Source organism: Megalobrama amblycephala, linkage group LG14, assembly GCF_018812025.1.
Source record: "Megalobrama amblycephala isolate DHTTF-2021 linkage group LG14, ASM1881202v1, whole genome shotgun sequence".
Taxonomy (NCBI): Eukaryota; Metazoa; Chordata; class Actinopteri; order Cypriniformes; family Xenocyprididae; genus Megalobrama; species Megalobrama amblycephala.
In genome coordinates, this window is record NC_063057.1 from 45,202,742 (window position 1) to 45,491,099 (window position 288,358).

The 288,358-nt window shown below is 39.0% G+C and overlaps 9 protein-coding genes and 1 long non-coding RNA gene across 11 annotated transcripts in view; 6 read left to right on the forward strand and 4 right to left on the reverse strand.

Moving 5' to 3' along the window:
• The first annotated feature begins 21,906 nt into the window (after positions 1-21,906).
• On the forward strand, positions 21,907-23,200 carry LOC125244514 (butyrophilin subfamily 2 member A1-like). The gene is made up of 4 exons (XM_048154585.1): positions 21,907-22,036; positions 22,126-22,467; positions 22,563-22,919; positions 23,079-23,200. Exons 1-4 carry the CDS (start codon positions 21,985-21,987, stop codon positions 23,198-23,200), a joined length of 873 nt encoding a protein of 290 aa, XP_048010542.1. The 5' UTR covers positions 21,907-21,984.
• Positions 23,201-48,617: 25,417 nt separating this feature from the next.
• LOC125245805 (tripartite motif-containing protein 16-like) lies at positions 48,618-63,224 on the forward strand. The gene is made up of 6 exons (XM_048156568.1): positions 48,618-49,257; positions 58,420-58,515; positions 58,602-58,835; positions 59,428-59,587; positions 59,741-59,788; positions 62,523-63,224. Exons 1-6 carry the CDS (start codon positions 48,697-48,699, stop codon positions 63,044-63,046), a joined length of 1,623 nt encoding a protein of 540 aa, XP_048012525.1. The 5' UTR covers positions 48,618-48,696; the 3' UTR covers positions 63,047-63,224.
• Positions 63,225-76,974: 13,750 nt separating this feature from the next.
• LOC125245798 (tripartite motif-containing protein 16-like) lies at positions 76,975-91,640 on the forward strand. Its single transcript, XM_048156562.1, has 6 exons — positions 76,975-77,632; positions 84,707-84,802; positions 84,889-85,122; positions 86,018-86,177; positions 86,331-86,378; positions 90,715-91,640. Exons 1-6 carry the CDS (start codon positions 77,060-77,062, stop codon positions 91,245-91,247), a joined length of 1,644 nt encoding a protein of 547 aa, XP_048012519.1. The 5' UTR covers positions 76,975-77,059; the 3' UTR covers positions 91,248-91,640.
• A 4,649-nt stretch (positions 91,641-96,289) lies between these two features.
• Positions 96,290-97,894, forward strand: LOC125245858 (zinc finger BED domain-containing protein 4-like). The gene is made up of 2 exons (XM_048156660.1): positions 96,290-96,993; positions 97,154-97,894. Exons 1-2 carry the CDS (start codon positions 96,370-96,372, stop codon positions 97,541-97,543), a joined length of 1,014 nt encoding a protein of 337 aa, XP_048012617.1. The 5' UTR covers positions 96,290-96,369; the 3' UTR covers positions 97,544-97,894.
• A 6,622-nt stretch (positions 97,895-104,516) lies between these two features.
• On the forward strand, positions 104,517-109,477 carry LOC125245832 (gastrula zinc finger protein XlCGF57.1-like). 2 transcript variants are annotated; one of them, XM_048156615.1, is made up of 3 exons: positions 104,517-104,606; positions 105,581-105,755; positions 107,846-109,477. In XM_048156615.1, the coding sequence occupies exons 2-3, from the start codon at positions 105,632-105,634 to the stop codon at positions 108,982-108,984; spliced, it is 1,263 nt and encodes a 420-aa protein (XP_048012572.1). In that variant the 5' UTR covers positions 104,517-104,606; positions 105,581-105,631; the 3' UTR covers positions 108,985-109,477. The 2 variants fall into 2 exon arrangements, with proteins under 2 accessions (XP_048012572.1, XP_048012571.1); XM_048156614.1 differs by having other exon boundaries at positions 104,586-105,755.
• A 26,107-nt stretch (positions 109,478-135,584) lies between these two features.
• On the reverse strand, positions 135,585-149,018 carry LOC125245930 (gastrula zinc finger protein XlCGF57.1-like). Its single transcript, XM_048156757.1, has 4 exons — positions 148,951-149,018; positions 148,180-148,309; positions 137,511-137,836; positions 135,585-137,263 (listed from the first exon to the last, which is right to left on the reverse strand). The coding sequence occupies exons 2-4, from the start codon at positions 148,259-148,261 to the stop codon at positions 136,043-136,045; spliced, it is 1,629 nt and encodes a 542-aa protein (XP_048012714.1). The 5' UTR covers positions 148,262-148,309; positions 148,951-149,018; the 3' UTR covers positions 135,585-136,042.
• A 1,500-nt stretch (positions 149,019-150,518) lies between these two features.
• Positions 150,519-232,960, reverse strand: LOC125245804 (tripartite motif-containing protein 16-like). Its single transcript, XM_048156567.1, has 6 exons — positions 232,130-232,960; positions 213,429-213,524; positions 213,109-213,342; positions 212,135-212,294; positions 161,164-161,211; positions 150,519-151,468 (listed from the first exon to the last, which is right to left on the reverse strand). The coding sequence occupies exons 1-6, from the start codon at positions 232,697-232,699 to the stop codon at positions 150,948-150,950; spliced, it is 1,629 nt and encodes a 542-aa protein (XP_048012524.1). The 5' UTR covers positions 232,700-232,960; the 3' UTR covers positions 150,519-150,947.
• Positions 177,649-178,921, forward strand: LOC125245941. Its single transcript, XR_007179634.1, has 3 exons — positions 177,649-177,689; positions 178,528-178,603; positions 178,746-178,921. It is a non-coding gene; the product is annotated as an uncharacterized LOC125245941 (long non-coding RNA).
• Positions 232,961-256,456: 23,496 nt separating the features above from the next.
• Positions 256,457-265,989, reverse strand: LOC125244515 (E3 ubiquitin/ISG15 ligase TRIM25-like). The gene is made up of 6 exons (XM_048154586.1): positions 265,362-265,989; positions 263,670-263,765; positions 263,351-263,584; positions 256,739-256,915; positions 256,555-256,602; positions 256,457-256,495 (listed from the first exon to the last, which is right to left on the reverse strand). The coding sequence occupies exons 1-6, from the start codon at positions 265,932-265,934 to the stop codon at positions 256,457-256,459; spliced, it is 1,167 nt and encodes a 388-aa protein (XP_048010543.1). The 5' UTR covers positions 265,935-265,989.
• A 19,462-nt stretch (positions 265,990-285,451) lies between these two features.
• Positions 285,452-288,358, reverse strand: part of LOC125244516 (stonustoxin subunit alpha-like) — an 18,795-nt gene continuing 15,888 nt past the window's right edge. Inside the window, exon 3 of the mRNA XM_048154587.1 lies at positions 285,452-285,975. Coding sequence (XP_048010544.1) covers positions 285,452-285,975 — 524 coding nt within the window. The remainder of the gene's footprint in view (positions 285,976-288,358) is intronic.

Sequence of the window (288,358 nt, forward strand, 5' to 3'; positions counted from 1 at the left end):
TTACAAGACAAAATCAGGAAACTAATCATCAAGAAAACTACAAAGGACTAAAAAAGTGGCACAGGAACAGAGAAGAATCCAACTTATAAGTCCATATGACAAACAGGCAATGTACAAAAAACTGAGAATACGTAACATGAATACATCCTCCAAACTGTCTAGGGACACGATAATGTATGTACAATAAAAATACTTTGAGGACGTTTTAATCTAGATAATGTCAACAGACTTACACGCTGCTCCATCACAGATCTGCAAGAAACTTAAATCCTGCTTTTTTCCTCCTCCACGCCCACCTGCAACTGAGTGACTGAATTTTGAAAATAAGGCACCCTGGTGTTCTGTACAGTATATAATGTGTCATGATGCAGCAGGAAAATACATTATAAGATATTATATTTTGGACTAGTGTACACAACACAAGTTGTCATCTACGTGTGGTCTGGGGGGGGGGGGGGGGGGGGGTGAATTTTTTTATAAGTCGTCCGTTTAAAGGGGACCTATTATGCCCTATTTTACAAGATGTAAAATTAGTCTCTGATGTTCCCAGAGTGTGTATGTGAAGTTTTAGCTCAAAATACCTGTCACGATCACCGTCTGCTCCTGTCAATTCCCAGACTACACTTCCCACAATCCTCCCTGTCAGTCACATGTTCACTCCATACCAATCACCTGTTGCCACATACAGCCTAGCACACTACACTGATCACCACACCCAACTGCAGCTTTACACCCAATTCCGAGCGTTCCCCTGTGTTTACTGTCTGCCTGTTTGCTGTTCCTGTTCCTGCCTGTTCCCTGTTTATTGACCCATTGCTGCCTGTCCTGACCCTTGCTTTGTATACTGACCTGTGAGTGATATCTGCCAGTCCTGACCTCTGCCTGTACCTGGATTACGATTCTGTCTACCCTCTGCTGTACCTGCTTGCTCCTGATTGACTCTGCCTGTACGACCACTCTAACTTTAATAAAACGTTGCATTTGGATCCCCTGCCTGAGTCTCCCATCATAACAATACCACACAGATAATTTTTTATAGCATGTTAAAATTGCTACTTTTAGTGGTTGAACAAAAACGAGCCGTTTTAGTGCGGTCCCTTGTAGTGATTTTTGGATTAGCCTCACATGAGGGCACCACAAATATAGTGATTTTGTATTAATATTAATATTGAGTCAGATGATTCCTTCCAATATTTCGGGGCACCAGTCAGGATTCTCACCTTGACAATAAAGAACAATCATGAAAGATTGTTAAATGAATTAATATTTTATAAATTGGAGGAAGTTTATCATCTGACCAATCTGAAGGATTTAGTGAGATTCGGGCGAGCTTGTAGAGCCTCTGATTATCAACACAAGAATGACACAGTTTGCAATAAAATAAATTTATTAACAAAAAGATATACAAGAGTAAAATATCACACTCACTAAATACTACAAAGGAAAATGACTAAACTACTAAGGAAAAATGACTAAACTACTAAGAAAATTTAATCAATAATCAAACAGAAATTACAAACTACAACACAAATGGATGTTAACAAAACTGAATGCCAAGTAGATAAGCAACGGATTGGACGACGCAATGAATGGGTAATTAGCAGTCTATGAGGTGGTCAATTGTGGTCTTTCTGGATGCTGGTATTAAAAATAAGTAAATAAGCATTTACTCTGAATACAGATAATGTGTCTAATGTATCTATCTGTGTACGCTGACCCTAGAAAAAGAGTCTCTACACAAATAGCAATCTCATTTAGCAACAACCTAATGCCAAGGCTTTTGGAAAAGGTTTGGTTAGCTTATATTTACGTTTCACTTGGTCGGGTGATCAGTCCGGGAATGGGAAACGTTGTCCACTGGTATCCTTCCGTGTGCAGTGGGAGACTGGATTGCTTTCCGACAGCTGCAGAGCTGCACTGAGTGCTGGAGGTCTTTGTGTAATCCAGAGAACTGTAGGTCAGATGGTGGTCGGTCCGTAGGATCTTCTGTAGGTTGGAGGTTCTTGGGTTATGCAGGTCAGGAGTCAAAGTCCTCTGCAGAAGCACTTTGGCTGCTTGATCCGTGCGGTGAAAGGTTTACTCGCAAGAGTTTCACCTTGGTCGTGCTGTTGTTCTTCCCTCGTCAGGTCAGAAACTCAGAACAAGGGTTTGTTCACTTGGAAAAACTGTTATTTCTTCTCGTTGGGGAGGAGATTACTAATCCCCACCTTTCCTGATGATGTGATGTGATTGGGTCACAGCATTCCAGGTGTCCGTCCCTTAACACGCCCACCTTTCATCCTGTGAAACTTGTTGTATTGTTACAAAATACACAGTAAAATAAGACAATGTCTTTAGGACCTTGGAAATGCTTTATTTCTTTTTCAAACCTTTCTCAAAGTCCTTGTGACAGTGTTCTGAACTCATAGAGTCCAAACTTGATGTGAATTGGTTGAGGTATCACACTTCTGTCTCAGTAGGTGTAGTTGCATTGGCTTTTATTCCAGATGTGGTTTACACTGTGTGTGCACAGTTTCCTGGTGAGTACAAGGACACATAGGACATGTTCCTTACAGTATTCCTGTCCATTTTTGGTGATTTCAAGCCAATATGTTTAGAAAATGTCTTCCTTTCTGAGCATTTCTTTGTTCTTGCTGTGCTCTAGCCAGAACCGGTTTGGCAGCCCTAGGAGTCCATGGTCATTCGCACCTTGAACTCAGGCCTGGAAGCCTGAGGTGAACAAAGGCAACCCGTGATGAGATTAGCCTATCGTCAATGGGCCATTGATGTCATCTTTCCTGTCTCCCACCTTTAGCAGTCCTGATTACAATAGTCATTTACTTGTCGTTGAGGGTCCTATCACATTATTTTGATTAATCAAAGTGGGACAAAAGAATATCTGTTGTGAAGCTCTGGTGCCATCACGTCTGTTGTTCACTACACCCTTTAAATGCAAATGAGCTGCCTAAGAGGGCGGAGCTTCACGAGCTGATTCTCCGGTGACAGGAATCAGTCAGGACGTGCTATAATATCAGAAACTGCGAATATATGCTGCATGGAGATAGAACAGGTATAGTTTAGTTACATTACGGTTCTAACTTATATTGCCTTGTTTTTAATCTGCTATATTAGTACAGGCCTGTTGAACAGTTTGAATGATGGCCAAAACTTTACAGATGAGTTTTATGACGTTTATTCTACTTCACACAAAAGATGAAGTGTCTGTTTTCACTCTAGAAAATCACTGTAAGAGTTTATGGATAATATTTTAATGCACGCTTGCAGTGTTTTATAAAACACTGCAAGTGTGCATTAAAATATTATCCATAAACTCTCTATCTTTCCCTTGTATTATCACCAACACACATAGCGAATTACACAGAAACACTCGTTACAACTACCAGTAAACAAATATATAAAGACTTTATGTCTTTCCGGTGGTGCTTAATATACTTTATACCCGTAAATAAGCTCAAATGAACTGTAATAAAGTGCCCTTACCTTCATTACTGCCGTATTTAGTGTCACTCTTGAGACTGTAAGATTGATCACAAACAGTTTTAACTTGTATATCCTCCTTGAGTAACACATTTTTAGCACAGTCTCTGTTTTATATTGTCCCTTTGTATTGATATACGTTCACAAAGCAGTCCGGTGTGAAATGATTCGCGCAGACATATACGAATTTCGGCAGAACTGTGGGAGCATTTTCCTGGAAAACCAAGTTAATCCACCTCGTCTTCAGCAGCTCAGATTTAGGTTGTACATGAATAGAGTTATGTGGATTAATCCATCCAGCTACAGGACACCTAAAACACTTGGGAGACGTTCTCAGCAGTGCAGCAATGGCGGACTCGCTGTAAACAACGGCTCAAGGCGGTTCTATGTTCAAACTTCAGTGTCAGTCAATGCTGTGGGCGGAGCCTGTGACTTTTGTGACGTCACACTGCCAGGGATCTGGAAACAGCTTGTTCTGAGACACTGCTTATGATTTATGAGGATTAAAAAAAAAGGAGTGGGTGGATTTTTATCACTATAGGGTGGTTGTGTACACACACTGCCAACACACATTTATGTCCAAACACCAGGCAAAAGTGAATTTTGCATAATAGGTCCCCTTTAAATTATATTAAGCCTTAAAGTTCTGCATAATTAAGGGCGTGGTCACTTGAGTGACAGGTGGATTGGCGCTGGTGTCTGTTCGACGTCATGTTACCTCAGCAGCTAATTTCAGTCACTGAATTTGGCATCTCAGCCATATTTGTGCCTTTTTTCTGGATTATTTTATACAATATATGGCTTGCTGCATACTCGAGACAGATGTCAGTCTGTGTACATGTGCTCGCATGCGGAACACACGTTGTTGGATCGTCGTGGCATTGGCTAAAAGCTTTGTTCCTGAGATTTACTACAATGACAATACCAGGAGGATATACAACTCCGACAGCACTGCTTGGAAATAACTAAAACTGCTGCACTATTTTGAAAAATTATACTTTGGACACGTGCTCATTAGTTTAAGAGAACATTTGAGAGATATACAGATATCTGGTACCTATATATGTACGTATAGAGTTTTACATTTTAAACGATGCTCAGATTGCATCCTTTCTTGAAGAACGATGATGGACAGCAAATCATTCCGAAGATATGTAATACAAACGATGGATAATATATAAAGATTTCATGGATTTAACGCTTTCATGGACAAAAAGTAGGGGTTTTTTTATGTTTTGAAATGGACATTTTACCCAAGTGCAACGGATTGGATTCATCTCGCGATCTCTATTTCATTAAAGGTATGAAGTCCCAGTTGATTTTTTTTTTGTGTGTTATTTGCACACCCCACACAAATTAATTAGCCTACTGGTGTTAGAGCATCTATAACGTTATCTTAAAACTACTTTCTAATGATATTGTTATCTTTATTAATATTTTAGATAGTATCTAAGATAGATAGCTAGGGCAGGCGTGGTTTCAGCAACAAGTCGCATGGGCTCCAACTACGTCCCACCTCTTTGCCCATTTTCAGTTATCCGGGAGTGACGTGCGGTGACGTGCTGCTAAGATGGCAGCGGCCTCATTTTCGCTTCTATGGAACGCGAAAGGGGCCAAATGTCTTTAAACGAAACGCGTGACTTTTGACCGTGTCAACACGCACTGTTTGTCCGCGTCAGCGCGACAACACACACAGCAGCCAATGAAATTGGTGTATTTGAGACTATGTTTGCATATGTGACGCGATGGTACGTATGGCCTGGTTGGTATATACGTATACAAACATCAGATGTCATGTTTATTCATGAAGGATGTCATAATGGTATGCTGGTATGTACGTATACAAACATCGAGGGAACATTGGTACGTTTTGTGTGTGATGTCTGCCTTATGTCATGATTTGTCATGCCCTTTTAAGTTGTCCTGCGTTCTTTCTCCGATACAAAAGTCAACAGCTGAAACCATCATGGCTCTTAGAAATTGTAACTCTTCCAAAAATGTTGTTTTGGAGTATAACTACACACAAATATGCACAACTGAGGAATTTTACAGTTGAACTGAAATTAACTGAACTGAATCAACACTGAAGTCACTTGAGCTGAATATTGACACTATATTGGCTTGTTAGAGCCGCTTTGCAGCAGAATTTGTTTTGAATTTGTTATTGAAGCTACTATGAAACAATATATATTGTAGCTTGTATGCATATTCTTTCTTTCTCAAACCTGAGTTTTGATTTCTAAGTGATCAATTTATGTATAAGTGTTTTCACACATGATCATTGGCTGTATAGGTCATCAGTAAATGACAATGCACCACCCCCGACAAAAAAAGGTTTTGTTAGTTTTGAATGACATATCTAAGTTTTGCAAAAAGGTTGTTTTTCAATTGCAAACTGTGTGTAAAGCATATAATGTGCTTGTAGTTTTGCAGACTTGGTCTTAAGATTCTGTACATGAGTGAATGGTTTCAGTGAGTGAGCCTCAAGTCACACTTTTAGTGTCTAAGCAATTTGAAAAAACTGTAAAACAAACTGTGACAGAGGTCGCCTATATGGAATGAACCAAGAAAATCTTAAAATTGCATGGGACAGAGAAGCATAAATAGCAGCAAAAAAGACTGCCATAAAAAAAACCCCCAAAAGACAATTATTTTAATGCAAAAAAAAAAAAAAAAAAAAATTCACACATCAGTTTCAGTTTCTGTTTGTTAGTAATCTGTACTTAATCTGTGTTTCAGAAAGCCATTTTATTTTTAAAAACACGATTAAGCAGATTAAGGCCTACTCCTGTCTTAATTTAAACCCTGTCTGGGAAACTGCTCCAAAGGTTTCACAAAGTTATTCTTGTCTCTATAACTTATGGATTCCTAAAGACATGTTTATGGGTAAATAAAATATTAATAATACAAATAAAATGAATATCAAAACATATTTTAAATATAATGAAGTCATTTTATTACAGAACTCATCAGCCTGCAGCAGCCAATATGATGTTCCTGGAAACAAAACAGAGACAGAACAGTATAAACAAACTATACAACCAACTAAACACCAAATTACAAAAACATTATTAGGCTATGTGAAAGTGAATAAAGTTCACTTTGTTCACTGTGTGTGTGTGTTCAGTTATAAATATGTGCTGTGTAAATTAGCCTTCATACACTTAGAAATTATATATAGCCTAACTTTAAAAAACAAACAATAACCCATATAGATAAATTATAATAATTGTATAATATTGAGAATTTAGCCTACTTAATATACATTGTAACATAAGGATACTTTACGCTATCACAGTAGTCAGTTAAGCAATTAATTAATATTTTATATTAATATGTATAGGCTACATCTAAAGGTAAGTCTGCTTTTTTAAATATATATATATATATATATATATATTACACTTCGACATTAAGAAACAGATTAGAACAGCGTTAAGAAACACGTTCAAATTTGTCATCTTAACATGGTAAAACTGTGCGTCTTTACATGTACTAAAGTAACGCGACGACAACTGACGCCTTAACATGACCAGAATGTGCATGTCTACACACACAAAAGAAACACGTAAAAAATTGCCGCGTTAACGCGAACAAACAGTGCGTGTTGACACGGTCAAAAGTCACACGTTTCGTTTAAAGACATTTGGCCCCGTTCGCGTTCCATACGTTTCAAAACTGCTGTTCAGAACTCGATGGCTGCGTCCGAAAACCTAGGTAGCTGTCTTGCTGCCTCGCTGTCTTATAAGAGAATGACTTGTATGGCAGCGTTTGTACATGAAGGTACCTCACCAAACTGATTTCGGACAGGCTTCTGAGGCAGCGTAATAGTTCAATGATCTACAGCAATATAGCGCGAGCTTTGGTGAGAACTAAACAAATATTTAATTATTACAGTAGTAATTTCTCGATAGAAATTATATCAAAATTGAAATATGTTGGTCAAAATCGTACATTTATACACAAACAGAGCAGCAAACTCTCACAGACACATCAGGTTCCAACATCCACCAATCACAGCGCACACCGTCTCCAGAGTACTGATCACCGCCACCTGCACCTCATCACCTCACTCATCAACAGCACTATATAGAGCACATGCACACAGCACTCCATGTCCGGTCTCGTTCGCATATACTTCCTGTAATGCTTACCTCAAGGACTCCTCTTCGTATACTCACCTGTCTCCAGTGTGTCTCTTTCCCTCTGTGTGCCTCATCTCCTGTGTGGGTGTGCTCCAGCCAGCTCCAAGTATCTCCAGCGATCTCCAAGCTCCAGCGTATATCAACCTGCAACGAAAAGGACAGTAACTCTTCCCCTGCATTATCTTCTGAACATCATCTGCATCCATTCTACTCACCTGTTTGATATCCATTGCTCTACTGTGGTCAATAAACTACCCATACCTGTTTACATCTGTGTCTGCCTCCTGTGTACCGTAACACAAACACAACTTTCGGACGCCATCTTTATTTTTTCTAGCTCAACTGTCACAGAATGGAAAGCACAGGATTGTGGGATATCAAAGGCAGCTAAGGATACATCTATGCTTCCTTCAAAAATTGATCAGATGAAGGTATCTCAGGAAACAGGAAGTGAAGCTAACATTGGATTCGGACGTGCCTTGATGCCTTCCTACCTTGAAATGTATCCTCAGAAGGCAGCATTTTACAGTTTTCGGACACAGCCTATGGGTGATGTCACGGACACTACGTCCATATTTTTTTACAGTCTATAAGTGCGGCCCATTTCCGCCAGGTGTATGTGTGTGTGTGCACGCTGATTGAAGGACGCAGCTTGCAATCCATGATGTTTCTCTCCTATTGTATTTTTGTGCATCCCACTAGAGGGTTATAAGGTAAACAAGTTTATTTTCTATTATTGTGTAACTGTATTGTTTTGTTGATGTTGGGTTTTGTGTAAGAGTTATAGTGTTTATTGTTTGTTTATTTGCTGTAGCTCTTACAGTGTCTACATGAGTGTCACGAATAAAATGCTAATGGAAACATCAGTTTAAGGAGTATCTGACCATCATTCCAGTGGGGTAGCAACAGTAAGAGCTTGGCCATTCGTTGTTGAAATCTGCTGCATTAATGACCGGTGTCCACGATGACGGGTCTTTAAGGAGTGTTCACGGGCAGCGGATTGATTTCTGATGGTCAACTGATGATCATTTATGGATAACTACGGCTGAAAGGGAGGATTAAACGACACGTTACGGACTGTGAAACTCTGTGTTCTTCTTCAGGTGACATTTATTGTTCGACACACATCTACAACAGCAAACGGATATTAAGGGGAAACATTTAATCAAAGAAAGACATTCGCCTTTAAGGTTAAAATAAGTGTTTATGCACCTTTAGTGACTTTAATAGAAGTTGTGAAAACGTTTGTTGTGTTTGAATAAGATATTTATATAGGTGTTTTAAGAAATCTTTCTAAAAAAAGAAAAAGGGTATTTTTAATTCACTGTTGATGCAAATATTGAGGCTATAAATATTGTTGATTTACTCTTTAGGAATTTAAATACTTTTTAACTGTGTTGGATATATATTGTATAGTTGTGCATTATAGGTGCCCTAGATTCAAAAATTGAATTTACCCCTGCATATAGGGCTGGGCGATATATCGCATGCGATTGTCACGCGCATATCGTCAGTAAAGCCGGTTCCCTGATTACCGCTAAATCGCCATCACCTGCTTTCAAATGGAGCTGCATTTAATAGACAGAGCCGTAGTTCACTGACAAGCTACGCAATATCGCGTTCATTATCGAAGGCGATTCATCTGCGATATGAACGCGATATTGCGTAGCTTGTCAGTGATCTACGGTTCTGTCTATTAAATGCCGCTCCATTTGAAAGCAGGTGATGGCGATTTCGTGGTAATCAGGGAACCGGCTTTACTGACGAAATGCGCGTGACAATCGCATGCGATATATCGCCCAGCCCTACCTGCATAGTTAAATAACAAGAGTTCAGTACATGGAAAAGACATACAGTGAGTCTCAAACTCCATTGTTTCCTCCTCCTTATATAAATCTCATTTGTTTAAAAGACCTCCGAAGAACAGGCGAATCTCAACATAACACCGACTGTTACGTAACAGTCGGGTGTACACCCCCAATATTTGCATATGCCAGCCCATGATCGAGGCATTACACAAGGGCAGCCAGTATTAACGTCTGGATGTGCAGAGCTGAATCAACAGACTAGATAAGCAAGCAAGAACAATAGCAAAAAATGGCAGATGGAGCAATAATAACTGACATGATTCATGATAACATGATATTTTTAGTGATATTTGTAAATTGTCTTTCTAAATGTTTCGTTAGCATGTTCCTAATGTACTGTTAAATGTGGTTAAAGTTACCATCGTTTCTTACTGTATTCACGGAGACAAGAGCCATTGCTATTTTCATTTTTAAACACTTGCAGTCTGTATAATGCATAAACACAACTTCATTCTTTATAAATCTCTCCAACAGTGTAGCATTAGCCGTTAGCCACGGAGCACAGCCTCAAACTCATTCAGAATCAATGTAAACATCAAAATAAACACTGTACTTATGCGATTAAACATGTTGCATGACGAACACTTTGTAAAGATCCATTTTGAGGGTTATATTAGCTGTTTGAACTTTTTTTATGTTGTTTAAGGCAAGCGCGAGCTCTTGGGGCGTGAAGCACGAGAATTAAAGGGCCACACACTCTGAATCGGCTCATTTCTAATTATGCCCCAAAATAGGCAGTTAAAAAAATTAATTAAAAAAAATCTATGGGGTATTTTGAGCTGAAACTTCACAGACACATTCAGGGGACACCTAAGACTTATATTACATCTTTTTAAAAAAAAAAGTTCTAGGGCACCTTTAATCTGATAATTTTAAAATGACAGAGTTAAATTGTTCTCTTGATAATGTTGAATGTAAAAGGCAGATTAACAGTCTCCAACACGATATTGAAACCCTTAACAATGAGTATCAAACATCAGCACATGGCGTAGACCGACAACAGATAATAGAGACTATTGAGGCTAAAGAATGAACTTTAAGTGAACTTAAAGGTAAATTACAAGGAGATTAAGGAGAGACTCAGGGTCCTCGACATTTTGTTTGTCCAAAAAATCCTACTGAAAAATGCTTGCGTTTTAAAGAGATGAAATTCAAAAGAAAGAAAGAAAGCTTATCTCCATGTATGAAAAATGGAAAACGTTAGCACGCGGTTCCAGAGATCAACTCAAGTCTGATATTACTGAGAGCCAGCTAGCATCTCTTATTGACACCCTAGAAGAGGGAAAGGAGAACGTCATGCATCTCTATGTTGAAGTTAGAGACCATGTTACACCATCTACTGAATTAAGACGCTGTATCTATACTTGTGAGGCAGTGACAACAGATATAATTAAAGTTGCTTATGAAAGAATATCAGGCATTGATGAATTTGATGCAGTTCAAGTAAAACATCGCTTAAAAGAGCTTCTTGAATCTAGCTATGCTCATTCTATCTATGGCTCCACTGTTTCCCGAATGAGTCACAAGTCTTCTGCCCAGTTAAGCCATCATTCTGTTTCCTCGTGTGTCGCTTCAAAACAGGCTGAAGCAGCCGCAGAACTAGCAGCAAGGGAAGTGGAGTATAAAATACTAATGGAGGAAACTAAACAGAAGGAGAAAATTCAAGAATTAAAAGACAAACAAGAGAGAGACTTGAATGCTCAAAAGCGTGAACTAGAGAAATTACAGGCCGAAAAGGATTTAAAGGTAGCACAGGCAAGGTTTGAGGCCTACAATCGTATGGCAGCTCAAGAAGTTAATAATCCTTCAACAAATTGTATTATTGGAGAACAGTATTGTTTGCCTCTAAGCACTTTTATCCAACCTGCTAATGAAACATCTCAAAACGAACTGCCTTCTCTTGTGCAAGCTCTGCAAGACAGTATAAATTTGAACAGACTGCCAGCTCCAGAGCCATTTGTGTTTAATGGTGATCCCATTCACTATGTTGAGTGGAAGGCTTCCTTTATGTCATTGATTGATAAAAAGAGTGTATCTGCTGCCAACAAATTCTACTATCTGAAAAGGTATGTTGGTAGATCGGCACGCAAGACCTTGGATGGAACGTTCTTCAGAAGTGATGTTGATGCTTATAAGGATGCCTGGAGCAAATTAGATCAAAGGTATGGTCAACCATTTGTAATACAACGTGCCTTTCGACAGAAACTTTCAAACTGGCCAAAAATTAATTCAAAGGATGCTGTGGGACTCAGAGAATTTTCAGATTTTCTTAATGCCTGTCAAGATGCCATGCCTCATGTTGCAAGTCTACAAATTTTAAATGATTGTGAGGATTACCAAAGGTTGGTTCAAAAACTACCTGGGTGGGCGATCATCGCGTAAACGATTGGCCCTCTGGCTTGTCAATCACTGCCGTGACGTTCCTTGTGAGAGACGTGCGCGGATTGGCCCTCTGGCTTGTCAATCACTGCCATGACGTTCCTTGTGAGAGACGAGCGCGGCTGCACGCTCCAGTAACTTTCCACACTCCACAGGCGCTGCATGCAATGTTTTTGTCAGGAGACAGGAATAACAACTGCAGATTATGAGTTACCTGCGGTGAGTCCGACATAATGAATCCACTAACACGACACACGAATGCCGGTGGTAAACACTCGTGTTCCAATACTCGTGCACAAGTTTTGGGAGGCGTTCCTTTGAAATGAGCTGTAAAGGAGGGGGGTTGTTCTTACGCATGCGCTCATTTCAAAAACTCAGTAACAGTCTTTGGATTCTCAGTCGACGAAAAAATCCTCTCTATCAACTTTAAGGATTTTCCTGATTTTAAGACCTTTGCAGCATTAGTTTCATTAGAGGCAGAGATTGGTTGTAATCCAGTCACATCGTCTTATGCTCTCAGCTTACCATCTGCTGATAAACACAATTTGAGAGAAACAAGAAGTAAAGTCACTGTCCTCAATACTCAGACCGTCTTGGTCTCTGAAAGGCCAAAGACCGCAGAGAAAAATGTAAAGCCTCCCTGTGTATTCTGTCAGGATCCTAAGCATCAGCTCCATGATTGTTTCAAACTGATGATCAACACATTAGCAGAACGAAGGGTATTTGTAAAGGAAAATAATCTCTGTTATGGATGTTTGAAAACTGGCCATCATAGGCTTGAGCATTGTTGGACCTTCATTACCCAAACCCGATTCCTCTGGTGTTACTAGTCTCTGTCACAGACTTTCTGGCAAAGAAATTCCTCCATTGACTCCAGCAGATGCTATTCGTGTTTTAGAATCTGATTTAGGGATGTTGATGATGATAAAACTTTATCCCAAGATGACATCATATTTTTGAATAAGTTAAGTAATGGTATAAGGAAAAATATCTTTGGGCATTTGAAATACCTTTGCCCTTTAAAGAAAGACCTTGTTTGCCAGATAACAGACAGCTGGCCCTTGTACGACTTAACCATCTAAAGAGAAAATTGTTAAAGGATCAAAGATACAAGGAGCATTATGTGGAATTTATGGAGGATATCATTAAAAGAGGAGAAGCAGAGGAAGTAAAAGATGTTGGGAGTGAAGGTAACACCCTGTTGCTTTAATATGTGATGTTGAGAAAATGTTTAATCAGTTCCATGTGTGTGAAGCAGACAGAGATTTTCTGCTTTTCTTGTGGTGGAGAAATGGAGACTTGAAAGAACAACCTAAAGAGTACAGAATGACTGTTCATTTCTTCGGAGCGTCATCATGTCCAGGATGTGTGAATTACGGATTAAAGCATCTGGCTGAACGTAACAAAGAACAGTACCCTTTGGGCTCTCAGTTTGTAATGAATGATTTCTACGTAGATGATGGTGTTAGAAGTGTACAAACGACAAAGGATGCAATTCAGGAAGCCAGAGAACTCTGTGCCATTGGTGGCCTTAGACTTCACAAATTTGTGTCCAATGATAAAGCTGTCCTGGAAAGTATTCCTCCCTCTGAACGAGTAATTAATGTAAAAGAACCTGATCTCTCATTTAATGACTCCTTGACAGAGTGAACATTGGGGATTCAGTGGAACATGGAACTTGATTGTTTTAAGTTTGATATTTGTCTCAAGGAACAGCCAGCAACTCGACGTGGAATCTTATCTACAATTGCATCGTTGTATGACCCATTAGGATTCTTGGCTCCATTCACCCTTCATGGTAAAAAAAATACTCCAGGAAGTATGCAGACAGGTTGGGATGATTCACTGAGTAATGAGTTGCAGCCAAGGTGGGAGTGCTGGAAAAGAGATTTGAGCGACTTGAAAAGAGTGAATATTCCCCGCACATATGCTCCTCCTGGGTTTGGAAAGGTAAAAGAAGTAGAGCTGCACCATTTTTCAGACGCTAGTACTAGTGGATATGGACAGTGCTCATATCTGAGATTGAAAAATGAAAGGGAAGATGTCCATGTTGCTCTTGCCATGGGAAAGTCCCATGTATCTCCTTTAAAGATCACAACTATTCCTAGGTTGGAGTTGACAGCTGCAGTTGTTTCAGTGAATGTCAGCAAAATCCTTAGAAAAGAACTTTGATATACTGACATCACAGAGTTTTTCTGGACTGACTCCAAGGTTGTTCTGGGATATATCAATAACGAAGCCAGACGATTCCACACATTTGTTGCTAACAGAGTACAAAGGATTCAATTAAGTGCAGTTCCACAGCAATGGAGATATGTTCCAACAAAGGACAATCCTGCAGATCATGTCTCAAGAGGTCTTACTGTGGATGAACTGATTTCATCTAACTGGTTCACAGGGCCAGGGTTCTTATGGAATAAGGAGATAGCACTCCCTCCTATTGAAGTTCCAGAACTGTTTCATCATAAACTGAAAGTCTTAAGCAAAGGCGTCCAGTTATCATCACACAATGATTTGTTCAACCTTGACCCATTTCTTGACATTGGTGGTGTGTTCAAGGTGGGAGGATGACTAAGTAATTCTTCTCTCTGTAGTCGACTCAAACATCCTGCAATTATTCCTAAAGACCATCATATTACAAAGTTGATCATAGCTGACTGCCACGAAAGAGTTAAGCATCAAGGTAAAGGGTTTACCATCAATGAAATCCGTTCAAAGGGTTTTTGTATCCCAGGCATCAATCGTACTGTAGCATCTTATGTGCGGAATTGTGTGACTTGTAGAAAACACAGCCGACCAACGGAAGAGCAAAAGATGGCTGACTTGCCTTCAGAGAGAGTGAATCCTTCACCACCTTTCACTTACTGTGGTATGGACTGTTTTGGCCCATTTTCTGTGAAACAAGGACAAAAAGAGTATAAAAGATATGGATTGATCTTTACTTGTTTCTCTTCCCGTGCCATTCATATTGAGATGCTTGATTCTTTGTCAACAGATTCTTTCATTAATGGCTTGCGTTGCTTTATTGCCTTACGTGGAGCAGTTTGGCAGATAAAATCTGATCAAGGAAGTAACTTTGTGGGTGCTAAGAATGAGTTGACTGAAGCCCTCAAAGACCTTGACACTGAGACGCTGAATAATTTCTTGGCTGAGAACCAGTGTGACTTTGTCATGAATGCACCATGTTCAAGTCATTCTGGAGGTGTATGGGAATGACCGATTAGGACTATCCGAAGTGTTCTCCAGTCTACGCTTTTAATTGCTTCTGAAAGGATTGATGATTCATCTCTATGAGCATTCCTCTATGAAGCAATGTCAATTGTAAACAGTCGCCCATTCACTGTTGATAACTTAAATGATTCAAATAGCCTTGAACTTATAACGCCAAATCATTTTCTTACCATGAAATCAACCATTGCCTTACCTCCCCCGGGCAAGTTCACTAAAGAAGATCTTTATGCTAGGAAAAGGTGGCGCCAGGTTCAGTATTTTGCTGAACAATTTTGGAGTCGTTGGCGTAAAGAGTACCTCTCAAATATTGTATTATATTATGGCACACCCATAAGATAAATCTTTTAATCAAGGATATAGTGATCATTAAGGACAATGATCTACCTAGGCATAAATGGTCATTAGGTAGGATTGTAGAAACAACCACAGATTCAGATGGACTTGTGAGGAGAGTTAGGGTTCGTCTTGGTGATAAAAATCTTGAAAAGAAGGGACAATGTGTTGCCCCGCCTCTGGAGACCTGTCAGACAGATTACTATCCCTGTAAAAACAGGATGAAATGAAAAGACAGAGTCGCATCTGCTCCTTCACAGCTCCTCTGTTGGTATGAGGAAGCATGCACAGTTCACCAGTCCATTCGCAACTCCCGGGCAAGAATATCAAAATAAGAGTCCTTTTTTCTGTCCATATAAACCAATATACATTTGACAGTTTGCACACTGCATAAAAAATAAGGTAATCATTGAACTTATATACAGATTTCAGAGAAAAATAAAAAACACAATTATATACATACTTTGTGTGTATCACACTCTCCCTGACAAAATAAGAAAAGCTCCAGTGACCAACCTCCTATATGTGCAATCAACACACAGGCACAGTGAAATTGTAAGGTAAGTATGTGTGAGGAGTGTATGAATTGGTATAACCAATTTGTGGTAGGCAATTATTTATACCCCAAACAGGTATGTGTGTGATTGGGTAAGCTGTCACTGCATTAAGTGTTGGGTATGGCTGTAGCACAGGCTGACCAAAGGTGTCATAAGTGTAAATCTGTCTTGGCCTTTTCTCTCTCGTAGACCTTCTTACTGCAGCTTCACTCCCTTCACTTGGACTTGCTACTTTCTCTGGCTCGACAAAAACAGCTGCTTCCCTCTCCTCATCCACATCGTCATCCACAGGTGGTACCAGGTAAGTACTTGGTTCTCTTTCTGACAAATTTTCAGGTACCCTTGATTCCTCCTTTCTGTGTATTTGATTGTATTCTTCCCTTACAGGTACTCGCTCAGGTAGACGGCTATTCCCTGGTTCTGTCCAGTTGACTGGGATTCTCAACCAGTATCCTCCTCCGCTATTTTCTTCATCCGAGTCTGTCATGTCACTGTTTCTGATGCTGTCTTTGTTGGGTGTCTGACTTCTTGTCTTTTTCTGTTTTCCAGGTTTCAGCGATCAAGGTGTCATTGTGGGAGCTTCCACAGGTAAGTCATTGACCAGCAGTAGTAGGTTCCGGTGCATCGTCCTGGTTTGGCTCCACCAGGCCGAAGATCAGGTCAACTGGAAGGTGAGGATGCCGCCCGTACAACAGATAAAAGGGGGAATACCCAGTAGACTCGTGCCGCGTGCAGTTGTAGGCATGCACGATTTGAGGTAAGTGCTCTTTCCACCTTTCTTTTTCTTTGTCTGCCAGTGTCCTCAACATCTGTAATAGAGTCCGATTTAACCTCTCCACTGGGTTTCCTTGGGGGTGGTATGGTGACGTTTGAGAGTGGCCAATCCCAGCAAACTGTTGGAGAGTGCGAAACAGTTCGTTCTCAAACTCACGGCCCTGGTCGTGATGTAACTTGGCCGGATATCCAAAGCGTGGAATGTAATCTTGGAACAAGCGTTCAGCTGCAGTCCGCCCTGACTTGTTCTTGGTTGGGTAAGCTTGGGCGAACCTTGTGAAATGGTCCATGATGACCAGGATATATTCATATCCTCCATGGCTCGGCTCAAGGTGCAGGTAGTCAATGCAGACAAGCTCCATCGGTGAGTGTGTTGTGATGCTACCCATGGGTGCTCGAACATGTACAGTTGGTTTCTTTTGTTTTATACATGGGCACTTTCTGGTCACATATTCTTCCACTTCAACTTTCATATATGGCCAATAGAACCGTTCTCTCGCCAGGCTCAACACTCGCTCTGTACCCACGTGTCCCATCTTGTCATGGAGGTGCTCGAGTGCCAGCTTTTTGTACTTGCTCGGCAAGACAAGCTGTTTTCTCTCCCTCGTTCTTCGGTATAGGAGTCCTCCCTCAAGATGTAGCTTGTTCCACTCATACATCAGCTTTCTGCTGGTTCCTGTCAAACCCCCCCTCATCTCATCTGTGAGAGTGACACCATCCTCCTTCCATTGTCTCACTTGAGAGATTACAGAGTCTTCTTTCTGGGCTTGAATCAGTTCATCTGGTCCTATTGTTGACAACCAGGTGGTAGGTTGACGTGGTTCATCCTCCCCAGTAGACATATACAGGGCAGCGACCCAGGCCACATCCTTCATCTTTGACACATGACTGCCCTCCCATGTTGCTTGTACTGCCCCCGTGGGTAGCTCTTCTGTGCACTCTGATGCATATACTTCGATGTCCAGAGGAAGACGAGACAAGGTATCTGCATCAATGTTGACTTTCCCTGGCCGGTATTTCACGTCGAACCGGAAGTCAGACAGCTCTCCGACCCACCGATGACCTACTGCATTGAGTTTTGCTGTGCTCATCACGTATGTCAGAGGGTTGTTGTCAGTGTACACTGTGAAATGTGGGGCATAGAACAGGTAGTCTCTAAACTTCTCGCACACTGCCCACTTCAATGCCAGGAACTCAAGTTTACCACTATGTAATCGGTAGTTCCTCTCTGTCGTCGTCAATGTTCTGGACCCATATCCTATTACTCTCAACCTCTCGTCTTGTCGCTGATATAGGATGGCCCCTAGGCCCCTTTCAGATGCGTCAGTGTGGAGCGTGAAGGGTAAGTTGAAGTCTGGATATGCCAGTATAGGTGGGCTTACTAACAGAATCAGAAATCAGAATCAGAAAAGAATCAGAAAGAGCTTTATTGCCAGGTATGTTGTTTACACATACTAGGAATTTGTTTTAGTGACAGAAGTTTCACAGTGCAACAGAGTAACAGCGACAAGACAAGACACATAATAAAGAGAATAAAAATAATAATATACAAATTTACAAGGTAGACAAAGTGCAAAAAAAGCAAAAAACAATATATAATATAGACAATTTGTATGTAGTTATGCAAATTTGAAATATAAATAAGCGTTTTATTTATATTATAATAATTGAACTTTCAGATTTCAGAGAAAAATAAAAAACACAATTGTATACATACTTTGTGTGTATCACAAACGTCTTGGTAGGTCTTCTGTTATTGAACGTCCAGTTCAGAAGTTGGTTTTATTGTTGGAGGGTTGTTAAATGTGTGTTTTCTTTTTGTTTTTTTTGTTTTGTTTTGTTTTGTTTTTAAACTGTATTTTGTATTTGTATTTTGAAATTTCACTCTAATTTTGAAATCATTCGTTTATTATAACTTATGATTTGGTGGGAGTGTAACGGACGGCTAACTTACAAAGGAGAGTTTTTCTAGCCTTCATCGATCCGTATCAAGCTTCCTTAAGGGACTTTTATTTTGATTAGCGACTTGATGCGCGACATTTGGACTGTATAAAGTGCGGCCCATTTCCACCAGGTGTATGTGTGCGTGTGCACGCTGATTGAAGGACGCAGCTTGCAATCCGTGATGTTGTGCATCCCACTAGAGGGTTATAAGGTAAACAAGTTTATTTTCTATTATTGTGTAACTGTATTGTTTTGTTGATGTTGGGTTTTGTGTAAGAGTTATAGTGTTTGTTGTTTGTTTTTTATTTGCTGTAGCTCTTACGGTGTCTACATGAGTGTCACGAATAAAACGCTAATGGAAACATCAGTTTAAGGAGTATCTGACCATCATTCCAGTGGGGTAGCAACAATAACCTATGAAATTACTTTCATTAATCTTTTAGTTTACCTTTGTAGTGAGAACAGTAGAAAAAAACAGAAAAATGGGGGATGAACGAGGGGGAGTTGGATTAGGAATAACAACTTAAACACCACCAGAACAATCAACACTCTATTTACCTTACATTCTTCCGATTATTTTATTTTTATTTTTTAGATGCTCCAAATCTTGATCTGCAGCACAGACCCATTTGTCTTTCTCCAATCTCCAAGTATAAAGCGACACCATCTACTTTAATATCAAGCATAGTAAAACGGATTAGTTATTGAGCTACCATTCAATTTTCATTGTTAATTTACCCATACCCCTCCAACCTAACCAGTCCGTTTATTTTCCATACATTGTAATTGTAAAATGAATACATTATTAGATAACTTGGGATTTGTATTTGTACGTTTGTGAAATACATTACTTGGACACAGTGACCTCTAAATTGTAATTTAGATACATGCATTTACTGTAAAGCTGCTTTGAAATGATATGTATTGAGAGAAGCGCTATACAAATAGATGTGAATTGAACTGAATTGGCTTTGACTGCTGCAGAAGTTATTTTGTCCTGCAGCAGTGATTTTCGCCTCCACTCTCGAAGCAGTTTATCTGTAGGAATGGAAAAGTATCCCTTTACTAACCCAGCAGTGATTTCTCTCTGTTCCTGCAGGAGCCCTTTCGTTTTCTCTTTTAGCTCCCACAGGAAATTCACCGCACAAGCTGCTTTATTTTTGTGGCAACAGCAAAAAAAGATTAAATCCTTTAAGTCTTGTGTACTTATTTCTTTGAACTACTCTTAGTTGACTGCCCAGCTTGCTGTCCTTGTAAATATCTTTTTGGGGGTTTAGCTCAGAGCTCGATCCGAGCCTCGGGTTCGAGCCTCCTTCGAGGACAGCAAGCCATTTTTGTTTACCATTAACTATTAAAGCGATAGTTCACCCAAAAATGAAACTTATCCCATAATTTACTCACCCTCAAGCCATCCTTGGAGTATATGACTATCTTCTTTCAGACGAACACGATCGGAGATATATTAAAAAATATCCTTTTTTAAATATCCTCCAAGCTTTATAGTGGTTGTGAATGGGGGGGTCACATTTTGAAACCAAAAAATGCATCTATCCATAAACAAAGTAATCCATACAGCTCCAGAGGGTTAAAGGGTTAATAAAGGCATTTTGAAGTGAAGCGATGCATTTTTGTAAGAAAAATATCCATATTAAAAACTTTATAAATTCAAATAACTAGCTTCTGGCAGACGACCATACGCATACTGCACACGTCAGTTTGCTGCGGAAGAGCACCCTCTGACCCGAATGCAGAAGCTCCCAGGAGAGAGCAAAACAAAACATCAGTCATTAATTAGATGTCAAATTAATAACACCAGAAGCTAGTTATTTGAATTTATGAAGTTTATATATGGATATTTTTCTTAAAAAAAGCATCACTTCACTCCAAAAGGCCTTCATTAACCCTCTGGAGCTGTATGGATTCCTTTTTTTTTTTTTTTTTTTTTTTTTTTTTTTGCCTTCATAGTGAAGCAGCAAGTGTTATTTCAGTAATTTTTCTGATAATATATCATCTCTGTTTTCTGTAGCTCACTACAGAATGGAAAAGAAGTCCACCAAGTAAACATTATTTTATTAGGTAAATGGATTTCCATTCTAATCAAAAATTAAATAACAAACATGATAAATGTAACCATTTAAAAGAAAAATGTTTTATTATAGCTTTTGTAGCAAGGGCACTGCCATCTTTCAGTACTACAACCTGTGGCATCACATCTTTTTTCTTTCAAATGGTTTCATTTATAGTGTTATAACATTTTAGATTAGACTGTAAATCCATTTACTAAACAATGTTAACTTGACTGCTTCATTTCCACTGGTGTATAGAACACTAGCTGTTTTTAGTAGTTTTATAGGCAAGTGTGATAACAGGTCGGTATTTTAATAGGATGGTCACATGTCTGTGAACCGGTTGTCACAGGACAGTCTGGGTAAAAGTCCATTTTGTAGACAAAGTCCACTGTTCTCTTTATGCCATTGTTACGATTTAATTTTTCAGTTTATATTGAAAATAAAAGCAAAAATCTCTCTATCTCTCTATAGCTTGCGAATATTGCAGGGACATTTTCACATTCAAACATGCATGCATATAGGCTACACTTAGAAATCATTTTCACATACATCTGTTCTGCATGCACACACATACTGATGAAATTCTGACAAAGAAACATTCTTTGAAGTTTGCATAAAGGTGAATGAAAGTACATTTCTATAATGTACTTAAAGTGCTCTATTTTTGCACACTAATTTTGTACTTAATATACTAAAAATCCTTCTTTAGTACTTAAGATAATTTTAAGAACATCTAAGTGTACTCACCATGAATATGAACTAAAATGTGCTTTTAATATATTATCTCTGTATTTATAAAAGGTATTTAGTTACCACTTGTAGTACACTGTAGGTATTTAATACAGAGATAGTATATTACAATATTAGTTCATATTCATGGTGTCTCAAAATAGCACAGTTAAGTACACTTAGATGTTCTTAAGATGATCTTTAGAAGTACTAAAGAACTATTTTTATAATATTAAGTACAAAATTAGAGTGTGAAAATAGTCCACTTTAAGTACATTATAGAAGTTCACCTGGGATGTCATGAGTTAATGTCTGCAAAGATAATATTTAACCTGTTATATTACCTGACATGACCCAGTTATAAACTTGTTTGTTCTTAAAAGTAAAAGCGTAGCAGATGTCTCAAGAACTTTTTTTTGTTTTTGCAATCATTTCTTGCAGATATCTTTTTTTTCCAGATATATTTTTCTATTTTAAGATGAACCTACATAATTTCATTATTATGTCAATACTGCTGATGATCTCAGAGGGTATGTATTATCAGTTTCTACTGAGTTATAATTTTACATATCTCTCTCTCTCTCAACAAAAACAGGGTCCCGTTTTCTCTGTCTTTTAGGCTTTCAGGTGAAAGGTCCCTCTGGTCCTCTGGTTGTTCCTCTTGGAGGTTCAGTGGTTCTGAACTGTTCTGTTGATAAACCCTTACTAATGGAGGGTCTGGAAGTAGAATGGAGAAGAGCAGACTCCGAGATTCTGGTGCATCTGTTTCAAGATGGTATGAGTAGATCAGAGGCCCGGCACCAGGATTATCATGATAGAGCTCATTTCTTTACTGAGGAGATTCGACATGGAAACTTCTCCCTCCTGTTGAACAGTGTGAGAGCTGAAGATGAGGGAAAATACAGATGTAAAGTCCACAGTGACCAGGAGTCTGATGAAACTGTGGTTGAAATAAAAGCTGGTGAGTGGGAAGGGTTTTGCAGATATTTTATGTAGCATTTCATGAAAATATATAAATAACTGTAATGCTGAGATTTTCATTGTTCATTCCTTCAGAGCGTTTGATAGTATCAGGATCAAATCGCTCCATATCTGCATATGCGGGTGAGGACATCACTCTGAGCTGCTCTGTGGACTCTCACATCCCACCTGAAGAGATTGAAGAGGTTTCATGGAAGAAAAAAGATAAAGATGAATTAATCCTGGTTCTCCTCTACCAAAACCATACGATTGAAGCCGATTCAGCATATGAGCGATATAGAGACAGAGCTGAGTTTTTTACGGATGAAATCCCCAAAGGAAACTTCTCCATCAGACTGAAGAATGTCAGAAATGAAGACAAAGGAGTTTACATGTGTCATGTGTTTGCTAGAGGTTTATCAGTCAATGCAACTGTAGTATTAGAACAACTGGGTGAGTCGACACACAAATACGAAAATCAATATGACCCCGTCACAGTTTGTAAAACTGCATTTTAATAGCAGCAGGAGTTATAATCGGTTCAATAAACCAATACTTAACTGTAATACTTTTCTGTGAAGTTGGTTAAGGAAATGTAACTCTTGTGTTCAGTAAATATCTCTGTTGTTTTCAGGTTTTTCTACGTTACACATAATGGTGTTGATTCTCTGCATTACTGCATCTGGATCTACACTTCTGCTCTGCTGTCTAATCTACTGCAGATCACAAGATAAAGGTATTCAAACAGTGAATTTTCTAAATCCTGCAGTCTCATATGGGGGAAAACGTCACTCTATATTTCTGCAAAGCTGAAATACTGTACATTATCACAAGTTCAATTCTCTGCAGTTCCCAGGTGAAATACCCCCTAGTGGTATTAAAAGCAGTCTCTTGCTCCTTCCACATATGTATATGTATATAACTCAATTTTACTTCCACATTAAATAATTTAGTAACATTATGGAAGTAGTTAATGGGAATTTTACTTCTCTATCATTCTGTATCCCTACTTTAGACAACACTGCAAGAAAACATGTCAGGACTCTTGGATGTCTTCATATATGTCTTCCAAATATAATTTTATTCTTTGCTTTTATCCTCTGGGGTATTATTGAAGGTGAGTGTTTCAGTGATCCCATATATACTGTATATTGCCAAGATATTGACACAAAATAGGAAGGCAATGTCGTTCTGACAGTTCTGAATTATAAGGAAGTTTAACAGTTAAATGCATTTAAGTGCATGATGATTATTGTCAGATTCTCATAATAAAACAGTCCAATTTTGTTTTAGGATCTCTGAATGAGACTATCTTTTCCTGTAGTCTTTACATTCTGAGGCCGCTGATGTTGATTTGGACTGCACCATATTTAGAGGACTTTCCAGGTGTGTGTGTGTTACATATAACAGGATTTTTTTTTTTTTTTTTTTTTTTACAATTTCTAGATTTCTGTATGTATCGTATACTTCCTTTATCTTTGTGTGAATTTTAATGCTTTCAATTTTATTACTACTGCTAACAAGATATTTTAAATTCTTCAAAATCATTTATTTTTACAGATATTTTTAGAAGATGGATTAAAGCTTCATTTTTTCATATAGATTTAGCTGTTTTTGTAATAGTTTATAATTCAGGTTGGTAAATCCAAACATTTCACAGCATTCATTATATCTTATCATGTTCATATTATTACATTATCAATGCACAATAACAACTGTTCCAAAATTGCAGATTTAAAAAAAAAAATCTTTCAAATTACATATTTTATCTAAAACAATATTATACAATACAAGTGCTATTATTTGTCATACACATCATATTAGTAACTTTTGAATGTTCTTGTGAGACAGTTTTTTTTAGACAAAAATGGGAAAGGATTGTACTTCTTGAAGAGACTGACAGAGTGGGTATAGTCATCCTGTTTGGAATACTAGTTCTTCTCTGTGTGCTCTTCATCATTAGACGTGAGTATTTTTGATTTGTTTTTGTAATTTAGCTTTGTGCGAAGTGTAACAGTTACATCAGTTTTGTAGAAATCTACATGAGGATTTCTGTTTGTGGTGATATATAGTGTGTTGGTGGTGATCTTTATTTTTTACTTTTGATGATCACAGTCTAAAAGCCTCTAATGTTAAATCACTATGCCTAACACAAATATGAATAAATCATTTACATGTTTCTTTAAAATGTTATATTATAGAGCTGACTAAACTCGGAGAGCAGAGGATGCCATGGCATGGAGAGATGATAAAATGGATATGTGCTAAATTAGAATATGTAGCTGCAATGTGCTTTTATTTTCTGATTTGGTTTCAATTCATCCTCCTGATGTTTGTATTTGGAATTACCAGTGGAGGTTAGTGACTCTATTTATTCAGCATATCCATATCACACAATATATGATGATTTTTAATGTTATCACCATCGATCTGATAAGAAAATCTGGTGAATATATATTAAAGCTGATAGATAATGTATTATTTCCTTCAGCTGAGACACTTTAGATGCACACTGTTAACCATGACAGTTTTGAATTATGATTGGAATCATTTTGAAAAGGAAAATACAGTTAAGTGCAACATGTGCAGTGCAAATCTGTCATATAGGCAACATAAAATTAAAATTAAAACACCACTGTTAATGTGAATTCATTCTATGCCCTCTATGCCCATGTTTTAGCGCATTGTTACAGGTAGAGCGCATCCACAATGGAGTTGACTCCAATCTCCTTGACTAAGTATGTTTGTGCATTCGCAGCCCTTTTTGTGTAGTGTAACTATAAGGTTTTTTTGTGATTTTATTGCCGTCTGAATCTAGAATGTCAGTGTTTTTCTTCCACCACCCATGTTAAAAATCCCCTGCCAAATTATCAACTGTTTTTTTTTTTAGCTTCACTGTAATTTTCATGCATTCTAACAAGAAAAATATTTCATCACTGTTCCACCTCAGTGGAAAGAGGAAGAAGGAAAAAAGCAGATAAACATTTTTACTGGGCCATTACCGCAATAAAATTTTAAAATGTATTATATACAATAACATAGGCTACATTAAAAATAAAATCAAGCAGATTTGTTTACCTCATGTAAATAAGAGGCTGTTCTAACTGTTAATATGGGTGCACTGCAAACAGTGCAAGCTATGTGTGAAACAGGCATTAGTGCATGTGTGCCATTGCACACGTTTGTATATTTTAATTACCTCTGAAGATAGTGGGGGTCGCGAGTCACTGGCATCATTATTTTGGGGGTCATGGGCTGAAAAGTTTGGGAACCCCTGGCCTACCTGACTGAAAGGGCTCATTATGCGGATATTTTGTCTTCTCAGGTGTGAATCACAGCATTATTCATGATGATTCACGCCTCCACACATACTGTGTTTCTTGACAAAAAGTGTCTTACAAAATCTAAATAAATATATTATATGAAGGAGTAGACAAGATCATTTTTACATCATTTTGAAGCAAAAACTCTAGTCTACAACCTCCAATACCCAGAAGTTTTGTGAACACATATTTAATATTTGTTTTTTGGCCTTATTTCAGTGACTTAAGTTTTTTGTTTTTTCAATAATCACGCATAAACGTTATTCCTTCAGAAATACAAACATGTACATACATGTTATTGTAGCCTAGTTTGTAGCTGAATACAGTGTAATGACACTTTTTCCATTAATATGTTTATGAACAACTGAAAAAAGCACAAATGTCAGGGCATGTCAAAACTTCTCCAGGGCCTCGAAAATCCTCAGACCCCATCGGGTTTACCTGCTAAACAAGAACTTCAGTTTCCCAGTGTTGATTTAGCTCTTCAACTTCAGCACGCTGAGCTTTTATTTGAAACAGTAATATTCATTTTAGATGTTTGTTTTAACTAACACTTTCATATTTTTTCATATTATTTTCATCAATGTGCTTTAAAATAATTTCATTATTATTTTATTATCCGTGTGGAGGCTATTCCATTTAATTTATCCATGGCACATGCATTTTGATTGTTTATATGCAGGTATTTTTTTTTTTTATAAAGAAAGTTGGCCATAGGAGTGTAACATTTATTTTAAAACTTACATTGGTTCAGACTAGTCTACTGTACTGTATATGTTTGATTTATGTTGAAGTGCTTGGGACACGGCTCTTAACCCTAAAAAACGTATCTAAACTACTGAAAATAACTGTATGTTTGATTTACAACTACTGTTTAATTAGGTGTGAATCTTATGTTGTGCCTTTCAGCAAAGCCCAAATTGGTTGATGCTGCAGTTTTTCCTGGGATATTTTTTCTGTCATTTTCTTGTTTGAATGGAATAAGGAGGAGAGAGAAAAGCAGTAAGTATGTTATTGATCTTTTATCACACTTATAATGGCATGAGTAAATCTGTATCCTAAAGTACATCCAGTTTAATTTATTACAAACAGAATCAGAATCATAGTTCTCAGTTCAACTGAATAAGTACTCATAATGATTTGTGGTTTCAGACTCAGTTTATGTTTAAGTTCTGGTAAGTCAGAAGTTACTGAACAGAAACTTTATTGAACAGAAACTTTTCTAAAATCTTTTTCAGGTTTACATTTGGTTGATAAAATTGTATGGATAATCTTTATGTTTTTAATGGATGTAGTATTGGTCAATTTCTACATGATGTCACTGACAAATGAAACAGGTAGGATTGTATTTATGATGATGAATAGTACTCAAACTTTTTTTGTTCACATAAAAGTTTATATAATCTGCTCCAATGTTGTATGTTTTCATTTTTACACTTTAGTGTATCGAGAAGGCTTGCACTTTGATGATTAAACACTTTTTAATGTACAGATAGAGCAGGATGGACCTGTACAGCTTTATTTCTGCAAACACTGTGGATGATCGTATATTACATGGAGTTGAACAGCGATCTTGGTACAGTATTAATATTTACTAATATCTTGTACAATAGTACAAACACACAGGCTTGGGGGTTGTAACAAGAGACTCGAGACTTTTTTGGACAATTTTTTGACACCTTTTGAAGATTTATCGAAACACTTGCATATGTAAAAATATAATATAGACACACTGTTCTTCCACATTCATTCATTCATTCATTCATTCATATTTATTTTAACTTGTAGTAAAGAGGAGTGGTGATCGGGGTGACAGTTTAAACTGACTAGCACAGTTTTTTTTTTAAATGTTAGTTTTAATTTCTTAATAACATTGATTGACATCTTTAACACATCCACAATGGAAAACAGATGAAAACACAAGCACATAATACAGGTTGCACCAACTAGTCAACTAGTCGACTTCAGTGGTCTACCACTGTTTGCACAGTGAACCGAACTGTTTGCACTTTATTTTATACGTATTATCTTTTTATTCTTTAAATTCCTTTTCCTGTTTTTATTTCATTTTTAATGTATTTTATATCTTTTATGTATCATCTTGATTCTGACTTTTAATGCATTTTAAATATTGCGGTAAAATTCTTTGTTTTTACTGTTATTTCTATTCCTTATGTTCTATTTTTATTATTCTTCTTTATGTAAAGCACTTTGAATTACCATTGTGTATGAAATGTGCTATACAAATAAAATTGCCTTGCCTTGCCTTGCCTACCATGACGCTTTAAACTTGACATCAACTAGTCACTGGTCCTATAGAGGGCGCAACAGCATAAGAAATCTTTCAAGTCCACATTTACGCTCCGTTTCCAAAATGACAAATAAATGCATACTCTGAGAGCGCTCCACAAGACGTGTGATTATACCACCTGGATGCTCGAATTTGAAATGCTGTTCTAAATGAATGTGTTACGCACGGACAGTAGCTCGTACATCATATGTTTACTCATACATTTTTAATGCAGGATGTGGTAAAAAGAGCAAGGTAGTCCAAGTAAATGCTTCGGTCCCACTTTATATTAAGTGGCCTCAACTACTATGTACTTACATCACAAAATAAGTACAATGTACTTATTGGGTTCATATTGAATTGCAAAACACTTTTGCTGCTATTGAGGTGGGATACGGGTAAGGTTAGGGGAAGCTTTGGTGGTATGGTTAGGTTTAAGGGTAGGGGTAAGGTGTAATGGATGGGTCAACAGTGTAATTATAAATGTAATAACAGAAATTAATTACAGATGTAATTACATGCAGGTGTTTTTAAAATATAAGTACAATGTAAAAACATGTATGTACACAATAAGTGCATTGTAGCAAATGATTAATTTAAATGTAAGTACATAGTAGTTAAGGCCACTTAATATAAAGTGGGTCCAATGCTTCTGCTCACAGAGCTTTCATGGCGGCCAAAGACTATAACCTCGGTCTTTGATTCATTCAGAAGAAATTTTGAGAGAACCGCATTTTCACTTCATCTAGGCATGCAAAATTAGATTTTAGAGCAGCATGTATGTTTTGTTTCAGAGGTAAATAAATTTGGGATCATCTGCATAGCAGTGAAATGATACACCATGCTTTCTGAAAATGGAACCCAGAGGAAGTAGATAGAGAGAAGAAAAAAAAGTATGCACACAAGAATTGAACCCCACAGGAGAGTTGAGCAGGAAACGTACAAAAATTACCCAATCTAACAGAGAATCTTCTATTCGTTAAACAGTTCCCTGAATGCCCACCAAACATTCTAGTCCAGATAGGAAAATTTTATGATCAATGGTATCAAAGGCCAAGGTTAGGTCTAACAGTATTAGGATCACAGATTGGCCAGATTGAGTCAGTCGCTAACAGTATATTATTAAAGACCCGTAATGAAGCTGACTCAGTGCTGTGCAGAGGATTAAAACCAAACTGAAAAGTTTCAAAAATCTGATTTGAGCTAAGGAAAGACTGACATGTTGAATGAAAATGTTTTGGTAATGAAAGAAAGAGTAGAAATAGGTCAAAAATGATTGAAATCACTATCATCAAATGAAGGTTTCTTGGGAAGAGGTGTATCAGTTGCCTCTTTAAGGCTATCTGGGATAGTCCCTGAGCATTAAGTATTTATTCAGAAAAAAACACCAAACAAGGTCCAACCGAATCAAAATTTGTTTAAAAATACAAGGTGGGAGAACATCATGAGAGTAGAAGGAAGATTTCAAATGGTTAATAATTTCTCTGAGAGACTGAAGAGAAACTGGTTCAAAAACACTCCTGAAGAACAACAAAGGTCAGGTAAAACATTAGCAGATGGTTGCAACTAAGACAGAGCTCCAAACTAACTTTTTTTACTAGGAACACTGTAGTCCCTTACTGAAAATTTCAGGAATGAAAGCAGATTTTTTTAAATTTTTTTTTTTGGTTTCTATGTCAGAGTGTTTGATCTGATATCTACAGTTAATAATGGAGACGAATACAAATGCTTTCTTTACTGGATCTCACAGCACTGTGTAGCAACAATGTCACGTGATCAAGATTGGTTCGTGATGCACAAATGAGTAGCGCAGTTTCTGCTTTCATTACGTTTGGCATTTGATGTTGGGCAACGTTATGGTGGTCATGCCAGTGCGACTAACAAATTTTGATTGCACTGGCAAGAAAAATTCTTCTTTTTCTCTGAAATGAATTGCATCTTTGAGGGCCTAAACATGTTTGAAAACTCATGAAACTTTGCACACTGGTCAGAAGTGGTGAAAATTTACATCTGATATGGCTTTCAGAATTAGGTGTGGCAAAATGGCTCAATAGTGCCACCTACAAAATTTAAATTAATCGCCCTTCGCACTAGGGTTCACGTACAGGTATACACACATGTAACAGCCCAATACCTACAAAAAAGTCCCTGGATTCAAAATCTGAAAACCCAACAGGAAGTTAGATATTTAGAATTTTCTCTGCAAATTTTTGCAGTTTTTGGCATTTCAAGATGTTGTATTTTAACAAACTCCTCCTAGAGCTTTAATCAGATCAACATCATATTTGGGCAGTCTAATCCAAAGGCATTTGTGACATTCAATTGCGAAGATCTAGAGTTTTCGCTAAAGGGCGTGTCCATGGCGGCCTGACAAATTTTGATGTTTGAAACAAGAAGTTGTTGTAACTCGGGCATACAATGTCCGACCGGCCCCAAACACGTTTTATTAGAGTCCTGACCTGAAGACACCTACATGGCAATATTCAGTTACTGTCATAGCGCCACCTGCGGGCAACAGGAAATGTCATGTTTTACACTGTTGCTGCGTCTCAATTCACCTACTTATACTACGTCCTAAAAGTATACTGTTTTTGTAAAGAAAAAGTACATACTTTTGAGTGTGTAGCAGAAGAGTATGCAAGCTACCTCGTCATAATTAACGGACACTCTGTCACTTAGTTACGCAGCCTGTAACTGTTTACACTACCCTGTCAATCATCTTGTCACAGTTGAGTGCAGAGGAAATATAACATTTAATAAATATCTTTTCGTCAGGTTAGATACTGATTATTAATCATTGAAGCCCCTTTATCTTAACCGCTCTGCTTAACCGTCGGTCTCGCACATACGTCATGTTTGTAGTTGTTTAATACTTTTTATTCGTATTTGTAGTTCTAATCAAATCCTCGTCCACAGTGCAATGTGTCGTGGGCAATATTAGCTGTTAGAAGTGTACACGAATCTGCACTTCGAAATCTAACCGGAAAAAGTAGACCATCCAGGTATCGTTGGAATACTCATTTCAACATACTACGATTTGTGACATGCTAATTCTTATTTTGAATACTATTTAGGACAGATAGTATGCGAAGTGGGACGCAATATCTGATTAACTCCTCATTTACCCAGATCAACATTATATTTGTGCTGTCTAATCTAAAAGCTTTAGCGATGTTAACTTGTGAAGATCTTGAGTTTTCGCTGAAGGGCGTGTCTGTGGCGGTCTGACAAAATCTGATGTTTCGCCTTGAAAGAGGAAACTGTTGTAACTCAGGCATACAATGTCTGATCTGCCCCAAACTTCACATGTGTGATAAGAGTCCTGGCCTATATGCCAGTCTTTAGTTATTCATAGCGCCACCTGCTGGCAACAGGAAATGGCATACTTTGCACTGTAATTCACTCACAGAAACACATTTTAATATGCTATGAAGTACCAAACTTGCTAGAAAAACGTTAAATTATGCAACACTTGGCTAAGTGCTAAAGTATGCGATTAACGTCATGAAACAGGAAGTTATTGTAACTCAGGCATACAATGTCCGATCTGCTCAACTTCACATTTGATAATAGTCCTGGCCTGAAGATATCTACATGGCAATATTCAGTTATGGTCAAAGCGCCACCTTTGCCATATTTCTCCTGTATTTACTTGCTTACATGCATGTCACCAGCTATTCACTGTTTTCTTAAGGCCCCAGGTGTGAGGGCCCTTTCATGGGCCCTTTGGCAGCTTTAATCTACTTTACAACTTGTTAAAAATGGATATATTCCTTACAAATACATTGCTTTGCTTCAGAAGGCCTTTATTAACCCCCCAGAACAGTGTGAAGTACATTTATGTTGGATGGATGCACTTTCTTGAGTTTCAAACAGGAGGTTTCCATGCACTGTCATTATAAAGCTTAGAAGCATCAGGGTGATTATTATTAATATAACTCTGATTGTGTTCATCTGAAAGAAGAAAGTCATATGCACTTTGTATCATTGTTTTCTTGCCATACATAAGACATTAGAGTAAGAGTCATCTAGACTAGTTGATATGGATTTCATCTTGTTTTAAAATAATGTTTCAGTGGTGTAATCTAAAAGATTTCATTAATTTCATATTGTGGTATTCATACATTACATTTTTAGTAATCAATTATTATTTTGTAACTGAACAATTCTTTTAAAGTAACCCTTCCATCCGTGCATGTAGTTTAGGAGAGAAATTTTCTTTGTGACAGGTCTTTACGAAGTGATAAGTTTAAAACAAAATGTCTTTAGTAACAAAATTTCTGTCTGTATATTCTGCTCTCCATGATCCTGCTTTTCAAAGGTAAGCTGTTCTGCCTCGACTGTACAATCAGCAGCTCACAGGATGGTGTGACAGAAAACCAGTCCAGCCATTCAGCAGGTAACATGTTAATAAACAATAATTAACATGGTGTTTTTCAAGAATGTTTAAGCAGCTGGTTCAGTTATTTTACCCATTATGAGGTCACATGACAACTTCTTGATTCTTTGTTGCAGCCAATCAGAGGACTTATTTATAAATCTCTAATCAAAAATGAGTGTTAATACAATGAAAATGATCACTGTGTAGAGTGAGACAGATGCACTCGACTTTTAGCAGAGACTGGTCTGTTATTGCTATATCCCCGCATGTGTGGTCATTATTGAGAAATGTCATCGCCGGATGGTTCGAGTGACCAATCATAATCAAGTATTGCAGAGACTGGTGTAATGAATTAGAATAATGTACTAATTATTCTACTAATTGAAACTTCCTGAACTCTGATCATTGGTTAAACTTCAAGTTATCAGTGAGTAATTAAACAGTTTTATGTTCCTTCAGGAAATTATTCTAACTATTTATTGTTTATTTGCTTAATGTTTTAGATGACATGACTGAGGATTTTTCCAATAGTTTTCCTGTGTATCTGATTGGAGCTGTTGGTCTTGTTTTACTGAACTCTGTTGTTCTGATGACCGAACTGATACTGACAACAAGTGAGTGAAAACAATCTTGTCGAGAGTTATTCATTGTGTTTTATCATGTCAGGATTTAATTATTTTACAAACGTAATTGAATCACATTATTGTGTAATATTTTCATTCTTATCCTCAGTTAACGGTGAACGTGCAGTGGGGGATCTGAGAATCATTATATTTCTGTCTGAATTCTTCTTTGTCTTGTTAGTGCTGATTTTACACATCTTTTCACCCTGTGAGTATTAACTGGAATCGTTTTTATTATAAACCATATCAGTTTAAAACAATAGTTACTCAACCACACATTCTGAATCAATGACTTTCTTTCATCTTCATAAAAAAAAATTAGAGAATTGAAAGTACTCAAAGGTTGTTTTTTTCCCATACACAGACAAAGTCAGGTTTATTGTCATTTTTGCACACAACAGGGCAGTTGTCACGATCACCAGCCGGAGTGCCCTGGTTGTCCATCAGATGGCACTCCCCACTTGTTTATTGCCATTTACACATGGACTACATTTCCCAGAACTCACTGCCTGGTCTCATAATCATCCCTGATTGCTGTCAGCTGTGTTTCATTAAAGGAATAGTTCCCCCAAAATTGAAAATTATCTTATTTGCTCACCCTCAAGCCATCCTAGGCAGCATGCATATTTCTATTGACTTAAATATTCAAAGGTTGGATATTTTCTAATAATGATTGTCGTCAATAACAACACCGCTTTATAACAAACTGCTGTATAACAAACCGTGATATACTGGTGCCATCTTGCGACCACTTAGCGACTGAATTGAAAATGACAACTTGTGTTGTCAGGACGATTGTTTTGTGCATTGTAATGGATTATAAAGTAACAAGCTGGATGTACATTATCCTTTACATCTTAGAAACTTTATTACAAACAAAACAGATGATAGAACGATCATATTATTTTGTCTATATAATACAACTGGGATTAAAAAAAAAGATTTGAGGATGATAGCGTTGTTGTTTTTTTTATGACTTGAGACTCGACTCAGTCTCGAGACAAAAGATTTCAGACTTGACTCAGACTCCAGCCTAAAGTCTTCAGACTTAACTTAGACTCTAGATGAAAGACTTTTTGAAAGACTTTGCAATGATGAACATGGAAGCTTAGGGGATAGAGCAAAACGAATCATTAAAATGAGACATTTTTAAAAGAAATGTCAGAGGACTTCGATATAAGAAAAGATAGGAGCTTCAGCACAGCCCTATTTGTTTAAACTGCAAGAGACATCAAAGCTTATTCTACTCCTACATCCTGCATCATACATCGCTTCAGGCCAGAATATTTTTAAATATATCTCTGATTATGTTCGTCTGAATGAAGGATAGGCAAGAACCTAGGATGTCTTAAGGGTGATTAAATCATGGGATAATTTTCATTTTTTGAGCGTTTCATTCCTTTATCCTTGTTAGTGCACCCTATATAAACCTGGTCAATGCAGTCATTCTTTGTGAAATGTGTCTGCACTATATTTCTGAGCATTCTCCCTGATTTCTTGTCTGTCTCTTGGATTACCCTTTGCCTGAGTTTTCTGCCTAGTTGCTTGATTTCATTGCTTGCCTGTGTATTGACCTGTTGCCTGTTTTTGGACTTTGATTGTGGATTTACCCTTTCAATAAAAACTGTGTTTGGATTCTCAACCTTCAAGTTACATGACAGAAGACTTAGCAACATAATGCATTCAGCAGTAAGATTCATTGATCTGCACCAAGGTAAACAATCACTCAAGGACCACGCAGAGATTTCTATTTATCTATTTTGAACAATACCAATGTAAACTCTTTTGTGATGGTCCTCGAGGATCACTGGGTGAGTTCGTAGACTATGTGTTTTTGTTGAGTGGGACCTCCTTCACCGTTAGTGAAGTAGAGGAGGTGCAAACAACTGGCATCTGCAGTGTGGTCAAGTCTGATGGTCTTAGACGTGGTCCCACTGTCGACTGCACTCCCTGTTATGGCAATGGCCATTTTGTGCGTTTGGGCTGCACACTGCTCTCCAGCTTATGAGTCCACTACAGAGCCAAATTCAGCCCATAAGTCTGCTCCAGAGCCCGCTCCAGCCCATGAGTCTGCTCCAGAAACCACTCCTGCCCCAGAGTCTCTTGATGCGACCACGGAGGTCATCCTCGAATTTCTTGTCTTCCTTGATACGACCACGGAGGTAGTCCCTGAGATTTCAGCCTGCTTCAAATCGACCACAGAGGTCATTTATAAACTTTCTGCCAGCCCTCAAATGACCCCAGAGGTCAACCTGGAACACCCTGCTGGTCCTGTTATGACCATGGAGGATGCCCTTAATCTTTCTGATTTGACATGGCCCCTGAGGCCAATGCTAACCTCTCTGTGCTCCGTTTCAGTTTTACTTGATCAGCTGTGGTGGTCTCCAGTTCCACCAGATCTGCCCTGGGGGTCATCGGCTCCACTGCTCCACCATGGTGGTTCCCAGTTAGGCCTTGGTGGTCTTCAGCCCCTTCTGCTCTGCCGTGGGGGTCTTCAGTCTTATCTGATCTGCTCTAGCATAGCTCAATCCAGGTGGTCTTCAATCCAGCCAGCTCCACCTTAGTCTTCTGCTCAGCCTGATCCGCCCTGGTCAATTACACTGCCTGCTCTGCTCTGGCCTCCTGCATTTCCTCTGTCTCTACTTCTTCCTCCACCACACAGGCCTGGCCCTCCATCCTGTCCCTGGGTGCGCCTCCGCTCCAACTCACACCTGGAATTGTTTTTATGAGCATTTGGAAGCCACTCCTTTGAGGGGGGGCTATTTCACCCCAGATGAAAAAAGTACACTTCCATAATGTACTTAAAGTGGTCTATTTTCACATACTAATTTTGTACTTAATATACTAAAAATTCTTTAGTACTTCTTAAGATCATCTTAAGAACATCCAAGTGTACTCAACTGTGTTATTTTGAGACACCATGAAATATGAACTAAAATGTGCTTTTAATGTACTATCTCTGTATTAAAAAAAGTCTACTACAAGTGGTAACTAAATACATAAGTATTAAGTGGTAACTAAATACATTTTTAATACAGTCTAAACATCTTTTCAGGTCATTGAAAAGACATCATTATTATATTCATAATTAAAAAGCCAAACAAACATTTATTGACATGTTATGCTGGAAAAGAGGGAGGGTTGGATCCAAGTGCAGAAGGTATTTATTAAAGTAATAGGAGAATATAAATTACTCAAACAGCCAAACAAAGTGCAAGTAAACAGAACTGAGCTCACCACCATAACATCCTAGAAAGATGAGACCTGACAATGTACAGGAAACTGGGGGCTTATACACACAGGGTAATGAACTAACAAGACACACCTGGACACAATCAGGGAACTTGTTATGAACCCCACGGAGACACAAAGATTGAAAACACAGTATTAATTAAGGGGTAATCCACAAACACATTCTGGTGATCGTGGTGGGCCAAGATCCATGGCCACTGAAGCTTGGTGTATCCAGCCCCCTCAACAACGTCTAAGAAGTCTTGGATGTGGTCTTCGAGGGGCCAGTTACCTTGACGCAGGCAGATGATCTTTACTGCTGGATCAACTGATGGTTCAATCTTCTGTTATGAACTGCACACAGACACAAAGATTGAGGATCCAAACGCAGTATTTAATAAGTCCAAAAACAATGTTATCCAGAGCACAGGCAAACAGAGAAATCCTGGGAATGAACAAATAATCCAAAAAACTAAGACACGGGAGAACAGAGCTAACACATATAAGACTAAGCAATGAATGAGTGAGAAACAAGTCTTTAAATAGGGTGAGTATGATGAGGTAATGAGATGCAGCTGAAAACAATCATGGGTGAGTAGACTGGGCAGTGAGTTATGGGTAATGTAATCCATGATAGAATGGCAATAGACTGGGGTTGAGTGCCCTCTGGTGGCAATCAAAAGCGCTCCAGCTGGTAATACAAAAAGTGGCACAGGATACAGGAAAAGAACAGGGCAGAAAACAACTTAAAAGTCCATATGACAAAAACACAAGGTACACAAAACAGAGTATATGTAATGCAAATGCATCCACCGAACTGTTCAGGGACAATGTTAATGTATGTACAATAAAAATACTTTAAATTTTCTCTGAGCATGTTTTGTCAACTAACTTGCACAACGCTCCATCAAAGATCTTAAGTCATTCACAGAACTTAAGTCCCTTCTTTTTTTCTCCTCCATGCCCACCTACAACTGAATGACTGTGTTTTTAAGTGACCGATCAGTCAAAATATGGCACTCTGGCATTATATTCTGTAAAAAAAAAAGTTTCATGAAGCCAGGGAAAACACATTATAAGATAAATTTTACATTAAAAAAACAGTGATGTCAAGTTATTTTGATGGCACATTTTTGTTAGTTTTTGAACAGCAGAAATTATGTTTTGAAAGATTACATTTTGGTGTAGTATACACAACACAACACACATTGTCATCTATATGTGGTCCAAAATGGACATCGGACAGACTAAATAAAGCCCAATTTAATTAGCCCATTTTTCGTACCTCATTGACAGATGCTAGATTTTCTAATCGTGAAAACTGACCTCTGGCTAATTTGGTTCTTCAAATGAATTTGCGGATTGGATTAAAATATCTGGATTAAGTTGTGTGAGATTACTGCACATTCTTGTGTTCCTTGAAAAGGGCAGATGTATCGATACTTGAAACCATGATCAGCAATGCAGCAATTGGCTGGCATCAAGAAACCAATGTAGTGACATCGTATAATTAAAAAAGACACCTGACAAACAACTTGACAAAAATTCTGGACCATTATAAGAAAACAGCCAATAACCAATTAATCAACCGAATAATAACAAACTAATCAACCAATAGTTGTTAAAATCTATACTGGATAAAAAAATAAATAAAAAAAAACCTACAAGTACAACAGTGCTGAACTTTATTGCAAAAAAGAAAAAGTACTGAACCATGAAAATGTGCTAAATGAAATAAATATGGATATTTATATTAATAAATACTGAAGTAAATAAAAGACTGTTTTCTGTCTGATTTTTTTATTTCTTTTTTTCTTTTCATTAATCTTAAAACAGGGATTCCCATAAGAAAAGGGTCTCAAATGGGTTCTCAGGTCAGTGTTACATAAAATATTGAATGTGTTTGAGATGATAATTGAGCTGTAATACAGAGATGTTTTTTTACATCATATTAATTGCCTGTACATACAATGATGTGCTGTAGAAACTATTTGAAATTTTTGATTTTCCTTGAACACAGACTGCTGCAGGAGCTCATGAAATGAAACCTCTTTCTGCACCTGATTCTTTAATCCCACAAACATGAGAGAAACAACTATTACCACAGTGATCCCACTGACTGTATGAACCTTTGGAGATAAAATTCTCATGAGCCGAGAATGAAGATGGTTTGGTATTGTGTACTGTCATGCTGTAAAAAGAGAACAGGGGCAGTTTTTTGCCTTTATTAGTGAGGACATTAGAGATAAACAGAAAAATGGAGGATGAAAAAGGAATGGGAGGAATGGGATTGGACATGACCACAGCGGATTCAAACTAGGATTCTTTTCTTTTTCTTCTTTTTTTTTCTTTTGTTACATTATATTTATTGTAGAGTCTCTTTATGTGTTGTGAGAATGCATGTAACCGGTGGTTTGCGATGACAAGCGTAATGAACTCTGTCCTTCTACAGCGTCTCTGGAGACACAATGAGCCTCATCCACACAGTCCAGACCACATTCACTCAACCGCTCTATCCTGGGTTTCATGTTGATTCTGGATCATCAGTGAAACTGTGTTGATGAATCAGAATAGACTGTAGAGAGACTCTACCCATAATGCTTTGAGCTCATGATGAATCAGTAACAGTGAGATGTTATAGAGTCTCTTATTTTCTCTTCATTACATTAATACTACAGCTGAACAGCTGTCAGTGAAATAACATGTCAGAATAAATGTGTGTAATCAATCCTCATATAGACAGTGATGATGTGGGTCTGCTTTTCTCAAACTCTACTTGTGTTGAAAATCAGTCGTTCTGTTCTTTTTATAGTGTCACAATCATTTTTTATTATTACTATCAAAATTATCTTCAGTTGAAGTGAAATCTAAACAATTGAAATCTGACTCTTGATCAGTGAAAGTGAGCACAATTATTATATGATCCAGTTTACTTTAAATAAACCTTGTTGCATTCACTTCTGTAAATTCATTCCTGTCCAGGAGAAGGTTTGAGTCAAATCATCATCAGTTCAATCCGGATACCATGCTCTGAATTCATCATGTAGTGTTGTGGTGAATAATGTATGAACACAAATAATTCAATATATTAATATTCTTCACTTTCATCAGAGCAAAGAGAGTCAATGATGAAGTGTTTCAATAGAGGATGTCAAACACTTATTAGATGAGTGACCCATGTGATGTATACCATGACCTTTGACCTTCCTGAAAAATCAGCCAATCCCACTCGATTATACTTAATTTAATTTAATTTCTGTATTTGATTTGTTGTATTCGTCCTATTGTGTGTAATTTGCTTCTTTGTTCTTATTTATAATAACAAAAATTAAATAGCCAAAATATCTATATTGGGATATATCATTACTGTTATCATTATTTGAATTAAAATGTCTTATATCTTGAAATAAGGTTTTGGTCATTTCACCCACCCCAAAATGTCACATAATATGAACTGATTTATTAAGTCATACACTGTTTTAAACGTGTATTTTTCCATTTACGGAAATTTATGACTTTCTGTGTTTACACTGTTATATGGTAAGGGGAGCTATGAACAATTTTCTGAAAGAGTTCTGAATCTCTTGACGTGAAGAAAAAGCAGAAACAAGCGATTTCCTATGTAAAAAGATGCATAAAATAAGGTGATCAACATTAAACAGAAATAAATAAAATATATATTATATATAAATATAAATAAAAACTGTCTAAAGTTACTGAATGAAATGTCGACTCAGGACGAGCTTTAGGACTGTGAAGCTTTGGGGGTGTTGATGTACTCGATCTGCTCCATCTGTGTTTTGATCATCATTCTGAATCCAATCCAGACGTAGTCTTTGACAAAAACATTTTCTCTGCTTTTTTCTCAAAGTGTTGCTGTTTTATTAAACTGACCCAAATTCAAGTGTTGAAGTGCTAGAATAAAACTTTTTTTTTTTTTAAATCCCACTGAAGTGCCTAGCTTTGTTAGAAGCCTCGACGCAATTTCCCCAAAAACAGGAAGGTGGGACATTTCGAGTGGCTCCTCCTTCATTTAAAATAGCCAATAGCGTTTAGTTTAGTGGATGATTTTTCTCCACCTCATTCACCAATGGACTTACAGCAGAATCTAGCGATGACGAAAATGAACCAATGGTCTTTGAAGTCAGACCGTATCAATCTGACCCAAGAACTGAGGGTGACGGTTCCAATGAGAAGGCAGCTGGTCACCGGGAGGGCATTGATGTCGCTCAATGGTAAGCTGTAAAATTATTTCTCTCTTAATAATTGTCTCCTTACTGATGTAATTTGGTTTAAAGGTGCCGTAGAACGTCTTTTCAAAAGATGTAATATAAGTCTAAGGTGTCCCCTGAATGTGTCTGTGAAGTTTCAGCTCAAAATACCCCATAGATTTTTTTATATAAATTTTTTTTAACTGCCTATTTTGGGGCATCATTAACTATGCACCGATTCAGTGCGCGGCCCCTTTAAATCTCGCGCTCCCCCGCCCCCCCGAGCTCTCGACTATAAGTGCAGTTATACAGCGCATTTACAAAGTTCACACAGCTAATATAACCCTCAAATGGATCTTTACAAGATGTTCGTCATTCATGCTGCATGCATACATTGGATCATGTGAGTATAGTATTTATTTGGATGTTTACATTTGATTCTGAATGAGTTTGAGGCTATGCTCCGTGGCTAAAGCTAACATTACACACTGTTGGAGAGATTTATAAAGAATGAAGATGTGTTTATGAATTATACAGACTGCAAGTGTTTAATAATGAAAATAGTGACGGCTCTTGTCTCCGTGAATACAGTAATAAACGATGGTAACTTTAACCTCATTGAACAGTACATTAGCAAAATGCTAACGAAACATTTAGAAAGACAATTTACAAATATCACTAAAAATATCATGGATCATGTCAGTTATTATTGCTCCATCTGCCATTTTTCTCTATTGTCCTTGCTTGCTTATAGTCTGATGATTCGGCTGTGCACATTAATAGAGTTTAATAGTTTAATAATTTTTACTTTCTAAAACATCCACTTTTCAAGATGTTAACTTTTTAACTTGATCTGGAAAAATAAACCAAACAAAAGTAAGAAAATATCCTTGTGAAATTATTTGAAGGTGGGTTAAATGTGTTACATTCTTTTGAACTAAATTTTAAAAATCACTGGCCTTAAAAACTTAATACAACCAAAGAAACATATGGCCTCATATTATTTAAAATAAACTGGTTGGGGTATATCTCTGCCATTGAGGTATTTACTTTTGTTTGTTTAAATAGTTTTTCAGCGAATAATGTTCGTGATGTCATACGTCGATACAAAAGGCTTTTGAAGCTTACGAAACGTAGGGCCACCATGACCAAAGTCTTCAGAAAAGAGGGTGTCTCTCGGAATGCAGTAGCCCAGCTCGCCCCTATCGCAGAGCTGTACTTTGCGGACAGGGTGCAGTTGAACAGCATCAGCTTCACACCAGGGAAGTTAGCCGAGTTTGCGGAGAAATGCCAAGAACACATTGTGGGAGATGTTAAAAAAAAAAGTGTTATCGATGAAAATTAAAGGTTCACTTTTGCCTTTTTGTCTGAATAAGTGATAAGTTTGTTTGCTATGTTTGCTCTTCGCTAAGAGGATGTTTGCAATGTTTATATTTCTAACTGTAATTTGCTACAGTGTTTGAACTGAGGGGAACATTTTATTGTCACAGAAAGTTTTTTTTTGGTGAATCTAGGAAAAACAGACTATACTTTTTTCCCCATGTTTACTTTTTCTGCGGTCTGTTAATTTAATGCTGTCCACTTTATTATTTTTTTTTTTATTATTTTTTTTTTTTATTATTATTTTTTTTACAGCAGTTCATTAAAAGCAGTTGGATGGACAAACTAATGACTCTGGTATTTATTTCCCATTTGGCAGATATGTACTTGTACTGTGGTGCTGTCATTTTCTTAATCTTAGACCAAATACTTATTGGTGTCTGTACTTTCTATCTATTGACTGTCTGCTGAAAATCAAATTTTCACTTCATTTTGATGGGCCTAATGTGGCAACAGATGGATATATGAATTCACCTCAAAGTAAAATGACAGTCTACTGAAATGTAATTTAAATGCATCAAACTGTTAGTTGAGCGCTTCTGAAAATCCTTGCGAAAGCAAAATATCAAGTGTAAGTAACCGGATATATACATGAAGTTCATTTGAAATGTTTGTTGCTAATGATAGACAACTGAATGTTTAGTGAAAGTCTGTTGATACTTTGGTTAATAGTTACATGCTGACTACTTAAAAGCTCTTACTTTGCTGTACTTTAGAGTACTGAAAACTTGTTGAGGATTTGTTGCATGTCTGTTAATATGCTGTTGAACATCTACAACCTAAATGGATAACACGTTGGTAACACTTCACTGACAGACTGTTTAATAGCTGTATACATGTTACATACAGTGTAATGCTTGTTACAAAACATTTAATAGACAATCTAGAGATACTATCCTGATGAGAGTAAGTAGATATGCACTTGTAAAGTAACTTATAGTAAGCAGACTATCTATAGACTATCTATAGAGGGACCATCAAAATAAAGTGTTACCTCTATATTTGCAGCATCTAACACCCCTTGAATCGGCTGGACTCTGGTTTGGGCTTGTGGCGTGGTGCCTTTATCAATTGGAATTGTGTGAGTAACAAACTTCAATTTAAGCCTTAAAGTGGTGTGAAATAGATGACCAGCCACCTAGCGGTCACCAAGCTTTTTGCTGCTTTGTGTTTTTGTTTATTTTGTTTCCTAGTAAAAAATTGTTTTTGATTTATATAATATTCTTATGTTTGATTTGAGTTTGTGTGATATTTATACATATTACTTTGTTTGTTTTCTGTGATTGATTTAAGTGGTTTTTGTTAGTATAGTCTTCTTTTTTGCCTTGTTTGATGAGAGGTTGTTTTGTATGTTTTTTTTTTTTTGTAATACTGCTGGCTACTGTTTCCAACCTGACACCCGATTGGTTATTGTGGTGACCGGACGCAGCCCCTTGTCTAGTTTGGTACGATTGACCTGGCGAACTTTCATACTGGTTGAAACTGTGTGATGTGTGTTTGTTTTATTGTTTTTTAAATAACTTTGTCAGTGTAACATAATGTACATGTTATACATATATGAGGTCATGAGGACATCTAGTGGTCATCTGATAGAATGACATCCAGAGTATGTATGTTTGGTTACTGGGGAGTTGAATAAAGTGATGTGATGGCGCAGCAGCTCATGTTCGTCTGTCTGTCTAAAGAACAGAACATGGTGTCAGAATAAAACTGATATAAACGCAGGAAAAGAGGATGGCACAGTTACAGCCACCACCGCCGTTGATGCTGCAGGGTAACCTCGCGGAAAATTGGAAGAACTGGATACAGAGGTTCGAACTTTTCTCGCTAGCTAGTGGAGTAGCAGAGAAATCTGAGACGGTGCAGTGGGCTACATTTCTGCACGTGGCGGGGGAAGAGGCCATAAAAGTATGTAATACATTTGAGTTCTCAGAAGAGGAGAGAAATAAAATACAAGTACTAAAAGACAGGTTTAAAAATTACTGTGAGCCTCGAAAAAACCTACCGTACATCAGACAAGATTTCTTGGAGTAGTGCAATATCTGGCAAAGTTCATTCCCAATATGTCTGACATAAGTTCACCTTTGAGGAAATTGCTTGAGAAAGAGACAGAGTGGCACTGGGAGGAAGCTCAACAGCAAAGTTTTGAAAAACTGAAATATTTGGTTACTCAAAGTCCTACTTTGAAATTCTTTGATGTGAGCAAACCAGTCACATTGTCGGTAGATTCCAGTTCAGAAGGAATAGGAGCTGTGATTCTGCAAGAAGGAAGGCCAGTGGCTTATGGCTCGAGAGCTCTGAACGACTGTCAGCGTAGATACGCACAAATTGAAAAGGAGTTGTTAGCCATAGTTTATGGATGTGAGAAATTTCACCAGTATGTGTACGGAAAGGAAATCACGATTGAAAGTGATCACAAGCCATTAGAGAGTATATTTAAGAAGCCACTGCATCAGGCTCCTATGAGACTACAAAGAATGCTTCTGCGACTACAGAGATACAATCTGAAGGTGATGTACAAACCTGGTAAGGAACTATACATAGCAGATGCATTAAGTCGTGCTTATCTACATGAACAGAAGGAAAATCTGTTGGAAGAGGATCTAGCAGTGAACTGGATTACGTCACAACTTCCTATTTCAGAACAGAAGCTGGACGCTTTCAAAAAAGCAACAGCAGAGGATGCAGAGATGCAAATGTTAAAAAAGGCAGTGCTGACTGGATGGGCGAAAGAACGATCTATGATGCCAAGATCAATACAGCAATACTGGACATTTCGAGAGGAAATCAGTTATGAAGACGGTCTGTTATTTAAAGCAAATAAGCTCATTGTTCCAAATCAGCTAAGACAGGAGATGATCAACAAAATACATGAGTCACACATGGGAATTGTCAAATGTAAGGCAAGAGGCAGAGACATTTTGTACTGGCCAGGTATGTCTACACAAATTGAGGATGCAGTATCCAGATGTGCTACCTGCAATGAAAACAGGAACAACAATCAAAAAGAGCCATTGTTCCAACATGAAGTGCCAGGACGACCTTGGGAAAAAATAGGTACAGACATTTTTTACCATGATGGGTCAGCATTTCTGTTATGTGTGGACTACTTTTCAAAGTACATTGAGGTAAAACTACTCAGGGACACGACAAGCTGTGGAGTCATCAGAGAAATGAAATCCATCTTTGCAAGACATGGAATTGCAGATATAGTAGTATCTGACAATGGACCTCAGTATGCAAGTGCTGAATTTTCAAGTTTTGCAGAGGAATGGGGATTCAAGCATGTGACTTCAAGTCCTGGTTATGCACAGTCTAATGGACAAGCTGAGAGAGCAGTGCAAACCATGAAAAATCTCTTTAAGAAAGCGCAGAGTAGTCAATGTGATCCGTACATAGCACTACTGGAGTACCGTAACACGCCAATGGAAGGGATAGGGTTATCACCTGCACAATTACTGATGGGGAGACGTCTCAGGACGAAGCTACCAATATCATCTGCATTGCTTACAACGGAGACAATGTTGCAAGTACATGAGCAACTTAAGCAGAGACAGAAGAAACAGAAGCAGTACTACGACAGGATGGCTAAATACTTACCTGATCTTCAACCTGGAGAAGGAATAAGGATGCAAAAGGGAGATTCATGGAAGCCAGCTGTTGTTCTGGAAAAGCATGAACAGCCACGTTCTTTCATAGTAAAGACTCCTGATGGAAAGCTGTTCAGACGAAATTGCAGACATTTAAGAAAAACAAGAGAAACAGATTCTTCAACATTTGAGAAAAGCGTTGACATGGATACTGATAATCAGCAGTCGGTTGATGCATCACAGAGCAATGCACTTGACAATAAGGACATTTCAAATGAAAGAAATGGTAATGAAAGCGTAGAGAAAGAGCAAGCTTACCGTACAAGGTCTGGAAGAATTGTAAAAATACCTGAAAAATACAAAGACTGAGAGTTAATACAATGTAGGTGCATTGTTGGATGTGTAATAAGTTAAAATGCAATAGTTTGAGTATTAATGCATTTGTGAAAATGTGTTTAATAATTTGTAGTTATGCTGAAAGTTTGGTTAAGTCAAACTCAAATGTTGTGTTTAAAAGTTTGTGCAAAAGTTCTATGCATCAGTACAAAGGAACATACTTAAGAAGGGGGATGTAACATAATGTATATGTTATACATATATGAGGTCATGAGGACATCTAGTGGTCATCTGATAGAATGACATCCAGAGTCACGTGTGTATGTTTGGTTACTGGGGAGTTGAATAAAGTGATGTGATGGCGCAGCAGCTCATGTTCGTCTGTCTGTCTAAAGAACAGAACAGTCAGTGGCTGTTTTAGTGTGTTTTGTTTCCTTTCAGAATTGGGCAGTCCGCTGCAGAGGATCAGCGTCTCTCGTTGCTGTGGTGGCGGGTCTTTTGCCTGAATGCAGTGTTCACAGTGAGGTGTGGTGTGAGTGTACACGTGTGATTGCTGGTTTTCTTGGATTAGTGTGGCCAACCCCCAATTCTGAATTTGGTAAACTCTGAGAGTGACTGCTTTTATTGAACTAATGTGGTATTTTCTATTATCTCAAATAAATATCATTGTTGAAATTGACACCTCATTGTCTGGTATCTGACTCAGCCTTAACGAACCTGTGAGCCTAATGTATTTTACCGTGAAGGGCGATCCCCGGTTGGTCATTTAGATATAGTTGAATTTCCCCCATTTACTCACACTGCCACACTTACTACATTAATAAACAGTGACTTGTTGAATTAACTCTATTACCTGTTACTGCTAACATAAAATTAAGCATTAACTAAATAAAGAAAACATATCAAACAAAGCAATGAATAGATCAAAGATGCAAACTAAACTATAACAAAAGAAAGACTAAACACCCCTAGTAAGCGATGAGCGCAGACGATGAGGGATCAAAGGGAACTGCAGAGAGGGGAACCGCAAAGAGAGACCAGCCCAGCGAGAGAGACTCCATTGTCGCCATCCATGTCATTTATCCCGGAAACTCTGACATCATTCTGTTTCCGCCAATCAAGAACCTCAAAAAAATTAATATATCTACACAGCCACGTAACAACAAATCTGTGGTTTATTGTTAAAGAGAGCAGCTATTTGAAAAAATTATCTGATGTTTTTGAAGTAGTGAGATCCAAGCTATCACTAATCACATCCCCAGCTTTAGAAAATATTCATTCGTTTGAGCCCGACGTGACATGTCAGAGAGGTAACGAAGCTTCATTTCCACAGATCACGTGACAGCCTCATTTCAAGCAATGCTCCACGACACTGTTTCGGAGCACTAGTGTGATGAAAACTAAAGATGTGTCGACACTGGGTGTCGAACTACCCATCCCTAGTGCTCACCTGCCACTGGATACCCCGTCATCTGTCTTCTGTCCTCCGCTGTCTGATTCATCCCAGTTCCTGGTCTTCCTCGTCACTCCTGCAAAGAGACATTATCATTACCATCTAGTCATCTACACATCTCTGTACTCCAATACTCACCTGTCTGCATTTATTCATCTATTTAGTTTAATTCACCTGATCTAATTTGTGTGGCAATCATTAATCCCAACACCCTTTCCAGTCATACCTCACTAATTCTCACCCAGGTCCTAGTATGTGGAGTATTATTAACTTTTCACTCCACTTGTTCCTCAGTATGCTGCCTGGTTTGTTTATTAGTTTTTTTTTTTTTTTTTATGTGTCCATGCTGAAGTGTATTTTGGTGTTTTCAATAAAACTGCTATGTAAAAGCTTTTGCACTAAAATTATCTTGACTGCTGGTTTATTCCATACATGATGTACCTGTTAGCTCATAAAGTGGGCAAGGTTACAATAATGAACAATACACCCAAAGTACTCATTTATTTCTATTCGAAAGACGTGTTTATCAATCTTTTTTACTTTAATACAGATGTTTTTATATTATAAACATGACAACAATCACATAACCCACAGAGAGATCGCACTGTTAGATACTTTGGGAATATTCAAACATAATTTATTCACATAAAAACATGATATCAGAGTTTTAAAATCAAAAATTTTAAAAAGGGAACAATACATCACAGTTGTTTAAACCAATGAGCATAAAGCTATATTATGAGACTCAAAATGAAAACATTTATGAGGTATTAATGTCAGCATGATATATAAGGTACGATACGGTGCTATTGTGACATGTATCCAAGTGAAATGTCCTCTGGAACAAGAACAAATGTAGTGCAGGGCTTGATTTTGTCCATGGGGAATTGATTGGATGGTTGAGGTCTGCTATTGGTGGATCTCATGTGATTGACAGTTTGCCCCGCCCTCGTAATCAGAGAAGAGAAGACGCTGTAAGAAGGAGAGGATTTAAGATTACGAGCACACATGAATTTAAATAATGATGTGTATGGCTAAATCATTCATAATAAATACTGCAGTATTTAATAAAAACAAGATCTGGCGATTTTGATTTCATGGTTGTAATTCTGTACAGTTTTCAGTCCTGCAGTACCAGTGTAGTATTTATGATACAGATTTACTGAACTTTACACTCAGTATATTGTTTGAGTGTGTGTCTGAGATTGATTAAACACATTGTGTGTGGGAACACACATGAAAACTAAAAACCTAGCAGCAATGAGGCTCTTCAGGACCAGGAATGAGGAAGCTGCTTTACAGACACGCCTGTTTTGCACACGTCCCTCAAACACAGAACCAGGAAACAGGAATCTGAAACTGAAGTGTAGCTGAGCTTTTGTGTGTTTGTGTCTCTGTATTCATGCAGTAAAATGGCAGAAGCCAGAATTTCTCAGGATGAATTCATGTGTTCAGTGTGTCTGGATCTCCTGAAGGATCCAGTGACCATTCCCTGTGGACACAGTTTCTGCAAGATCTGTATTACAGGCTGCTGGGATCAGGAGGATCAGAAGAGAGTCTACAGCTGCCCTCAGTGCAGACAGACCTTCAGTCCAAGACCTGCTTTAGCTAAAATCACCATTCTGGCTGAAATGGTGGAGAAACTGAAGATTAAACTCTCTGCTGACTGTTACGCTGGAGCTGGAGATGTGCAGTGTGACGTCTGTACTGGAAGAAAACACAAAGCCATCAAGTCCTGTCTGGTGTGTCTGAACTCTTACTGTCAGAATCACCTTGAACAACATGAGAGTTTGTTTAAAGGAAAGAGACACAATCTCACTGAACGACTGCAGGAGATGATCTGCCCGAAACACGACAAGATCCTTGAGGTTTTCTGCCGCACTGATCAGAATTGTATATGTCTGCTGTGTACGATGTATGGACATAAAAACCACGACACTGTATCAGCTGCAGCACAGAGGACAGAGAAACAGGTATGAATTTAAAGAAGTCCCATTATGTTCATTTACAGGTTTTGTTTATGGGGTCTACTAGAATACATTTACATCATTTAAAGGGATAGTTCACCAAAAAATAAAAATTATCCCATGATTTACTCACCCTCAAGCCATCCTAGGTTTATATGACAATCTTCTTTCAGACGAACACAATCCAAGATATATTTAGAAATATCCTTAGTCCTCCATGGTTTATAATGGTTAAACCACATCTTGAAGACAGAAAAAATGCATCCATAAAAAAAACTATTCCAAACGGCTCCAGGCCTTTTGAAGCAAAGGGATGTGTTTTTGTAAGAAAAATATCCATATATAAAACTTTATAAATTTGAATAATGAGCTTCCGGTAGATGACCGCACGCAGAATACGTGACTTGCGCCAAATGAGTAATCCTCTGACGCAATGTATGACGCAGGATGTAGGAGTATTGTAAGTTTAGACGCCTCTCACGGTTCAAACAAATACGGCTGGGCAACAAACTCAAGCTTTTCTCTAAAATTTCTCGTTTTAGACTTCTAATTTGTGACCAATGTTTTGTTTTGCTCTTCGCCTCCACTTTCGTCATTGCGTTCGGGTCAAAGGTTGCTCTTCCGCCCAAATTGACGTGCACAATATGCTTAGGGTCGTCTGCCGGAAGCTCGTATATTTGAATTTATAAAGTTTTATATGGATATTTTTCTTACAAAAACACATCCCTTCGCTTCAAAAGGCCTTTATTAACCCCCTGGAGCCGTATGGATTACTTTTTTTATGGATGGATGCATTTTTTCTGTCTTCAGAATGTGGGTTACCATTCACAACCATTATAAACCTTGGAGGACTAAGAATATTTTTAAATATATCTCGAATTGTGCTCGTCTGAAACAAGATTGTCATATACACCTAGGATGGCTTGAGGGTGAGTAAATCATGGGATAATTTTCATTTTTGGGTGAACTATCCCTTTAATGTCTGTTTTCACCCTCTCTGTATGAACACTGTTTTAGTTTCTGTTTCTTTAAAGCCCGCCTTCCAAAATCACAGTCTGCTCTGATTGGTCAGCTGGTCCCAGTCTGTTGTGATTGGTCTACTGCTTTTTCTGTGTGTCCGAAATGTAATGTGCCTTAGAGGTCTACAAAGAAGACCCGAGACCCGAGGACCCGGGACCCGTACGGGTTCGGGACTATATTTTAAATGGTCAGCCGGGTCCGGGTCGGGTCCTAATCTATTACTTCGGTTCCCGGGTCTGATTAACATTGTGTGTATACCCGAGCCGATTTGATTCGGAGATCACCCGGCCGTGTTGGGAGTCAGTCAGCGCTGTGCGTGTTTTGTAACTTGCAAAGTATGAGCCGGGAAATAAGGTGAAAAAACACGAGTGACCCCAGCCATCAGAAGCAGAGCGGGCGGAGTTAATGCAAGCAAACGGTGATCATTGAGTTTTACTATTCCTATCGTGTGCAACAGTAATGCAAACAAACTTAAAATCTCAAGAACTGCTTGTAGCCTTGCACATTCGCATTTAAATAACATAGCCTATTTCAAATCATTAACAAAATATGAACAATCAAACGAATGTCTTCTGTGACGCTTAAAGCTTATGTTTCAGGTTGCTCCCGCTAACGCGCATGTCTCATGCGAGCGCACTTTCTTTCTCCTGTTTTTATAATAACATTATGCCGTCTTGTTATATCTAAAGTTTTGGTCAGACTCGGCTCAGAAAGCACAGAAATGACCGCAAATAAGTAATGCTAACGTCAGCGGCCATGTCACTGTACAAGCAATCGTTATTATAGTTCAAAAGGGCAAACAGTCAAAGTTATTTCATTATGTGAGTTGACTCGAGTCTCGAGATACAACGAAATAATGCAAAACTGCAAAGTCGCATTGGTCATCGTGACAGCAAGTGAACTTTTAAAGCTGGAATAATGAGTGTATTAAGCATTTCAATCGGCAAGAGAGGAATAACGGATGAACTTTCTTGGCAAGTGCATCACAGTCAGGTACAAGGGAGAAAGCTATAGCCTACTAATATTAGATAAGACAACACGTTTTATTTTCGCAACTTGTTTATTGACTTATTAATAGCAATTTGCTGTGGAATAGACCTATGTGCCGATCGGGTCCAGACGGGTCCGGTCGGGTTCGGGTCCAACTTTCAAAATAATAGTCGTGCCGGGTCGGTTCCGTGTAGCACGTTTACGGGTCTCTTCGGGTTCGGGTATGAATTTTTGGACCCGTGAAGACCTCTTATGCGCCTTACCATAACCAGCAATGTGGAGGTGGAGGGATACTAGAAAAAATGACGCTGGGACAACACAATAACTGCTGCTTATACTAGTGATGGGAAGTCCGATTCTTTTTCCCAAACCGGTTCTTTCGGACAGTTTGTTTCAATGAACCGGTTCAAAAACCTGGATCACCAGTTCTTTTATGTCCTCATGTAATGATGTCATTTCTATCTTCCAGGTGCATGAAAATACATACAAACTCATTCAAATAAAGTAATTTGTAATCATTACTTCAGTTAAATAATAATAATTGTAGGGCTGTCAAACGATTAATTGTGATTAATCGCATACAAAATAAAAGTTTGAGTTTGCCTAATATATGTGGGTGTACTGTGTGTAATTATTATGTATATATAAATATACACAAATTAATGTATATATTTAAGAGAAATATGTTATTTATATACAAAATATTTTTATTTATATATAATATAAATTACATGAAAATATATATAAATACATATACTTGTAAATATTTCTCAAATATATACATGAATGTGTTTGTATTTATATATACATAATAATTACACACAGTACACCCACATATATTAGGCAAACTCAAACTTTTATTTTGTATGCGATTAATCGCGATTAATCGTTTGACAGCCCTAAATAATTGTCATTGTTATCATCTTAGATAAGTTTCTTGCATTTACGTTTTGCAAAAGCACACAATACAGGCACATGGTGTGCAAACACGATGTTTTATATGTCTTAAAAATATAAAGTAAATAAACTAGTCTTCATCAACTTTTTACAGAAACCATCCAGCTCATAAAACTTAAAATATAACGCCCTGTTGAAAAAAACAACATATGCTGGTAAGGCAGGTTTTGAAGCTGGAATGCTGGTTTGAGCTGGTCAAGTGCCGGTCCTATGCTTCAAAACCTACCTTACCAGCATATGCTGTTGTAAGGAACCCTGCATCGGCCCAAAAACGGACTCCGACGCCCCCGGGCGAAGGTTAACGCGTGTATGCCTTTTCAGCGTCTCTATTAAGTTCACTTAATTTCACTCGCTTAATCTGACTCCAATTTCAAATTATTCTTACACTTAGGTTGTGTTTCCAATTAGAAATTCATCATTAGTTATGCATTAATTTAGATATTTGATGATTCTGGATATTCCATATTTCAATTGTTCAGTCATTAGGGACCCGATGCCGCACAGAGATACTCGCCCTGGGATTTTGCGGTAAACTCACGGACATAAACTCGCCAGTCTGATCTTCGTCAGAGGGTGTAATAAGTTGGCTAATACCTTCAGTTGGCTCACTCGAACAAAAGTGTATTTTAATTTAGCCACTTCCATACAACTTGCTAAATCAGCGGAAAACAGAAATCAAAAGGTCTTCAGATGAAGTGCCTACTGCTCCTTCATTCATGCGCCTTCAGTTTGTTCTACCCTGGACACAGATTTATGGTAGCACTAGCCTCCCATAATTTACTGGTAATAATGATATCAGGAGAATCCAGAGTAAATCAAATATAACATTTTATTTGTCAGGTAACAGTGTATCGTGTCAATTACACACATAACCAATTAAAACCAATTCAGAAATGATAAATGCATAACATCGATTACTCAAAGAAATGCATATATACACAGTGATGGGTGAATGTCTTCAGACATTCACCCATCTCTGTGGGGGCCTCTCCTACAGATGATCCCACATGACTGCTTTGCTCTTTACCTTTTATACCAGGACCAGAACAAAAGGATCGTAAATGTTTATTACACCAACACCTGTTTTGGTGGAGAGGAGAAGAGACACCACCCAAAAAGAGGACAGAATTTTCCTTAGTTTTCCTAATTCTAGTGACTGCTGTGAAATTGAGACCATTTTACCAATCGCACTGAGACTTTTAAAATGATACCAAACATGAAAAGGGAAAAACAATAAGTACATAAGTTACATTATACGTGTTGAATAACTTTCAGTCAGGGGGAAAGGAGAGTTTGTGTGTGTGTGGTGGGGGGAGGCGTTGTCCTTTTGGAGTTAGGGCAAGGTGTTGGCCCCTTGCTATTTCTCTGAGATCTTCTTCTCTAGGCGAGTTTTATTGCTTTATTGCAGGATGCTTGATATCAGTTTTCGTTTAGCAGGAAAATCAAGCCTTACACTTTTTTTTTTCAACAGGGCAAGCATACACAATAATACGTTTTGACTGAACAGTTGCATGTTCATGTTAAAATGTTGTTTAATAAAACTAGTTGCATTTGCATTTTCCAGTTCGTTCCAGTAGTATCAGCACAGCATCAGTTGTTTAAATGAAACAGTTCGGTTCAGACTCAGAGACGTTGCTACCACACTCGCTCAGTAACTACAGCTCATCGGTTCTCAGTATCGAACATGCCTGAAAGTAACAGTTCTCGGTTCTGTACTGGTGATTTGAGAACCGTACATTTGGTAGTACACGCATGCTCAGTATCAGCGGCTCGTTCTCATTGGTTCTCTCAGCACAGCATGTCTGTTCATGTGTATTTGAGTTACTGAGTAACTATATACTCTGGGATATTAGTTTATTTTGGGTCAGAGGGACCGTCAGGAATGTCCGAAAGTGAGTAACTTTAAAAAAAAATTGTGGATCAAAAGCTAACTGTTTGTAACGAATCAGTCCGATTTGGTGAACTGGTTCGGCTGGTTCACCAAAAAGAACCAGTTAAAAAGAACGATTCGTTCACAAACCGGACATCACTAGCAATGTCTCTGTCCGTATATTTAAAATCAAAAGGGTCCAAAAGTTTCAATCTTCAACAAGGACATTAAGGTAGCATAAAATAAATCCATACAACTCAAAGGTGGTGTAACGAGTCATCACACGAAGTGGGATCCATAAGCAGGCTTTATTAAACAGTTCTCGTGGGCAAACAGGTACAGCGGGGAATAGACAGAATCGTGGTCGTAAAACAGGCAGTAAGTCAGGGCAGGCAGATATCAATCACAAGTCCAGATCAGATCAAAAAGTCTAAAGGGCAGGCAGCAGAGAATCATAAACGGGTAACAGACTAGGTCAATAACAGGCAGACTATCACAATAAAGAATGCTCAGAAATGCAAACCGTAGTAGTACAAGACCTCGCACTGAATGTGAGGATGCAAGCAGCTTATATAGTCCAGGTAATGCGCTGCAGCTGGGTGTGGTGATTAGTGCCAAGGTACGAGGCAGATGGGAAATGTAATGTGTGTGTGGGTGTCAATACTTGGGTGAGGGCGCCCTCTGATGGCCAGAGGAGGGAATCACAGAGTTTGTCTCTGTGACTGTTTAAGGATGCGGTTGTGGAAGGTTTCGGGGACAAAGCATTCTTTCAGATGCTGGAAGGCCTGAATGGCTGTTGGAGACCAGACGAGATGGTGATTACCCTTCTTGACCATACTTGTTAAGTGGTTGGCCACTACACTGAAGTTCCTAATGAAGCGTCGGTAAAAGTTTGAGAAGCCCAGGAATCATTGTAGTTCCTTGAGTGTTGTTGTTTGAGGCCAGTTGAGGACTGTGGTTACCTTCTCGTCCATGGCGATTCCATCTGGGCTGATGATGTAACCCAGGAAGGTGGTTGAAGTTTGATGAAACATTTCTCTGCTTTGGCATATAGTTAGTGATAGATGAGTCATTGGAGCACTGCTCTGACCTGCTGAATGTACTCTTCGAGGGTGTCGGAGTAGATTAGGATGTCATCGATGTAGACGATTACAAATCTGTTCAGTATGTCTCTGAAGAAGTCATTGATGAAAGCCTGAAACCCAGATGGACTATTGACTAGCCCGAACGGCATAACGAGGTATTCGTAGTGCCCAGTAGCTGTAGAGAAGACGGTCTTCCACTCGTCTCCTTCTCGAATTCGGATGAGGTTATAGGCACAGCAGAGATTGAGCTTCGTGTAATACTTGGCGGTGCGCAGTTGTTCTAGGGCAGCTGGTACCAGAGGCAATGGGTATCTGAATTTGATTGTGATGTCATTCAGTCTACGATAGTCAATGCAAGGCCGGAGACCGCCATCCTTCTTGTGGACAAAGAAGAAGCCAGCAGAAGCGGGGGACATAGATGGGCGGATAAAGCCCTTTGCCAACTCCTCCTCAATGTAGGTTCTCATGGCTTCAGATTCGGGTTGGGAGAGTGGGAATATACGACCCTTTGGAGGAGTTGATCCTGGGATGAGATTGATGGCGCAGTCATAGGGTCTGTGAGGTGGAAGTTGACACACACACTTTGCTGAAGGCTATGGACAGGTCTTTATATTCCTCTGGTAAGCTGGTATCAGGAGACTGTTCGGCAACCTGGACTGTTCTGATGGAGAGAGAAGACATACGAGACAGACATTTAAGGTAACAGGCTTCGTTCCAGTGTGTGATCTGACCCTCTCTCCATGAAATCTGGGGATTATGTCTGTGCAGCCAGGGCAGACCAAGGATGATGGAAGCGGTAGAAGTGGGCAGGATGTAAAACTGAATGAACTCGGTGTGGAAGAGCCCCGTCTGCATAGATAACTCCTGAGTGAGCGCTGTAATTCATCCAGTTCCCAGTGGCCGGCCGTCTATCGCCTCCACTGTCAGAGAAGTAGAGCATTCGATTAAGGCAATGAAATGGTGTTGGGCAAAACCATGGGACATGAAGTTCCCCACAGCACCGAGTCCAGTAGGGCCGTGGTTGTTGTCCTCAACTGGCCAAATCTTTTGGCCATTGGCCCTGAGAGTGATGGGTACAGTAACACACGTCTGCATTAGGATTCTGAGTAATGACACTCACTGGCCTCGGGTTCTCAGGACAGGGACGTGTAAGGCAGGATTTTCTCATATGACCGGGCTGACCACAGTATAAACATAGACGCTGAGCGAGCCGCCGATTCCTCTCCTCCTCAGACAGATGAAAGGAATTCACTTGCATCGGTTCGGTCTCATCTGGAACAGTATCAGAGGGTGTGTGAACAGTGCGATGATGACTGGGTTTTCTGGATCTGATGAGGTTATTGATCTGTATGGCCAATGCAATGAACTGATCCAAGTCCCTTCCTTCATCACGGCAAGCCAGTTCCGCCTGTAATTCATGAGAAAAAACCTCTCCGAAATAGTACTTTCAACGTGTCACTCACCCAATTTGTTTGTGCAGCGAGTGTGCGGAAGGTGAGTGCATACTCCGCTGCTGTCTTTCTCCCCTGGGTGAGCTCAAGCAAACGATCGCCTGCCCCTTTGCCCTTGCTGGGATGATCGAAAACCTCACGGAATCTTCGCATGAAGGAATCAAATGAGGTAAAAGCAGAACCATCCTCTCTCCATACAGCCGTGATCCACTCCAGTGCTTTACCAGTAAACAAAGAGCAGACGAAAGCAATCTTCCCAGCCTCAGTGGAGTACAGTGCGAGCTGTTGATTGACAAAGAGTGAGCATTGTAGAATAAATCCCTTACATTTTGTAGGATCACCGTCAAATCTTTCAGGGAGTGATAGGCAGGGATTCCCCTGCGGTGGCGTCTCTGCCGCGTGGGTCATGGCGGACCAACAGGTGGTGGTGGCGCCGCGGGAGTGGTGGTATGGAGATTCTGTAGTGCTTTTACTAGTTCTTCCATGACAGGTGAGTCGGTTGAGCTGGTGCTGGTGGGCGGCGAGTTGGCTGGCCTGAGCCGACATCGTTGCACACAAATGCGTGAAAGCCGCTGGATCTTGTCCTGGCGAGGTCTTCTGTAACGAGTCGTCACACGAAGTGGGATCCATAAGCAGGCTTTATTAAACAGTTCTCGTGGTCAAACAGACAATGGTCAAACAGTGGCAAACAGGTACAGCGGGGAATAGACAGAATCGTGGTCGTAGAACAGGCAGTAAGTCAGGGCAGGCAGATATCAATCATAAGTCCAGATCAGATCAAAGAGTCCAAAGGGCAGGCAGCAGAGAATCGTAAACGGGTAACAGACTGGGTCAATAACAGGCAGACATTCACAATAAAGAACGCTCAGAAACGCAAACCCTGATGCAAGCAGCTTATATAGTCCAGGTAATGTGCTGCAGCTGGGTGTGGTGATTAGTGCCAAGGTACGGGGCAGATGGGAAATGTAGTGTGTGTGGGTGTGTGTCAATACACGGGTGAGGGCGCCCTCTGATGGCCAGAGGAGGGAGTCACAGAGTTCATCTCTGTGACAGGTGGTTAATCTAAGGCTTCATCTGAAATTGCATACTTCCCTACCATATAGCAGCAGCTCAAAAACAGAACTTGACAAAAGAAGTATGTCCTAATTCACAGTACTCATAAAAGCAGGGAAAAAGTTCCCAGATTACCAACTACTTCTGAGATTCTGAAGTGCCATGGGAGAGGATTTGTGGTAGTGAATGGCAGTGAAGTGACGCAACTGACACTGTTAGATCACATGATAATGACAACATGGTCAATGAAGTATGTCCAGATTACATTCATACTATATATAAGGTACTTTTTATAGCAGTCAGAAGTTTAGTTACATATTCAAAATAAGTATCTACTCGAGAGTGTGCGATTTTGGATGCACTTCAGTCTTCTCAAGCAATAAAAATATCAAATATGTTGGCATGTTTAGTCATGTGACATGCATGCACCAGTAGGTTTTGACGTGTCACCATATTTGATTTGTGCTCTAGAAACAGATATTCAGAATATCTTCATTTGTGTTCTGCAAGAGAAAAAAGTTTGTAAAGACAGGATGAGTAAACAATGAAATAATTTACATTTCTGGGTGAACTATCCCTATAAAACTAGGCATTGATGAAATAATGCTGACACTTATGATTGAACCTATAACCTTATGTAAGATCTTTAACCCTCGATCTCAGCACTTCACTGCTACTGGATTCATATCTGTTTACTTGATGATTTATGTGATGTTTCTCCTGTCATTGGTTTGTCATTTAGCACCAGCTGAAGGAGACACAGAGGTCATTCCAGCAGAGGATCCAGCAGAAGGAGAAAGATCTTCAGCAGCTGAGAGAGGCTGTTGAGTCTCATAAGGTGAGTCTGGAGAAGAAGAGAAGTTTGATAAGTCTCAGTCAGGACTCACTGAAGCCACTGTGTGATTGTGATGTGTGTCCTAACAGCGCTCAGCACAGACAGCAGTGGAGGACAGTGAGAGGATCTTCACTGAGCTCATCCGCTCCATTGAGAGAAGCCGCTCTGAGGCTACACAGCGGATCAGAGATCAGGAAAAGACTGCAGTGAGTCGAGCTGAAGAACGACTGGAGCGACTGGAGCAGGAGATCAATGATCTGAGGAAGAAAGACGCTGAGCTGGAGCAGCTTTCACACACACAGGATCACATCCATTTCCTGCAGGTAACAGAGATCTAGAAGAACAGGATCATAGTGGACTTGAGCAAGAGACTCACAGAGAAACATTTGATGAGAGCAGAATGAGCCGTTGACTGAAGTGTTGATCTGTGTGTTCGGTTATTATATAATCATCAGTCAGACTCTCATCTGAACATCTTCTTTTGAGAGACACACTTACAAATGCAGTTCAGCTCTGGACCTAAGAGTCCTTGTGAATTTCAGAGCCACTAACTGCTCAAAAGTTATAAATAATGGTCAATCTACTCGTTGCTTTTTAACTGCTTTTCCTGATCAAATCTACTCAACCCTGTCGTGTGACTCCATTGATGCACTTGATCTCTTACATTTATGTTATTGGCAGATGTTTGATTATCAAGTGATTTCCTAGAAAGTTCACATATAGTGTAAGTGTCAAACACTAGAACTAATAGCTCTAACATGATATAATGAACATGAGAAGAATGAATCTGATGCTGTGAAAGTGCTGGATTGAGGAGAGTTACTAAAGATCAACAAGAGCTGCTCAAATCTGACAGCAGTGCAGGTTATTGGCTGAAGTGTGGAGGTGATGAGCTTTGATTTCTGTTTTCTATAGAGTTTCCAGTCTCTCTCAGCTCCTGCTGAATCTACATATGTAAATGAAGATGCCTTCAGTTCTCTCTCCTCTTTTAATGGAGTGAGAGAATCTGTCTGTCAGCTGAGAGACAAACTGGAGGATTTCTGCAAAGAGGAGCTGAAGAAGATCTCTGACAGAGGTAAAGTCCTGGAGATTCATCTGCTCTCAGAAATGATCCTCCATCATCTCATATCATGTAGAAGATCATATTAGAAATGTCTTAGGAACGGATGCAGGGATCATTTTCTCTTGACATGATAATCACACTCTTTATGTCTGTTGATTTCCACAGTCACTTTCACCATCATTGTTCCCAGAACCAGGAACGACTTCCTACGATGTAAGTCACTAAGAAAACAAGCAAACAAGAAGCATTCATATTAATTTTTCCAATGGAAAACAAGAACAAGAAAAAAAAAAAAAAACATCGAAAAGCGTGTTATATTGCATCTAAATGCTAAACGCAGAATTTGTTTTCATTGGAAGTTTGGCAGCTGCGCTACAGAAAGCTGAAAGAAACACTGAAGTAAATAGTCTATGGAAATTATAAACCATCTATTCAGGTCACATTGGTGTAAACAATGAATTTGGAACATTTGCACATAAAACCCAGTGACTCTGTCTACACTGGATGCCAAATCACGACAGTAAATGTTTTATTATTCATCTATTTATTTATCCAAATTGTGAGTAAATGTGTTCCTGTTCTTTCTGTAGAAGGAGAAATAAAACGTGACAGAAGAGTTTTATAGTTGATTAAGTAACCTAGCATTTCACAACGGGGGTGTTTGGGGAACATCCAGGAGGTTGAAGCAATATCTTTGAAAGGGGGGTGTTGAGGTGTTCTTGACAGGCGTTTGTTTAATGTGTGTATATGCCAAAGGTTTATGAGATGAAACTTGTAATTACTTGCAAAATAAAATGGTCTGCAAAAAACAGAACGTAGCATCTATTTACTGTTGCGATTTGGCATCCGGTGTTGACAGAATCACTGGGTTTTATCTGCAAACTACATGGCACTCTAAGCACTCTATTCTTATTTAAATTAAAAAGTTATCCATCTATCCATCCATCCATGCATCCGGAAGAACTGTCATATTCAACACAAACAATAACCGACAAAGGACTGAACAGAAACGGGACTATAAATACGCAGGACAAATAAGGACACTAAACAGGTACAGCTGGACTTATCAGACACTCTATTTATATTTAAATTAAAAAGTACTCTATTTAGATTACCGCAGGTAAAACCACACATGGCACCTCACTAGCTTAAATGGTAAAAAAGTAAAAAAAATATTGTTATATCTAATTTGGCCTTTATTACTCATTTAAAGAATTAGTCCACTTTTAAATAAAATTTTCCTGATAATTTACTCACCCACATGTCATCCAAGATGTTCATGTCTTTCTTCAGTCTCTATTTAAGTTCATTCCTTTTTCAGTTTGTGTTGTCCATCCTATGACTGATTAAGCTAAGTAAGCTAATTCTGTGTTCCTGAGAATTATACGGTTTCTATTAAACACTCTTGATCCTTCATGCTCGTGTGTGTTTCTACTACAAGTCGTGACAATAGTAAGATTGCTTCATATGAAGTGTGCATATAATGAGGGATGTCCTCTACAGGAAAGGACCATCCTTTTTTTCTACTAATTAGAAATTAGATCTTAATAGGCCTCTGAAGTAGCAAAATTTGACATATCTCCAAAATGCTGCAGTAAAATTTGCTTTGATATAAGGTGTGCATATAGTATGGTGCATATAGACACTATTCTTTAAGAGCTGCTGTGCAGCCAAAATTATATACCAGTTATTAATGTAAAGCTGCTTTGACGCAATCTGCACTGTAAAAAGCGCTATATAAATATATATATAAAAAATATATAAATATATATATAAATAAAGGTGACTTGACTTGACTATGGGACAAGAACTGGCCATTACTTTTTTCTGCTTATTAGAAATGAGGTGTTTAGATAGATAGATAGATAGATAGATAGATAGATAGATAGATAGATAGATAGATAGATAGATAGATAGATAGAACTATTAAGTCTGATTCATTTGAAATATTATTCGTGTGATAAGTGTTTGATTGCTGGACATTTTACTTTTAAATGAAATGCATAATCTATTTGGAATTCAACAACCTGTCACACGTTTAAAAATAACTCAAGCTATATCTTCTCTACAAACAATGGTAATGTTAAAACGTTTAATTAATGTTTAAAATATTATAGGCCTAATTTTTAATAGCTGGTTTGCTGCTCATATCCGTCATTAAAATCTTTGACTGTTGACAGTTTCATATATTTCACAAACTTGCATGTTTATCCTAATGTTGAATCCAGTTAAGTTAATAGCTTATTGATGCTTTCTGTTCTATCTTGATTAACGTGGCACTTCACACGTCTGTATCCATAGCGTTGTCCCCATCACAGAGAGCAGTTTCTCTGGCATTTTCAAATGGCGCATAAAATATAATAGTTTGGCTTGGCTTTAAAAATGAATTTAATTCATTTTTGTGAATCTCTTTACATTTATTTGTGGATCATAATCTATTTATCTGGAATAATAGAACAATTCTATCTCCATAGAGGCATACATGCATTTTCTGTATCACACGTACACACAGTTGAGAAATGATCGTAAGATCAAGACTGTTTCTACACAACATTTTATAAATGAGGCCCCCAGTGTGGTGCACTTGGAATAGAACTTTTTTTTAACTAAATGGTTAATAAAGCTGTACAATGCTGGTGGCAGCCAACCACTCCAGAATGCTAATATTTAGGTAGAGAACAAATGGATCACCACACAATGACAATTCTCGCCACTTTTTGGGGTCAACAGCTTATAAAAACTTATTTCTGGGGTTTTAGCTTGTTAGCCGTACACCTTGCCACACAGCAGCTTTTAGGCATTGTTCTGTTTTTTGTAATAAGTCAGAAATCATCATTCCCCCCCCATTTTATTTGGTGGGATGGGGGTAAAAAGTGAAGAGTTCAGCTACATTAAAAGATCAGACAGATTGATAATTCCTGATTCTAATGTGTTTTCTCTCCATCAGATTCCATTCAGCTCAATCTGGATCCAGACACTGCATATAAAAACCACTGTCTGTCTGAGAGGAACAGAGTGATTACTTACACTGACACAGATCAGCCGTATCCTGATCATCCAGACAGATTTGATTATTGGCAGCAAGTGATGTGTCGAGAGAGTGTGTGTGGACGCTGTTACTGGGAGATTGAGTGGAGTGGGGATAATGGTGTCATAGTGTCAGTGTCATATAAGAGCATCAGCAGGAAGGGTGATGCTAGTGAGTGTTTGTTTGGATATAATGATCATTCCTGGTGTTTGTTCTGCCATTCCTCCGGTTACTCATTCAGACACAATAACATACAGACTAAACTCCCAGTAAAGCCCATCAGCAGTAGAATAGGAGTGTATGTGGATCACAGTGCAGGAACTCTGTCCTTCTTCAGCGTCTCTGGAGACACAATGATCCTCATCCACACAGTCCAGACCACATTCACTCAACCGCTCTATCCTGGGTTTTATGTTTATAAATCATCAGTGAAACTGTGTTGATGAATCAGAATAGACTGTAGAGAGATTCTACCCATAAGTGAGAAAGAGTCTCTTATTTTCTCTTCATTACATGAAAGGTGGGGTGAGTCATTTTTCAAAAACACTGTTTGGAAGTTAGTCGGCCGACACCAACAACAAACGTGTAACCAATCAGCATTAGGGGGCGTATGACGGTTGAGGAGACAGAACGAGCAAGAGGGAGATTTGAAGAAAAACAGAAAGACAGATGCAGAAACAGAGATGAGACAATACAAAAGAGCTCAAAAGTATATCTCTGGAATGAAGGTTTATGACTGGGCAAGTGCTTTAGGACCAGCGTTGGGCATGTTACTTTAAAAAAGTAATTAGTTATAGTTACTAGTTACTTCTCACAAATAGTAACTGAATTAGTAACTGAGTTACATCATTATAAATGTAACTAATTTCCAGGGAAAGTAACTACTGTGTTACTTTTATAAAATATGTCAAATAACTTGGATACCCACAATATTAAATATAAGTCTAAAAATAAATTATTCTTAATCCGACTTGACTCATGATCCGCTCTTGCTCACGACATGAAATTTCTCTGTACGTGTTAGTAGCCATTAAAGAAAACGTAGTTTCATATTTATGTTTAAATAGTCCTATGTTATGTTTTCAATTCATCTATTTGATTATTAAAAATGAACAGCATGAGTAAGATGCATCATTAGATGATCAATATATCGGGAGTCATGGAGTGTGTCAGACATGATTTTGACCACTTCATTAAGTTTTGTTTTGTAGAAAGTCTTTCTTTAAAGTGAATTTCGTTTTGTAAAAATTGAATCTTAATTTTAATCAATGTTTCATTAACCAATTTCCTGGATTTAATAAATAAGAAGCAAATATAGCAGACAATATAATCATGGCAGGCGTGGGCGCGATCACTGGCATGTGAACTGGAGCGCGTCTTAAATGAACCGAAACTCAGCGTATAGGCTGCTTGCTTCACAGACATGTGAAATATATCTATAGAAAGCTTGAAATATCTACTTTAAACTAAATAATTAAAAATGAAAAGAGGCTACTACTGATTATGTAATCCGAATTCGAATGAAATGTGCATTCTTTCTCTAGGCGCGTCCAGTGATGATGAGAGTCAGTAATGTCAACTTTATCTTTGCAGCTGACACTGATTCAGAAAACATTAGTTTATTAATAAACAATTAAAATGTCTCCTTGCTGTTTTTGTCATTCATAATCATTACTTTTGCCGGTTCTTTATGGCAAGCTTTATGTGTGTGCTTGAGTGCTATATAGCCTATATTACGTAAACGCTCATTATTCTGGTTTATTCTCTCCAGTATTTAAGAAATTAAATTAATATAAATGTGATTAGTCAACTAATGGCTTAAATTAATAACTACTAGTCGACTAGAAAAACTTATTTCACATATTTTCGATCCAGCATGTCATAAAGGGTATTCTGGTTTGAGCTCGTGCTCAGCTCGCATGCTCACAGACACACACAGAGCATCGTACATTATTATCAGTTTAAAATTATATTTGTGTATGACTAACCGCAGCACACACCAGAGAAAAAACTTTGCAGGTCCTATGAGAGAGAGCCTACTCGGATGAAAACTGCTTCAGTGAGCTCAATTATAGTAACAGTAACAGTAACGGCGTTGTAACGGGAGAAAAAGTAATTCACTTGATTACTAGTTACTGAAAAAAGTAACGTCGTTTATTTATAACACCGTTATTCCCATCACTGTTTAGGACACACGTTAATATTAGAAAAGCTTTCCAAGCGCTGGAGAGAGCTAAGCAGGAAGGCCTGAAAACAGACGCAGAAGCTGCTTTGATTCCGCTTCTCATGTGAGTAACACTGAGTGTCATTGATTATCTGGAGCTGCTGTGCTGTTGGTGACTAACAACAAACACTTGTTTGTATTTACTCTTGTGTACTGTACATTCATTTTTTTGTGTGCTCCCTTATTGTTCATTCACCATCTGCGCTTTATATTTCATGAAGCATTTTTTGGTGTGCATCAGCTGTGATAAACAGACATCCTTTCCCGCATTGCATGTGTAATAGTGGCCAGATAGTGAGAGTTGTGCAGATAAACCACTGCGCACTGATGACTGCAAGAGAATGCTGTGTTTTGTGTCATTGTTAGGGTAGAGAGTAGAGAGAGCGTTCAATCTGTTTTTTTTTTTCAACACACGGACAATATAATCATCAGAGATGCACGTGATTTACATTTGGAAATAGGCAAGCTTCTTAAAGATATCCTGTCAGTTTTAAAACACACTTTTATATATATATATATATGTGTGTGTGTGTGTGTGTGTGTGTGTGTGTGTATTTGCTGTCACAAAGCTCTCTATGTCTATGTTTATTTCCACTAGATGGCACTCGAGTACTTTGGAGTTTTTTGGTTATATTTTAATTTATTCCTATCGTGCCTTTGTATGTCACTTCCTGTTTTGTCATCCATGTGAAGAGATGGAATGATGTAATCATTGCAAAGTTAAATGTGTTTCTCTCTATAATCATAAGCCATCCAATCAAGAAACTTCAAGATATAATCCCCTCTCTTAGCTCACAAGCAGGCAAAAGTGATATATGGATGTATTTTGTGTTTATTTACGAGTTTAATGTGATATGTTTGTTTTCCATGTAACTGAATGTGTGACTGATGTTATGATGTATATTTTGCCCTTTTTACTCAGTTATTTGGTGTTGGTGTTGATGTTGCTGTCTATGTCAGTGTCAATGAGTGCATTAAACATCTGTGAAAAAAAAGAACCTCAGCCTTCGCATTGTGACTAAGGGCGGCATTATATATATATTACACACACGGGCGACATTTGACTCTTGAGGTGGGGGGTCAAGAATTTGTATTTATTTTTTTGCAGGTACAAAACTTTTTTTCAGAAATTATTTGCTGATATTTTAAGCAAACAAGTTTAAGTTTGCTTGTTGTTTATTTACTCATTTATTTAACAAGTCACTTAATTGTATTATCACGGGAAATTATGTGGACGATGTGAATCAGTGTCCATCATTTTGTGAGCAACTGTTGATAAAGATAAATGCCACGTCACAATATTGAAAAATATTCCATTTTAAACCATTAAGGCAAGCCAGTTGATATCACACAAACAATGTGCAAACTTTGTGTGAGAGTTATGCGGGTTAAGAAGTCTCAAACTCCTGTCAATTATGCCTATTCACTACAGAAACTGAAAGTAAAAACTGACTGGGCTTTTGGCATCCGACGCTGCAATAACGGCATATATTCTCTTAGAGACAACGAGAGATGAATCTAAATTTATTTTCTTAATATTTCATTTGTGTCCCATAGTGAGAAAACAAAAAAATAGTATTTTTTGTGAATTGAGAAGTATTTTGTGTTAAACAAGGTGTTCTTTAAATGAGATTATATAAATGCGGTTTGGTTTCTCACACAAACCGAACGTTTCGTGTCTTAGGACATCAATGTGTCCTCACGAGCCGCAGGGTTTAATCTGGATTTGTCTGTGCATGTTTTTTTGACTCTTATAGACTGAGTAAATGACAAGTTTCATTTTTGGTTGAACTATGACTGTAATTACAGGTATAAAGGGGGGCAACAATTCTCTCTATTAAAGGGGACCTATTATGCAAAATTCACTTTTGCCTGGTGTTTGGACATAAATGTGTGTTGGCAGTGTGTGTACACAACCACCCTATAGTGATAAAAATCCACCCACTCCTTTTTTTAATCCCCATAAATCATAAGCAGTGTCTCAAAACAAGCCGTTTCCAGATCCCTGGCAGTGTGACGTCACAAAAGCCACAGGCTCCGCCCACGAATGTTGACAGACACTGACGTTTGAACATAGAATTGCCCTGAGCGCGTTCACAGTGAGTTTACACAGTCCACCATTGCTGCACTGATGAGAATGTCTCCCAAGCATTTTAGGTGTCCTGTAGCTGGATGGATTAATCCACATAACTCTCTTCATTTACTCCTAAAATCTGAGCTGCTGAAAACAAGGTGGATTAACTTGGTTTTCCAGGTAAATTCTACCTCGGTTCTGCCGAAATTCACTTATGTCTGCGCGAATCATTTCACACCGGACTGCTTTGTGAACGAATATCAATAAAAAGAGACGATACAAAACAGAGACTGTGCTAAAAATGTGTTACTCAAGGAGGATATACAAGTTAAAACTGTTCATGATCCAGATTACAGTCTCCAGAATGTTACTGGATACGGCAGTAAAGAAGGTGAGAGCACTTTATTACAGTTCATCTGCGTTTATTTACGGGTATAAAGTTTATTAAGCACCACCCGAAAGGCATAAGTTCTTTATATATTCCTTTACTGTTAGTAAGGAGTGTTTCTGTGTAATTCACAATGTTTGTTGGTGATAATACAAGGATAAGAGAGAGAGAGTTTTTCATTTTAATGCACACTTGCAGTGTTTTATTAAGCTCTTACAGTGATTTTCTTGAGTGAAAACAGACGCTTTATTTTTTTGTGTGAAGTACAATAATCGTCATAAAACTCATCTGTATAGTTTTGGCCTTCATTCGGACGGTACAACAGGCCTGTACTAATATAGTAGATTAAAAACAAGAAGGCAATATAAGTTATAACCGTAATTGAACTAAACTATACCTGTTCTATCTCCATGCAGCATATATTTGCAGTTTCTGACATTATTGTGTGTCCTGACTGAATCCTGACAGGGAAGAACGAGCTCTTGAAGCTCCGCCCTCTTAGCCCGATCGCAGCAGCTTCATTTGCATTTAAAGGGACCGCACTAAAACGGCTCGTTTTTGCTCAAACACTAAAAGTAGCAATTTTAACATGCTATAAAAATTATCTGTGGGGTATTTTGAGCTAAAACTTCACATACACACTCTGGGAACATCAGAGACTAATTTTACATCTTGTTAAATAGGGCATAATAGGTCCCCTTTAATACTTGTACACTAAGTATCCCGTTCATATGACCTTGCCAAAAACCTGCAAGTATACAAAATGTCTCAATCCAACATACATATTATCATCAACTGTATATGTGTCCAACTCATCTCCAGGTATGAGCAAAATCCAGTTACTGTCTACTCTTACATGATATGCATGGAAATGTGAGTCAAAGAATAATGGAAGCAAGATTTTACAGCAAAGCACCCATGTGTTATCAATGTTAAGAATGTACTTGATCTGCTCATACACAGCAATTTTTTCAACATGTAAAAGGTCTAATGTCAACACATCACTAGCAGTATACTTGATATTGTCTGCAGTCAGTTGAGAGATACGTTGCATTATTTTGCCATCAAATTCTACATCCCTGAAGTTGCCACTTTCTCTTACTGATTTTCAGACTGCTCTGCGTAGAGACAATAAGGGTGTGCAGATACTTCTGCCTGGCACCTTTTCACAATCACCCAAGATATTGACTGGTGAAAGTTCCCAGCATTGTTTGAACTGGTGCCGATTGCTCAGCGTCATTGTTACGTTTACAAAACTTCGACAGTTATAAGTCAGATTCTTAAAATACTGATGTTTTCCTTTGAATCTCATACACCAATGAGAACGAGAGGACCATACATTAACATTAATCTGGGATAATGTATAAGATAGTAATATTTAGGTGTTAAAACATTTCCAAATATTTCTGTCATCTCTGAAAGGAATGCATGTACAAGTACTTTCTAGTTTATCTTTCCTCAACTTAGCTGCCATGACAATATCTGCAATCTCTTTACATAGTAAGAACACGTGCCAATATCTGGTCCCAGCAGGAACATGATGGCAACAATCTAAAAAGACACCATTTCTGAGTAGCTGTTCCTATGATCCCTGAGGTTTGAATAAGTCGTTCAGACAACAGCACAGGCTTATTGACCTTGTCATTCTGACCAAAAGATAATTTTTTTCATGCTTTTGTATATGAGCTTTGCAAATAACATGCTTCAATGTCAGTGGAAAAACTCCCTCCAACATATCATGCATGATGTCTGGGGGCAAAGACTTGGTCACATCAAAATACCCTAGCACATCAAATGAACAAGTGCTGTGTACACCATACAAAGCAGCATTTTTTTGTTATGCTGGACACACTGGAGATGATATTCGTGGACTTCATTCATTCTCAGAACAAACTATCTTCCTGGATTTTTGAATTAATTTCTGAATGTGTTGCCATACATTAATGAGAAATTTGACCCGAGTTGAAACACATACAGAAGACACCAATCATATGCGATGACAGATTGTCTGCAGAAAACGTTGCTAAAGCAGCATAAACTTTGTGCTTTAGCCATCAGTTGAAAGAAGTTGAGGTCATCTATCAATGGTTTTAATATGACATCCATACCAAACTCTTTCAAATGTGAATGACGAACCAGTAAAGCTAAGTGAATGTGCTTAAGATGATATCTTGACCTTACAGTGTTCTTTAATCATATGCAAAGAACGAACCACCTCAAAAGCTTTATCAAAGAAACCAGATGAGTCCAAAACCTGCTGAAGTTCAGGGCACTTTGAAATATAAAAAACACTATTTTTAAGATTATGAGAAATAAAAAATCAGGTAACACTTTATAATGACTGCACACTGTGAATCATTAGTTAAGCATTAGTAAATATAATTTATAAAGCATTAATAGACATTAGTAAGCCATTTATAAATACACCTATAAATGCTTTGTTCTTGATTTATAAGCATATCTATAATGTGTTTATTAATTGTATTTCCATTTATCATTTCTAAATTATGTATTGTATTATTCACAAACCAGTTATTTAGGAGTTGTCAGTGGTTCATAAGATCATTTAAGAAGTGTAAGTAAATGATTAATAAACTATTTAAATGTATATTTATGCATCATATTTTATTAGCTATTACTATATGTCTAAATAATGTTTTATTAACACATTCTTACTGTAATTCATGATTAATTCAGGTAGTTTAGTAGTTGTCAGTTAACCATTTTTGTGATCTCATCTAAAGTGAGAACTATTTATGCCTTAAAGCTTTTATAAAGGAGATTTAAAGGATACAGAACATAGAAATATTTATTTTCAAGCAAAACTTGATATAAAATTGTGGAACTTGATATAAAATTAAAAATAAACCTCTGCAATGTCATAGAAATTAAAAATTCCTGTACATCTCCAGAAGACATAACCGTGCAGTAAAATGAAACTAAGCCTCTGCAATCTGATATAAAAATAAATTTCTGTAAAGTGTAAACATTGCTGAATAAAAATTTACCAGTGCCAACACTGGATTACAGGAGTGCCAAAATACAACAAATATTTTTTATATAAAACAATAATAATATAATCAAATATTTTACAATGTAACCACTGTATCACCATCAGATTTTAACAAAAATATCTTAATTTGTGTTCCGAAGATGAAGAAAGGCCTTATGGGTTTGGAACGACATGAGGGTGAGTAATTAATGTCAGAGTTTTCATTTTTGGGTGAACCCTTTAATTATCACCCCAATAAATTAAGGGTGAGTAGGGATGTGGTGCATTCACCTCTGATTGTGCACACTCTTGCCAGCAATGAAACTTGCATTCTCTGTTCCTCGCATTGAAAACATCAGCCGCGCCACTCCTACATTTTCTCCTCCATGATCTCCTTGTACTCTTTATGAAAAATAAAATAAAACATACATTTTAAAAATGGATTCTTAGAAATTGCAATCAGGTTGAAATTAAATGATGACACCAACTAAAGTAAATCAATTAGTGAGTCATTAAGTAATAAATTAGTCTAATTTGTAACATTCCTGTTAGTAACCCCAGGCATCATAGGCTATTTACATGACTGGTATAACAAAAAAAGAAAAGAAAAACTTCTAAACGGTTGAAGAGGCAAAACTTTATAGTATTTCTGATAAGATTTACAGTTTAGACTTTGTTAAATTTGTGGATTATAAAACATTACCTTAAGGGAAACCCAAACTCCTCTACTGCCTCTTTGAAAAATCTAAGGGTTGTTTCAGAGCGGTTGTTGTCTGCAACGCGTAAATACATGATCTGAAAAACAAATACACCCATTGTGGCAAACATTGTTTTTTGAAAGAATATAAATGAACAAAAACATTACAAAACATTTTTTTCAACAGTGACTGGTTCTCACCAAAATTAGATGTTTTTTTATATTTATACTACAGTTTTTACTAACTTTTTCTATACAAGGTAGATTTAAATGTCTTACCTTTCTTGAATATCCATCCACACCCCCAAAGATAACCATGTTGTATCTAATTTGAAGGAGAAATTATTAAAGTGAAAGCATGTTGCATGAAAAAAGGGTAATAAAATCACATAAGTATTTGTCATCGTATTAGCTTTCCCTTTAGCCCTAGAATTGACAACTGTATATCCACATAATGCATGTCTAAAAACTTAATGTTACATATTTTGGTAACTGAATGTTAAGGAAATTTGCGCACACATCACAGTTGACATAAAAATATGTATTCTAAACATGAAATTTACATTACCTTATGAGCTTATGGTTTGCATCTATATGAACAAGATACTTGGGGTATGGTACAGAATACGTTCGCCGAGCAACACAGCCATCAACACGATGCATAGGTGCACAAATTCTGTCCCACTGTACTCTATGTCCTCTGGCAATGAGGGCTCCTCTGACAACTCTGTTAATAACATATATTTGTGGATCTCATTCTATTCAACTGAGGATACGATTATTTTTTGTGAACATCTTTACATTTATTTGTGGATCATAATCTATTTTTTTGGAATTTTGCTACAATCCTACCCCCATAGGCCTCCAAGGGAAGCAATTTCGACTTCAATATATGGATAAAGATGAGTTCATGAACCTGACATCAGTCTCTGACCTCAATGACAAAGACAGGGTTGTTTTAGCCATATGCCTGATGAGTTCAATCCTCCTGCCCATTCTCATTCTCAGACTCCCTTAATACTGATAGTGATAACTCATCTGTTGAGACTTCAGACACTTACATCTTGTCTTTTTCTGAGTCCACATCAGCAAGGTCATCATTATGGCCAACACCTTTTATTCTGCCTCGTTTCCCTTATGATGTGCAATTGAAACTGGGTCAAGGCAACTCAGCGTTCAAGACCAATGGCAAATTTTTTATTCCTGACCCCAAACTCAAGTCAGGTATCCTAGATGCTTTGGCAGAGGAAATAATTAACTACAAGGCATATCCATTTGACTCCGAGTACAGTGACGTGGCAGAGGCACTGGTAGGCCAACACCCATGCCTTAAAGAGCAAGGTTCTGTCAGCACCTACAGTGGATGGAAGATGAGTTAAGTATGAACTTGCAAACTACAGGAGCAGATTGAGAAGACTGGGATGCCCTGAAGTTACAGTTACAGCATAACCCAGAATTGAAGCACAGCCTTGCCTATGGGATAAAAAAAACCTAAGAAGGCAGAAGTAAACTACTGCCCAGTATTTCCTACAGGTAAAACAACAGAAAGCCAGGAAAAGATGAAGGTGGAGCTCCTTGCTGAACTGAAGAAAAGAAACAATGATGATCAGAGCTTACCTGTATGTGTCTATGCTGAATTGCCCATAAACAAGACCTCTCTAACTTATGTCTTTAGAGAAATGCTGAATTTCGTCGGATCACAACCCTTCATTTATAGTCCATGTTCCTGTCACAATTGGATCGCTTCTCTGATGATCTGCTAAAGGTGTTTACCAAAAGGGTTGGAGTAGTCAGAAAAAGGATTCAGGATGCAATGGTGCCAATATTGATTTCTTATACAACAAGCAATTTTTAATAGTGCTCTGTAGTGCATAAGGGCTCAGAGATGTGCATTGGAGTTATGTGAAGTATATGATCATCATCAACACTATGTTACGTGTGTTGGTAGAGAGATGAGGCGGATACGGATTTCCACAATAACAGACAGTATTTTAATTAACAAAGGCAGAGTTCACACAACATACACTTAACTTAAACAGAGAACGGACCAGGAGTGAATGGAGTGAGTGCAATATAAAGGGAGTGCTGACAATAGAGTCTAGGTGCAGGTGATCCGTGATGATGGGGAGATGACGAGGGAAGTGAGTGCAGGTGTGGAGAACAGGAGGATCATGGGAAATGGAGTCCAGGGGAACAAGGGATCTGTGACAGTACCTCCCCCTCCCGGTAGGCGCGTCCTCGCGCCGTAGATGGAACAACCGGGAGGGGGGTGGGCGCCCTGGAGACCTCAAGCCGGAGCAGGGGGAGGAGCAGACTGGAGTGGAGCTCTCCAGGGCGGGCTCAAAAGCCATGGCAGGTCAGGAGCCGAAGGCGGCCATGGCGGGTCAGGAGCCGAGTGATATACCGAGCCGTTACCGAGGCCTTGATGCCGTCGAGCCCAGGAAACGCCGAAGGACCGGCGGGAGATGGCGGAACTAGAGGCTCCGCCGACCGAAGCGCAGCCGGGGCTCCAGAAGGCCGCAGTGGAAGCAGGATGACAGCCAACAAAACGAACACCGGGGGGAGAGAGGAGGCCAACTGAAACCGAGGGACGGAGTGACGGAGCGGAGACGGAGGAGTGCAGTCCAGAGGGGAGGGCAGGCTGACGAGTGACCAAGGTGTGAGTGGAGGCAGGATGGAGACTGGTGATACTGGTGGACTGATGGGCAACGGTGGAGCAGAGGAAGGTTGGAGCCGGGGTGAAGGTAATCGCCCAGAGGTCCGAGGTGGAGATCTGGGTGAGGGGGCTTGAGGTGGAGGTGCAGTGTGGACACAAGTGGGAGGAGGCGGGAGAGGGAGGCAGGGAGGGAATACAGTCTTTGGAGGAGAGGAGAAAAACAGTTCAAAGTTTGTGGTTGGAGCGGCTGGCTCGGCGGCGGCAGCTGGAGCGGCTGGCGCGGCGGCTGGCTCGGCGGCGGCTGGAGCGGCTGGAGCTGAGGGCTCGGCGGCGGCTGGAGCTGAGGGCTCGGCGTGTGAACTCTGCCTTTGTTAATTAAAATACTGTCTGTTATTGTGGAAATCCGTATCCGCCTCATCTCTCTACCAACACACGTAACAGAAGAACGAAACTTTTTTACACTTAATTTTGAAAGTCAAGATATTAATCAAATATACCTTATGAATATACTGTAATATTTGAGAAAAAATGAAAGCAAATACGTATGAGTGATGTGAACTTCCCTCTAAACCTTTGTACTCAACACAACGACTGGTTTAGGTCTACGTGACATCTTCCTTTATTTTTGATTAGAACAATTCTTAATAACAAACAATTTAGAAGTAAAAATTAACCATTTTACAGTAATTCATTTAGAATTAACCAGCCTCTATTATCCTGTTTCCACCGTAACAGCGCTGGTTCTTGTGCGGGAGCTGGGCTTGTGTCTGTGAGAAACTGTGAACCTCAGACCGCCATCCTGCATTTCACTCGTAGCCGAAAGATGCTGTGACCAACTATGTATCCTGCCCATAAACAAACATTATACAGTTCCGAGAACATATTAAAGGGTTAGTTCACACAAAAATGAAAATTCTGTCATTAATTACTCACCCTCATGTAGTCCACACCTGTAACCCGTTCATCTTCAGAACACAAATTAAGATATTACTGATTAAATCCAAGAGCTTACAGGTTTGGAACCACATGAGGGTGAGTAATTAATGACAGAATTTTAATTTTTTGGTTAACTAACCCTGTAAAGCTGCGGCCCATAACTTTTTTTTTGGTTAAAAATATAAAAAATCAATTTTTGAGCAAGTACATAACCAGCCAGTGTTCAAAACTATCTCCTTACATTAGCCTGATTCACAACGGTAAGCTTGTAATAATGTTTTATAATAAATCGATACTGGTGAATTTCCATGGGAAAATCGAGCATAATTCCGCATAATTGCAATTGCAATTTTCAAACAGAGATGGCGACAAAGAGGCAACAACTACAGACTGCAGTTTTAACATATGAAGTAATTAGATTCAGTGTGTTAAGGAATACACACCTGTATTTCGCCAAAGAACTGCACCAATTTGGCAGCGCCGAGGACAGCTCTCTCCTTAAGAAAATGGAAAAAGCGTGTTCTCAGTAACTCAACCACTGGGTTGTCAGAGAGTGAGGGAGGGGTGCACTGTCAGCGATTGTTTTAATTGTGTCCAGCTTTTTGTTAAAGATAAATAATATTGATTTAAAATAAGTAATAATTATGGCTCTTGAAACTGATCCGTATTCGTTCTTCATTCTCAAATATTTTGATTGAAAATTTTATGGATATTTTAAAAATCTAATTTTTTAGTCAAATACTTGCGGAGCCCCGGACTTGACATGCAGGAAAAAAAATAGTAGGCTAAATCGTGCGCATGATTTACTATTTCGTTCCCTCAATTTATAAATCATGCGCAATATTTTAGTAAACGTTTTAGTAAATTGTGCACACAATTGGATTTTTTTTCTTCCATGTCATGTGCGGGGCTCCGTAAATACTAATTTCTTTTTGTGACAATTTTTTTTATTCTTTTATTTGTTGTTGTGATATTTACAATGCCACCGAATTATTTTATTTTATAGAGTGTAACACGTCAGTCTCTAAAAGGTGTTGAATTGGGTTGAGATCTGGTGACTGAAGGCCATAGCATTGTTTCCAAATGGCTCATGGCTGTATGGATGTGCAATAGAAGTCAAGTAGTTCATTGAAAATTAGTTCCAACTCTAGGTTGTTCCTCACCAACAAATTATTACTGTACCTTATTTATTTATTCATTCATTTTGAACTATTCCATTGAACTATTTAATTTTGAACTATTCCATTGAGTATACATGTTTCTTATTTCCTATATCTCGACCCTGACATGATATACAAACTGATATACAAGGTAAGATACAGCGCTATTGTGACATGTATCCGAGTGAAACAGTCTCTGGAACAAGAACAAATGTAGGGCGGGGCTTGATTTTGTCCATGGGGAATTGATTGGATGGTTGTGGTCTGCTATTGGTGGATCTCATGTGAGTGACAGGTTGCCCCGCCCTCGTCATCAGAGAAGAGGTGTCACTGCAAGAGGGAGGGGAAGTTATTTTGATTAAAGATTACGAGAGCACAAGAATTTAACAAAATAATGATGTGTATGGATAACTCAGTCATAATAAATATTGCAGTATTCAATAAAAACAAGATCTGGCATTTTAGATTTCATGGTGACTTTAAGGAATTGTAATTCTGGACACAGTTTTCAGTCTGCAGTACCAGTGTAGTATTTAGGATAAAGAATTACTGAACTTTTAAGGGTGTTGTCTTGCTTCTCTGTTACTTATCAAGCATTCTGCGTCAGTTCAGGCAGGCCTCGTAGTCAAGCTCCGCTATCAGCTGATTTCGCAAATTCCAACCCCACCCTTATCAGCTGATCTGATTTCTATGGACTCGATTGGCAACTCTCAAACTGAGGCGCATTACTTAAACGCAGCTTCCGTCTCTCTGCTTGCTTGGCTGCTTCCACTGCACGCTGATTGCAATCCACCTCCTCCTTAAACTTGTGTCTAACTTAATCAGTGTCATTCTGTTGTCATTGATGCATGCTCTGTTCTCAATAGGGGGATTTTCTGCTGCTCTCCCAGTTAAAAAAATGGGAGGTTTTCCCCAGAAGCTGCTGTTGTTCCTGGTCTTAGCTTTCATGGAGCTCATGAAAAGGATGGGGAATTTAGAGCAGAACCATACCACCAAATGTAACTTCAGCAAAATATGCCAATAAAAAATTGACTAAAAAATTTGTCTCTGGTAATTTTTTGTCTTAAGTGGTCCTGGCTGAAATATTGTTTGAGTGTGTCTTAGACTGATTAAACACAATGTGTGTGGGAACAAATATGAAAACTAAAACATAGCAGGAATTAGGTTCTTGAGGACCAGGAATGAGAAAGCTGCTTTACAGACACGCCTGTTTTGCACACGTCACTCAAACACAGAACCAGGAAACAGGAATCACATGACTTCAGGGAAACAGAAACTGAAGTGTAGTTGAGCTGTTGTGTGTTTGTGTCTCTGTGTTCATGCAGTAAAATGGCAGAAGCCAGATTTTCTCAGGATGAATTTATGTGTTCAGTCTGTCTGGATCTCCTGAAGGATCCAGTGACCATTCCCTGTGGACACAGTTACTGTAAGATCTGTATTACAGGCTGCTGGGATCAGGAGGATCAGATGAGAGTCTACAGCTGTCCTCAGTGCAGACAGACCTTCAGTCCAAGACCTGCTTTAGCTAAAAGCACCATTCTGGCTGAACTGGTGGAGAAACTGAAGAAGATTAAACTTCCTGCTGACTGTTACACTGGAGCTGGAGATGTGCAGTGTGACGTCTGTACTGGAAGAAAACACAAAGCCGTCAAGTCCTGTCTGGTGTGTCTGAACTCTTACTGTCAGAATCACCTTGAACAACATGAGAGTTTGTTTAAAGGAAAGAGACACAATCTGACTGAAGCCACTGGACGACTGCAGGAGATGATCTGCCCGAAACACGACAAGATCCTTGAGGTTTTCTGCCGCACTGATCAGAAGTGTATATGTTTGCTGTGTATGATGGATGAACATAAAAACCACGACACTGTATCAGCTGCAGCACAGAGGACAGAGAAACAGGTATGAACTTAAAGAGGTCCTGTTATGATCATTTACAGGCTCATAATTTTGTTAATGGGGTCTACTAGAATACATTTATGTCATTTAATGTCTGTTTTCACCCTCTCTGTCTGAACACTGTTTTAGTTTCAGTTTGTTTATAACCTGCCTTCCAAAAATCACAGTCTGCTCTGATTGGTCAGCTGGTCCCAGTCTGTTGTGATTGGTCTACTGCTTAGAGTGTGTGTCAGAAATGTAACACGCCTTATCATAACCAGTGATGGGGAGGTGGAGAGATGCCGGAAGAGTTGTCGCTGGGACGACACAATAACTACTGCTTGTATACGCTCATAATGATGATTGACAGGACTGAATGATTAGGCTCCTCCCAAACCTACATTTGTAACTTCATTCATAACATCTGACCTGCATTGAACTGCATGGTTCAGAAAGCAGTCATTATAAAAATGGTGAGAACACAATAAAAGATTGATGTTGTGAACTTTTGAGGAATAGTGTTTAAAGTACATTTTAACCATCAAGTTAATCTGCATTAGGAAGGCCAGAAAGGGGGTTGGATTTGGGGTGGTTAAAACAGTGTCTCTTGGACATCATGACAACACACTATTAACACAACCAGGACTCGCCCCTTTATTTTGCTTATGTCTTATGAGGGGATTATTTAAATGAGGAATATTGTGTATTGAGGAATAAATGAGGTAGGCAATAAAACTTCACGAATAGCAAATAATTCTGTTGGTGTTCCCCAAGGTTCAATATTGGGTCCTTTGTTGTTCAGTTTGTATATTAATGTCCTGCCAGACGTTTGTGCATTTACTGTTAATTGTCAGATGTATGCTGATGATACAGTTATACAGGTGCTGGTCATATAATTAGAATATAATCAAAAAGTTGATTTATTTCACTAATTCCATTCAAAAAGTGAAACTTGTATATTATATTCATTCATTACACACAGACTGATATATTTCAAATGTTTATCTCTTTTAATTTTGATTATAACTGACAACTAAGGAAAATCCCAAATTCAGTATCTCAGAAAATTAGAACATTACTTAAGACCAATACAAAGAAAGGATTTTTAGAAATTTTGGCCAACTGAAAAGTTTGAACATGAAAAGTATGAGCATGTACAGCACTCAATACTTAGTTGGGGCTCCTTTTGCCTGAATTACTGCAGCGTGGCATGGAGACGATCAGTCTGTGGCACTGCTCAGGTGTTATGAGAGCCCAGGTTGCTCTGATAGTGGCCTTCAGCTCTTCTGCATTGTTGGGTCTGGCATATCGCATCTTCCTCTTCACAATACTGCATAGATTTTCTATGGGGTTAAGGTCAGGCGAGTTTGCTGGCCAATTAAGAACAGGGATACCATGGTCCTTAAACCAGGTACTGGTAGCTTTGGCACTGTGTGCAGGTGTCAAGTCCTGTTGGAAAATGAAATCTGCATCTCCATAAAGTTGGTCAGCAGCAAGAAGCATGAAGTGCTCTAAAACTTCCAAGGTTGACCTTGGACCTCAGAAAACACAGTGGACCAACACCAGCAGATAACATGGCACCCCAAACCATCACTGACTGTGGAAACTTTACACTGGACCTCAAGCAATGTGGACTGTGTGCCTCTCCTCTCTTCCTCCAGACTCTGGGACCCTGATTTCCAAAGGAAATGCAAAATTTACTTTCATCAGAGAACATAACTTTGGACCACTCAGCAGCAGTCCAGTCCTTTTTGTCTTTAGCCCAGGCGAGACGCTTCTGACGCTGTCTGTTGTTCAAGAGTGGCTTGACACAAGGAATGCGACAGCTGAAACCCATGTCTTGCATACGTCTGTGCGTAGTGGTTCTTGAAGCACTGACTCCAGCTGCAGTCCACTCTTTGTGAATCTCCCCACATTTTTGAATGGGTTTTGTTTCACAATCCTCTCCAGGGTGCGGTTATCCCTATTGCTTGTACACTTTTTTCTACCACATCTTTTCCTTCCCTTTCGCCTCTCTATTAATGTGCTTGGACACAGAGCTCTGTGAACAGCCAGCCTCTTTTGCAATGACCTTTTGTGTCTTGCCCTCCTTGTGCAAGGTGTCAATGGTCGTCTTTTGGACAACTGTCAAGTCAGCAGTCTTCCCCATGATTGTGTAGCCCACAGAACTAGACTGAGAGACCATTTAAAGGCCTTTGCAGGTGTTTTGAGTTAATTAGCTGATTAGAGTGTGGCACCAGGTGTCTTCAATATTGAACCTTTTCACATTATTCTAATTTTCTGAGATACTGAATTTGGAATTTTCCTTAGTTGTCAGTTATAATCATCAAAATTAAAAGAAATAAACATTTGAAATATATCAGTCTGTGTGTAATGAATGAATATAATATACAAGTTTCACTTTTTGAATGGAATTAGTGAAATAAATCAACTTTTTGATGATATTCTAATTATATGACCAGCACCTGTATATGTTTAGCATGCTAAAAGCAAAAAGCAAGCTGCAGAAGAATTATAATAATATATAATAATAATAGGCATAATAATAGATTCACAAATTACATTTATAAAAGTAAAAAAAAAAGAATTTGGGAATAAAATTATATTAAATATTAATATTAATGCCATGATCTTTTCACATATGCAGACAGGTGGGACTACATTATAATCAATAGAAAGATTCTATAAACAGGCTTTGAAAATATTGGATAAAAGTTCTAATTTATATCATCAATGTTAAATTTTAACTAAATATGATTTTTTTAAACTGGGAAAATATGAATTTGCAGATATTTTACTTCTGTATAAAATTTTGCATGGTATGGCCCCACCTCTACTTAGTGAAATTTCTAAATGTAATTTAGGGAGGAGCGAGCCCATCTAATCTTCCAATCAACAGCCAGAGTATATAAGCAGCTGCTCACCTCTCTTCAGTCTCAGCTGTTCCAGCATCCCTCCATCTCCCCAAATTCCCTTGCCCTATATAATCATCATATCTTAAATTTATTCACTGTGTGGGTATTTCAGAACTCGAGTTGAAGCTGCTTCATCAAGCCCTTATCAGTAGACAGCGAGCCAAATAAGCTAACCTAATACCTTAAAGATTATATGGGCAAACAAACTCGCTAAATGAGTTAATTAGACAAAATTAGGATTGTGTAATACCATAGAAAATGTGCTTTTGAGCAGTCAGCCTTTTCATATAGAGCTGCACATACCGGAATACAATACCTGCAGAATTAAGAAATATTACATCCTTTTCTGTATCGATAAAACAGTAAACATTATCAATCATGTCTTCATAATTTGGAGAAGTGGTTTGTATCTCATATTTAAAAATCATTTTGTATTTGTATTTATATGCTCTGTTATAGGTATGTTTGCTGGAATGTGTTTTATATTATTTTTATGTTTTATGGACTTCATTACCATCAACCTCTCAGGGACCATAGATGAAAACATGCCTGTACGGCTAAATCTGGCACATTTACATGATGGACTTGAGTGTTCATTTTAATTAATGTGCATTGTCCATTTTAAAATAAAGAATTTAAAAAAAAGAAAAGAATTGTGACGTGTTCGTTCCCGGAAGAAAACTGCAATGGAGGTTTGTCAGGGAGTTCAGCAATTGTACCTTTGAAGTGACTTAGTAAATTTGCAGACCTTTTTCAAACTCAGCAGCAACATTACACACTAAAGAAAGATTAAAAAAAAAAATAAATAAATAACAGAACCCCTTTAAACCAGTAGTTCAAAATGAACAAAAAGGACATTAGGTAGCATAAAAGAAATCCATACAACTCAAAGGTGGTTAATCTAAGGCTGCATCTGAAATCGCATACTTCCCTACTGTAATAGTAGCTCAAAAACAGTATGTGACAATAGTAGTATGTCCTAATTCACAAAACTCATAAAAGTAGACAAAAAGTTCCCAGATTACCAACTACTACTGAGATTCTGAAGTGTGATTCCCATGAAGCCATTGGAGATTTGTGGTTGTGAATGGCAGTGAAGTGATGCAACTGACACTGTTAGATCACATGATAATGACAACATGGTCAATGAAGTATGTCCAGATTACAACCATACTATTGTTACGAACTGCACAAGGACACGAAGGTTGAGGATCTAAATGCAGGATTTATTAAGATAATCGTAGTCGTACAGGCAAGGGTCAAACACCAGCAATAACAATGTCCAAGGCAGAGATAAATCGTAAATGGGGACAGGCAATGGGTCAGGGCAGGCAGCAGACAAGGCAGAGTAATCCAGTAAATGGGCAGAGAATCAACAGGGCAGGCAGCAAAACAAACATAAGCAGTCCAAGGTAATACACAAGAAAACAGGGAAAAATGCTTAGAGTTGCAGCTGTAACGCTAGACAAAACTTTGCAGGGAATGAGTGAAACACAGGGACTACTTATACACAGGTACAAACAAGCTTAACAAGTTAACAAGGGGGTGTGGTCCAATGATTGTCCATGGTAACAAACAAGGAGCAGCAGGGGAACATGAGGTGCACAAACAGAGGAGATACAGGGAACACAGACAAGGATCATGACATAGCTCCCCTCCTAAGGAGCTATGTCATGCCAAATGCTCCTAACAAATCCAGAGAGGCAGGGCGGAGGTAAACGAGGGGGCGGAGTGGAGGGCCAGGTACATGGAGTGGAAGAGGGCCTGCCAACAGAAGCTTAGCAGGTGGCCAGGGCGGAGCAAGCGGCCAGGGTGGTGCAGGCTGAGTAGGTGGCCAGGGAGAAAGGCTTAAAGACCCCCACGGCGGAGCAGACGACCACCACGGCAGTGTAGACAGGCTTGAAGACCCCCACGGCGGAGCAGATGACCACCACAGCAGTGCAGCCAGGCTTGAAGACCCCCACGGCGGAGCAGATGAATCTAGAGGCCAACACAGCTGACTAGCTAAAACCAGAGTGACCTCCAGTGACCTGGTCGTATTGAGGCAGACAGGAAACTCAGCTACCACCCTCGTGGTCACATCAGGGCTGACGGGACTCAGGGACGACCTCTGTAGTTGTATTAGTTCAGACAGGGAACTCAGGGACGACCTCCGTGGTCATATCAAGGCAGACAGGGAACTCAGGGTTCACAAGGCTGGGCTCTGGGACAGCAGCGAACTCTAGAGTGGACTCATGGACTGAGGTGGACTGGAGTGGGCTCTGGAGCAGATTCAAGGACTGGAACGGGCTCTGGAGCAGATTCATGGGCTGGAGCGATTCAAGGACTGGAGTAGGCTCTGGGGTGGATTCAAGGACTGGAGCAGACTCATGACCTGGAGCAGACTCTGGAGCAGTCTCATGGGCTGGAACCAATGTGTGTGCAGCCCACACACACCAGATGGCTGTGGCCATAATTGCCAGCGCTGCAATCTCTGGGGGCTCAGGCATGGTAGCCATCTTGGCTGAGGGCTCAGGCATGGCAGCCATCTTGTCGGAAGGCTCAGGAGGAACGGCCATCTTGTCCGTAGACACTGGCAGAGCGGCCATCTTGTCCGTAGACACAGGCTTGATGGCCATGACGGGATGAGACTTTGGAATGTCAGCGGAGACTGGACTGGATTCACAAAGATCAGCTGTGACTTGACAGGATTCACAAAGATCAACTGTGACTTTACTTGGCTCACGAAAATCAACTGTGACTTGACTCACATAGATCAACTGTGACTTGACTGGGCTCAGGAATGGTGGCCATCCTGATTGGAGACTCTGACATGGTGCGAACTGGCTCTGAAGTGGCAGCCATGTTGTGAACAGGCTCTGATGCAGGAACTACAGGACGGGAAGGTACATATAACACAGGGCTAGCGCTCCTCTGAACTGGCCATGCTGGTGACTGTAATGGGCCAAGCTCCATGGCCACTGGATCTTGGTGAGTGTTGCCCCTCCCCAAAAAGTATTTAGGCAACGGGTCCTCCTCCACCTCACCACAGTGAAGGAAGAACCACACAGCAGCAGGGCAAAGTCCAAATACTGTGCCAGGGTCCAGCTGGGACCTCCCTCTGGCATCAGTTGTCATAATCATTACCTCATCCAATGGTGCAAGATGGCAGCAAGCTACCAAGTACTCCACATATTCCTCTATGGGGCAGCCATTTTGAGAGATAGAACAAAGAATGCTCACCGGGTCTTGATAACCACCTGCTACATCCATGGCGGCAAAGTTTTCTGTTATGAACTGCACAGGGACACGAAGACTGAGGATCTAAATGCAGGATTTATTAAGATAATCGTAATCGTACAGGCAAGGGTCAAACACCAGCAATAACAATGCCCAAGGCAGAGATGAATCATAAATGGGGACAGGCAATGGGTCAGGGCAGGCAGCAGACAAGGCAGAGTAATCCAATAAACAGGCAGAGATTCAATAGGGCAGGCAACAAACAAACACGATGATGATAAGCAGTCCAAGGTAATACACAAGAAAACAGGAAACAGAAAAACGCTCAGAGTTGCAGCTGTAACGCTAGACAAAACTTCACAGGGAATAAGTGAATCACAGGGACTACTTATACACAGGTACAAACAAGCTTAACAAGATAATGAGTTAACAATGATTGTCCATGGTAACAAACAAGGGGAGCAGCAGGTGAACATGAGGTGCACAAACAGAGGATATACAAGGACCATAGACAAGGATCATGACAACTATATAGAACATACTTTTTTATTGATCACAGAGAAATTATATATTCAAGAGAGTGTGCGATTTTGGATGCTGCCTTAGTCTTCTGAAGCAATTAGAAAAATCAAATAAGGTGGCATGCATGAGCCACTGAGGTTTGATGTTATTGACTTGTCACCATATTTGATTTGGGTGAGAGATTATTCAGAATATATTCATTTGTTTTCTGAAAGAGAAACAAGTTTGAAAAGACATGAAAAGACAAAAAATTAAATTTCTGGGTGAACTATCCATATAAAACTAGACATTGATGAAATAATGCTGACACTTATGAATGAACCTATAACCTTATCATGAAAGATTTTTAACCCTCAATTTCAGCACTTCACTGATACTGGATTCATATCTGTTTACTTGATGATTTATGTGATGTTTCTCCTGTCATTGGTTTGTCCTTTAGCACCAGCTGAAGGAGACGCAGAGGTCGTTCCAGCAGAGGATCCAGCAGAGAGAGAAAGATCTTCAGCAGCTGAGAGAGGCTGTGGAGTCTCATAAGGTGAGTCTGGAGAAGAAGAGAAGTTTGAGAAGTCTCAGTCAGGACTCACTGAAGCCACTGTGTGATTGTGATGTGTGTCCTAACAGCGCTCTGCACAGACAGCAGTGGAGGACAGTGAGAGGATCTTCACTGAGCTCATCCGCTCCATTGAGAGAAGCCGCTCTGAGGCCACACAGCGGATCAGAGATCAGGAAAAGACTGCAGTGAGTCGAGCTGAAGGACGACTGGAGCGACTGGAGCAGGAGATCAATGATCTGAGGAGGAAAGACGCTGAGCTGGAGCAGCTTTCACACACACAGGATCACATCCATTTCCTGCAGGTAACAGAGATCTAGAAGAACAGGATCATAGTGGACTTGAGCAAGAGACTCACAGAGAAACATTTCATGAGAGCAGAATGAGCCGTTGACTGAAGTGTTGATCTGTGTGTTCGGTTATTATATAATCATCAGTCAGACTCTCATCTGATCTTCTTATTTTGAAAGAAACTCACTTACAAATGCAGTTCAGCTCTGGAAATCTCTTAGGAAACATTTTCCTGAAAGATATATTGAGATTCCAGAAAACAGTTCAAAATTTAATTAATACTTAAACTATTTTTAGTTTCAGTTTCCCTCAGCTAGATTTTCCATCATCTCTTATATTTTTACAAACTTTGACTTATACTACAAATTTTGAGTAATAAAAATCAGATAATCTTCAAACCTGCTGAAACCTTGTATAATAATTTTCAGTAACACATTAATTAATTTGACAGTGAAGTCCTCAAACAGGAAGTGAGGCTGTATATTAGGGATGCTTCAGTGTATTTAAACCACAAAAACTGAGCTTGTGAATTTCAGAGCCACTAACTGCCAAAAAGTTATAAATAATGGTCAATCTACTCGTTGCCTTTGAACTGCTTTTCCTGATCAAATCTACTCAACCCTGCCATGTGACTCCATTGATGCTCTTGATCCGTTACATTTATGTTATTGATGGATATTTGATCATCAAGTGTTTTCCTAGAAAGTTCACATATAGTGTAAGTGTCAAACTCTAGATCTTACAGCTCTAACATGATATAATGAACATGAGAAGAATGAATCTGATCCTGTGAAAGTGCTGGATTGAGGAGAGTTACTAAAGATCAACAAGAGCTGCTCAAATCTGACAGTAGTGAAGGTTATTGGCTGAAGTGTGGAGGTGATGAGCTTTGATTTCTGTTTTCTGTAGAGTTTCCAGTCTCTCTCAGCTCCTCCTAAATCTACAGACGTAAATGACGAACCCTTCAGTTCTCTCTCCTCTTTTGCTGTTGTGAGAGAAACTGTCCATCAGCTGAGAGACAAACTGGAGGATTTCTGCAAAGAGGAGCTGAAGAAGATCTCTGACAGAGGTAAAGTCCTGGAGATTCATCTGCTCTCAGAAATGATCCTCCATCATCTCATATCATATAGAAGATCATATTAGAAATGTCTTAGGAATGGATGCAGGGATCATTTTCTCTTGACATGATAATCACACTCTTCATGTCTGTTGATTTCCACAGTCACTTTCACCAACATTGTTCCTAGAACCAGGAACGACTTCCTACAATGTAAGTCACTAAGAAAACAAGCAGAAAAACTCAAAGTGTGGTCATGTTCTTCGTGCAGAGAGGGTGGGGGGTCAATGGAAGCAATATCTTCAATAGGGGGTGTTGAGGTGTTCTTGAGTGGCATTTGTATATGCCAAAGATTTACAAGATGAAACTTGTAATTACTTACAAAAGAAAATGATCTGTAACATTATAACAACATTCTACTCAAAGTGAACATTTCAAATGCATTTGTCCTGTTGTCAGTAGCACAAGTGCACGGATCGAGTCCGTCAGAAATTGAACAAAAAACGCGAATCTGTGAAAACGGTGACGTCCTTCACATGCGTATTGCATGTTTAGTCTGTCCACCTTAATTGTCTGGTATGCGTAATACAACGTTTTGGTCATTTTCGTGGATCCGTGTGAACGGCGATAAATTTGATAACGTTGTCATCTGTACAAAGAAAAAACGTTTCCGTATTTAGTACATTGTGAAAACGTACCCTAAATGTCTTTACTGTTTTTTGTTTATTTTTTTATCATTTTATTGCACATTTTCCACATTTACAAAGTAGGACAGAGAGCATAACTATAGCCCTACTTGGACGGTAATTGTTTCTCAGGGGGACACAAGGTACGTTCACCATTTACATGGGGTAGTCTGTGGTTTTATTGCCCCCGCACCCGATTAAAAATCCCCAGCTGAAATAACTACTATTTTTTTTGACAAACACCAAAATCATGTGGTAATTTAATTGCCATCCAAATCCACATCTCTGCGTTATTCTGGCAGTAACAGGTGTGCATTAGCCTACCTTTTAAAATATGTAGATTATTATATTACATTAAAAATATAAACCAATCAGCTTCATGCTTACCTGTAAATGAGAGGCAGAATTAACTTATTTCTGCTAGATTCCCCATTTTTAAAATGACAATTTGAGATAAAATGCAAGACAAAACCAATTTAACTATATTGCCATCTGTCATAGTGCTTTTAAACAGGAGATTTTAAATAATCAAATAATAAACAGGATATTGTAACATTAAATATTAATTTATTCTCATTATTCCAAGCATGTTCCATTTTATTCACAGCAGACATTCATGCAACCGACTGTGTGGGCAGCGTTGTCTAATGTCTATTCAAGCAAAAGTGTCCAAAAGTGTGAATTATGCGATAACGGAGACAGCAATGCATCATGTATTATAAGATCATTATGTTTGTACGTACTATATATATATATATATATATATATATATATATATATATATATATATATATATATATATATCAATTCAGACCTAGATATTAATACTCCACAAGGTCTGAAATATACTGTTCGCTGCAAACATGATGATCTTAAATTTATTAATGATTAATTTACTATTAATAAATGTGTAAAGTTGCATAAAATGGAAATACTCAATAAAGTAGGCTAACTATGTTACCTCGGATGGATGAATGGTTGTATTCCACAACTGGTAAAATAAACATATATAAGACAATACAACATTTACTGTAGGAGCCATACAATTTACTGGTGACTTAATTTAAAAAACTGTTCTGTTGCGCTTCTGATTTGGTAGTGAAATTCACTGATTTTCGGTGTGGAAGATGTGAAGGATTCTATGGTCCAGTTAGTATTTTCACCCCATAATGGCGGCCGCGCTACCTCTAAATTCGTATTTTTACGAGTATGAGTACAAGTACATGAGCTTGATATCAGGCCCGATACCGATACTAGTATCAGTATCGGTGCATCCCAAGGTACCATGCAAATTTATTTTTACAGATGTCCACATGAGAAACAATTACTGTCCGAATAGGGTTTATATCATGCTTACTAACATCCCAAAAAAAAAAAACAAGACTTGAAATGTAGTGAACTTGTGACTTGTGAGATGTGAATCAGGGCAGCACTAAACTGAGGACTCAATATATTTTTCAAAAACAGAATATCTTCTAAAACTAATAAATAAATATGTTTATTTTTATTTTTAATTTATTTTTCACTGAAAGACAATTAAAAACATTCACCCAAGATTTAGAGGTAAAATCACAGTAGGAAAAAAAGCTTTTTAAGAGTTTCAGGAAAGTAAGAAACTTAGTTGACAATTTCAACTATGATTTTATCCTAAACAGGATTTTGTAACAAGTTGTAACTCTTTAATCTTTGGGGAAACAGATAGAAATTTAAAAAAAGCTCAAGATCGCCAAAGTCTAATATCACCAACAATACAATAGACCTACAATGCTTAAAAACTTGTAAATCAAATTATTACATTTATTGTTAAATTAATTTAATGGACTCTTGCTGAATTACAGTATTTCACAATTGCTAAAACACTCAACCCCATTCTCTGAACCCAATGCTCAGTGGCCTAAACCCATTTGTCGAATCAGTCACTTTGTAGGCAAAACCTTAAACAAGTTCAGGTAGTTAAGACACTGTTTGCAAATCTCATCCACTCTTTTTGCAAAACTCTAAACACATTCTTACTCACTAAAACACATTTTGCACTGTGTTGCAAAATGGTAAATACATGTGGCAAAAGTTAAACACAACTACAACACAGTTGTCATCCTTTAAACACAATGACTCAAAATTATTCACACTTATTTCTAACGATGTGATCAAATCAGCTGTATAAAATATAGGTCAGTTCAGAGTGCACAGGTGACACAGGTGCTGAATGATGATACCAACAATAGATGGAAACAATCTGAAAAGTAGAGGAGGAAGAGTATGTGTAAGAGGACGATGAGGAGAAAGAGCAAGGGGTGTGGAGACAAGGCTGTCAAGGCTGGATCCGGCACAGGTTTTTCCCTTTGCCTGGCAAGAGACGACATTGCCTGTGATGTGGAAAATGTTCTCAACGATATTCAATAATATTCAACAATATTATTGATCCGACAATACTGACATTATAGGATGAGAACTGAACTAAGCTAGCCTATATAATGACATCAGTGTTTTCTGCAGAACTGCTTTATAGAGGAAAATAATTACAGTAATTTACATAATAATTGATGGTTTTTACAATGTAAGTGAATCAACACTGAACTGACTTCAGCTGAACAATGACACTATTTTCTTTTAGAGCTGTACAGCCAAAATGAACCCTCTTTGCATTACTGATCATCATGTACCTGTTATCACTGTAAAGCTGCTTTGACTATACTAGACTAGACTAGACTAGACTATACTATACTATACTAGACTAAACTAGACTAGTATCTGTGTAGTATAAATTGCAATTGAAATAAAGGTGACTTGACTTGATTTAGGCCGGACCCAACATGAAGACGTGATGCTGAAGCAGAATGAATCTCTCACTGACTCTGAACTTTGTTTTTGTGTGTGTGTGTGTGTTTGTGTGTGTGTGTTTGTCTGTGTGTGTGTGTGTTTGTGTGTGTGTGTGTGTGTGTGTGTGTGTGTGTGTGTGTGTGTGTGTGTGTGTGTGTGTGTCTGTGTGTTTGTCTGTGTGTGTGTGTGTTTGTGTGTGTGTGTGTGTGTGTGTGTGTGTGTGTGTGTGTGTGTGTGTGTGTGTGTGTGTGTGTGTGTGTGTGTGTGTGTTTGTGTGTGTGTGTGTACTGTATCATGCTTTTCATTTAGAGTTTTCTTTGACCTTTTAGTCATTTGCATTTAGACTGCTGTATGTTTGCAGTATGTAAGTACTGTATATACAGACATTCAATACTATATAATATTGAATATAATACTGTACTTGCAGTACATACAGTATACTTTAAACTCACATTACTTGTGATTTCTATACATTTTATGTAATGGCAAAATGTGTTTACTGTGTTTCAATATACATTTTTTCTGTAACCTCATGTTCTGGATGTTGTGTTTTCCATTTTTTAATGTAATGTCTAATGAATGATCTGTAGTGTTTATATATTGTTTAATGTGTGTATGATCTGAAAGCTTTGTTTGATTTTGCCATAAGAGTCAGAGGTTTTGTGAAATTAGTTTGAAGATTGGATTTGTATTTAATGTTTTGAGAAAACGAGTGATGGTTTCAAGAAATGTGTTTTAGCAATTGTGAAATACTGTAAAGCATCAGTTTCTTTTAATAGAAAATCATACTGACTCCAACATTTGAATGGTGTAAATATAATAACAGGCCTTAAATTATAATAAACACAGAATAATAACAACATTAATATTCAGGGAAGACTGATTAGACCAGCCTAAAAAAGGTTGAGATCCACTGATGTAAATGATGATTTTTCACAGGATATCTGATAAACTGTACTGAGACACTGATGATATATTGAACATGAAGAGTTCAGAAACATTAAAAGATCAGATTCATAATTCCTGTGTTTTCTCTCCATCAGATTCCCATCAGCTCAATCTGGATCTGAACACAGTGAATAAACGCCTCCGTCTGTCTGAGAAGAACAGAGTGATTACTGACACTAACACAGATCAGCCGTATCCTGATCATCCAGACAGATTTGATGTGTGTCGTCAGGTGTTGTGTAGAGAGAGTGTGTGTGGACGCTGTTACTGGGAGATTGAGTGGAGTGGAAGGTGTGTGTTTATATCAGTGTCATATAAGAGCATCAGCAGGAAGGGACGGGGTAAAGAGTGTGTGTTTGGATATAATGATCAGTCCTGGAGTTTGTTCTGCTCTTCCTCCAGATACTCATTCATACACAATAACATACAGACTAAACTCCCAGTAAAGCCCATCAGCAGTAGAATAGGAGTGTATGTGGATCACAGTGCAGGAACTCTGTCCTTCTACAGCATCTCTGGAGACACAATGAGCCTCATCCACACAGTCCAGACCACATTCACTCAACCGCTCTATCCTGGGTTTAGGGCTGGTTATCAGTTTAATTCTGGATCAGTGAAACTGTGTTGATGAATCAGAATAGACTGTAGAGAGATTCTACCCATAATGCTTTGAGCTCATGATGAATCAGTAACAGTGAGATGTTATAGAGTCTCTTATTTTCTCTTCATTACATTAATACTACAGCTGAACTTCTGTCAGTGAAATAACATGAAGAATAAATGTGTGTAATGAATCCTCAGATAGACAGTGAGATCAGTGTGAGTGTGTGTTTCTCAAACTCTATTTGTGTTGATGAAAATCAGTCATTCAGTTCTTATTGTCACATCAATCATTTTATTATTACTATTAAAATGACCTTCAGTTGGAGTGATTAAATTATATCATTCAATAAAAAATGTCATTTGTTGTAAGATTGATAAATGTCACTTTATTAATAAATGTGGAATATATAAACCCAGATCATGTGATCATACTGTAAACTCTTGATCAGTGAAAGTATGAGCACAATTGAATCCGATCCAGACATATGCTACATCCCAATGCGCCAAATTATACTATGCCCTAAAAGTATGTACTGTTTTTGTGAAGAATAAGTACATACTTTTGAGTGTGTAGCAGAAGAATAGACAAGCTTTGGGACATAATTCATCGTCTTTAGCCGACGCTGTATCACTCCTGTCACTGTTTAAACTGCCCTGTCAATCATCTTGTCACAGTTAAAATCCTGTGACAGAGAGTAATGTAGTCGCACATTGATCTGCCAGTCATGAGTCTTTCACAACTTGAATATAATGATGAATTTAAAAGTTCACAATGCTGTTTCAGATGAGATATAATGTGGATAACATCGGGTGACCAGATTTCTCATGGTGGGATACGGGACAGGATGGACAGGACACAAAATTCACTGAAACTTTGTGTGCTACCAACAGTAGGACAAATACATAGAGATACAAATTAAATAAACTACATTTTTTCAGGTACAGTAGGTTTATTTGACATGTATACATTTATTTAACATCTTTTGTTGTTTGATTTTAGGCTGCTGTCACCTTAAGACCTAATGCTTAGATCTAATACATTGACACAAATGGCATTCAACATACTACGATTTGGGACATAATAATTATAATTTTGAATACTTAGGATAGAATGCAAATTAGGACACAGCATTAATTTTTGAAAAAACCATGACTTTCTCACTCAAATGTTGCTTTTTTAAATGAAACTTACCCACATTCAAGTGATGATCAAAAAGAATGCATGAAGCTAGAATAAATTTATTTATTTATTTATTTTTTAAGCAGAGGGTCTGTTCTCTCTTTTGATATATTGTATGTTCAGATATTCACTTAAAATATTCTGGGGGCCAGGAAAATTTTGTGAAAATGCTGGAAGGGAATTGCATATTAGAACTGTAATATATGGTATAAATGGTTTCTGCACCCAAACATTGCAGTTTTGTCTACTGGACAGAATATCACACTCTTTCATTGGTAGTTTATCATTTTTCTTTGAATTATCCAGCATACTGACAGCAGCGTGTGAGTGGGGCTTTTATTTTGGTGTGGTGTTGTGACGTCTTAAGGCTGCGCCGCTCTTCTGCATGCTGAAGAAAGGTTTGTGCTTTTACGCATTTAAAGTGTTTAAATCAATGCAAACTGTTCGGTCAATCCATTCGTTTTTTTACAAGCTGTGTACAATAAATTAAACATTATTGAAAGTAACTTTGCAATGCTTTATTTTTATTTAACATTAATTAAAGTTATTTTTGGGAGTAATGGTTAACGGAAGCAGCGTCTCATGTCGCTCTATGTAACGTGAATCAGTTTATCATAAACACGAATTCAGGTACTGGAAAGAAGTGATGAGAGAAACTGAGTTTTTTAAAACTCTGAATCAATTGAATCAATTGCTTCGAAAAATGATTCAGTGATACTTTTTTTATTATAATTATAATAATAATTATATATTTATTCTATTTATTATTATTATTGTCAAGGTATCAGAAACAAGTAAACTGTAAAAATGCGAAAGTTACGTACAATAAAATAATGAAAGCAATTGATCATTTATAAAAACATTTGCATGTTCACATAGTCATATATATATATATATACATAAACAAGAAAAACAACAAAAAACTTTAGTGAAATAAAAAAGTTAAAACAAGTTGTTTTAGGAACTTGATGAAATGTTCTGGATGTACGTTACTTCTAAAAACAATGAATAAAGGATTTGAGTGAATTTACTGGTGAATGTGAATTTTGTAATTTTGCAAGGACCAATAATAGATTAATAATAAAGTAAATTTAGCTTTTGTATAAGGGCCATTCTACTGATTTGGTGCAAACTGCTGTCCAACAACCAAAAAACACATTTAAAAAGCTATTAAGTATTCAAATTTTAGATGTTTACCAAGATCCATCTATTATCTGTTGAATCCCACAATAATATTAAAAATATCAGTTAGCTTAATATACATATAATCATTTATTGGGTACTTTTAATTGGGAGGTGGCCGTACCGAACCCTAACCCCTTTTTAAAATATATATTTTTGATTTTTTTTAAAAAGTGAAGTTAAAAATTATTTATATTATATTTTATTTATTTAAAAATGTGTCCCACATTTTCATGTCACTACCGAAACAGTGCATGTTTTAGTCCATTGTCTGAGACACACTTTACATTTTTGATCCGGAAATATTTCCCACCTCTCATAACCTCTCTTTCATAGTAGATAGGTACCATCATTTTGAGTTAAATGCAGGCCCGGCTCCACGGGGGGGCCAGGGTGGGCCTGGCCCACCCAATCAGAGGCTTGGCCCACCCAGAGCCATAGAGAGTACAGTATCCATATGACAGCGACTTCACGCACATCGCAGCCTCCTGTCACTCACTCAGCGCAGCGGCAGGCCTCGAGACTCTCGTTCGGTCCGGTTGAAGCGTTTTTGTTATGATAACAACTGATACGACAACTTTAGCATTCATTCATTCAGTGTTTCCCATTAATGACCCTGTGCGCCGCCACCGTTTCATAATGAACCGAAAATTTAAAACATAAATGGTCTCTACATTGTATTTTGCCAATTAACTAAAATCGAAACCGTAATGGCTTTGTGCCTTAATAAAGCACCAAAATATATACAGTGATTAAGTATTTACTATTTAGTCTGTTTGTGCTGCGTGTTTTAAAGAGAAGTGCGCACTTTGCTCACACGATTAGCTGGCGATTTGGTGATCAAAATTAAAGCTCAAGGATTAGAAATTGGCTACAAACTAGTATTTTAATTTTCCTATACGTTGTGTAAAGTAGCCTAACCAATATATATATATATATATATATATATTAGATTGCATTTGTTACAATAGCCTATATGGATATTACTGTCATGTATGTATTATTATTTTATTGTTATAATTGTTTGGCATCCTAAAACACCTAAAACGATGTAGACTTTATATCACAACTAAAAAGATGTTTGAGCCCTCTTTAATGTCCAGGTGCAAGTCAATGTTGTTTCTTTGGTCAATTTGCACACTGTACATGAGTTGAAGCTCTTAATTTTGAGCTTCCAAAGTGCACCAGATTGATGCATTTAACCTTAAAATGTACAAAATTTTCTTACGGGGGTGCATGCCCCCGGACCCCCCTAGAGGAGGTATTGGACAAAAGTTCTAATTTCGTACAGTATAAACAGCTCGTGCAAAACATTTTAAATAATAAATGTTGCAAATATTATTTGTGTTATCTCACATTATATTTTGTAATGTGATTTTTCAAAATAGTATAATAGTTTATAACAATAACAAACAACCCTAACAATTGCCTTATCTATATCAATAGACATGTGAGATTAAAGCATTAAAGCCCCCCACCAATCCGACCGGCCCACCTGGAATATCATTTGGCCCACCTTTCATCTCATATCTGGAGCCGGGCCTGGTTAAATGTGTTCAAAAGTCTGAAAATCTGTGTGTAACTTTAAGGAATATCACTACCAAACACCTTTATTTCTGCAATTAAGCAAACTTTTTTGACTGTAATTCCATAAAATGTAGTTTTTTTGTGTGTACAACCGTTCAGAACTGTGCTAGATAACCATGTGCATCTTCATCATCTTTGAGCTATTTGTCACTAATTTGTCACTAAATTGTAAATTGTCACTATTGTTTCGGTAGTGACATTGTTGTTTTGGTAGTAGTGGTGCAACGGATCATCATTGATCCGTGATCCGTTCGGATCAATATCTTCGGTTCGGCACACACGTGATCCGCGGATTGATTTATGAAAAAAAAAGTTGTGCGCATATTCAGTCCACACACAGCGTGGTCATGGCGAGCGGAGGAACGGAGGAGCTTGAATGCCCCGCGTCATTTAAATCCCCTGTATGGGAGCATTTTGGCTTCCCTGTCAAATATAATGATGAAGGAAAGAGGTTAGTGGATAAAACCGTGACGGTGTGTAGGCACTGTGGCACAAGAAAGCCATATGACAGTGGAAACACATCAAGCATGGCCACGCATTTGAAGCGACATCACACCGGTGTTTCACTGACAGGAGTGAAAACGAAGGCTGCTCAACAACCGCTTATCACCGCGGCATTTAAGCAGCCCCTTGCTTGCACAATCAGACCGGGCTAAAGCCATCACAAACGCTATCGGTGTGTTTATAGGTGCAGACATGAGGCCATATTCGGTTGTGCAAAACGAGGGCTTTAAACACATGCTGAAAGTGCTTGAGCCACGTTACGACATCCCGTCGCGCACCCACTTCAGCGAAAAGATTGTGCCAGATCTTTATGAGCAGGAGAAGAAAAAAGTTGTGGATGAACTATCCCGAGCATCCTCTGTTGCGCTCACGACAGACGGGTGGACGTCCAGGGGAACGGAGAGCTATGTGACGATAACCGCTCACTTCATCACAGCAGACTGGGAGATGAGAAGTCCGGTGCTGCAGACACGCCCGCTCTACGAGAGTCACACAGGCACTCATCTTGCGCAGGTACTGACACAAGCAGTGGAGGAATGGAAGATAAAGAGGCCCAGTACTAATATCCCAGTCACAACTGAATAATGCCAAAAATCAAATAAATGCAGTGAATGAGGCAGGACTGGGCCCACAGATAGGGTGCTTTGCACATGCAGTGAATTTGGCATCACAGAAGGGAATCTCAGTCAATAGGATGGACCGCCTCCTTGGGAGGATCAGGAAGGTGGTTTCCTACTTCCACCGAAGCACAACAGCTGCTCATGTGCTTAAGACAAAGCAAGAAATGCTAAAGCTGCCTACTCATAAGCTCATACATGATGTCCCAACAAGGTGGAACTCCACTTATGATATGTTGGAGCGTTATCTGGAGCAGCAGGCAGCTATATACTCTGCATTGACCGACAAGACCCTGAAGAAAAATGTCAAAGACATCATCACCCTGTCTGATGATGATGTGAGAGTGGCAGAGGAGGTCCTCCAGGTGCTTAAACCCCTCAAAACTGTTACATCTCTGCTGAGCACTGAAACTTCACCATCCGTGTCAATGATCCTGCCGCTGAAAACAAGGATTCTACAATCCATGGCTCCAAGTGTGGAAGACAGCACCATCACTCGAGATGTCAAGACTGCCATTAGAGAGGACCTGAAGCCCAGATACACTTCACCCCCTACTCTACAGGACTACCTTCACAGATCTACTGCCCTGGATCCGAGGTTCAAGTCCCTGTCTCACATGGACCCTGCCCTACGCCAGAGGACATACAGTGACCTCACCACTGAGATTGTGAGCAGTCTGGGCACTGAAGACTGTGATGAGGTAAAGAAAAATAATATTCTTTAAAAATGATAAATTTAAATCTAAATAATTTTTTTATTTTCAGTATGGCTTTTATTAAATGTTATTGCCACATTTTCATGTCTATGAAACATGAAAATAAATAATAGGTTTAATTAATCAACTAATTCTTTTTCTGCAGGGTCAAGCTGCAGAGCCAACAGGAGCAAACTTGGACACATCTCCTCCACAAAAGAAGTCGGCGATTGCAGAGCTTTTTGGAGAGACCTTTTCCAGCAAAGACATGGACAGCAAGACTCCTGCTGACATCATCAAAGAGGAGGTGGCATCCTACCTGGCAGCAAGCGGCATTACAGTGGATGGTGATCCACTGACATGGTGGAAAAGCAATGAGTGTAAATACCCTCATATTGCCAAGATGGCAAGATGCTATCTCGCTGTGCCAGGCTCTTCAGTTCCTTCCGAGAGAGTGTTCTCAACAGCAGGGGACATAGTGACTGCAAAGAGGTCCACACTCTCCCCAGACAATGTAGACATCCTTGTCTTTTTGAAAAAGAATTTGAAATTATAAGCTCAGGTATGCATTGCTTTCTTTCTTTTATTCTTCTTTGATGATGTGGACATAGGCTTTATTTCACTATCCATGTTTAAAGGAAGGAGATATGCCTTTTTATGTTGCACTTTAAGTTGTTTTTCATTAATTATGTTAAAAAGAAGATATTATGCCTTGTGCACTTTAAGTTGATTTTATATATTTTAATTTAATAATTTAAAAGTGTTAATAAACAAAAAGACAAAACTTATGTTTATTTGTCTTGTCTTTTTTTTGCTGATCCGAAAAATGATCCGATCCGTGACTCTGATCCGAGAAACGATCCGAACCGTGAGTTTTTTGATCCGTTGCACCCCTATTTGGTAGTGACAATAGGGAACACAATCGTTTATTTGGGAGAAATAAAATGTTAGTACAATTACGCAAATCATTAGTGTTTTAGTATGCGAGTTAATATTCTGTAATGTTATGTGGTCGCTGCCGACACATTACAGTCACTACCGAAACATGGGATGTTTTGTCAAAAATAAAGTATATTGAATTATCAACTAAGATGTTATTATAGTGTTTGGTTCAATGTATATTCAAACTACTGAACCTTTAACTTTGAAATCAGTATGATTAACTCTATGCTTTTTACAAAGAAACGTTGGCTTAAAAATACAACAAATCTCATAAATTACTGTGAACATAAAGGAGGAGTCCCGGCTAGTAAGCTATATCGTGTGTGCGGATGCTGCTGGTGGCGGATCTTTCAGCTGGAATGCAATTAAACTTCTAATTTTGATGGCAATAAAGAAAGTTAGAAACGACAATCATCATTGACAACTGTTGACTACAGCAAAACCGGGTGCGTGCGAAAACGTCTCGGTTACGTATGTAACCCTCGTTCCCTGAAGGAGGGAACGGAGACGTACGTCAGTAGTGACCGACGAATTGGAATCAGGATATCGCTTAGAGAGCCCTATCATCTTCGTGTAAACTAAAACAAGCCAATGGAATTGGCGTGCGATATTTGCATAATGCGCACCGCCCCCGACAGGTGTATATAAATAGGAAGCGGATGCAATCGCACTCTGTTTTTCGCTGAGGAGACAACTGGTGTCCGCGCTACAGCGAGGGTACAGAAACTGTGGCGACGGGACGTACGTCTCCGTTCCCTCCTTCAGGGAACGAGGGTTACATACGTAACCGAGACGTTCCCTTTCAGTCGGTCACGTTCGACGTACATCAGTAGTGACCGACGAATTGGGATCCCAACTAAAGCGCCACAGTTACGAAACCCCTTCCAGTGCCCAGCGCAAGCTCAGCCGCCCATAGCACCGGCTGGCGGTGAAGGGGACGAGCTTACACCGAGAGAGTCTACTGCTGTCTAACCACTACCCACTAAGTAACTAGACTACACTGGGGAAGCGAACCCGTAAGGGACGCTGCGGAGACCACTACCTACCCAATGGGGGAGGAGTTTACGTGGGAATACACATATGGACTGGCCCGGGGGGCAGTACGCATATGGAGTCCCTGGGATGGCTCCACCTGGTTAGGGGGAGACTCATCTGACAGGTGACAGCAGAGCTGGCTCTGCTAAGGGAAAGACACGGACTCGGCCCGTAGGGAGTTTTAAACCGTGGACAATTACACATATGGGACTGCTCACGTAGAGGGGTCACGACATATGGGCCCCAGCCAACAGACAGCGTCAGCGACGGATGTAGGCCTGGCACCAGACACTCCGCAATGTCCGAGCCGAAGGGGGAGGCGGAGGAACTCGACAGGGTTCGCCAAGCGGGGAACTCAACTGGAGTGAAGTATGCACGTATCCGGCCAGTGGCGGGAATGGCATTGCAAGCCGACACTTAGAGCAGGTACAACACGTCTACCGACTAGTGGATGCGAGTACACGTGAAGATACTGGCTCTACACGTAGGCTATAAAACCTAGCGAACGTGTTAGGTGTCGCCCAGCCCGCAGCTCTACAAATATCTGTCAGCGAGGCGCCATGAGCCAGCGCCCAGGAAGAGGCCACCCCTCTGGTGGAGTGGGCTCTCAACCCGAGCGGGCAAGGCACGCCCTGGGATTCATACGCCAAGGCGATGGCATCCACTATCCAGTGGGCCATCCTCTGCTTGGAGACAGCCTTTCCCTTCTGCTGGCCTCCGTAACAGATGAAGAGCTGATCTGAGGTCCTGAAGCTTCGCGTTCTATCCACGTAAACGCGCAGAGCGCGGACGGGACAGAGCAAAGCTAGGGCTGGGTCTGCCTCCTCCGAGGGCAGCGCTTGCAGGTTCACTACCTGATCTCTGAAGGGAGTGGTAGGAACCTTGGGCACGTATCCAGGCCGGGGTCTCAGAATAACGTGAGAATCACCGGGCCCGAATTCTAGGCACGTTTCGTCGACCGAAAATGCATGCAGATCCCCTACCCTCTTCAGGGAAGCCAATGCAACCAGAAGAACCGTCTTAAGAGACAATAGTTTCAGGTCGACTGATTGCAAAGGCTCAAAGGGATGACCCCGGAGAGCTGTGAGAACCAGGGTCAAATCCCAAGAGGGTACGGAGGAAGGGCGAGGAGGATTTAATCTCCTCGCTCCCCTCAGGAATCTGACGATCAGATCGTGTTTCCCCAGGGACTTACCCTCAACTGCGTGGTGATGTGCGGCGATAGCGGCAACATACACCTTCAGGGTGGAGGGAGACAGCCTTCGCTCCAACCCTTCTTGCAGGAAGGAAAGCACGGATCCGACCGAACATGATCGGGGGTCCTCTCGGCGAGAGGCGCACCATTCGACGAACAGGTTCCACTTCAACGCATAGAGACTCCTAGTGGAAGGAGCTCTAGCGGAAGTGATGGTGTCTACAACCGCTTGCGGGAGATCACTCAGAACCTCCGCATCCCGTCCAGGGACCACACGTGGAGGTTCCACAGATCGGGACGCGGGTGCCACAGGGTGCCCCGTCTCTGAGTCAGGGGGTCCTTCCTCAGAGGAATCGGCCAGGGAGATGCTGTCGCGAGGAGAATGAGGTCTGAGAACCAGGTCCGAGTGGGCCAGTACGGAGCCACTAACAGAACCTGCTCCCCGTCCTCCCTGACCTTGCACATGAGTTGTGCGAGAAGGCTCACTGGGGGAAACGCATGTTTGCGCAGACCCGGGGGCCAGCTGTGTGCCAGGGCATCCGTGCCGAGCGTGCCGCCGGTCAGGGAATAAAACCACTGGCAGAGGGCAGTTTCCGGGGAGGCAAACAGGACTACCTGGGCCTCGCCGAAACGCTGCCAAATCAGCTGGACCGCCTGGGGGTGGAGCCGCCACTCGCCCGCAAGTAGATGCTGCCGTGACAGCTCGTCGGCTGCACGGTTGAGCACACCTGAGACACGAGTGGCCCGAAGGGACCTCAGAACCTTCTGACTCCACAACAAGAGATGGCGGGCGAGTTGCGACATGCGACGGAAGCGTAGACCACCTTGACGGTTGGTGTACGCAACTGCCGCAGTGCTTTGTGAGCGGACTAGAACGTGCTTGCCTGACAACAGCTTCTTGAAGCGGGCCAGCGCAAGACGAACCGCTAGCAACTCGAGGCAATTGGTATGCCAATGCAGCTGAGGCCCCGTCCAAAGACCTGTCACTGCATGCCCGTAGTACGTGGCCCCCATCCCGTGGCAGAGACATCTGTGGAGACCACAGCGTGCCTGGACACTCGTTCGAGGGGTACTCCGGCCCGCAGGAACGAAGGGTCCAACCACCGGACAAGGGTGCGACGGCAGCTCGGTGTCGCGGGGACACGGAGCGTGCCGCACTGCCACGCCCATCTCGGGACCCGGCCGCGGAGCCAGTGTTGAAGCGGTCTCATATGAAGCAATCCGAGCAGCGTTACCGCGGCTGCAGATGCCATATGCCCCAGGAGCCTCTGAAAATCTTTCAGTGGAGCCGCTGTCCTGCGCTTGAGCGAGCTCAGGCAGTTCAACACCGACTGGACGCGCGCCTCGGTGAGACGCGCAGTCCGTGCGACCGAGTCTAGCTCGAGACCGAGACAAGAGATCCTCTACCCGGGGGCGAGTTTGCTCTTGTCCCAGTTGACCTGAAGACCCAACCGGCTGGGAGCTACAACCATGTCGGGTAGGACTTTGTACTGACATGCCCGACCCTCGAACGCAGACCGACCTAGGAAGGGTCTGTGTCGAGGCAGAATCGAGACATGAAAGCACGCGTCCTTCAGGTCCATTGCTGCAAACCAATCCTGGGGACGGTCCAGGATTGGCCGTAGCCCACCGCCCTTTTTTGGTACAGTGAAGTAGGGGCTGTAGAACCCCGACTTCATATCGGCTGGAGGGACCGGCTTGATTGTATCCTTCGCCAGGAGGACAGCAATCTCCACCCGGAGAACAGGTGCACTGTCCAACGATACCGGAGTGAAGTGGACAGCCCTGAAGACCGGGGGACGCCGGGCGAACTGAATCGCATAGCCGAGTCTGATAGTACGAATGAGCCAACTGGACAGGCTGGGGAGCGTGATCCACGCTTCCAGACACTGAGCCAGCGGGACCAAAGGCACCACAGACGCACCGGGGGTGGGGCAGCAAGGCAGAGAGGGACCCGACCCGGACGGCTTGGGGGCGGCCCGGAGTGGGGTCGGACTCTGCGAGGCAGCAGTGTGCATGGGAGACAGCGCACGGGGCGCGGTCTGCACCAACACACTGCCACCTGCTGGCGAATGGGGAGGGAGCTGTCAGCGGCGAGGCGGAGCCTGGCACACTGGCAGACACCCCTTGTTGTGACCTGGAGTTTGAGGAAACTGCTCTTTTTGTGAAAAAGTGGGTACCGCTGGACTCCGGAGAGCCAGCGGCGGTGGACAGACAAACACAAATTCCCCCCGGCCCTCCTCCGGGGGTGGGAGAGATGGTGGAAAACTCTCCCGAAGAGCAAGATCCTTCCCCTCCAGGTTGCCCGTCTCAGTGCCGTGTTTTGCTCTTGCGTTTACCACCGGGCTTAGCGGAGACGGGCTGGGCACCACGCCCGCGACCGGCACCCTGCTGTCTGGCTGGTGTAGGCTGCTGCTTTGCCGTCTTAGCAGGGGCGGAGGACGATGCAGGCGGGCGCCCTCGGCGACGAGCGGGCTGAGGCTGAGCCACGGGCGGCTGGGTGGAGGCAGCAGCGGCATGACGTGACTGATAGCCTCAGCCTGCTTCTGTGCAGCGGAGAACTGTTGGGCGAAGCTCTCCACCGCGTCGCCGAATAGGCCGACCGGGGACACGGGGGAATTTAGGAACCGCTGCTTGTCGGCATCCCGCATGTCCGCGAGGGTCAGCCAGAGGTGGCGCTGCTGGACTACCAAGGTAGACATCGCGTGACCAACAGCGCGTGCTGTCACCTTCGTTGCCCGGAGGGCAAGGTCAGTGGCAGCGCGCAGCTCCCCCAGCAGCTGTTGGTCAGGACCTTCCTGGGGCATCTCCGACAGCGCCTTTGCTTGGTGAACCTGCAAGAGGGCCATCGCGTGCAGGGCGGAGGCAGCCTGCCCACAGGAACTGTAAGCTTTCTCAGTCAGACCGGCTGAGAACTTACAGGCCCGGGACGGGAGACGCGGCTCACCACGCCAGCCAGTGGCTGTTGGACACAACTGCATCGCAACAGACCGCTCGACTGGCGGGATCCTCGCGTACCCCCTGGCTACCCCGCCGTCCAGGGAGGTGAAGGCGGACGGGGGGCCAGGCCTGGTACGGGCACTATACGGTGTCTGCCAAGACCTGGTCACCTCATCATGCACCTCCGGGAAGAAAGGCATTGGGGCGGGACGCTGAGGCTGCCCAGCGCGACCCCCCCCAAGTACCAATCATCCAGCCGAGATGGGCCGGGACAGGGTGGAGGGTTCCACTCGAGCCCGACGCACAAGGCTGCCCGAGAGAGCACAGCCGAGAGTTCGGGATCCGACTCGGCCACCGCTACCGTCCCGGAGGGCGGCAGCGCGTCCGGATCTTCCTCCCCCGAATTCTCAAACTCGCCTTCCGACGCAGCGATCGACATCTGATCCTCCGCCGGCGCACCAAAGGTAACGGCTGGACAGTCCGAAGAGGGCCCAGCGGAAACCAACGGGCGAAAGATGGGTTGCAGTGCTGGCGAGGGGGCAGGGGCCCGAGGAGCGTTTCCGCTCGGCGGGGGAGCCCTGACCGTTATCCTCAGGCCGCCCTCCCTATACAGCGCCGTACCGTCCTTCCGGTTCCCGGGCCGGAAAAAACGGTCGTACGCGGCATAGGAGAGGGGACTCCCGCTTCCTGAGACTTCAGGAAAGGAGAGCCTCGACCTCAGCACCGCGATGGTCATGTTCCCGCAATGGGAACATGAACCATCCACAAAAGCTGCCTCAGCGTGCTGAACGCCCAAACACGAGATGCAGCGATTGTGCCCATCAGCAGGGACCAGGGAACGACCGCACCCAGTAACGCACAGACGAAATGACATACTGTCAGGGTTCGTCTGTAAAGCTCTTTTAGAAGGGGAAGTCAACTCACTCGTGCTGAAGCACCCAGGGAGCGACGCAATGTGTCAGGTACACCACTCCCTGACACACCGAGGAACCGGCCCAAATCGCTCACACACACACTCTTTGTGTTGCTGTAAAAACAGCAGTTTTAGAGCTTATAGCTCAGCTCCTCGGACACTCGCGACCTCGCTGAACGTGCCCTCTTCACCAGCACTGAAGCTCGCTGTAACCCTCTTCTTGAGGCAATGTTTTAGTTCAAAAAACAAACGAAGAAAGGAGTCTTCAAACAGGACACCAGTGAATGGCTCCGAAGCGAAAGACAGAGTGCGATTGCATCCGCTTCCTATTTATATACACCTGTCGGGGGCGGTGCGCATTATGCAAATATCGCACGCCAATTCCATTGGCTTGTTTTAGTTTACACGAAGATGATAGGGCTCTCTAAGCGATATCCCGATTCCAATTCGTCGGTCACTACTGACGTACGTCGAACGTGACCGACTGAAAGGGAACAAGAATAAATATCAGCAGGGCTTTTGAAAGGTGATGTGAACTCTGTGTTTTGAACAGGTTTAAAACAGACCCAGAGACGGCTTTTTTCTGCTGGACAGGTGAGACATTTCAATGATTCATTGGGTAATTAGGTAACAGTAGCGCACTTGTTCGCTTAATCCATACAGTTATGGAGTTTACTTTGCTGAAATTTCATTCTCGCTTTGCTATGGTCATTATGGTAAATTTCAGTTATTTTATGCTAGCTATGAGAGCAATTCACCTCTACATCTAAAAAAGCACATCTGTCGAAAAAAAGCAAATTATGAATTGTAGCTTTAAAAAAGCCAAACAGTACATCTGTAAAAAACAAAGAAAACCCCAGAAGAACATTGCAGTTAATAAAATGATGAAATTCAACCCAACATAGCTGTGTGAGGACAATCCCAGAAGAGCAGTTTCATCATTATCCCAGAATCCCAGAAGAGCAGTTTCATCATGGGCGCCACAGAAAGAACAACTTGTCTATATCTGACTTAAACCATTTAAAAAAACTTTGACAGGGTGAAATTTTTGTAATAATTTGAATGAAATTTCTGTAACCTTGTTAGTTATTATTTATTTCAAAGGCAGAGTCCATCCTTTTTTTCAATCAATATGGTCAGCTGATTCAGGGGTTCGAAGCACTCGAATCGCCTCATGCTGACGTCACCTGCTGCTCAAAACAGTGTAAATGAACGAGAACAAACACTATAATGACAACTTTTACAAACCAAATCAATAGCAAATGTTTTTATGACAGTGTAATATTACATATATTCTACAAATCAATAAAAAGCAAATGTAAATCATAACAAAAAGTTTGTATGATTTGCATTCTGCAAATCACTCATTGCATTCATAGCTATTTATATTTTTTTTTTTGCAAGTTTTGAGGTTGTTTTTTTTTGTAAATCAGATCATTTAAGTCCATTAACTCTCACTCTGACTCTCAACAGTGCGCTGAACTACTGAACTAGAGCTGACTGAGACACAGCCAGATATTTACTTTGGATTCATTTTTCTTTCTGTTAATTATTCTCTTCTTAAACAGGACAAACACACAGAAAAACTCCTGGTGAAGCGACTGAGATCCACTATTATAATGATGGCGTTTATTAAAGTGGAGAGTGAAGACATAAAGATTGAGTTTATTAAAGAGGAGAGCGAAGATGTGAAGATTGAAAAAGAATTTAGAGTGAAACAAGAAGAAACTGATGAACAAACAGGTTGGTTTAATTCTCAAAGCTTCTTATTAAAATGTCCAATGGTGAAAATGAACAAAAGTGCTGGCACTGGCTGGAAAAAAAAGTTACTAAAAAAGTACCAGCAGGGAAAGAGTTAAAATGTAATGATTGTTTAAAACAATCCAATCATATTCAGTAATGTCAGGCATTGCCGGTTGAGCTGAAGCTGAAGAATGGATGAACACCAGTAAACTGAAGCGCTTTGGAAAAACTCGACCAAAGTGTGTAATGTTGTTGTTAGAGTATAAATAAAATCTGTAAAATTTTAAAGCTCAAAGTTCAATGCCAAGCGAGATAACAGAAGTCGCCTACATCGAACGGCCAGTTTGGACTACATCCCTCTATTTCCTTCTTTAATGACGTCACTAAAACAGTTTTTTGACTAACCTCCGCCCACAGGAATACACAAAAAAAGGGGGCGTGTTGCGCTCCCACGGAAAAGAGCAAGAGTTGCGTTTGTAGAGTGTGTTTGTCGCCATGTCGTCGAAACGCTGTTATTTTCATCCCGCAGTCCAATCACCTTTGTTTGGCCTTCCCAGGGACGCTGTACTTAGAGATCAATGGTTACAATTTATGTTTAACTCAGTTCCCGAAAATTATAATCCACATGTAAAACATCTAGACGTTATGGTAAGAGGCGTGACCTTTCCGGGCAAGATGCGCTAAACTGCTGTCGAATCACAACACAGGAACCGCTGGCACAATCAGAACTCGTTACGTATTTCTGAAGGAGGGACTTCACAGAACAAGGAAGTCATCAGCCCGTTTTTATGACAGTGGAAACAGCGGTTTACAGATAAGTAAATTATGTGAAAAATACTGTGTTTATTTACACGCGAAACATGAACATTTTGTTATATTGCACACAATAAACACAATCAAAGCTTCAAAAAACCACGAAAAACGGGACCTTTAAAAAGTGCATATCCAGTAATGCAGTTTATTTAAATCTACTGGTGAAATCAGGCATTATGAGAACTAGCATTCGTGCCATACATTATTAAACACATTAAGTAGTACATGCAGTAAGTTATTAAATCATTAAATAAGCATCTTGCATGCTTAACATGGAAATATAAAGAAGACGGTGATGCATCTCTCAATATCTATGTTGGACTTGGCAGTATTTGCTGTGAGTTTTTCGAAACATTGTAATCAAAGGTAGCTTTAATCATAATCATAATTTGTTTTGTTTTTGAAATCAGTAACCGTTTCATTCGTAATTGCTGATCAGAAAGCCAAGTCAAGGCTTTTGATTTAATTCGGTGGGGTGTTGGCTGATAGGCAGCTGCTTTCAAACTCTCATATAGGTAGTCCTGATTTTCAGAAAGCATCCAATCTGTCCTTGAAAAAGGAGTTTGCGGATGTTGATTTGTGGTCACTGTGCCCCGTCCACCCGAAATTTTTGGAGGTCGGCCAGTGCCCTCCAGAAACAGGGTTGATCACACATGCCATAGAAGATGTAACAAATAGTGGACTGAGATCAGTCTATAATTAACCAGATCTTCTGGGTCAAACTAGGCTTTTTAAAAAAAGTGTTTAGCTCCCATGTTTTAAAGATTTTGCGATATTGAGAAGCCTTAGTTTTTGTTCGTCGACTGACTAAGTTTTCTCAGTGTGTTCTGCACCGTCAGCTGAAGTTGGTCCTTGTCGGCTTTTTTTGGCTGATTCGACATGTCGGAGCTTGTCGGGCCATCGTGATCATTTTGAATGGCTGTTCAGCTACTGCCACCTGCTGGTATGGAAAGGCATTTCATCTTACGCAGGTGCAGAACGGACATGCTACTTGGCCGTCGAGCGTCGGTTTGGTGTTTCAGGCCAACTTTGGACCCAGATGCTGCCGATGTGAACCAACCCCGCAGTCTGCTTTCGTCACCACTAGTTCATCGGCGTCGGCTTGGTGTGTTCCTGCCTTTATGTAACACCTCTTTCAGTAGCTTAGTGGGTATAGGATCTAATTATAAGTGGGTTTTTATGCTTTACGTGTCAAATGTTTTGATGTCTGTTGCTTTGTGCCATTAAAGTGGGGTTAACTTTTATTTTTTTTTTTAATTCCTTTGTCTTATTTTTAGACCTGATGGCACTGAAAGAGGAGACTGAAGTACTGAATGAAATGGAAGAGAAAGATCAACATAAAAGTCATCCTGGTCTTATAACTGGGGAAAATACTTCCTCACAAAAAATAGTTCAGAAGACAGGAACTAGAAGTCACTTCATTTGCCAACAGTGTGGAAAGAGTTTCAACAGAAAAGGAAACCTTAAAGACCACATGAGAATTCACACTGGAGAGAAATGTTTCACCTGTCATCAGTGTGAAATTAGTTTCACTCTGAAAAAAAACCTTAACAGGCACATGAAAATTCACACTGAAGAGAAACCTTACACATGCCCTCAGTGTGGAAAGGGTTTTGATCAGCGTGTAAACCTTAAAGTCCACATGAAAGATCACACTGGAGAGAAACCCTACATGTGCACTCAGTGTGGAAAGAGTTTCTTTCAAAAAGGACACTTTAAAGAACACCTGAGAATTCACACTGGAGAAAGCCATTTCATCTGCCAACAGTGTGGAAAGAGTTTCACTCAGAAAGGAAGTCTTAACAGGCATATGAGAATTCACATTGGAGAGAAGCCTTTCACATGCCTCCAGTGTGGAAAGAGATTCACTCAACATGGAAACCTTGAAGTCCACATGGTAGTTCACACTGGAGAGAAGCTTTACACTTGCCAAAAGTGTGAAAAAAGTTTCAACCGAAAAGGAAACCTTAATGCTCACATGAGAATTCACACTACAGAGAGCCTTTTCACCTGCCAACAGTGTGGAAAAGGTTTCACTCTGAAAGGAAGCCTTAAAAAGCACATGAGCATTCACACTAGAGAAGAGCCTTATACATGCCCTCAGTGTGGAAAGAGTTTCAATGAAAAAGGACACTTTAAAGTCCACTTGAGAATTCACTCTGGAGAGAAACCCTACATGTGCCTTCAGTGTGGAAAGAGTTGCAATGAAAAAGGACACTTTGAAGACCACATGAAAATTCACACTGTAGAGAAGTCTTTCACCTGCCAACAATGTGGAATAAGTTTCAATCATAAAGGAAACCTTGACAGGCACATGAGAATTCACTCAGGAGAGAAACCGTTTAAATGTGGTCACTGTGAAGAGACTTTCAGATATAAAGTAACCCTCAAGTACCACATCAGGGTTCATGTATGAGAGTGCTGTATCAGTATATATCAGTGTGGAATGAGTTTCACAGACAAGAATCACCTTAGGAATCATGTAATAACACACCAGAGAGTGGCCTTTCATGTGCCATCACACTGGAAAGACTTGCAGAAATAAAGCAAACCTTGAGGTTCACATAAGCTCCCAAGTGGCATTTAGATGAACATGTAAAAATGTTCTGCACATTTCTTTCAATAACAAAATAAACCCAATGAAACAAAAAGTGTTTGTGAAAGCATCTGATCATAGTGATTACAGGCGGGAATGTAATCTTTTGGTACCTCATGATATCTGATTTTATTTATGCATAGATTTGATTGTAGTTTACTGTTTTGTGTTACTTTTCTTATCTTGAAAAAAATCTCACTGAATTAATGGGAAACCTTGAAATTTATTTTTCTTCCCATTTTAGTTAACCCAGTATTATTAAACTAATGCCATTTAAAGGATTAGTCCACTTTTAAATAAACTTTTCCTGATAATTTACTCACCCCCATGTCATCCAAGATGTTCATGTCTTTCTTTCTTCAGTCGAAAAGAAATTAAAGTTTTTGATGAAAACATTCCAGGATTATTCTCCTTATAGTAGACTTCAATGGGCACCAAACAGTTGAAGGTCAAAATTAGTTTCACTGCAGCTTCAAATTGTTCAACACGATCCCAGATGAGAAATAAGGGTCTTATCTAGTGAAACCATTGCTCATTTTCTGAAAAAAAAATTGAAAATTATATAAGTTTTAACCTTAAATGCTCATCTTGAACTAGCTCTCTTCTTCTTCTCCTCTATTAGAATTCCAGCAGTGTAGATGCTGCTAAGTGTATTACTGTCCTCCACAGGTCAAAGTTTGAAAAAGAAAATGAGTGATGGTTTCTCTGGATAAGACCCTTATTTCTCATCTGGGATCGTGTAGAACAATTTGAAGCTGCAGTGAAACTAATTTTGACCTTCAACTGTTTGGTGCCCATTGAAGTCCACTATAAGGAGAAATATCCTGAACTTTAAATTCTTTTCGACTGAAGAAAGAAAGACATGGACATCTTTAATGAGATGAGGGTGAGTAAATTATCAGGAAAAGTTTATTTAAAAGTGGACTAATCCTTTAAGTTTACTGTGACCATTATAAACATGACTGGCAGTCTTCTGTAATAAAGCAAGGCAGCTCTAAGACAAATAGATAAAACAATTAAAATTCCTTGATACAAAAATAAAAGCTTTTGCAACACACTCAACTCAAGCACAGCATTGAGTCCTTTTCATGGCTTATTGTGATTAATAACACTAACATATTAATAACTTTAAGTAGTACAGAAGTTTAAGAAATGTAACACATTAGAATATTGATTTTTTTAATTGGCAGAAGATATTCATATGTAAACCGATTTTCTTCCCCCACCCCTAATAGCGATGTGAATTTTTGCACCAGCTCTGTAATTCAGCACTGCAGTAAAGTCATGTTCCATTTATATTTATATAGCAGTTTATACTAGAACCACTTCTGATCATAAAATCGAAACAGACTCACGATTTTATGACATACTTTAATTTATTCACATACAGAAGTTCTATATTTTATTTTACCATTGATATCAGCAAATTCATATCTCACAAGTGATTAAATGTTAAAATTATCAAAATGTAATAAAAGATATCAGCAAATTATTTATTTTACAGAAAGGGGCTAACTCGCCCTAGTCAATCAATGAAAAATCTTCAATTAGATCAATTCAGTGGTCAAATGTTCAATTTAAGATCCATAGCAAAGGTTAAACCATTTTTGTCCTCCAGTGATTTTGAAAGGATTATTCATGCTTTAATTTCTGTAAGACTAGATTATTGTAACTCACTGTATATGGCTGTTAACCAAGTATTGTTAAACCGTCTTCAACTGGTTCAAAATGTGGCTATTAGACTTTTAACAGGCAGTCATAAAAAATGCATGTAATGCTGGTTTTAGCCTCACTTCATTGGTTGCCTGTGCAATACAGAATTGATTTTAAATGATTATTGTATATAAAGCATTGCATAACTTGGCCCCACCATATTTAGTTTGAGGGATCTGAACCATATATTTCCATATTTTCATACATTTTATTAAGTAGACATCCTTTTCAGAAGTAGTATGGGCAGTTTGGCAGTATTTGATTTGAATTCAACGTCTAATAAACACAATTAGAACATGTATGTACATTATAGCTTGCCTCCACATCGGAAATGGTGAATCTATCATTTTTTCTTTATATTTTTTTTCCTCAAAAAATAGAAAGATTGGATATTATACTTTGATCTCTTGGCATGAAAACTAATTGGTTTTCATATTTGGTGACTGATTTTCAAAATAAAGTACAGAGGAGCATTAATTTATTAATTTGCAACAAGAAAATTTTCACTGCAAAAGTTTTTCTTACTTAGTATTTTTGTCTTATTTCTAGTCCAAATATCTAAAAATTCTTGAATCAAGAAGCATTTACTAGATAAGTAAAATTTATATTTATATTTTATTTTATTTATATTATATCTTGTTTTCTGAAAAAAAATAAATAAGTGATAAAATTATGTGCCACCGGGGTAAGAAAAAAAATCTTATTCAAATGGAAAACAAGATTATATTTCTTACCAGATTGGCGGATAATTTTGCTTGTTTTAAGAAAGATCTCTAGGGTTTGCCTTCTCACGATAACATATAAAATTAAATAAATAAACTTTGCATGCCGTAGTTTACACAGGACTAGCGGGAAATGTGCATTGATACACCTTTATTCTACATGTCATGTTGTTATTTTGATAAGTGAACTGTCTTTGTGGTGTTAAGAGAGGGAAAGCTATGGGTGATTTTTTTTTTTCACTACTGCTGGGTGTGTTCTTAAACAGTAACGTTAGAGAAATACCATCTTTTCAGCCTGCCACTGTAAATTTCTATTTTTCTGCACTAAACAAGCAAATTTTGCCTAGATATTTTCAGAAATGATAGACATGTTATAGCATAATAATTTAATGAAAACCCAATTTTAACCAAAAAAGACATACAACCTATTATTTGACTTCCCTGAAAATGTTCCATTGTGACATCCGATGGGTTTTCCCAGATCGCATAACATTTTAGGACCCATTACTTGTGAATAATGTTCAAATTTGGCCCACTGTCTAAGTTTTGGTGCAAGGGAAGCATGGTCCTCTGAAAAGACAAGCTCAAGCTGTATATAATTTTATAAAAAATTTACATCTTATTCTCCTAAATTGCACTATAATTAAACATATTAATCAATGGTTCAGCACTTTTATTTGGAACCAGAAGAATGCAAGACTGAAATTAACTCAGATGCAACTTTCCAGACATAAAGGAGGTCTGGCATTTCCAGATATTAGATTCAGTTTGCTTAGACACTGAATCACTCAACTTAGGCAGTGGTTTACCTATATCATTAGCCTGTCTTCCGCTTGTTTTAGATGTTAAAAAAATTCTGGTCTAGGGCAGAACAGGATTGTTAGTAACACATTATGAATGTTAAAGTTAATCAGAAGATGGGAAGGAAAAGCCAAAGCTCTGTCGCCTATTACTCCAATACAAGAAAATTTAGATTTTCAGCCTGGAATAATGGTGTGGCAAGCAGGACGAGGCCACGGCCTTGAGAACGGAGTGATGCTGATGGCATGATTGGTAATGAGTGTCACCTGTGCACCACACAGGTCTCGTATCTCAAGGTGGAGCTTTGGAAGCATAAAGGGAGGAGCGACAACAGTGACGGATGAGAAAGAACTAGGCCTGGGGGTATTCCAGAAAGCAGGTTATATGACATACCTGGGTATGTTTAAGAGTAAATAAGCGGATAACCTCAACTTTCGGTTCCAAAAACAGAGGTAACTTTTTAGGGTATGCAAGTAGCCATAGCAACTTGCTCTCTCTAGAGCAGGTTATATATATATATATATATATATATATATATATATATATATATATATATATATATATATGTATATGTGTGTGTGCATTAAGTAGGTTGTGTAAATCACCATTAAACAAAAGAATGAATGAAGTAGAATGGCGTCTGTTTCCATGGTGAATCATCGATTCGTCGTTCGGTTGAGAATGTCTTGTGTGTTAACCAGGAACATACTCTGGGTTGGCTGAACTTACTCCCGAACGATTTTTTCGGAACCAGCAAACCTCAAGTAAGCAAGGTTTGGGTTAATAAACCCAGAGTTCAGGATATATGTGACGGTAAGTTAACCTTGCTTTCTGGAATACCCCCCAGGACTTTATGCTTTGTTTATGTTTGTGCGGTTAAGATTATTTGAAGGCGGACACGCTAACATCACTTTTGAGCAGCAGCACACAGTTTGGGAGGCACTCTGCTATTATTTTCTTTAAAGCTGCAGTCCGCAACATTTTTGTGTTAAAAATTTAAAAAAATTATATAATGCGAATATACAACATGAATCCATTTTCCAAACCGTGTTTTTGTCTTATCCTGAATCATAATGGTACACTTATAATAAGTGTTTATATTCGGACTATTTCAGACCGGACTGGTAGGACCCGCCGCAGAGTATCACAGTAACTGCGTGACTCGCCATAGACATACACAGAGAAAAGTAGCTCCGGCTAGAATGTTCCTCCGCAAGATGCGTGCAGTTCTGTTTATTAAACGCTAGAGGGCCAAAAATCGCAGACAGCAGCTTTAATTCTGACACTCTTACTGAAGGTTTTGATATACTCAGACCGGAGAACTCAAAAGAGGAGAACATTTTAACATGTAAACAGCATTCTGGTGCACTCTGACAAGAAAATAAATGGAAAAGACAACATTTGCTTCAAGTAAAAACAAAAAAAAATATTGACACTAGGGCTAGGCATTGGCACAAATTTCACAATTAGATTACATTTGGATTCAGAAGCTTGTGATTTGATTCGATATTGATTAATTTGGGGCCTATTAGGTACTGTACATGGCAAATTTTCTCAAAGGAAAAAACATCTCTCAACTATAGCTATTGCTATAGAGGGAACCACAGTTGGTACAGTACATCATTATAATATTAAATGTTAAAATTAATTGATTCGTAAGCTACTTACTATCACGCTAGGTGGCTGTAGCAAAGCACACAACAGAAATATCTTCTGAAGACTTTTAATAGAATAATTCCAACAATAAACTGCAGAAACATCAAGGAGAAACATACCACGCTGTTGGCAAGTGATAAAGTGGCAAGTATAAAAACCATTATGTCTATGGAGAGTCCCTACAAGTATAGTGAACCAGGTGTGTGTATGTGTGTGTGTTCAAGAGAATATTAAGAACTGCCAATGAAAGAGTGTGAGATTTTGTCTAATAGGCAAAACTGTAAAGTTTGGGTGCAGAAACCATACCTGATATTACAATATTAATATGCAAATAACTACACATGTGGTTCACAATACATTTTTTAGTGGTGTATTCACACCAGTCTTGTTTGGTTTGATTGAATCGAACTCGTTTGTTTCCCCGCTTGGGCAGGTGTGAATACAGCAACTGGGGTGCAGACCAAATCATAAAATACTCACAAAATATCCAAACCAAAATAATAGAAAATTCTGAAAAACAAAAACGGAATAATATTTCAGTCATTACTAGTGGGTTACCATGATCTTCACTTTGGAATTAATTATACATTATGCATTTTTCATATTAATTATGAACCTGTATATAGTAGTTATCTGGGAGGTATGAAAAAACTGATTAGCAAATAGTGAACTACCACCTTCACATGATAGATATAGAAAGAAAATACTGACATTATTCACCACATTATTTATCCTACTGATCTAAGCCTCTTTCTCTACAAATGTCTCCAATGCCAAAACCACATACAATACACAATAAAATTAACAATTCTACTGATTCCCACACACTTTTCAAAACCTTTTCTTCTCTTCTTTGCCCTCCTCCCCTCCCCTCCCTCCCACATCAGCTCTTACAGCTGATGACTTTGCCACATTCTTCACACATAAAATAACAACCATCAGCGGCCAATTCTCCACACCACATACTGATAACAACATCTTAATGGAAAACACACAAATTCTCTCCTCCTTCTCCATGCTCACTGAGGCAGATGTTTCCAAACTCCTCCTCTCCAATCACCCTACTACCTGTCCGCTAGACCCTATCCCCACTCCTCTTCTTCAGGCCATCTCCTCCTCAATTGTACCTGCACTCACTCATATTATCAATTCTTCCCTTCACACTGGAACATTTCCCACAGCTTTTAAGCAGGCTAGGATTACCCCACTGCTTAAAAAACCCACTCTGAATCCAGCACTTTCAGAAAACTACAGACCAGTATCCCTTCTTCCTTTAATTTGTGGTAGATTTTCCAAGATGCACCTGACTTAAGTTACCTTCCTGGGGCATCTCCTAATCGACACTCAATAAATTTTCTGATCTTTCGGAGCGTCTCCTAATCGAAACTCAATAATACCTGGGAACGTCTCCAAATTGACACTCAATAACATATATGATCTTTCGGAGCGTCTCCTAATCGACACTCAATAATATTTTGGGTCAACGTCTTGACCCCCTTCAACCTCGTTCCCTAACCTGACTTGCTGCGCAGCAATAACCAGAAACTCCAGTTGTTGCTCTACAAAGATTTAATCACGGCCGGGAGAATTCTCATCAATTCCAGAGAATCTCTCTCCGAACAAAGGAATACAACAGGTTTTATAGGATTTCAGGTACACTTCACAGTCAGTATGGCATGATCTATTACTCATTATCATCAGTCTCAATACGATTGGTTTAGATTTAAGAAAAACACCTCAGTTCCTCTGTCCCGCATAAATTTAGATTAGAACAACTGAATCACAAGATCATCAAAAAATGTCTCAGGGTTAATAGTTCAGATTACTCAATAGGTTAAAACAATTTCTCAAAGACTATTTTTTATCCTTAGAAGGATGCTGTCTAGCCAGCACAGCAGAATTTTTCCACTTACAACACTCAGTCCTAGTGACTATTTCAAAGTTAGATTATTATTAGGACTGTAGAAGAAAAGATATGTTTGTTCATTATTATTTAGTTCATAAATTCCATCACACATTGCAAAGACACTTGAGAGGGTTGTGTTTAACCAACTGTCTACTTATCTCACACAGAACAACCTCCTTGACAACCACCAGTCTGGCTTCAAGAGTGGCCACTCAACTGAGACTGCCCTGCTCTCAGTCACTGAAGCCCTGAGACTGGCACGAGCAACTTCAAAATCATCAGTACTCATCTTGCTGGATCTGTCTGCTGCTTTTGACAAATTTAACCACCAGATCCTCCTGTCAACCCTCATGCTGAAGGGCATCTCGGGAACCGCACTCCAGTGGTTCAAGTCTTACCTCTCAGGTAGGTCCTTCAGGGTATCTTGGAGAGGTGAGGTGTCCAAGTCACATCATCTTGCTACTGGGGTTCCTCAGGGCTCCGTGCTTGGACCACTTCTCTTCTCCATCTACATGTCATCACTAGGATCTGTCATTCAGGAACATGGTTTTTCCTATCACTGTTATGCTGATGACACAACTCTACCTCTCATTCCAACCAGATGATCCCACGGTTGCTGGTCGCATCGCAGCCTGCCTGACGGACTACCACCTTCAACTCAACCTTCCAAAAATGGAACTGCTTCTGGTCGGTGCCAACCCAACACTTCATCACAACCTTTCAATTCAACTTGGGTCGTCAACCATTACTGCTTCCAGGACAGCCAGGAACCTTGGAGTGGTGATGGATGATTGTTTAATCATCCGGCCCGGTCCTGCAGATTTGCCTTGTACATTAGGAACATTAGACCCTTCCTATCGGAACATTCCACACAAATTCTTGTCCAAGCTCTTGTTCTATCCAGACTGGAATACTGTAATGCTCTCTTGGCTGGCCTTCCAGCATGCACTGTCAAGCCTCTGCTACTGATCCAGAATGCTGCAGCAAGACTGGTCTTTAACGAACCGAAGAAAGGGCAAGTCACACCTCTCTTCATCAGTCTGCATTGGCTGCCAATAGCTGCTCGCATCCAATTCAAGGCTCTAATGTTTGCCTACAGAATAACCACTGGCTCTGCACCACTATACCTGAACTCACTACTTCAGACTTATGCGCCTTCCAGAAGCTTGCGTTCTGCAAGTGAACGGCGCCTTGTGGTGCCATCCCAAAGGGTCACAAAATCACTCTCACCGACCTTTTCTGGGTCTGTTCCTGGCTGGTGGAATGACCTGCCACACTCTATCTGAGCAGCTGAGTCCTTAGCCATTTTCAGAAAACTGCGACATATCTTTTTTGTCAACACTTGACCCAGTAATAGTAGCACTTTTTATTTATATTAGTTACACGATTAATGTAATGAAGAGAAAATAAGAGACTCTATAACATCTCACTGTTACTGATTCATCATGAGCTCAAAGCATTATGTGTAGAATCTATTCTGATTCATCAACACAGTTTCACTGATCCATAATCAACATAAAACCCAGGATAGAGCGGTTGAGTGAATGTGGTCTGGACTGTGTGGATGAGGCTCATTGTGTCTCCAGAGACGCTGTAGAAGGACAGAGTTTCTGCACTGTGATCCACATACACTCCTATTCTACTGCTGATGGACTTTACTGGGAGTTTAGTCTGTATGTAATTGTGCCAGAATGAGTAACTGAAGGAAGAGCAGATCAAACTCCAGGACTGATGATTACACCCAAACAAACACTCTTTACGCTCACCCTTCCTGCTGATGCTCTTATATGACACTGATATACACACACATCCACTCCTCTCAATCTCCCAGTAACAGCGTCCACACACACTCTCTCTACACAACACCTGAGGCCACTGATCAAATCTGTCTGGATGATCAGGATATGACTGTGCTGCTTCAGTGTAAGTAATCACTCTGTTCTTCTCTGACAGACGGAGGTGTTTATTCACTGTGTTCAGATCCAGGTTGAGCTGATGGGAATCTGATGAAGATAAAACACATCACAATCAGGAATTATGAATCTGGGGCCATATTCACAAAACATTTTATCTTACCACTAAGAGTTCTCCTAAATAGCAGTAAAAGTTCTTAGCTAAGAGTTTTCTCTTAAAACCTATTCACAAAACTGCTGAGACCAACTTTTACTAAGGAATAGACTAAAGTCTTAAGCTAAGAGTAAGGGCGGGGTTGACCTCGTTGCTATGGAGTAAATACACAGTGATTGGCTGATGGGGAGGAGTCAGCGATTTAATCATAGAAATATTGTAGAATGTGGTGTCATGTTTCCATATTAAAATAAAGGTTTTAAAATACAAATGCCCTATTCAAATAAATATTTTTTAATAAAAATGTTGCCATATTGTTGCCATAAAGGTTTTAAAATGTAGGCTAAGTGTCACTAATTAAACTAGTATATACAGTTAATTGTCCGCCTCTTGGATGTGTTCATCTCAAGAGAATGCAGAATTCAAGCGACAAATTATGTTTTATAACCAAAGTTTGGGAGGAACACATTCAAACGGTCTTTCTAATCAGCTCGAGAAAAGGAATATATACACAGACGAGAGCCGGCTCACCTATAGTTTCTTTTTACGGTTTTCTGCATCCCTCCGCCAACCCGCTCCTCACTCGGCTGGGGATACGGAGATAACTTTGGGTTTGGGCTAAATTTCAAGCTCAGGGCCCTTGATCCCCTTGGAGAGCACACCAAATACGCTTATTATATATATTTATATATAAGTGTGAACTCATGAAAACCACTAGCACAAGTAATCAAACAATATTTATTTATTTGTTTGTTAAAGATTTATTTTTGGTGTCTCATTGTAGATTCAAATCTATAAATCAAATTGTATTGCATTTATGAAGAAAAGATTCAGCACCCAAGGCTCTATGACTATTCTCTCAATGGTATACATTGTCTTTGGGTGGATTAGGACTGTTTGTGATTTGGTCTTAGTGACTTAGGAGTCCTCTTGACTACTCCTAATGTTTCACAGACTTAGGAGCTAGTTTTAGCACTAAAATGCGTTGTGAAATACTCTTAGAGCAAAAATTTAGGACTCCTAAAATTAGGACTGACACGCCCATTATTTTTAAGAGTTTCTCCTAAATCGGCAAGTTAGGAGCTACTTTTAGCCTTAAGATGTTTGGTGAATACGGCCCCTGATCTTTTAATGTTTCTGAACTCTTCATGTTCAATAGATCATCAGTGTCTCAGTACAGTTTACCAGATATCCTGTGAAAATCATCATTTACATCAGTGTTTTTTGGGCCGGTCTAATCAGTGTTCCCTGAATATTAATGTTGGTTAATATTCTGTGTTTATTATAATTTAAAGGCCTATTATTATATTTAGAGACTTGTTACAAAATCCTGTTTAGGATAAATCCATAGTGGAAGTATTCAGTTTCTTACTTTTCCTGAAACTCTTCAAGAGCTTTTTTTCACCTTTGATTTTACTTCTAATATTGTCTGTTTAATATCTAATATTGAATGTTTTTAATTGGCTTTCAGTGAAAAATAATCATATTTATTCATTAGTTTTAGAAGATTTCCTGTTTTTGAAAGAATATATTGAATGCCCAGTTTAGTGCTGTCCTGATTTACATCTTTGTTAAAGTCACAAGTTCATTCAATTTCAAATCTTTTTATTTCATACTTCCAGTGCCAGCATACACTTCTCTATTTATACCTTTAGTGTTCCTTGTGTACCAGCACTTCCAACATGTGTTATATTGTGTCTGAATGCTAAACGCAGAAGTTGTTTTCACTGGAAGTTCAGCAGCTGCGCTACAGAAAGCTGACAGAAACACTGAAGTAAATAGTTGTTGCTATGGAAATGATACACTGTCTATTCTGGTCACATTGGTGTAAACTGGCAGGTCAAGCTCTGATGTGAACGGCACTACATGTCACGAAAAAAGCACATACAACCCATTATAATCAGTGAATCTGTCTACACTGGACACTTTTGGACACAATTGATCCGGGCACTTAGAACATTGTTATAATGTTGCAGACTATTTTCTTTTGCAAGTAATTACAAGTTTCATCTTGTAAATCTTTGGCATATTATGCGCCTTAAAAAATGCCTCCCAAGAACACCGCAATACTCCTCCGATGTTCTCTGAACGCCCCTTTGAGGAACATTAATTTACATGATCAACTATAAAACTCTTCTGTCATGTTTTCTTTCTCCTTCTACAGGAAGAACATGAACACACTCAGTGAGTTTCTTCTGCTTGTTTTCTTAGTGACTTACATTGTAGGAAGTCGTTCCTGGTTCTGGGAACAATGTTGGTGAAAGTGACTGTGGAAATCAACAGACATGAAGAGTGTGATTATCATGTCAAGAGAAAATGATCCCTGCATCCGTTCCTAAGACATTTCTAATATGATCTTCTACATGATATGAGATGATGGTGGATCATTTCTGAGAGCAGATGAATCTCCAGGACTTTACCTCTGTCAGAGATCATTCATTCAGCTCCTCTTTGCAGAAATCCTCCAGTTTTCTCTCAGCTGACGGACAGATTCTCTCACAACATCAAAAGAGGAGAGAGAACTGAAGGGATCGTCATTTACATTTGTAGATTCAAGGAGGAGCTGAGAGAGACTGGAAACTCTACAGAAAACAGAAATCCAAATCCAAGAAGTCCACCATATTAACAGCACTTAACAAGAGACACTGCCTGTAAGTAAAATTAATTACTGATTATTATTATTATTATTGATTTATGCTATTATGTATGTTTATGAAGGATTTCAGGTAGAAATAATTGTTATCATAATACATTATTGTGAAATTCATAGTTCTGTTCATATTATAAAATATTTGTTATGCTTAAGGTCTCATTAAGCATTTATCTCTCAGTATGTAGTTTGTATATTGTGTAAACATTTTTCATGTTTATTTAATCTTTTTATTTTATAGTTTTACACATTTGACTCAGTAAATCATCTGCAACAACGCCTTCCTTGTGTCAAGACTTGTTATTGAGTAATGTTTAGCTTGCTGGGTACGAAGCCAGTACAAAGTTCATACCTGTTTCTCTGTCCTCTGTGCTGCAGCTGATACAGTGTCGTGGTTTTTATGTTCATCCATACACAGCACACATATACACTTCTGATCAGTGCGGCAGAAAACCTCAAGGATCTTGTCGTGTTTCGGGCAGATCATCTCCTGCAGTCGTCCAGTGGCTTCAGTCAGATTGTGTCTCTTTCCTTTAAACCAAACTCTCATGTTGTTCAAGGTGATTCTGACAGTAATAGTTTAGAATCCTGAATTCCTGTTTCCTGGTTCTGTGTTTGAGTTACGTGTGCAAAACAGGTGTGTCTGTAAAGCAGCTTTCTAATTCCTGGTCCTGAAGAGCCTCATTGAAAAAAACCCTCACATTTGAGTGGCATTACAGTGCATGTCATTTAATAGAAAATTACCATGAATTTGAAAAAAAGAAAATAAAAAGTAAAGCAAATACAAGAACACTACGTTGTACTAGATAATCATTTTTCTAATAGGTTTACTGCACTCTTAGTATTTGAAAGTACAGAGTTTTTTAGGTGATGGAATGGTAATTTTTGCTTGACTCATTAGAAGGTCTATTTACTGGATATTGAGGTGCAGGATGTCTACTGTCCTGTGTGTCTTTGACTCAGAGGATGGGGTCCATTTCATAAAGACTAATTTCAAATAAATCATCTTCACTGGGATGAGCTGAAGAATTTTTTCCCCAAACTGGTTATTTCCAAACCATTATTGTAAGTGAATCTTAGTGCATCTGAGCTTTCAAAATATCTCTTCAATGTCTTGTGCATCAGAGGTGGATAGGTTCAGTTCTTGTGTAATGAATCTTGATAGGTTGGAATTTGAGACTAAATGTACTGCATGACAAAAGACAGTGGTACAAATATGGTGAAGGCTTTGCAACTCAACAACTTCACTCGCCTGTCATGATTTGGCCACAGACTGCATCTAGCTATAGGTGAGTAACATAAAATAGCATTGGCTAAATGTAAAAATATTACTTAAAACATAAATATATGATCGAGATAAGATCATGTTTTCTCTTTGCCATTTAAAAGCTCAAGTGGTCTAACAAAATATTTCCTAAATTGTTCAAAAGAGACAACAGTTCAGTGGAAGAACTCAAGATGGTTGAAAGAGTCCTTGAACAGAAAGCAAGACATCTTGCACTACCATGGCAGGATATTGATGTTTTGGAGTTGGTGAAGAAGGCTCTCAGCCCATTCAAATATTTCACAGATGCACTGTCAGGTAAGCCTGTGTTGCATCTAATGAAAATGAATATCTTGAGTTGTGGATGCTGAGGACACTAACTTAACAAAGACGATAAAGGAAACCATCAATACCCAGTACCTCAGTGAAAATTACAATGACCAGGCAACAGATGACCTCATGGACATGGGGTCTCTTCTTTACCCAAGATTTAAGCTGCACTGTGTGAATGAAGAAAAACAAAAAGCGCACATAAAATCTGGAGCTATTACTGAGCTGCAAGTCCTTCTGTCAGCATCATCTAAACCAGTAGTGTCTGTTGCATCACAAAGCACAGAATCTGAGGGGCAAGTCAATGAATAAGGGCCAAAACTCAAGGTAACCTACTCAAAGTATCAAGTACCTCAGCAGCCACAGTCCCAACCTTGGCACCTGCTTTTCAAAGAGTTAATTGAGGCAGAACTGGCATCATACCTCTCAGTATCTAAAGCTGACAGCGAGTTGGATCCTTTGAAATGGTGGAAAACTCACCAGGCAAACTTTCCACGGGTTTGTGCATCTGGCAAAAAAAAAAAAAAAAAAAAATTACCTTTGTATCCCCGCAACCAGTGCACCATCAGAAAAACTATTAAGCACAGGTGGCAACATTGGCACATGCCAAAAGGCTTGATCAGTTGATTTTCCTTGCAAAAAATCTGTAATTCTACCTCATCATTCCTGGTAAATCTTTGTTAAACTCTTCCAGTTTTATTATATTTCTGTTCATTTCAGTAGCAGTGCAGTGCTGTTAAAATGTAACCACGTACAGTTTGATTTTTTTTTTATGAACATTTAACTATTTTTCAAAAATTAGATTTCTGAGTACTTAAGAAAGTCTTATTTTATATAACATTATCTATTGGCTGCTGATTGCCAAGTTGAAAGGTTTACTTTTTGGGGATTATATTTCACTCATCTATATCTACATGCCCCCGAACCATCCTTCTGACTTTATGTATAAAGCATTTGTTCGACTGGCTGAGCTCGCTTGTGCACAATTGGTAAAATAACGAACTTCCGGCAAGACAGCCATACGCATTCGATGTACGTCCAAAAAGTAGTGATGTTACGGTCTGTGCCGAGGCTTCGGAGCGTGTATCGAGAAATCCCGGAAGCTTTCAGTGAAGCGTGTATCGAGGCTTGTATCGCTTTAGATCAATAACGTCATTGATGACGTTCGAAGCCTCGCTTCTGCCTGACTGGTTCGAATGGTTCGACTGGATGCGTTTCAAATCTTGACGCGACATTTTGACAGATATATAAATCCATGGGATCCCCTCAGAATGTGTGGTTTTAGAATAATAATATCGCCCCTCCTGCCTGTTATGACCAAAGAATTTGTTTACACACATTTGATAGCCCCATTCATTTGAAGCCAATAAGTTTATTACACAGTTATGTTATACAATCATTATATACAACCAGAAAATACACATTACATTTAAATAAATATATAAGTCTTTTTGGAAATTTATTTTTTCTTCACCGTTATTCTAGGCCATATCTGCTGCAAAATACAGTGTATCACAAATCACATCAGGTCATCTGTAATGTATCTGCTTGTTTTACACTCTTTGACCACCAGGTGGTATTGTGAGCAAATGAAGCCTCGAGAAATTAACCTTTTTGTGAACCACTTGGCTGAAAAGCTTCAATGCTTCATGAGGCTTCATCTCGCCATCACTACCAAAAAGCGTTAACGTTAACGTCCATGACGTAGTACACAATGACATGTATGATTACAAATGGTAGACATTCTGAGAGTTTTAATTTAAGAAGGGGCACCAGGCAGGGTTGCCCGTTGTCACCCTGTCACAGTGTGTTGCAGAAGAAGGCACGAAGATGATGAATAAGTTCAAACACTAAGGTTAATAACAATAATCCACATAAGCAGCATCCAAACAGGTAGAGAAACACACATTAACATAAACCAGATACTGACTCACTGTGAAGGAGGAACTTGAATAGTAGACAGAACAAGGCTAAACAAGGTAATTAATCAAACACAGCTGAAACACAGATCTCATAATTATGGTGACCATAGTAACTAACGAGTGACGGGAAATCAAACAAAGGAAAACAGAAACTGAAGAAATACAAACTTAAAGTCCTTAAAGGTGCCCTAGAATCAGAATTTGAATTTTCCTCGGCATAGTTGAATAACAAGAGTTCAGTACATGGAAAAGACATACATTGAGTTTCAAACCCCATTGTTTCCTCCTCCTTATGTAAATCTCATTTGTTTGAAAGACTTCCGGAAAACACTCGGATCTCAACATAACACCGACTGTTACGTAACAGTCGGGATCATTAATATGTATGACCCCAATATTTGCATAATGCCAGCCCATTCGACGCATTAGACAAGGAAAGGCAGTATTAACGGCTGGATCTGTGCACAGACAAGGTAAGCAAGCAAGAACAACAGCAAAAAATGGCAGATGGAGCAATAATAACTGACATGATCCATGATATCATGATATTTTTAGTGATATTTGTAAATTGTCTTTCTAAATGTTTCATTAGCATGTTGCTAATATACTGTTAAATGAGGTTAAAGTTACCATAATTTCTTACTGTATTCACGGAGACAAGAGTCGTTGCTATTTTCATTTTTAAACACGTGCAGTCTGTATAATGCATTAAACACAACTTCATTCTTTATAAATCTCTCCAACAGTGTGTAATGTTAGCTTTAGCCACAGAGCATAGCCTCAAACTCACACAGAATCAAACGTAACCATCTAAATAAATACTTTACTCACATAATTCGAAGCATGCATACAGCATGCATGACGAACATCTTGTAAAGATCCATTTGAGGGTTATATTAGCTGTGTGAACTTTGTTTATGCGATGTATATATAGTCGAGAGCTCGTGGGGCAGAGAGAGCGCATCTCTTAAAGGGGCGGCGCGCTGAAAAAATCAGTGCATAGTTAATGATGCCCCAAAATAGGCAGCTAAAAAAATTAATTAAAAAAAATCTATGGGGTATTTTGAGCTGAAACTTCACAGACACATTCAGGGGACACCTAGGACTTATATTACATCTTGTAAAAAAACAATCTAGGGGACCTTTAACTAAACAGAACGCAACTGTGACACACCCCTGCTTTTTGCTATAGTTATGGTTGGAATCTCTAGAGGAGGGCAGTCTTACTACTCTCATCTCACTTACTTTTCTTTATTTTCTGTGAGAGTCTCGTGTTTTAAGTTAAGTTTTGCCACAAACTCTTTGCTCGCCTCAAAATTCAGCCAGGAGGGAGACTATTAATCCGCCAACACCCCGCCGTAAATGGATTCCCAAGAAAACGTTGATCCAGACACGAAAAGACCTTTAACAAATCTGGTAAAAACCCCCTTCTCCAAGCCAAAGACACCAACAAAAGGAATCCCCATTTACAGACAAACGCCAAACGCCAGTATACCTCCAGATTTTAGCTGAACTGGTACATTGATATGGAGTTTAATAACCCTGCATAAGAAAAGAAAGGGTTAAAATAAATGATTGATGGTTCATTCAGATCAGGTCTTTAAATTGCATACATTGCTGGAAACTTGGGATTTCACTATTCTATTCTTTTAAAACTCATTCTTTCCTCGCAACTTTCTTTCTGTGTATCGTGTGTGTTTTGTTATATCTTAGTTTTATGTGTTAGAATAATCAATAAAGTCTCCTTTATATTATTAAAGAGAAGTGTCTTGTATTATGTTATGTGCTAACGAATGTAATGAAATATGATAGTTACTTAAATATCTGCACGATCCCCTTTTAACATTTCCTATATAAATTAATTGTTTTAGATGTTAAAAAAAAAAGGATCTGGTCTTGCCTCAGGGCAGTATTAATGGCTGGTTCAGCACTTTTATTTGGAACTGGAAGAAAGTAACACTGAAATTAACTTCCATTCAACTTCGCAGACATAAAGGAGATCTGGCATTTCCAGATATTAGATTCAGTTTGCTTAGATACTGAATCACTCAATTAGGCAATGGTTTACCTATCATTGGCCTATCTTCCCCTTGTTTTAGATGTTAAAAAATCTGGTCTAGGGCAGCACAGGATTGTTAAGACTTGGCTAAACAGGATTGTTAACAGGATAACACATTATGAGTGTGAATTATAATCAAGAGTTGTGAAGGAAAAGCCAAAACTCTGTCACCTTTTGCTCCAATACAAGACAATTTTGATTTTAGGCCTGGAATAATGGTGGCAAGCAGGATGAGGCTGAGGGCCATAAGAACGGAGTGAAGTGGTGGCGTGGATATCATAAAATGGATTTATACATTCAATATTGAAGCACGTTAAGTACAAATACAATGAATATGCAATAGCCTATAGTGCCTTTATTTAACAAAATGCTCCTCTTTAAGTTAATTTTTGTAGCTAACTAATGAGTTTTTGGACATTGAATGTTTTGGTTTTGGTCATATCTGAGGTCAATGTGATGGTAAATATGCCATTTTTACAAGCTGTTTTGTTGATGCCTTTCCATGGTTGAAAAAATGATTGCATGTGACATGACACTGATTTTGTTAAGTTGTACTGTATCTTTCAATTTACCTTCAGATGTTCATTCACGTTTATTTCATGTTGTAACTAGTAAATCAGAAGCGTTGGTTGGTTCATGTGCCCTGCGTGAACTGAAGCGCTACTGTCACGCCACAGAGCAGCAAGAAAGACTGTCTATGGTCTATGGTCTCACCCCAGTCTATGGGAAAGTAGCCATAGAGGTTTATTGTGGTTGCAATTTCAACCTGGCCACCCACCAATTCACATAAATAACATATTTTGATTCTCAATGGTGAATTTTTCTGAAAAATTAATAGGTTTTTGTTTTCTTGGGTTCCAGAATCTTATGAAACAGACACCTTTTTTCATGTTTAATCCTGTAAAGCTACTTGCTTTAAAGAAATAAGTTGAATAAATTATTCTATAAATAAACAGAACGACTTGACTGCTGAGCTGAATTGCAGAGCAATTCCACATCGCTATGATCAGATGCTTCCACAAATGCTGTTTTCTCATCGAGATTATTTTATTATTGAAATTGTGCAGAATATTTACATATTCATCTAAATGCCACTTGGGATGTTCGCTAAGTCTGCTGTTCAGGTTTTTTCAAAAAAACGTTTAACCCCTAAACAAAAAAACAAAGACAGCTCTGCCAGAGTTTATCGGGGATATTTAACCTCAAGGTTTGCTTTATTTATGGGAGTCGTTCGACAGTGTTGGTACATGAAAAGCTCTCTTGTGTGCATTATTACATGATTCCTAAGGTGATTCATGTCTGTTAAACTCATCCAAAGGTCCAAAGTTGCCTTGACACACCAAACCAACGCTAAACAGCCGATGGCTAAGTAGCACATCCATTCTGCGCCTGCGCAAGATGAAATGCCTTTCCGTACCAGCAGGTGGCAGTAGCTGAACAGCCAATCAGAATGATCAGATGGCCCGACAAGCTCAAACGCCAATTCAGCATGTCGAATCGGCCGGAAAAAAAAACCCCGACAAGGACCAACTTCAGCCAACGGTGTGGAACACACTGAGAAAACTTAGTCGGCCGATCGTCGGCTTGGTGTGTTCCTGCCTTAACCATATGGTATAACCATACTTATTAGCGAACAATCAGTATAATAAAAATTGCATGTAAACTGGAGCGAAGATTTCTGCTCATGTCATGTACACATCTTACTGAGATTAAGACCTTACTCTGATTATGAGAAATAACCGCTTTATTGGTGCACATGTAAACATAGTCACTAAAGACATATAAAACAGTTCTCTCCTACATGAATACTCATGTGGTACTTTAAGGTTTTTTTTTATATATATCTGATAGTCTTTCCACAGTGACCATATATAAATGGCTTCTCTCCAGAGTGAATTCTCAAGTGTTCTTTAAAGTGTCCTTTCTGATTGAAACTTCTTCCACACGCAGGTGAAAAGGCTTCTCTCTATTGTGAAATCTTATGTGCCTTTTAAGGCTTCCTTTAGGAGTGAAACTTACTCCACACTGTTGGCAAGTGAAAAGGCTCTATCCAGTGTGAATTCTCATGTGGGCATTAAGGTTTCTTGTTTCGGTTGAATCTTTTTACACACTTTTGGCAGGTGAAAAGGCTTCTGTCTATTGTGAATTTTCATGTGCCTGTTAAGGATTCCTTTAAGAATGAAACCCTTTCCACACTGTTGGCAGGTGTAGGGCTTCTCTCCAGTGTGAATTCTCATGTGGACTTACAAGGTTTCTATATTCAATGAAACTTCTTCCACACTGAAGGCATGTGTAAGGCTTCTCTCTAGTGTGAATTCTCCTGTGCCTGTTAAGGATTCCTATTTGGTTGAAACTTTTCCCACACTGTTGGCAGGTGTAAGGCTTCTCTCCAGTGTGAATTCTCATGTGGTTTTCAAAGTGTCCTTTCTGTTTGAAACTCTTTCCACACTGAGGGCATGGTGTAAGGCTTCTCAGTGTGAATTCTCATTGTGGACATTTAAAGTTTCCTTCTCTATTGAAACTCTTTCCATATTGTTGGAAGATGAAATTACTTCTAGTCTCTGTCTCTTGAGCCATTTTTCGTGAAGACGTTTCTCCAGTCTGTGAGCAACTAAAAGATTTTTCTCTAGTAATGAAATCATGATGATTGTTATGTTGATCTTTCTCTTCCACTTTCATTTAGTACTTCAGTCTCCTCTTTCAGTGCCATCAGGTCTAAGGTGAAAAAAGACAAAAATAGTAAACCCCCGTTTATTGACATCAAAACATTTGACATGTAAAGCATCAAAACCAACTGCAAGAGAGCATAACAGAACAAAACAAGAGAAAATCTAATTTAATTTAAAGGTCCCGTTTTTCGTGGTTTTTTGAAGCTTTGATTGTGTTTATAGTGTGCAATATAACATGTGTTCATGTTTCGCGTGTAAAAAAACACAGTATTTTTCACATAATTTACTTATCTGTATACCGCTGTTTCCACTGTCATAAAAACGGGCTGATGACTTCCTTGTTCTATGAAGTCCTCCTTCAGAAATACGTAACGAGTTCTGATTGTGCCAGCGGTTCCTGTGTTGTGATTCGACAGCAGTTTAGCGCATCTTGCCCGGAAAGGTCACGCCTCTTACCATAACGTGGAGATGCACGCGCTCAGTGTTATTGTAAACATGTCTTTAATTTTACCCTATAAATTTGAGCCGGAATCAGACCCGGTGATTGGACTGCGGGATGAAAATAACAGCGTTTCGACGACATGGCGACAAACACACTCTACAAACGCAACTCTTGCGTATTCCTGTGGGAGGAGGTTAGTCAAAAAACTGTTTTAGTGACGTCATTAAAGAAGAAAGTAGAGGGATGTAGTCCAAACTGGCCGTTCGATGTAGGCGACTTCTGTTAAATAAAATATCTTGCTTGGCATTGAACTTTGAGCTTTAACATTTTACAGATTTTATTTATACTCTAACAACAACATTACACACTAACTAAAGTTTGAAACATGGGATCACGAAGAACAGGACCTTTAATATTTAAACACCAGGAGAAAATGTTTCATGTTTAAAAATGTTCAATTTTAGCAGAAAACACTTATTTGTGCAGAATTTCAATCAGGAATTAAGCCCCATCATTGCATAGAAACTGCTTGTTGACCTGCTTTTACCATCAGATTGTGTATCAACTAGGCTTTAATTCAATATCAATATATACAGTTATTGGTTATATAATTTAAGTGCAATTCTGATATTCAAAGCAGTTCCACCTGAGAGTCAGAAGATGAGGCACCATAAAAGTTTAAGCAAACCTGTCCCTGAAACATCACCACCACCAGCTGTGTCAAAAGAGAAACCCATTCAGCAAACACAGACGGCTGCATTCATTTCCTATGACAAGCAGTCTAAACGTCGTAAAGACATTACTAAAGCTGTTACAATCTTCTTGGTTAAGTACATGATGCCGTTTAGTATGGTGGGAAACGTGGGCTTCAGGAAAATTATGTCAGTCATCGACCCCAGATATGAGCTCCCTGGTCGAAAATATTTTTTCAAGCACATCTATACCTACGCTTTATGTTGACTATTATCAGACATTGTATGCCAGAGTTACAACAAATGCGAAAACCCTTAAGCGAAAACTTCATCCATCATAAACATACTCCACACGGCTCCGGAGGGTTAATAAAGGCCTTCTGAAGTGAAGCAATGTGTTTGCATAAAAGAATAAAAAATATCCAATATTTAACAAGTTATGAAGTAAAATATCTAGCTTCCACCAGACCGCCTTCCGTATTCAAGTTACGAAGAAAGTGTAAACTGGAGTCGCGTCAGTTAAGCTTTTTCTGTAAGTTGAATAGGGAAGATTATCTGGCGGAAGCTAGAATATTTTACTTCATAACTTGTTAAATATGGATATTTTTCTTGCGGAAGCTAGACATTTAACGAGGATCAGTTCAGCTTTGAAAATTAAACCAACCTGTTTGTTCCTCAGTTTCTTCTTGTTTCACTCTGAATGTTTCATCAATCTTCATGTCGTCACTCTCCTCTTTAATAAACGCCATCTTTATAGTAGTGTCACATGGATCTCAGTCGCTTCACCAGAAGTTTTTGTGTTTGTCCTGTTTAAGGTGAGAATAATTAACAAAGAAAAATAAATCCAAATATCTGTTTCTCAATCAGCTCTAGTTCAGTACTGATAAGAGAGTCAGAGTGACAGTTGATTAAATGATTAAAGAAAATGAAATGATTAAAAAAATTATTTACAAATAATACAAAAAGTTCATATTTATTTGATTATATTATTACATTTTTTTGTACATCACATTTAATAGATTACACTTGCATGAAAACAATAGCAGTTGATTTGTAAAAGTTGTCATTACCAGTGTTGGGGGTAACGCATTACAAGTAACTTAAGTTACGTAATCAGATTACTTTTTCAAGTAACTAGTAAAGTAACGCATTACTTTTCAATTTACAACAAAATATCTAAGTTACTTTTTCAAATAAGTAACGCAAGTTACTTTTTCACATTTATTGACTGACATGTTGTCCCCATGTTGAGAGAGTTCTATGTGAATGTGAACATGCATTTACTCAAATCACTTGCACGAAATTATTCAGTATTCCTCAAAATGAATAAAAACAGTGAAATGCAATCTCAGAATTTTTGCAAACCTGTAATAATTCACTATATTAAATTACACAAATATACTTTATGTATTTAATCTCAATTATTAACCAATGTCTTTGCTGCTGACCTTCAATATATCTAATTCAACCATACTAATAAAGAACTTCCTAGAACTTCCTTCTCCTGTATCCTATTCTTCTTAAATCCAGAACGGCAGCACATCTGAAAGGTTTGTTTGAGCTGCGCCCTCTACTGTACAGGTGTAAATATGCTTTTCCTTCAGCCTGAGGCTTATTGATTTCACTTTTGGTGTGAAAGGGCCTTTTTTGCCAAAAATAGAACTTTTTTGTTGTTATTAAAAAAACAAACAAACAAGCAAGCCCAGCCCCGGTGAGAAAAAGTAACGCAAAAGTAAAGTAACGCATTACTTTTCATAAAAAGTAACGAAGTAACGCAATTAGTTACTTTTTTAGGGAGTAACGCAATATTGTAATGCTTTACTTTTAAAAGTAACTTTCCCCAACACTGGTCATTACACATTAGTGTTTGTTCTCGTTCATTTACAGTGTTTGATCAGCGGTGATTCGAATCACTGAATCATTTTACGAAGCAATTGATTCAATTGACTCGAAGTTGTTTTTTTAAACGCTGTTTCTCTCATCACTTTTTTTTCAGTACCTGAATTCATGTTTATGATAAACTGATTCACGTTATATAGAGCGAAATGAGACGCCCCTTTTCTGTTACTCATGAGTGGATGGGATTTACTGCCAAAATATCGTTCATTAATGTTAAATAAAGCATTGCAACTTTACTTTCAATAATGGTTAATTTATTGTACACAGATTGTAAAATCGATTAAATGGACTGAACGGTTTGAATTGATTTAAACACTTTAAATGCGTAAAAACACAAACCTTTCTTGAGCCGAATCACAAGAGATGCAGCAGCGCGGCGCAGCTTTATGACATCACACCGTCAGACTAAAATAAAAGTCCCGTTCACATGCTGCTTGTCATATATACCAGGGGTGTTCAAACCTGGTCCTGGAGGGCAGCTGTCCTGCAGAGTTTAGCTCCAAAATACCTGCAGAAAGTTTCTAGTATGCCTAGTTAGACCTTTGATTAACTGGTTCATCAGTGGACCTCCAGGACTAAGCTTTGTACACACCTGATATATTCTATATATATATATATATATATATATATATATATTTATACAACAGTTCTGTCTGGTTCTCGAATCTGATTGGCTGATAGCCATGCGATATTTCAGTGATAACAGCACTCCTACTGCCTTTTCACCGTTTGTATCACTCCGCTTGAAGTGACCGTCATGGCGGCCGATCAAATCAACCATAATTTTTACAAATACTACTTCTTGTACCACGAACTGTAGTTTTAATAGTTTTTAGGCGAGAATGTTGTTGTTTAGACCTGAATATGTGACTCATATTTAATAACAGCGCCTATTTTACAATTTGCTTTGACGTTTTCGGAGATGCGAGCTCGAGTGGGTCAGCGGCCGTTCAGTGCTTCTGTAACCGCCGACAACAGCTTAATCTCGGCCAGTGCCTCAGGGATTTGCCGCTGGCTCTTATAGTGGTTAAACACGAGACATAATTCAATTTGAGTACATAGAACGGGCAATCTTTGGTCTTATTAATCTATTATTTGTTCCAGAGCAAGTCGAATTGTGCTATATTAAATTTGATAATAATAAACGTTACATTATCCTTATATAGCATATTGGCTACAACTAGACGGGACATATCAGACTCTTCTCCGCTCTTCAAATACGTAAAACATTAAACTTTATAAACATATGGTTTTTTGAGTAAAGAAAACGCTTTACAATTTTTTTTTCCAAACATCAGATCTTTATTTACCTTTGCATTGCACAGAGGAGATGTCCAAACTGCGTGCGCACTTTATTCAGGATGTGAGGCAGATTAATGAGGCTTGATTGACAGTTTGAGGATCCAATGGAGTTAGGAGGTTTTGTCACACGCTCTTTAAAATCCTTTTCATTCGTTAAATATTTGTAAAAACCCGCATACAAGCGTAAATGGTGACCTAATTTTTTTTTAATAACTAGTGCTTTATGTTTGACTGAACTGTACAATTGTGCTTATTTGTTGTTCTAAATATTATTGTTAATAAATATGATTTTATATAAATATGTCCATTAAGTAATATGGATTGAGTGAACATTACATTAATACGCCTTTAGATGGCGGCAACACTTTACAGGAGAATGAGTCAGTGAAGCACAAGAAACTTTTAAATTGAAAGGAACTTTTGCAAAAGGAAGTTGTTTTAGCGCTGTGGTGTAATGGATGTAAAAAGGACAAATACAAAGATGGCTTTCCTCAGCTGACATTCAAACGGACTTGTATAAAGGATATAATATTATGGACATCGACTTGAAGAATGAATGTAATGCAATATACCAGACACAGGTAATAGCCTACTCTCTCTCTCTCTCTCTCTCTCTCTCTCTATACTTACAAAATTCAATGTGTTTCAATGAAGCGACTCAACGTTCCTTCGTTACTAGTTCTAAAGTGACGTTTTAGAGTTAGTAACGGAGGCTTGGTCCAACTTCAAATTGAGATTTGAATCCGTGGCGGAAGGAAGTAGTGCCGCACAAAAGACGGTTTTAAAGACACTCCGTTGTTGTTCTTATTTATTTACACACTCGTGCCGTCGAACTGTTGTATAAACGCAATATCACACGAGTAGCCGTGCGATATGGCTGTATATCAGCACGCTGTGATTACCTACAGCACTTCGCCTGCGGCCTCGTGCGTACGGACGAATCACAGCGTGCTGATATACAGCCATATCGCACGGCTACTCGTGTGATATTGCTCATATATATGTATATATATATATATATATATATATATATATATATATATATATATTAGTGTCAGTCACTAGCACCTCATTGATTTTTGTAAATTTTGAACACACAAAAAAAGTTACGGACAGCAGCTTTAAGTAAAAAGGGAAAAACACTTGAAAGACATTAATATATTGATTTTGATGCATGAGTTGTATCATGTAGTGTGTCATGTCAAATAATGTACTTCATGAAATATGATTTCACTCCATACGAAACTTCAAAAAGCAATTGTTCTCTGCTGTGAAATAGTGGTGTATGTTACACTTTTTGCACATCACTTTGGGTGTTCCTGCTAACCCAGGAACCCTGCATCTTCCCTTCTTATAACACATTATTGCCAATGTGAGGTATTGTCCAAAACCTCCTCAAAAAGTAGCCCTTATCGCACAACGTTGCCCTAAGGCAACGAAAAGAAAAACTGAGTTTCTGAACATGTAATATATATATATAAAAAAAACTTCATAAAACCTGACAAAAGACTTCTCTAAACCTTCTTACACATTTTTTATGTACACTTCACATTTTAAATAAGATTATTAAAGCAAATAATCTTGCCTTCTTCTCAAACCATGTGCTCCTGTGACCATGTGTCAGAACAGGACGTCCCACCTTTAAGGGATAGTTCACCCAAAAATGAAAATTTGATGTTTATCTGCTTACCCCCAGGGTATCTAAGATGTAGGTGACTTTGTTTCTTCAGTAGAACACAAACGATGCCGTCTGTCAGCCGTATAATGTGTGTCAATGGGAACTTCGTTTATAAGAGTAAAAAACAAAACATGCACAGACAAATCCAAATTAAACCCTGCGGCTCGTGACGACACATTGATGTCCCAAGACACAAAACGATCGGTTTGTGCGAGAAACCGAACAGTATTTATATAATTTTTTACATCTAAAACGCCACTCTATGTCCAACTGCCCTGCACATCCGGTTGGCGAGTTCAGAAAATGCGTTCTGATGACGGAAGTGATCTCTCGCGGTTTGCTTCAATGAGTGCGAGACATCACTTCCTTTGTTAGAGCGCGATCAGACCTCACCAACCGGATGTGCAGGGCAGTTGGCAGTAAGGTTAATAGGTTGTTTTTTTGAGCTTTTTATAATAGAAAATGAAGTAATTATAATTGAAAGTGAGAGTCACATTTTTTTTTCATGTTTAATACTGTACAGCTACTTGCTTTAAAGAAATCAAAATTACTATATAAATAAACAGAACATGACTTGACTGCAGTGCTGAATTGCAGAGCTGGTACAAAAATCCACATTGCAATGATCAGATGCTTCCACAAATGCTGTTTTCTCATGGAGTTAATTTTTTTATTGAAAGCACACATTTACATATTAATCTAAAATCCACCTGAGATGTTTGCCAAGTCACTGCTCAGATATTTTGAACTTCTTTTAACCCCTAGACAAAGAACCAAAAACAACTATGCCTGAGTAAATCAGGATCCTTATGTGAATTCCTAAGGTGTTCACTCTGATCACATATAAAACGATTCTCTCATACATAAATGCTCATGTGGTACTTTAAGGTTTCTTTATAACTCTTTCCACACTGACCATATATTTATGACTACTTTCCAGTGTGAATGTTCATGTGCCTGTTAAGGATTCCTTTTTGGTTGAAACTCTTTCCACACTAAAGATAGACAGTTGAATGTTCATGTGGTTGAATCTCTAGGATTCCTTTTTGGTTCAAATTTTTTTCCACATTGTTGGCAGGTGTAAGGCTTCTCTCCAGAGGGAATTCTCAAGTGGTAATTGAAGTGTCCTTTCTTTTTGAGGGCAGGTGTTGAGGCTTCTCATTGTGAATATTCATGTGCCTGTTAAGGCTTCCTTTAAGAGTGAAACTTATTCCACATTTTTGGCAGCTGTAAGGCTTTTCTCCAGAGTGTATTCTCAAGTGGTCTTTCAAGTGTGCTTTCTTTTTGAAACTCTTTCCACACTGAGAGCATGTGTAGGGTTTCTCTTCAGAGTGAATTCTTATGTGGTCATCAAAGTGCCCTTTCTGTTTGAAACTCCTTCCACACTGTGGGCAGGTATAAGGCTTCTCAGTGTGAATTTTCATGTGCCTGTTAAAGCTTCCTTTCAGAGTGAAACTTATTCCACATTGCTGGCAGGTGAAAGGCTTCTCTCCAGTGTGAATTGTCATGTGGCCTAAAAGGATTCCATGTACACTGAAACTCTTTCCACACTGAGGGCACATGTAAGGCTTGTCTCCATTGTGATTTCTCATGTGCCTGTTAAGACTTCCTTTAAGAGTGAATCTTATTCCACATTTTTGGCAGGTGTAAGGCTTCTCTCCAGTGTGAATTCTCATGTGGACTAAAAAGTTTCCATGTTCACTGAAACTCTTTCCACACTTTTGGCAGTTGTGAGGCTTCTCTCCAGTGTGAATTCTCATGTGGACTAAAAAGTTTCCATGTCCGCTGAAACTCTTTCCACACTGAGGGCACATGAAAGGCTTCTCTCCCGAGTGAATATTCATGTGCCTGTTAAGGATTCCTTTTTGGCCGAAACGTTTTCCACATTGTTGGCAGGTGTAAGGCTTCTCTCCAGAGTGAATTCTCAAGTGGTCTTTCAAGTGTCCTTTCTTTTTGAATCTCTTTCCACACTGAGAGCATGTGTAGGGTTTCTCTCCACAGTGAATTCTTATGTGGTCATCAAAGTGTCCTTTCTCTTTGAAACTCCTTCCACACTGTGGACAGGTGTAAGGCTTCTCAGTGTGAATTTTCATGTGCCTGTTAAAACTTCCTTTCAGAGTGAAATTTATTCCACACTGTTTGCAGGTGTAAGGCTTTTCTCCAGAGTGAGTTCTCAAGTGGTCTTTCAAGTGTCCTTTCTTTTTGAAACTCTTTCCACACTGAGAGCATGTGTAGGGTTTCTCTTCAGAGTGAATTCTTATGTGGTCATCAAAGTGTCCTTTCTGTTTGAAACTCCTTCCACACTGCGGACAGGTATAAGGCTTCTCAGTGTGATTTTGCATGTGCCTCTTAAAGCTTCCTTTCAGAGTGAAACTTATTCCACACTGTTGGCAGGAGTAAGGCTTCTCTCCAGGAGTGAGTTCTCAAGTGGTCTTTCAAGTGTGCGTTCTTTCTGAAACTCTTTCCACACTGAGAGCATGTGTAGGGTTTCTCTTCAGAGTGAATTCCTATGTGATCATTAAATTGTCTTTTCTGTTTGAAGCTCCTTCCACACTGCAGGCAGGTGTAAGGCTTTTCAGTGTGAATTTTCATGTGCCTGGTAAAGCTTCCTTTTAGAGTGTAACTTATTCCACACTGTTGGCATCTGTAAGGTTTCTCTCCAGTATGAATTCTCATGTGGGCTTTAAGGTTTCCTATTCTGTTGAAACTATTTCCACACTCTTGGCAGATGAAATTACTTCTAGTCCCTGTCTTTTCAGTCATTTTTCTAGAGAATGTCTTTTCGGTCTGTGAGCAACTAAAATATTTTTCTTCAGTAATGAAATCATGATGATTGTTATGTTGATCTTTCTCTTCCACTTCATTTAGTACTTCAGTCTCCTCTTTCTGTGCCATCAGGTCTAAAGTGGAAAATACAAAAAAAAAGTTAACACCAGTTTATGGCACAAAGCAACAGACATCAAAACAATTATTCATGTAAAGCATCTAGCGGAACAAGAGAAAAACAAAACAATGATATAAAAATAACCAACATATGTAACACCATTAATTGTTTAAATATAAGAAAAATGTCTAACATTTAATTGTTTATTTTTCAGAGAAACAGTTTTTGGGAAGAATTTCAATCAGGATTTAAGCCCCATCATTGCATTGAAACTGCTTGTTGAAGTTACAAATTACCTGCTTTTACCATCAGATTGTGTATCTTAGCAAAATAATGACAATGATAATGGCGGTGGCTACTGTGACTCTTGATAGCAATGTGCACATTTTGTTAATTGATCTGTAGAGTAGTCTACAATCACTGTACTTTGCTTGGACGTTCATGCATTCTACTTATCAAGCAACTTATCTAGCAGTTTAATGATTTTGAAACCCAAAACACTCTATGAGCTTGGGATTCGACTCGGACAAGACCCAGAGGTCTACACAGCAGCAGACTTGCCTGACATCACTGATCAATGCAGGGTGTGGTCTAAACTGTGTAAAAGACTCATGCAGCGGATTATCATCAGACTAAAGGCTAACCCCTACAAACCTGGCTAACATCCATTCTTTGGAAAACAAAATAGATTATTTATGACTGAATTTAACCACTCAACATCTCAACTGTCAGTGCAATGCAAAACACTAATCTGGATTGTGTTTATCACTGGGCACTTTCATCAGGGCAACCTGAGAACCGTACTACTGCATTATTACCAACATGTTAACTTCGCAACCAGGGGAGAAAACAAATTAGATTGGGTTTACACAAACATAAAACAGGCCTTTAGGGCAGACCCCCATCCCCACCTTGGAAATTCAGACCATTTTTCTGTTATGCTAATTTCATCAATCAGGCCCCTACTAACCAGGAGCAAGACATCTATGAAACAGATCAGGACTTGGCCAAAGGGAGTGGTATCAGCACTCCAGACTGTTTTGAATGTATGAATTGGAATGCTACCACTGTAAATCAGAACATCAATCTAGGGGAGTATGCCGAGTCTGTGAAAGGATTCATGTCCAAGTGTGTTGAGGATATGAGAATATCACCACATGTGCCAAACCGAAACCCTCGTTCACCAGAGAGGTACATATGGTCCTGAAAGCACGTTATGCTGCATACAAGTCTAGGGACAAAGAAACTCTTAGATCTGCTATAACAATTTTGAACCGGGGTGTGAAAGCAGCAAAGTGTGCTTAAGGACAGAAAATCCAGAGTTAATTCTCTGACATAAAAGTTCCCAGGATCCTGTCCGTCACAGATCCTATCAACAACCCTGTGATGACAACAACAATGAAATCCCCTTCCAGTCCTGATGATGCAGTACTCTTGTCTTGACCCAGCTGTCATCCAAAAGACCCTACGTAGGGTCAACCCATAGAAAGCTGCAGGTCCAGGCAACATACCAATATGTGCACTGCAAGGTGTGTCAGTTGGTGTGGACTGAACTGACAGAAATCCTCATGGACATCTATAACATCTCTCATGCTTCAAGGCAACTATCATCATACCACTGCCAAAGAAGTCACCAGCGTCCATACTCAGTGACTACAGCCCCGATAGCCCTCACTCCCATCATGATGATGTGCTTTGAAAGGCTGGTTAAAGGTTACATCACACCCATACTCCTGGTAGCACTTGATCCACTTGGAAACCCACTTGGAAAATACGATGACGCCGCGGTCACACGCAGCAGCACAACGCTCTTCATATTTGTCCACATATTTAGTGTATAGCAGATCAGATCAAATTCACAGGCAAACTGACCATACTTTCCGCAATCATTCTACCGGACAGAGACACTCATCTAAATACAGAGGCTTCTCAATTTCAGGGGGAAATGATATATACCACGAAGGCACAGAAGACTTAAGGGGTAAGCGAGTGGGGGTACGAACATGGTTAAATGCTAACCTCTTCAAGCCTGCTATTTCTGGCCTTTTTCTGTCCAACGCTCAGTCGCTAAATAACAAGATGGATGAGAAAAGATTGTATTACTTTGCTTGGACTGTTGTGCAATGATAATAAGGGAGATGTGGTTGGACACAAACACCCCAGACACTGCGATCGAGCTAGCAGGCCTCATAGCCTAAACCAGAAACCATGGCTAAATGATGAGGTAAGTAGGCTTCTCAGGAAATGGGACTTTAAATCTGGAGATTCGCAGGCCTACAAGGAAGCTTGAGGCAGATTGAGGAGGGGCATTAAAGAAGCTAAGCACCGGTAGAAGAAGCGCATAGTAGAGTATTTTAAGAGCATGTGGAAGGGAATAAAGACAATTACCTGCTATAAGGGCAGCTATCCGATTTTGAATTACAACAAAAGAGCATTCCCAGACACACTATACCAGTTTTTTGCCCACTTCAACTGCCAGAATTGTGAGAACAACTATCCTGTAGTACAGAGATCCATAAAGTCCATAAAGTTACAGCAACGCCAGGTCAAATCTACTCTGCATACAGTTGACAGACATAAAGCGGCTGGTCCAGATGGGTTATCTGGCCGGGTACTGAAGGCCTGTGCTGACCAGCAAGTAGAGGTATTCACTGATATTTTTTAAACCTTTCATTAGAACAAGCTGTGGTTCCTACCTGCTTTAAGTCAGCCATAATTGTTCCAATTCCCAAGAAAACAGCAGTGAACAATCTGAATGATTATTGTCCAGTTGCTTGAACACCCATCATTATGAAATATTTTGAGAGGCTGATTCTTACTCATTTTAAGGCTGTCATTCCTGCTGATCTGGACCATTAGTCTGCATTTCGGACCAATAGATCAATGGACAATGCAATCATAAACGCTCTTCACACAACCTTCATACATCTGGACCAGTCAAACAAATATGTGAGGATGCTGTTTGTTGATTTTAGCTTTTAATACCATCATTTCTAAAAGACTTGTCCAAAAACTGATGTACCTGGGCTTGGACAGTTCACTGAGCTTATGGAAACTGGACTTCTTAAGTAACAGACCCCAAACTGTCAGGATGGGAGGCCGCATCAACTTTGATCCTGAATATGGTAGCACCGCAGGGGTATCTCCTCAGCCCTTTCCTTTATAAACTTTTTACATATGACTGCTCCCCCTTTCACCCCCTCCAACACCATCATTAAATAAACAGACGAGACTACTGTAATAGGGCTGATAAAATCTCACAATCTCTTATCTATGTAGGCCTCCATTGTCGCTGTAGCTTGCATTTGTTCCGGTCTGTTCTGTTTATGCAGTTTTTCTTCAACTACTGTACCTTGTGAATCAACAGCCCCAGGGCACAGTTTCCACCTTGTGATAATATATGGCTTTATATAATCACTATCCTTAAAGGTGCCGTAGAATGGAAAATTGAATTTACCTTGGCATAGTTGAATAACAAGAGTACAGTACATGGAAATGACATACAGTGAGTCTCAAACACTATCGTTTCCTCCTTCTTATATAAATCTCATTTATTTACAAGACCTCCGAAGAACAGGCGAATCTCAACATAACACAGACTGTTACGCAACAGTCGGGATCATTAATATGTATGCCCCCAATATTTGCATATACCAGCTTATTTTCAAGGCATTGCACAAGGGCAGCCAGTATTAACGTCTGGAGCAGCACAGCTGAATCATCAGACTAGGTAAGCAAGCAAGGACAATAGCGAAAAATGGCAGATGGAGCAATAATAACTGACATGATCCATGATATCATGATATTTTTAGTGATATTTGTAAATTGTCTTTCTAAATGTTTTGTTAGCATGTTGCTAATGTACTGTTAAATGTGTTTAAAGTTACCATCGTTTCTTACTGTATTCATGGAGACAAGACTTGTTATTTTCATTTTTAAACACTTGCAGTCTGTATAATTCATAAACATAACTTCATTCTTTATAAATCTCTCCAACAGTGTGTAATGTTAGCTTTAGCCACGGAGCACCATCAAACTCATTCAGAATCAAATGTAAACATCCAAATAAATACCATACTTACGCGATTAGACATGTTGCATGACGAACACTTTGTAAAGCCTTTGAGAGTTATATTAGCTGTGTGAACTTTGTTTATGCTGTTTAAGGCAGTCGCGAGCTCGGGGGGCGGGGAGCACGAGAATTTAAAGGGGCCGCACGCTGAATCGGTGCATATTTAATGATGCCCCCAAAATAGGCAGTTAAAAAATGATTAAAAAAAAAAAAAAACCTATGGGGTATTTTGAGCAGAAACTTCACAGACACATTCAGGGGACACCTTAGACTTATATTACATATTTTGAAAACGTGTTTTACGGCACCTTTAAATAAAAGACTTTTTGCTTAATGTGCTTAATGTGAAAAGCACATAATGGGGCTTCATGGGCTTATTATAAAAGAGCAAACTCAAGTCACTGTACATGTTATTCTGTTGATGATGATGCATACTATAACAGGCTCACAGATTAGCCCAGAATTGGAACACAATGCACAAAGTGTCACATTAAGCGTCTTCCCATTCAGAAAACCTTGGTATGAGGTCGAGCCCAGCACTGCAGCACAGCGACACACAAGCCAAGATATACACAGGAAGGGAAATTACAAAGACTTTGAATTAATTGCGTAAATGCAGCTTTTGTGTCTTAGGGTTTTTTCATTGTATGATGACAATGTTAAAACGATTCCCGTTCACACAGATTCACAAAATTGACTAAAAATGCTGCATTATGCATGCCAGGCCAGTAGTTGGCGACATCCCTTTACCTCAAAATACCCCATAGATTTTATTACATAGATATTATTCAATTTTTTAACTGCCTATTTTGGGTCATAATTAAAAATGTGCCGATTCAGTGCGTGTCCCCTTTAAATGCTTGCACTCCCCGCCCCCAAGCTCGCAACTCTATAATACATTGTATAAATAAAGTTCACACAGCTAATATATTCCTCAAAATGGATCCTTACAAAGTGTTTGTGATGCAGCATATCAGATCATGTAAGTATAGTATTTATTTGGATGTTTACATTTGATTCTGAATGAGTTTGATAGTAGCCTATGCTGCAGCTAATGGGGTGTAGGGAAAACACCCTAGGAAGTAAAATTAGCTCAAATGAAATATTTATAGGGAATTATAAAGAGTTGTTTAGATTACGACCGAGCAACTGATTCGTCCAGCGTTCATTTGCTCGAGCCGTAATAAGCTCTTGTAACGGATATAAATATCCAACACTCGTGAAAACCCTGATTAAAGCAGGTAGCTTGATCACAGTTTAAGACATTAAATCATAAAGCACATAATCCAAGACACTTTCTTTTAAAATCTACAAGAGATTTTATTTATTCTAACACAAACTAATCTAACACAAAGGCACGCACATACACACACACACACATTCATACGTGTTGCAGTAAGAAGGAAATGAGAGAGAAAGAGTTTTGAAAGAGAGAGAGAGGGAGAGAGAGAGAGAGTGATCTGATTAACAGAATTCCTATCAATGCATTTCAAAGACCTGAACGAACCATGAATCATTCATTTAAATGCACCAGTTCAGTTTTCCTCTGGAGGTACTTGCTTGCGTTGACTTAAAGGTGAATTTCCCTCGTCGTGCAGAGGAGGGTTTCCCAAGTCGATGATTGGTCCAGATCAGGTCCGTGTGGAACAATGAAAGGAGTCTCTTTGTCGCTGGAGTTGAAGCGGCCAAAGTCGTTGGTTGAACTTTGCGGCGAAACTTAGGACACGAGACTTTCAGCGGTAAAGGAGAATTAAGTAAAAGAAAAGAAAAGTGAGTGAAGGTTGAATGGCTTGAATGAGCTGCTTGTCTGTTCTTTCTTGTTACTCCATTGTTCTTGGTACTTGTCTTGACTTCTCTTACCAGAACTAACCAACTCCTTGTTCGTTTACTAACCAACTTCTTCCACGTTTAGTGACCAACCTCTCCGTTCACTATCTTGCAATATGATCATTTAAACTTAGTTGTTTGTCACACCTCTGAGGAGTCCTGGCCAATCAGACATTGTCCTGTTTCAAGAGGGCCTTCCTCTGACCCCAATAAAACATAAGTGTTACATCCTGTTTCTGCTTCAGCAGAGAGTGCCATTTTAACATAATTTCTATTAAATGGAATACAATACATTTTAAACAGATTTCATTCAAGCCATGATTTAAGAAAGATGAAAAGAAATAGATCAAGTCCAAATAAGGCATACTTTCAGTCATTCAGTCAAGAGTTAACACATTTACATGAATTGTGAGTGTTCTAAAGCCTAACTGTTTACAGGTAGTACTTGTGGACACATAATGCAAAATGTATGTAGTTAAAAGATGTTTGATAAGTCCGTTAAAATTGTTGAAACAATTTTGAAGCAGTTTTATTTGTTCAACAGTCTCTTTGGCTTTCCTGTGAAGTAAGGAGACAAAAGGGTCTGGATTGTCTCTCTGTCTTCTTGGGTGACCCTTTGGTATGTCGCTTCTGCTATCAGGAAGCATGTGTCGTAAAAGTAATCAGCCTGGCTTTATCTGCAGACGGGCCGGAGCCGGACCCTCAATTCTGAATTAGAATTATGTTTTGAAAGAATCATCAAGAATCTGAATGATTCATTTTTCTGGTTCGTCCACAGTTCCTACAGGGGCTAAAGCAACACACCGTTGGAGAGATTTATAAAGAAGAAAGTTGTTTATGAATTATACAGACTGCAAGTGTTTAATAATGAAAATAATGACATGGCTCTGGCTCCGTGAATACAGTAAGAAACAATGGTAACTTTAACCACATTTAACAGTACATTAGCAACATGCTAATGAAACATTTAGAAAGACAATTTACAAACATCACTAAAAATATCATGATATCATGGATCATGAACAGTTATTATCGATCCATCACCCATTTTTCGCTATTGTCCTTGCTTGCTTACCTGGATAAAGTCTGTTGATTCAGCTGTGCACAGATCCAGATGTTAATACTGGCTGCCCTTGTCTAATGCCTTGAACATGAGCTGACATATGCAAATATTAGGGCGTACATATTAATGATCCCAACTGTTGCGTCACAGTCACTGTTATGTTGAGATTTGCCTGTTCTTCAGAGGTCTTTTGCACAAATCAAATTTACATAAGAAAGAGGAAACAATGGTGTTTGAGACTCACTGTATGTCATTTCCATGTACAGAACTCTAATTATTTAACTATGCCAAGGTAAATTCAATTTTAAATTCTAGGGCACCTTTAAAGGTGCCCTAGAACTTTTTTTTTTTAAAAGATGTAATATAAGTCTAAGGTGTCCCCTGAATGTGTCTGTTAAGTTTCAGCTCAAAATACCCCATAGATTTTTTTTAATTCATTTTTTTTAACTGCCTATTTTGGGGCATAATTAGAAATGAGCCGATTCAGGGTGTGTGGCCCTTTAAATCTGGTGCTCCACGCCCCAAGAGCTCACGCTTGCCTTAAAAAACATAAAAAAAACCTCAAACAGGTAATATAACCCTCAAAATGGATCTTTACAAAGTGTTCGTCATGCAGCATGTCTAATCGCGTAAGTACAGTGTTTATTTTGATGTTTACATTGATTATGAATGAGTTTGATGGTGCTCCGTGGCTAACGGCTAATGCTACACTGTTGGAGAGATTTATAAAGACTGAAGTTGTGTTTATGAATTATACAGACTGCAAGTGTTTAAAAATGAAAATAACGACGACTCTAGTCTCCGTGAATACAGTAAGAAACGATGGTAACTTTAACCACATTTAACAGTACATTAGCAACATGCTAACGAAACATTTAGAAAGACAATTTACAAATATCACTAAAAATATCATGTTATCATGAATCATGTCAGTTATTATTGCTCCATCTGCCATTTTTGCTATTGTTCTTGCTTGCTTACCTAGTCTGATGATTCAGCTGTGCACAGATCCAGACGTTAATACTGGCTGCCCTTGTCTAATGCCTTTCATAATGTTGGGAACATGGGCTGGCATATGCAAATATTGGGGCGTACACCCCGACTGTTACGTAACAGTCTGTGTTATGTTGAGATTCTCCTGTTCTTCGGAGGTCTTTTAAACAAATGAGATTTATATAAGAAGGAGGAAACAATGGAGTTTGAGACTCACTGTATGTCTTTTCCATGTACTGAACTCTTGTTATTTAACTATGCCGAGGTAAATTCAATTTTTGAATCTAGGGCACCTTTAATACTTGATTCATGGGTGTGTTTTGGGGTGCAATAAAACAATCGGTCTCATCTCCCATTCCTTTTAAAAGCTTGCACCATGGCAGATACTATTTATAGACACCCTCAACCTGAGGAGTCAGTTTAAACACATGTGTGTATTGCCACGATTGGTCAAATAATTAATAGTTTCATTCGTCATTACGGCAAATAGGTTATTCTGATACATGAAATGACAATCCATTATGACATGTAGGCATTAGGCCGGTTCCCCAATTACCACTAAATCACCATCACCTGCTTTCAAATGGAGCGCTATTTAACAGACAGAGCCGTAGTTCAGTGACAAGCTACAAAATATTGCGTTCATTATCAAAGACGATTAATATGCGATAATGAACGCAATATTGCGTGGCTTGTCAGTGATCTACGGTTCTGTCTATTAAATGCCGCTCCATTTGAAAGCAGGTGATGACGATTTAGCTGTAATCAGGGAACCAGCTTTACTGACGAAATGCGTGTGACAGTCGCATGCGATATATTGCCCAGCCCTAGTAGGCATGTACACAATCATAAACTTTTAAATTGTAATCCTTTTATTTTTAATATTTGGCATGTTTGTGTGCTGCTGTGTCTGTAATAAGCACTCATTACTAATGTGCGCTTTAAATAACAAAAATAAATAACTATAATTCTGCGCCATTGACTTTAGACCAGGCTTTTCTTGGTCATTTTCAGTTACCTCAAAACAGCAACACGCCAACAATGCACCTGAACATACCTCGTTTTCAGACCAGCACGCCCATGGGTGAACAGATGGGCGCAAGTGCATTGGCTATTTAAACAATGTGGGTGCTGGAAATGAAATGTTAACTGCGTCCGGCTGAACTAGTTTCAAAAAACACTTGCATCGCACCTGGAGTCACATTGCGCCGGGTATATGGTAGGGCCCATAGTGTTTGAGAGCAAAAAATAATTATAGTGTAATTAAACAAATGATTTCATGTTGCAAAAATAATTTATAGCAAAACTCTTTACGGCGCAAGTAAATCTTTGTTTTTTTCTTTGTGCAGTTTTCTTCATGCACGCTCAAATTGGCTCTCTGTTCTTCAGTCATTGTTTGCGACTCTAAAACGTTTGCTTGTGAGTTAAAAAGTTTTGAATTCAAGTGAAGCTGTACTTCAGTGGGTGACATCCAAGCACCAGAATGAAAGACCTGTTTCTGTTGGTCACTCTTCTTTGGCACAATAATTAGCTGAAGCTTGTACACGCAACTGTATGTTATCCATTTACAGGTGACTGTACGCGGTCACTGTATGTTGTCGTTCAACATTCAAATCTCAACCTCTTCTTCATATGGAGATAGATTATGATCCACAAATAAATTTAGAGATTCACAAAAAATAATCATATGCACTAATAAATAGAATGCGATCCACAAATATATTTATTCAACTTTCGGAACGAACGCAGCGCCTGTTCCATTCCATAAGTAGAATAGGGAAGGCGTAGGACATACAGCGTAAGCTTTTTGAAGAATACGAAAGTGCAGTTTTGGCGGAAGCACTTGGAAGGCGAACATTTGTGTTTATAAAGCATATACATTTACATTTTTTTTTCGAAAATGACTGATCTTTTCTTTAGATAAGACCCTTATTCCTCATCTGGTATCGTTTAAAGCCCTTTGAAGCTGCACTGAAACTGTAATTTTGACCTTCAACTGTCTGGAGGCCATTGAAGTCCACTATAAGGAGAATAATCCTGGAATGTTTTCATCAAAAACCTTAATTTCTTTTCGACTGACAAAAGAAAGACATGAACATCTTGGATGACATGGGGGTGAGTAAATTATCAGGAAAAGTTTATTTGAAAGTGGACTAATCCTTTAATGCTTCATGCATTATTTTTTATAAACATTTGAATGTGGGTAAGTTTCATTAATTAAAAGCAATATTTTGAACAATTTTGAACATTTTTGTCAAAAACTACATTGGGATCAGATACAGTATGATGATTAAGATTAGACTGGGTTGATGAGGACACTTTTAAAAAATATCATTTATTTCTGCAGAGCTGGACATTTTAATAAGGAATCAGTTTTAAGTTCAGGTTTGAGAATGAAACCAACCTGTTTGTTCCTCAGTTTCTTCTTGTTTCACTCTGAATGTTTCTTCAATCTTCATGTCTTCACTCTCTTCTTTAATAAACATCTTTATAATAGTGTCACATGGATCTCAGTCACTTCACTGGGAGTTTTTCTGTGTTTAAAGATGAGAATTATTAACAGAAAGAAAAATAAATCTCTCTGTGTGTCTCAATCAGCTCTAGTTCAGTGCAGAGAGTCAGAGTTAATGGTCTAAAATTACCTGATTAAAATATAACACAGAAAGTTCATATTATAATTATATTTCACATTCAATAATTTGTATCACATTTAAAATAGATTACGCTTTCAATGAAAACAATAGCAGTTGGTTTGTAAAAGTTCTCATCACACATGTCTGTGTTTGTTGTTCATTTACACAGTTTGAGCAGCAGCGTGACGTCAGTGTCCGGTGAATCATTTTACGAAGCAATTGATTCAATTGACTCGGAGTCTGAAACAACTCACTTTCTCTCATCACTTCTTTCCAGTAAATTAATTAATGTTTCCGATAAACTGATTCACGCTACATGGAGCGAAATGAGACGCTCTTTTTCTGTTACTCATGAGTGGATGTGATTTTCTCCCACAAATAACGTTAGGGTCATTGATTTTAAATAAAGCATTGCAACTTTACTTTTACTAACCCTAACCCTAATGGTTAAATTATTGTACCGAGCTTATAAAAACGATTAAATGGACTGAACAGTTTACACTTTAACAATTTAAACAATTTAAATGCGTAAAAACACAAACCTTTTTTCAGCTGATTCACAACAGATCATAGCAACAGATGCAGGAGCGCGTCGCAGCCTTATGACGTCACACAGACCAAAATAAAAGTCATTTTGTCTAATAGGCAAAACTGTAATGTTTGGGCGCAGAAACCATTTATACCAGATATTATGCTATGATAAAATATAATAATAATGATAAATTATATGCAAATATGTAAATAGCTACAAATGCGGCTTACAAGTTTAAAATATATGTTAAAACAGTGTAAGACTTAATAAAGCAGAGTTCATATTATGTGTCATTTTGGGGTGGACGAAATTACCAAAATCTTACTTTAAGATATAAGGGCTTGGTTTCACAGACAGGTCTAAGCCAGGATTAGACCTTAGTTCAACTAGGACATTTAAGTAGCTCTTAATAAAAAAAAATATATCCAAAATATTATTCCAAGATATAAGACATTTTAATTCAAATAATGATAAAAAATAATGATACATCAATATAGATATTTTGGTTATTTAATTTATTATTATTATTATTATTATAAATTAATTAAAAATTAGAACAAAGAAGAGAATTACACACAATAGGTCAAATGTAACCAGTCCTACTCAAATCGGTTCAAACCGGGGTCTCTGGTAAGGAAGGCTAAAAAGGAGTTAGTGTCAGTCATTAGCGCCTCTTGAGGCCAGAGGAGAGAGGTTTTGCACTGGCTTACCTCAGTAAGATCAAAGACAGAAATGAATTCAGTTTCTCAAGTACAGTAGTTTTCTTTAACATGTAGTAAGAAATCCTGACAGAGGTTATAATCGAGTAAGATTGGCTCGTCTTTCAGGAAGGTCAAAGGTCATGGTATAGATCACATGGGTCGCTCATCTAATAAGTGTTTGACATCCTCTATTGAACCACTTCATCGTTGACTCTCTTTGCTCTGATGAAAGTGAAGTATATTAATATATTGAATTATTTGTGTTCATTACAGCACTGAGAGCAACAGCGGGACGATCACATGACAGATATAGAAAGAAAACACTGACATTATTCACCAAAAACACTACATGATGAATTCAGAGCATGGTATTACCACAGTTCATGTAGAAAAACATGGTTTACATGAAAAACAGGATACTTTCTAGTTCAGGATAAGCAGCATGAACCACTGAACAAAGAAACAATTCTGACATTTACAGTAATGATGAGATTCATCTGGACTGAGATCAGAGTTCAGCTTACAGTTTTACTTCTTTCATTCCTAATATATTTCTGAGTCTGGATTTAACTGATAATGATTTGACTCAATCCTTATTTTATCTTTTCTCAGAGTGATCAGAGTATCAGACCTGTAAATCCTGTTCAGGTTTATTTAAAGTAAACTGGATTAGATTATAATAATTGTGCTCATACTTTCACTGATCAAGAGTTTACAGTATGATCACATGATCTGGGTTTATATCGTATTGGATTTTACAGTTAAAGACACATTGACCAGATACAGTATGATGAATGAAGACCAGGAGTCAGAGATGTAATAAACTGAAGAAAGTTTTACTGAAGAGAATAGTTTCATCAGATACAAGAAGATGGGTTGAAAATACACACCTTTTAATATATTGTACATTAATTAATAAACTGACATTTATCAATTTTACAGCAAATTACATTTTTTTAAATTTTAATAACATTTTAATGAATGTGTGATCATTTCAATTAAAAGGTCATTTTAGTAGTAATAATAAAAATGATTCATGTGACACTACAATAAGAAATGAATGACTGATTTCCTTCAACACAAATAGAGTTTGAGAAACACACACACACACACACACTGATCTCACTGTCTATCTGAGGATTCATTACACACATTTATTCTTCATGTTATTTCACTGACAGAAGTTCAGCTGTAGTATTAATGTAATGAAGAGAAAATAAGAGACTTTATAACATCTCACAGTTACTGATTCATCATGAGCTCAAAGCATTATGGGTAGAATCTCTCTACAGTCTATTCTGATTCATCAACACAGTTTCACTGATCCAGAACAAGCATTAAACCCAGGATAGAGCGGTTGAGTGAATGTGGTCTGGACTGTGTGGATGAGGCTCACTGTGTCTCCAGAGACGCTGTAGAAGGACAGAGTTCCTGCACTGTGATCCACATACACTCCTATTCTCCTGCTGATGGACTTTACTGGGAGTTCAGTCACTATGTTATTGTGATTGAATGAGTAACTGGAGGAAGAGCAGAACAAACTCCAGGACTGATCATTACGTCCAAACACACACACTTTACCCCGTCCCTTCCTGCTGATGCTCTTATATGACACTGATATATACACATATTCTCCACTCCTCTCAATCTCCCAGTAACAGCGTCCACACACACTCTCTCTACACAACACCTGAAAAAACACATCAAATCTGTCTGGATGATCAGGATACGGCTGGACTGTGTTAGTGAATGTAATCACTCTGTTCCCCTCAGACAGACGGAGGTGTTTATGAACTGTGTTCAGATCCAGATTGAGCTGATGAGAATCTGATGGAGAGAAAACACATCAGAATCAGGAATTATGAATCTGATCTTTTAATGTTTCTGAACTCTTCATGTTCAATATATCATCAGTGTCTCAGTACAGTTTACCAGATATCCTGTGAAAATCATCATTTACATCAGTGTCTCTTTTTTGGGTCAGTCTAATCAGTCTTCCCTGAATATTAATGTTGGTTATTATTCTGTGTTTATTATAATTTAAAGGTCTATTGTTATATTTTACACCATTCAAATGTTTTGGGGTCAGTATGATTCTCTTTTAAAAGAAACTGATACTTTAATTCAGCAAGAATCCATTAAATTGATTCAACGATGAGTGTATTAATGTGATTTATAATGTTAGCGTTGTAGATCTATTGTTGTCAAACACGCTGTGTTGAAGATCAAATACGAAGATGAAGAGAGAAGGCAATCTTTAATAATTCCAAAAGTAAATCCAAGCAAGAGCATAACACACACGTAAACACTGACGATACCTGACAAATGAAGAACAAACCAAGGGAACATAAACACAGGTGCAAATGAGGTGATGATGACGTAGAGCTGACAGTGATCAGAAACCATGACAACGTCCTAGTGGCGGGAAAACAAAGTCCAAAACAGATTTTCAGTGCTGCAGACTTTGGCGATCTTGAGCTTTCTTTACATTTCTATCTGTTTCCCCAAAGATTAAAGAGACTTGATACAAAATCATGTTTAGAATAAATACATAGTGGTCATCGACCCATGAATGAGGCGTCAAATCGTGTGGATTATTGAGGAATGCTGTGACTTTTAGAAGCGATCGGTTGTACGATGTTCGTCCGGCGGTGAAAACGTTCCATAGACTTAACATTGTGACAAACTTTGACGAGTCATAACTCCTAAAGAGGATTTCATAGAAACATGTGGGTCACCATGTTTGAAGAGGCTGTCAGGCTCTGTAAGACCGTACCTCACAGAGGGGTGTAAGTTGTACCCCTGGGGCGCAAGAGCTGCCCAAATTTGCCTCACAGACACACTATGGTGAAGGGAAGTCCATTGCACATGTTTTTCCTACTATGGTAAATTCCATAGGGATTTTGTATTGTACATAACTCTAGATCACCGTGTCACAGAGACAAGGGGGCGGGGCCCATTTCACACTGGCAGCCAATCAGTCTCTCAGGATCATTGTGAAGCTATCAAGCCACACCCTAGCAACCATTTAGGGCACCCTAGCAACAGGTTCCATAGACTTCCATTGAAAAAGATCAAAGGAATATCTTTGGATAGAAGTGTCATAGAAACATGAGGGTGACTCGGGGCAGCATGCTATGTTTGCATACTTTATCACAGCTGAAGTGAAATAAATGCAATATTTGACTAATACACTGATGTTTCAGAGACATTTTCATTCAATACTTTATGTACTGCTTACAGCGTCTGTTTTTACAAGAATAAAGTTAGCATATAAGCATATATTATATAAATGCTAATGTAGTGGGGTCTACGCTTTTTATCAGTTTTATTTTGATAAACATGACACAATATAACATCGCGACTACATGAAAAGAGCTTTAACTGTTATAAAAACACAGATTTTTGTGCATTACTGGAACTGAAGGCGTGACAATAAACATGAAACACATGTGATCGTTGTCATGCGGTGAATCCGGCCAATCGTGAAACAGCTGTGTCGTCATCAGTGCTGCCTCAGGCTCGCTGTCTCAAGTCGGACAAAATTTCTTACCGACATGCACTGCTTCAAGTCAGCCGCCGATCGGTCTGTGCAGCGCTGCATGAGCTCAAACACACCTAATAACTGACAACAGCACATGTATGAGCTAATGTAACTGCTGTATCACTGCATCAGCAACTGCACAGTTACTGTCTTTAATTAAAGCAACATGCAGCAGATCATCAGTGTTTCTGGATCATCACTGACTGAAGCACAGGCTCTACTCTCACACAATGGTGACCTCACAAAACTCAGATAACAGAAACAACATTAAACACTAACAGATCTCTAGATCTCTGCATCTTCACTTATTACAAACCACTCTGACTTTGTTTGTTTCATACAAATCTTCTTAGAGGTGTTGATGTTTTATCAAAATTTATAGATATCACCATTACGGAGGTAAGCGCTTGCTTTAGTTGGGCTCCTGACCCTTGACAATTTGACTATTTTTTCTCCAATTGTTGTAACTGTGTTTTTCTAAGCATTTGTTACAATCAAAACTTGTGGGAAAATAAAAATCTGATCAATTGGGTTTGGATGCATGGTCATTGTTGATGATTTTATCATCTTACAGTGGTCTTATTCACTGATCTTTGAATATTGTGTTTTCTTTCATGTAGTCATATGATAATGGATAACAATCTATCCTACTTTGATATTTTGAAGGTTTTTATTCTTATGTAGAAATTACTCAGACATCAAGATTCTGCGTATGATCCTTGACAATGGTGACAAAATCCTTCAATTAATGCAATACTAACATTCAATACACTCATCGCTTAGACTGTGGAGAAGATCAGTGAATGACTAGCACTAAACAACCAAATTTTTTGCTATAACAAAGGTGTTTTGAAAAGTTAAAGCAGCCAGAGAAAATCTAATAATAAAATAGCAAAAATCAAGAGCCCATCTAAAGCAAACACTTACCTCTATAACGGTGACTTCAAACTTTATTATTTTCTATAAAACACACACACAGAAGGCGACGTTCTCGTGACCTTGTGCAACTTTGTCCAAAAGTGACGAAAATTCTGACATTTTACAGAACATTTGGGACATAAAACATCCTCTTTTGGTAATGAAAGTGCTGCAGTTCAAGGTTCATTACATGATTTTAGGGGGACAATCCAATTTGGTTTATTTTATGGTCACATAAGAATGTTACAAAGAGGACATTTGGGACATTAACAGAACATTCCCACATGGTCCTCTGTTGGTCCTCTGTCCTCATTCCCAATATGAGTTTAGGGGACGTTCTATTTTGGTTATTTTATGGTCACGCGAGAACATTACAAAGAGGACATTTGGGAAGTTAACAGAATGTCCTATAATAATAGTCCCCTAAACATTCCCAGAACGTCCTGAAGATCCACTAAATAACGTTCCCCAAACCTTAAAAGAACTCCACATTGTGACAGTCTCTGAGCGTTCTGGGAACGTTACTAGACAACATCCTTAATACCAGTGGACGTTCTGAGAATGTTCTGGGAACGTAAAATTTTTAGCGGGACAACCTGTCACCTAGTAACGTTCCCAGAACGTTCAGAGACGGTCACGATGTGGAGTTCTTTTAAGGTTTGGGGAACGTTATTTAGTGGATCTTCAGGACGTTCTGGGAATGTTTAGGGGACTATTACTACAGGACATTCTGATAACTTCCCAAATGTCCTCTTTGTAACGTTCTCGCGTGACCATAAAATAACCAAAATAGAACGTCCCCTAAACTCTTATCGGGAACATTATTAAATGATCAACAGAGGACCGTGTGGGAACGTTCTGTTAATGTCCCAAATGTCCTCTTTGTAATGTTCTTTTTTACCATAAAATAACCAAAATGGAACGTCCCCCTAAAGTCATATAAGGAACCTTAAACTGCAGCACTTTCATTACCAAAAGAGGACGCTTTAGGAACCTCCCGAATGTTCTGTAAAGGTTGAGAATTTTCATCACCTTTTGAGAACTTTTAGGGAACATTGCGCAAGGTCCTGAGAACGTCGCCTTATACGTGGGTGGTAACCAGATCAACATTGTGAACGGAATACTACAAAACTGAAGTGAAAACACCAAATGCAGTGGGATAAAGTACTGACGTCATGTGCAAACAACCTTTTGAAAGTTATCCTTTTTTTTTTCTTTTTTCTTTTACATTTATTAGGCTTCAAAAATATAACAACTTTTAATCTAAGTGAATTTAGAATAATCCTCACATAAACCCATAATAAATGTCATTTTTACCAGTGCCCTTCCTACATGACTAACAAATAAGAAAAATAAAGAAATTGAATAAAGTTACCAAACAGTCCACACTACATGATTTATAGTTTAAATTAAATATAGATTAATCATTATTAAAGCTTCTTTAGTCAAGAGCAGTGAGTCATTTTCTCTGCTACCTATGTTCTTTCATTATCTTCAGTGACAGATGGCATTAGTGGTTGCTCTCACTTTTGTCACGATCACCGTCTGCCCCTGTCAAGTTTTGGACTACATTTCCCATCATCCCCCCTGCCAGTCACATGCTCACACTCCTCTCCAATCATCATCTACCACATCCACCCTAGCACACCACACTGATCACCACACCCAGCTGCAGCTCATTATCAGGACTATAAAGGACTCACACTCACACCACCAGTTTGTGAAGTCTTGATTACCTTGTGTGTCATTTCTGAGCGTTTATTCCCTGTCTGTTCTGCCTGTTACCGTTTGGACTGTTACCCTGTTTATCCCTGTCTGCCGCCTGCCTCGACCTCTTGCTCGTATACCGACCTGTGAGTGATATCTGCCTGTCCTGATCATTGCCTGTTCCTTGACCATGATTCTGCCTGTTCCTTGCTGTTCCTGTTCGCTCCTGATTGACCCTGCCTGTACGACCACTCTCACTTTAATAAAAGCTGCAAATGGATCTTACCATGAGTCCGCATTCGTTACAGAAGACTTCGCCACCACCACGATCCAGCAGCTTTCCCGGAGGATCTCTACACGGTATGGACATTAATCAATTGTTGTTGTGGAGTACGCAGGGCACACGATCACTGGAGGATTACATCACAGAATACCTGAACATTGCATATTATTCAGATCTGCCTGACTGTGCACTTATTGACTTTTTCTGCGATGGTGTCAACCAACCACTCAAAGAACAATTAATTCGTGAGGGACCCCGTTCTTCTCTTAGTCATTTCCTGGACTATGTGTTATTGACTGTTGGTTCTCCGTTTACTGTGGGGGTCGCGGAGGAATGCGACACCGAGATAAACCACGTAATGGCCGCCGCGCCAAAGGACATTCACAAAATGGCGGCTACCACCATAACAACACCGAGCCACATCTTCGTTGATCACCCAGAATCATGGCACATCTCGGGAGAACGGAGAGGTTTGCTTTCCAGTGTGGCCGATCCACCGCTGATTTCAGCGCGAGCGGCTGGTATTCCCAAACATCAGCCGGCCGCTTCGCACTTCAGCCCGTCGGTCACTTCATTCTCAAGCCAGCCGGCCGCTTCGCACTTCAGCCCGTCGGTCACTTCATTCTCAAGCCAGCCGGCCGCTACGCTCTCAAGCCCGGTGGCCGCTTCGCTCTCAAGCCCGCCGGACGCTTCGCTCTCAAGCCAGCCGGCCGCTTCGCTCTCAAGCCCGGCGGCTGCTTCACTCTCAAGCACAGAGGTTGCAATGCACTCAAAGCTGCCGAGGGCAACACATTCTAATTCACCGGTTGCAACGCACTCAAGCGCCCTGGACGCGATGGACAAGATGGCCGCTCCAGCCAGTGAGTCCGCTCCAGAATCCGCTCCAGTCAGTGAGTTCTCTCCAGAGCCCGCTGCAGTCCCGGAGCAGCCCGAGCCCGCTGCAGTCCCGGAGCAGCCCGAGCCAGCTGCCGTCCCAGAGCTGTCTGTTCTCCCTGATACGGCCATGGAGGCCGTCACCGAACTACCCGCTCTCCCTGATACGGCCACAGAGCAGCCTTGGTCGGCCTTGCCACCACAGCCTGGACCATTTGCTCTACCGCTGCCGCTCAGGCCATCTGCCCTGCTGGCGCCACCCGAGCTCCTTGCCCATGAACCCGCCAATGCCTCCCTTGATTTGGAACAATATCACAAATTCCCTGTAACTGTATGAATGAATGTGTGTTTTCGTTAGAGTAGTTTAGTGTATTAGAGTAGTTCAATAAAGTCTTGTTTGATTTTTCACATATATCAGTGTCTTGTGCTTACAAGTTACTGCCTTAAACTGATGATTTTTGCTACCCTGCTCATAATCAGTAATCATAAACAGTCGTATTCATTGGACTCTCACAAACAAACGAGTCTGCGTCCAAAGTATAATTTTTCAAAATAGTCCAGCAGTTTTAGTTATAATATCAAGCAGTGCTGTCGGATTTTGTGGTGTCTTGAGAGGCATATTCTCCAGCCATTGTCACTGTAGTAAATCTGAAGGACAAAACTTTTAGCCAATGCCAAGATGATCCAACAACGATGCCAAATCAGCAGCTGGAATTAGGTCATTTTTTAAAAAAGTCTTTTTTTTAATGTGTTGACATACTTTCAACTGAAACAGGAAGACAGGGTGGTACATATCGAACAGCTCCGGGTTTTGTTTATATCACAGCTCGGCCAAAGACGTTAAAATCAGTAAAACCTCTGATTCCTTCTAATCTCTAACTGTTTATCCTTCTAAACTCCTTTATATTGCTTTAAAATACAGCATTCTGTGCAGAATCCAAATGGGTTCGATACCTTTGTGGTCTGTGCCGACTCACGAATATGATCCACTCTGTGTTCTCGTGTCCCTGAGTCAGAGCAGACTATCCATATAGTGCACTATGTGACATTCACCATGTAGAAACTAATAATTGTTTGAACAAATGACAGATTTCAGGTGCAGCTTTAGCGTCTGTTTATAGTGTAGGAGGGGGCGGGACTTCAGATTCTAGAGAGCATTTGATTGGACAGAAGATTTGATGAGAAGCTGAAGTGCGACGTGACGCCATGAAAATCCGTGATCCTAAACTAAAAAACTTAAATTTTGATTTCAGGGGGACTTAAACTGTTTTTGTTTGTTTGTTTGTTTTCAATTAAATAAATGTTCTAGATTTTAGTTCAATAGTATTTATTTAATATTTTGAGGAGATCTTTTGATACTTTTTTGCTAATTGTGCAAAAAAAGGCAGATTAATGACCATTTAAAATAATATTATTTTCTAATATTTTTTTATTATTTATATTACAGTTAGTGTAGTATTAAAGTTTGAAATAGAGAAAAGGGTTTTAATTTTCAGTGCAAAAAGGCAAATTAGAGTAATTTGTAATGCCGTAGTTTACCCATTAGGTGCCTGTATGGCTCTTTAAATGGTTAGTTCACTCAAAAATGAAATTTCTGTAATTAATTACTCACCCTCATGTCGTTCCACACCCACAAGACCTTCATTCATCTTCGGAACACAAATTAAGATATTTTTGATAAAATCCGATAGATTTTTTATCCTCCATAGAATGCAATGAAATTACCACATTCAATGTCCAGAGAAGTAATAAAAACATTGTTAAAATAGTCAATGTGACTACAGTGGTTCAACCTTAAAGGGTCATGAAACCCCCCTGTTTTACCCTGGCCGTTCACACCTCAAAGCTCAAAAAAGTCTGTAAAAATGGGCATGTAAAGCTCTGGAAAAGTGGGAGTGTAGAGGGGGAGAAGAGGGGAGAGAACAACCAATGAAGCACAGACATACAACACACTCATTATACAGAATAATGAATATTAATATATGAGCACGAAGAAAATGAAAACAAACTCCCAAGCACAAGGGAGAAATGCGAAAGAATATTTAATATGGCTAATAATAGGCTACTTTGATTAAGTTTATGAGCACTGCAGTCTCAAAATCAGTCTTTTGTCTATTAGAATAATCGTGTCGTCGCGTTCAGATAGGCTACACCACTGTATCAGTGTCCAGTTTGCACATATAATTCATTTAAAGAAGACTTGATGAAATATGTGTGCAAAACTACACCGTGCTGGTTAATGTTTGGTGCAGGAGAATGTGTGAAATAAAAACTTTAAACACAGATAGTTTATTCTGTATGAGCTATGTGTCACGTGGCTAGTGTTGTTAAACTCATCGCGGAGCTCCGCGCTGAAACCGATCATATGCGCGCTCCACCTGTATATCATAATAACAATCGTATTTTTCATGTGTTCGTATTCAAACTCCAGTTCTGACCGCATCGTGAGCAAAATACAAACAACACACGTGCTGCTGTGCTGAGGGAAACAGACTACGGCTCACGTGTTTGAACGCAGCTAGAGCAGGCAGAGGTGAATGAACAGCACTTTTGTGACATTTGAATTCTCCGCTGTAATGCGATCTCATGCGAACATATTTCAGAAATCGCTCTGAAAAATGCAAAAATAACTATTTTTGTAATGATGGGTCAACAGAATGGAGATCCATTTGCAGCTTTTATTAAAATAATGAACAATGCAAACAGGGGCAAAGGCAAAAACATAAACTGGGACAGGCAATGGTCGAGGCAGGCGGCAGATAAACGGAGTCGGGTCACAGGCAGAGATCAGGGCAGGCGGCAGGCAAACACAGTCCGGAACACAGGCAAAGATCAGGAAATAAGCAGTCCACAGGAAAACGCTCAGTAGTGATCACCGGGGCAAATCAAGACTTCGCAATCTGTGAGTGTGTGTGACTGGCTTATATAGTCCGGGCAATGTGCTGCAGCTGTGTGTGAGTGATTATTGATTGGATGAGTGAGAGTGGGTGATTGTCAGGGAGGATTCTGGGAATTGGAGTCCGGAAATGGCTGGGAACGTGACAATTTTTCACTTATGAATAACATTAATGAGTACCTTCAGTGTTTTCAATAAAGCCCATACATATCTGTTTACATCTCAAAAAAAAGTGTTTTGGGGTTTCATGACCCTTTAATGTTATTTTGTGCGCAAAAACAAAACAAAATTAACAACTTTATTCAACAATTTTTCCTCTTCCATGTCAGTCTCCTATGCAGTTGACACAGTGCAGAGCTTTCGTGTTCACACCAGAACGGTGGCTCTGTATTGGCCGGCTCCTGCATCAGCATCACATGCATGTGTCATGCTGCTCACATGACCAGCGTCTGCCAATACTGAGACCCGTTTGGATGTAAACACGGTGTGTATATCATTTAAGTGACATAATATAGGATTATTCATGACAGCATGCATTGATTTCCTCTGACAGGTGCTTCAAATAGTGGATCACATACAGTAAGCGATTAATGGATCAAAAACGAGTTTTGTTTTTGTTTGTCTTTGCTTTGTAAGAGTTTCTGCATCGCACAAGTTCTCTTCAATATGTCTTCGACACAAACACAATTCATCCGCACTGTAGTTTATAAAAACGCTGCAAAATAAGTCTCAAAAGTTATCAAAGACACCGTGTTCATATATGTATTCGATGCAGAGAATAAAATGCGAATGGCTGTGTTTTTATTTGTGCATTAAATCATAGCAAATGCCATGTGTTTATTGTGATGCATGTAATGGTAATTTACAGCGTGCATTTGTGGGAAGCTTTGATGCTTTTAATGAGAGCAAAATAAAACTGTCTGAATCAGAAGCTGTTGCTGTGTTGTCAGTCTCCCTCATCCCCCTCAAATCTGCAGCTTAACCACGCCCACTTCTGTAGCATTTTTCAAAACTGTGATGAGAACTGACTGCTGCTGAAACAGGGTTTCATGACCCTTTAACATTGTCTTTACTACTTCTCTGGACCTTGAATGTGGTAATTGACCTCTCAGATTTCATCAAAAATATCTTAATTTTTGTTCCGAAGATGAACAAAGGTCTTACAGGTGTGGAACAACATGAGGGTGAGTAATTAATGACAGAATTTTCATTTTTGGGTGAATAACCCTTTAATAAATATACATCCATCTACTAGTCTAGTTGCACAAAAGAGTTCTCTGCTTGTTTTCTCAGTGACTTACATAGTAGGAAGTCGTTCCTGGTTCTGGGAACAATGTTGGTGAAAGTGACTGTGGAAATCAACAGACATGAAGAGTGTGATTATCATGTCAAGAGAAAATGATCCCTGCATCCGTTCCTAAGACATTTCTAATATGATCTTCTACATGATATGAGATGATGGAGGATCATTTCTGAGAGCAGATGAATCTCCAGGACTTTACCTCTGTCAGAGATCTTCTTCAGCTCCTCTTTGCAGAAATCCTCCAGTTTGTCTCTCAGCTGACGGACAGATTCTCTCATAACATCAAAAGAGGAGAGAGAACTGAAGGGATCGTCATTTACGTCTGTAGATTCAGGAGGAGCTGAGAGAGACTGGAAACTCTACAGAAAACAGAAATCAAAGCTCATTACCTCCACACTTCAGCCAATAACCTGCACTACTGTCAGATTTGAGCAGCTCTTGTTGATCTTTAGTAACTCTCCTCAATCCAGCACTTTCACAGCATCAACTTCATTCTTCTCATGTTCATTATATCATGTTAGAGCTGTAAGTTCTAGTGTTTGATACTTACAATATATGTGAACTTTCTAGGAAACACTTGGATCATCAAACATCTGGCAATAACATAAATGTAACAGATCAAGTGTATCAATGGTGTCACATGACAGGGTTGAGTAGATTTTGATTATGTTTCTCTGTGAGTCTCTTGCTCAAGTCCACTATGATCCTGTTCTTCTAGATCTCTGTTACCTGCAGGAAATGGATGTGATCCTGTGTGTGTGAAAGCTGCTCCAGCTCAGCGTCTCTCCTCCTCAGATCATTGATCTCCTGCTCCAGTCGCTCCAGTCGTCCTTCAGCTCGACTCACTGCAGTCTTTTCCTGATCTCTGATCCGCTGTGTGGCCTCAGAGCGGCTTCTCTCAATGGAGCGGATGAGCTCAGTGAAGATCCTCTCACTGTCCTCCACTGCTGTCTGTGCAGAGCGCTGTTAGGACACACATCACAATCACACAGTGGCTTCAGTGAGTCTGACTGAGACTTCTCAAACTTCTCTTCTTCTCCAGACTCACCTTATGAGACTCCACAGCCTCTCTCAGCTGCTGAAGATCTTTCTCTCTCTGCGTCTCCTTCAGCTGGTGCTAAAGGACAAACCAATGGCAGGAGAAACATCACATAAATCATCAGGTAAACAGATATGAGTCCAGTATCAGTGCTGAGACTGAGGGTTAAAGATCTTTCATGATAAGGTTATAGGTTCATTCATTAGTGCCGGAATTATTACATCAAAGTCTAGTTTTATAGGGATAGTTCACCAAGAAATGTATTTCACCCAGATATGTTTTCATTGTTTACTCATCCTCATGTCTTTCCAAACTTGTATAATTTTCTCTTGCAGAACACAAAAGAAGATATTCTGAATAATTTCTCTGTTTCTAGAGCACAAATCAAATATGGAGACACATCAATAACACCAAACCTCACTGGCTCATGCATGTCATACAACTAAACATGTCACCATATTTGATTTTTATGTAGCATCTGGACCAATCATACACATAATTAGGGGCCAAGCACCGAAGGTGCGAAGGCACCTATTGTAATCGTGAGATTTCTTTTTAATTCTTCTTCTTCTTCCGCTCTTGAAGTCTATGGCAGCCCATAGAACCGCTTGCGGGAAAGTTGTGAAATTTGGCACACAGTTAGAGGACAGTCTGAACTGTGTCCATAGCAAATTTGGAGTCTCTAAATCCCTCTAGCGCCACCAGCTGTCCAAAGTTGCAGTCATGTTTATGTTAATAATTTTTGAACTGTAAGGGTTAGAAACAAAATTCTTTTTTCCTCTGATTCCTTATGTCAAGAAACGAATCGATTGCACCCTATGACGTCATTTTCCGTCATAAAAATTTTTCCGCCATTTTTAATTTTCTGAAAAACATACTTTTTCGAACTCATCCTAGGCCGTTACTCTGATTTTTACGAAAATTTAACCAGATCATCTTCAGACCATGCCAACAAAAAGTTATGGAATTCAAGTCGATTCCTCAAATCGTTTTCGTAAAACACACGAACGAATTGTATGAAGTGCTTGCAAAAACAGACATAAGGCTGTATCTCCGCAACGCTTTATCGTGTTCAGACCAAACTTGGTACCTGTCATCACAAGCATGACCTGAGGCAACATGCAGTGTTTTGGCACAGCGCCACCTACTGGTGCGGAGATTTAAAAAATGTCTATTTTTGCTTATAACTTCTGATGGATTTGTCCAAAAATCATAAATTTGATCTCGTTGGATTCGGGACCTCATTTTCCATATTGGCCATTTTGAAATTTATGCTAAAATGCTGTAATTTACGAACGCATTAGCGTATCGTTACGAAACTCGGTATGCATCTTTGGCACCATGCCCTGACAATACTCAAAAAGATTTCCCGCAGCGCCACCTTGTGGTCAAAATTTATAACAAAATTTACAAAAATGTTAATAACTTTTGACAATATTAACCGATTGTAATGGAACTGGTCTCTGTAGATTCCTTGGGTAATGCTGAGAACATAGATGTCAAATTTGCCATAGTCGGCTGAACTTCCTGTCCGCCATATTGTTTTTCTTTAAAAACCTACTTTTTCAAACTACTCCTAGACCGTTTTTCCGATTTTCACCAAAATCGAACCGTATCATCTTCAGACCATGCCGACAAAAAGTTATGGATTTCAAGTTGGCACGTCAAACCGTTTTCGTATACCGGAGCAATGAATTTGAGCCATGATGCAAAAACTACTCTTGAAGCTGTACCTCTGCAATGCTTTGACATATTGACACCAAACTTTGCAAGTGTCATTGTCACTTCACTCTGACCATACCACAACAATTTGGTCAAAGCGCCACCTATTGGTCGAAAGTGATGAACCAGTAAATCCTCATTTTTGATTATTTTTTAGCTCTTTTGCCTAAAATGATCTTAATAGGTCTCTAATTGCTCACTGTTGCAGTTGGTCTGATGCTCACAGCCATGTTGGCTGGCTTCTTGTGCCGTTTTTGTGCTTGGCCCCGTAACTGCTGCTTGCAGCTACATTTAATCATTATATTTAATAATTCAGAATAATTCAGAAAACTCCAGAAGTTAAATTTCCCCAAATACAGCTAACACCAGGTCTCTGGTTACAGGACTGATAAGGTTTATGAAGGAATTTGCAGGGACCTGAAACTCTTACTTAATTCTCATTGAAAAGGACTAATAACCCCTTTTAATTCTATATATTCTATGTATAACCACTTGACAAAAACCTGTATCCAATTTTCACATTTTATGATTTTCTTATCATAGGGATATAGATGTTCATTTTCTATGTATTAACTCAAACTCTTTTGAATTAATGTTTCAGAATTGCATACTGTGGTTAACTAAGATCACATGGATCGCATGTTTGGTATCTATGGACTCCAACTTTTGTTTCCTATTTGTTCATTTATGTTACATTTTGCTAACTCTGTGACACAGTATTATAAGAATCTCGAAGGTTCTTCTCTTGAAATCTCAATCAAATTTCATATGCAAATGCACTGCTAGAAGAACAAAGGGTCGTAAAAATTTTCCTCTGAAAGCTTAAGTGACCATTGGCTCACTGACCCGGGGAGGTGGGTCCCCCACACAGAGTTTAAGGGCAACTTCACACTAACGCTCTTCTCTTCTGCCTTCTACTGCCACTTCTTCTGGTTGATGAGTGTGTCATTCCAACTCAGCAGAAAATTGCAACTTTACCATCACTGAACGGGCATCCATCAGCTCTTCCTTCTTCTCTGCATCTTCCGTTTGCCGTTCTGCGCAGCCGCGATGACAGGCCTCGATCTAAAACCAGCCATGCGTTTACTCATGGCGAGAGAGAGAACTCCTCTCTCAACCAGAACAGAGTTGAACTAACCATGCGAGTTCATCACAACTTCTTCAATTGACACAGAAGCAATCGATTGAAACTCATGGAACTATCACCATTCTTCTTCAGGAACTTCAGAAACTGCTTCCACTACATAACTCTTTCCCATAGCTTCATTGTCTGTTTTTGTTTTCGGTTCATGTGATTGTATGTATGTGTTTAGATTAGTTGTGTTTACTTGTGTAAAATGCCTATTTGGTGTTGACTCCCTGCCTGCAGATAAATGTCACTTAAATGATTGATCTTGTTACACACACTAAGTGCTGTAAATGCTAAAAAAGAATTGGGCTTGATAAATACCATTTTCTTAGAATGAATTAATAATCAATACTGAGGGTTCATATGATGAATTGATTGATTGTAATGTTAATGTAGCTATATTAAGTTAATCTGATTAACTGATCCAAATATTCATAAATATTCATGACAAGTTATGAGTAATCATTAATATTTCCCCTTTGTGCTAATTTGATACATTTCTAAAAGCTTCAGAAGACTTAGGCTGCGTTCAGAATCTCTCTTGATTAGGTACTTATTTTGAAAAAGTATTTAATTTGTGACTGCTAAAAAAGTATGTTCTACATAGTATTAATGTAATCTGGACATACTACATTCACCATGTTGTCATTATCATGTGATCTAACAGCATCAGTTGCGTTGCTTCACTGCCATTCACAAATCATCTCCCATGGCCTCATAGGATAGAAAAGTCCATCCATTGTGTGCATACTTAAGAATTTCAGAAGTAGTTGGTCATCTGGGTACTTTTTGGCCACTCTTCTATGAGTATTATGAATTAAGACATACTTCTTTTCTCATATACTGTTTTTGAGCAACTATATAGTAGGGAAGTATACGATTTCATATGGAGCAATGTATTAACCCACTTAGAGTTGGATTTATTTATGCTACCTTAATGTCCTTTTTAAAGATTAAAACATTTGGACCCGACTGACTTTCAATATATGGACAGTGACATTTCCTAAAATACCTTCTTAAAGGTGCCCTCGAATGAAAAATTGAGTTTATCTTGGCATAGTTAAAAAACAAGAGTTCAGTACATGGAAATGACATACAGTGAGTCTCAAACTCCATTGTTTCCTCCTTCTTATATAAATCTCCTTTGTTTAAAAGACCTCTGAAGAACAGGCGAATCTCAACATAACACTGACTGTTACGTAACAGTCGGGGTGTGCGCCCCCCAATATTTGCATATGCCAGCCCATGTTCTCAACATTATGAAAGGCATTAGACAAGGGCAGGCAGTATTAACGTCTGGATGTGCACAGCCGAATCATCAGACTAGGTAAGCAAGCAAGAACAATAGCGAAAATTTGGCAGATGGAGCAATAATAACTGACATGATCCATGATATCATGATATTTTTAGTGATATTTGTAAATTGTCTTTATAAATGTTTCGTTAGCATGTTGCTAATGTACTGTTAAATGTGGTTAAAGTTACCATCGTTTCTTACTGTATTCACGGAGACAAGAGCCGTCGCTATTTTCATTTTTAAACACTTGCAGTTTGTATAATGCATAAACACAACTTCATTCTTTATAAATCTCTCCAACAGTGTAGCATTAGCCGTTAGCCATGGAGCCCAGCCTCAGATTCATTCAGAATCAGATGTAAACAATATAACAGTATACAATACTCACATAATCCGACGCATACATGCCGCATGCATGACGAACACTTTGTAAAGATCCATTTTGAGGGTTATATTAGCTGTGTGAACTGCTTTTTATGTTGTTTAAGGCAAGCGCGAGTTTTTGGGGCATGGAGCACGAGATTTAAAGGGGCCGCACAGCATAAATCGGCTCATTTATAATGATGCCCCAAAATAGGCAGTTAAAAAAATTAATAAAAAAAAAAACTATGGGGTATTTTGAGCTGAAACATCACAGACACATTCAGGGGATACCTTAGACTTATATTACATCTTTTAAAAACATGTTCTAGGGCACCTTTAAGTTCCTCAGAAAAAAAACAAACCAGTTTTGGAATAACATAACGAATGTTCCTTTTTTTGGTTGAACTACTGGTCTATTATGCTTTTTCCCCATGTTCATCTTTCTTTAGTATGTAACTGTTTGAGCATGAAAAAACTCTGTAAAGTTACAAAGTCACTCCAAAGGCAGTTGCTGCCTCCATTGTAGTTAATTAGTTGATTTGTGTTAGTTGTCTGTTGTCAGGCAAGTACAAATACAAACATACAAACTGAAAAACAAAGGACCCAATATTGAACCTTCGGGTACACCATCAGAAGTCTCATTGCCTACCTCATTTATTCCTCAATACACAATATTCCTTATTTAAATAATCCCCACATAAGGCACACGCAAAATAAAGGGGGCAAGTCCTGGTTGTGTTAGTAGCGTGTTGTCGTCATGTTAAAGAGACATTTTTACCACCCTTAATCTAAACCCTCTTTTTTGGCCATTTTTACCTCCCTTAATTTAAACCCTTTTTTAGAATAGGGAAGGTGTAGGACATACAGCGGTTTCTTTTTGAAGAAAACGGAAAGTGGAAGCACTTGACCAAGGCAGTCATTTGTGTTTATAAAGCATATACAGTTGTATTTTTTTTGACCGATCGTTTTGCTTTTGTTATTCCTCGTCTGGTATCGTTTAAAGCCCTTTGACGCTGCACTGAAACTGTAATTTTGACCTTCAACCGTCTGGAGGCCATTGAAGTCCACTATAAGGAGAATAATCCTGGAATGTTTTCATCAAAATCCTTCATTTCTTTCCGACTGAAGAAAGATATGAACATCTTGGATGACATTGGGGTGAGTAAATTATCAGGAAAATTTTATTTGAAAGTGAACTAATCCTTTAAAGAAACTGAAACTAAAACAGTGAGACAGAGAGGGTGAAAACAGGTGCTGCAACAATGTAAATTAGAAGAAAAATGACTTTTTTGAACATTAACCTCTGGTCTTTAGCGACCCCGGATGTCATTTACTACTCTCCTCCTCATTCAGTTTTTAAAGTTAAATATCAGCCTTCTTGGTATTCCTCAATCAATTCATTATTAAGAATATAATAAGAAAAAATCATAAAATTATAAAAGAATGCCTATTTTTGTATTCATTTTTTGTAAAAAATTGTATAGGGTCACTAACGACCCTAGGTGTGTTTCAGTGTACGTATTTTTTTCTGCACAACAATAACTGAATCTTTGATAACGGAATTAAGTGCAATTCATTCTACAAGGTGGCTGTTACATGTGCCCTTGGTCCGTGTTCTATTATCATCATATGGACTCCCCAATCTAGGAACCAACCTCTCACACCTGTTTCCCATCAGTGACACTTTATAAGCTGCACTCACACACTCATGGCTGAATATTGTTTAGCCTTGTTTTCGACCTTGTCTCCGTGTTCCTTGTTCCTTGCCTTGCCTGTGTTTTTGACCCTGGACTGTTTATTTGTTTGATGATCTTTTGCTGACCTTCCAAAACCTTGTCACGTCTCAGCAGATCTTCCAGAGCCTCGTCTCTACTCAGCAGATCATCCAGAGTCACTGCACGTCTCCGCTGATCATCTAGAGTCATGTCACATCTCCTCTGATCTTCCAGAGTCATGTCTCTGCTGATCTTCCAGAGTCACGTCATGTCTCCGCCGATCGTCCAGAGTCTCGCAACATTGTGTCTGACACCCCAGTCACATCTTGTTGCGAATGTCATACCACAACCCTCTTCTGTTCTGTTGGGGAAACAGAATCATCAAGCGTCAGAGTTTGGCATCCAGTGTGGAGGATCCACCGCTGGTGTCAGTTCGAAGAGCTGGTTTCCCCAAACCCATTAATTTTAGTCCTCCTGCTCCTGAACTGATCCCCCTGTCTGCAGCGCTCCCCATAATGGGGTCGCCTTATGGTGTACCTGGGCCGCGTACATTACCGCTTAATCTCCAGAGGTGGTGGCTTACGCTGCAGAATTCTGGTGGTAGTTACTCCCACTGCAGTTTCCCTAGAGGTGCGGCATATGCTGCAGAACTTCACAAAGTGGCGGTGCTTGCTTCAGCTACATGCATGGTGGTGGCGCTCTCATCCTATCCTGAATCAGTCACAGAGTCCGTTGGTGAACCCTTGTCCTGCCTTGACCCAGCCGCAGAGGCTGTCTGTGAACTTTTGTCTTGCCCAGAACCAGCCACAGAGGCCATGTATGATTCCTCTCTGTTAACGGATTGTACCACTGTAGAACCTCCAGAGGTGACGGAATCCACTGCAGACCCTCTAGAGGTGTCAGTGGTACATAGCTATGAACTTCTGCCCCGTCCTGTCATGGCTAAGGAGGCCATCTATAAACTTTTGCCCCGTCCTGTCACAGCTAAGCAGGCCGTCTGTGAACTTTCGCCTTGTCCTGTCATGGCTAAGGAGGCCGTCTGTGAACATTTGCTCTATCCTGTCACAGCTAAGGAGGGCATCTATGAACATTTGCCCTGTCCTGTCTCAGCCAAGATGGCTGCCGCGCCTGAGCCCTCAGCCAAGATGGCTGCACACACATCTGCTTAAGTCCTTGAATCCACTCCAGAGCCCACTCCAGTCCTTGAATCCACTCCAGAGCCCACTCCAGTCCTTGAATCCGCTCCAGAGCCTGATCCAGCCCATGAGTTCACTCTTGAGCCTTCTTCAACTTATGAATCCAATCCAGAGTCCACCTCAGTCCATAAGTCCACTCCAGAGTTTGCCACGGCCCCAGAACCCAGTCTCGTAAGTTATGAACTTCCTGTCTGTCTGGAAACAACCACGGAGGTCATCAATGAGTTCCCTGTCTGCCTGGATGCAACTACAAACTTGGCTCCTGTGGTTCCTGTTTGCCTCGACATGACCACAGAGGTCATTCCAGAACTGTCTACCTGCCTCTACACAACCAGAGAGGATGTTCTAGTTAGAGCCCTGGAGGGCTTTTCTGAGCTCCCTACCTGTCCTGTTATGGCCCTAGTGGCCAACTCTAACCTCTCTGTGCTTCCTGTGTCAGTTTCATCTGATCAGCCTTGTTGGTTCCCAGTGTTACCAGACCTGTCTGAGCTGCAGTGGTGGTCGTCTGCACCACCTTGGAGATCTTCAAGCCCATCGGCACTGCTGTGGTGGTCGTTTGTGCCACCGTGGAGGTCTACAAGTCAGTCTGCACAGCTGTGGTGGTCTTCCACTCCACCGTGGGGATCTTCAACCTTGTCTGGACTGCTGTGGTGGTTGTCTGCGCCACCGTGAGGATCTTCAAGCCTGTCGCCCTGGCTGTCTGTCCAGCCTCCTTCACCATGGCCGTCTGCCCTGCCTTCTTCACCCTGGTCATCTGCCCTGCTTCAGTTACCAGGCTGTCTTCCTCTCCACGGACCTGGCCCTCCATCCCGCCCCCTGTTCCGCCTCCGCTCCACCTCCCTCCTGCATTGTTTAGGAGTGTCTGGAAGCCACTCCTTTGAGGGGGGGCTCTGTTACATGTGCCCTGGGTCCGTGTTCTATTATCATCTTATGGACTCCATTTCCCACAATCCCCCACCTAGGAACCAATCATGCACTCACACCTGTTTCCCATCAGTGACACTTTATAAGCTGCACTTAGACACACACTCCTTGTTTTCAACCTTGTTTCCATTAGCCTTGTTTTCAACCTTGTCTCCGTGTTCCTTGTTCCTTTCCTTGCCTGTGTTTTTGAGGCTGGACTGTTTCTTTGTTTGATGATCGTTTACTGCCTTGACTATAGCCTGTGTTTAGATTACTCTTTTGCCTTGCCTTTACTGTATCTGTTTGCTGATGTATGACCTACTGCCTGTACGACTACGCTCTCCTGTAATAAAGGCTGCATGTGGATTTCCAACTCTGTTGCACCGTTCAATACATTACAGTGGCAATGTCTGAAAAACAATGATGAAGTGACGATTCATTCAGACAGAAAACGAAAGAATAAGCAAAAAATGAAATGTGGATTTACTGCAGAGCAAGTACTGAAAGCAATCAAATATGACTCACTGGATGGATCTGGCGAAGCCGTTAGTTATCTAAATATTGATTTTGAAGATTAAAATCTATATGAACTATATGAAAATTATATAGTTTTGAGAATATGTTTGAGATCACAAATGGGCTCATATTCACGACCCTTAAACAAAACTAGCCTATTATTTGCTGAATTTACTGGGAAATGAGCTCTGACGAGGATAGTGATGATGGCATTACACATCTGCTCAAACTGAGCCCTTTCAAGCTCCAAAAGGTAACAAAATATGCTTTATTTTATTATTCTGTAATTGTTAGTCTAATATCAGAGGAGTTCTATTATCACGACAGGTAAAGATCCATCTGTGTTAGATTTAGATCTGGGTCGATAAAGACCTAAATATGTAAGAATGATTGGCGAAACATTCATGCATTTAAGAGTTAAAGGCCATAAACAAAATTATGTAAATGTAAATTATGTAAAAATTCATACCTGTTTCTCTGTTCTCTGTGCTGCAGCTGATACAGTGTCGTGGTTTTTATGTTCATACATCGTACACAGCACACATATACACTCCTGATCAGTGCGGCAGAAAAGCTCAAGGATCTTGTCGTGTTTCGGGCAGATCATCTCCTGCAGTCGTCCAGTGGCTTCAGTCAGATTGTGTTTCTTTCCTTTAAACCAACTCTCATGTTGTTCAAGGTGATTCTGACAGTAAGAGTTCAGACACACCAGACAGGACTTGATGGCTTTGTGTTTTCTTCCAGTACAGACGTCACACTGCACTTCTTCAGTGTAACAGTCAGCAGGAAGTTTAGTCTTCTTCAGTTTCTCCACCATTTCAGCCAGAATGGTGTTTTTAGCTAAAGCAGGTCTTGGACTGAAGGTCTGTCTGCACTGAGGGCAGCTGTAGACTCTCATCTGATCCTCCTGATCCCAGCAGTCTGTAATACAGATCTTACAGTAACTGTGTCCACAGGAAGTGGTCACTGGATCCTTCAGGAGATCCAGACACACTGGACACATGAACTCATCCTGAGAAAATCTGGCTTCTGCCATTTTACTGCATGAACACAGAGACACAAACACACAACAGCACAACTACACTTCAGTTTCTCTAACTCTGCTCATGTGAGTCCTTTTTGTGTTTTAGTGACATGTGTAAAACAGGCGTGTCTGTAAAGCAGGTTCCTCATTCTTGGTCCTGAAGAGCCTCATTCCTGCTAAGTTTTTAGTTTCTTTGTGTGTTCCTACGCCCATTGTGTTAAATCAGTCTCAGACACGCACTCAAAAAATATAAGTTAGAGAGAAACAAGACAAAACCCTTAAAATTTCAGTAATTCTGTATCCTAAATACTGCAGACTGAAAACTGTCCAGAATCAAAGTTCCTTAAAGTCACCGTCTCCATGAAATGCAAATTACCAGATCTTGTTATTATTGAATATTGCAAGTATGTATTATAAATTATTTATCCATACACATATGGATAAACAATAATAATTATAGTGAAAAAAATGTTTTCATAAAAGTATAACAAAAGTGTGAAAAATGTGATATAAAAAATATAATGCTTATGCACAATAAGCCAAACAAAGTGGCGTGCAGTGACCATTTACAGGTTGGCTCATGGATGCATTTACTCACTGATCGGTTTTAATCACATGACAACTAAACAGTGTTGTGATCAACACTTCAGTCAACGACTCATTCTGCTCTCATGAAATGTTTCTCTGTGAGTCTCTTGCTCAAGTCCTCTGTGATCCCGTTCTTCTAGATCTCTGTTACCTGCAGGAAATGGATGTGATCCTGTGTGTGTGAAAGCTGCTCCAGCTCAGCGTCTCTCCTCCTCAGATCATTGATCTCCTGCTCCAGTTGCTCCAGTCGTCCTTCAGCTCGACTCACTGCAGTCTTTTCCTGATCTCTGATCCGCTGTGTAGCCTCAGAGCGGCTTCTCTCAATGGAGCGGATGAGCTCAGTGAAGATCCTCTCACTGTCCTCCACTGCTGTCTGTGCAGAGCGCTGTTAGGACACACATCACAATCACACAGTGGCTTCAGTGAGTCCTGACTGAGACTTCTCAAACTTCTCTTCTTCTCCAGTCTCACCTTATGAGACTCCACAGCCTCTCTCAGCTGCTGAAGATCTTTCTCTCTCTGCTGGATCCTCTGCTGGAACAACATCTGCGTCTCCTTCAGCTGGTGCTAAAGGACAAACCAATGACAGGAGAAACATCACATAAATCATCAAGTAAACAGATATGAATCCAGTATCAGTGAAGTGCTGAGATTGAGGGTTAAAGATCTTTCATGATAAGGTTATAGATTCATTCAAAAGTGTCAGTGTCAGAGAGCTTCTACAACCATTGCCACCTTTAGTCAAAATATTACTGCCACCAGAAGTCGGGTGTCTTTAGGTTTTACAGCTAACCTGAGTTGTCTTGTGTTTCTTGCCGTGAGGCCAGAAAGATGGAATAAATAGGGTACAACAAAGCAATTCTTCATGTCCCAGTGGTTTTATTTAGGACTGCTGTCTTGTTACACATGCTCTTCCAAACCAAAGTTCAAAATAATGAAAAAAGAAAATAAATGAACTACAAAAAATACTCAAATTAAACTATACAAAACAGACATGCTGAGAGCAGCAGAACACAACATTCCTGGTCTTCAGACAAGCAACAGCCCTTGACTAGCCCCTCTTCCCCAAACATAACCAGTTTATATACAATCTTCTACTAAACACTAGCGAATTCTACCACCCATAGGGGTCGATTAACACCTATGACAAGAAATTCACCATTATACAGCAACAGTGTTATTCAGATGCACATGTCAACATGCACATGTGACAATGGCCATTTCAACACATTCACATCAATCTCTGTCCCAATAAACGGTATAGCCACTAATTAAGAGTAATTGGTGATATTCACATCATCATGATACTCCCAAATCCAGGACCGGACAGGCAAGTTAGACTATGAAATGTATTAAACAATAGACATGAAAACCCATATCAAATCATAACCTAACCCATAAATAAGTACACAATAACACTGAACTGATGTTCACATGATGATTCCCTATGTGTTCATCATCACAGTCAGCATTATTTCATCAGTGTCTGGTTTTATAGGGATAGTTCACCCAGAAATGTAAATGCTTTCATTGTTTACTCATCCTCATGTCTTTCAAAACACATATGATTTTCTTTTGCAGAACACAAATGAAGATATTCTGAAGAATGTTTCTAGAGCCCAAATCAAATATTATGTCAATAACATCAAACCTCACTAGCTCATGCATATCACTAATACAGAGACACAAACACACAACAGCTCAACTACACTTCAGTTTCTCTGAAGTCATGTGATTCTTGTTTCCTGGTTCTGTGTTTGAGTGGCGTGTGTCTGTAAAGCAGGTCCTGAAGAACCTCATTCCTGGTCCTGAAGAGCTTAATTCCTGCTAAGTTTTTAGTTTCCTTGTGTGTTCCCACACACATTGTTTAAATAGTCTCAGACACAAACTCAAAAAATATAAGTTAGAGAGAAGCAAGAAAACACATTTAAAATGTCAGTACTTCGGTACCCTAAATACTTCAGACTGAAAACTGTGTCCAGAATTACAATTCCTTAAAGTCAACATGAAATGCAAATTGCCAGATCTTTTTATTGAATATTGCAGTATGTATTATATATTATTTATCCATGCACATAGAGCTAGGTGATAAAACAATAATAATTATAGCATAAAAAATGAATTTGATAAAATTATAGTACAAGTGTGATAAATGCTTATACATAAAAAGCCCAATGAAGTGGAATTGTAGTAAAACTAAAACAACACATTTATTAAATACACTGAAGGAACTCAGTGTATCATCACTATGGACCTTCATCCACATGCTTCTGTTTTTTGGAGGGGAGATGCTCCTTAAAGATTCACAGCCATCAAAAAAGCTCAGCTTCCTGTGCCCGTCTTTTCCTCACACCTTCCAGCAGTAATATACTACAAATTCATGCTGTTGCTTGATTAAGAGCAACACCTTACATGAAAATAGCGCGCATAAAGCCTCGTACACACTGGGACAATTATCTCTTGTGCTTATCGTCAGCGTTTTTTTAATGCATCTTTGTGTTCATACCGGGTGTGCCTCATACGTCCTGAAAGGTGAAGCTGTGGGCTCTTCTGGTAGCTAGATGCAGTACAGGTCATAAGCCCCGCCCTCTCCATGCAAAAGAATGGGGCTTGAGTCAAAATAAAATAATAAAATGCACTTCCAATAAAATTTTCTGAAAGATGGTTTTAGTCATTTAAAAATACCAAAATGTTATTTTCAAGGCTTTAGTTTTATACATGTGCAAATACGGCATATAAAACAACAGAATATGCGTATTCACACGTTACGTAGCTACCCGCAGCGCATGAATGGAGAAATCGCGCCGGCGCCTTGCGCACATACACAACATAGCCTATCAGTTCTCACATTTTTAACTTGACATCACAGCCTGTTTATTATCAAAATATAGTCAATCAAAGTCACACTGCTCAATGTATATACAGGCTGTACAATGTGTGGCATTCAGCGCTATACTATCGACTCACTTAAAAAGCACATGTGAAGGATGTATTGTTGGAACAGGAGCGAAGTACAAAGCCTATAATTTACATAATAAATAACAGTTTAGCATTCAAATCACAAATATTGAAACATTTGGATTTGTGCCGAATTGGAGAGGTAGGCGACATGTTCTTTTATTTTTCGTTATGGTTCTGTTCTGAACAGGCTACCATTTATAGGATTTGTTGTCTATAGCTATATGTTTGTTTTCTTTTTAAACCGTCTAACCGATAGTATTAATTGGTCCAACTTCTTGGTTAACAGTTAACTAGTCAATTATGAGCATCCCTAATTAAAACTTTCAAATGCGGATGCCGTGCTTTTTCTCTCACGATTCTCTTTCTCTATGAGAGTGTTCTTCTGGCTTTAGCATGTTGTCTCGCTTTTCATTTGAAAATAAAATGACCATGTTCAGTGGTGAAGCTTTGATTTTGATGCAGCTGTGATGTGAGGTAAGACAACCTGTAAGTTTGTTTTTAAGCCAGTTTTGATTTTGTTTTTTGTTTTTCCACACGCTGTTACGAGCAGCAGAGCAGCCCGCCTCAGCTTGTAAAAAAGTAGCTTTTTACTGTGGTAGTGCTAATAAATGTTTAAACTAACATTGTGATATGTTTATATTAGTGTTTTATATCTATGGCTTTTATTGAACAAGTGTTGATTTGAGAGTCTAAATCGATCAATCGTGCTCAACTCACTGTTGGCCGCTGCGGTCGTCACTTTAAGAAACAAACTTCAATTTAATAAACAAAGAAGTGCTCCAAACATTTTTCTAAATTAACTTAATAAAGAAACGAAACGGATTACAACTACTTTGCAATTAAAAACAAAACTGAACATTTGAATGGCTGCAACAAAGGCTGCGTTATGGAGAGGATTTATTAAAAAAAAAAAAAAAAAAAAAAAAAACGGGCTCCCCAAGTAAAAAAGTAGTATACTTTAGTGTATTTGAAATATGAATGAAGTACATGAATTATAAAACAAGTATACTTCTACTTGTTGTACTTTATTTAAAGAGTATTTGGTTTGTACTTTTTAAAAGTATACTTCGAAAAAGATGTAATTAAGTTCAACTTAATAGTCCAAACAGTAAGTATACTAATTTATCAGTAATCAAATTATTTTTTAAATGTACTTTTTGAAAGTGTACTTTGTTGTAAATGTATTTTAAATTGTATTGAAGTTTATTTTTTTTAAGTGTATTAAATTTGACATACTTAGAGTGGCAATTCAGTGTACTTATGGGAAGTATATTTTTTTGGAAATTAATTGTTAGTATACTTTTTTTAAAGTGTACTATGTTCTCACTTCATTAGAAGTGTGACTTCTGTACACTTTATACAGTACACTCTAAAATAAGTGTATTTTTAGTGGCATATCAGAGTGCTCTCATAAAATATGTTAAAATACAAAAATGTATAGTGGTAATTTAGTGTACTTTTAGTAAGTACGCTTATTTTTAATACAAAGTATAATTTATTAAAGTGTACACTGATTCAGTCAGTCTGTTGTTCGTTATCTGGCTCGGCTCGGTGTTCATCTTCAGTTCTCTCTTCACAGCAGTTCAGTCAGTGTACTGTTTGAGTACATGAATTACTCGGGGATATTGGTTTGTTTGAACTCAGAGGGAGTGTCAGCCACAGTAAAAAAGTTAACAGCTTAAGTCATTTGTGGATTAATGCGTATTGGAGACGCGAACCGTTTAAAACGATTCAGTTCGATTTGGTGAACTGGTTCAAAAAGATCCGGTTACATCGAATGATTCGTTCGCGAACCGGATATCACAAACTGCTTTGTTTTGAACTCTCTCTCACAACAGACACGGAAAAGAAGACAATGCTGAATAAAGTCGTAGTTTTTGCTATTTTTGGACCAAAATGTATTTTTGATGCTTCAAAAAATTCTAACTGACCCTCTGATGTCACATGGACTACTTTGATGATGTTTTTCTTACCTTTCTGGACACACAGAGAGCTATCGGACTAAATCTAAAATATCTTAAACTTGTTCTAAAGATAAACGGAGGTCTTACGGGTTTGGAACAACATGAGGGTAAGTTATTAATTACATAATTTTGCTATTTGGGTGAACTAACCCTTTAATTTGAAGAACATGCATGTTCACGTTATGTCTTGGAATACAGACCTGGATTTCCCAGATTACAAATTTGAAAATCCACTTAACTCTGCCATTTTTGCCGTCATTGACTACTGTTAATACTTCTTGTTTGAATTTCACTGATTAAGCAATATGGTAAAAGTGACAGTGGGTTGGTACGGATTAGGGCTGGGATAAACGATAATTTTTTTTACGATTAATTTAGCGATTATTTTTCGGTGCATCGATTAATCTAACGACTCTTTTTTGTTTTTGTTTTTTTCAGTCCGATTCTATTTCGGTTTGATTCGATTATCGATAATCTCCCCATTAATTGACTATTACCAATTTGTAAAAAGTCCAAAATAAAAGACTATACAAGTGCAAAGTAATGCATTCTTAGTCAGAGGTAGCGTTCGATAAAACCTTGAAGCCTTAAACACATAGGCCTAGCTTACTAATAAAAAAGTGCATCTTGTAATTCTTCTTTCAGATGAAAATAACAAATTGATGTCATTCAATAAAAAAAGGTCACCCAAAATACTTGTTTAGAGCAATTGAAAGAATACAGTAACCAATGTAAACTTGAGGGCTTTAAGCTGTGTGATTATCCCGGCAGTTTATTTTTTAGCACAACTCGCACTCCGCGGTAATTCAGCAAAAAAAAATATCTCAGAATGCTCCACGTGAAACTTTGTTCATCCCAGCCCTGGTACGGATATAACTACAAGGCCTCTGGCAAATTGGCGCAGGTACCAATACTGTGACCACAAGTGACATGTTGCGTTTATAGGCAACCCTCACAGGGAAAGGAAAAAAAGGCAAGCTGAAGGAGCAGCTTGAGCCAGAAAAAACCAACGCAATTTTAGGTACAGTAATGTCATAGTTATGAATCCAAATCCATTGTCATGATTGATTGACAAATCCATTATAATCAATGATTGTATTTCAATGTTATACATTGTCTATCCTGTTTTAATTCATCCCCATGTCTCTTTCCTGTTTTCACAGATGCAGTGAGGGAGCGATTCCCCAACACCGAGGTGGCAGAGATCCAGGCCCTTCTACGGAGGAAGTGCAACAATGAGAGCTACAAGGCCTCTAGTAACTCAAGTCAGAGCTACAGGTGCTGGTCATATAATTAGAATATCGTGAAAAAGTTCATTTTTTTATTGTAAATTATTTTTAAAAATGAAACTTTCATATATTCTAGATTCCCTACATGTAAAGTAAAACATTTCAATTTTTTTTTTTTTTTTTTTTTAATTTTGATGATTAGAGCGTACAGCTCATGAAAGTCCAAAATCCAGTATCTCAAAATATTAGAATATTTCCTAAGATCAATCAAAAAATGGATTTTCAAAACAGAAAAGTTCAAGTTCTTTAAAGTATGTTCATTTGTACACTCAATACTTGGTCGGCAGCACATATTTCAGCAAATGACTTGCTCCTAGCACAAATTACAGCATCAGTGAAGTGTGGCATGGAAGTGATCAGCCTGTGGCACTGCTGAGGCACTATTGAGCCTTCAGATCATCTGTATATTGTTGGATCGACTGTTTCTCATCTTTCTCTTAAAAATATCCCATAGATTCAGGTCAGGCATGTTGGCTGGCCAATAAAACACAGTAATATCATGGTCAGCAAACCACTTGGAAGTGGTTGTTGCACTGTTAGCAGGTGCTAAAGTCCTGCTGGAAAAGGAAATCAGCATCTCCATAAAGCTTATCAGCAGATGGAAGCATAAAGTGCTCCAAAATCTCCTGGAAGATGGCTGCATTGACTTTGCACTTGATAAAACACAATGGACCAACACCAGCAGACGTCACGGCCCCCCAAATCATTACTAACTTCAGAAAATTCCCACTAGACTTCAAGCAGCTTGGATTCTATGTCTCTCCAGTCTTCCTTCAGACTCTGGGACCATGATTTCAACATGAAATGCAAAATTTAATTTTATCTGAAAAGAGGACTTTCGACCACTGTTCACTGTCCAGTTCTTTTTCTCCTTAGCCCAGGTAAGATGCTTCTGACGTTGTTTCTGTTTCAGCAGTGGCTTGGTAGTCCTTTTCCTGAAGATGTCTGAGTGTGGTGACTCTTGATGCGCTGACTCCGGCTTCATTCGACTCATTGTGAAGCTCTCCCAAGTGTCTGAATCGGCTTTACTTGACAGTATTCTCAAGCTTGCGGTCATCCCTGTTGCTTGTGCACCTTTGCTTACCCAATTTCTTCCTTCTAGTCAACTTTGCATTTAATATGCTTTGATATTTCACTCTGTAAACAGCCACCACATTCAGTAATGACCATCTGTGACTTACACTCTCTGTGGAGGGTGTCAGTGATTGTCTCCTGGACCATTGCCAAGTCAGCAGTCTTCCCCATTAGTGTGGTTACAAAGAACAAGAGATACCCAGAATTTATACTGTAGGGATGGTCATTTAATGAAACTCAAATGTAAATATTCTAATATTTTGAGATACTGGATTTTGGACTTTCATGAGCTGTACGCTCTAATCAACAAATTAAAAAAAAAACTTTTGAAATGTTTTACTTTACATGTAGGGAATCTAGTATAAATGAAAGTTTCATTTTTTTAAATAATTTACAATGAAAAAATGAACTTTTTCACGATATTCTAATTATATGACCAGCACCTGTAGATATGCATGTGTAGTAAGTTGTTTGCCATTGTTCTGTTCCCGGCATTTCAGAGAAAGTCGACTGTTCAAAGTTCTTCCTTTTGCCAATATCTGCTTTTGTGTGTTACTTTTGTGTTAATAATAAAGATCCTTTTCTGAAATGCAATTTGTAATCTGTTGATTTAATGTACTTGAACTGAATTTTAATGTAATACACTTGTAGTGTAATACCAACATTCATGCTTAAGTATAACAAAATGGGGATAAAATTACAAATGAAATGTACTTTCAATTTGTTTCTACCTTACACTATAATAACATTGCACTGAAAGTATGTGTCTATGATGTTTAGGTTGTAATTGAACTTCACTTCAAAAACATTATTATTGTCATAGTGGGACACTTTAAAAGCACTAAATATAGTTAGGAAGTGCATTTGTAGATCACTTGAAATGTTACAGAGGCATACTAAATTAACTGTTTATAGTAATTATAAGTATGATAGCAGTATGCACAAAATGTACTTAAACACAACTATAATTTGCACTGCAATGCCTTTTTAAGTGTATTTCCATTAGAATGGAAATACAATGCAATTGTACTCTAAGTGTGCTTAATTGCTCATGAATCTTGATTTTCATTAGTGTATTTTAGTGCACTTGAAGTTTAAAAAAAGTTGTTCCATTTTAGTATACAATTTACACTAGAAGTGTAGTTAAATATATGTTAAGTTGAAGTTAATACATAATTGAATACACTTAACTATACTTGGATTTGACGAAAATAGTACAAAATGTAGAAAATATACTTAGTACACTTTATTAAAGTATATTTTTAATAGAATTCTTTTTCACCTGGGTCCAGTCGGGCTCGGGCCGAAAATTCTGACAAGCTGACGGACACAGGCCGGGCTAGGGCCAAGATTTGTGGCCCGTGCAGGGCTCTACGGTCTGCAGCAGTTTGATCAGCTCGCCGCTCTCAAGCAGCTCTTCGCTCAAGCATTGCCTGCAGGGCCAAGCGTGTTCATGCCGGTGTTTCCTTCTGCAACCGCAGTTGGAATCTGAAAGAGATAATTTCCTAAGAGCAAATTTCTGCAACATTGTTGCAATTGTCACGCCACAGCTTTGGCACGTGCAGAGCCCCTTTGCATGCTGATGACGGACACAGTGAGTGTGTGCGAGGTCTGGGGAAGTCCCACACAGGAACTGGCTACAACATATGTAGACAATTTCTACACCAGCCCATCACTTTTCAGAGACCTCTTTGGCTTTGGAAGATGTTAAAATCTGCATTTCTCAAGTATTGTATGGAGACAGGGAATGATTGGGACGATGGAGTTCCAATTAATTTTATTTGCTCTGCAGAAGGCACAAAAAGACTTGCTTGGGTTTAGTCCGTTGGAACTGGTGTTCGGGCATAATGTTTGTGGACCTTTATAAATGCTTTCCACACAGGGCTTTACCTGGCAAAATCCCATCACAAATACACACAGTGAATGGTTTTGTACCTGATTTCATGCATTGTGCTTCTTTGTGTGATTGGCTACATTATAGTTAGATCCGCAGTACATTAGTGTCCTCGATACCTTGGCAGACATATACAAATCCTTGACTCTAAGCTAATGGAGATGAAACCTTCAAGGGAGATAAGCTGGGAACCACGTTCATTCAGAGAAAGAAAGTCCTGGAAGGCCATAGAGTGGAAGTCTTCCCTCTTGTTTATTCCCTTTTTGTTCTTATGGGTTTACTCACTATACTACCAACACTGATGTATATTCTGCTTTTCTCTCCATATTGTAGCAGTCCAAAGTACCAAAACATTTGATTGAAAAAGGTGACCTGAGCTGTAAAAGTCGGTAAACAGCACATCTTATTAACGTACACCAACTGATATATTTAGCCAGTAGATCTCTTTGGGCTGCATCTACAAACCCATTCAAATTGCAAAATCATATCAGGTCAGCTGTATTGTTAAAAGAGATATCTTCTCTAATGGTGTAGTGAAACAGTTGCATGTGCAACATATACTGGCTTCAACTTCTGGGGAGACGTTTACAATTTCATCACTGCATTTTTCACAATAAGGTATTAATTGGTCAGAACTTCTTTGGAGAGTGCACTCGAAGGATGCAACCGTTGCTTGTCTATTTTCATTTCCAGCTCTAGTCAAAGCATTTATATTGTTCTGGGGCCTATTTGATATAACAAATTCTTTTTTCTCTGGGTTTACCAACCGTCTGTGGGTGTTTGGTGCTCTTATGCCTCCTCAAGCAGGGCTTCATGCTTTTATTCTCTGGTCTCTCACCACAGATTACACACTCAATTCTCACCTGGTCATTGTTTCAATGAAACCTAATTTGAGATAACTGTCCAAATAAATCCTTGTTTTCTTTATAGTGCATACATTAAACTCTACAATAAATGCAATGACCCTAACCCTCGCACCAGTGGCTTTAGAAAAATAGAGCATGGTGGGAAATATGCATTTAAAGCTGCTGTCCGTAACTTTTTGTTTAAAATTTACAAAAATTATATAATGAGAATGTACAACATGAATCCATTTTCCAAACTGTGTTTTTGTCTTACCCTGACTCATTATGTTACACTTATAATAAGTTAGACTATTTTAGACTGGTCTGGTAGAAACCACTGCGGAGTATCACAGTAACTGCGTAACTTGCCAAAGACATAAACAGAGAGAAGTAGCTCTGGCTACAATTTTCTATTGCAAGATGCATGCAGTTTTGTTTATTAACCGCTAGAGCGCCAAAAGTTACGGACTGCAGCTTTAGGTAAGTAAATATTGGATGGCTACGTCAAAATAATATGTATTTGCCACACTTCCTGCTTCCAGCTGGTGGCACTATGGCATAACTAAATTTTGGCATGTATGTCTTTAGGCCAGGACTCTTATCAAACATGAAGTTTGGGGCAGATCGGACATTGTATGTTTGATTTACAACATCCTGTTTCATGGCATTTCATGGTGTTGTTTTCATGGCATTAATTGGTGTTGTTTTACTTTTGATGTTATATATCATGTTATAAACAATTAACTTATATATTAAGCCAATATGACATCATTTTTTTTTTTCATTTATTTCTCATCTATACATTTATGCTGTTTTTTGGGGGGATGTACTTTTTTTTTTACCTATTTACTGCAAAATTCATAAACTACACCTTTAGCATGCATATGAAATATTACATTTTTATGGAGAAAAAAAAAACACTTTAATAAAGATCAAAATTAAATATAAGTTGTTTCAGGATATTAATCTAGGGTGTTAGAAGCAGAATTCTGCCATCTTTTGGTTAGAAAAAAGGGACAATTTCCATATCTGGCCAGCAGAGGCCCATAGAGATCCATTCATTTTTCTGGATGTGACTTACTGCTCTTTTCTGATGAATATTTTGTATATACTTAAAAATTTTAAAATGCATTTGTAACAATGTTCGTAGGTAAGGAGGAAAGAGGACAGGGTCGGCAGGTGACTACTGGCTGTTTTATTGACACCAAAATAATAAAGTCACAAAAACAGCGTGCAAACAGGCACAAAACAATCAACCTAATCGTCAGACTTTCACTCCATCCAACAGACATCCAGGAGTGGGGGGAACAGCCAGTAGTCCTTCTCTCTCCCAGGCTCCTGTTTCTCCTGGCGTTAAATACTCTCTCCACGCCAATTACTGAAACAAGAGACAGGTGTTTAATATTTGTGTCTAATCCACTCAGACACCGCGCGTCTCCTCCCTCTCTCTCCCGCTGCAGACTCCGCTGAACCACGCCCCCCCTGCCACAGCATTAAATCAGTATTTTTGTAAAAGTTTATTTTGTGCATGAAATTTTTTAGATTTTTGCATGAATTTTTAATTTTATTTGCCGTTTCTATAAAAATGCTCTCTATTGCAGGCACTCCTGTTTGTGTTTTTGTGTGTGTGTGTGTGTGTGTGTGTGTGTGTGTGTGTGCAAGTGATCATGTTCGCTCCACATTGCTTTTGTGCTCTAGTCCCAGGCCTTCATTTATGTGTGAAAATTAAAGAGATTAAAGAGTACAGCATAAGAAAATGTTTCATCTGTGATTTTTTTCACCCGCACAAATTAAAGGCAGTTATTAATTAGTTAAAATCACCACATTATGTTGGCGTGCACACACACATACACACACACTCACACCGCTGTACTCGGTAATAAAACTATTAAACCCAATCCATCCATTCGTAAAACACTTTCTAATACATTTATAACACTATAAACAATAATATTACTACATATTATTGACTTAATCAAACTCTTAGAACTTTTACAAGCCTATATTGAGAGAGCACTTCTAACTGCTTACCTCTCCTCAGCAGTGTTGCCAGATCTCGCGAGACAAATAAGCAACCAGGCCTGTGAAAACAAGCCCAAAACAAGCAACTTTTTCTACGGAGCCCCCCTAGGTTCCGGTAAGAGAAAAATAAATAAACTGTGTGCACGGTTTTACAATCCGTGGGGGACGGATTTTAAACTGTGGGTACAGATTGTCAATTTACATCCATGTAGACAGATTGGTAAACTGTGCGCAGTTTTACAAAACCGCACACACGGTACAGTTTATTTATTTTTCTCCCCCCTGAGCTTCAGGACAATGACCACAAGCGGGAGTTAAACCACCTTTTAACATTATTTAACATTAGAAACATTATAAAACTTATTCCCGTATTTCGCCCACTTTGTCCCAGGCATTGTTCCTTCAAAAAACTCTTCTACAGTTCAGTCAGTCACCATCAGTCACAACTCGCGCGCCTTCATTTAAAGTTTACATCACTCACTGACGACGTTTTCCTAACCAGAAAAAAAAAAAAAAACCAGATTGCCCTGCAATTGACCCTTCGCCAGGAGTTTGATTGACAAGCGATCTAACCAATCAGAACGCTGCATCCGCCATTTTGTCCGACAAAGCAGCCAGTAGTAAAAAGATTAACCTCGGTGTAGTTAAACTTGAAAAATTGTGTATATTGACGTCTTTCCACGTTTGAAACAACATTCAGTTCTCATGTTCACTCATGTTTATTTGATGCTATAAATGGACTAGTAGGAAAAGATGATCGGTTTACGAGCCTCTTGAGCTGAGGCGCTAGCAATCCATCACGACCATGGTCACGACACATTAAAGAGCCACAAAACGGTTTTTATTGTTTGAATTTCTTTAATAACTACACAGTTTGAAAGCTGGGACTTTGTTTAATATCATAAGTAACCTGCTCTGTCTTGTCTGTCGACGTGTTGTCAGTGTCCTCTTTGCTCCACGATGTATTTTTCACTGCGTTTGGTGTGACAGCGCCACGGCTTGTCGGACAAAGCAACAGTAACTAAGGGGGGGCGGGTCTTTGCGAAGGGCCAATTAGAAGCAGGATGTGGGTGGGGAAAAACTCTCCTGGGAAAGGGGAGGACAGAGAGAACAGGCTAGACATACTCCTACATTTAAATAACATATAGAAAATATCTGCTTGACAACTTATTATGGAGATGGGATCAAGCCCAAATAAGCAACTACACTTTAGAAACAAGCCCAAAAAAACGCGACCCGCGACTACCAATATTTGTAAGCGACTTTACAGAAAAACAAGCCCAAAGTTGCTTATAATAAGCGGACTTGGCAACACTGCTCCTCAGCGCGAGCTGACCAGAAGTGACGTCACCACGCAATAGAAGTAATTTTTTCCAAAAATGGCAAAAATAAGATACAAAACAAAATGCTAAGGTTTTCATGGACAAACACTAAGTAAATAAATAAAAAAAGGATAATTAGTGAAATACATTAATATTAATATTATGAGTATGTACTTATATTACCATCCGTCACATATGCGTTTCCCAAAAAACCCTAAGTACATCATAGGGAACATTGATTTGTGGCAAATGTTCTACGATCAACTTAGGCTTATGATGATTTTAAGAAACGCAGCACAGGATGTTTGGTGTCAGTATTTGGTCATTAATGTGTGTGCACTAACTGGGATGGATTAAATGCATTTTTTGCATATTGCTTTGTTGATCTATGATTGATATTTTTGGGGGACATGAATTTGACAGGAATGTACTGTTGTTGATTAACTTTATATTTGTAACTGTTGTTTGTTTTTCTAGTTTTCCTTAGCAAAGCATCTTTCAGTCTAATTAAACTTGAAATCGTAAATGGATTTAATGTGATTTAAGTGTACTGTAGTTTAGTTGCAATATATATCATTGGTGTTTATTTAAATAGTCATGTTTCTGAAGTGTCCATTCATGTTTTGTTCATGCCATACATTGATATGTATAATAGTTGTTTGTATTTGCCGTATGCATGCCTGGATACTGGAGTGCCTCGGCAGGAGGTATATTCACAGAGTCTGTGAGTTAATAAAAAGACGATGGAGCTGCTCATCCATCAAGTTCGGCTAAAGTGTTGTGCAGAGCAGAAAGTCGTTCTATTGAAAAACAGCTCCAGGCTACAAAGAGCCAACTGGACAATGCTCTTCAGCAGCTAGAGATTGTCCAGGCATCATTCAGCTGTGTATTTGATGGTTTTTACAATATACAATAAAACAATATTTTCACAGGTCACGAAGGTAGTTCCCAAAATGAAACCTAAATCCAAAAAGACACCACCAATCAGTGACAAGTAAGTTGCAGAAGATGCAAATAATGACCATACTTAATATTTGAAATGCAGAATATTTTGACTGAGCATCTAATAACAGCATATTTACAGGTCTCTAGACTTTGGAAATGCCAAGTATGCAGGTTGTGGCATATTTAAAGGATGCACACTACTAATTTAGTATCATCTTAAGGCATGCAGACTTCCCGTCTCTATGACTCCATGAGTGGTTAAGCGGTGAAGTGCAAAATTGTACAATACTTTTAAGCTCAGAACTACAGATATAGCCACTTCTCTGAAATCTTTTTCTCTAGGACTTCATTTGGTATTCCACATGGGTCAATCTTGTTGGGGATAAACAGTTTAGGACCCTTGAAACCAGATACTGTATGTTGAATAAAGACCCGGAGTCAAAGTAAAAAAATAAATAAATAAATTGAAGAAAATTTTTGTGACGAGCAGGGCGGGCGAGAGCCGTGAGGGAACGGCGCGAGGCCGGTGACGCAAGTGATAATGAGTATCACCTGCGAGGCGCGCCGGCCTTGAGTCTCTCACGGAGGAGCTCCGGAGGCATAAAAGGAGGAGCGACATCAGTGAAGGACAAGAGAGGACCAGGCCTGGACTTTATTTTATGTTTGTGTGGCCGGCAGACGTCCGCGAGGGTCTGCCGGCATTACTTTCGTTTTGTTTTTTGTTTATTTTGAATTAAACTTTTGTTGAACGTTCGCCGGTTCCCGCCTCCTTCTTCCCACATTTACGAACTACGTTACATTGGTGCCGAAACCCGGGAGGAAGGAGGGACATGCTGTCGAAGAGCCCTCGCTGCTGAGGGGGATCGCGGTGCTGCGGAGTTCGGGCAGCGCGGGAGTGTGAAGACCGCGAGAGGCTGCCCGAGGCGGTGGTACTGGAGCCTAGTGACAGGTGGGACGGAGAGCTCGAGGCCGTGCCCCTGGGACGAGGTGGGGTGGCTGCCGTCCAAGAGGGAGCGGAGGAGTCGCCGCTGTTCGCCGTGGGCCGGAGCCTGCTGCCGTCCGCCATAAAGGGGAGGAGCAGGGGACCCATAAAGGGGACTCGCTGCCGGCTGCCCTCAGTCGGAGGAGCCATCGCCGGCCGCCAGGAGGCGGTCGAGGATCGGGCCGTCCACCGTGCGTCCAGTGCCACCACATGGCACCGCGAGGAAGAGCCTCCCAGCTGGCTGAGGACCGAGCGGCAGTGTGTCTGGGAACCGGACCAAGAATTTTTTTTTTCTCTCTTTTTCCTCTCTCCCCTCTCTCGTTCTGTCGCTCCCCTTGCTTCAGTCTCCTTTCTCTCGTCTCGTCTGTCCTTACCCCCAGGTGCTGTGACCGCCGAGACAGGCCCCGGGGGGGGAGTAGAGCGCAGTCTCTGGAGTATCCCCCGGCCTGCAAGGGGCGATGGGGGTATGTGACGAGCAGGGCGGGCGGGCGTTTTATTATGTTTGTGTGGCCGGCAGACGTCCACAAGGGTCTGCCGGCATTACTTTCGTTTTGTTCTTTGTTTATTTTGAATTAAACTTTTGTTGAACGTTCGCCGGTTCCCGCCTCCTTCTTCCCACATTTACGAACTACGTTACAATTTTATTGAAGAATAGTTTGCAGTTTCATCAGCAGAAGCCAGCTTCAAGTCTCCCAAGGAGTTTGTAGGCCGCTCTGAGTACAATCACATTTTCTCAATAATTATACTCTAACAGAGTCAACTAACTACGTCATTACTTCAGGTTGGATGATTCTGATTGGCTAAGAAAAATAGACAAGATTAGATATTTTCCACACGTGGACAGATAGTAAGAAGCATATCTCCCTTCGTCACGGTGATGACGAGGAGGACCCTGGATTTAGGTACTGGATGTCCTTTTGGGGTCATGATGTGGCATCTGCTGGTCTCAAGCAGAATGCCAGTTGTCCAGTACAAAGGGACCTGCACAAAACACTTAGCACACATACACAGATACACATGATTCACAGCTTCTTCAAGGCTGAAGTTGATCTGAGCTCTGCTCCGAGCAGGAAACTTTCCCCAAAACATACTGATAACATGTTCTTTTCTCTCAGTGAGAGGTACAGAGGAAAATAGATCCTTTAACATACATTGTAGAAGTCATTCAAATAATTTAACAGAAAAATAAATGTTGATTAATAACTTTAAAAGATATATATATTGAAGCGGCAGTGGATTCCAGAATCCATCCCTTCAGTCCCCCCTTTAGGCCAAATGTGGAGACACACCACATCTGGTCTAACAATTTAGGCCGCTTTAAACATTTTTTTTTTTTTAAATTACGGACCTATGTTCCCCTACCAGGTTAAATTGTTATAAAATAGACAATAGGTTTTCCCTCGAAGGACTTAACTAGAACAGAATATTCTACAGAGCACATAGTGCATTATTGACCTTCAGTCCTTACACATGGTTGTCTTACATCAATCTTGGCTATTCGCTTTATGATCAAATTCCTTGACTAAAAAACAAATACATATTTATTCTCTGGAAGCCGGGCTAAATGAGCAAACACTGCTACTGCATTCCTGGCATGGGCCAGACCCTCAGTCACTCCTCAGATACTAAATACAGACATTGCCTGTAATCATAAACACCAGGATATATACACTGGTTTTTAGAAAAATATAATTTCCAATTCATTATATATTACAAGGTGATGGATCGTAAATCCACTCCTTTCACTATACACTTTATAGATAATTTTTAAGATTAAAAACAAAATTGTGGTCTAATTCAAAATAAACAACAAAAAATAAATAAATAAATAAATAAATAAGACCATCATAATCCATCTAAGTATTTTAAGTTTCTTAAATCATTGTTCATTTTATAGACATAGCATGTACCACCTTAATTGAAGAACATCTTTTAAATCTCTTTTTTTAAACACCTTTAAAAATAGAAATAAAAGAAAACAAATTTACATGACCATAACCATTTCAATTATCCTTTTCAATAAAACATAGAATTGTTACTTTTACTTAATAATCCTTTTGTTATCATTTCTTTTTACAACAGATCCATTATAGCCCACAAAAAAATAAAAAATAAATAAAAATAAACATAAACCTAAACTTTTGAATTTTAAAACATTTCATTACAAAAACTTTCATCAAAATGAAATAAGCATCAAAACATATAAATTAAATTATAGTAACAATTTGTTTGTCTTGACTGACATATCTCTTTATCATGACCTCACTGTTAATAATACTCAAGTAACACTTATAAATTATACAAATTTGTACTATAAGACATTATCAATTTCTTTAAAGCTGTTTTTGAAACAGTTTCACTTTTTTCATCACAATAATTTCAACTGCTTATAATTTTGTCACTCTATCCCATCAAATTGTTAGTCTGCAGATCTAAAAATATATTATCGTTACTGTCTCAGTCCCCCTTATCTCTATTGTTTTGCAGAAACCAAATTATTGTTTTTCTCAAATCTCAAATCTCTAGGTTGCACAGACAGCCTAATAGCTTCTTTCACCTTCAACCCTTATTACATAAATTGTATTTCTCTAGACATCTAATGTCATACATCCATTTAATGGATGAAAAGAAAAATAAATAAATAAATAAAACTTTTATCAATTATATTCACTCCTCCTTTGTTTGTTTGCCCACCGGCCTTCCATAAATTTGAGGGGTTTCTCTGGATAATTTACTAGTGACTTAGCCAATGTGTCACTTTGTCTCAGCCGTCAAATCTTATAACATTTACGTTTATTATTCTGATTAAACAAAGAAGACAGTGTTTAAATTTAGACCCTCAGTTGAATGTAGACAAGGGTTTTTAACCCATGGACGGCAATCTTCAGTTCCACAATTCCAATTTCTATAAATGTTCTTAAAAAAACTAATTCAGATAATAATTAAAATCAACATCATAAATGACAAAAGTCATAATTACCATTAGCAGACAGAGCTGGATATCCAATCCACTTAAAGCTCGTCCCATGTTCTGTATCGTCTTTTCATAAGATTCAATCCGAAATATCGGCTTGTCAAAATTTTCACTTAACCCATCTGTGATGATAAAACACTCATTCCAGAGGTTAATGACATACACACACTGAGGACAGATTATTTCCACATACAAAACATAAAGTCCAGTCACCATCACACACACTCACACAAGACACATGAATATGAACCGCTAATTGTCAATGTTTGCTTTTGGTTTTAAATCTAAAAACATATTTGAACTTAACATTTTTCCTGTAGGTTTTACTCTTATTAAGTCTCAAAGCATGTCTCATCACTATAATTTGTTTTTAGAAATGTCAGCTGGGTTGTTTTGGTTCTAATCTCATTGTTTTATTTAAGCTTTATCAGGCTGATAACAGACAGAGTTTCATCCTTTTCCTCACTCAAGCAGTCTCTCTCTCTTTCTGCGCAAATAATAACATAATTTAATATTAAGTTATTATATAGAACCCTTGGTCATTCACAAAGGTTAAAGTGTAAATGTTCAACTTTCAAATAAAGACAATTACCACCATCTAAAAAATGTTATGCTAATAGCCATTTTTGAGGTTATCTTTAGTTTAAATGCTGAATGCAATTATCTGTCTCCTGAATCTGCAAAATCAGTGTTCATCTTTAACCACCACCATGTCTACGAATTATCCTCTGCCATGTCCAATGACCTGCAGGAGTAAAAACTATAATACAGACACATTAGTTCAAAATCAACACAGCCTCATTGATTTAGTGATTCATAGTACTGTTGAATCTAAAACTTCTATACAGTTCTTGCCAATAGGGCAACCAACATTATGTTACTAAACTTTACTCTGGTCTCCCCAGAAATTACGGACAATCACCTCATGGTCTCAGTCGGCTCTTGAAAGCTCATTTCCATCAGCTTTATCAATAATCTTCTTCTCCTCAGGGTCTTGTCCCCTGGCATAGTTGCATCAAGTTGTGGGCTTGTCACAATGAAAAACAAGCCATCTTAGGAATGTGGTTTCTGGTGAGTAGTATAGAGGAGCATTTTTGGGTCAGACTGCTGTTCTTCTCACAGGTCATCCCCCCTTAATGATGCTGCTGGCCTAACAGACATCCTGCTCAACTCTCATACCCATCTCACATAAACACCTCCCATCAGGGTAGATGCCCAGTGGCGGCGGCAACCCCCTGCCTTAGGTTGTCCTCTGTCTGGCCAAAGAGGATCTTACCCGTCATTGAGAAATCACCTCGTGCACACTGGTACCCGCTCTTTCCCATCATGAAATCTTTGACAGTTTTCTTCAACAAAATCAGGTGTTTTCTGCAGCTTCGGGAAGTTGCATTCAAGAGCCACCAGAGCCATTGGACTGCCTGATAGTGTTAAAACATGGAGACAGGTTAATGACAGCAGTATTTAATCACTGAAATCATTTGACTGTGCATTCTCTCAGCAGCAACATATCAGTGCTGCGACTGTTCATAGTGAATTTAATTCTCACTGTCCATTCAGTGTAGTGTTTTGCCACATCTGTAACCGGAGCCATCAGCCCTGCACATGGTGGTGACAAAGATCAGACAAAAAAGTTACTGGTCATAGAAGAAATTCATCAAAATAGTCACTTCTATCATTCAAGGTCTGTATTACCATTTTAGAGACCTCTTTATACTCATTGAGTTTTCATTTGACAAATTTAACAACAAATTTAACTAATTTAACCTCTTTATGGCAATCATTTCTTTCAACATCTCTGTGTCCATGATTTTCACATGAGACATTGTGCTTCACTATAAATAGCTTGTTATCACTTATGACACAAGCTCAGATAGCAGCACTGCCCTACAAAGCAAAAAGGCAGTAACTGCATTTTTGGTCAAAAATTAGTTATTGTCATTTTCATGACATTCAAGGCATCCTTTGTTATGTGACAAATTAAATATGAGGATTGATATGTACAAAGAATAAGCTTATATAAAGTAACATAACAGCAACATGTCCAATAATCTACCTACAACTACTTAGCTGGATGACAGGATAACTTTTAAGTCATTTTTCTCAGTTCTGCACTCTGCGTAGTTACTGCCTTTTTGCTTTGTAGGGCAGAGCATTTAGCTGACTTTGAATGAGAGAGAGACTCTGAGGATTTCAGGGCTGGTACACAGCCTTTTTATAACTTTTAACATCAAACTTTACATACTGTCTTTTAACTCTGGACCAGCTTAAGACTTTGCCAGAATTGACATTCATTTTCAAATAATCATAACTTTTATATTTGTCTTTCACCCGTATCAGGGAATTTAGGCATTACCAACTTCAGATCAGTCTCTGTGTCACTGGCAGTCTCATTTTTGCCATTTAAATCCTCTGTCACTTTGACCATCATAAACCAAACATTTAGAAATTTAGGTCCTGTGATAGCGATGCGCTCATCACATAAAAACATACTTGAGACTGTTCAAATATTTTTCCATAAATTGAAACTTTCAGAACATCCAATCATCCCTATTTTTATTCTCTACTTATTTTATATATATATATGTATATATATATATATATATATATATATATATATATATATATATATTTGGTAACACATGTTTTGGATTCATTCACTGTAATTTTACATTAACCTGTTTTTGTCCATTTAATATAAAACTTATTATTATAGATTTCCCTTCAAAAGGAATTCCTTAAGACTACAATCTTTTGACCTTGTTGTTATCTCTTGTTTTTTCTCAATTTCAAAAGCTCATTCTCAGAGTGGAAGTCTCTTTTTTTGTTTCTTTCTTTCTTTTCTTTCTTTTGTTTACAATATTTTACAATATGGCCAAGTTTCCCACACTGTCTACACTTTTTAGGTGGGTTTTTACAATTACGGGCTAGATGGCCCTGCTCACCACAATTAAAACACTCCTTGTTATCTTTATCACATTAGGTAATCAAATTGAAACATCCCTCAGTTACTTCTGGGATTTTTTTTTTTTTTTTCATCAGGGGTTAATTGTAACCCATCCATTTTACAAATCCATAAACAAGTACATACAGCTAAAAATGTGATTTTTTCTGGTTCTGTCTTTGTTTGTAGCCAGTCTGGTTGTTGTTTAACTTTCCAATCAGAATCAAAACCCTGACTAATCATTTTCTTAATAATCTCTGTCTTTAATTAGAGCTTCAGAGCAGAGCTGCTTACAGCATTTTGCTCTCTTCTACCTCGTTATCTGTATCAGGACTGATCAAGTTACTGATCAAGTTACTCAATTTGTTAGCCATGTTTTAGTCAAAATTAATACTCACCTGAAAGAGATGGTGGCGGCAATCTTTAAACAACACAACTTTGGCTTCTGCTTGATGAAACTGCAAAGTATACTCCAAAAATCACAGTTACATACTGGTCCAAGCCAATTAGGGTCACAAAATTTTTATTTTCGTCGGGATCGTTCCTGATGCATCCTTGACCAGCCAACCCTATCCCTATCTCTATTTCATCATATTTAACTAAAAGCTTCATCTCTAACTTCCTGAATCACTAAATTCGGGGCGCCCCTGTCTGAATGGAAGAGTCAGAGAACTTTGGTTCACAGTGGTGTCAAAAGTATTCACATTCAATACTCAAGTAGAAGTATAGATACTAGGGTTTAAAAATACTTCTGTAGAAGTTGAAGTATCAACTCAAGCTTTTTACTCAAGTAAAAGTGTAAAAGTACTGGTTTCAAAACTACTTAAAGTATAAAAGTAAAAGTAATGTAAGGGAAAAAAATGCCATTAAGGACAAAAGCTTAGGCCGTGCCACAGGGGTCTATTGTGCACTCCACCTCCTCAAAATGTCATCAATAACCTTTATTGGAATGTAAATGTACATCCAAACTTAACTGCAGGAATCTGTGAGGGCAGCGGACAAGAAAAATGCAGGTAGTTTTGGTGTACCCAGGGCAGGCTTAGTAACAATCAGGGCTTGACATTAACACCCGCCAACCTGCCAAATGCGGGTAGTTTTCAGCTGTTTCAGTTCACACCGCACTCGTCTATTGGAGTTTGTTGGATAGGTGTGATAACCCTGTTGGTGTTGGTCGGACTCTATTTTTACCAGACTGAACATGTTTAATCGGCGTTTGTTTGGTCGTCTGAGCATCCAACAAACGGCAACAAACTCTCAGTGCGTTCCAAACGGCATATATCGCCCTCTGAAGAGCACTTCGGAGTGAAAACAATCATGGCCGCCAATATTGAAGGGTTGTTCCAAACCGAAGTGCTCAAAACTGGCCACTTTAAAGGGCCCTTCGGAATGAAGGATTTCGAAGGATACAACTGATGGACACTTCGGGCCCCCATGATCCTTTGCACAGGGAAGTTGTTTGACGTCACAGAATGGGTACAGGAGGCTCGGAGTTCGATTTTATCTATAAATGTATGTATAGTATTTTTCTATACTACTGTAATATTTCTACGAGTTAGATTTAGTACATTATTATGGTCAAAACGACATTGTGCTTCAAAAAAAATACTTTACAGCTCCCTTTATCAGTCCATTCAAATGTTTCAAATACATAGACACAATATACATTATGGTGCGATAAACCAAAAATAAATAAATAAACTAACATTAAATAAAGGGCGCAGCTTGCGCAATCTATCCTCCTTGATTGTCTTGTTAAGATGACGCAGAAGTGCGTTCCAAAAAAGGAGTAATTTGACCCCTACACCCTTCATCCCTTCGAAGCTCTCACTCCGGAGGGTAAACACTTTTATAGGGATTAGGGCATAGGGATGAGCCCTTCCGAATGGAACGCAGGGCCTGACGTAATCTGACCTGGCCACGAACCGTTGCCATGACGATGAGGCAAAGACAGCTGTTTGATCGCGCCCGCGCCTCACGCGCACACAACAAAGCACTGGAAACGTGACATCGCAGCTTGTTCGTTACATATATACATATATACATATATATATATATATATATATATATATATATATATATATATATATATGAAGAGTTCAGATGCAAAAGCCGCTAAACGCCATCTCTGTCAAAAATGAGATAATGACATTGAACGAATGCTTACGGCACGTAGTACACGTTCAACAAATCACGTGCTTCAAATCCTCTAAAACGCAGCGTCAGCCCATTAAGAAATATCGGTTTGTTGGCAAAAGCCTCTAGACGCCACTTCCCTTTGGCAGCAAAAGCCGCTATATTCCGAGAACCAATCAGAAGGCGCGAATCGAATCATATGATTCCGAGCGGTTTCAATATAGCGGCGCGCTGAGGAGATTTTTTTAGAGTCAGATTCAGATTGAGATTTTTAAAATAAAAGATGGAGTACGATGAAATGGATCAGCCTGTCCTACTAATATTGAAAGACAGAAGAAAACGTTATTTACCTCAAAACTCCGCCTGTCATAAGGCAAAATAGCCTACAGTGGAAATGGCTTGGTCGCAATTGTATCATGCACTCATAACAGTTCTTCGTGCAGTGCCGCTGCTTTGAAGGAATCGGATTTATTATACATCAAACAACAGCTTTATTTCGCCAAAGACAAAGTCAAACAAGATGCTATTCTTCTGTCTCATATGGAAGCTGTGCCATATAAACGGAGGAGGCAAAAAGTGGAGGCTGAATAGAAGAGACGTGTTAGATCCCTGTGTAAAGAGGTTTGTCTACTGTTTAGTTTTTAAGTGATAAGTGCTCTCATCTTTTTCAGGGTTTTTAGTTGCAAGAGAGAGATAGGGAGGCTACTATGTCAAAATGATTGATGACACCTGTCATAATAAATCATTTTTATTGTGTCCGGTATGAATATTCCTATGGGGGTTGGATTTGCAGAATGATTAATATTGAACTGTCAGGTTGTATTTATATAGTTGTTATTTGAACTCTCTCTAACCTGACTGATCTGTTGACCACATGTGTGAAAAATGAATAAATTATAATCAGGATGATCATAATATGACAAACAATAACCACCATTATTAGTGCAGAGCTAGACAGCCACTCTCTGTCTCACACCCACACACGCACACACACACACAGACACACACACACACACACACACACACAGACACAAGCAGCCACCCCAACCCCATGCACAAACAGTCTCAGATTTCACACCTCTGGTTGTAAGAGGAGAAACAGAGAGAGAGAGAGTAAAATCAATGATCTATAAATTGGTTTAAAATAAACTACTAGATCACAAATGAAATAAAACAATGTAAAAGTTTTTACCCTAAATAAGTGTATAAAACCTTCTTACATTTTTCTCATGGAGAAAAGAGACTTGCATGACCGCATGAGTTCTATTGAGTCAAGGAAATGTTTAAAATAATAATAATAAAAAACATGCTTAAAGTTTAATGCTCTTAAAGTGCAGCTCTTCTCACAACTTGGTGAAACTGGTTCAGAGAAGAGGAAATTTTTTCCAACAGGTGTGTATTTTAATAGATAAAAATATTTCAACCATAAACTTTTATATCTTATTTCTGTATTGGGTTCCAATCAGTGTTTGATTGTCTATGACACAAGTGATTATGCATAAATGTAACTCAAAGTATGAGATTATTCAATGGTACATGTTCAAAAAAAAAAAAAAAAAAAAAAAAAACCTTTTGCTGTTATATCCATACACTCTTCCCTGGGAAATCAGGCTGAAAACCATTTTCTATCCACTTCTCACAGCAAGGTGTGAAATGTGAGACTGTCACAGTATTCAGGCTGTGGGGGTCTGTGGACACTTCCATGTTTTATGGGGCTTTCCATAGACATAATGATTATTGTAGTATAATTGTATATTCTAGTCCGTACACACACAAAAACAAACAAACAAACTACAAAAAAACAAAAACAAAAAAAAAAAAACCATTTATTAATAAATAAATTAACAAAGAAAATTGATTTAAAATAATTTATAAGCTGTTTTTGTCATGGGTCAAATTTTGCTCGGGGGCCAACAATTTGTGGTAGGACTACACTTTTGGGTCACATTTTGTCCACACAACATTAGGGAATACCAGAACCACACACATGTACACACGCACCCATGCACCCAAACACACAATTGGTTCTATCAAAGGAATTCTCTATTTATCTCTATTTTAAATTAAATTATTATAAATCAAATGTATAAGCCAAATATGTTACATTTATTTAAACATTTTAAACATTTTTAGTTATAGTTAAAAAAAAATAAATAAACAAATATAAATATGAAAACACCTTACATTTTCAGAGAGCTGAAGTTGTTAAAATAAAATAAAATAAAAAAATGATAAAATTAAAATGATAAAAAAATTCTAAAAAATATATAAAATTATAAAAAACAAATAGTTTAAGTTGTGTCATAAACAAAACACTCCTAGGGATAAATTCCAGTGTGAAACAAATCCTTCAGACCCTCACAGAGACGGGAGGAAGCAGAACAGATGAGCCTCTGTGTCACAGCATGTAAAGTTAGTCTGCATTCTAGAGCACATTTTTATTGTACTAAATTTATTACAAAGCATAATCTAGATATTTTATCCAAATCCAATCTATAAAGTTTTATTAAAATCATATCTTCTATTTATCTTTTTAGAAGGCTACTGTATCAGGATAACATCTGATGTCCAATGGTAGAAATGATTTAACTTAAATTTAACATAAAGTATTATTTTTATTAAAAAAAAAAAAAAAACCTTTAAAATGTTACATCAAAAAACCTCTACTTAGTTTTATTTTATCTTATTTCTCAAAGATTTAAGCAGCATTTCCATCTGGCAAATAACCACCAATGCAATGAAACATATTGCCAAAGTTTGTCATAAAAAAAAAAAAAAAACTTTGTTTTTAAAAATGAATATTCAATTTTGATTAAAAAATATATATATATTAAAAAATTCCAAACGTGAAAGTGTCTGTGTGTTTGATGCCTCACAACGCAGTCACCTGAAACAATGACTCAACATTGCTCTTTTTAGTTTAAGTTGTATCTTTAAGAAAATCCCACATTTTCAGAGAGAGGGAGAGAGAGAGAGACCAGATGTTCCTCTGTGCTGTTCCCCCTGAAAAATTGTCTAGAGCGAATATTTAATTTTACTCGTCTTAATTCAAAGTATGATATTACCTTAAAAATCAAATAAAAAGTGGTCATATGTTGTCATACTATTATGGTGTGCCTGAACTCAACATCTGACATTCTTGTAGCTTCTTAACTGGTCTTTATCAATGTGGAAACATACCCTTTACTAAAAATATACTATTGGTTATCTACTCAAAAATACAATGAGTATTTTCAAACGTTACCATATTTTGATGCGACCGTTGTCTGTTGGCCTTATGAACAGACTTTAGGGAGCACTGATGAAAATGCCCTTTGACTCCCAACGATTTTGCAGGGTGTTAAAGACCCTATAAGGTAAAACATAATTTTTCAACTAAGTGAATCCGCACATGTGAGGTCTTTCAGAAGACGTGACTTCCAGGGGACAATGGGTCTCTTGAGAATATTTAATTGTGCTTAAAAACCAAAGATTAGGCCAAATCCCCTACCTGGCATGTCCGCATTAAATATCTTCGTACCCTAGTGATTAAATACCTAGTGTATCTGTTAAATATGTTTGTGTCTAAAAAACTTTACATTTAAGGTGAGGTATGTCTCATAGATTTATATAATTTAACTTTTTTTTTTATTTCAATAAAGTTTCAATTCCTAGTCAATATAAGGTAAAACTATGGTAAAACAAAAGAATAATGTTGACAAATAATATGTTTGCTGCAAAGTTTTTAACAAATAGATATTACCTTGCTCCAAATCAGTTTCTCACACAATGAATACAACATAACCAGACTATTTTTTTCTTTTCACAAACTATTAGGCAAAACGTACTTTCCCCCTTGGTATTAGAATAGGTCTTATTTTTTTTTTAAAGTTTCAGGCATGTTACAGTCATGCGATACAAGGATCCAAGTGAAGCTTCATATTAAACTTTAACAAAGAAAAGAATATATCAATTTTCACTTTGTATAATTTGTATAATTTGAACATGACTTATACACACTTCCAACATGTATTATACAATATTTGTACTCTGGTATCAAGTGCTCACGCCATTTTTAAAAAAAAGTTTTAGTAATGATTTAGATAAGAATCCAGATTTTAGCATTCAACATGACATTTAAGAATTGTATCAGCTGTCAAATTTTTGACTCAAAAAAATAGATATTGAATATAGCTTACTGGCGTTTCTTTTTCCCAACAGATAAAAGTCAAACATCCTTTGTAGGAATTATCTGACTACAAAACTCACATGCGAATTCAAGGGTCTAGTTACTAAGAAAGTAAATTGATAGTTCTTGTAGTGCAATTATCCATCTCTTCGATGTGGGATTGCATGAATCGTCGACAGCAAAACTAAGTCTGGTTGTTTGCACTTGAAACGATTACAACTGAGACATAATCTAACCGTAGCACTAAAAGCTATGCATTCATTAAAGTTTGAGGACGGTAAGCTACACACTGTAGTAAAGCTACAGATAAATCTCAACCGTGATCTTTGTAGGAATTACGAGTGCAATAAATTTTCACATCTAAATTCAAGAAAGAAAGCAGTGACATCATGTTGTTAGAGTCTATGCCATGCTGTTGCAATGCAAGCTCATTTAAGAAGTATAACATCGCAAGCCCTTGTGAAAGCTGTAGATGAAATTCAGACAATCTTTATACAGGTATTATATGTACACAATTTACTACGACGACATATAAGAGACATTTAGCTATAATGAAAACATATATAGAAATATATATATATATATATATATATATATATATATATATATATATATATATATAGAAATCCTCTCTTCTGATCTATTGCGAAAGATTGTGATTTGTAAATGCCATTTTTCCGCTAGCAGATGACCCTGTTTACAATTTTTGTTATTTTATGTACAGTTCAAACATACTCTCAGGAAATAATGAAAACATGAACAAATGATACTCCTACTACACAAGAGTGTTGAAATTAAAACTGTAATGTTCTTTTAGGTCATCTTTTCTGGTCTGTGTATGAAGCGGTCACAAGTCACATAATGCATCAACATGAAAAGTGAGTCTTGCTGTTTTTGTGTAACATTTACAACTATTGAGCTTAAAACAAGGCTATCTATTACACTTAGTTACAATATGTTACAGTCATGGAATCATATTTTCTTTGTACTCAGGACTTCAATAAAAAGTAAACTTGAGTAGTTTTAAGTGAAAGGTTAGTTGATTCAGGCCGCTCCAATGCTGTCTTTTTAGGTGTCAGCCTTTTAGGTCTTGATCCAGGAAACAGGCACGACAGTGTGTTGTCATATTTGTCTCGATTTGTTCTTCTTTCAGGATGTCATTATGGTAAGTGGCATACGATCAAAAAATGTTTAACATCTCTTAAATGTTTTTTTTTAAAATTTTAAATATTTGTTTAGCTTAAGACAAACTCAGTAAAAACAGTATATTCGTAAATACATTGAAATAAATGTAACCATACAAATATTGACTATGAATAAATAAAACAAAACCTAACAACATACACAACTCTTTCACAAGCCAGACTGATCCCAGGTAAGTTTACCTCAAATACCTGACTCACAATAGTTAGATATCTTGACTTTATCCGCACATAAAATGTATGTTTCTTGATTTTTTTTCTTTGACCAACTTTTTTCTGAAACACAGTGTTTTACCAAGGCTTCATTTTTTAACATCACCATTCTTTATTTTTTTCCTCTGTATTTGTAACAAATTAATTAAAAATTATTTAACAGCATGATACTTCAAGCTGTTGACTGCAGCGGTTATCATTTTTCCATATTTGAATCTGTGTTTTCTACACATTGCATGCTGGGATGCATTCCAGTACCTTCAGACCATTTTCTCCATGTTTTTTTTTTTTTTTAGTTTCAAATGTCTCAGTATAGGATTTCTCTCACCTACTCCAAATAAAGAAATAAAAATGCATATTCTGATCAGATAACATAAAACCAATACTTTAAAATGGCTGTATATATGCCATGTGTGTGTTTGTGAAAGTTGATTGGTGGATTTTGGTGTGTTTCAGCTTGTAAAGAATATGTGTGCTTTTTTTCATCTCTATTCACAATAAAATTTGTAAAGACATTCGGATCAACTGGTGCGTGGGCAAAGGCCTGAAAGTTTAAATCTGGTGAGCAGTGCAGCTTTGTACACTTTAAAAACAGACTATGCATTGTTTGATAATTAGATTGCATAGTTTGCTATATTTGTATCCAGAATTACAGAGTTTGAATGTAAAAAATACCAATAACATTTACTTTAAAATTACAAAGATGTTACATTGTTACAGATGTTACAGGGATATCACCCCTTTAATATAATGAGCCACATGTTTAATTACAGATTATGATCATTCATGTAATTTTACATGAATTTTTAGGCTTTGTAATGTAATTTAAACATACTAAAAAAAAAGTAATTTTCCTGTTTAAAAAAGAGAATTACTGTAATTTGTTATCAATACTTAAAATAGCAGTCAAGTTGATAAATTACAGATATTGTTTGTAATTTTACATGAATCTGTATGTAATTTAAGAAAACAGAAAACTACTGTAAAAAATGTAGCTATTTTCCATAAAATGTGTAAAAAATTACAGTGTATAGAGGTTAAAAAACAAATGAAATTGTTTTGAATATAATTTACAATATCATGATCATAAAGTTAAGTGACTCAGTGAAGTGACGCTTTTTATTTCAACTTTGTTGTATACACATAGTAGTGTAGATGATAAAATGGCATTACATACATAAAGTAAAACAATCATGACATTACAGGTGGTCTAGCAGAAAAAGAAAATCTCTGGAGGCTACCATGTTTCGGTCTAGGGCGTAGTTGACCACCGTTTCAATGATTCCGTCGATGGTGGTATCATCAGCATTTTTTGAAAACAGTGACACACATAGATCTGTTACATACAGAGAACCTCAGTAACTGCAAACTCGTCGCCACATTCAGACATCACATCCAGAACTTTTAGGCTGTCTATTTGCTGTTAATACACAAACTTGTAATATGAGTGTTTGTATCAAAACCATGAATTGTTCAGGCCTTTTATCACAATCATTATCCGGATCGCATGCATCTTCAAGGATCTTATGCATTAATATGCTCATCTGTCTTCTGAAATAATCTTTAAACATAGTCATATGAAGTATGAACATATGAAGTTCTTTCAGCTACATTCAGTCACCTTGTTACTGACATCTGGTTACTCTTCATCAGTTTCTGCGTAGCTATTTCATTAATGTTTAGATGTTTAAAAATTAATTTTGCACATTATAAACTTTGTCTTTGATATAAACTTTCTGGAATCTCATTGTGCTTTAACGCATTGAAGTTAGGGTTTTTAGATCACATGCCCCCAAAGGGGCATGTTGGAGAAGGTGAACTATCTAGTGCTAGATCTTCCTTTGTTTAGGAAACCCAGATTGCTTGCGATAACCAAGATCATGCGTAGAATTTATCAGGACAGTCGATTGGGGTTTGACCCCTGCTGTGCGGGGTGTACAGGGAGTTGCCATCAGGAAGTCATAAACATAACAATCACAATGAAACATAAGTAGAGAAGTCTACATATGTCGCCAGTTTATTATTTTCTTTTTTTTAATCTTTTTTTTTTTTGTATGTGACTTCTTTGTTAACAAAACAAATACAGGGGTTGAACAAAGGAAACCAAAGACACAGCTGAAGCTGATGGGTATAGAAACAAACAATGACATAATCCGTAGCCATAGAAACCTTCCTATATAAAACTTGTATACTTAAATGTTTATCTCTCTATGAGATTTTTTATATAAATGAACGGGTTAAAATGTTTGAAAAACCAAAGCCAATGAAATAAAAAAAGAGTATGATGACTGTTGCTTTTTTCCCCCCCAAATAAATGTTTTTAATTATTCTGCTGTAAAACAAAATCTGATCGTATAGGGGATATATACTCAATCCAATCTTTCCATAGTACTGAAAATAACTGAGACTTAAGTCTTAAAGCATAGGTTAGCTTCTCCATTGTAAAAATATCATGTACTATGTCCACCCAGTCATCTAGAGTAGGCAAAGTTGGTTGCAGCCACTTTCTTGTGAATACTTTCTTACTTGCTATGGATAGGATTCTGAACAGGTATTTGTTTGAAAAAATCACTGGTAATCAAACCCAGGTACATCACCTCAAAACTGAAAGGAATGTGAATCTTAAGAGTAATTACTAGACATTTGTGTATCTCTATATATATATATATATATATATATATATAAATAGGTGGATTTAGAGGTTTTTGCAAAAAAAGCACAAGTGGATTTAGCTGGTTTTGACGCAAAAGAAAAACTAACTTGTTAAAAACCAATAAATTGTCTAGAGTGACATTTTTGAAAAAAATTTTATTCAGTAGCTAATAACCTTATCATTACCTTTAAAATGAAACTCCTGAACTTGATCGTAAAAGCCTGGTAAAAAATGCTCATTTTAAAGAAAAGAAGTCTGATGGATTTAGAGGGTTTTGCATCTGAACTCTTCATATATATATATATATATATATATATATATATATAAAGGTATAATAGTCCGTAGTGCAATCTGTGCCATTCAGCAAGAGCACTGCTCCACTTCACCGAAAGAGAGAGTAACACCATGAGAGCAAGGCAGGCTTACCTTCAGTTTCGTTTTAAATAAACTCGTTTTGGCTTGTTTAGCTACATGGTTGTATATGACTATGGGTCACATAAATAAAAAGGGTCGCGCTAAAAATAAAAATAAAAACCGGTGTATACGCTAATTTATTCAAACGTCTCTCTACCGAACTACCTAGCTTAATTGAGCCAGTAGTGGATAAATAATAATTTTTAAGAAATAATCTTTTTTGAGTAACGACTCCCAACACTGTCCACCTTGCTGGAGTATGACGTGATCTGTGACATGTCCAGCTGCGATGGATCGCGTACAAACCAATAGGGTGTCAGAATGGTACATTTTTATACTTCTCATCCAACCACAATCAAATTCACTCTATCCGGATGGGGGTCATTCTACAGAAACGTCCACTTTTCTGTCCCTAGACTTTACAGAAATATTACACTTGAAAAACACTTTAGGATTACAATTTTTTTATATTTTAATATGAAACAATATGTTATTTGAACAATGAAACCTTGTTGAGCCATCAATGTGGCAATATTTGTTTTTTAATTAATTATAAAAATTCCAAGCGCCACAGAAGTGCTCGTCCCCACAGTCATGTACAGAGGGAAAGTGCTTTATTTTGAGCTCACAAACAGGTTTTTCTACCATTTCAAATACAATAATGTATACATAACTATCAAATATATAATGTAAATGACATAAAAAAAACAAATGCTAAATAAATATTATAAAATATATAATGAATGTAGTGGTCCCCTGGTGTTGTGTCACTGGTGTTACCTTTAACAAAAATCTCTTATTTTGAAAGAAAAAATCACACTGATGACATCACTTGACTTCCTTCTACCTGTTTCCTGAAGATCAATGAAGAAAGGCCAATGGAAAGTCCACTATCTCTTTTCAGTTATCAGATATTTTAATTATAAAATCATATTTTCATATGAAGCTTTTAGTTGAAGTCACTGGTGTGACCTACTTTATTGCTAGGGAATTTTAAAAAACTAGAATACAAATGGATTAAATTACTTGATTTAGTGAATATATCATGATTGACAACATGTGGGTTGACACCTTGCAGCAGCCATTTTGTAAAATGCATTTTTTATGAAAAATGTCACTGGTGTTACTGTCACTGGTGTTACCTTTTTATGAAAATATCACTGGTGGTACCGTCACTGGTGTTACCCGTTTATAGATAAACTTTATTTAAAGCTATTCATTTAGTTATTTTGCATAAAAAAAGCACTAAGATTACATGATTCTAACTTTTCTATCTCATTGTTAATCCTCCTTTGGTCAGATATGGCTAAATTAAGGGGATTTGGCTAAATTCAGTGCAGCGACTTTACAGACAGTTTTAAAATGTTGTTTATAATCTTTTACTGACTGCTTTCACTAAGTGTCAATGACAGTCTTTTATTGTACACCAAATGTAAAAATTTAGTCCAAACTACTTAATTATAGTTGAAAATTAAGGATCTTTGGTCTTATGTATATGTCACTGGTGATTCATTGTGTCACTGGTGTTACTGTTTTTTGTCTGTCACATTAAATAAAATGTCATATGTGACATGATAATAATTTTATATTCATTGAATTCTGCTACACTCAAGAATTAAGATGTAAAGGATTGTATCATTACTTGTTTATTATTGTTTTTCAAATATTTTTTATTGTTATAGCAAATACATGGTTGCGCAATTGAATTAACATCATTCAATCACACTTTTAACAAACCTGATTAAAATAAATAACACACAATCTCCTTATTTTTTGAATTATCATTATTATTCTGTAACTCTGACTGCATGTGCTGAAAAAAAATGAGAAATAATATTTCATAAAAATGTTTAAAAATGCCAGAGAAGTAAGGTAACACCAGTGACAAAAAGAGGGGACATGCAGTATTTAAATAAATGTACAAAAAAAATAAAAAATCATTAAGCTGTCATTTATGTGTATTCATAAAGTCCAAGTGTAAAATAATAATGTGGTCTAAGTTTAAATGTTAAAAAAAGAAATACATTTTAAGACATTTTGTCATACCAAAAGTGGACGTTTCTGTAGAATGACCCATGGCGCGATTTATCTGGATAGTTTTTTTTTTTTTTTTTTTTTCAAGCCGGCATGAAAACAAGCCGAAATGAAATAGGAGTAACGAGGCTATTTTTAAAATGTAAGGAGTAGAAAGTACAGATAATTGAGTAAAAATGTAAGGAGTAGAAGTGAAAAGTCGTCTGAAAAATAATTACTCCAGTAAAGTATAGATACCCGAAATTTCTACTTTAGTAAGGTAACGAAGTATTTGTACTTCGTTACTTGACACCTCTGTTGGTTCATGAGACACTAGTAGCAAACTGGCTTACTAGTGACCTCCTACCCTTCAATAGGAAGGAGTTATTTCAACACCTTCTGCCTCTGGCTTTCAGTGTTCCTCCGACGACCTCAATGGAGTGGAGTTATCACCCACCATCTCCCTCAGATGGCGTGACACCAGTCTGTATCCAATGATCTGGTGCACCACACTCACGTCTGAGTGTGTACGTAAACTCACCGTCTCACTTCCCAGTTCTCTCAACCCTTCCAACCAGACAGCCCTAACAAAATAATAAAACAGCTTCCTACCTTGTTTTTTGTTTAGCCAGGGATGTCACCGAAGAATGATTGCTCGCAATTCCTCCACCATAAACTGTTGGGGATAAACAGTTTAGGACCCTTGAAACCAGATATGTTGAATAAAGACCCGGAGTCAGAGTTTAAAAAAAAAAATAATAAATTGAAGAAAAATTTAATGAAGAATAGTTTGCAGTTTAATCAGCAGAAGCCAGCTTCAAGTCTCCCAAGGAGTTTGTAGGCCGCTCTGCTTACATTCACATTTTCTCAATAATTATACTCTAACAGAGTCAACTAACTACGTCATTACTTCAGGTTGGATGATTCTGATTGGCTAAAAAAAATATGCAAGATTAGAAATTTTCCACACGTGGACAGATAGTAAGAAGCATATGACCCTTTGTCACGGTGATGATGAGGGGGACCCTGGATTTAGGTAACGGATATCCTTTTGGGGTCATGACATGGTGTCTGCTGGTCTCGAGCAGAATGCCAGTTGTCCAGTACAAAGGGACCTGCACAAAACACTTAGCACACATACACGATTCACAGCTTCTTCAAGGCTGAAGTTGATCTGAGATCTGCTCTGAGCAGGAAACTTTCCCAAAACATACTGATAACCAATGTTCCCTCTAAGCTGCGCGCATGCGCGGCCGCGCACTTCTGAAGCCACGGCCGCACAGAAGAAATAATTGCCGCGCAGAGAACAGACATGAAAATGATTGTAGTAGTTTAAATGAGAAATAATTGCAGTGCTCTGGACAGCCGCTATAGAGTTATTGTCGCTATAGAGTTGGAACCGGTGAATGCGGTTTACAGGTTTCATACAAAGAGAACGATTGAGCGCGTGTGAGCTGGCTGGCCCTGAGCCAAATCAGTCGCGGTAAGAATACTGTCATGTGTGAGGACTAAATACATCAATACGAGAGGCAACGCGAAACGAAAAGAAATGTGAAATAAAACGTCATGTTTTAATGAAAAGTGGTGGAAATAATGGATGATGGGCACAGAATGCTAACAAAACTTTGAGACATTTACAATCACACACCCACCACAGGTGTAGCTTGCAAACTCAAAATACATCAGTGATATACCTCAGTTTAAATAAATTTGTTTGTGTGGTGGTGGTGTGGGTTTCAGGGATGTTTATATAACTATAAACGAGTTAACGTTCACATTTCTTAAAAATATTAAGCTATCAGTTTAAATGCTTCAGTTTGTTTTCACTATATAATATATTAAAACAAATGGAAGCATTTAAACTTATATAATACTATATATATCAGTATATCAGTTTAAATACTTAAATATTATATTATATTTTATTATATTATAATGTAAGCCTAATAAAAAATTGATCTCACAAGGGGATTGTTTAGGGCTCCTTGCCACGAAAAATCTTAACCTCCTGGTATATAAAATCTGGGAAATTCATAAGCAATAAACATGTAATTTTGATGGTTTAACACTGTTGCTAATAATTGACTGTACAAAAACACATGATGGTTGTCCCAAACCATCATTGTAACTGCTCATATTATATTATTATAAAGAATTGAACTGTCCTGCAGGAGGACAGAAATTATTTTTTAATAGAATTTCTTGGTAAAGACTGGTACAGTTTATACAGCTATGTGAAAAAATCTCAAGTAACCTAAAATGTGCTTAATTTAGTGACTGAACTGCTTGTTTTCAAACATATTTAATAAATCACTAAGTTACATCAAGGGTCAAATAAAATAGAAACGGCACATTAAAGTTAAATGTTACAGTTGCATGATAAAACCATTTTTTTGTGTGTGTGTTTACGTTCATTGTACAGGTCTGATATAAAGTATGTTTTTGCTCAGGTGGCCAAAATGTGCGCTCAACAGAGAAAAGTTTTGCTCAGCGAGAAAAAAAATTAGAGGGAACATTGCACAGGTCACTAAACTATGTCATTGTGTCAAGTCATCTCCATTTATATAGTGCTTTTCACATTACATATTGTCTAAAAGCAGCATCACAGTGACAATAGGAAAATTATCATCAAGCTAAAGTTGGTTTTTGTTTGAACCACTTCCGTTGTAAAAATTGTTAATTATTACTTTAGGGGTCTAAGTGACCCCATTGACTTCAGCTGTCATGGGAAGCTAGAAGAGTAAATATATGTTTTAACAACAGAATATACTACTTAGACATAGTTGTCTTTATATATCTTAGACAGTTATGATGAATCTTGGCTAATTTGGTTGTTTGAGCAAATTAATTAAGTAAAAAACAAACACATATTCCCGGAAGAAACACCGGTACTGTATTCCTGATATGAGTCAGACCCTCAGTCACTTCTCAGATACCAAATACAGACATTACCAGTAACATGAATAGAAAATATATATATATTTATTAGAGGGATTATAAATAAATTCCTTTCAATATATTTTATATTTATTAATAAATTGACATTTATCAATCTTACAGCAAATTGCATATTTTTTAAATTTTAATATTTTAATGAATCCTGTGTGTGATCGTTTCAGTTGAAAAGTAATTTTGATAGTAATAATAAAAAAAAATGATTTATGTGACATTACAATAAGAACTGAATGACTTATTTTCATCAACACAAACAGAAACAAAAGCACAGATACACACCATCACTCATCATGACACACACACTGATCTCACTGTCTATATGAGGATTCATTAGACACATTTATTCTTCATGTTATTTCACTGACAGAAGTTCAGCTGTAGTATTAATGTAATGAAGAGAAAATAAGAGACTCTATAACATCTCACTGTTACTGATTCATCATGAGCTCAAAGCATTATGGGCAGAATCTATTCTGATTCATCAACACAGTTTCACTGATGATCTGAAATCAACACCAAACCCAGGATAGAGTGGTTGAGAGAATGTGGTCTGGACTGTGTGGATGAGGATCATTGTGTCTCCAGAGACGCTGTAGAAGGACAGAGTTCCTGCACTGTGATCCACATACACTCCTATTCTCCTGCTGATGGACTTTATAGGGAGTTTAGTCTCTCTGTTATTGTGTCTGAATGAGTAACTGGAGGAAGAGCAGATCAAACTCCAGGACTGATCATTACCTCCAAACACACACTCTTTACCCAATCCCTTCCTGCTGATGCTCTTTGACACTGATATATCCACACCATCTCCACTCCACTCAATCTCCCAGTAACAGCGTCCACACACACTCTCTCTACACAACACTTGAGGATACACATCAAATCTGTCTGGATGATCAGGATACGACTGGAGTGCCCCAGTGACAGTAATCACTCTGTTCCTCTCAGACAGACAGAGGTATTTATTCACTGTGTTCAGATCCAGATTGAGCTGATGGGGATCTGATGGAGAAAAAACACATCACAATCAGGAATTATTAATCTGATCTTTTAATGTTTCTGAACTCTTCATGTTCAATATATCATCAGTGTCTCAGTACAGTTCACCAGATATCTTGTGAAAATCATCATTTACATCAGTGGATCTCAACCTTTTTTGGGCTGGTCTAATCAGTCTTCCCTGAATATTAATGTTGGTTATTGTTCTGTGTTTATTATTATAATTATTTAAATGTTTGAGGTCAGTATGATTCTCTTTTAAAAGAAACTGATACTTTAATTCAGCAAGGATCCATTAAATTGATTCAACTATGAGTGTAATAATTTGATTTATAAAGTTTTGTAAGCATTGTATGTCTATTGTATTGTTGGTGATTTTCACTGCTGTAGACTTTGGCGATCTTGAGCTTTCTTTAAAATTTCTATCAGTTTCCCCAAAGAGACTTGTTAAAAAATCCAGTTTAGGATAAAATCATAGTGATTTTTTTTTCCAGAAGAGTTTTCAGTTTCTTACTGTCACGTTCCCAGTCATTCCCGGCCAGCTACTGCCACCATGGAATCCCCCAAGAAAATTATTTTTTTTTTGCATATACCTGTGGGTGGGGCTCCCAAACTGCAATGGCTGCCTAATGCTCCTGACCTGCCTTGGCGTCCCAAGGTCTCCAAATTGCCACGGCTGCCAGAGGCTCCTGACCCGCCGTGGCTGCCCGAGGCACCTGACCCGCCGTGGCTGTCCGAGGCTCCTGACCCTGTTACTTATCCTGTCTGTTTCCCGGTTACGATTCTCTGCCGCCTGCCCTTGGACTGTTTATTGTGTTTCCTGGTTTTTGTGAATGATATCTGCCTGCCCTCGATTCCCTGCCTGTTCAACGATCATGATTCTGCCTGCTCCCTGCTGTACCTGTTTGCCACTGTTTGACCCTTGCCTGTTTAGCTACGAACTCTGCTTTAATAAAAGCTTGCAAATGGATCCTACCCTGAGTCCCGCTACGTTACACTTACTTTCCTTAAACTCTTAAAAATCTTTTTTTACTACTGTGATTTTACCTGTAATATTGTTTAATACCTAATATTGAATGATTTTAATTGGCTTTCAGTGAAAATAATCATATTTATTCATTAGTTTTCGAAGATTGCTTCCAGCACCCCCCAATGTTCTCCAAATGCCCCCTTAAGGGATGGTACAGCCCCCATTGAAAAACATTAATTTACATGATCAACTATAAAACTCTTCTGTCATGTTTACTTTCTCCTTCTACAGGAAAAACATGAACACACTCAATAAGTTTTTGCTTGTTTTCTTAGTGACTTACATTGTAGGAAGTCGTTCCTGGTTCTGGGAACAATGTTGGTGAAAGTAACTGTGGAAATCAACAGACATGAAGAGTGTGATTGTCATGTCAAGAGAAAATGATCCCTGCATCCGTTCCTAAGACATTTCTAATATGATCTTCTACATGATATGAGATGATGGAGGATCATTTCTGAGAGCAGATGAATCTCCAGGACTTTACCTCTGTCAGAGATCTTCTTCAGCTCCTCTTTGCAGAAATCCTCCAGTTTGTCTCTCAGCTGAAGGACAGATTCTCTCACAACAGCAAAAGAGAAGAGAGAACTGAAGGGATCGTCATTTACGTCTGTAGATTCAGGAGGAACTGAGAGAGACTGGAAACTCTACAAAAACAGAAATCAAAGCTCATCACCTCCACACTTCAGCCAATAACCTGCACTACTGTCAGATTTAAGCAGCTCTTGTTGATCTTTAGTAACTCTCCTCAATCCAGCACTTTCACAGCATCAGATTCATTCTTCTCATGTTCATTATATCATGTTAGATCTATAAGTTCTAGAGTTTGACTCTTACACTATACAGTATGTGAACTTTCTAGGAAATCACAAATGTAAGAGATCAAGTGCATCAATGGAGTCACATGACAGGGTTAGTAGATTTGATCAGGAAAAGCAGTTCAAAAGCAACGAGTAGACTGACCATTATTTATAACTTTTGAGCAGTTAGTGGCTCTGAAATTCACAAGGACTCTTAGGACATGATCCCAAAGTCAGGTTTGGTGTTTCAAATACGCTGAAACATTACTAAAATACAAGTAGTAAGTAAGGAGATGGGAAATCTAGCTGGGTGAATCTAGTACCGTCAGGTTAATGGATTTCACCTTGTTGTAAAAATAAATAAATAAAAATTACTAAAAGTTTAAATATTAGTGAAGTTTTGAGCTCTTGCTGTCTGGAAGCTCAATATATTAATATTAATATAAAAATGTTTCCTAAGAGATTTCCAGAGCTGAACTGCATGTAAGTGCGTCTCTTTCAAAAGAAGAAGATCAGATGAGAGTCTGACTGATGTAATATATAATAACCGAACACACAGATCAACACTTCAGTCAACGGCTCATTCTGCTCTCATGAAATGTTTCTCTGTGAGTCTCTTGCTCAAGTCCACTATGATCCTGTTCTTCTAGATCTCTGTTACCTGCAGGAAATGGATGTGATCCTGTGTGTGTGAAAGCTGCTCCAGCTCAGCGTCTCTCCTCCTCAGATCATTGATCTCCTGCTCCAGTCGCTCCAGTCGTCCTTCAGCTCGACTCACTGCAGTCTTTTCCTGATCTCTGATCCGCTGTGTGGCCTCAGAGCGGCTTCTCTCAATGGAGCGGATGAGCTCAGTGAAGATCCTCTCACTGTCCTCCACTGCTGTCTGTGCAGAGCGCTGTTAGGACACACATCACAGTCACACAGTGGCTTCAGTGAGTCCTGACTGAGACTTCTCAAACTTCTCTTCTTCTCCAGACTCACCTTATGAGACTCCACAGCCTCTCTCAGCTGCTGAAGATCTTTCTCTCTCTGCTGGATCCTCTGCTGGAACCACCTCTGCGTCTCCTCCAGCTGGTGCTAAAGGACAAACCAATGACAGGAGAAACATCACATAAATCATCAAGTAAACAGATATGAATCCAGTATCAGTGAAGTACTTAGATTGAGGGGTTAAAGATCTTGCATGATAAGGTTGTAGGTTCATTCATAAGTGTCAGCATTATTTCATCAAAGCCTTATAGCCTTAAAGTTTTATAGGGATAGTTCACCCAGAAATGTAAATTCTTTCATTGTTTACTCTGTTATGGACAGATACTCAGAGAACACAGGATATGACGATGACTTCACAGCAGGTGACTAGACAAACAGCAGGTATAAACTGTAATGCAGGTAAGTGAGCTGGATTTGTAGGCTTGTCGGATGATAACTTGACACTTAAATCAGTCTTTGTCTAACAGATGATGATCGCGTGGATGGATTGTTGACGGATGACAGCAGACACACTCAATGGAGGTAAGTAGTCACACACAGATGCTGAATCACGAAGACAATTAGCACACGCTGGAGTATGGAGACAGGCAAGTAACTGGAAACACTGGAGACAATCGTGGGAGAAGTCCATTACGTGTAAACGAGACCGGACAACTGAGTGAGGTGAGCAGTGTGCTTAAATGGTCTGGTGATGAGTGTGCTGATTGTATGCAGGTGCGCGTTATCAATACTCTGGTGAGGGAGTGCGTTGTGATTGGTTGATGGTGGAGCCTGTGACATACTCATCCTCATGTCTTTCCAAACGTGTATGATTTTCTCTAGCAGAAAACAAAAGAAGATATTCTGATGAATGTCTCTGTTTCTAGAACCCAAATCAAATATGGTGACATGTAAATAACATCAAACCTCACTGGCTCATGCATGTCACATGACTAAACATGTTGTGGTGTTTGTACTTTTGTAATAAAATAAAAAAGCAACCACAGACACGTGTATATTCTTCTCTCTACTTTACTACTCTCCTTTCTTTTCCCTTCTCTATTGCCATCTAGTGGCTACACATTATCTCTGCAGACACAACATTTCCCCTTTTCTTTGAAGCATTTTTGTTAGGGTACCGTCTTGGAACATTACAACATAATACTAACATAATCCAAACATCACAAGTAAAACAGGATTACTTTAAGTAAATAATTTACCTCTTTATATAAAACCAGTAATATTAACAAAACAAATGGTGTATTTACTCCTGGGTTTAAAGAACACTTTCTTTAAGGAGTGCCTTCATAACATTTAAACTAATCCAAGTAAACAACCCAAAACAACAAATGACTGGATTTGAACCACTGACTATTTCAGCACCTATTTATTTCTCTAACACAAAGTCCTTCATCCAAGCTGGTTGTTTCAGAACTCTTGCACTTCTTCTAGGACTCTGTTCCTTCACATCACCCTGAGCCTGAGGCTGTACATTTGGTTTCCCTTCTGTCGTTTTCCCCAAGCTTATCAATACCTCATTTGGAACTCCAGTGAGACGAGATGCATTCCATTTCTAACCATCCTCCAGCAGGAAGGTATTTGGACCAACTCTCCTTCTCACCAAACATGGAGCAGTGTACCTTGTTGAGCCTTTGTGAACATGCTCTGGTTTCTTAACACGCACCTTTTCCTTGAATAACACGGTCCTTTTCCTTGAATTGATGTACCTTAGCTCCTCTTCTTTGGTCAGTATATACTTTACATTTCTGCTGTTTACATGTCACTGTGTTTTCGATCTCAGGATATGTCTTCACTTCTGCGCTGACAGGCAGGACATTCAGTTTTGTATGCATCTTGCGGCCACGCAGGAGTTCAAACGGTGTAGCCCCTGTGGTAGCATGTGGTGTCACTCGGTAATTATGCAAGAACTGTGTCACAGCCGATTTCCAAGGCTTCCTTTCCTGAATTGCAGATTGGATGCATTGTTTCAACACTCTATTAAATCGTTCTACTGCTCCGTTGGCCTGTGGATAATATACACTGGAGTACAAATGCTGAATGTTATGCTCCTTCAGAAAGTCAGCAAAAGCAGTGGATGTTAGTTGTGGACCAGTATCTGACACTAAGCAGAGTGGAGTACCTTCTCTACAGAAGATGGTGTCCAGAAAGTTTATGATGACATCTGATGACACTTGCGATGCAAAAGCTACTTCTGGCCACTTACTGTAGTAGTCTACCAGCGTTATGGAGTAGCAGCAATCCCATGTAGCAGACTCAAATGGTCCCACAATATCGATGGCTACCTTTTCCCATGGACCATTAGGTAGTTCCACAGGTATGAGAGGTGCCAGTGCAGGCTTGGCTGTTTTGTCGTTTAGCTGACATGTCAAACATGAGGCAATCAGAGTTTCTACACTTCTGCCCATTTTTGGCCACCAGTAGAGCTCGCAAAGTCTTTGTTTTGTCCGTACAATGCCTTGGTGTCCTTTGTGAGCTAAGTTCACCAGTCTTGTACGCAGTGACAATGGAACCACAAGGCAGTGATCACCCCGCATAATTAAGGGACCCTCCACGGACAGCTCGTTTCTGATGTGAAAGTAAGGTTCTAGTTCTTGTTTCACTGACTTCTTGGTTTTAGGCCAGCCATTCTTGATCTGTTCACGAAGTTGGGCTAACTGGGACAGCTCTCCGATGCAGAAGAGAGCTCAGAGACCGACAAGGCAAGTAAGTGAGAGATAGTGGCAACCATTTCAGGTTCATCTGTTGGGTCACTTGTCTCAGGTAAGGGGAGTCGAGAGAGGCAGTCTGCTGTTGTGTTGTATCTCCCAGGGCGGAATGCAACCTCATAGGAATAACATAACAGACGGGCTGACCACCTAGTGATTCGCATGCCACCCCAGAGATACGTCCTCCATTTTTCGATACTCCACACACAAGCCAGCGCTTCCCTCTCCACAGTCTTTCTTTCAGCTGGCGAAAGAGTTCGGGAGGCAAAGGCCACTATGCGCTCCGTACCATCAGTGTGTAGCTGAGAAAGGAGAAAGGATTCCTCCCACACCGTAATCAGAAGCATCAGTACTCACGTAAGTTGGCAATTGTGGGTCGAACAGAGCTAGAATGGGGCTCTTTGATAAGAGTGTCTTCAGGGTGACAAAGCTTTGCTCTGCCTTATCAGTCCAGAGAAAGTTCATGTCAGTGGAGGTCCTCAAAATATCACGGAGGGGTTCAACCACTGTTGCGTAATCAGGAATAAATTTACTATACCAAGATGTAAGGCCCAGGAATGAGCGCAGTGAAGCTGTGTCATGGGGAGCAGGTGCATGCACGACAGCAGCTATGTTATCAGGGTCCGGATGTAGTCCCTCAGAAGAACCATGTGCCCCAAAAATGGGAACATCCCATCCTAATAAAAGCCGTTAAATCTCAACTTTCAGGGTGCAATGGAACCTGATGATATGCTGAGGCCAGATCTATGGTCAAGAACACTGTCGCCCCACGCAATTCTGCCAACAGTTCCTCTATATGAGGCAAGGGGTGGCTATCTACAACTATAGCCTTATTAGGCTCCCTTAAATCAACACACATGCTGATTCCACCTCCTTTTTTTTGTGTCACTACAATTGGGGAGACCCATGGAGGTGCGTCAACCTGTTCAATTATGCTCCAGCAAGTTATTTAGTTCCTCAGAAACTGCTTGCCTAACTGCCAATGGCAGCCTTCTCAATTTTTGTTAAACCGGAACGAAACCTTCTTTCACCTTCACTTTATGTATAAATCCACTTGCGCATCCTACAGTATGCACTGGTAGTATTTCAGAATTGTCATTTGTAATCACAGCATCACCTTCAATACGGCAGTGAAGTGCTTTCAGCAGATCCATTCCCAGCAAAGGTGTCCCTGACTGTACTATGTAGAATGTGCCCACTGCAGTACTACCATCATGGAAGACATCTGTAGAGAAACAGCCCAGCACTGGAATAGTCTCTTTGGAATAAGAAACTAATTTTACTTTAGCTGGCTTGAGGGGTGCATGAAGAAAAATATTTACAGTAAATGCTCTCAGGCAGTATGGATACTGATGAGCCTGTGTCAACAATTAACTCTACTGGCTGACAATGTCCATCATTAGTTTTAATTTGCACGGAACAGAGAATTTTGTCTGTCACAGTCTTAGGGTGCTTTCACACTTGGTGCGATTGCCTGGTCCGAACTCGAGTTCGATTGCCCCCCCCCTCCCCCTGCCCCCGATGGACTGCAGCTGGCGCGTATTCATGTTGCTTGGTAACCGCTGTAAACGAGAAGGCGCAAAAATGGATAATATTGCTCGCTTCACATTTGTTCTTCTTTTTTTGAACCTTTGGTTTTGTTTTCAAAGAAATGATACAGAAACGCATTTGCGTCTGTCTGTCGCAAAAATACTCAAATCGTTTCAAAGACAACGGGCTGTCCGCCGAAATCAATTTTTGCGGAGGCAAAAAGTGGAGGCAGAAATCATCTCTCTGCTTGCAGTTCGTCAATCCCGCTTGTCGTCAAGGTAAGAGTATACTCCTACACACACACACACACACACATACTCTCTCTCTCTCTCTCACACACACACACACACACACACACACACACACACACACACACTCTCTCACACACACACTCACACACACACACACACACACACACTCTCTCACACACACACTCACACACAACACACACACACACACACACACACACACACACACACACTTCTCTCTCTTTCTCTCTCTCACACACACACACACACACACACTCACACACACACACACACACACACACACACTCTCTCTCTCTCTCACTCTCACACACACACACACACACACACACACACACACACACACACACACACACACACACACATCTCTCTCTTTCTCTCTCTCACACACACACACACACACATTCTCTCTCTTTCTCTCTCTCTCACACACACACACACACACACTCTCACACACACACACACACACACACACACACACACACACACACACACACACACACACACACACATTCTCTCTCTTTCTCTCTCACACACACAATCTCAATTTTGTTCTAAAATGAGCATTTTTATCAAGCTCGTATGTTTAGGTTCAGTAATTTCACTTTAATGTCAATTACAGTATTTCACAATTGCTAAAACACATTTCTTGAAACCATCACTCATTTTCTCAAAACATTAAACACAAATCCAATCTTCAAACTAATTTCACAAAACCTCTGACTCTTATGGCAAAATCAAACAAAGCTTTCAGATCATACACACGTTAAACAATATATAAACACTACAGATCATTCATTAGACACTACATTAAAATATGGAAAACACAACATCCAGAATGGGTTACAGAAAAAAAAAAAAAAAAAATTTAACACAGCAAACACATTTTGCCATTACATAAAATAGAAATCAATTGTGAATTTAAAGTACTGTATGTATGCAGTACAGTATTATATTCATTTTATAGTATTGAATGTCTTTATATTCAGTACTTACATACTGCAAACATACAGCAGTCTAAATGCAAATGACTAAAAGGTCAAAGAAAACTCTAAATGAAAAGCATGATACAGTACACACACACACACACACACACACACACACACACAAACACAAAAAAAACCAACAACCAAAGTTCAGAGTCAGTGAGAGATTCATTGCAAAATGTGTTTTAGTGAGTAAGAATGTGTTTAGAGTTTTGCAAAAAGAGTGGATGAGATTTGCAAACAGTGTCTTAACTACCTGAACTGGTTTAAGGTTTTGCCTACAAAGTGACTGATTCGACAAATGGGTTTAGGCCACTGAGCATTGGGTTCAGAGAATGGGGTTTAGTGTTTTAGCAATTGTGAAATACTGTAATAGGTCATTTTCATTGCCATTAAAGTGAAATAACTGAACATAAACATACGAGCTTGATAAAAATGCTCATTTTAGAACAAAATCTCAGATGGCACTAACTTCACGTTTATCAAAACAAATAAAATATTTTGTACAGTTAACTGGTACGAACTTCATAGAGTAGTATTACCAATATTTTGTTTATGTAAAATTATATGTACTGTTACCAATATAACACAATACCTTATAGAATTTAATAAATATAAAAATATGATTCTACTTAAATATAAAAATATGATTCTACTTCCTTGTTTATAGAATATATCATGTAATGCTTCATTTCCTTTCATGTCATAGGAGACTTTGGATCCGTCATCGATCTGGTGTCTGGTGGGAGCATGTCCTAACCAGCTCGACAGACTATGAATGGGGCAAGAATTTTAGAATGAAGAGGACCACATTCATGCAGCTATGTGATATCCTCAGGCCACATCTTGAAAGAGATATCACCAGATTTAGAAGGCCATTGTCTGTGGAACAGCAAGTTGCAATATGTATCTGGAGGCTGGCTACAAACCTGGAATTCAGGTCACTTTCTCATTTATTTGGGATTGGAATGTCAACTGCATGTAGGGTAACAAAAAATGTTACATCAGTCATTGTACAGGAATTGCTCCAAGAGTACATCAAAACACCTTCTGAAGATGAATTTAAGGTCATCATTCAAGGTTTTCGTGACCATTGGGGCTTCCCACAATGTGGTGGGGCTATAGACGGTACCCACATTGGTATTTTATGTCCACCTGACAGCCCCGCAGACTACTATAACCGCAAAGGCTTTTATTCAGTCATTCTACAAGGGGTAGTAGACCATAGGTTGCGGTTTTGGGACATAAATGTAGGCTGGCCAGGCAAAGTTCACGATGCCCGGGTTTTTGGAAATTCGTCACTGTACCAGCGGGGCCACAGTGGTACACTGCTCCCCAAGTGCACAGAGAGGTTTCAAGATGTTGATGTGCCTGTAATGTTATTAGGGGATGCAGCATATCCACTTCTAAATTGGTTAATGAAACCATACCCAGAAAACAGAGGAACAACACCGGCACAGGCTGTCTTCAACCACAGGCTAAGCAAGGCACGGATGACTGTCGAGAGGGCTTTTGGCCGTCTCAAGGGAAGATGGCGGTGCTTAATGAAAAGATACAACTGCAACATCAAAAATATTAACACTACGATCACGGCATGTTGTGTTCTTCACAATTTTTGTGAAATTCATAATGTGGTTTATGATGGAGAAAATGAAGTGAATGAGTCCAGCGAATCGAATGCCCTTGAGTCAAGCAACACTGTCAACTCAATTAGAGATGCCCTATGTTCTTATTTTTCAAGTGTTTAATTGTTACCTTTTTTTGTCAAATGTTTCAGTAACAAACAATTCACTCTCAATTATCCACAAAAATCAGCATGATTGAGTCAACATGGAATTTCCTTTAACTGTCATATAATTAATAATTGCTTGACTGCATTTTTTTCCTTATAATTTCTATGCAATTCAATTAATTTCATTTTGTATTCTATTTAATTAAGGTTATTGTATGAAATATAGTTAAAAAGACATCTGTATAGTCACTGCTTGATACTCTTTATGTGAGCTAGAGAAATGTACTCTTTAACATATCAATGTGATTTTTTTTTTAATTTAACAACTCATGTTGCAGTTTTGTTTGACTTTTTTCCATTTAAAGTTCATCTTTAATAAAAAAGAAGGGATTCAAGAAACGTTTTCGAACTTTTATTGAAAGTGTAATAAGAAGTCTTACTGAACTATTTGAATCAAGATTAAACTTGATTACAGACTTGAAATCAACTTGAAACAGAATAAAGGCTCATTTAGGTGAGCCAATTATCAAAACATTTCTAAACATGTTCTGTGAAAAGCAGTGTTACATATGAAAAGCAAAAGAGTAAATAAATTATAGTAATATTTTAACAACAATGTCAGTTGAACAAAAAGTTCACCAGATTCTCCTAACTTTTCAAGGAAAAAAACAAAACAAATGAACACCATTAAACAATTCTAGAAGTAATCGTAAATATTGTTCTGCATACTCTGCTTATGTTAAATCTCGTGAAACAGATAACATCAAACAATCTCTTTTGAAAACATTAATTCAACTGCATTCCAACCTAATCTGTTCTGAAACTTACAACTCCTGATAGGACGGAGATGGGCTTTCTTTTGTCTCAGTGTAGTAGGGCACTTCAGAACGAGAGTGAATGTGCTGTTGAACATGAGGATGTAGGTTTGTGTATGTTATGTTGTCACGAGATAAGTAAACATGATGTAAAGAATTTGGTTGTAACTGTGGGGGTGCGTGCTGTTGTGATGAAGGTGCAAAAATGTCAAACACTCTGTTAAGCACTGTCATGAACATTCTATTATTTTCCTGCCGTTCCTCCCTTTGTGCTTGGTAGCGGCGCTCCTCCATGTCGATTTGCACTTTCATCCAGTTGTCCAGTGATTCTTTCTCCTGTTGCTGCCGAACTTGCTCAGCCTGCATGAAGTCATCATATTGTTTTTTCTGTAGATCTACATAGGATTCCAGCATGTTTGCTAGGTCCACCTTGGCCTTTCTCTTCTTGCAGACCGATCTGGGCCGGATGTTCTCTGCTTGGGTAGAGTTGGTTCTGTCAGATTCACCTAAAAGGTTTATAAATAGACATGGAAAATTAACAACAAAGGCTTTCTTTATTAAATTGTGCATATTTTTAAGGAAAACACTGTGATGACATATGTGATTAGATGTATAAAATCTTACACCACAGAACAAGGAAAACTAATTATAAACAGCATTTTGCTAATTCCTCTATCTGTATTCCTCATACAGCTTTTATTGCATCATATAATCAATAATAATTAGATACAATAGATTAGATTAGATAAACTTTATTATCCCGAAGGAAATTTGTCTTGGACACATGCCAAACCAGTGACTGCTTAAATAAATAACTTAATACATACATACAAACATTACAATACATACCTATACACACAATATCTGTGATTAACTCACAATTATCATCAATCAACCAATTGCACACTACTCATCTTACGATACACCTCTAATCAGTAAAATTCATAAATAATAAACTGTACTTTCTATGCAGGAATAATTTCAACAGTAAAGACAGATGTGATTAAATAGTTAAGAAAAAGAAATGGTGGGCATTAACTGGACCAAGACTTATTTTCCCTGTTGCATTATAAAGAATAATATAAATATTTTCCCTGTTGCATTATAAGAATATTAAGAATAATATTACGCATTCATGATTAATGTTCATTTGAACAATTTTGCTTATAATATTAGCAATAATATAATCCATAGGTTAAAGAAATATACTCACTGCTTGATAGCTCATTTGTAGTTTCGGATGATGGCTCTGAAACTGACGAATGTTCGTGCTGGTCATCGGGGGTTTCATGGAAGGATGAAGGTGTAGGTGGATGTGATTCGATTATGTGTTGAGGGTCACTTGTGGGCCTAGAACCAATAATGTTGTCAATGGCATCAAACCACGGAAACTTCTCCTTCTCTTCCGTTGAGCTTCCAGTCTTTCGGAGGGAATCACGTATTTTCAGATATTGCTGTCGCAGTTTTTTTTACCTTCACGCGACATTGATCTGCCGTTCTTGTGAATCCCCTCGTTTTCAGGTGCTCACTGAACATTCTGAAAATGTCAGCATTTTTATGTGTATTTTCCAGCTGTGTTTTTATGTTTTCGTCAGCCCATACATCTAACAAGGTTTCGATTTCTTCTGATGACCAAAGTAAACCCTTCCCGCTCATCTTGAATGTGACGCGTGTGCGACTGACGGCTGTCGTGTCAACCACATTACACGTCATCAACAGCGGTTCACTTCGGCGATTTGGTACGATTGCGTTCATATCAGCAGCAAACCGTACCGGGGTTCACATGAACCGTACCCCAGACCACCCTTTTTAATCGGACTCTGGTACGGTTCGCGGGTGCGCACCCGAGTTCGGAAGATCGCATTCACATCATCCAAACGTACCGAACTCTGACGTCAATCGAACCCGGGTGCGCACCAAAAGTGCTAATGTGAAAGCACCCTTAGGATCATTCATGTATAATACAGTGAGCTCTGGTATAACAATCTCACGCACCTGTTGCTGTGATGAGCGGCAAACTTTGGAAAAGTGCCCAATTTTTCCACATGAATTGCATACTGCTTTGATCGCTGGACATGAAGGTTTGTTAGCCAGATGGTTGTTGGATCCGCAACGATAACATAAACGGCGTTGTCTCTGGTTGGCGATTGGACGATCTGATGAAGAGGAAGATGCTGTCTTTCTGTCCCGATGCTTTACATTCCGGTGACACTGTATGGCCCATACTTGTGAAGTATCTGAAAGAATCTCCGAGTTCTTCAATGCAGTCTATATTTGCACTGCTATGGAGACAGCTTTATTCAGAGTGAGGTCAGGTTAAAGCAAAAGTCTGTCCCGAACGCGTGAATTAGCTGCTCGCTCAACGAGCTGATCGTGTAGCAATTTTTTCTTCCATATCTCCGAAATCACATGCAGCCGAAAGCTCCCGTAAAGCAGCCAGGAACTGATTAACAGTTTCATCAGTCCTCTGTGTCCTTTGTCTAAATTTGTGTCTCTCAGCGACAACATTAACTGCAGGAACTAAATATTTTTTCAGTGCAGCGACAGCTGTAGTATAAGTATTTCCCATGTCTGGTAAGGTATAAAACAGTCTTTGTCCTTCTGTGCCCGAAGCATATAGCAGAACAGCTCGCTTTCTTTGCTCCGGCCATGCATCACCAGTAGCATCGATTACAAGGAGGTAATTCTCAAACATTTTGAGCCAGACAGTAAAAGTAAGTGAAGGCACACCAGGGCAAGGTAGGAATGGAGCTGGTAAAGGAATGTAATCGACATCCTCGTCGCCAAATGTGGTTTTTGTACTTTTGTAATAAAATAAAGAAGCAACCACAGACACGAGTGTATATTCTTCTCTCTACTTTACTACTCTCCTTTCTTTTTCCTTCTCTATTGCCATCTAGTGGCTACACATTATCTCTGCAGACACAACACATGTCATTATATTTGATTTTTCTTATTGCTTCAGAAAACTCCACTTTCATCTCAATGTGCATACTATCCATCCTATACAGTATCTGACATTAGTAATATTCAATTCATAGGGCAGATAGGGTGGATAGTATGCACATTGGGGTGCAGGGTCAGATTACCCCCCCTTGGAGTTGTATTGATATCTTTTATGCTACTTTCAATATACGGACAGATGAGACATTCCTTAAAATACCTTCTTTTGTGTTCCTCAGAAAAAAAAAGCAAGTCATACCAGTTTAGAATAATATTTTAAAATATTATATTTAAAGGGGTCCTATTATACTTTCCCCATCTTTCTTTAGCGTGCAATGTTGCTGTTTGACATTGAAAAACTCGCAAAGTTAAAAAGCACAAAGTCACTCCAAAGGGAGTTATTCTCTATATCACTGCACACTGTTTTTGAACTCCTTCATTGTAGTCTTGAGTTTTCTACCGGAAACGAACACGTCACAATATCCCTCATTTAAATAATTCCCGCCCAAGATATACACAAAATAAAGGGGATGAGGCCTGGTTTAGTTGTGTTAGTTGCGTGTTTTCGCCATTTTCAAGAGGCACAGTTTTGGCCTTTCTAATGCAGACTAACTTGATTGTTAAAATGTACTTTTAACACTATTCCTCAGGAGTATACAACGTCAATCTTTTATTGTGTTCTCACCATTTTTACAACATCTGCTTTCTAAAACATGCAGTTCGATGCAGGTCAGATGTTATAAATGAAGTTACAAACGTAGGTTTGGGAGGAGCATAATCATTCAGTCCTGTCAATCATCATTATGCATACCTCCACCTCCCCATCTCCACCTCTCACTCTCCCTCTACGTAGTACTGTTATTGGGGGGTTGAGCTCAGAGCTCAGCCTGAGCCTCAGGGTTCGAGGCTCCCTTGAGGACAGTAAGTTCATTTACATTAACTATTAAGACTGGACGGGCAGGCGAACTTGTGAAATGACAATTATAACATCATTTATAACATCTGAAATGTAAGAGAGGTATAAAATAAAGAATCACCACTGTGAAATATCCTGCATAAGTCATGCTTGCGAAGATGGTTCAGTTTGATCAGCTTGTTCTTCTTGACTGTTATTATCGGACTCAGGTTTAAACCGATACAGCAAAACTGATGCCATAGTGTAGTGTTTGCAGTGTCTCAGGAAGCCTCTGCAGCTACTCACTGTTTATGGTAAAGTGTGTTACATTTCCGACACACACACTAAGCAGTAGACCAATCACAACAGACTGGGACTGGCTGACCAATCAGAGCAGACTGCGATTTTTGGAAATCGGGTCTTAAAGAAACTGAAACTAAAACAGTGTTCAGACAGAGAGACTGAAAACAGGTGCTGCAACAATGTAAATTATAAGAAAAATATAGCTGCTAGCAGCGATGACGAGCCCATGCCCGGTGGCACCGCAAACCCAGTGGCTTCAGGGCAACTGTGCACGGCAGGCAAAAGGCATTTAAAACAGGTAAACATAAAAGGACTATGTCAAAGTCATTTGAATACACCACATTTACTGCAGCAGCTGGTGCCCATATGATCACAAACCACAACAGCCACATCCATGAGATCGTTTAAATTGAGATGACTTTCATGTCATAGAATGTCATAAATCAATTTCAAACGAGTGCAGAATATCATCCTAATCTGCCATGTCTGTGTTTTTCTCAGACAACCGCTATAAAAATTCCAGAACAAATTACATACTGTTATTTGAGCAAATTCAACAGTGCTCTTAGAAGTCTAATCCAGCCTTAATGCAAATGTCTGTGATTGCTGATGTTGTATAATCCTAACACTTCTCTTCATGTGTTTTTTGACCTCCCTGAGCTGTTGTTTGTGCACCAATCTTATGCACCAAAAGCATGCTTTCATTTAATTTCAATATGTGTGGTATACAATGAAAAAATAAAATTATAAAATTAATTAATAGAGCTAAATCACAGAACCTGCAAAATCTCAGGTAATAGTAGAGTACATGTCTAGATTTTTCGCTCACTTGTGCAAGTTTATTGCAAACAGCCACTTTTATAAAATCATATATCAAATAATTGTAGCTCAAACAACTTTTAGAAAACTAGTCCTGTCCAAATAGTGATATAGTGTCATGGCTCAATTTCAAATGCGTGTGAAGCTATCATTTGCAGTTCAAAATTTTTATAAGTTCATCAATAAATGGGTAATCAGTAAAAGGGTTAAAGACCACTAATCAAGATAATAATACGCACGTGCACACACACACACACACACACACACACACACACACACACACACACACACACAGAGACTGAAGGAGTGAGGGGGAGAGGAGGGGGTTGGGGGGGTTGGACAGAGAGAGAGAGTCTACGTCTGTATGTGTGTGTGTGTGTGTGTGTGTGTGTGCGCAGGGTTGGGAAGGTTACGTTTAGAATGTATTTCACTACAGATTACAAAATACATGCTTTAAAAGGTAATCTGTAATGTATTTCGTTACATTACTCAAGTTTAGTAACTTAATCTAAATACTTTGTGTGAAGTATTTCAAAGTATTCCATATTAATACCATATTACAGTTTTTTACAGACGCTAGGACACATTTCTCAATACTTAGGTCACTTTTGCAAAACTCTTCACACAGTGAGCACAACAGAAGTCTGTGTGGACTAAACTGAGGATCAATTATCATTGCTTTGGTACAAAATGCATTCAATGACTACATCTCTCAAATTTCATGAATTCTTTTCTCACTCAGACACAACAACTGCCAAAACTCTTTGTACGTACAGGCCAATTTGCACATGCTTACATACTGTTTTCAAAACTGTTAAACTTATGTTCAAAACAATAACATAATACAAAACTGAATAAGACAGTAATTTGCTACATTCCTACAGTAATATTTTAATGAAATATATTTTAAATCTTAAAATTAAATGCTATAAAAACAATTGAATTGTATCTGTATCAGTGGATGGTGTGTATACAAATTCTTGTATTTTGGAATTACTCAGTGCAAAAAAAATAAAAATAAATAAACAACATAAAATATTGACGAATTCTGCATCATGTCTGATTCATTCCAGTAACATATATTGCAGTGAATTATAAACAGAGATGTGTCCTTGTTTTACACAAGAAAACACTGTATAATGCTACATGTTGTCAGTGTTTTTTAGGTCATTGTTTTGTGGGTGACAAAGTGTGTTTGTCGGCTGTCAACCTTTGCTAGTGTTCTGGAAGAATGAGTTGATTTGAGACCTGAATAAAGTGTTTTGGTAGTTGTAATGCATTTTGAATGTGAAATGAAGTGCTTTGCCAGGCTGAAATTTGGTTAGGAGAACTGTGTGAAGAGTTTTGGAAAAGTGACCTAAGTATTGAGAAATGTGTCCTAGTGTCTGTAAAAAACTGTAACTTGATGTTCTGTTTTAAGTTTAAAACCTGTAAATAAAAATTACCTCTACCCACCAGGATCTGGTTTTCTACTAAATTGTTTACAGTTTTTTACAGACGCTAGGACACATTTCTCAATACTTAGGTCACTTTTGCAAAACTCTTCACACAGTGAGCACAACAGAAGTCTATGTGGGCTAAACTGAGGATCAATTATCATTGCTTTGGCACAAAATGCATTAAATGACTACATCTCTCAAATTTCATGAATTCTTTTCTCACTCAGACACAACAACTGCCTAAAATCTGTGTACGTACATGCCAATTTGCACATGCTTACATACTGTTTTCAAAACTGATAAACTTATGTTCAAAACAATAACATAATACAAAACTGAATAAGATAGCAATTTGCTACATTCCTACAGTAATATTTTAATGAAATATATTTTAAATCTTAAAATTAAATGCTATAAAAAACAATTTAATTGTATCTGTATCAGTGGATGGTGTGTATACAAATTCTTGTATTTTGGAATTATAAAAAATTATAAAAATAAATAAACAACATAAAATATTGATGAATTCTGCATCATGTCTGATTCATTCCAGTAACATATATTGCAGTGAATTATAAACAGAGATATGTCCTTGTTTTACACAAGAAAACATTGTATAATGCTACATGTTGTTAGTGTTTTTTAGGTCATTGTTTTGTGGGTGACAAAGTGTGTTTGTCGGCTGTCAACCTTTGCTAGTGTTCTGAAAGAATGAGTTGATTTGAGACCTGAATAAAGTGTTTTGGTAGTTGTAGTGAATTTTGAATGTGAAATGAACTGCTTTGCCAAGCTGAAAGTTGGTTAGGAGAACTGTGTGAAGAGTTTTGCAAAAGTGAACTAAGTAATGAGAAATGTGTTCTAGCGTCTGTAAAAAACTGTAACATCAGTTACAAAATATATATCTCCAATTTATTAGACATAACTTATGTGTTGGTAAAGAATTTCAATATCTTGATAAATTATGAAAATATTTGTTTCTTTTAACATCACATCCATATATAATTACTATTGATATATCATTCCTCAATTATATTTTTATATTTGTAGAGATGTGCATCAGAGGGATAACAAAATATTAAATAATAACAATAAAATATTGTTAATAATATTGGTTGTTTTATAGGTGTATAGAGTCGAATTGACACAGTGGTTTAAATTGTTTTATTAACAAAGTTTCTTTGTAACATTTAGAATGTTTATAAAGAAAACAAAATGAAATGATCTACCCAATAATCTCGAGAGAAGGCTTATATTCAAAGCTGACTCACCTACAGTTTTTTTTGCATCTCCACCACCACAATTTACAGGTTTGGAAAAAAAATATGTGTGAACTATCCCTAGTATAAATATGTTTATACTAATATTTAACCTTAGTGCACTGATAGCTGCATTAATATTAACCATATAAACAACAAACAGTGAAAAAAAAAAATTAGATTTTTTTAAATAATCCTTTATTTAATTTTTTTTAAAATTATCATTAGTGATGCAACTTTTTTGATCTTTTATGGCCAATAGAAGCAAATTGGCCGATTCTGATACTGGTTGCAGATTTTTTTTTTAAGCAGATTTATTTGTTGTTTATTAGTTCAAAGAATATGTGTAGCTCTTTGATATTAGAGGCAAACACTGCGATTTTATTACAATCCCGACAAAGATGTTATGAACATGAGCATGAGCAGTTGTTTTTCATTTAAATTATTCTATAATGTCAAGATTAACAGCAAAAACAGCCTGGTTTGACTTTAGCTTTGTGGAATTATACTACATAAGACACCTGCACAAAACAAAATCAGCAGACGGACTGAATGATATGTAAATTCACTCTCTGACAGTAGGTGGCGCTTATGGAACAGCAGTGATATAGCGTTTCAATGGTTACCACTATACACAAGGCAGCGCTGCATTGGAGATAAGAGGAAAAGCCATCAAAACTTGTCTGAAGACAGTTCCCTTCAGAGATACATTCATATCAACACCAATTTAATATTTGTATTATTCTTCCTATATTTCGCAAACAGTGAGCTTGTGCATGGTGCAGTATTTCCTCTGCTGGCGCGGCTGTTCTCCTTTTTGTGTCTGTATTCAGCGTGTGCCTGTGTTAACGTCCTGTTGACAGACTTAGTAAATATTTCAGTTTGTTTGCAAGCCCGGAATAAAGATAGACCAAAATAAAACTAAAAAACCTTTGGATTTATGACCAGTTGACTACTGCATCTCTATTTTTGATCATGAACTTGCGCACGCGCCATATACCTAAACATTTGGAATGAAATATTAAGATTTAAAGGTTGTCTGTAAAGTACACCAAGAAATTGGCTTTACAAAACATTATTTAACGCATGATTAATTGGATGTTTATTCTATGAGGATTTTGTGTTATTTTTCAAAGACCTAATAAATTCTTATATTAAACGTAGGCTAATGATAACCATAGCTCAAGGTACGAGTAAATAGGAAAATAAGGAGTAAATAAGGAAAATAACATTTTCAAAGACCAAGAACAGCTTATAGGCCTACCTCAAGATGCTTTTTCAGATTAACGTTAGATGTTGAATCCTTTGAAGCCGATAGAAGTTTTGTTGCAGGTAGACATAGCTTGCATTGCACTATGATGTTACTGTATGTCCTTTTTCAAGTTTATAAGTAACACTGTCTTTGAATTTCCACTAGAGAAATGCGTTATGCCCTTTTTTTCCCGTCCATTTTTTACGTGTGATCTCATGTCTGCACTCTGCAGACTGCTAATATCTGAACAGGCTGCGCGCAGGTTTTTTGAGTCGGATAATCATCAACAATTGCCTCATTGGTTAAAAATCCTCAAACAGCTTACGTTAATATTAAATGAAATAAATGACATTAAAATTCAAAGTAATTACTTTGGTAATCTAAAATACTTTTTGAATGTAACTGTAATTTGATTACCATCTATTTAAAATGTAACTGTAACGAAATACAGTTACTCAAATTTTGTATTTTAAATACGTAACGTCGTTACATGTATTTCGTTACTCCCCAACCCTGTGTGTGTGTGTGTGTGTGTGTGTGTGTGAAAAATCCACATTCAAACCAAAATATCTGACTTCCTGTTGGTTGGAGCTAATGACTGTAAATTAGAAAGTTGTCCGGCTTAATGAGAACAATATGTGTCCCGAGTTTGGTGACTGTAGTTTAAACTAACCCCCCACTTTTGTCAAAAGATGGTGCTATCGAGGCCCTCCTCCCCGCCTGTTTCTACAGTTTTGCCCATGTCTACTGGTTGACATCTCTGACGTTTGTATCGAGTTTCATGCAATTTGAAGTATGCTAAGCATCTCAAAAGCATCCAAAACGAATATTAAAGTTTAATGCGTTGCCATGGCAACAGTGTTTGAGTAATCACAATTCTTTTCAAAGGTCTATATCTGCTGTGTATTGACATTACACTGATGAAGTTTGAAGCAAATCGGGTAAACATAAGAGGGTGATCTCAAAGCATTTTGAAAGTGACACACTTCCTACTGCCAATTGGTGGCACTATAACTTAGACTCACAATAGTCACATCCATGTGATCAGGCTCCTACAACCAACACACTGCTGAAGTTTCATAAAAATCAATCAATGTATGCAGATGTTATAACACATTTCCTGTTTACCTTTTATCACCATAAATTTGTTGCCTCACCACAGCCAAACCATTCGAGATATCAAAAATCCGCTCGCAATTTTACATCCACTATGTCTGGACTTCATTCTGGCCAAGTTTGATGATGATCGTATTAATCACCTAGGAGGAGTATATCAAATTCCAGAGCATGCGTTTTCCAAACAACCCATAATAGCCGACTACCTGTTGAGGTGACGTATAACTTACAGCAAGAAAGTTGTTCGGCCCGATGAGGTATATATGTGTACCGAGTTTCATACAAATACGTGTAAGCGTGTTTGATATATATACCAAGTTTTCAGACACCATTCAAGGGGGCGCTGTCGAGCCCCCCTGCCACGCCCAGATACCAGCTTCTGCCCGGCCCTGATGGCCAACGATTCCAATGTGTGTCCAAAGTTTCAAGAGTTTTCGAGCATGTTAAGGGCCCCAAAAATGCCTGAATATATTCGAAAAAAAATAAATCATCCTAAAGAAAACAATAGGGCCTTCGCCTTGGGCCCTAATAATGAGTTTTTTGAACAGTAAAGGATGTAAATGTATTCTAGTAGACCCCATAAACAAAATTATAAACCTGTAAATGAACATAATGGGACATCTTTAAGTTCATACCTGTTTCTCTGTCCTCTGTGCTGCAGCTGATACAGTGTCGTGGTTTTTATGTTCATACATACACAGCAGACATATACACTTCTGATCAGTGCGGCAGAAAACCTCAAGGATCCTGTTGTGTTTCTGGCAGATCATCTCCTGCAGTCGTCCAGTGGCATCAGTAAGATTGTGTCTCTTTCCTTTAAAGAAGGTCTCATGTTGTTCAAGGTGATTCTGACAGTAAGTGTTCAGACACACTAGACAGGACTTGACGGCTTTGTGTTTTCTTCCAGTACAGACATCACACTGCACATCTCCAGCTCCAGCGTAACAGTCAGCAGGAAGTTTAATCTTCTTCAGTTTCTCCACCATTTCAGCCAGAATGGTGTTTTTAGCTAAAGCAGGTCTTGGACTGAAGGTCTGACTGCACTGAGGACAGCTGTAGACTCTCTTCTCATCCTCCTGATCCCAGCAGCCTGTAATACAGATCTTACAGTAACTGTGTCCACAGGAAGTGGTCACTGGATCCTTCAGGAGATCCAGACACACTGGACACATGAACTCATCCTGAGAAAATCTGGCCTCTGCCATTTCACTGCATGAATACAGAGACACAAACACACAACTGCTCAACTACACTTCAGTTTCAGTTTCTCTGAAGTCATGTGATTCTTGTTTTGGTTCTGTGTTTGAGTGACGTGTAAAACAGGCGTATCTATAAAGCAGCTTTCTCATTCCTGGTCTTGAAGAGCCTCATTGCTGATAAGTTTTTAGTTTTCATGGGTGTTCCCACACACACTGTGTTTAATCAGTTTCAGACACACAATCAAAAAATATAAGTTAGAGAGAAGCAAGACAACACCCTTAAAATTTCAGTAATTCTGTTAACTGTGTCCAGAATTACAGTTCCTTAAAGTCACCATGAAATGCAAATTGCCATCTTGTTTTTATTGAATTTTGTAGTATGTATTATAAATGATTTATCAATGCACATAGAGCTAGGCAATAAACAATAATAATTATAGCAAAAAAAAAAAAAAATTGATAAAATTATAATGAACATTTATCACACTTTTGATATAATGTTTATACACAAAAAGCCAAAAGAAGTGGCGTTCAGTGACCATTTATCAGCTCAGCTCATGGATGCGTTTACTCGCTGATCGGTCTTGATCACATGACAACTAAACAGTGCTGTGAAATCCAGTGAGAACAGGATAAATTCAGTGAAGAACACAAATGTCTCTGTGATTTAAACTATTTTAAAGCCAGATGAAACAGCGCTGACATTGTTGTATCGTAGATACAATGGAAAAAACTCAAAGAGAACTGAAATTCTTGATGGTCTCTTTATTTAGGACACATCTCGGCAGCCAGCGGCTGAATCCCAAATGGCACGCTTCTATGCACTTTCAGTCTTGTGGACTTACAATGTGTAATGAGGCGGCAGACTCGGTGGGATCCATGTGGAGCTTTATTAAACAATCGTAGTCATACAGGCAGGGGTCAAATACCAGCAATAGCAATGTCAATGTAATCAAAATGTAATCAGAAACAGGGACAGGCAAATGATCAGGGCAGGCGGCAGACAAGGCAGAGTAATCCAGTAAACAGTCATATATATCACAAGGCAGGCAGCAGGCAAAACACGGAGGTATAAGGCAGTCCAAGGTCATACACAGAAACACAATAAACAGGGGAAAACGCTTGGTAATGTTAGCCAGGGCAAAACAAGACTTCGCAAAGGGTGAGTGTGTGCATGGGCTTAAATAGTCCGGGTTATAGGGATCAGGTGCGTGGGTAATCAGCCCAGATACGGGGTTATGGGAAATGTAGTCCAGGACGGTTAGTACTCAGGTGAGGGAGCCCTCTGGTGGCGATCGGAGGGAGCCACAGAGGCCGAGTTCGTGACACAATGGCTGCCGCGTGCGCGTGTCCGTTAATTCCACTAAGGCCCTGTCCCAAATGGCACCCTAAACACTCACGGCCTTTCTACAAGTCAGCTGCCGCAGAGCTCGCACCAGTGCAGGCTCAGCAAAAGTGCGCATCAAGGGCGCATATTGGCCGCAAATGGGCTGCTCGCGAGCACCCTACTGAAGCCTAAAATTGACAAATGTGACACCCTACGGTCTCGTGGACTTAACTGACAGGCGCACGCGGCAGCCATTGTAAGTCCACAGGACCGAAAGTGCATAGAAGTGTGCCATTTGGGACAGGGCCGAAATCGTACAGTGTTTCATTCATCATTTTAGGTTTCAGAAGGGTGCTCGCGAACGCCCCCCTTTTGTGGCCGCTATGCGCCCTCAATGCGCACTTCAGCTGAGCCCGCAAGTTTGCAAGCTGTGTAGAGGACTGTGCAGAGGACTTTTACCCAGCAGTCAAAGCTGCATTACGTCACGAAAGTGTGGACTCAGAGGAAGACCGCGAGTGTTTAGGGTGCCATTTGGGATTCAGCCAGCAATACACACACAAGCCACAACAAAGAGCTTAGAACCCAAGAGGCGACACTTTGATACTTTTGGGGTAACAGCCACTAGATGGTGCTCTGGTAGCGCGGCCGCCATTATGGGCTGAAAATACTAACTGGACCATAGAATCCTTCATATCTTACACACCCAAAATCAGAAGCGCAATAGAACAGTTTTTTAAATGAAGTCACCAGTAAATTGTGTCTTTTATATCTTTTATTTTACCAGTTGTGGAATCCAACCATTCAACCATCTGAGGTAACGTAGTTAGCCTACTTTATTGAGTATTTCCATTTTATGCAACTTTACACATTTATTAATAGTAAATTAATAATTAATACATTTAAGATCATCATGTTTGCAGAGAACAATATATTTCAGACCTAGTGGAGTAATAGTAATAATATCTAGGTCTGAATTGAAATATAGATATTGTACGCTCTAATGGATCACGATACAACCATAATGATCTTATAACACATGATGCATTGCTGTGTCCGTTATCACATAATTCCCACTTTTGGACACTTTTGCTTTAACGGACATTAGACAACACTGCAAAATCAAGCTGTTATATATTTATTGTCCAACATTCCCAATTTTTCTGATGCATGTCCTTAATTTAATTTCATATGTTGGTAATAATTCAGTGTTTATAAGCCTTTTAAAGAATTTTAAGCCAAACTGACTGGGTTTCTAGAGAGCAAAGGTTTTGCGAAAAAAGTGGAAGACTTAAACACAAAGTCTGTAAAATAAACTGTTAAATGATCACTAGTGATAGTATTTTATTCTGTGTTGTCATCATTTAGGTTGGATTTCAGCTTTAATGTATCTTTTTTTTTTTTTAACAAAGCAGCTGATATTACCATAGAAACTAGTGGACTGCAGACTCGCTTTCACCACAAAATGGCGGAAACGCAGGGCTGCTGCTGGGCGCCGGTGTTGCATTGTAACGTTCTATTGAGTGTCACTTCTTGTTAGTGTATATTCTTTGACGCGGTCTGAGGACACACAGCGCAGGCTGAACAGATGTGACGTCACCATGCAAAAGAAGTATAAAACTTTTTCCAAAAATGGCAAAAATAAGATACAAAACAAAATAAGGTTTTCATGGACAAATACTAAGTAAATAAATAAAAACTGAAAGAAAGGATGATTAGTGAAATACATTCATATTATTAGTATACACTTATATTAACATCCATCACATATGCGTTTCCCAAAAATAAGCATCGTAGGCCTAAGTACATCATAGAGACCATTGGTGGCAAATGTTCTATGATCAACTTAGGCTTACGATGATTTTAAGAAACGCAGCACAGGATGTTTCTAGGTGTCAGTATTTGGTCATTAATGTGTGTGCACTAACTGGGATGGATTGAATGCATTTTTTGCATATTGCATCGTTGATCCATGATTGACATTGTTGGGGGACATGAATTTGACAGGTATGTACTGTTGTTGATTACTTTAATTTTATATTTGTAACAGTTGTTTGTTTTTCTAGTTTTTCTTAGCAAAGCATCTTTCAGTCTAATTAAACTTGAAATCGTAAATGGATTTAATGCGATTTAAGTATACTGTAGTTTTGTTGCAATATATATCATTGGTGTTTATTTAAATAGTCATGTTTCTGAAGTGTCCACTCATGTTTTGTTCATGCCATACATTGATATGTATGATAGTTGTTTGTATTTGCCGTATGCATGCCTGGATACTGGAGTTAATAAAAGGGCAATGGAGCTGCTCATCCATCAAGTTCGGCTAAAGCGTTGTGCAGAGCAGAAAGTTGTTCTATTGAAAAACAGCTCCAGGCTACAAAGAGCCAACTGGACAATGCTCTTCAGCAGCTAGAGATTGTCCAGGCATCATTCAGCTGTGTATTTGATGGTTTTACAATATACAATAAAACAATATTTTCACAGGTCACGAAGGTAGTTCCCAAAATGAAACCTAAATCCAAAAAGACACCACCAAGCAGTGACAAGTAAGTTGCAGAAGATGTAAATAATGACCTTACTTGAAATGCAGAATATTTTGACTGAGCATCTAATAACAGCATATTTACAGGTCTCTAGACTTTGGAAATGCCAAGTATGCAGGTTGTGGCACACTTAAAGGCTGCACACTACTAATTTAGTATCATCTTAAGGCATGCAGACTTCCCGTCTCTATGACTCCATGAGTGGTTAAGCGGTGAAGTGCAAAATTGTACAATACTTTTAAGCTCAGAACTACAGATATAGCCACTTCTCTGAAATCTTTTTCTCTAAGACTTCATTTGGTATTCCACATGGGTCAATCTTAACACAGAACATTGCCCAAACAGGGTGGCCGGCAAATTATAAATCGCATGGTGCTTTAATGAGTTCTTTCATGCCAAAAGTGGTAGATCCAGGTAAGAGGGATGCCGAAGCTCGCATGATTCCATAAATATCTTCTTGAAACCTATAGCTCAACTGTGCCTGTCTATAATACAGTTCCATAATACCCTTAAATCATCACTGCTTTTCACAGCGGATACTTTCCCTAGTTTTGTGGTGATGACAGTCTCATGGAATTTAGCGCTCACGAGAAGTCGTAACATGAATTTCTATGAATGTATCTGCTGTAGTAGCTGTTCTGTCTATTTTAGTTAGAGCACTTCATTCAGCATATTCAGCTTGTGCCTCCTGTATTACATCCAGCAAATGTAATATTCTATGCACAGATCCTAATTTTGAGCTCCATCTAGTCTTGCACGATCTTTCTAGTTCCATTCATTGATTGTTAAGATGCATCTTGCAGCACAATGAACCGAGTATGCCTTTGAGTCCCAGTGAAAAACTGTGTGCATTATTCACTATATCAAAAAAGTGGTCACATGTCCAGACACTTTGGCAGCAGTGCAAAGCACCAAACTGAGTGTACATGAACAGCTTTCGAAAATGTTTCGCTCAGGAGAACTTGAAGCCCTCTTTTGTGACATGACTTTAGTCTATTTTTAATTGTTGGATCATACTTTGATGTAAACTTGAATAGCTCCAAGAAATTCCCTTTATTAAGTGCGTCTTTCGTTTCTCTGTGCGCTCTGAGTGGAATGACCAGCTTTGCACACAAAAAGATGTCCAAAACAACAAACATGTTGCCTGTTTCACTCTACAAATGAAATTTAAAGAGTTCATGAACTGTGTTGTTTTGTTTTATAATGTTTCCTGGGGTGCACATATAATGTTAGTATGATTTTTACATCAAAAATTGTCATAATTTTGAAATAAAAGGCATTTTTTTAACGCTCTGTCTGCTGTAAACACCCACTGCTGTGATTGGCTGAAATATTTGCATATGAAATATGAAATATGAAGTATTACTCTCTCTTTTAGCGCGTTTTTACTATTACAGCTCTCAAGGCTAATCATGAAAAGCGCGGCATTACCTACATTTATATCTGTGGCATTATATTTAGATAGTGGCATGAAAGGTTGCAGTGATGAACATTGATCACAGACATGTTGTTGAGCACATGAAAGCAGTGATCTCGTCACTGCAACTCAATTTCTGCACACTAACAAATGCTTTCATCTTCACTAACAGTGCAAAACACATAAACGGGAGTTTCCAGTGTCCAGAAGTCAGTCACTGATAAACTCACGCTGTTTGATTGACAGCTCCAGCGATCTAATAGTCTTTATATAATTTAATCATCGTTTAAATAAGAATATTTTCATCCTACTAAGAGAAACAATGTCATATGAAGAGCATGTATCAGATGCTTTAAAATATAATTGGAATAAAAATAGAAAGATTAAAACCAAAAAGGAAACTGTTAATTAATCTTAAAAACTTAAATTAAAGAATTACCTGTTAATGTTCTGAGGTTTTAATCACAGTAGTTAATCAATAGTGTGATGACCGTGTTCAAATATTACTCAAAGCAATCGTTTTGCGATTTTTTTTGCTTTTCAATTTCTGCATGTTTGAAGTGTTCATAGCAATCTTCATGAGGTTGTCATAATTTTGACAATCTTGATTTAGACTGCTTTATCTTTAGATAAAGGAGGTATTTAGCGTAAGACAAGAGTAAAAAAAAAAGTGCATTCATTTTTTTTTTTTTTTTTTTTTTACATTTTTAAAGTACATTAGACAAAATCTAAGAAAAAACATGTTTTGTTAAATCCATAGTAAATATTCTTCTTTGTCTTAATTTAAATAAGTTGTTACAAATGGCTAATAATGGCTTCTGATCTTTTTACTTAGGTGGATCAGGTCAGCAAAAGTTGAATATTGTAGCACCAGAAGCTGAAGTATACATTCGGTCCTACCTCATTAAAACTGTAGGAGGAAAAGGCTGTCTATATAAGTGAAGTGAAGTGAAGTGAAGTGACATGTGGCCAAGTATGGTGACCCATACTCATAATTTGTGCTCTGCATTTAACCCATCCAAGTGCACACACACAGCAGTGAACACACACACACACCGTGAACACACACCCGGAGCAGTGGGCAGCCATTGCTGCGGTGCCCGGGGAGCAGTTGGGGGTACGGTGCCTTGCTCAAGGGTCTCACCTCAGTCGTGATATTGAGAGTGGGGAGAGCGCTGGACATTCACTCCCCTCACCGACAATCCCTGCCGGACCTGAGACTATCCATTAGGCCACGACTGCCCCTAAATATATATCATATATATCATGCCAATACAGAAACAATCTGGACATCTGCCTTTTGCCCTTATCATAAAAAAAATTGAAAAATGCCACAATTTTAATGTGCCAAATGTAACAGCTGTGTCTGTTCAAAAATTGGAGTTTCTGTTGACAGTATCAATTAATTTTTTTTATTTTTATTTTTTTTAAACTTGGCTGCAGTTCGTTGGCTTCTTCCGTCTCCGCGGGAAGTTTTGAACTGAGGACTTGAAAGTTTGTTTTGTCAAAGGTGGTCATCCCGAAGAGAAGAGGAGCGCGTGATGGGAGCTCAGTCACCGAGAAAAGAACGTGCGTGTGGTTGTCTTTTAAGGACAAACAAGCCAATTTATGATGGTTTCAGAATTGGTAACTTTTACTCCAAAAGACCTTAGAAATAGACTAATGCATGGTATCATAACAGAAAATGCATAGCTAATTAAAGCATCCTGACAGAATTCATTTAAGATTAAACATGCCAGGGTGCAAAAGGCATAAAGACATAGATACAATCTTACACTCGCATATAAAGGTTTGGGGTGACTTAATATTAAATACATGATTAAAACTGAAATACAGCCTTACAGGATTACATTTTAATCATATTTTAACGAATGTGACTTAAAGAGAGTCCTGGTATGTTCCTCTGTGTGTGTGTGTGTGTGTGTGTGTGTGTGTGTGGTGTGTGTATTGGGGTTTGGCTGGTGTGACTCTTTTTAAGTCCCCGGAGCTGGTGATGGGGTCATCTGTTTGGCTTCAAATGGGCAACAAAGATGCCAAAGTCACGATCTCTTCCCAGACCGGCCAGAGCCGTGGTCCACGAGTTATAGGGAGGAGGCAGATGTTAAAAGCATTCTTTACTTTACAGTGGTACTGCTGCTCCTGATCCTGTGCAGACGTTACAAGACCCTACAGAAACTGAAGTGCCATCTACTTCCACAAAATGGTTCCTAAATATTTTCTGCTGGACGCCCTTTTTTTTTTCAAAAACCTACATACACCCACATAAAGGCTCACTCGGACATGACCTTGCCTGCAAAATTCATTTGTAACATTGGTATTAATATAGTACTCAACTTTAACAACGGGTCTCTCTTTGTGTTCATGATGTTAATTCTTTAAGTTGTGTCTTAATTTGTTTGCCTTCATACTGTCAGAAGTTAATATTTTGAGGCATGCAACACTGTGGACTATCTTCATTACTGCAAGGAAAGGAAGCAAAATTAGCTCAAATTAAATAATTAATTTATAGGGAATTATAAAGAGTCATTTAGTTTACAACCGAGCAACTGAATCGTCCAGTGTTCATCTGCTCAAGCCGTAATAAGCTCTTGTAGCAGATATGAATATCCAACAATCGTGAAAACACTGATTAGAGCACGGAAACTTTAAGATTGACAGTTTAAGACATTAAATTTTACAAGCACATAATGCAAGACACTTTCTTTTAAAGTCTACAAGAGACTTTATTTATTCTAACACAAACTAATCTAACGCAAACACACGCACACACATATACACGTTGCAGTAAGAAAGGAAATGAGAGAGAAAGAGTTTTAGGAGAGAGAGAGAGTGATATGATGAACAGGATTCCTAGCAAAATATGCACTTCAAAGACCTGAACGAACCATAAATTATTAATTTAATGCACCAGTTCAGCTTTAGAATCTGGAGATACTTGTTTGCGTCGACTTTAAATGTGAATCTTCTCGTCGGCGTGCTGAGAAGGGTTTTCCAAGTCGATGATCTGTTGCAGGGTCTTTCAGGTCGAGATTGTGTTAGGAAAACCAATCATGTTTGAGCTTGCTGGCAAAAGGAAGTCTCTTTGTCGTGGCTGGAGTTAAAGTTGAAGTGGCAAAAGTCGTTAGTTGAACTTTGCGGCAAAACTTAGAACACGAGACTCTCACGGAAATGAAAATCGCGGAAAAGAAAATTAAGTAAAAGAAAACAAAAGAAAAGTGAGTGAAAGTTGGATGGCTTGAATGAGCTGCTTGTCTGTTCTTCTTGTTACTCCATGGTTACTCTTTGTTCTGCTTACTCTGGTCACTGCTGACTAGTTCACTAGTTCTTTGTCTTGTGATATGATTATTTAAACTTAGGTGTTTGTCCCACCTCTGAGAGGAGTTTTGGCCAATCAGATATTGTCCTGTTTCAAAAGGAGGCTTTTCTCCACCCCAATCATACCTAAGTGTTACCTCTGTCTCTGGAATTGCCGGCTTTGGCAGAGAGTACCGTTTTAGACATAATTTCTATTAAATGGAATATGATCCATTTTAAACAGATTTCATTCAAGCCATGATATAGAGGAGAAGAAGAGAATTAAAAACATATCCAACACTAAATACTTTCATTCCACCATTCAAAAGTTAATCACATTTACATGAATTGTGGGTGTTCTAAAGCATAACTGGTTACAGGTAGTATGTGTGGACATGATATAAAATGTATGCAGTTAAAAGATGTTTGATAAGTCCATTTCAAATTGTTTGGAGCAATTTTGATGCAGTTTTAGTTGTAGAACAGTCTTCGTTGGTCTTTCCGTAAAGTTAGGTCACTCAGAGAAACAAAAGAGGCCTGCATTGTCTCTTTGTCTCTTTTGATCTGGAGATCAAAGACTCTTTATCTTCTTGGTGACCATTTGGTTTGCCACAAATAGCTTCAGTTTGTCACCTCTCCTTCAGTCAGGAAGCATGAGTGTCATAAAAGTACCTAGCAGGGTTTTTTTCTGTAGAAGGGCTAGAGCTGAAAATTAGATCCTCTGAATTTGGGTTTCTGGAATTATGTTTTGAAAGAATCATCGGATCAATCAGAAGTGCATGATTCACGTCTCAAAGCGTCATCACTGCATGTGCTGTGAGTTTAACCTGATTTTTCTGTGTATCCAATTTAAGTTGCATATATTTTGTTCTTGCATTGGTGCAGGCCCGGTTCCAGAATCAAATCACTGAGGGTGCTTCTGAAATCAGTGAGGATGTTATAGTAAAGTGCAGATGCAATGTGTAAGCAACAGGTCCACCATAATAAGTATAGCAATGTATACAGTGAGACAATTTACAATTTTTTTTAAGCCATTACTTTTACAAATAATTGGAATATAACTTCAAAAATATTGATAAATATTGAAAATTAAAATATTTTTCTAGTCTGCATTTACATTCTTTAATGTTTTTTGTTGTTGTTGTTGTTTGGGTATTTTTGTCCCGTTTCATGGTTATGGTAGCAATTTTGAGTGTGAATCCTGCATTTATATGTAGATATCACTTCTGAAACTGCAGAGTGCAGTTGGTCGTTGGTCCTCTTATAGCATGAAAAACAAAACTTTTATTAAAATTCTGAATATATTAGATAAAACGTGCAAAGAACGCTTCCTTTATAATCACTAAAAGGTTGTAACTCATCTCAGTTATAGCTGTCTACACTGCACAATGAGTCTCTTACATCATGTCTATACTTTGTTAATGAGAGGCTTCTGGAGCGTGCAAACTCAGTGCTGAATAAAAACTCGCGGATTCCAAGTAACTTAAACACCCCTGATTGGCCATTGCATTCAAGAGATCAACAACTATGTCTGTGATTGGCTACGTTGCTCACCGCTGCAAAATCATGTTGTAAATAGAAACATTTTACATTCTCCAGAGGTCAAATATGCACTGAAGCGTTTGCCAAATCTGTTTCGCCAACATGATATTACAGTATCAACTCAGGGTGCTCTTGCTTGCATTTGAGGGTGATTAGCAGAAGAACCGGGCCTGCATTGGTGTGACATTTGTAGCAATTTTGCACGTTGACAGTCAGTGTGATATATAGGCTACATTTGAGTATTGTATCTTTTGATATAGTTTACAAAATAAAACAGTACGCTTTGAAATCATAATTGTAGTGCATTGCGTTGTTTTAAACCCCAAACATTTTACTTAAACATTCTTCATTAACTGTTATTCAGTTAAGTAGTTTTGATGTAGATAGCTACTTTTTGATAGTAACTTGTAGTGTAGCTGATGCAAAAACTGAGGCAATGAGATCCAGGCAGTCCAGCAATCGTTATGTCAGAGATCAAATTTGAATAAGGAATAATTAATTTATTAAGTAAAAATTATAGAGACAAACAAATTAATCAAGTAATTAATAGTTAATAATAAAATCTAGAGTATTGTATCTAACAGATAAAGATCAGAATATAGAGAAAGAAGGAACAAAATTAAGATATTTGCAGAATGAAATGAGAGGTAGAAGAGAAGAAGTAGAAGGTGCCAGAAGTAGAAGATGTAGAAGAGATGCGAGAAGCTAAACTATCAAAGACCCAGTCAGTTATATACCATAAGCATAGGAAAACTTACATCCCACTCAAACTCATGTTTTAGTCTAATAAGAACAGGTCAAATGGACTTATCCATTATGTCATAGTTGGTGTAATGGCTAGGTCATAGTGACTGGTCAAATGTCAAAATATAGATGAAAATAGATACAGAAGGTGTTGTTTTGACACCCTTAAGAGAATATTGCAGATCTTGCATTATCACATGTCTGCAGAGATGGAAACAAACATATTTTCATACAAAGGTACATCAAGTTCAAATGAGTAACTAATTCTGAAAACATCATCGCTTCTGCAGTACTTGTCAGGCATCCAATATCTAACCACAAACATGTCAACATGACCTGTCATAGTGGAACGCTTTGAAGAACAATTGAATATAGCAAGCATACATAAAAAGAATAACCATAAAGGAGTACAATAAAGAGTAAATACTTGAAAATATGATGAGGATTAATATATGAATTAGGAGTACATGAATATATGAAATCAAAGATAATGTTGACAAATCATAAGCCATAATTGATCAAATGATTAACATGAAATGCATGAATATGAATATTGTCCATTTTGGATGCACCAGTAGTTAACTACTTTTTCAGAAGGGTACCTTGAACTACTTTAATTCATGAGTAGCTTTACTACTATTTTTCATGAGTAGTTACTGTCACGGTTGATCAATCCGCTGTCTCATTCTGGTGTCTGTGTGTTTGTGTGGGTGTGTCTGGTTGATTGTTCTGTGTGGGCGTCGCCGCTGATTGTTGATCAGCGGCAGCTGTGTGCAATCATTATCTGCCTATTTAACACCTTGTCTTTCGTCTCGTGTTTGTCAGATCGTTGTTTGGAATCCTGGTGTTGTGTCCTGTGCTCTCTCGTGTTTGTTTGTTCCCCGGAGTGGATTACCTCGTCGTTGTTTCCTGTTCCTGTTCTCCGTCGGACTCTCACTTTGGATTGCACTCACGGATTCGGACGCACGGACTCACGGACTCTCGACACCATCTCACCTCACCACAGGATTTCCAGCTGCCCATCGAAGTCCCTGCGTCACCACTCTCCTGCTACTGTCTCTCCTCGTTTTATGACTAACTCTGGTGTGAAGCTCTAATAAAGAGATTAACTTGCACTTGCATCTGTCATTCTTTCCGTGACAGAACGATCTGACCAACTATGGATGCAGCAAGTTCAGCAGCGTTGACGGAGTTCATCAATCACAGCATTTCTCGTATGGATCAACAACAGGAGAGTATCTCTTCAACCGGACGCGCTGTTCAAGCGCTGGTGACGCAGGTGTCCGAGCTCTCCCAGCAGCTTCAAGAACTTCGCGCTCCCACTGCGCCGCCCACGCCGCCGATTCCCCCCACACCTCCGGAGCGAATGGACCAGCCAGAGCCACGCCTCCCGGTTCCGCAGACCTACGCTGGTGAGCCAAACTTTTGCAGAGCCTTCTTGACCAGATGTTCCATGCATTTCTCATTGCAGCCACGCACATTTGAAAAAGAAGAATCCAAGGTGGCGTTCGTACTGACACTTTTGACTGGTCAGGCTGCTTTGTGGGGAACGGCGGTGTGGGAGAACCAGGACCCGTGCTGCGCCTCGTTCCAGGCACTCGCCGCCGAGATGAAGAGGGTGTTTGACCGTGCGGTGGCGGGCAAGGACGCCGCTCGACAACTCACTGAGCTCAGACAAGGTAATCGCACGGTCGCCGAATACTCTATTGAGTTCCGCACCCTGGCGGCGGAGTGCCGATGGAACGAGGAGGCGCAGTGGGATGTATTCCTGCATGGGTTGGCCGACCGTGTCCACAGAGAGATCTACGTGTTGGACCTTCCTCAAACCCTCAATGGACTCATCGATCTCGCCTTACGAGTGGATGCTCGCCTCCAGCGGCTGGAGCGTCACGCTCTTCCCAGTCCTGTTTCCCGTGGAGCGGAGGGACGGTCGGCCAGCTCAGCGGACACGGTCGGCCCTTCATCCGATCCTGAACCCATGCAGGTAGGGAGAGCTCGGCTTTCCCGGGAGGAGAGAGAAAGGCGGAGATCCCAGGGATTATGTTTGTACTGCGGCGGAACGGGCCACTTCCTACGGTCATGTCCAGTAAAAGACCAAGCCCGGTAGTAATGAAGAGGCTACTATCGGGTGGGATCTCCGCCGAGAAGTCCTCACCATCCACTCTCCTTCCGGTAAGACTGAGATGGGCCACACACAACCTCACCTGCCAGGCACTCCTAGACTCTGGGGCTGAGGGGAACTTCATGGACACCGGCTTTGCACGCAACAACAACTTACCCACCATTCTACTCAACCAGCAGATCACAGTCAACGCACTCAACGGACAACGGCTCCCCAACATTTCTCAGTCTACCGATTCTATTACTCTCGTCACGTCTGGCAACCACACCGAAAGCATCAAGTTTCTTCTCATGGACTCCCCACTGGCACCCATTGTACTCGGACACCCTTGGCTCACTGAACACAACCCCAAGGTCGACTGGCAGCAGCACTCCATCACGGAGTGGAGCACTCATTGTCACAGGTCTTGTCTTTTGTCTGCTTGTTCCACTGTGTCTGCTTCTGTGTTACAGGAAGAGGTGGTGGATTTGTCAAACGTGCCCACGGAGTACTCGGATCTGAAGGAAGTGTTCAGTAAGTCCCGTGCTGCTTCTCTTCCTCCGCACCGTCCCTACGACTGTGCTATAGATTTAGTGCCCGGTAAGTCTCCGCCTAAAGGCAAATTATACTCTCTGTCCGCTCCCGAGAGGGAGGCCATGGAGAAATATATTTCTGATTCTCTGGCAGCGGGGTTCATCCGTCCTTCCTCTTCTCCAGCGGGGGCGGGGTTCTTTTTTGTGGGGAAGAAGGATGGTTCCTTGCGACCTTGTATTGATTACCGAGGGCTGAATAACATCACGGTAAAGAATACTTATCCTTTGCCGTTGATGTCTTCAGCCTTTGAGAGGTTGCAAGGAGCATCCGTTTTCACTAAATTGGACTTAAGAAACGCTTATCATTTGGTTCGCATCAGGAAGGGGGATGAATGGAAGACTGCTTTTAACACCCCTAGGGGGCACTTTGAATACTTGGTCATGCCCTTCGGGCTGTCCAACTCCCCGGCGGTCTTCCAGGCACTCGTCAATGACGTGTTGAGAGATATGGTCGACCAGTTCATTTATGTCTACCTGGATGACATATTGATTTTTTCTTCATCTCTCCAGGAACATGTGCAACACGTCAGACGAGTGCTTCAACGTCTGTTAGAGAATGGGCTTTTTGTCAAGGCGGAGAAATGCGATTTTCATGCACAGTCTGTTTCTTTCCTAGGGTACATCGTCTCGTCTGAGGGAGTGCGCATGGATCCTGACAAAGTTAAGGCTGTGGTGGATTGGCCAAGTCCAGATTCCCGTAAGGCCCTACAGAGGTTTCTGGGGTTCGCCAATTTTTACCGGCGGTTTATTCGCAATTTCAGCCAACTAGCCACGCCTCTGACCGCCTTGACCTCCCCCAGAACGACGTTCAGGTGGTCCGATGCAGCGGAGGCTGCATTTACCAAACTGAAGAGTCGTTTCGTTTCGGCTCCCATTCTCATTGCCCCTGATTCCTCACGTCAGTTCGTGGTGGAGGTCGACGCGTCAGAGGTGGGGGTAGGTGCAGTGTTATCTCAGCGTTCTCCCACAGACGATAAGATGCACCCTTGCGCGTATTTTTCTCATCGTTTGTCTCCCGCCGAACGCAATTACGACATTGGTAACAGAGAGTTGTTGGCAGTCAAATTAGCGTTGGAAGAGTGGCGACATTGGTTGGAAGGTTCTGGGGTACCTTTTATCGTTTGGACAGATCACAAGAACTTAGAGTATATCCGATCAGCTAAAAGACTTAACTCCAGGCAGGCTCGGTGGGCACTTTTTTTCGGACGATTTGATTTTTCTCTCTCGTACCGCCCGGGCTCCAAGAACATCAAGCCCGATTCTTTATCTCGCATTTTTGACCCTTCCGAACGCCCGTCTACTCCCGAGTGTATTCTTCCTGAGACATTAGTGGTCTCCACTCTTACATGGGAGGTCGAATCGAAGGTCTTGGTGGCCTTAGAAGGGGTAACGCCTCCGCCCGGTTGCCCACCGAATCGTTTATTTGTGCCGGAGAGGTTGAGGTCCTGCGTTATCAAATGGGGTCACTGTTCCAACGTAGCTTGTCATCCAGGGGTTAATCGTACCAGGTTTTTGGTTAAGCAACGATTCTGGTGGCCTGCCATGGCTCGTGACATTCGCAGTTTTGTTTTGGCTTGCTCGGTTTGCGCCACTGGTAAGACTTCCAACCGACCCCCAGATGGGTTACTCCAACCGCTGTCTGTCCCTTCGAGACCCTGGTCCCACATCGCGCTAGATTTTGTCACCGCCCTCCCACCCTCTCAGGGTTACACGGTCGTTTTGACCGTAGTGGACCGGTTCTCGAAGGCGACTCATTTCATTCCCTTAACCAAATTACCCTCTGCTAAGGAGACAGCGGTAACTGTCGTTGACCACATCTTTCGGTTACATGGCCTCCCAGTAGATGTGGTGTCCGACAGGGGTCCCCAATTTGTGTCCAAATTTTGGCGAGAGTTTTGTAGATTACTGGGGGCGACTGTCAGTCTTTCATCTGGGTTCCATCCCCAGACCAATGGTCAAACCGAGAGAGCCAACCAAGATTTAGAGAGAATGTTGCGATGTTTGGCTTCCAAGAATCCTTCCTCCTGGAGCCAACAACTCTCTATGATTGAGTACGCACATAATTCGTTACCAGTGTCTTCCACGGGCCTCTCACCGTTTGAAGGTAGTGTAGGTTACCAGCCACCTGTTTTTCCCAGTCTGGAATCCGAAGTCGCGGTCCCCTCCGCTCACGCCTTTGTCCAGAGGTGCCACCGCACTTGGAGTAGAGCCCGTGAGACTCTTCTGCAGGTGAGGGCGCGCACCAAGGCTAAGACTGATCGCCACCGGTCGAAGCCTCCCGTATACGTCGTGGGTCAAAAAGTGTGGCTTTCTACCAAGAATATTCCGCTCCGCTCCGTTTCTAACAAGTTAGCTCCCAAATTTATTGGCCCGTTCCCTGTCACCAAGATCATTAGTCCGGTGGCAGTCCGACTCAAACTTCCTCCAGCGTACAGGAGAATTCATTCCGCCTTTCATGTCTCCAAAATTAAACCTGTGTTTCATTCACATCTTAATCCGCCCACTCCGGTTCCCCCACCGCCGCGACTCGTAGACGGGGAACCCACTTATTCGGTCAATCGTATTCTGGACTCAAGGCGGAGGGGACGTGGATTCCAGTACTTGGTGGACTGGGAAGGTTACGGTCCGGAGGAGAGAAGTTGGGTTCCTGCTAGGGACATCCTGGATCACTCCCTTATCGATGATTACAATCGACAGGTAGGTGGTTCTGGGAACGCCGTGAGGCGTTCCTAGGAGGGAGGGTACTGTCACGGTTGATCAATCCGCTGTCTCATTCTGGTGTCTGTGTGTTTGTGTGGGTGTGTCTGGTTGATTGTTCTGTGTGGGCGTCGCTGCTGATTGTTGATCAGCGGCAGCTGTGTGCAATCATTATCTGCCTATTTAACACCTTGTCTTTCGTCTCGTGTTTGTCAGATCGTTGTTTGGAATCCTGGTGTTGTGTCCTGTGCTCTCTCGTGTTTGTTTGTTCCCCGGAGTGGATTACCTCGTCGTTGTTTCCTGTTCTCCGTCGGACTCTCACTTTGGATTGCACTCACGGATTCGGACGCACGGACTCACGGACTCTCGACACCATCTCACCTCACCACAGGATTTCCAGCTGCCCATCGAAGTCCCTGCGTCACCACTCTCCTGCTACTGTCTCTCCTCGTTTTATGACTAACTCTGGTGTGAAGCTCTAATAAAGAGATTAACTTGCACTTGCATCTGTCATTCTTTCCGTGACAGTTACCTGTCACGTGTACGTTTGAAAGAGAGCGCGTGCGAGAGAGTACGCGCTGTAAGGATACAATTATTTGTCGTTTTCATCCTATTGTTTACTATATTTATTTGCTTGGTTGGTGTCATTGTGGGTTTTGGTTCTTTTATGATTGTAGGCTGGACCTATTGAAATTACTGAAAACATTTGGCGAAGTGATATGAAACTGTAATGCGGTAAAGACCTGCTAGAACTACTTTAGCCAATTTAAACAATCAGATTCGAGCATTCAACAGCCCCGTAGTATAAGAGACTCTATAACATCTCACTGTTACTGATTCATCATGAGCTCAAAGCATTAAGGGTAGAATCTCATAGGTAGAATCTACAGTCAATTCTGATTCATCAACACAGTTCACTGATGATTTAAAACCAACCCAAAACCCAGGATAGAGTGGTTGAGTGAATGTGGTCTGGACTGTGTGGATGAGGCTCATTGTGTCTCCAGAGACGCTGTAGAAGGACAGAGTTCCTGCACTGTGATCCACATACACTCCTATTCTACTGCTGATGGACTTTACTGGGAGTTTAGTCTCTATGTCATTGTGTCTGAATGAGTAACTGGAGGAAGAGCAGATCAAACTCCAGGACTGATCATTACATCCAAACAAACACTCATTACCCGATCCCTTCCTGCTGATGCTCTTATATGACACTGATATACGCACATCATACCCACTCCACTCAATCTCCCAGTAACAGCATCCACACACACTCTCTCTACACAACACCTGAGGATACACATCAAATCTGTCTGGATGAACAGGATACGACTGGAGTGTGACAGTGTAAGTAATCACTCTGTTCTCAGGCAGACGGAGGCGTTTATTCACTGTGTTCAGATCCAGATTGAGCTGATGGGAATCTGAAGGAGATAAAACACATCAGAATCAGGAATTATGAATCTGATCTTTTAATGTTTCTGAACTCTTCATGTTCAATATATCATCAGTGTCTCAGAACAGTTTACCAGATATCCTGTGAAAATCATCATTTACATCAGTGGATCTCAAACTTTTTTGGGCCGGTCTAATTAGTCTTCCCAGAATATTAATGTTGGTTATTATTCTGTGTTTATTATTATTAGGCCTATTATTATATTTACACAATTTAAATGTTTGAGGTCAGTATGATTCTCTTTTAAAAGAAACTGAGTCTTTAATTCAGCAAGGATCCATTAAAATGATTCAGCAATAATTGTAATAATTTAATTTATAATGTTTTGTAAGCATTGTAGGTCTATTGTATTGTTGGTGATTTTCAGTGCGGCAGACTTTGGCGATCTTGAACTCTTTAAATTTCTATCTGTTTCCCCAAAGAGACTTGTTAAAAAATCCTGTTTTGGATAAATCCATAGTGGAATTTTTCCAGAAGAGTTTTCAGTTTCTTACTTTCCTGAAACTCTTGAAGAGCTTTGTATTTATTTACAATATATATTTTGTTGTATGTTATTATTATTAATTATTGGTGCTTGTGTTTCTTGCATACTTCATTCTTCTTCTGGACAAAACTTTGGTCCCGCACCATTTGTCATAGACCCATGAATGAGGCGTCAATTCGTGCAGATTAAGGAATGGTGTGCTGTGACTTTTATGAGCGATCGGGTGTACGATGTTCGTCCAGTGGGTGAAAAAGTATCCGAAAAAGTTCCATAGACTTTGCATTGCGACAAAGTCATGACAAGTTGACAAGTCATAGCTCAGAGCGAGAAACATGTGGGTTACCACGTTTGAAGAGGCTGGCAGGCTCTGTAAGACCATACCTCAAAATAGGGTGTAAGTTGTACCACTGGGATGCAAGAGCTGCCCAAAGTTGCCCCGTGAAGGGACGGCCCATTGCACACGTTTTTCCTACTATAGTAAATTTCATAGGGATTTTGTATTGAACATAATATGGATCACAATGTCATAGAGACAAGGGAGCGGGGCTCATTTTACTAAGGCAACCAATTAGTCTCTTAGGATCATTGCGAAGCTATCAAGCCATGCCCTAGCAACCATTTAGAGCACCAAGTTCCAACTAGCAACAAGTTCCATTCAAAGAGATCAAAGGGAAGTGTCAGGAACATGAGGGTGGGCTCGTTTGACTTGGGGCAGCAAACAGCCAATCATGAATCACCTTGGTTCACAAAATGGTTCTAAGTTGTGTTCAGGCCAGTTCAGCTTCCCCTCAACACACAATGTTCCGTCAAGTTTGAGTGCAGAATACTCAGCCACCAAAACAATGTGGACTGTTGGGTACAAGCACAAGTTCACAAGTGTACTGTCACAAAGCACTTCAGCTCCTGGGTTTAAAGCAAATAAAAAATTCTCTGTCGCATCCAGGCTCAATGCCAAGGGCGCAGGGAGACAAAAACAAAATAATAGCAATGAACCAAAAAATAAATCAGTCTCTGAGTCACACAGATCCTGGCCATTTTTCTCTCTGTCCACTAGATGGTGCCAGCACTCCACCTATGGAATCGGTTCAGCTGAACCTGCTGGCTCTTCATCAGGAGGCTTGGAGAGAGTGTTCTGCGCATCCTTGGGTCCTCGCGACTGTAACCAAGGGTTACAGGCTTCAATTTGCTGTAAAACCATCTCTGTTTAACGGGGTCATAGCATCTGTAGCAAATGGGGATTCAGCTCGGGTGTTGGAAGCAGAAATATCCTCCCTCTTAGAGAAAAGAGCTATAAGACGAGTTCCAATGAGGGAAACTCAGAAAGGCTATTACTCCCGTTATTTTCTAATTCCAAAGAAAGACGGGGTTTGCGCCCATTAATGGACCTGCGTGCTCTAAACAAGCACTTGAGGAAGTACAAATTCAAGATGCTCACAGTTGCAGCTCTCACACATGCAATCCGCCGGGACCATTGGTTCGCTGCGGTCGATGTCAAGGATGCTTACTTTCACATAAGCATCTATCCTGCACACAGGAAATATCTCAGGTTTTCCTTTTGGAGCGAAGTGTACGAATTTGTTACTCTTCCGTTTGGGCTCAGCCTTGCTCCTTGCATGTTCAGCAGGTGCATAGAGACAGCGTTATCACTGCTGAGACACAAGGGGCTCAGAATATCTGCTTATCTGGACGATTATCTAATATGCACTCACTCATGGGAGTGCGCGGAATAGGACACAGAGATGCTCACGTCTCATCTAACAAATCTGGGGTTCAGAATCAACTATGCCAAAAGTCAGCTGATTCCATCTCAGAAGATAGAGTTTCTGGGCGCTATGCTCTCAGAAAGGAGGATAATGGCATTTTATCAGTACCTTGCCCAGTTTCACAGGAGAAGTTTGGTATTGTTCAGGACTTGTCTCTGCCTTTTGGGCATGATGGCTTTGTCGCTGTCCGTGGTCCTGCTAGGCTTGTTGAAAATGAGAGACTTCCAGTGATGGGTAGCAGCGAGACGTCTGTGTCCTCGTGCGTAGAGTAAGAATACACGCGGAGTGCGTGATGGCTCTTCATCAGTGGAGAGATCCCTGTTTATTCCAAACAGGGGTTCCCTTGGGAGGCATGTCGCTGAGAAAAGTAGTGACAACGGATGCATCTCTGTTGGGCTGGGGAGCTGTTTTTCAGGGCAGTTCGGTAAACGGACGCTGGATGCCCCAGCTTCGCAAACTTCACATAAATATGTTGGAGTTGATGGCAGTCTTTCTGGCCCTGAATCATTTTCTCCCATTCTTGGAAGGGTTTCGTGTTCTCGTCAGGACAGACAACACAACGGTGATGGCATATATCAATTGCCAAGGGAGAATGCATTTGTTGCAATTGCACAATCTAGCGCGCAAACTGATTGTCTGGGGCGCTGTGCACTTCAGCTCGCTGCACGTAAAAGGAGTCCTGAACGTGGGGGCAGATCTCCTTTCAAGGGGCAACCCGTGGATCAGAAGTGGTGGATCAGCTCGCTGCACGTAAAAGGAGTCCTGAACGTGGGGGCAGATCTCCTTTCAAGGGGCAACCCGTGGATCAGAAGTGGTGGATCAGATTTGGGGGATGTATGGCAAGGCTGCCGTAGATCTCTTTGCCTTGCAGGCAAATGTAAAGTGTCCGCTGTATTTCTCTCTCAGGGACACAAAATGCGCCTTTGGATGTGGATGCACTGGCATACCCGTGGCCGAACGTGTTGCTATACGCATTCCCACCGCTGAGTCTAATTTCTCCGACCCTAGAAAGAGTAAGAGAAAATGGATTATCTCTCCTTCTGATAGCCCCTCATTGGCCGGGGAGGCTGTGGCTGACAGAGATTGTCCAGCTCCTTCAGGGAGAGCCCTGGCCATTCCCATTGCGCCGGGACCTGCTGTCACAAGCGGGGGGGCAGATATTTCACTCACACCCGGAACGAGTTGATCTTTGGGTCTGGCCTGTGAAGGGTTAAATTTAAACACACTCGGGCTTCTGAAGGAGGTTATAAACACTATACAGAGTGCTAGAGCCACATCAACACGCTCACTGTATGACCTTAAATGGCCTGAGTTTGAGGACTGGTGTACTTGTAAAGGAATTATTCCTTTTCAGTGTATGCTAAGTGATGTGCTCTGCTTTTTACAAAGCTTAATGAACAATGGGAGAGCATTTTCTACCATTAAAGTTTACCTGGCTGCTATTTCGGCTTGTCATGTAGGCTTTGAGGGAGTTTCAGTTGGACGGCTCCCTCTTATATGCCGTTTTATGAAGGGAGTGAAGCGTTTGAGACCAGTTTCTAAGCGTATGGTCCCATCATGGGACTTGTCCATGGTTCTGAATGCTTTAACTCGGGCTCCATTTGAACCTTTGGAGAGTGTTGATATTAATCTCTGAAAACTCTTACTACTTACTTACTACTTTAGTCTCAGCTAAGTGAGTGGGTGAGTTACAGTACATGCCTTGTCGGTTCATTGGACATGTTTGAATTTTCGTCCGGATGACAGCAAGGTTACATTGCTGCTTAACCCGGGTGTCGTTCCCAAAGTCAGTGATTCAGCTTATAACTGCTCTGCTTTGGAGTTGCGTGCCCCCCCCCCCCCCCCTCCTTTTTCTTCTTCGGAGGAGCGGAAATTGCACACTTTGTACGAACATTATGCTATTATGTAAACAGGACACGATCATTTAGGAAGAATGATTAGTTATTCGTTTCATGGGCCACTCAATGTAAGGGTAAGCTGATCTCCTCACGGCACCTTTCTCATTGGATGGTGGAGGCAATTGATTATTGGCATTTCCCATAGTGAGATACCTCACTCTGTTCTCAGAGAACCGGGGTTACGCCAGTAACCTAACGATTCTGCTCTCTTTTGGAGCCTGTCCCTAGTGGCCAGTCGATGAATTGACCCTTCACCTAGGGTTTGATTTACAGGTGATCTAACCAATCATAACCCCAAATCCACCATTTTGTCCGACAAAGCAGTCAGTGGAGTTAGTAGACTGACATCAGTGGACTTCAACTTGAAAAATGGTGGGTACTGACATCTTTCTGCAGTTGAAACAACATTCCTTATTATGTTCATTCATGTTGATTTGATGCTATAAATGAACTAGTAGGAAGAGATCATCGGTTCACGAGCCGCTTGAACTGAGGCACTACAGCGATCTGTCACAACAGAAAAGAACCACAAAATGGTTTTTATTGTTTAAATTTCTTTAAAAATGACAAAATTTGAAATTTGAGACTTTGTTTCATATCAAAAGTAATCTGCTCTGTCTTGTCTGTCGACACGTTGTCAGTGTCCTCTTTGCTTCGCAATGTATTTTTCACTGTGTGAGAACATGATGTGTGGCGTGAGAGCGGCATGGCTTGTCAGATGTAGCAACAGTTAGGGGGCGGGTCTTTGTGAACAGTCAATTCCAGTTAAAGGTTAGTTCACCCAAAAATTAAAGTTCTGTCATTTATTACTCACGCTCATGCCGTTCCAGACCCGTAAGACCTTCGTTAATCTTCGGAACGCAAATTGAGATATTTTTGTTGAAATCCTATGGCTCCGTGATGCCTGCATAGAGAGCAATGACATTTCCTCTCTCAAGATCCATGACATTTCCTCTCTCAAGATCCAAGCTTCGGAGCATTATGAATCAGCGTATCGAATCATGATTCGGATTGTGTGTCGAACCGCAAAACTGCTGAAATCACGTGACTTTGGCACTCCGAACTGCGGATTCGACACGCTGATTCATTATGCTCCGAAGCTTCCTGAAGCAGTGTTTTGAAATTCGGCCATCACTAAATAAATATATATATATTCATATATATATATATATATATATTCATTATATATTTATATTATTTATTTATTTATTTATTTATTTATTTTTTTGGTGCACCAAAAATATTCTCGTCGCTTTATAATATTAATATTGAACCACTGTACTCACATGAACTGATTTAAATATGTTTTTAGTACATTAATGGAGAGAATCTTGAGAGGAGAAATGTCATTGCTGGCTATGCAGGCCTCACTGAGTCATCGGATTTCAACAAACATATCTTAATTTGTGTTCCGAAGATCAACGAAGGTCTTATGGGTGTAAAACAGCACGAGGGTGAGTAATTAATGACATAATTTTCATTTTTGGGTGAACTAACCCTTTAATAAATATACATGCATCTATTAGTCTAGTTGCTAAAAAGAGTATTACTAATCATATCTGCTTACTTATTTTTAGATTTTTCATTTGAATAAATATTTAGACATCATCAAACGGTAAATTTTTTTAAATGTAAAATTTAAAAAAAAAAAAAAAAGGTAATAACTAGCATCCTAATTTTTTTTATACTTATATAAACACACGCAAGCAAAAACTGTATTTAACCCAAGAAAAGGTTAAAATAGTGGTAAAAAGGTAAATCTTGTAAATCTTTGGCATTGATGCGCCTTAAACAAACGCCTCCCAGGAACACCTTTCGAAGATATTGCTTCCAGCGACCCCCGATGTTCTCCGAAAACCCCCTTAAGGGATGGTACAACCCCCATTGAAAAAAGTTAATTTATATGATCAACTATAAAACTCTTCAGTCATGTTTTCTTTCACCTTCTACAGGAAGAACATGAACACACTTCATGAGTTCTTTTGCTTGTTTCTTAGTGACTTACATTGTAGGAAGTCGTTCCTGGTCCTGGGAACAATCTTGGTGAAAGAGACTGTGGAAATCAACAGACATGAAGAGTGTGATTATCATGTCAAGAGAAAATGATCCCTGCATCCGTTCCTAAGACATTTCTAATATGATCTTCTACATGATATGAGATGATGGAGGATCATTTTTGAGAGCAGATGAATCTCCAGGACTTTACCTCTGTCAGAGATCTTCTTCAGCTCCTCTTTGCAGAAATACTCCAGTTTGTCTCTCAGCTGACGGACAGATTCTCTCACTCCATCAAAAGAGGAGAGAGAATTGAAGGGATCGTCATTTATGTCTGTAGATTCAGGAGGAGCTGAATGAGACTGGAAACTCTACAGAAAACAGAAATCAAAGCTCATCACCTCCACACTTCAGCCAATAACCTTCATTACTGTCAGATTTGAGCAGCTCTTGTTGATCTTTAGTAACTCTCCTCAATCCAGCACTTTCACAGCATCAGCTTCATTCTTCTCATATTCATTATATCATGTTAGAGGTGTAAGTTCTAGCATTTGCCACATACACTATATGTGAACTCTCTAGGAAAACACTTGGATGATCAAACATCTGGCAATAACATAAATGTAACAGATCAAGTGCATCAATTTGTCTGTGTGTGGCAAGATGGCAGTGCACGCTGATGGTAGGGCAGGAGCTTGTCAACGTGCAGCTGATCGGACACAGAAATTTATTGTTGCTGGTTATATTGTTCTCCTTTTGATTTTATCATTACGCTGTTGTTGGTCGACAAACACAGGCCTATATCAGCGACGGCAAAACGATGATCTTCAGCCCATTGGAGTTTGCAGACGACAAGGTACCTTCAAACTGCGTACTCATAACGTGATTAAGGAGGGCAATTTTCAATTGTTTAAAACAACAAATCATGCAAAAGTTTTATGGGATCCGCGCTCAAAGCCCAAAGGATTACTTATGGGACATTTAAATATCAGTAAAATTAAATATCATTTAAATAGTGTTGCTTCAAAAACTGAACAATTGGAACAGTTACTTACGAACTCGAACCTTGATTTGCTTGTCGGAAACATGGTTGACAGAATCATCAACGAACACCGCATACTTGGTTTCAGGATATAATGTCTTCAGAAAGGATTGAAAATTTGAAAAAGGTGGTGAGTTTTAATGTATGTGAAGTACTGCATAAAATGTAAGGAAACTGAATTTAATACTTTAGTAGACATAGAATGCATTACTGTAACAATTGTTTTATCTTCATGCATGGCATTTACTGTAGTTGTTGTGTATAGGCCTCCATCAAATAGTATGTTTTATGATCAATTAAGAAATCTTTTAAACTAGTTTGACAAAAACAAGGAGTTAATTCTGTTTGGGGACTTTAATGTAAAATGGATTGAGAAGTCAAATAGGAAAAAGCTTCATTAGATAGTCAGTTAGTTTGACCTCTCACAGTTAATTCAGGGCCCCACCAGAGTTACCTCATCATCTCAAACTCAAATTGATTTAATGTTTTGCAATAAACCAGAAATAATAACTAAGTCAATTAATTTATTAACAGGGATATCAGACCATAATCTTATATTAGTTGTAAGAAAATTAACAAAACGTGGTTTGTATTTCAACAAGAGAAAGAAAGATTGCTAAATATTATACCAAAACAATTGCTAAATGAATCTGAAGAGAAATGTAAAAATTTTAACTGGAATGAGATTCTGTCTACAGATAATCTAGATGATACTTCTGAGTGTTTAATGGCCACAATCAATAAGGTTAAAGGCGGATTTAGTAAGAATGTTACATTCTCTAGAAAGAAACAGAATTTACCTTGGTTAAATGAACAGCTATGGACGTTAATGAAACAGAGGGACCATGCTTTAAAAATAGCACTCAAATCTGGGTTGGCTCATGACAGAAGGACATTTCAGTGTTTACATAATAAAGTTGTAAAGGAATTGAGAAAAGCAAAAGCGAAATTCTTCATTGATCTTATAAATGATGCTAAGGGAAATAGTAGACAAGTTTGGGAAAATATCAAAGTACGAAAGTATAGTAAATAGTAACAAAGGAGGTAAAGATATTGAATTACAAGTACAGGGAAATTTAATTCAAGATAAGCATAAATTAGTGTATTTAATTTTTTTTTTTTAATAGATTTAGTTCAAGCTTTAGCACAAGGTTTTAGTGTAAGAAATAAGGATATTGTATCATCAAATTATAATTCTCTTGTTTTTAATATTTCTGAAGTACCTGAGTCTAATATAATACAAATTTTGGGTCAGCTTAATAGTTCTAGGACTAAAGATGATTTGGTTGTGATTCTTTATTTGTTAAAAAGTATACAAATGTTCTTACGAGGCGAGGAATAAGGGTCTTATCTAGCGAAACGATCAGTCATTTAAAAAAAAAAATACAACCGTTTATGCTTTATAAACACAAAATATCGCCTTGAACGTACTTCCCGTTTCCACATTCTTCAAAACGCTTACACTGTATGTCCTACACCTTCCCTATTCTACTTACGAAAAAGACAAAACTGGTGCCATGTTCACTCCGTAAATAGAATAGGAAAGGCGTGGAACATACGGCGTAAGTGTTTTGAAGAATGCGGAAACGGGAAGTACATTCAAGGTGATATTTTGTGTTTATAAAGCATAAGCGGTTGTATTTTTTTCGAAAATGACCGATCGTTTCCCTAGATAAGACCCTTATTCCTCGTCTGGTGTCGTTTAAAGCCCTTTGAAGCTGCACTGAAACTGTAATGTTGACCTTCAACCGTCTGGAGGCCATTGAAGTCCACTATATGGAGAAAAATCCTGGAATGTTTTCATCAAAAACCTTAATTTCTTTTCGACTGACGAAAGAAAGACATGGACATCTTGGATGACATGGAGGTGAGTAAATTATCAGGAAAAGTTTTTTTAAAAGTGGACTAATCCTTTAAATCCAGTCTTGACAGAGGAGGTGTTGTTGGTGCTGTCTTCCTTGTTTTTAAGAAAGCTTTTGATACTGTCAATCATAATGTAATTTTATCTAAATTGTCAAAGTTTTTTGGTCCCACTTTATATTAAGTGGCCTTAACTACTATGTACTTACATCAAAAAATAAGTACAATGTATTTATTGGGTTCATATTGAATTGCAAAACACTTTTGCTGCTATTGAGGTGGGATACAGGTAAGGTTAGGGACAGGTTTGGTGGTATGGGTAGGTTTAAGGGTAGGGGTAAGGGTTAAGGGATAAGGGATGGGTCAACAGTGTAATTATAAATGTAATTACAGAAATTAATTACAGATGTAATTACATGCAGGTGTTTTTAAAATATAAGTACAATGTAAAAACATGTATGTACACAATAAGTGCATTGTATCAAATTATTAATTTAAATGTAAGGACATAGTAGTTAAGGCCACTTAATATAAAGTGGGTCCATTTTTTTCTATTAATACAATAATATGGATGGAATCATATCTAAATTTAAGAAAACAATTTACAAGAATTAATAGCATATGCTCATCCTTTCTTGACTGCACTATTGGAGTCCCACAGGATTGACTCTTGGACCAATTTTATTTAGTTTATATATTAATGATCTACCTATGATATGTCCAGAGTTCCAGTTTCAGCTGTATGCTGATGATACAGTTATCTATACCCAAGGGCGTAGATTTGGTTTCAACATTGGGGGGGTTGAGCGTTGGTATGCTGCTTATTATTTTTTTTTAATAATAAAAAAAATCTGTTTTTATGTGTAGCGTTATTGGATAATTTATTTCTTCTCTATCTATCTATCTATCTATCTATCTATCTATATATCTATCTATCTATCTATCTATCTATCATAACTTTATGGAATTTATCTATAACCATTCATCAAATTCTAACATAACGGAGTGATTCTAAAAAGAAAGAAATTGTTAAATATTGAAACCGCCAGTAGGTGGCAGCGATTCGATGTTTTAATGGGTGAGCTATTTAAATCGTTCATTCAGGCCAATTCGTTCAAAAGTCAGATTAATTAAGGAAGAAAACAAACACCGATGTGAATACTTTTGTCATTGATAAGACACTATTGAGAAATGAAGTAACAAAACAGACGGCTGTTTTGGTAACTGGTTACAGTTACACTGATAGTTATGGCTAAATTGAAATATTGGGGGGGTTGTAACTGATGGATTTGAATATTGGGGGGGTTACCTCCCCCCCCATCCCCCCCGCAAACTACGCCCCTGTCTATACCTATGCTAAAACAAAAGAACAAGCTGCTATCAAACTTACTGCTGCACTGAATAAAGTCTCAGATTGGATAACTCAATATTGTCTTACTCTTAATGTGAGTAAAACTGTGGGAATGTACTTTTCTATTAAAAGAACTGATGAGCATCAACCAGATATTTTAATTAAAGGAGAAGCAATAAATATTGTTGAGCATTTTAAATATTTGGGTATGATTGTAGATTCGAATTTAAATTTTAAGAAACATAAAAAAGGTTTCTAGAGGTGTTAGAGCAAGCTTAAAGAATATTAGACATCAGTTACCTTTGGCTGCTGCTAAATTACTTATGCACACAATGATTGTTCCTCACTTATGTTACTGTGTTAGAAGCTGGTCTCAAACAAGTGTAACAACTTTAAAACCATCGTATACTCTGTATAAAGAAGCTGTGAAAGTTTTAGACAAAAAAAACAAGGAATTATCATCATTGCATTATTATTAAAAATGATAAATTATTGACATTTGACAGTTTTTTATTTTTTGCTGATATGTGTTTGATGTATAAATTAATTCATGATCTTGCGCCACCACCTCTTAAACAATGTGTGACTTTCTATAAGGACAATTCTAGGAAAATGTCTCGGTTTACGACTGTAACCCTGGTTCCCTGAGAACAGGGAATGAGACACTGCGTCCTAGACCGCTTATGGGGAACGCCCTCGTGTGACAGGTGCCTGAAACGATAGTCGAATCACACCAATCCTATTGGCTGGCGACAGCCTATGACATAATACTAGTGCAACCAGACAGTATATAAGGGCACCTAGAGAACATGTCATCTGCTATTCGTCTGAAGTGACTATAGCAGGCAGCCCGGATGCATGGCAACGAGACACAGTGTCTCGTTCCCTGTTCTCAGGGAACCAGGGTTACAGTTGTAACCTGAGACATTCCCTTTCAAAAGGGAACTTGCACTGCGTCCTAGAACGCATATGGGGAACGAAATACCCATGCCGCCATGCTGAGGGGAGTGCATGCCAAAATGGCTGAGAAGAGAGCTAAAACACCCAACTCCTTCCAGTCACAGGCTGTCAGTGACATAACTCCCTATGGCCACTGCCCAAGCTAAAAAAGCACTCTCGTGAGCCGCTGAATCGCGAGAAAGAGAAACACTTTTCTCAAACTTTTCGGCGAGCTCCATCTGCGAGCCCCGCGACTCGAGTCTCCTCTTGGCCTCGGCGTGAGAAGGACCCGAGCTGCCAGTTGCAGATGCCTGTCCCTCTTCCCTCGAGAATAGGCAGATGCTCACAATGAATGCAAAAAGATCCCTTGAGAACTGAACATGCGTCCTCCTCACCCAGGCAGGGAATGCACAAGTCGTGTGCGTCAGATATCTCGGACATAGATCAGCACAGTGCTTGAAATGCTTCAACTATCGTTTCATACACCTGTCACGCAAGGGCGTTCCCCATAAGCATTCTAGGATGCACTGTGAGTTCTCTTTCGAAAGGGAACCAGAGCATCTGTTAGAGGCGACTCTTCAGTTAAATTTAAGAAAACTGCCTTTGGACAATCAGTTTTCTCATTTAGAGCAGCAGAAAGATGGAATTCGGTGCCTGTTCATGTTAGAGAATGTACAACATTTAGTACTTTTAAAACTGCACTCAAAATTTGGCTTAAAAAAAATCAATCAAGTGATCATTAATTTGATTTTCTTTTTTATTTAATCTGATTTGATATTGTAATCTGTGATATTGTGATTGATCTTCTGGATTGTAATGGAGTGCTGTAATTTTATGTAACAACATCCTGTCCAGGGACTACAAATGCAAATGAGCTGTTTAGCTAACATTTGTGTTGTGCATGGTCCCTGTTAAATAATAATAATAATAAAAAAATGGCATCACATGGCAGGATTGAGTAGATTTGATCAGGAAAAGCAGTTCAAATGCAACAAGTAGATTGACCTTTATAACTTTTGAGCAGTTAGTTGCTCTGAAATTCACAAGGACTCTTAGGACATGATCCCAAGGTCAGGTTTTGTGGTCCAAATACACTGAAGCATCGCTAATATACAACCTCACTTCCTGTTTGAGGACTTCACTGTCAAATTCAATAATGTGTTACTGAAAATTATTATAAAAGGTTTCAGCAGGTTTGAAGATTATCTGATTTTGGTAAACATTACTTAGAATTTGTGGTAAAAAAAAAAAAGTAAAAGTAAAGAGATGATGGGAAATTTAGCTGGGTAAAGCTGGTATGATCAGGAATGTATTTCACCTTGTAAAAATAAATAAAAGTTTAAATATTAGTGAAGCTTTGATCTATTGTTCTCTGGAAGCTCAATATATCTTTCAGGAAAATGTTTCCTAAGAGATTTCCAGAGCTGAACTGCATTTGTAAGTGCGTCTCTTTCAAAAGAAGAAGATCAGATGAGAGTCTGACTGATGATTATATAATAACCGAACACACAGATCAACACTTCAGTCAACGGCTCATTCTGCTCTCATGAAATGTTTCTCTGTGAGTCTCTTGCTCAAGTCCACTATGATCCTGTTCTTCTAGATCTCTGTTACCTGCAGGAAATGGATGTGATCCTGTGTGTGTGAAAGCTGCTCCAGCTCAGCGTTTCTCCTCCTCAGATCATTGATCTCCTGCTCCAGTCGCTCCAGTCGTCCTTCAGCTCGACTCACTGCAGTCTTTTCCTGATCTCTGATACACTGTGTGGCCTCAGAGCGGCTTCTCTGAATGGAGCGGATGAGCTCAGTGAAGATCCTCTCACTGTCCTCCACTGCTGTCTGTGCAGAGCGCTGTTAGGACACACATCACAATCACACAGTGGCTTCAGTGAGTCTGACTGAGACTTCTCAAACTTCTCTTCTTCTCCAGACTCACCTTATGAGACTCCACAGCCTCTCTCAGCTGCTGAAGATCTTTCTCTCTCTGCTGGATCCTCTGCTGGAACCACCTCTGCGTCTCTTTCAGCTGGTGCTAAAGGACAAACCAATGACAGGAGAAACATCACATAAATCATCAAGTAAACAGATATGAATCCAGTATCAGTGAAGTGCTGAGATTGAGGGTTAAAGATCTTACATTATAAGATTATAGATTGATTGTGCAAGTGCAAGAATTATTACATCAAAGTCTAGTTTTATAGGGATAGTTCACCCAGGAATGTAAATTCTTTCATTGTTTACTCATCCTCATGTCTTTCCAAACTTGTATGATTTTCTCTTGCAGAACACAAAAGAAGATATTCTGAAGAATGTCTCTGTTTCTAGAGCCCAAATTAAATATGGTGACACGTGAATAACAGCAAACCTCACCGGCTCATGCATGTCACATGACTAAACACCATTTTTTAATTTTTCTTTTAGCTTCAGAAGACTCAGCTTTCATTTCAATGTACATGCTATCCATCCTAAATAGTATGTGACATTAGTAATATTCAATACGATTTAGGGTGGATTAGGTAGATAATATGCACACTGGGACGCAGGATCAGATTACCCCCCTTGGAGTTGTATGATCTTTTATGCTACTTTCAATATACGGACAGATGAGACATTCCTTAAAATACCTTCTTTTGTGTTCCTCAGAAAAAAAGCAAGTCATACCAGATTAGAAACGAACACTTCACAATATCCCTCATTGAAATAATTCCCGCCCAAGACATACCTGGATTAGTTGATTATTAAAATTGACTTTTTTTACACTATTCCTGAGCCATACACATCCTCAGGCTTTTATTGTGTTCTCACCATTTTTATAACGTCTGCTTTTTGAACCATGCAGTTTGATGCAGGTCAGATGTTATAAATAAAGTTACAAATGTAGGTTTGGAAGGAGCCTAATAATTCAGTCCTGTCAATCATCATTATGAGCGTACACAAGCAGCAGTCATTGTACCGTCCCAGTGACAATTCTTCCAGCATCTCACTGCCTCACATTCTCCCTCTACCTAGTACCGTTATTGGGGGTTTGAGCTCGGAGCACAGCCTGAGCCTCAGGGTTCGAGGCTCCCATGAGGACAGCAAGTTCATTTACATTAACTATTAAGACTGGACGGGCAGGCGAACTTGTAAAATGACAATTCTAACATAACATCTGAAATGTAAGAGAGGTATAAAATAAAGAATCACTACTGTGAAACGACCTGCATAAGTCATGCTTGCAAAGGTGGATCAGGTTGATCAGCTCGTTCTTCTTGACTGTCATTATCGGACTGATAAAGCAAAACTGACGCCATAGAGTAGTTACAGTAGTGTTTGTAGAGTCTCAGGAAGCCTCGCAGTTGATACTGTGTTCCATTTCCGACACACAGACTAAGCAGTAGACCAATCACAACAGACTGGGTCTGGCTGAATAATCAGAGCAGACTGTGATTTTTGGAAATTGGGTCTTAAAGAAACTGAAACTAAAATAGTCTTCAGACAGAGAGGGTGAAAACAGGTGCTGCAGTAATGTAAATTATATGAAAAATAATGACATTTTTTTGAACATTAAAGGATGTAAATGTATTCTAGTAGACCCCATAAACAAAATTTTGTAAATGATCATAATGGGACCTCTTTAAGTTCATACCTGTTTCTCTGTCCTCTGTGCTGCAAATGATTCAGTGTCATGGTTTTTATGTTCATCCATCGTACACAGCAGACATATACAATTCTGATCAGTGCGGCAGAAAACCTCAAGGATCTTGTCGTGTTTCAGGCAGATCATCTCCTGCAGTCGTCCAGTGGCTTCAGTCAGATTGTGTCTCTTTCCTTTAAACAAACTCTCATGTTGTTCAAGGTGATTCTGACAGTAAGAGTTCAGACACACCAGACAGGACTTGACGGCTTTGTGTTTTCTTCCAGTACAGACGTCACACTGCACATCTCCAGCTCCAGCGTAACAGTCAGCAGGAAGTTTAGTCTTCTTCAGTTTCTCCACCATTTCAGCCAGAATGGTGTTTTTAGCTAAAACAGGTCTTGGACTGAAGGTCTGTCTGCACTGAGGACAGCTGTAGACTCTCACCTCATCCTCCTGATCCCAGCAGCCTGTAATACAGATCTTACAGTAACTGTGTCCACAGGAAGTGGTCACTGGATCCTTCAGGAGATCCAGACACACTGAACACATGAACTCATCCTGAGAAATTCTGGCTTCTGCCATTTTACTGCATGAATACAGAGACAAAAACACACAACAGCTCAACTACACTTCAGTTTCTCTGAACTCTGGTGATTCTTGTTTCCTGGTTCTGTGTTTGAGTGATGTGTGTAACACAGGTGTGTCTGTAAAGCTTCCTCATTACTGCAAAGTTTTTAGTTTTCATGCATGTTCCCACACGCGTGTTCCATTGTGTTTAATCAGTCTCATACACACACCCAAAGAATGTAAGTTAGGGAGAAGCGAGACAACACCCTTAAAATTTCAGTAATTCTGTATCCTAAATACTGCAGACTGAAAACCATGTCCAGAATTACACTTCCTTAAAGTCATCATGAAATGCAAATTGCCAGATCTTGTTTTTATTGAATATTGCAGTATGTATTATAAATGATTTAACAATGCACATAGAGCTAGGCAATAAACAATAATAATTATAGCAAAAAAATAATAATATTTGATAAAATTCTAACAAAAGTGTGATAAATGGTCAATATAATATTTATACACAAAAAAAAAGCCAAACAAAGTGGCGTACAGTGACCATTTATCAGCTCGGCTGATTTCAGTGAGGATCACAAATGTATCTGTGATTTAAACTATTTTAAAGCCAGATGAAACAGCGCTGACATTGTTTTTTACATTGATACAATGGAAAAAACTCAAAGAGAACTGAACTTATTGACTTATTGACACATCTCTGCAGCCAGCAATACACAAACAAGGTGCGTTCCAAACAGGATATATCACCCTCCAAAGGGCACTTCGGAGTGAAAATAATCATGGCCATCATACTGAAGGGTCGTTCCAAACGGAAGTGCTCAAAACTGGCCACTTCAAAGGGCCCTTCGGAATGAAGGATTTCGAAGGAAACAACCTATTTGTGGCAGTCTGCTATCAAAAACTTAACAGCGCCAATTATGGCAACAAATAAAATAGACTACGCCACTCCGGAAATTGGCCGGGGACCCACCGGTACACAAAGTACCACAAGCACACAGATATGTAGTGGCTGAGACAGGTATCAGACAACAATAAAACTTCTTGCACATCCACAAACACAATTATACCATTTCAGAACTTGGGAAATTCGTCCTGCCGATCGGATAAACACAGCAATCGCTCGTGCTCACACAACACCAGCTAGTCCTGGTACCCCAATTCTGAAGGGAAAAGAAAACAAGATGAGACACGTGTACACACACATACACTTTCCACATTATGGTTTGGCAAAAAAAAAAAACACTTATCACATGCTGTCAGAGGAATCAATGTCACAAAACAATGGTGACTGTCCTAGCTGGTGTTCTTTGCGCTGTTGAGAGCACAAAATCATCCTATAAAGTGTCAGACAAACATACATTAAACAAACAGAAACATGTAAAGCACAAAAACTATTTCCAAACAAATAAAAAAACAAAATAGCAAAGGCATGTACAAGACACAACAGTAGTGACAAATAAGATATCTTTTCGCCACTGTAATAACCTCAGTTCAACTCCTCAGATCAGCAAGGTTCGAGCCTCCTAAATCTCAATGCGCCACCGAAGGCCGGTGAAGCAGCCGATTCTGTTCCCTTTGGAATGTGTGTTCCCCCAGCTGCCTTATGCCTTAATTTATTCAGTTGAATTGTGCCTACACAAATTAGCCTATGTCCATGCTGATGTCCAAACTTGATGCCTCATATTACTGCCTTTTTTTTAGCATTATTATTATTATTGCAAGAGATGCAGAGATGACATATTTATGATATACAACTTTGTTTACAGTATACAAAATGTATTTACAATGTTCACTGTTACCAAAGTACACATGATAAAATTTGAGTTCCTCAAATTATTGTCACAAGGGAAACAGATATTATGTTATATTTTGTTCCTTATATGAAATAAAAATGAATAAATAAATATGGATAAAACTATATGTTGCCGCCTTTAATATTTTTTCACATGCAAGATGCAAGGGTGCAATATAACATTCTTAACATAATTAACATATAATTTCAAAGGGCACTAATGAAATCAATCAAACAATCAGTCAATTAAATCAATAAATGGTGTTATAAATTGTGAAGATAACGACACAACGTTGTCACCAGAATTTCTATTCTTGCTGGCACATTTCAATAATGGATCCAAAAATGTTTGAGGAAAATTATTTATAAAACTCAGGGCTCATACCCAATTGGCATAAAAAAAAGAGGAGTTGCTCCAAATTCCAAGTTGATGGTAAGAAATTATTCTAATTTATTCTTTAGACAGTGGAGATAACTCTAGATAACTCCACAGACAGGAGTGAGTTATAGTAATATACCAAGAAAAAGTACTATATGAACTAGTCAATGAACTATATGATTGACTTGCCAGCAACTAAAACATTAAAAATAACCTGTTGTCCAATTTCAGTTTAAATGAGCCTGTTTCTTTCACTGGGCCTTCAGAACCTCCTTGCAGGTTGTTTAGATTCTACTAATAAAGCTATTTCAATAGATGGCAAACTTTACCACATCTCCTCAAGAAATGGTATAGGTTTGAGAAGAAAAGTGGTTGTTGGACAAAAGGTGGCCAACCAAATATTCTTAGAATTTCATGCCAGCCCCTACGGAGCCCACTGTGGAACAGAAAAAACAAAGCTTGCCATTTCAGCTAGGTTCTACTGGCCTGGAATGGGGGTGTACATTGACAAATGGGTAAATAGTAAATCATTCTTTTTGAACATTACTGTGAAACATACAAATGGATTATGTTTTGGAATGTATTACTCATGTGATTATTTCTGAACATCAGGTTTTGCAGTGTGCCCAGTGGCAATATAGCAGACTGTCCATCAAGCAGGAGCCCAAGTACATCCCAATATGTGTATGTATGCTTGTCCACAAATGTGCATGGGATTTGAGACTGGTAATTCATGAGTTCACAGAATGTAAATTTATTTGTTGTGCTTTTTTAATTTTAAGGTGGACAAGCCTCTGGAACTACTGGCCATGGATTTAGTGGGGAAAGTCACAAGGACCAACCTGGGAAAAGAGTACATTTGCGTCCTTGTTGACTATTACACCAAATGGTCCGAGGCCTATACAATTCCCGATAAATCTGCAGCAGTTGTCTCACGCTGCATCGTTAACTTTTTCTACAGGTTTGGGGCACCAAAGAAAATACTCACTGACCAAGGCACTGAGTTTGTGAACCAGGTTTGTAGTTTCAATAAATCAAATACAGTATGCATGAGATTTCATGTGCGCAAAGGATTTGTTGGATTCTGATTTGCACACAACATTTATGATTCTTTGTAGATTAATTTTAATGTATGTTTTGCAAACAGATCAATGAAGAACTATGTACATTCCTCAATGTGGAGAGAAGCCTCTGTGCACCATACCATCCACAAAGAAACGGGCTTGTGGAAAAACTTAATGGAACCATTCAGAGGTGAACCTTCATTAATGGGTTGCTTTGTGGGAGTGCAATATTCAAAGAAATATTGGTGTGTTTATAATGGGTTACTCATAACTTTCAACTAATGACTCTATTGTGCAAGTTTGTGGATACAAGAGCTGAAAAATGGGATGAGTACCTAGATGCAGTAATGTTTGGTCTTAGAACCAAGACACGACTGACCACTAGGTACTCTCCATTTTTCTTAATGTTTGGCATGGAGGCCTGATATCCTTGTGAGGTGCCTGAGACGTATGAGGTATGCTATAATTTACATTGTTTCATATAAAAATCATGTAGTATCATTTAGAAGTTAATGAAATTTCAATCTTCAATGTTGTTTCTGAAAAGGTCAACAGCACTGTGGAATCTGTGTTAGCAGAGGACACTGTATCAAATGCCATTTCTCTGAAGGAGTAAATGGACACAATTGTAAAACAAAATGTAAAAAAGAAACAGGACAGGAGACAGAAGGTGGCAAATCAGGCACCATTTTTTGTAGGCCAGAAGGTCCTGCGAAAAAACATAAGGGGCCCAGCAGAGGAAAGGGGGGCAAGCTTGAACGCAGCTGGTTGGGACCTTATGAAATTGTTTACTTACAAGAATAAAGCGCAGATTTAAAGGGCACCTATTATGCAAAATTCACTTTTACATGGTGTTTGACCATAAATGTGTGTTGGCAGTGTGTGAGCAAAACCACCCTAGAATGAGAAAAATCCACCCAGTGGTTTTTTTACAATCTCAATAATTCATAAGCACTGTCTCAGAACGCCCTGTTCTAAGATTGCTCTCACTGTGACATAGAATTGCGCTAAGCCCCACCCACGTGGTTTGATTGACAATCTGGTTTTGGCATAGACCCTGCCCTTGGTGATCTGTCAACCATCCTCCATTGTTTCAACGACAGCCGGTAATGTCTCCTAAGAAACATAAGTGTTCTGTTGTGGGATGTAATAATGAACATAGTAGTTTTCACTTACTTCCGACATCAGAGCCACTGAAAACGCAGTGGATGGATTTTATTTACGAAGGAAAGGCGCCACTCAAAATTCCAAAATACGTTTATGTTTGCGCGAATCATTTTTTGACTGACTGTTTTGAGAACGAGGGTCAATTCAAAGCAGGTCTTGCTTCAAAGTTAATCCTCAAGTGTGGATCGTTGCCTACTGTTCGCGATCCAACGTCACCTCCAGAAGAGGTAAGTGTATTTAGTCATTTCAGTCGATGTCAGCCAGTTCAATAACAAATGCGTCTAAAGTTGTTGTCGTCGTCGTAGAATGTCTGTGTATATAATTTAAACCTTGTTTGTATAGTGTGTATCCACACATATATATATATTTTTTAAAGATATTGTATTAAAAATTGTGTATGTTTTCCGGGATGGTCTACCATACATGATGGAGTGACTTGAAGTTGTTTCATCCGTCTTGTAACCTTTGATACAACAAATAGCGTCAGACAGTTTTATGTCACGTATTATTTTTTGCAACAATTACAAATGTAAAATATAGCTGCAAGCAGCAATTCGGGGCCAAGCCCCAGAAGGGGCAGTAGCGCAATACGGAGCAGGTAGAGCAAAAACAGCAGAAATTGAATGTACATGCAAAACAGCTGGTTCAGAAGGACAGGTGGAAATGAAATGAAAATCAATAGAAGTTCAGATGAGAATGAACACAGAATGAACTAAAAACACTTGTATCTAATTCAAGAGGAATAAAGATTAGTACAATGCTTATTTGGATAAAAAAGGAATCAAAATGACTCATTACACACAATTGCATAATGACCACCCAACACAGGATTCGAACCCACAACCTCCAGGTCCAGTGTCCATTGCGCATGTCATTGCACCACTGTGCAGGTGACTGTTGACACAACTGCCGAAGTTCACTAGTTTATGTGAAAATGGACTCAAAAAGAAGAATTTTTATGAAACTGCACTGAATGTTATATTTAATAACTTTACTTTAGATCATTCTGCAGCTCATCATGCTGTAGCGCAATACAGAGCAGGAAGAAGAAAAACAGCAGAAAATGAACAAACATGAAACACCTGGTTCAGAATTATGGGCGAGAATGAACTCAGAAAGTACAGAAGCTTAGATGAAAATGAACACAGCATGAAACAAAAAGCATTTATTTCTAATCTAGAGGCAATAAAGGAATCAAAACACACAATTTCATAAAACCACTCCACCCGAGATTCGAACCCACTATCTTTAGGTACAGGGCTCGTCAGGTACCTGGCTTTACACATTGAGCTACATTATGACACATGTTCAACATGTTGTGGAAGAGAACTTTTAGTGTAACAAAGAATTTACAAAAAAAGCATTTCTTAGCATGCTAACCATATTAGCATGCCAAGCTAACTTAATGCTAATGAAGCTCATGGTTAACTTGATAGCTGAAGAGCCACATTAAAAAGAATGACAACTGGTTAGCATGCTAAGCAATTAGCATGCTAAGCTAACTAGCATAAGATAACAATCACAAGGAAGGTCACATTCAGAGACAAATATCTCGGGAACGGTAGCGAATATCAAAAAACCGTTCAGTCATTTCTATGCGGCTCGGTCCAAAGATCTTCTGAGCTGATTGTGGACAAAATAGGACAAAATTTGTGGGAGGAGTAGCGAAAAAACTGTTTTTTCATTTATTTCAATATGGCAGACAGGTACATTTAAGGAAAATGACAAATGACACATCGTTGGAATTGGCATTAGCCAGGGAATAAAATGACATAAAGTATACACGTTTTGGAAAGTGTTTTCAAAAGTTATAAGCATTTTTGCAAAAAACATTATATCTGTGGAACAGTAGGTGGCGCTGTGTTGAAACTTCTCAGGTACCTTCGGGACCTACTAAAGGTCATACATACTAATTTTTGTGAAGATATGTCAAATAGTTTAAAAGATATTGAAATTTATGACAAAATTCAAAATGGCGGACATGCTTTTCATCCGATGTTGACAAATTCAATATCCCCGGATTCGGCATGGCCCAAGGAATCCATAGACACCAAGATCTTGATTTTCTAATAAAGTGTTCAAAAGTTATTGGCCAAAATATCCATTTTACAGATCTCATGACCTGTAGGTGGCGCTGTTCCCAAATTCGGCAAGGAACCTCAGATCATGGTCTTGATCAAGTGTACGAATTTTTGTTTTGATCGCTCAAAGTTTGGCTGAGATACAGCCTCTATAGCAATTTTGGGTAAACCTCATTAACTTCGTGACATCATAACTTTTGAACAAAGATGAATAAAAAAAAATCTGCTCAGTCATTTCTGTGCGGCTCAGACCAAAGATCACCTGATCAAAGTCTGGACAAAATTGGACAAATTTTGAAGGAGGAGTATCGAAAAAACGGACTACTGTACTTTTCAAAATGGCCGCTACTGTAATGGGTGGAGACTTAATGTAAGAATTTGAATAGAATCAGCATGAAGAGACAAATCAGATGTACTAAATTGTATTTTTCTAGAGCAAATGGTTCAAAAGTTATAACCTTTAGAATGTTGAATTTTTGAACTGGTGGTGGCGCTATAGAGTTGGTCCTTGAGACTCCAAAATTGGTCAGATTTCTAGACATGACCATCACTACAAGTGTGCCAAATTTCATCATTTTCTCATGTTCCGTTGATAGGGCTGCCATAGACTCCCATTCGGGAGGAAGAATAATAATAATAAAAGGGAAAACGTACAATTACAATAGGGGCTACAGCCCCTTTGGGGCTTGGCCCCTAATAATAAAAGGGAAAACGTACAATTACAATAGGGGCTACAGCCCCTTTGGGGCTTGGCCCCTAATGAAAATCAATAGAAGTTCAGAGAATGAACACGGAATGAACTAAAATACTTGTATCTCATTGAAGAGGAATAAAGATTAGCACAATCCTTATTTGGATAAAAAAAGGTATCAAAATGACTCATTACACACAATTGTATAAAGGAACCCCACACAAGATTTGAATCCACGACCTCCGGGTCCAAGATCCATTTCTCATCTCATTGCACCACTGTGCAAGTGAATGTTTCCACACCTGCCAAAGTTTATTAGTTCATGTGAAAATGAACTCAAAATGAAGAATTCTTATAAAGCTGCACTTTAGATCATTCTGCAGCTCATCATGCTGTAGTGCAATACAGAGCAGGAAGAGGAAAAACAGCAGAAAATGAACAAACATGAAACAGCTGGTTCAGAATTACGGGCAAGAATGAACTCAGAATGTACATAAGCTTAGATGAAAATGAACACAGCATGAAACAAAAAGCATTTATTTCTAATCCAAGAGGCAGTAAAGGAATCAAAACACACTATTTTATAAAACCGCTCCACCTGGGATTCGAACCCACTAACTTCGGATACAGGGCTCTTCAGATAACTGGCTTTACACATTGAGCTACTTGAGGATGCACATTCAACAGACTGTGGAAGAAACCTTTTAGTCTAACAAAGAATTCACAAAAAAAGCATTACTTAGCATGCTAACCATATTAGCATGCTAAGCTAACTTAATGCTAATGAAGCTCATGGTTAACTTGATAACTGAAGAGCCACATTAAAGAGAATGACAACTGGTTAGCATGCTAAGCAATTAGCATGCTAAGCTAACTAGTATAAGACAACAAACACAAGCAAGGTCACATTCAGAGATGAATATCTTGGGAATGGTAGCGAATATCAAAAATCCATTCAGTCATTTCTGTGCGGCTCGGTCCAAAGATCACCTGAGCTGATTTTGGACAAAATTGGACAAAAATTGTAGGAGGAGTAGCGAAAAAACTGTTTTCCATTTATTTCAATATGGCGGACAGGTACATTTAAGGAAAATGACAAATGACACATCGTCGGAATCGGCATAAGCCAGGGAATAAAATGACATAAAGCATACACATTTTGGAAAGTGTTTTCAAAAGTTATAAGTGGTTTTGCAATAATCATTACATCTGTGGAACAGTAGGTGGCGCTGTGTTGAAACTTCTCAGGTACCTTCAGGACCTTCTAAAGGTCATACATACCAATTTGTGTGAAGATATGTCAAATTGTTTAAAAGTTATTGCAATTTATGACAAAATTCAAAATGGCGGACACGTGGTTCATCCGATGTTGACGAATTCGATATCCTCGGATTCGGCATGGCACAGGGAATCCATAGACACCAAGATCTTGATTTTCTAATAAAGTGTTCAAAAGTTATTGGCCAAAATAGCCATTTTTCAGATCTCATGACCTGTAGGTGGCGCTGTTCCCAAATTTGGCATGGAACCTCAGATCATGGTCTTGATCAAGTGTACCAATTTTAGTTTTGATTGCTCAAAGTTTGGCCGAGATACAGCCTCTATAGCAATTTTGGGTCAACCTCGTTAACTTCGTGACATCATAACTTTTGAACAAAGATGAATAAAAAAAATCTGTTCAGTCATTTCTGTGCGGCTCAGACCAAAGATCACCTGATCAAAGTTTGGACAAAATTGGACAAATTTTGAAGGAGGAGTAGCGAAAAAACGGAATACTGTACTTTTCAAAATGGCCACTACTGTACTGGGTGGAGACTTAATGTAAGATATTGAATGTGATCAGTATGAAGAGAGGAATCAGTTGTATTGACATTCATTTTTCTGGAACAAAGGGTTCAAAAGTTATAACCTTTACAAAAGTGAATATTTGAACTGGTGGTGGCGCTATAGACTTAGTCCTAGATACTCCAAAGTTGGTCAAATTACTTTTAATTACTATCACTACAAGCATGCCAAATTTGATAATTTTCCTTCTTATGGTTCATTGATTACCATACAGGGGGAAGAAGAATAACTACGAATTTGGACATAAAGGAATTGCATGTGATAGCTTCAGATTAGACCAGTTTTAGGCAGAATGCCTAGAACAGACACAAGTTCTGCATCTTTTCCTGCCACAGTACCTCATGCGGTCTGGGCATGTGTCACACTGAGTTTCGAACCCACGATGCAGAGCATTCGGGATCCGTGGCGTAACACATTGAGCTAATCAGCCATGCAAGTTCATCAGTATGCTAAGCAGAGGTTTCAGTGTGAGAAAGAGTTCACAAAAAAAAAAGCTTCATAGCATGTTAACCATATTAGTATGCAAAGTTATTTAATGCCAACTAAGTTTTGGTTAACCTGTTGACTGAAGACCACATTAGAAAGAATAGCAATAGTTTAGCATGCTAAGCAATTACTGTGCTAAGCTAACTAGTATAAGACAACAAACACAAGCAAGGTCACATTCAGAGATGAATATCTTGGGAATGGTAGCGAATATCAAAAATCCGTTCAGTCATTTCTGTGCGGCTCGGTCCAAAGATCATCTGAGCTGATTTTGGACAAAATTGACCAAAATTTGTGGGAGGAGTAGCGAAAAAACTGTTTTTGATTTAATTCAATATGGCAGACAGGTACATTTAAGGAAAATGACAAATGACACATCGTCGGAATCGGCATAAGCCAGGGAATAAAATGACATAAAGCATACACATTTTGGAAAGTGTTTTCAAAAGTTATAAGTGGTTTTGCAATAATCATTATATCTGTGGAACACTAGGTGGCGCTGTGCTGAAACTTCTCATGTACCTTCAGGACACTCTGATGGTCATATGTACCAAATTTTGTGATGATATGTCAAATTGTTTAAAAGTTATTGCAATTTATGACAAAATTCAAAATGGCGGACATGCTTTTCATCCGATGTTGACAAATTCAATATCCCCGGATTCGGCATGGTCCAAGGAATCCATAGACACCAAGATCTTGATTTTCTAATAAAGTGTTCAAAAGTAATTGGCCAAAATAGCCATTTTTCATATCTCATGACCTGTAGGTGGCTGGTTTCTGTGCGGCTCAGACCAAAGATCACCTGATCAAAGTCTGGACAAAATTGGACAAATTTTGAAGGAGGAGAAGCGAAAAAAACAAATACTGTACTTTTCAAAATGGCCGCTACTGTAATGGGTGGAGACTTAATGTAAGAAGTTGAATAGCATCAGCATGAAGAGACGAATCAGATGAACTAAATTTAATTTTTCTATGACAAAGAGTTCAAATGTTAAAACCGTTAGAATGTTGAAATTTTGAACTGGTGGTGGCGCTATAGAGTTGGTTCTAGAGACTCCAAATTTGGTCCAATCACTATTCATGAGCATCTCTACAACTGTGCCAAATTTCATCATTTTCTCATGTTCCGTTGATAGGGCTGCCATAGACTCCCATTCGGGAGGAAGAATAATAATAATAAAAGGGAAAACGTACAATTACAATAGGGGCTACAGCCCCTTCGGGGCTTGGCCCCTAATAACTATCTCCCTGCAGCATATATTTTCTGGTTCTGTAGCCATCTTCTCACATTTGCCACATAAGCACTTGTACGACAAGTAATGTCAACATGACGCAACCGTTCCCTCGCATAAATATAATTTTGTTTGTACTTAGCAAACGTTATCACAGTATTTGTGTTTGTAGTTTCAAAAAATTGCGCGAACGTTATCACAGTGTGTGTGTGTGTGTGTGTGTGTGTGTGTTGCACATCCATAATTGCAAAGGGGACGCGATTAAAACTCTATAAGTACATAAATGTATCAAATAACCATTCAGAGACGTCCTGCTCCATTCTCAATTGTGTTTCTTCTGCCGGAGTCTCTTCATCATCTGGGTCTGATTCCGGTTCAAACATGTACGGCTGAATGCCATACAAAACAGCGGGTCTCTCACTCTCAGCCATTCTGCTTCTACCGACTGTTGCCATAGGTATGCAAGTTACGCCCTCATCCAAAGGCAGGGCGGGGATATGCAGCTCATTTATATTTAAGGTGGTACACACCAAAACAGCTCTTTTTAAAACAGGCCCCAAAAATGACATTTTCAAATGGTTATAATAAATTAACTGTGGGGTATTTTGTGCTGAAACTTCACAAATACATTCTGGGGACACCCAAGACCAATATTACATCTTGTAAAAAGGGGCATAATAGGTGCCCTTTAAGGGATGAAACAGGGAATTTTTTTTCCCAAAATCAACACTGACCATCTCAAACAATTCAAAGAAGACACACCCCGGATACCCCACAGAATAACCCAAGAACAACAACGTAAAGGACCACAAAAAGAAATTGGACCATGTCCTTCACTCACAACTGTTGATCTCGCCATCACTATGTCACATGAAAATCAGCCCCCACCATCACCTCCATCCTCACCAATTGACTTATCTATTGGACCAAAGCATTCAACAGCTACCAGCTCTCCCCTCTCTTCAATGAAAATGCCACTTTCCTCTCCTGTGTCCCACATGACTAAAATGGTGACCGAAGTACCAACTGATACCACAGATGCAGCGCATAGCTGTAAGTGTTGATGTAAAGTCAGATCTTATAATAGATTAATATTGGTCTGAATCCTAATATATTTGTGCGGCGGTAAGTGCAATGCTGTTTTTGGTCATCCTCTGTAGATATCAAAAGTGCCTGGGATGGAAATGACAGTTATGTACTGCTGTCCAGAGTGGGACCCTATAAGTTATTTTTCAAAGATATGCAGATTGGCCCTGGGAAGGAGTTGAAGAGTGAGTTACACATTTCATTGATTTTGAAAGATAACCCTTTCAACAGCTTTATTAATAATCTGTATTAATGTTTATAATTCTGTTATATTTGTCAAGGTTATAAATGCATGTCTGCCACTGAAGGTGAGGCAGCACAATATCACCTCTCCGGGCAAAGCATACCACATATAACAGAAAACGCTAGGTTGGCTAGTTATATTCACAGTCTGCTGTTTGCCACTGTGTTGTTTTTAGCCTCCTATGCTAGAGTATCTTCTGCTAGCTCTGTATATTTGGTTGGTATTAGTACTCTTTGTTTTCAGTTATATGCGCTAGCGGCTAGGCTAGGACTAGGTTAGATGTTTGTTTACATCAGCACCATTTTTCACTGTTTGTATTTTTCCCTAGTTCTGGCCCCCTCCCGAGGGAGTTGTTGCCGTATGCCCTTTTTTCCCCCTATCATTTTGTATGTAGGTGCTATAGAGCTTTAACAGCTAGGTTTAGGCTGTTTTTTAGCCTTCCTGTTGCTGTTTTGCAAAGGTGGTAGGCCCTTATCTTAGAGGAGATAAGCTATGCAGTGCTGCCAGGCCCCACTTTTCAGTGTTTCCTGTGTTATTTTGAGTTTATAGCTAAGGTTATAGGCTGTTACTAGCCTTCCTGGTGCTGTTTTCTCTCAGGTGGTGGCCCTTATCTTCGAGAAGATGAGTTTGCAGTGCTGCTAGGCCTTACTGTTAGAACCTTTTTCATGCCAATAATGTCATCTCAGTTCATCTCAGATTTCAGTAACAATCTGCTGTGATACATTTATCCTTTCTGGATGGCATGTGTTACAAAGCATTTATGTTTGCTTTGGGTTCTAAGCTTAGCCCTACATACATACATACATACATACATACACGCATACATATGTGAGCTTACTTATGTGCTGCCACAGGTAACACCTGTTTTCTGTGATAGCAGGCTATGGTTAGCCTCTATCTGTGAATACGGTGTTTGGTTGTACTCCCTGTTTGTATGAGGAAATGTGTTTCACTGAGTGCATCACCTGTTGGATTGCACACTCAGGTTGAGTGTAGAGGATCTTATTCTGGTTAGAATAGTGTTTACTCCCTGTTGATCTATGAACCATAACAGCTGTCTTGCATTGCTGATAAATTGTTGGCTCTTTGTGGTAGCCTCTCTCTTATCACAGCTTATTTTCTGGACGCTGTTGGTGACGATCATGAGTTTGCTCATGTATTTTTCATCACTGCCTCAGGCATTTTCTCACGCTGTCTGGGGTGACAGGCCTGTTTGGCCTTCCTCAGACCGTGATAGCATGTTTTATATGTACTGAGGTACGTTGCCTGTTGGAGTGCGTAGGCTTAAGCTTAGGCTTGGTAGTCACTTCCCCATTTAATGTGTAAGTTTAGTTCTGCCCCCTTGAGCTTGGTTCCTTTTTATGACCACGGGCTGACGCCACATGGTGCTAAAGTAGTAGGCCTGACCAGGCCTCCTTTGTAGCCTCTGTGCCGTTCCAGCTGGGTTGGTCCTGTTTTTAGGCCCTTTTCATGGTTTGTTATGTTCTTGACTTGCGCCGCCTTCGGCCACGCCCACCTCTATACGAATAGGCCCCACGTTAGGCCTTTCGTTGAGTTCTGGTGTGTTGTATGTACTTCTTTAAATCCGAGGGTTTTTCAAGTATCTGCCTATGGGCTTGCCCTAGTCACGAACGTATCACCATGGATGGGTCTTGGGTAACACTAGCTGATGCCGCGTGTATATGGGTTGTAGGTCTTCGCAGGCCTCCTTTGTGTCATGCTGGGATTTGGCTTTGTTCACCTCTTGGTTTCCTTTAGCTCTAGTTGAGCTAAATAGCTACCCTGTCTATTTCTCGGTTCTATTTTGCTCCTAGAACTTTAGTGGCCACTGGTTGACACTGTGTGCGGTGGGTAGGCCTTGAGAGGCCTCCTATGTAGCATGCTGGCTTTTTCCCTAAAAACTTTTGTCACCGGCTGGCGAGGCTCAGGCTGGCTAATGACCTCCTTTGCAGTCGGTCTTTCTAGCCTGAACCTCGATAACACTGTCACGAGCTGATGCCACGTGTCTGCTGAGGTTATAGGCCCATGGGGCCTTCTTTAGCGCTTGTTGGCGTACGCTGTACTCCTCTTGCTTAAAGAGTAGAAAGGTGCTTTTACCGAGTACACTGCTCGTTGGACTGTGTTGGACGGGCTGTTTTTGTGGGCACCCACAGCTACCTGATTACTGGGTTGGTCATGCTTGCAGCATGTTTGTCAGTTCTTTGGCCTTCTGAGCCATCCTGATTACCACCTGGTTGTTGGGTCCATGTTGTTTATCAGTTCATTGTTAGAACTTATAGCCATGTTGCAGGCCCTGCTTTTGTCAGCCTCCTTGGTCATGTGCCTACAGTACGGTCTGTCTGTTAGGTGAGCTTCGTACTCCCCTCTGGGTTGCCTGTGTAATTGTGCCTAGCTCCCTAAGCCGGTCTTGGTAGAACTTCTATGAAGTCTCCTGTTCAGACTGGCCCCCAGGCTGGTTTGTGCTCCCCTGTACCTGGGTTCTCTAGCGCACAGCCTCCTCAGCGCTTTTCAGAAGCTGAGTAGATCCTAGGATGAGTGGTCTTACTCCCCTCAATGCGAGGGTTTATAGCGCTTAGCTGAGTTCCGCTCTCCAGGATGCCCATCTCTGTGTGTGGGTTTGAGTTGCTTACTGCCCCTTGCAGTCACTCTTTCCTGCTCTCCTCTTGGAGTTCGCGCATTGGAGATTCTGTTATCAGACAAGGTTGGCCCTCACTACGTTTGGCTCTGCTAAATTGGTACGGCCTCCTTGGCGGCGTCAGGGGTGAATTTTTCCTCCTAGTGACTGGAGGAATTCCCTTTAAGTACCACATTCCCTTTAAGTACCACTTCTTTTGAGTTGTTGGTTTCAGATGCCTTAGCAGCCTTGGCAGGCTTTTTGAGAAAGGCCGCTTTTAGGCTCGACTTTGGCCGTAGGTAATGCTGTCACTGACAGCCTTGGAGAGTTGCTCCCGGTTTTTCCCTGGAACTGCCGGACGTTTGTCCAGAACCTCTGGGCATGCACTCTCCTTCAGCATGGAGGCGTGGGTATATCGTTCCCCATAGCGCAATTTCAGCGCAGAGTTGAAGTTCCCTTTCAAAAGGGAATGTCTCAGGTTACGCATGTAACCATGGTTCCCTGAGAACAGGAAACGAGACTCTGTGCTTTCCTGCCATGCTTCGGGGTGCCTGCGGAACAGTCCCTCAAAGACAAGAAGGTGTTGGCTGCTTCCTCAGGCGCTCCCTTTATACGTCATGGTTCGCGCCGTTCGACGTCATAGGTTGTTGCCGGCCAATAGGATTGGAGTTGTGTGATTCTTGGCATTTCGAACACCTGTCACGAGTGACGTTCCCCATAGCGCAATTTCAGAGCAGATTCTCGTTCCCTGTTCTCAGGGAACCATGGTTACATGCATAACCTGAGACGTTTTTTAATTTATTTTTTTATTTATATCCTATATTAAGTCTAAGCCCCTCTTAACATTGATGCTTTTGAATGTAAATTGTATGCCATTTTGTTTTGTAAATTTGTAATACTTTTGTTAATATTTCAATTTAAAAAAAAGTTTAAAATACATGTTAAAACAGTGTATGAATTAATAAAGCAGAGTTCATATTATGTGTCATTTTGGGGTGGGCGATATGAACAAAATCGTATTCCAAGATATAAGGGCCCAGTTTCACACACAGGTCTAAGCAGGATTAGGCCTTAGTTCAACTAAGACATTACATTTAAGTAGCTCTTTATAGATAAATATATGACCAAAATATTATTCCAAGATATAAGACATTTTAATTCAAATAACAAGAACAATAATGATACATCAGTATAGATATTTTGGTTATTTAATTTATTATTATTATTTTATTTTATTAAAAATTAGAACAAAGAAGCGAATTACACACAATAGGACAAATGTAACCAGTCGCTCCGAGCAGGATTCAAACCGGGGTCTCTGGTATGGAAGGCTAAAAAGGAGGCTAAAGACAGTTAGTGTCAGTCACTTGTGCCTCTTGAGGCTTACACACACAGCTCTTACTGGCTTACGTCTGATACACAAATACAGCAGATCAAAGACTGAAATTAAATTAAGTTTTCAGGTACAGTAGGTTTCTTTAACATGTAGTAAGAAATCCTGACGGACGTCATAAGCGAGTAAGACTGGCTCTTCTTTCAGGAGGGTCAAAGGTCATAGATCACATGGGTCGCTCATCTAATGAGAGTGTTTGACGTCCTCTATTGAAACACTTCATCATTGACTCTCTTTGCTCTGATGAAAGTGAAGTATATTACAGTTTTTTACGATTGCTTACACACTAAAATTAAACTTTTCCCACAATTAGCAAAACCTTACACTCAAGGAGCAAAACACAAAGCTAGATCTGCACAACTATAAGCACATTCTCAGCCTCACACTTTTTGCAAAACACTACACACATTGTTTTGCACAACACTAAACACACTTCTCTACATTAGACACAGAAATCTAACATAATGTCACTTCTTTGCCATTTCAAGACACTGCTTTCCAAAATACCACACCTATAAACCAATTGATCAAACACAGCCGTCAGGTGTGAAGACACTTGGGTGCTTAACTGTAAACTCAACAATCAGGTGCTATAGTACTATAAAAAGGCAAAATGTGAGTTTATGAGTCTTCAACAAAATGAAAGGCAATGTTGCAGTAAGAGGGAGAGGGAGAATTTTGAATCATTTTGAATGTCCCGGGCCAACGCGGTGGTAACATCCCAATGTATGTTGCAATCACACAGAATGAGGTCCTCCACCAGCATGCCAACTTAGGCTCTTACAACACGGCCCACATATTCACATTTTAGACAGACTGCACAAAATCGTCACAGCAGAAGACCAAATGGATGCAGAGCAGATGAGATACATTGTCATATGGGACAATGTAAATTTCCACCTATCTGCCCTGGTCAAAAAAACTGGTTTCATTAGCATCCACAATTTTCACTCCAAATACATCCCACCATACGGTCCCTTCCTTAAACCCACTGAGGAGTTTTTTGTTTGTTTGTTTGTTTGTTGTTTTTTTTGGCATGGAAGGTTTACAATCTCCAGCCCTGTGTCAGGATGTGCCTCATTCCAGCCATGGAGAAGGCCTGACCGAACTGATGCAGGATCTGTGCAAGGATGGATTCACCTTTCAAGAAGATTCTTCCCTCGCTGTCTTGCGTGAAAGGACATCGCCTGAGATGTGGATGAAGCGCTATGGCCAGATCCAGCTAGGCCAAGAGATGATGCTTTGGTGTTTTGTCTCCACAAATATTTTTGTTTGTGTAATATATTATATTTAGAATATGTTCTAATTTCAGTGCAAAATATAACCTTTGGAAAGGCATTGATGTATTGAATGGTTTTACAATGTGGTGAGAAATAAATATTTTCATCAATGTGCAGTACTGATCTTGTGTTTATATATATATATATATATATATATATATATATATATATATATATATATATATATATATATATATATATATATATACTGTATATATTCATGTGCTTTACTCTAACAATATCTCTGAAAAAATCAAACCCAGACTATATAATTAGAAAAGTATAAAAGTTACAAGAGTTTAAGATTGAGCACAGCAGTGTGTAAATGAATCAAACAGAATCAGAATGTATGAACCATGTGTGTTCCTTACGGTGTCAAAGTTGGGTTTTGTTAAATTAATGTAAAGTTTTGAATGAAGTGTTTCATTTTGCAAATGATCTGAAGTGTTGTGCTACTTTGGTGTAGGGTTGTGTTAATTGTGTGTAGCGTTTTGACAAACCGGGCCCTGTTTTCAAAATTGTGCTTAAGCAATCGTAAAAAACTGTAATACATTGAATTATTTGTGTTCATTACAGCACTAAGATGATCACATGACAGATTTAGAAAGAAAACACTGACATTATTCATCACAACACTGTCAAGATACTTTCTAGATCAGGACGAGCAGCATGAACCACTGAACAAAGAAACTCCAACAGTTCTGACATTACATCAGGTTGAATGATTCTGATTGGTTTAAACATTGATAAATTTGTAAAATCTCCTCATATGAACAGATGGAGTCATATTTCCATTGATTATCCGGATGAAAACAGGTCCTGGTTTAAGCATGAAGTGACCAACCAAGGTCACATAACAGTGTTTCTAGTCCTGTAAGATAGGATACTGACACACACACACACACACAAATACAGTTTTTTCAAGGTCGATTTGTACTTTCAGTAAGAGTATTACAAGTGAGGCTCCTGCACCTCCTTCCTCGCACCACCGGAGGGAGCATCACCTGAATGTTGACTGTTTTAGATTCGGACTTAATTTCCCAGAGGCCCTCATTCCTGGGACTGACTGCACACACCTGCACCACATGACACACACTCACACACAAGTTGTAAAGTCTTGATTTGCCATGGTGATCGTTTCTGAGTGTTTATTGTGGTTTGCTATGCCTGTGTTTGATTGGAGAGTTCCTCGTGTTTGATTCCTGATCCTTGCCTGTCCCTGTTACCGCCTCTGCCTCGTCCTTTCCATTATTGTGTTTCCTACTTCAATAAACTGCAAATGGATCCTCACTCTGTTGAATCATCATTACAAAGAGGTTCAGACGATATTCTTCATTATTCTCTAGTCACTGAAGATGAAGTGTAAAGTAAATGCTTTAACTGTGATCATGTGGTCATGTAGGATTCAGGTCTGAGTGACCCCAGTGACCTCGGCTGTCATGGGAAGCTAGAAGAGTAAATAAATGTTTTAACAGCAGAATATCCTACTTAGACAGTTTTCTTTACATATCTTACACAGTTATGATGAATCTTGGCTAATTTAGTTGTTTGAGTAAATTAATGAAGTACAAAACACTGTTACTGTATTCCTGACACGAGTCAGACCCTCAGTCGCTTCCCAGATCCCAAATACAGACATTACCAGGAACATGAATAGAACAAAATATGATTTTATGTATTACCGAATACAAGATTGGTTGAAAATACACACCTTTTAATATATTGTACATTCATTAATTTATCAATTTTACAACATTTTTTTTTTTTTTATAACATTTTAATGAATCCTGTGTGTGATCATTTCAATTAAATGGTAATTTTGATAGTAATAATAAAAATGATTAATGTGACACTACAATAAGAACTGAATGACTGATTTCCATCAACACAAATAGAGAAACTAGAAAAGCACAGATACACACCACCACTCATCATGACTCACACACACACACACACACACACACACACACTGATCTCACTGTCTATATGAGGATTCATTACACACATTTATTCTTCATGTTATTTTCACTGACAGAAGTTCAGCTGTAGTATTAATGTAATGAAGAGAAAATAAGAGACTCTATAACATCTCACTGTTACTGATTCATCATGAGCTCAAAGCATTATGGGTAGAATCTCTCTACAGTCTTTTCTGATTCATCAACACAGTTTCACTGATGATTTATAACCAACACCAAACCCAGGATAGAGCGGTTGAGTGAATGTGGTCTGGACTGTGTGGATGAGGATCATTGTGTCTCCAGAGACGCTGTAGAAGGACAGAGTTCCTGCACTGTGATCCACATACACTCCTATTCTCCTGCTGATGGACTTTACTGGGAGTTTAGTCTCTTTGTAATTGTGATAGAATGAGGAACTGGAGGAAGAGCAGAGCAAACTCCAGGACTGATCATTACCTCCAAACACACACTCTTTACCCAATCCTTTCCTGCTGATGCTCTTATATGTCACTGATATACACACACATCCACTCCACTCAATCTCCCAGTAACAGCGTCCACACACACTCTCTCTACACAACACCTGAAGATAATAATCAAATCTGTCTGGATGATCAGGATATGACTGAAGCTTTGGGAAAGTGTAAGTAATCACTCTGTTCTTCTCAGACAGACGGAGGTGTTTATTCACTGTGTTCAGATCCAGATTGAGCTGATGGGAATCTGATGGAGATAAAACACATCAGAATCAGGAATTATGAATCTGATCTTTTAATGTTTCTGAACTCTTCCTGTTCAATATATCATCAGTGTCTCAGTACAGTTTACCAGATATCCTGTGAAAATCATCATTTACATCAGTGTTTTTTGGGTTTGTCTAATCAGTCTTTCCTGAATATTAATGTTGTTATTATTATGTGTTTATTATAATTTAAAGGTCTATTGTTATATTTTACACCATTCAAATGTTTGAGGTCAGTATGATTGTCTTTTAAAAGAAAATGATACTTTAATTCAGCAAGAGTCCATTATATCGATTCAACGATGAGTGTAATAATTTGATTTAAAATGTTTTTAGGCGTTGTAGATCAATTGTTGTCACACGCTGTGTTGAAGATCAAATACAAATACGAAGAGGAAGAGAGAAGGCAATCTTTAATAATTCCAGAGGTAAATCCAAGCAAGAGCATAACACACACGTAAGCACTGACAATACCTGACAAATGAAGAAGAAACCAAGGGAACATAAATACAAGTGCAAATGAGGTGATGATGACATACAGCTGACAGTGATCAGAAACCATGACAACATCCTAGTGGCAGGAAAAAGTCCAAAAAAGAGTGAAACTGACAATTGTATTGTTGGTGATTTTCAGTGCTGTAGACTTTGGCGATCTTGAGCTTTCTTTATATTTCTATCTGTTTCCCCAAAGATTAAAATGACTTGATACAAAATCCTGTTTAGGATAAATCCATAGTGGAATTTTTCCAGAAGAGTTTTCAGTTTCTTACTTTACTGAAACTGTTGAAGAGCTTTTTTACTACTGTGATTTTACCTCTAAATCTTGAATGAATGTTTTTAATAGTCTTTCAGTGAAAAATAATCATATTTATTCATTAGTTTTAGAAGATATTCTGTTTTTGAAGAATATATTGAATCCTCAATTTAGTCCTGATTCACATCTCTGTTAAAGTTCATTCCATTTTAAATCTTTTTATTTCATAATTCTTATTCAATCTTTCTGTTCATCAAATATTCCAGATAAACACCTCCACATTTTTGTTTTACATTTTAAAATATATTCAAATATATTTTGTTTGTTTTTTTTAAATCAGAAATATTTCACAATATTACTGTTTTTTCACTGTATTTTGGGATCAAATAGCAGAAGAGACTTTATTGACTCTAAACTGATGATATTTGTCAAATTGCACCGCGATATCAACTAGGCAGAACAATTCTCCCGACAACTATAGATAAATTCACAAATAAACTGCCTGATCTGTCTCAGCTGCTCATCGTACCTAAGCACACACAAATGATCTTGAGAAAATGACTAGCAGCACCATTTTCACTAGTACATTAGATACTGTTGCACCGATGAGATTTAAAAAGGTTAGAGAGAAAAATACTGTTCCATGGTACAACAGTATTACTCGCACTATCAAAAGAGAAACTCGTAATCTAGAACGCAAATGGAGACAAACTCGTTTAGAGGTCTTCAGAATTGCGTGGAAAGACAGCTCTTCCCATTATAGAAAGACTCTAAAAGCAGCCAGAGCCGAGCATCTCCGCAAACTCATAGAAAATAACCAAAACAAACCACGGTTCTTGTTTAGTACAGTGGCTAGATTAACAAATAAACAGACATCACCAGAACAAAACATTTCATTACAGTTTAATAGTGATGACTTTATGAATTTCTTTACTGAGAAAATCGAAACATCAGAAATACAATTGTAAATGTACAACCTTTGACAGAGTTTTATGATTCAGCCTCAATTATCGCCCCGCAAGAACAGCTGCAGTGCTTTACAACTATAGGACAGGAAGAGCTAAATAAACTTATCACTGCGTCTAAACCAACAACATGTTTATTAGATCCAATACCCACTAAACTACTGAAAGAGTTGTTACCTTGTAACAGTTTTCCTGTTACTAATATAGATACTAGTAATTTTCTCCAGTGGATTTATTATTACTCACCTGAGCATTAGGGGGCGCTCTATGAGGTGTAGGGTAGGCCTATTTAAGGAGGCAAAGAAGGAGAAATGGCAGGACCAAATAAAGTGGTAATATGTTCAGATTCTTTTTCAGCTTTAATTAGTATAGTACATGCAAGATCAGACAGAGATGATTTATTAATGGAAGTATATTTATCATTATACAGACTGAAAGAGGCTGGAATAGTGGTGTATTTCTGTTGGGTACCAGCACACATTGGGGTAACTGGTAATGAAGTTGCGGATAAACTAGCAAAAAAAGCACTAGACAAGAGGGAGGTGGATGTTAAAGTACCTATGGGGAAAAAGGAGGCAAAGTCGATTTTAAAGAGAAAGTTAATGAATAAGTGGCAAATGAGATGGGACAGTAGTAGCACAGGGA

Bases quoted from the DNA above. Each gene is read 5' to 3' on its own strand.
- LOC125245930 (XM_048156757.1), bottom strand. From the start codon at position 148,261: ATGTTTATTAAAGAAGAGAGTGAAGACATGAAGATTGAAGAAACATTC. The intron at 137,837-148,179 runs GTTGGTTTCATT...TTTCCACTTTAG, and splicing joins AGAAACTGAGGAACAAACAG to ACCTGATGGCACAGAAAGAG. The intron at 137,264-137,510 runs AAGCCTTACACC...CAAAATCACACT, and splicing joins ACATGAAAATTCACACTGAA to GAGAAGCCTTATACCTGTCC.
- LOC125245805 (XM_048156568.1), top strand. From the start codon at position 48,697: ATGGCAGAAGCCAGAATTTCTCAGGATGAATTCATGTGTTCAGTGTGT. The intron at 58,836-59,427 runs GTAACAGAGATC...TGTTTTCTATAG, and splicing joins ATCACATCCATTTCCTGCAG to AGTTTCCAGTCTCTCTCAGC. The intron at 59,588-59,740 runs GTAAAGTCCTGG...TGATTTCCACAG, and splicing joins GAAGAAGATCTCTGACAGAG to TCACTTTCACCATCATTGTT.
- LOC125245858 (XM_048156660.1), top strand. From the start codon at position 96,370: ATGGACCGCCTCCTTGGGAGGATCAGGAAGGTGGTTTCCTACTTCCAC. The intron at 96,994-97,153 runs GTAAAGAAAAAT...CTTTTTCTGCAG, and splicing joins GCACTGAAGACTGTGATGAG to GGTCAAGCTGCAGAGCCAAC.
- LOC125244514 (XM_048154585.1), top strand. From the start codon at position 21,985: ATGAACCTACATAATTTCATTATTATGTCAATACTGCTGATGATCTCA. The intron at 22,468-22,562 runs GTGAGTGGGAAG...TCATTCCTTCAG, and splicing joins TGTGGTTGAAATAAAAGCTG to AGCGTTTGATAGTATCAGGA. The intron at 22,920-23,078 runs GTGAGTCGACAC...TCTTGTGTTCAG, and splicing joins TGTAGTATTAGAACAACTGG to TAAATATCTCTGTTGTTTTC.
- LOC125245804 (XM_048156567.1), bottom strand. From the start codon at position 232,699: ATGGCAGAGGCCAGATTTTCTCAGGATGAGTTCATGTGTCCAGTGTGT. The intron at 213,343-213,428 runs GTGAGTCTGGAG...GTGTCCTAACAG, and splicing joins AGGCTGTGGAGTCTCATAAG to CGCTCTGCACAGACAGCAGT. The intron at 212,295-213,108 runs GTAACAGAGATC...CTGTTTTTGTAG, and splicing joins ATCACATCCATTTCCTGCAG to AGTTTCCAGTCTCTCTCAGT.
- LOC125244515 (XM_048154586.1), bottom strand. From the start codon at position 265,934: ATGGCAGAAGCCAGAATTTCTCAGGATGAGTTCATGTGTTCAGTGTGT. The intron at 256,603-256,738 runs CATCTGCTCTCA...TGATTTCCACAG, and splicing joins GAGGTAAAGTCCTGGAGATT to TCTCTTTCACCAAGATTGTT. The intron at 256,496-256,554 runs GTAAGTCACTAA...TTCTTCCTGTAG, and splicing joins CAGGAACGACTTCCTACAAT to AAGGTGAAAGAAAACATGAC.
- LOC125245798 (XM_048156562.1), top strand. From the start codon at position 77,060: ATGGCAGAAGCCAGATTTTCTCAGGATGAATTTATGTGTTCAGTCTGT. The intron at 85,123-86,017 runs GTAACAGAGATC...TGTTTTCTGTAG, and splicing joins ATCACATCCATTTCCTGCAG to AGTTTCCAGTCTCTCTCAGC. The intron at 86,379-90,714 runs GTAAGTCACTAA...TCTCTCCATCAG, and splicing joins CAGGAACGACTTCCTACAAT to ATTCCCATCAGCTCAATCTG.
- LOC125245832 (XM_048156615.1), top strand. From the start codon at position 105,632: ATGATGGCGTTTATTAAAGTGGAGAGTGAAGACATAAAGATTGAGTTT. The intron at 105,756-107,845 runs GTTGGTTTAATT...TCTTATTTTTAG, and splicing joins AGAAACTGATGAACAAACAG to ACCTGATGGCACTGAAAGAG.